Source organism: Aotus nancymaae, unplaced genomic scaffold (genome assembly GCF_030222135.1).
Source record: "Aotus nancymaae isolate 86718 unplaced genomic scaffold, 86718_ANA_hifiasm-v0.15.2.pri h1tg000006l, whole genome shotgun sequence".
Classification (NCBI taxonomy): Eukaryota; Metazoa; Chordata; class Mammalia; order Primates; family Aotidae; genus Aotus; species Aotus nancymaae.
In genome coordinates, this window is record NW_026988417.1 from 8,757,821 (window position 1) to 9,016,695 (window position 258,875).

Genomic DNA, 258,875 nt, shown 5'->3' on the forward strand with positions numbered 1-258,875 from the left:
GAATTGTAGCTTCCTTGTCAGACCCAGCCATGGGACTTGCTACGGCCAATGGAACATGAGTGGTCATTATGCAAGCAGAAGCTTTTGATGTGCTCACATGGTTTCATCTTTTTGCTCTCTTAATCCACCAGGAAGAGAGCATCCCCTAGGTACTTGGTGCTCCCTAGGTTAGGGTTCTGGAATGAGAGACACAAAAGCAAACCTGAACCTACATCCTGGGCCAGAGCCCCTTCAGCTGACCTGCAGACCTGCAAGTGGGAAAAAATGTTTATTAATGTCTGAGGGTTATTTGTTACACAGCATAATCAGCAATAGTGACTAGTGTAGAAATCCTCCTGGGGAAGGAGGAACAATAAGAAATGTCATCCAGATGGACAGGGAAAGGTTAAGAGAAAAGCTGGTTTAGTGCAGACAGCTGTGAGTACAATGAATAATATTTATAACTGGCTTGAGGCCACTCAATAATTCGCTACAAATGAGAAGTAGATGGATGGAAGGCAGAGTTGAGCTGGTAACAATCACTATAGTAATCACTGTTAGTATCTAAACCGCTTACTCCTTCCTGGCAATGGCTCATTACTGGTGTGCCAATCATGATTATCCTGTTCCTAACTTTCCCAGCCTCTTTGCGGCTAGGGAGTAGCTAGTGACCCAGATCTGGCCCTTGAGACCTAAACAAAAATTTTCTCATGGATTTCTGGGAAAGGCTTTTCTTTCCCGATGAAAGATGTCAGATGTGGTTAAGCCAGTCTTTCCCCTTTCTCCTGGCTTAAACAAGGATGCAATTTTTTGTGTTCTAACAGCCCTCTCACATCTATGAAGGCATGCCCAGAATTTCAGAGACATTGGCCCCATCATTTTTGAGCTCCTAAACTGAAACCTGCAACTACCTGCCTCTGGAAAAATAACTCCTTCTCTGTTTAAGCATAAGGAGGACTTTGCATTATCCATCATGTCTGCACCAGCTAGCTTTCCTAACTAATGTAACAGCTAACATTTAAAAATTTTGACCACAAGCCTGGCACCGTGTTAAGCGTGTTGTAGCCATCTTGCCATTTAACTTTAGTAATAATCCTATGGAAAAGTGGTATTATTGCCACGTTAGAACTTTCCCCAGAGGTCAGATCTGCTAAAGGCCTTGCTACTCCAATTCTGCCCAACTCCTGGGGTGCAAACCCTAGTCCAGCCACACCTACTCCAAAAGAATAAGTAAAAGCTTTACTCCACCTGGATATAGGCTGAGCCAGAAATCACCTTGGGAAACAGAGATTTGAGCCAAGGTCCTCAATCTTTTCCAATAATAAGGGAGAAAGCTGTGAGTTGGGGCTGAAGATCTTGGGGTTCTGGGGTCCCCACAACATTTCTGAGCTCCATGCAGTCCAGTGGGTCACTGGGATGAGTAGAAAGAATGTTGAGGATTCTCCAAATATTTCTGGATCCTGGGGTTAGCCAGCCATCCTCTCTAGAAGCTCTGACCGAGGAGAAGGTTGGGTGTGTACGGAAAGGCCTCTGTCAGAGTCGGCTGAACAATACTATTTAAACAAGCCTTGTCTCCACTTGCTTCTGCGATTACTGGTGGATTTCACCAATCATCAGTTTAAGAAGCAAACACCTTGGGATAGTTAAGAAGAAGGTGAAGCAGTCATTAAAAAAAAAAAAAAAAAGAACAAAATCATGTCCTTTGCAACAAAATCATGGAGCTGGAGGTCATTGTCTTAAGCAAACTAACCAGAAACAGAAAACCAAATACCTCATATTCTCACTTACAAGCGGGAGCTAAACAATGGGCACACATGGGCATAAAGATGCAGGCAATAAACACTAGGAACTAACTCCCAAAGCGGGGTCGTGGGAGAGGGGACAGAGGTGAAGAACACCTATTGGGTACGATGCTCACTATTTGGTTAATGGACACACTAGAAGCCCAATGCCACCAGCATACAAGTATACCCGTATAACATATATGCACAAGGACCCCTTCAATCCAGACTAAAATACATTTTTTTTTTTTAAAAGAAAACAATTAGCTGAGCATGGTGGCTCTTGCCTGAAATCCCAGCGTTTTAGGAGGCTGAGGTGGGCAGATTACGAGGTCAGGAGTGTGAGACCAGCCTGACCAACATGGTGAAACCCCATCTCTACTAGAAATACCAAAAAAAAATTAGCCTGGCATGGTGGCACACGTCTGTAATCCCAGCTACTCAGGAGGCTAAGGCAGGAGAATCACTTGGACCCAGGAGGCAGAGGTTGCAGTGAGCCAAGATCTCGCCGCTGCACTCCAGCCTGAGTGACAGACCGAGACTCCGTCTCAAGAAAAAAATGGAATCAATATGTATGCATCATGAACTTTTTAGTCCATTTTGATCAGGCACTAACAGAATGGATTTTTCTAAATGAGTTTGTCTTCCGAATTTTAAGCAGAACACACTTGAATTTTGCCGCTGATAATAAAATGTAGTATAGTAATATGTAATTCATCGCTGTTTTAATTTTCTGACAGGTGGAAATTAGGCCAAAATAAATAAAACCCTCTGCTTAAAAAAAACACAGGTGAGAACTATCAATAATTTACTCCTTAGTATGGATTTGTTTGCTTCTATCATCTTTGCAATGCCTGGGCAAAAAGTGCTCAAAGGCAAAAGTTTTGTTAGGAAATGTTGAATAAATGTTGCAGAATGAATAAACGTGCATGAATGAACCATATTCATGGAAGATTGTTCAGAAACCTATGAGTGGGCTCCTCAGAGCTGTACCTGGGGATGTGCATGCAAATCACACACACACACACACACACACACACACACACACACACACACATTTTAAGAGGAGATGTGGAGCTTTCTAGGTCTTCTTGGGTAACAGAGCAAGACTCAAAAGGTTTGAGAAGTAAAAACAAGGGGACTAGTGTAACAAGATTAAGTTTAACAAGGGCAGGTGTTAGACTCTGAACATTTGTCAAAAACTGCCCCACACAGGGAGGCGATGAGGGAGGTGAGGCTTAACAGACTCACTTGTGAAAAAGACGGAGGTCTCCTAAGTGGACAGCCAGCTCCTGCACGTCAGGAGTAGGACCTGGCTGCCAAGAACATTAATGAGCTCCCAAACTGCTTTAATACAAGCACAGTTTTCAGAGGGAGAGACCCGATAGGACGTGAGTCAGACCACACCTGAAGTCTGGGACTCACTTCTGGAAAGAAACACAGGCAAAGTGGTGACCAGACCAAAAGCCACGTGACAGGAGAAGGGGCAAGAGGGCAGAAGAGGCGGCCTCAAAGAAGCGAGAAAACTGGAGACAGCTGGAGGGCAGGGTTCGTCTTTGATTCATCACTATATTCCCAGCATCTGAACTGTGTTTGAAGCTTTGTAAAGATCTGTAGAATGAGGCCAGGCACATTGGTGGCTCATGCCTGAAATCCCAGTGTTTGGGGAGGCAGAGGTGGGAGAATGGCTTGAAGCCAGGAATTTGAGATGAGCTTGGTCAACACAGCGAGACACCATCTCTATAAAAAAGTTTTTAAAAATTAAAAAACTAGCTGGGAGTGGTGGCACACACCTGTAGCCCTTAGATCCTGGGAGACTGAGGCAGGAAGACTTGAGCCCAGGAGTTTGAGGTTACAGTGAGCTATGATCACTCCACTGCATTCCAGCCTGCATGACAGAGTGAGATCCTGTCTCAAAAAAACTTCAAAAGAAAATGTGCTGAATGAACAAATTGGGGTGTCCCAAAATTTAAAGAGCTTTCCCATAAAGGAGAGAGTTCCCAATCCGTGCGGGTATTTAAGTACACAATAGACTGCTGTTTGCTGGGGTTGCCCTAGGAGAGAGTCAAGTGTCCAACCAAGACTTGGGAATAGATGCTAAAGAGAGACAGGAGACGGCCAGTGTACCGGGTGAAACCACACCTCAAGGCTAACACAGCCTGAAGGTTGAGAAACCCAACTGCTGGACCCGGATGAAGCCTGCCCTTTTCCAGCTGATTTTCTCTAAATGAGGCCCACCTGCTTACTGGGGGGAAGGGGCAGAGCCAGGGAAGTTCACGAAGGGTGCACGGGAGAGGAACTCGGCCTGTGTGGTAACCTGGGATTCAATTTGTGAGGTGGGAGGTTGTTGGCAAGACCTCACTTTGTTGAGAGTTTTTCTTTCTTTGTCCTTTTCGCCCAATAAATTTTGTTTTCCTCACCCTTCTATGTGTCCGAGAGCCTAGGTCCTTGGTCGTGTGACAAGAGCCCGTTTTAGCTGAACTCGGGAGAAAGCTCTGCAACACTAAACTCTATTGGGTCCCGAGGATTTTGTTCCATAAGGCTAGATACTAAATCCCTCCCCATGTCTACGGCTCTGACATCTATTTCTCTTTTATTAGTAATCTCAAAAGAGAAGGGAAGAGGGAGGATGAAAAGAAAAAAGGAAGGATGAAGGAAAGAGGAGGAGGAAGGAAAAGAGAGAGAGGAAGGAAGAGTGGCCGGCACAGGGGCTCCGAGCTCCCTGAAGCTGTCTTCCCTTCTCACCCCCACAGGGAGGGATCCACACCGTTGTGAAGTTTTTTTGGCTTTTTGTTTTTCTTTTTTGGAATCCTTCATCAAAGCATTCATTGTAGTGTATGGTAATTGTCTCTGATGTAACAGCCTCTCTTTCCTTAGGCCTGGGTCTGTTTGTTTGGTACCATCTTGTACCTAACACACAGCGCTTGGTAAACAATACCTGTTAATAAACATTTGTTGAATGAATGAATGAATGAATGAATGAATACTGCGCTCTTTCGACTTGGTTAGAGACTTGTCTTCTAGGCTGGCATGTACTTTATACAGCACTCTTAGGTAGAGTTTGTATATGTTATTCCATTGCAGAGAAAAGGAAGCCAGACAATGGGGGGGGGGAAAAAGACATTCTGAAGAAGTCGAAACTACCCTTGTGGGTTTCAAAAATGTCTGGGTTATTATGCCTGAAGCTGAAACATCAGGTCATATTTACTTTTTCTTTTCTATAAACAGATTATAGGTTTTATAAAAGATAAAAAACAGACAACAAAACCTCTTGTTGCTTTCTGAGTGCCTCCCTTCCATGTTACTACTTTTTTTTTGTAATGAAATCGTATGAGCATCTGTCCCTGAAATTCTGGCTCTTGATAATCTCTCTTTAATTTACTTTGCTCTCCAAAGTTTAGACAAATTGTACATTGATGTGGTACCTTGTGGAGGGTTTTAATTAGCAAAAGGCCTGTATGTGCTTGAAGAAATTTCAATGAGGAGAGGGCTATCCTAGCCTGTATTACAGTTCCTGCAGGTTGGGTGGTACCTGGCACATAGTAGGTGCTGAATAAATACTTAGAGAATGAATAACATATGTGCTGTCTACCTTGATGAGGGATATTATATAATAAGCACATTACTAACATTACTAGTTAATCCACCAACACCCCCATGGTTAAGTGTGATTCTGTTAAGATAAACAAGAAATAAGATAAACGATCTAGCTAATGGTGGTGAGTAAACAAGTCAGAATTCAACCCATAGCTGCCTGACTCCAAAGCCAGGCTCTCCCTGCATCACAAGCTACTAAGGCAACAGCGGTATATGGCTTCAGGGAAGCCCATCCTGGGCATCTCCTGTAACCTGTTCAATCGCTTCCCTCCCCAACTGCTCTTGGGTCCAGATCTCTGGCAACCTGCTTCGAACGACTTTGAGAACAAGGTAGGATGTGTTAAGTGGATGGCTGGCTAAAGGGTTAGGTAAATGGTAAAGACATGATGGTAAAATCGATGGGTGGCTGCTTAGTTACATACACAGGCATGCTCCTTCCCCTGCCTGTAATCCTGGTGTTTTGGGAGGCAGAGGTAAGGGGATCACTTGAGCCCAGGAGCTCAAGGTTACAATGAGCTATGATCATACCACTGCACTCCAGCCTGGGTGACAGGGTGAGACCATGTCTCTAAAAAAAATCTTTTTTTAAAGATTTGCTGAATGAACAAACTGGGGTATCCCCAAATGTAAAGTGCTTCCCCTCTTTACAGAGAAAAGGCTGTACCTACAGTGTCAGTCTTCCATTTCAGTCTGGCAACACATCCTTAAAAATACAGATTGGCCTCTAACTCTTCCCTGCCAGCTCCACCCCTGCCGCCTGCCCCACCCAGGATGATAAAGGCCCTGAAGTCTTGAAAGTGAAGCACACTTTCGTGCTACAGTTTTTGCCCAGACCTCATTAATTCAGGAAGACGATACACTTCAGCCAGTGGAAAGATATCGAATGCGTGCAAAGCCTCTTTAATTGTGGGTTTCCTTTCACTGTCTGCTCCCTTAATAAATTTGGAAACTATTTTATGTAAATTATATTCTTGGAATGAGGCTGTTGCATTTTCCTGCTCCAGGAGCTGGAGCAGAGATGGGGCAGAGCAGGATGGAGGAAAAAACCACCTTGTGAAAATGCTCCTTCCCCAGGAGGCGGCATTGCCTCTGCTTTTCTAGTCTCAGCCAAAGTCCTCTGAGGGATGCTGCATGTCAATATGAGCCTTGAGGACAGGCAGGCAGGAAAAGCATGGTGAGGCAGAAAGCTTGGCACCAGGAGTAACTCTGAGGGCAGGAAGTATAAACTAAGCCTGGAGATGCCTGGGGTGGGATTGGGTGGCTTTAATAAGGAAGATGTGTGGGTGAGAGGGAGTGAAATTGAAATGGAGAAAAGGAGATGTTGATTCAGTCAGTAAGGCAGAGCTGGAGGAACAACCCAGCGGGGCAGGAGCCCGAAGGGTTAGAGGCTCCCTAAGCCCCTCTCCAGGTCGTAGCTGGTCTCAAAGCCAGAGTCCCTGCCCCGGCCGCTCTCCTTTTCCACCTGGCTGATCCACACACACTTGTGACCTGATGATGTCTCTTCCTGAGACTTTGGGGCTAAGTTGCCTGGGTTCCATTCTTTTTTGTTTTGTTGTTGTTGTTTTGAGACAAGAGTCTTGCTCTGTCACCCAGGCTAAAGTGCAGTGGTGCATGTCAGCTCACTGCACTCTCTGCGTCCTGGGTTCAAGCGGTTCTCCTGCCTCAGCCTCCCAAGTAGCCGGGATTACAGGCATCTGCCACCACACCTGGAAAATTTTTGCATTGTTAGTAGAGATGGGGTTTCACCATGTTGGTCAGGCTGGTCTTGAACTCCTGACCTCAAGCAATCCACCCGCTTCAGCCTCCCAAAGTACTGGGATTACAGGCATGAGCCACCACACCCAGCCTAATTTTTGTGTTTTTAGTAGAGATGGGGTATCGTCATGTTGGCCAGGCTGGTCTCGACCTCCTGGCCTCAAGTGATCTACCCACCTCAGCTTCCCAAAGTGCTTGGATTACAGGTGTGAGCCACCATGCCCAGCCTTTTGGGTTCCATTCTTGCTCTGTAACTTACTAGCTGTACGACCTTAAGTATGTGTCTTAACTGTTCTGTGCCTTGATTTTTTTATATCATAAAATGCATATGACAGAAATACGAGCCACATAGGATTGTATAATTTATTCTCCCTCAAGCACTTAATAGTGCTTGGTACTTAATGAGTGCTACATAGGATTGGCTATCACTATCACCACCATCATCAACATCTATCTCTATAAATGACAACCCGTCACCCAAGCCAGAAATTTCAGACTATTTTCTTGTGAGAATAGATTTTCCACTGTATTCCCATCCTCAATTTCCTGGAACCTACACTCTCCGAGGCTAAGACGAATAAAAAAACAACTAAAGAGGAAGGAGGCAGATGTAACATAGAGAAGGAGCTTGCAGAGCTTAGACTTGAAGGACAAATGAAAGGTCTGACTGTGTTGATCAGTTCACTCTGACAACAGTACCTAGTGGAGCAGAGCAGATTTTCTTCAGCCCTGGTGTGAGCAACTGAAGCAAAGAGAAATGACAACCCAAAGAGGACAGGACCTAGGAGACCTCCAGGGACTTCAGTGGACCAAGAAGTGGGGGAAGGAAGAAGGGAGGAAGAGAAAGAAGGTCTTCGATGAGGAGATTTCAGTGCTGACCAGAAGAGCAGCCATGGCCTTGAGTAAGGAAAGGAGGGCTAAGATTTCACGTGGGCTATGGGGCTGGGACAATGGCTGGCTTCTAGGGCAGCTGCTTCCGCCTCTCCTCCCTCTGTTGACCCTGTTTGGGTAGGAACTTGTAAAAGGACTGCTTGTATATTTTTCTGGACTGTGTCTGGAATTTACTAGAAAAGAGCAAGTTTGTTGGCTTATAGAAACCATCACCTGGTCGCTCTACAGGTGGGGATCGAGGGCCAGGTGGGGCTGATTCGGAGTCATCAATAGAGGCCTGTGGGTCCGACGGGAGGCAGCCAATATATGAAAGTCTTTGGGCTACAATCAGGGGTTTTATCAATGAAATTATAGTAAATGAGGTATTTTGGACAAAACAACTTGGGGTATATAGGGGCATATTTAATATCTGCCAATATACCGCTTCTTTGTTAAAGCCCCTTACAAGGGCTAGTTATTCAACTCTAAATCTATTTAAAAATAAAAACCTAACCCCTCACGGGCTACTTTTGGGGTGAGGGAAACCCAAAACTCTTAGCTATGATGTTCACAATGAGACCTTTGTGTCCTGACTTTGAACTTAGAGCTGCTGCAATTTGCCTGCCTTTTTGATGTACAATTACGAAAACTAGTGGTTGGCTTAAAACCTTCCAAAATTAACCGCTAGAGACTTAGCTTCCCTGGGAGGGTAGGGGAGAACTCTCACAGTGTGGCCAATGCCCGGTTATTGATAACTTACGCCTACAAAGCAAAGGAAGGTGAAGACAAGTAATAATGGAGACCTAAAAATATATCAACAAAAATAAATGTGTTGGGAGGAAATTCCAAGCTCTATTAAATGCACTTTTGGTGAAAGAAGCCCTACAGAGAATTTCTTAATAGATTTCAAAGAGGGGAGGTGTTTGGTCACTGGAGTAGCCTACATAAGCAATTGTGGTATTTGTGGAATGTCAAACTGCAGATCATCAGAGATAATCATCCAGCTAGTACCACAACCATTTCTTATGCTAGATCAAGGTCTCTGACAGTGGTTTGGGGTTGACTGAGACTCATATCCTCATGTTAGAAGATCCCATTAATGTCATAGACTCTCCCACTTGGAAAGAGTTTGTGAGTGTAGACATTCCTGCATGGGGCCAATGCTTCCACACTTCAAGATCTGCAGCCAGAGAGACACTGCCCTTACCTTAGACACCTCGGTAACTCATTCCAAAGTCCAACAACACCCACATCCAGGAAATTCTTCTTCATGTTTAGCCTAAATCCCTCATGCTTCAATATAAGCTCATTTCCTTTCATCCAGTCCAAAACAGAAATAGGGAACAGCTGCTCTCCACCAGCAGTTCATGTGCTGGAGGACTTTCATTTCATCTAACTCCTAAATCTTCTCTTCTCCAGAATAAATATTCCAAATCCCAGAAACACTCTCTGAGACTTACCCAAACCACATGGCCGACTACTTTCTAAGTGCTTCCTTTAATTCCAAACACTCGTCCAAGGTACTGTCTCTGCCTTCACTCTTGAACAACACACATTCGTTGGGTGATACAGAGGACTGAAAGTAACCAAGCTTCCTTCCAAAATCTAAAGAAGACTTCTCACCACTTCCAGCTGCCTCGGCATTGCCAATCTGAAGTTTCTTCTGTCTAGCTTCATCCTCAACATCCCCATTACCACGATGACTGGATGGTTTATGACTAACTATACCAGATGCTGTGTTACACACTTTATATGGATCATCTCATTTAACACGTTGACATGGTTTGGCCATGTTCCCACCCAAATCTCATCTTGAATTGTAGCTCCCATAATTCCCATGTGTTGTGGGAGGGACCTGGTGGGAGATAACTGAATCATGGGGGGTGGTTTCCCCCATACTGTTCTCTTGGTAGTGAATAAGTCTCATGAAATCGGATGGTTTTATAAGTGAAAACCCCTTTCGTTTGGCTCTCATTCTCTCCTTGTCTGCCACCATGTAAGATGTGCCTTTCACCTTCTGCCATGATTGTGAGCCCTTCCCAGCCACGTGGAACTGTAAGTCCATTAAAGCTCTTTTTACCCTTTATAAATTACCCAGTCTTGGGTATGTCTTTATCAGGAGCATGAGAACAGACTAATACATGTACAACAACACTGACAGATATGTTTTTATCTTTTATTCATAGATGAGGAAATAACTTCAAAAGAACTTATTACTAGAAAGTGACTGGGATTTGAACCCAAGCTTGTCTGACACGGAACTGAGGTTCTTGCCACAATGCCAGGCTAAGACATGGTTCCTGCTCCATAGAGTCCCATCAAGACAGAGATAATGAAATGCCTAGAAATGGACTACAAGGAAAGCATCTCTCCAACTCTATTTCTGGAGTGCCGATCATTTCCTATCCCTGCAGAATAGCTTTTTTAATTTCATGCTTTGAAGCTGCCATGAAAAAACAACAAACTCCATTATCACATTTATGTTTAATTATAATTATGTCTGTATACATTTGTCTGTCTGTTACTCCTTAACTTGCTCCAAGGCAGGGACTTTAGCTTTGTTTTTGTATTTTTAGCACCTTGCACAGGCCACCTACTGTGTAGACCCTGGAAGTAGGTTTAGAATATGACTCACTGACTGGCTGGCTTAATGGATGGATGAATGAATGAAATCCACACAAATCCACACATACTAGTTACTCCCATTCTCATATTCAGAAGTGCTTACAGATACATAGGGATCTGCTTGAATCAATGCTACTCTCCTTACTCCTACTCTCATCACAAAACTGTTTAGAGAACATTAAACAGTTGGAAGATAAAGATTCTAATCTCATTTCCCCCTGCAACTCAATGTGTGATCTTGGACAAGTCATTTGTTTTCTCATCTGAAAAATGAGAAAGTTTGGCCTGGATGATACTTAAGGCCCTTTCCAGTCCTAAATTTCCATAATTCTATGGCTGTCTACCTAACATAATCAGACTTATCTAAATAATCACAAAAAACACTACTTCATGCTGGAGAAACACAGTCATAATAAACTAAGCAAAACCAAATGCCCTTCAATATCCTGTTGTGAACCATAAAATGTCCCTTAAAATCACATTTTCCCCTTGAAACAGGATGTAGGAAAAATATTTTCCTATTAAATCCTTTTAAAGTGCAAGGGAAAGCATTTACTCTATGATTTGCTGTCCAACTCAATAAAAAGTGGAGGATTCAGCCATCTTAATCCTGGAAGATACTGTCTAAAAAGCAAAGGTGGTAGAAATTCAAGTTGGAAACCAAGATGCCATGCCAAAAAAACAACGCACATGTTTTCTGGAGGGGATTTCCAAGTGTGTATCGAGTGGTTTATTTCTGCCATTATGTTGGGGAAACCAGTAAATGGGTTTTTATGAGGTGATTTATGAAACTCCTGGGGTGGACGAAGTCAGCCCTGGGAAGAAGTCGCACCAAACTTCCCCACCTGGGGGCCAGGAGAAGGAGGGGAGAGAGAGGACTTGAACTTTGGTGACTGTTGATCACATTACAGTGAGTTGATGCCTCTAAAATGGGGTGAGCAGAGTGGGATAAGACCTTAAAAAAAGTAGAAAGGGCTAGAAGGTCTCAGAGGAACATTGCCTTGGTGTTTGGATATTGGTGTGTCTCCTACTAGATTAAATCCTCGAAGGGAAAAGGTTCTGTTTTCTTAATTTCTGTAGACCCTTGGAATATTACCAGGAGCAGGCCTGCAAACATTGTTTGAGAAATGGAAAAGAGCAGGTGGATCTCTCTGTCTTCCAGTAAGACACAAAATGGGTGTCTGCCCAGTTCACAACCACCCCATCTTTTTATTGGAGCTAACTCCTTGGGGTAGGCTGAATAATGCTCCCCCACCACCCCTGCAAAAATGTCCAAATCCTAATCCCTGAACGTGTGACTGTGTGTGTTACTTGGCAAGGGACACTGAGGTTGCAGCTGGAATTAGTGATGTTGATCAGCTAGCCTTCAGACAGGGAGCTTATCTGGGACTATCTGGGTGGGCCCAGTGTCATGACCAGGGTCCTTAAATGTGGAAGAAGGAGGCAGGACAGTCAGTGTCAGAGTGATGTAATGTGAAAAGATCTCCACCATCATACCTGGCTTTGGAGAAGAAGGGTGGGGCCATGAATCAAGGAACATGGGCAGCCTCTAGGAGCTGGAAAAGGAAAGAAATGGATTCTCCCCCAGTGTCTCCAGAATGAAACACGGCCCTGCTAGCTCCTTGATTTTAGCCCAGTGAAACCCACATTAGACTTTTGACCTCTATAACTACAGGATAACAGATTTCATGGGTTAAGCCACAATGTGATCATTTGTTATAGCAGCAGTAGAATATTAACATCCTCCTCACAAATCCCCAGCCACAGAGTATATCCTGACAGCCCCGTTGGACTCATATGACTCAGATGCTGAAGCCTAGTTGACTGGATCAGGGCAAGGTCTGTCTCAAGCTGGGCAAGTTGTGTTCTACATTCTTAGAATTTGGACTTGGGGTTGATACATCAAGTTAGATCCTTTCTGTGACTAGGGGTATATTAGTGCATTTTCATGCTGCTGATAAAGCAAGAGAAAATGAGGAAGAAGCAAAAGCGGAAACCCCTGATAAATCCATCAGATCTCGTGAGATGTATTCACTATCAGGAGAATAACATGGGAAAGATGGGCCCTCATGATTCAATTACCTTCTCCAAGGTCCCTCCCACAACATGTGGGAATTCTGGGAGATACAATTCAAGTTGATATTTGAATGGGAACATAGCTAAACCATGTCATTCTGCCCCTGTCCCTCACAAATCTCATGTTCTCACATTTCAAAACCAATCATGCCTTCCCAACAGTTCCCCCAAAGCCTTAAACTTGTTTCAGCATTAACCCAAGAGTCCATAGTCCAAAGTCTCATCTGAGACAAAGCAAATCCCTTCCACCTATGAGCCTATAAGATCAAAAACAAGCTAGTTACTTCCTAGATACAATGGGGATACAGGTATTGGGTAAGTACAGCCATTCCAAATGGGAGAAATTGGCAAAAACATAGGGGTTACAGGGCCCATGCAAGACTGAAATCCAGTAGGCAGTCAAATTTTAAAGCTCCAAAATGATGTCCTTTGACTCTGGGTCTCACATCTAAGTCACACTGATACAAGAGGTGGGTTCCCATGGTCTTGGGCAGCTCTGCTCCTGTGGCTTTTTAGGGTACAGCCTCCTTCCCGACTTTCACAGGCAGGCATAGTTGTCTGTGGCTTTTCCAGATGTATGGTTTAAACTGTTAGTGGATCTACCATTCTTGGGGCTGGAGGACAGGGGCCCTATTGTCACAGCTCCACTAGGCAGTGCCCCAGTAGGGACTCTGTGTGGGGGCTCCAACCCCACATTTCCCTTCCGCACTGCCCTAGCAGAGGTTTTCCATGAGGGCTGCAATCCGGCAGAAAACTTTGCCTGGGCATCCAGGCATTATCATACATCTTCTGAAATCTAGGTGGAGGTTCCCAAATCTCACTTCTTGACCTGCAGGCTCAACACCACGTGGAACTTGCCAAGGCTTGGAGCTTATGTTGGTCCCTTTCGGCCATGCCTGGACAGGCTGAGACACAGGGCACCAAGTACTTAGGCTGCACACAGCATGGGGATCCTGGGCCCAGCCGACAAAACCACTTTTTCCTCCTGGGACTCCAGACCTGCTATGGGAGGGGCTGCCTAGAAGGTCTCTGACACAGCCTGGAGACACTTTCCCCATGGTCTTGGGGATCAACATTGGGCTCCTTGCTACTTATGCAAATTTCTGCAGCTGGCTTGAATTTTTCCCCAGAAAATGGGTTTTTCTTTCTATTGCATAGTCAGGCTGCAAATTTTCTAAAATTTTATGCTCTGCTTCCCTTATAAAACTGAATGCCTTTAACAGCACTGAAGTCACATCTTGAATGCTTTGCTGCTTAGAAATTTCTTCCACCAGATACCTTAAATCATCTCTCTCAAGTTCAAAGTTCCACAAATCTCCAGGGCAGGAACAAAATGCTGTCAGTCTCTTTGTTAAAACATAGCAAGAATCAACCTTGCTCAAGTTTCCAGCAAGTTCCCCATCTCCATCTGAGACCACGTCAGCCTGGATTTTATTGTCTATATCATGATCAGCATTTTGGGCAAGGCCATTCAACAAATTTCTAGGAAGTTCCAAACTTTCCCACATTTTCCTGTCTTCTTCTGAGCCCTTCGAACTGTACCAATCTCTGCCTGTTACCCAGTTCCAAAGTCGCTTCCACATTTTCAGCATTCCCCACTCTACTGGTACCAATTTACTGTATTAGTCCATTTTCACACTGCTGATAAAGACATACCCAAGACCAGGAAGAAAAAGAGGTTTGATTGGACTTACAGTTCCACATGGCTGGAGAGGCCTCAGAATCATGGCAGGAAGCAAAAAATACCTCTTACATGGCAGTGGCAAAAGAAAATGAGGAAGAAGCAAAAGTGGAACCCCCTGATAAACCTATCAGATCTCATGAGACTTATTCACTATCACGATAATAGCCTGGGAAAGACCAGCCCCAGTGTTATTCTCCAATTGCCAATTACCTCTTCCCAGGTCCCTCCCACAACATGTGGAAATTCTGGGAAATACAACTCAAGTTGAGATCTGAATGAGGACACAGCCAAACCATATCAAGGGCATCACATATATTAATAAACGTAGGAGTCGAGTGGGGCTTATGTTCAGCTGTAGGAACAGAGAAGCAGAGAAACCTAACTGGAGGAGATGATAATGATGAGAAAGAGAGAGGCACAAAGAGTTGTGGCAGTTCTGGTTTTTAGCTCCCCTCTGAGGTAAGGTATGAGTCTGCCGAACACAGTCCTAAGCCTTGTCCCACTGGCTCAGGTTAAAGATGAAGGCAAAAGAGCAAATGTCTCCAACTGGTAGATGGCTTCAACCAACTGAAAAATGCAGGCTGACCAACACTGCCCAAAAACCAGATAACTAAGGCTGCTTCCATGGAAGGTGTAAAAAGGAAATCCCTGCTCACAGAGATGAGCAGTGGTTAATAAGGTTTGTCTGCATTTTCTAGACAGAGGCTCAGAGAGGTGAAGTAACTTGCCCAGAGTCACACAGCTAGTGAGTAGGGCAGATGAATTCAAACCCAAGTCTTTCCATTTCTGAATTTCAGGTTGTTGTGGTTTCTTGTTTTTGTTTCCTATTAGTCATTCTCTACTAACTGCTTCCTGGACTTCCATCTTTACTGGAAAGAACTCAGAGATCTGATAAATATCCCTTAGGTACCCCATAAAAATTCCATAGGTATTACAACACTCCAGGCTACCATTGTCCAGAGGGGAAAAAAGTCAATGTGTGACATAGTTGAGGCTGGTCTAGGCCTTACGGTGTGCAGAGGCCTGCAGGTCAAAGACAGGACGGGGCTTAACAAAGCAGTGATGTCTCCTTCTCTCTTCTGAAGGTTTTTGTTCACTAATGCCCACTTCTGAGTAGCTCTGGGAGTGGACACCAGTGACGATGGGTGTTCAGCCACCCTTAGGCCTTCATCTATGTGATTCCCACCCAAATTGTGACTCTTGGCTTCAAGAACATTTGTGGAGCCCAAAGACCATGTGACCAGACATGGTCAGAGTAAAGGGATGCTGACCATGTGGTCTTCATTCAGGGTGGTCTTAAGTCTGAGAGATTGCTGCCTCCACAGCTGGATTCTTGGGCTGTGCCACACTGTGTGCATGTCACACTTAGCCCCCCTGCACTTGCTGGGCTTTGTATTCCTGAAGACTCACTTGGAGCAAGAGACAATTGTAGTCTTCTGGGGGGCTAGAAGGGAGGAGTGGGGGTCATTCCCAAGGCCATGGCTAACAGCAGGAAATACCACAGAGGACCAGTTAATTTTAACCCTTGTGTCTCACCACAACCACACACACACACACACACACACACACACACCCTTGTCTTCCACATGAAAATCAACAAATTGGGCATGTCTTCCTTAACTTCCTAAGTCAAGCTCCTCATGGTGATTGCCTTAAATATGACAGGTAGAAGTTCAAACCACAGATAATGCCCCATCAACTTTGCTCTTTCTAATCTGACCTCTTGAAATTTAGTCACATGGACTCAGGATGACAAAAGAATCCTTGATATCTTGGCACCTGTTTTGTCCCTGTGCTGACTCTTGTTATCCAGTCCTAATCTTGAGGTTCTGGAGGCATTTTGTTGTTCACTGTCCACGGGACTCACTTGGCTGTGTGGGCAAGTGTCCCCTTCCTCTCTGCACTTACTTGAACTGCTTATAATAGGATGGGCTTTATTTAATTTATTTTTGAGACAGAGTCTTGCTCTGTCACCCAGGTTAGAGTGTAGTAGCATGATCTCAGCTCTACTGCAACCTCTGCATGTCAAGTGACATGCCTCAGCCTCTCGAGTAGCTGAGACGACAGGCGTGTGCCACCATGCCCGCTAATTTTTGTATTTTTAGTAGAGATGAGTTTTCGCCATGTTGGCCAGACTAGTCTTGAATGCCTGACCTCAGGTGATCCAACTGCCTTGGCCTCCCAAGTGCTGGGATTATAGATATGAGCCACCATGCCTGGCCGAATGGTCTTTCTACAATGAGAAGGACAACTCTTTGGGTGCAGATACTCCAGATGCCACAGCCACTGCCATAACCTCCACAGAAGCTCTCTCTTATCCATTGCACTTAAATAGCTCCTAAATAGAGAAGCTGGAAACAAGAGTTAAGTATGTGTCTATCTTCTCTGAGTCACACATAGAGGGTAAAGTATTTGTTGCTTGGACACCCTTTCTGCCACACATTTGATGAAAAGAGCCCATTTTGGTGTGCTTTTTGGCTAGATTCAGTTCATTCTGGCTTCCAGTGTTCCTTGTGGGACAGGGAGCCTGGTCAGTTGTGATTCTCCAAAGGGAGATCAAAGAAGAGATGGGGAAAGAAAGTAGAGCACCAGGTTAGGCAGCTGCAGGACTTATCCATCATAAGAAAGGTACAGACCCCAATGAAGCTGCAGGTGGCTTACCTGCAAGGCTGAGAACCCAAACAGGGGCTGAGGACCATGCCCAGGAAGCAGAGAAAAGGTAATGGAGGAAGGATGGGCAGGGAAAAGAGTTAGGGTACACGTTAGTTTCCTATGGTTGTAGTAACAAATAACACAAATTTTGTGATTTAACAGAGATTTGTTTCTCACAGTCCTGGAGAACAGACGCCCGAAAACAAGGTGTTGGCAGGGCCACGTGCGCTTCAGAGACTCTAGGGGAGAATTCTTCCTTGCTTCCTCCAGCTTCTGGTGGCCATCAGCATTCGTAGGCCTGTGGCTGTATCTCTCTAATATCCTCCTCTGTCTTCATACAGCCTTCTATTCTCTGTGTGTCTCTTTTAAGGATATTTGCTATTGGATTTAGGGCTCACCAGGATAATCCAAAATCATTTCCTCATTTCAAGGTCCTTAACTATATCTGGAAAGACTTCTTTTCCAAGTAAGGCCAGGTTCGTGGGTTCTAGGAATCAGGATGTGGACATATCTTTTGGTGAACAACATTTAGCTCATTACAGGGTGGGAGGAGACAGAAAGGAGATGAAACAAGTCAGTAGGCCAGGCCCAGGAGCTTAGAATCCAGAACAAGAATCTGGTAGGAATGAGGTGGTGGCAACCCCTCCTTTAGGTACTCTGTGTATTAGTCCATTTTCGCACTGCTATAAAAACACTACCTGAGACTGGGTAATTTATAAAGGAAAGAGGTTTAATTGACTCACAGTTCTGCATGACTGGGGAGGCCTCAGGAAACTTACAATTATGCAGGAAAGCAAAGGGGACTCAGGCACCACCTTCTTCACATGGCAGCAGGAGAGAGATAGAGAGAAGGGGGAAGAGCCCCTTATAAAACCATCAGATTTCATTAGAACTCTCTCACAATCATGAGAACAGCATGGGGGAAACTGCCCCTGTGATCCAGTCACCTCCCACCAGGTCCCTCTCCTGACACATGGGGATACAATTCTGATCACAATTTGAGATGAGATTTGGGTGGGCTCAAAGCCAAACCACATCACTTTGATGGGCGGTGGGGGGACAAAGGCCATACCTCAAAGGGCTGGACCATGACAACTTCCTATTTGCTTCCTGCTTTTCTCTCCCTTTTTTTTTTTTTTGCACATCTGTTTCAAAGCTACACTCCTGGAGCTGCTGGAAGAAAGCCACTCTGGGCTAGGCTCAGTGGCTTATGCCTGTAATCCCAGCACTTTTGGAGGCCGAGGTGGGTGGATCACCTGAGATCAGGAGTTCAAGACCCTAGCCTGGCTAACATTGTGAAACCCTGTTTCTACTAAAAATACAAAAATAAAAAAAATTATCTGGGCAGGGTGGCGGATGCCTGTAATCCCAGCTACTCAGGAGGCTGAGGTGGGAGAATTGCTTGAACCCAGGAGGCAGAGGTTGCAATGAGCCGAGATCATGCCATTGCACTCCAGCCTGGGCAGCAAGAGCAAAACTCTATCTCAAAAAAAAAAAAAAAAAAAAAAAGAAAAAGAAAAAGAAAGAAATCCACCCTGAATTCTTTATCTAGGTTCTCTCTTGGGAACAAACATTTCTTCTTTGAGCTTCTCAGCCCTAGAGTCAGGGACCTTTCTAGAGTCCCTGAGGGGGAAAAAAAGGTTTTCAATGAATTTAATTAAGTTTACTTCCTAATGTGAAGGTATATGTTTTTGAAGGTCTTTCCTCATAAAGGTCTTCATCCTCACCATCATCACATCAAGTAGGCTGAGGAACAGGAAGGGTTGGTCTTGCTTTCTTAGGGGTGGCAAAGGCAGAAGAAAGTCTGAGTATTAGTGGACGCAGGCAGTTCAAGCCTGTGTTGTTCAAGAGTCGACAGCATATTTTTCAGAATGGTGTCTGTCCCAATTAAATTCTACCATGGCATTGTCACAGTCTTCCAAGGTTTCTGTCACTCTGACCCTGCCAGCCTGGTCTTTTCCATTGGTTAGGTTTAGGTGCAATACAACTCTTCCTTCCTCTCCATGCTTCATTCTCTGAGAAATAATACTGTTATGAAGGTGAGTGGAGAATACATCTACTATTCTTGTTTTGGTAGATACCTAGATATGGATGTCATCAGTCAGGACAGGAGAGTTAACAAAACCCCACAAATCTGTGGACAACAGCAAAGATCTTCTCACTCTCAGTACATGTCTGTGATGGTTAATATTGAATTCAACTTGATTGAAGGATGTAAAGTATTGTTTATGAGTATGTCTGTCAGGGTGTTGCCAAAGGAGATTAACATTTGAGTCAGTGAAATGGGAAAGGCAGACCCATTCTCAATCTGGGTGGGCACCATCTAATCAGCTGTCAGTGTGGCCAGAAGAAAAGCAGGCAGAAGAATGTGGAAAGACTAGACTGGCTTAGTCTTCTGGCCTACATCTTTCTCCTGAGCTGGATGGTTCCTGCCCTTGAACATCAGACTCCAAGTTCTTCAGCTTTGGGACTTGGGACTGGCTTTTCTTGCTCCTTAGCTTGCAGATGGCCTGTTGTGGGACCTCACCTTGTGATCATGTGAGTCAATACTCCTTAATAAACTCTCCTTTATATATACATCTAGCCTTAGTTCTGTCCCTCTAGAGAACCCTGACTAATACAATGTCCTTGGTTGGCTATGTTCCATGTCATCTTTACTTAAGGACTCAGGCTGATGGAACATTGGAACATTAAGGGTTGTCACAGCAGAGGGAAAAGAGAGCATGGTGAATCACACATTAGCTCTTAAATTTGCTATCCAGAAATGACACATTGGTTTTCACTGGCAGCCTACATCTAGTCTGCTTGTATAGGGGTTGCTGCTATATGGAGCTATATTTAGGGATGCCAGTACAATTATCCTGGCTGACTCCTCTACCCTTCATAGTTGGAAATTTGTGCATAAATTCTGACTCCCTAACATCTTAACAAATGATAGCCTACTGTTGACCAGAATCCTTATATATAACATAAACAGCCAGTTAACATATATTTTGTATGTCATGTGTATTAGATACTGTATCATTCCAATAAAGTAAGCTAGAGAAAAGAAAATGGTATTAAAATCATAGGAAGAGAAAATATATTTACTATCCATTAAATGGAAGTGGATCATGATAAAGTAAAGGTCTTCATCCTCAACATCATCACATCAAGTAGGCTGAGGAACAGGAGGGGTTGGTCTTGCTTACTTAGGGGTGGCAAAGGCAGAAGAAAGTCTGAGTATTAGTGGACGCATGCAGTTCAAGCCTGTGTTGTTCAAGAGTCGAATACATATTTTTCAGAACAGTGTCTGGCCCAATCAATATCTGCTGAATGCATAAAGAAAACATGATCTGTGCACTACAGCCAACTGGGCAGTTGTGTACTGCATCCAACAGGCTGGGCATGGTGGCACACGCCTATAGTCCTCGCTACTCAGGAGGCTGAACCGAGAGGATCATTTGAGCCCTGCAGTTGCAGTAGTATACTCTCACAAGATTTCTGCTCCCCCTTTTAATCCACAGCCCCTTTCAGCTTTATGGAGTTTAATACAGTTATCAGTCCATGGTCAATGAAGTCACTTCGCTCTTTGAAATTAAAGAGTAAACACAAAATTTAAAAAGCACAACCCACATCTCATGGTCTGTGGAAAGTTCAGCAGCCTCCTCAAGATCTCTGTGACTCTTCCAGGAATTTTATGTACTGTGGTCACTTGTGGATTTACAGCCTGATGTTTTGAGCTCACTTGAATCTTATATCCACCACAATTTTCTCTGCTCTTGCAAATCCACACAGAAAACTTAGATCTTTGTCCCTACCCTTCTACCCAAAATATCCAACTGCACCAAACACACTGTTCACACAAGGCACCACTCACTGAAGGCTCGGTATAGTTCAGCCTCCCTCCCACTCAAAAATCCTTCCCAGTTACCTATTTTGTACTTTCCTGGCCCCTCCCTTGGTTCTGGCTTCTCTTTTTTCCCCCCTAATTCAAACCCCCTCACTTAATTATGCAGAGCAATCTCTCTTTCCCTCTACTGTGCCCCAGGCTTAACTTTGCATAGCCAAAAACTCATTAATGTCTGGATTAAACAAAGGGCCATTTATGCAAGATAGAATCATTGGAAGAGATTTTGTAATTTCTTTCTCTTTTCCTCAGTAGGTGGAAGAAAGCTGTATAGAAATGTATTTTCCTTAAACTGCAAGGAATGGCTACAGTTTGGGTTTAAATAATCTTTTCCTTCCTCCTTTCTGGTAAATACATACTTTCTTGACATCTATTTCTGATCAACTTTATTTCTTTAACATAGTGGTTCTCAAACTTTTGGTCTCAACTGTTTTGCACACTTAAAAATTGCTAAGGGCTGTAAACTATTTTTGTTTATATTGACATGATCAACATTTACTATATGAGAAATTAAAACGAAAACTTTGTATGTCTTTGAAAACCTTTTTAAAAGTCTGGCTTAATAGAAAACAGCTGTTCTGCATTCATTCCATTGCAATATCACACACAGTCCCTAACAAACTCAAGTGTATACAACTCATGAGGAAATGAGAGTGAAAAGGCAAATAACATCTTAGTATTATGAAAATAGTTTTATATTGATGACCATTAAAACCACTGTATTAACACATATTCTACTTGTGCGTCCTCTTTATGAACAAAAACTTGAGATTTTGATTTAAAACTGAACCATAGGCCAGGCAAGGTGGCACGTGCCTACAGTCCCGGCTATTCAGGAGGCGGAGCCGGGGAGGATCATTTGAGCCCTAGGGTTCCAGTGATTAGTGAGCTAGGATGGCATCTTTTAACAGCCACTGTAATCCAGCCTGGGCAACATAGTGAGACCCCCATCTTAAACACACACACACACACACCCAGAACCATGAACCAAAAATGCAGAAGAAACTCATTGACTGACTTGTCATTGTTTATAACTATGACTCAAAATGGTACATTTGAAAACTATGCATGAAGGATGAACAGAATCCAGCGGCATTAGGGCCACCCTTTCACCTCTGTCTCCATCTAAAATTCCTATTCATCCTTCAAATATCTGCACAGGTGACGCCTTCTCTCTAGAGCCTCTTCCTCACCACAAATTAGAGTGATTATAATAATAACATTATTAACGATAACTACCATTTATTGGTCACTTACTAGGAGCCAAGAAACACCAAAACACAGCACGCGTCAGCTCATTTAATTTTCACAGTAAACTCCGAGGAGGATGCTGGCTTCACTTTACAGAAGAGGTGGCGGAAGGCTGGAGAACAAAGGCCTCTGGATCTGTGCCTTGCACACCTGCTCTGTCCCAGCACTTATTGCACCCCGAGGGTCACCGTCCACGTGCCTCTGTCCTGCTGAAGGTGAGTCCTTGCAGTCAAAGGTCAAGGGGTCTCGCCTTCGCGTCCCCCGCAACCAAATCGTCCGGGCTCAGTGAGGGAGCCACCAGAAGGGAAGGAGCCTCCCAGCTTCCCGGTCCTTATGCTCCCGGAGCCCAAAAGCCCCAGACAGGCACAGGAGAGCTCTCTGAGCTCTCCGCGCTGCTAAACCCGCCAAGCTTTACGGGGAGAAGGGAGTGCCCGTGAGGAAGTTGCCGGGTCCCTCCTCCTCTAGGCGCGCCGGCTTAGGCCGGAACCTTTTTCCTCCCGCCGCGGTAGCCGGGCGCAGGCCGGAACCTTTCTTCTCGCGTCGCCGTTGCCGGGGGAAGGCGTGCGGGGCAGGACCAGTCCTCTAGCTGCCGGATTAGCGCCGCGGTCGCCGGCTGCTGACGTGGGCGGGTCCCGTTTGGGGCTGCGGGTGCGGGTCGCTATGGCGGTGGATATCACGCTGCTATTCCGGGCCAGCGTCAAGACCGTGAAGACGCGGAACAAGGCGCTGGGAGTGGCGGTGGGCGGCGGGGTCGATGGCAGCCGGGATGAGCTTTTCCGCCGGAGCCCCCGGCCCAAGGGCGACTTCTCCAGCCGGGCCCGCGAAGTGGTAAGCTGGTTGCTATGGAAACGGCGGCTTGAGGAGGGGACAGACCTGCGACAGGGACCCCGGGCCCCAAACCAGACCCCGTCCCGTAAGCATTGTGTGAAGAGGGTGGCCCCAAGGAGGACAGTAGAGTTAGCCTCAGCCGACAGCTTCTGGGGGAAGGAACAGCCTTATTTCGAGGAAGGGGGACGCATATTGGGGAACGGATTTCTCCTTCGGCTTCGGGGTTTAGGGGGCGAAGAAGGAGACGCTCAGAAATCTCTATCTGGAAAGTGGAGGGCGGCTTTGTGAGGTCATGAGATCGCCGTCACTACAGACTTGCACTCAGGGGAAGCTTCCTCACAGTCCTTCGCTTCCTGTCGAAGCACTGACCACACGGTATTTGCCTGTTCTGTTTGCTTGCCTGCCTCCCACCCCCAGTTGAGATTAAAACCGTATTCAACCGAACCCTTTCTTCACTTTGTCTCCGCAATAAGTAGGACTCACTTCCTCTTGAGACAGGTTTAGGATAATCTTTCACAAAGTGTTAAGTCATCTCAACTACTTTCTGTTTCCTGGACAGAGCAGGTGTTCCTTCATCTCCCTGGGAATAGGAAACTTTTCGTTAAGGGACGGGACAGTGTTGTTTTCATCTCAGAATACATGACTTACAGCATTGCTTAGTAAATGTTTGTTGAATGAATGAATGAATGAACAAATGGCTGTCTTTCCCACGAGACAGAAAACTGCACAACGGGAGAGATGTTTGTCTTGTTCCCTATTGTATATGTGACACCAAGGGGGGGATCTAGTTTTTGTGGGGCCTAAAGCTTATATAATTCCGTCTGCTCTTTTTAAGAAATGAAAACCGCCAAGAAAGGTTGAGAGCTTTGGAAGTTTGAAGTGAGGGACCCTGAAGCTTAAGCTTCATTAATTTCACACTAAATCTACCTCTGCTTGGCATACACTTGGCACTGTATAGACACTCAGATATTTTTGAATGAATGTATGCATGCGTGCATTAATGACAGTTAGCCAAGGATACTTAAACCTCAGAAAGAGAATTGGACCAGATGAATACACTCACCCCATTGATGAACATCTATGAAGCACTTGCTACCAGCCTCGTGTTAGAGTAACATGATGTAAAAGGAGTGGTGGAGCATACGGACATAGAAATAAAACAAGTACCGTAAAGCCCTGTAAGTGTTGTGTAGGGCACAAAGAAGAATGTGGTCAGTTCTACCTGAGGATCAGAAAAGGCTTTATAGAGGTATTGATGCCTAAAACAAATCTTGAAAGAGGATTAGTTGGTTTCAGTGCAGACGAGGTGGGAAAGGGCATCTCAGGCTAGGAGCATAGTGTGCGCTAAGGTATGGAGGTAGGTAATTGTCTGACATAAGTTGGTTCATAAACATTTGAGTGGGACTGGAATGTGGGACTTCTCATAAAAATTGGAACAGAGTGGCAGCAGGGGGAGATCTTGAAGGGCTTTGTATATCACTGCAGAGTTTGAATTTGGCCTTGTAGCTGGTCAGATGTCATATAATAGAGAAAGGACCAGTGATGGAGCAAGCCAAGAGACCAGGTCGTTGTCTGAACCATGCAACTATTAGCTACATGATTTCATTAGGCAAGTTTTAAGACCTCATTTTATTTACCTGTGAATGGTCCTTTTTTTTTCCTCCTCCTCTTAAAAAACTACCTTGATCCTCTCTATATAACACATCAAAGTGGGAGCTTTCTACGTTGAAGTGAGAGGAAGAGAAACAGGACATTCTCCCTCCTTATACTCCCAGTTTGTCCCAAGCACTTCCTGAGGTTCCTTTTGTAGAACTGTGGTATAATATAATAGTATTGTCTTTTGAAGGGCCGCTTCTAACTCTGAAACCACTGATTTATTAGCACTGTGCTAATTTTGAGTCCTGCTCAAGGAAAGGGGTGATTTGGGAATTGGAGAGGCAAGAGGCAACAGTTGGGTTGGCAAGCCCTTTGGAGAGCCCTGTCATCACTTCCACCTCTCCCTGAGTGGTGAAATGTGTTTTAGGCTTTTGAGTTTATGGGCCTCCGGGACAGTAACAGTAACAGTCCCTTAGGGTGCTGAGTTCCCTGTCACTGGAAGTAATTAAACAGAGTGATGACTGCTTTTTAGAGATGTTTGAGAAGAACTTTGTTGGACCACATGACAGTGAAACTTCCAATTCTGTGGCACATGCCTGTAATCCCAGCTACTCAGGAGGCTGAGGCAAGAGAATTGCCTGAACCCAGGAGGCGGAGGTTGCAGTGAGCCGAGATCGCGCCATTGCACTCCAGCCTGGGTAACAAGAGCGAAACTCCGTCTCAAATAAATAAATAAATAAATAGAAACTTCCAATTCTGCTATGTATTGATGTGGGTAGGTGTCACATCACCTTAAGTGAGTATATGGGCTGTGTTGTTCAGAGACACGGTCCCCCTGACCTAGAGGAAACATACATTCTTTTAAGCAGTTTTGATTTTCTGTTGTCATTGCTTTGTGTGTTATCTCCTATACTTGCAACTGTTTCCCACTCCCTATCTTTTCTTGTGGAAAGTTTAACTAGAAGAGCTAATGATGGATGTCCTGTGCTTTTACTACAGTTAGATGTGTCAAAAGTTTGGCTGTTATTTTGTTTGGCCTGGATTCCTTATACAGAAAAGTCTGGTCAATACCAGAAGCACATATTCTGATTTAGGTTTAGCCCTGATTGTCAGATCTAAGGAAATGTAGTAAGTTATAGTATGCCTGTTGGTAAGTGCCTTCCTTGAAGCATTTGCTGTCACTTCTAGGATGCATTTTGTCTGGCTCAATTTCTGTTCTTCCATTCCATCCTCAAATATATGCCTGGTGCCAGATTTCCATCTCACCGAATTGTTGTAAAGGCGATATTAAGTTTAATAAAATTGCATTGAAACTAAATTTTCCTCCCCACCTCCCACCAACAGGCTGCTTTCTTCTGCATCATTCTTTTAAACATTTAACTTTTATGCTCAGTTTTGCTAAATTTATATATACTCAAATGCATGTCTACCCATTAAATTACAAATGGAGAGTAACAACTTTTCAGATTATTTGGGAGAGGAACTTATATTATTTGAACAACTCCAAATAATAATGAATATGTCACTCTACAATGGGAATTTGATTAGTTAACTCATTTGAAGTGTGGGACTAATGAGGACTGTGGGATTGGAAAGAGACCTGGGCCTTGGGTTCAAATCTGGCTTCTTGTACTTAGAAATGGGTGAACTTGGGCAAGTCTGACTCTCACTTTCCATTTCTATAAAATGGACATGATAATACCCTACTTAACTCACAAGCTAAGTTGGGTAGCTTGTGAGTTACCCTACTCACATAGTCTATATGTATATATTTTAAGGAACCAGACTGATTATTATTGTTCCCCTAAACTACCTCCCCTCTCCTCATGTAGGCCATTTAGACATGTTTTCTTTAGTGGCACCAAGCTATATTTTCCAAACCACTTAGCTTTCTTGCACTTCCGTTCCTTGCTTGTAAAGGGAGCCAAGTTAAGTGCATGAGGAATGAGTGAAAATCCTGTGCAGGTGCTCACGAGTCAGTGGTGCTGCAGAAGTACTGTCTGCGTTTGTAAAAGACAGTGGCATTTCTTTGTCAATGTGAAACTCTTTCAGTGATGGCAGATGTGTGCCAGGTATGCAGCTGTTACTTTCTCTTCTTCCCTGTGATCATGGAAGCCAATGCTAATTTCTTAGTGGATCCCTATAGCTCAGAATCCTTTACAACATTGTACCCCAGGAGCCATTACCAATTCAAGTTGAAATCTTCTTGGCATATAGTAAAAGTAGAATCTGTATGCTTAGAGCAGACCCATTTTTTTTTTTTTTTTTTTTTTTTTAGGCACTCAAAAGGACCTTGAGTTCATTTTGTTAATAGGTAAGAAAACTAACACCCAAATAAGTGAAATGACTTGCCCAAAGTCATGGCAGTTGAGGTCATAGGACAGAGCCAGAAGTAGAAGCCAGGTCCTTTGACCTGGTTTAATGCTGCTCTCTCCCTCCCCCCTACATCCTCCTATAATTTTTAAACCAGAATTCCCTTGGTTTCTGAATGGCAGTGCGTTTCTTCTTCTTGAGTTACTTCTGCATATTGAATGGAACTTGGGGCAGAAAGACTTGGATTTGAATGCCTCTTACCTGCTATATGAAATTGGGGAAGTTACTTAATTTCAGTTACCTTATTAACTCACTCTATTTAGTCTGAAATAGAGTGAGTAATGGCAACCTTATAAAGCTGTTAGATGAAATAAGAAAAGGTATGCAGGTGCCTGCATGAGTCTTAGTTCTTTTGGTTCCAAGTGATGGTAACCTAATGTAAACTAACCTGAACAAAGTGGAAATGCCTTAGCTCATGTAACTGGGAAATCCAGGGATAGAACTTCTTTCTCTAGCTCTTATCCATAAAGCCCCAGGAAGGAACTCTAATTGGTCCTGCTTGATCCTAAGCTCTCTCTTACAGTAGTCATTATGGCCAGAGGGATGTTTCTATAATTTTTCAGGTCTATGTCCACCTCAGTCTGTGGTTAGTAGGTGGCTTGGATACTATGTAGCCCCACCAGAACCATGGAAAAGACAGTGCTGTGTCTGGGAGTGGGAATTGAAGGAATGTTGGGCAAACAAAAGCAACAGAAACATCCCTCACGGTGCCTCGGACAGTGCCTGATGTGCCTTCACCTTGCCTGCCTGGCTGTCTTCAACTCTGTGGGGAATGAGAAACTAGAAATGCAGGAGTTTATCATTTATTTATTTATTTATTTTTTGAGACGGAGTCTTGCTCTGTCACCCAGACTGGAGTGCAGTAGTATGATCTCAGCTCACTGCAACCTCCTCCTCCCCGGTTCAAGCGATTCTCCTGCCTCAGCCTCCCTAGTAGCTGGGACTATAGGTACATGCCACCACACCTGGCCAATTTTTGTATTTTTAGGAGAGATGAGGTTTCACCATGTTGACCAGGATGGTCTCCATCTCTTGACCTTCTGATCTACCCACCTTGGCCTCCCAAAGTGTTGGGATTACAGGTGTGAGCCACCACGCCCAGCCGAAATGCAGGAGTTTACAATGGCAGGTTCTGGGGTGAGAATAGACCTGGAGATGCCTCATAGTGGCATAGTGGCAGCTATTCTATTCTCTTACTGACTTATAGAGGTTATAGCGGCCAGGGGAAGCTACCACACAGGTGACCAAGAAACCTGTAATCACCGAACTGCTGTGCAGAGGCAGCAGGGGCTGCTGAAGAGCACTAGACAGGAAAGCAGAAACCTGTGTTCTAGGCCCAGGTCTGCCAGTAAGTGGGCTGCTCACATGATCTCTCTGGGTCTCAGTTTCCACATTAGTAAAACTGAGAGCTGGGACTAGATAACTGCAGAGATTTCTTGTAGAATAAAGACATTTTTATTCTAAATAAGGTAATAGTGATCCTGAATTGCTGGGAACTCTATTTTCAGATTAGGCATGCAGATGAGATTTTGTTCTTCTTAATAATACGTTCTTTTGTGGAAGCTAAACTAACTTCCTTCCTTCCTTCCTTCCTTCCTTTCTTCCTTTTCTTTCCTTTCCTTTTCTTTCCTTTCTTGATGGAGTCTTGCCCTGTCACCCATGCTGGAGTGCAATGGCACAATCTCAGCTCACTGCAACATCTACCTTGTGGGTTCAAACGATTCTCCTTCCTCAGACTCCTGAGTAGCTGAGATTACAAGTGTCTGCCACCACACCCAACTAATTTTTGTATTTTTGGTAGAGATGGAGTTTCACCATGTTAGCCAGGCTGGTCTCTAACTCCTGACCTTGTGATCCGCCTGCCTTGGCCTCCCAAAGTGCTGGAATTACAGGCGTGAGCCACAGTGCCTGGCTGTTTACTTATTTTTAAGAATTGATTATCTTGAGTTTTTAGCTGAAATTCAGAGTTCTTGGAATGGCCCAAAGCCAGATGATCTGGTCCTGCTACCTCTCTGGCCTCATCTCCCCTCCCCCTCCTTTTGCTCACTCTACTCCAGCAACTCTGGCCTCTGATTTTCTCACATGCACCAGGCACATTCTCCCCTTAGAACCTTTGCATCTGTTGTTCCCTCTACCTGGAACACTTTTCTCCTAGATTCCATATGGCTTGATCTTTCAGTTCCTCAGGTCTCTGGCTAAATGTTGCCTCCGTGAGGCCTTCCTTGACTGCCCTGCGTAAAGTGGCAACCTTTTTCTGTCCCTTCCCCTAGCATATCATATATCAATTTATTAATTGTCTAGTAGAATATATATTTCCTGAAAATGAAGAACTTTGTGTTGGTAGCACTGAATCTGTAGCTTCACTGAATCTGAACAGTGTAGGGATGCAGGTGCTTAATACATATTTCTTCAATTAATGAGTAATTGTTAATCTACTGTGTCTTTCTCAGTTTTTGAACTAGGTGATCTCTCTCCAAGGCTCATTGCAGTTCTAAAGCTGTGTGGTCTTCACATGATTCTTGAATATTACCTGATGCACATTTATACTTAGTCAAGTATTAGGAGTAAACATTCAGTAACAGTACCTTTTATTTTATTACTAAGATTCAGTTCCTCCCTCAAGAAGTTACACTGTAGTGGAAAAGCAGACACAAGAAGTGCAACAAGTCAGGTATGATTGACAGCTGTAGCTTTTTTAGCATTGATTCCCCAAGTCCTCCTCGATTTCCTTTTCTGAAGCAGTATTGACTTTGTATACCAGTGTTGGGACCCAAAGGTTGAGCTGGGACCACCGGGATTATAAATTTTATCCAAGGATTGAGCAGGGGATTTCAGTTGAGAGAGCATTTCAAAGAAGCAGAATCAGGGAACAGATACAATGAGTCTATGAGAGGCAAGAAGGATAGGAGATAGGGCCAAACCATACGAAAGTAGGATCAGCAAACAGTGGTGGTTTAGAATGCAAGCTGTGATCAGAGCATGAGTGTGCTGAGTCGTATAGATTTCTTTTTACATATGGCAGGAACCTTTTAGATAATGAAATAAGGAGCAGTTTTGGTAAAAGCTGGATGAGAGGTTTGGGGAGAGAGGTTTGGGGAGAGAGGTTCATTCACCAGCCTGCCCTTCTGCTCCCTTCCCCCTCTCCTCAAGGGACTCCTAGAAACCAACCAGAGGTCTCAGAGACACACAGTTTAAAAACCACTGCCTTAATGCTCTCCAAGGCCCCTTTTAGCTTCATGATGCTGTGCTTTTAGGGATTGCAGTAACTGAGTGTGTATTGTAAGCAGAACTCACCACTGCAGAATTTTCATGAGATTGTGAGTCCTTTGTTTGGATTACACTTCTGAATTTTGCCCAAGACTTAGAAGGACTGTAAGTTTTGAAATATATTTGTCCAATAATTGATTTATACCTTCATCCAATAAACAGTGAACATCTCGTGTGTCAGGCATTGTGGGGTCATAAAAAACTCAGGCATATGTCCCTGTTCTTTGAAAATACTGGTAGAGGATACCTAAATCTCTTTGGGGGAGAATCTGTGGAGACCTCAGAAAGTGATCATCAAACTGGGCCTTGAAGAAGAAAAACCATTCCACCAGACGTAGGTAGAAGGGGTGGATGTGAGCAAAGGCAGTGGCACACAACAGCAGGGGAATGTGGGAGCCAGAGGCAAGACTGGTGTGACTAGAGCCCTTTTCTGGAGGAGGCCTGGGTGAGGGTCAGAGTGTCAGGGGATGAGGATGTGCTGGAGTGGGTTAGAGCAGGGGTCCATAAACTGGCCCACAGGCCAAATCTGGCCCACTGCTTATTTTTGTAAATAAAGTTTTATTGGAACGAGTCATGTTCGTCTGTTTAAATATCGGCCAAGGATGCATTCATGATACCATGATACAGCAGCAGAAATACAGCCTGCAAAGGCCTGTAAAACCTACAATATTTACTGTCTGACCCTTTAGAGAAAAAGTTTGCCAACTGTTAGATGAGAGCATTGTTAGCGGTGCTGAAGAGTTTGTATTTTATGCTCTGGGCTATGCAGCAGAAGCATGAAAGGATCGTGTTTGTATTTTAAAATGATCCACAGTGTTGATGATGGGTTTGAAATGTAACAAGACTGACATCGAGAGCTAAGTAGGATGCTGTTGTTGTAATTCAGGTGAAACTGAAGAGCCAGTGACAGTAAAGTTGGATGGGAGAAAATAGATGAAGTGGGTATTTAGTATTTAGTAGGTAGACTCCACAAACTTAGTAAAACTTAGTAACTAACTAGTGGAAATAGAAAGAGGAGGAAGTGGAATAATTCCCAGCTTTCTGGTTGGAAAAATTAAATGGTAGACGATTACAGTAACAGTGTTTTCAGGGTTAGAGTTCATGCCAGTTATTCATGCCTTTTTCTCAATTCTAAATAGTAGAGAATAGATCCAAGGAGTCCAGTGGACATTGGAGTTTTATTAAGACAGCACGTGGTAGATAACTCCCCAGCGGCAGTGCTTCCTGATAAACCTGGAACATAGTTGGAACTCGGTGGGATCCTTCAGCTTTGTCATATTTAGACCTTGGAGACAGTTCAGTACAAAATAGATACCCAGTGCATACATACCTATGCCCAGCCAGTGACATGGAGATTGAGACTTGTCTTACCAATAGGACAAACACTAGGCTGGGCCTTATGGTAGCGAGAAGTACAAGGGGATAGAGACTCAGTAGGGCCCATGTAGATACCAGGTTCTCTTCTGTTATTCTCAGTTCTGCTTTCTTTATTTTTGAATGAAACTCATCTTGGGGGTACTGATTATATCACGTGTTGTAGAAGCATGATTCTCAGGGGTAGTTGGGTTCATTTCCTCCTGCATTCTAAGAAGAATCCGGAGTCTGTCAAAGAGTTCCCTCTTCCTCACTTTTTGAGTTGGCAAGTGATCAGCCATTATGTGTACTAGGGTAGGGCTACAGAAACATGTCCTCTCAGTGTGACATTTTAGTGAATTCTTCCCATCAGGGGCTGGCTTCATTTTGCAGGCTCAAGAACCAGATTTATGTACATATTAAGGCTAGAACCATCTGTCAGGGCAGATATCAGTCAAGCTCACATCAACTTGTGTATAAGTCAGAATACCAGTTAATTAACTAATGTGCAGAAGGATACAAATTTTGGAAACTCAATCATTTTTGAGTTTCTGCTATAGGTCAGGAATTCTGTTAAGGACTTTATGTACCCAATCTTATTTACTTTTTCTCTTTTTCAGGGGATAGAAATATATTATTAAGTGATTTTATAATATTGATTGTATTATGAATAATGTGATTGTTGAATTCATGTAAAGTTGGTTTGAGGTCTCTTACTATATGGCAATCCATGTTGGCTCCCTCTGGTGGGTAAAGTGTCAGTGATGTCTGCAAATGTTAATTACGGCTTATGGCATGAAAACTGTTTTATGTTTAAAGCATCTTAGATTTAAAATTGACTTAAAAATAGGCACCTTCAAAACTCCTCTAAAAGAAAGTGAGTAAACCAGAGGAATGAAAGTATGATATGTTGAATTAACCCAATAACTCAGATATGGAAAGCTTGCAGCACAGTTGAAATTTTAAACTCGGTAATACTTTTTTGTTTCTTACAGACTTTCAGATTCTCAAAGTCTATGAATAGTAAAGTTTGCCAGCTTCTGCTTATCACCATCTAACATATGTCTGTTTGTTAAAATGTTCTTATCATGGAATTTGTAAGGTGTATTTAACCGAGAGAGAGAATCTTTCCATTTCACCATATCGTAACATTTCTAATTTATAGTCAAATGATAAGAAAACTCTGGTGAAATGAACACTTGCCTTTTGTTGGATATTTTCTCCAGCAGTAAATTCTGTAGTCTTAGCAGAAGTAACAGGCCACAGCATATCTTAACTCACAGGAATTGAGAAAGGAATTAAAAAGTGTAAGTTTTGAATTATAAATATTTTTGGCCTTTGCTAGTGATTTACTATGTGATCTTGGAGAACTCACCTAACCTCTCTGGGTGTCACTCTTCTGATTTTTTTAATGAGTGGTTTTGACTAGATAATCCTAAGGACCTTTTCAATAAGATGGTTGCATGACTCAGTACTCTTTTTTCCTGAAAGTCCCTGCATATATTTTAAAATACTTTTGCAATGATAACTGCCTGTTACTTTGTGATATTTTCCTGGAGTCTCCGAAAGAGTTAGGTGATTGTTTTCCCCAAGAGTTAGCATTTGGTATGCTTCCACAAATGTATTTGATTTGAAAGTGGTCATATAATTTTATAATGGACTTTTATCAGCAGGGCACATTTTTGAAGTTGGCTATTTTAAAATCTGATTATAAAATTAGTAAGTGCTCATTAAACAGAATAAAGAAGAAAATAGTTCACATTTAGTACTACTGTCAGAAAATAGCCATTGTTAAAATCCTGGTTAACTTTCCAGACATTTTTTCCTATTAAATAAAATCAGGATTTTTTACAATACTGTTATGTAATCACTCTCTACATGTCCCCCTCTTTCTTGGGGATGTGGAGAGGGGTTACATAACAGTGTTGTAGAAAACGATATACTTTGGAAATTTTTTAATATCAGTATATATTGCTCTTACCATCAGTTTATTTGGCTGAACAGCTATTAAAAATAGTTACAAAAAATTAATTTACCCAAACCCCTATTGAAAGCTCTTTAGGCTGCTTCTAGTTTATTAGCATTTTAAGTAAACACAGTATTTTTTTTACCAAACTTTTTTCAAATTTATCATAGCCTCTTAAAAAGACACAAAAATTAGTTTCTGTTTAATATTTTCTCAGATATAAAAATTTGAATGTCCTAATATTGATAAAAGGAAAATTATTGCTAAATTATTTGAAAATATTTAATGTTTTAGAATTTATTATCAGTGCTGGATGAGTATTAAAAAAGGCATGAAATTAGAGGCAGACTAGTTAGGAAAGCTTTGACATGGGATCAGAGCCTTGAAGAGCAAGTAAAATGGATGAATGGTGAGCATGAGCCTTGTGTGCTCAGTGACAGTAAGGAAACCAGCCTAACAAGGCCAGTGGGGGCTTCTTATTCAGCAGTGTGAAATCGCAGAGGTGCTTTATGGCCTGATTGCAGAGGCCTTGAGAGCCTTCGTGTAACATTAGTGGGCAAATGTCAATGGTGATCCTGTATCTAATTAATGACCATTTAAAATATAATGAAACATTTATAGTAACAACAAAAAGAGTTTCTAGTAATAACCTTAAAAAGAAATGTAAATGACCTAGTTGAAGCAAACTGCAAAATTTTGTAGACAGATATAGAAGATTTGAATAAATAGAAACACATATTGTATACATGGAAGGGAAGAAAAAGTGTTGTCAACACATCATTTATTACTTTAGTGCTTGATTTGGCAGCACGTATACTAAAACATTTTAACACCAAAAAATAATATATGCATATATGAATTTTTCAGTGAAACCCATTAGTCCAGGTGTGTGTGTGTGTGTGTGTGTGTGTGTGTGTAAATTTTATCCATGCTAAAGGATGTGTTGTAAATCAGTAAGAAAAGGAAGATTTATTCAGTGATTGGGAATAATTGGTTAGCACTTTGGGAAAAAAAAAATTTTTAGTTTCTTGTCTCATACATGCATTAAAATAAATTTCTAGGTGGATTACATGTAATTGTAAAAACGAAACTGAAGAAAATGAAGATGAGTGTTGACATACTTTGTAGAAGTGGGAAGTCTTTCTGAGTTTAAAAGTTTAGCCGGATATGGTGCCTCATGTCTGTAATCCCAGGACTTTGGGAGGCCACGGTGGGTGGATCACTTGAGTTTAGGACTTTGAGACCAGCTTGGGCAACATGGCAGTATCTCATTGCTACAAAAAAAAAAAAAAAAAAAAAAAGAAACACACCTGTAATCTCAGCTAACTGGGAGGCTGAGGTGGGAGGATTGCTTGAACCCAGGAGGGAGAGTTGCTGTGAGCCAAGATTGTGCCGTTGCACTCCAGCTAAGAAAAAAACAAAGTTTGCAGCAGCAGCAGTCTCTTTTTTCTTTTCTTTTTTTTCACAAAGCCTTAGAAATGTTCACAGAACAGCAGCAGCCTTAATAATACAATAATGATAATAATGATTTTGATGATGATAGTGATGGCAGCTGTCACAAGTGCTTTACATAGAGACACTACAGCGTTATTGCCAAGTATGAAGAAATTATTAGGTAAATGTGGCATATTGAAGAGTATGTCATGACATGAGAATTATTGTATATAATTAATATATGCTTATATTATTATGTTAGCTTAAAAAAATAACTACCCAAACCAATTACAATTAAAACTATGTATGCAAACCCAAAAAACTCTAGGCATGGAAGTAATGACCGGAAGGGAATACACCAAAATGTTAACCATGGCTATTTCTGAATGATGGGACTTGGGTGATTTATTTTTCTGCTTCTATCATCCAGAATTTCTTTAATGAGCACATTTACTTTTGAAATGAAAAGCAAAACAGAACAAGTAAAACTCCTGGCAGATGAGTTTTTATTTGCAGTGGTAGGAAATGGAGAATTAATAGCTTTTGATTAGAAAGCTGTTATGAGTAAGCAATATCTAATTCTATATTAAATGTGCAGTGGAGGGATGGGGGTTATTTAAAGGAAGTCTGTGGTAAAATCTTTTGTAAAGGGAGTAATTTTCCTTTAACTCAGCTGGATTTCCCATACAGGTTCTTAACCTATATGACAAAATCATCCACAAATGTTGCATTGATGTCTTAGCTTTCTGGTTGTTATTCTAAAACATAATAAATGATGATAATGGCTGCCACTTGTTGAGCACCTACTCTACCTGGCCCTGTGTTAAAAGCTTTATAATTTATTTGACTATCCTTTCAAGTTAGTATCCTTTTTTCATGAAGCAACTGAGATTCAGAAGGTTAGGCCGTCTCCCAAGATGACGTCGCTGGTGCTGTGAGATGAGTAGTCGTGGCACATGTGTGCTGTGCCCCTTGGATTGCCTGCCACCTCCCCAGCTCTTGGGCAGGCACAGGTGTGCTGTGGCAAGTGTGTCCCAGCCTGGGAGCTGTGCTCCACTTGGCATTCCACAGACCAAGCCTCTGAGGACTTGCTCCTTAGTGTATTGTCATATCGTCTACTCTCTTTAGGAGCATATTTTGGTACATACATTATACATTTGAAAGTGTATGAGTAGCTTTTGGGGAAATACAGCTGCTTCTAAACCAAACTTTTTCTTTTAATCAGCAATTACCTTGTGACCATGCATTTCTTAAAGGTAAGTGTTGAGGTATGCTTTTGGGGAAAAGGGAAAAAGATTTGTGGTTTTAATTAGTAAAATCTTTGAGAAGGAAGGAGACCCAACTTACGGATTATAAACGTTTGAAAAGGTATAATTCCCTTTTCTGTTGTTGGGATACCAGTTTTTAATTTTATTTGTTCATTAAACAGTCAGTTCCATGGAGGTCTCTGGAACTGAAATGGCTTTTTGGAATTGCCCAGTTGAGGCAAAGGGCCAGGGCTTTTTAGCCACTGCATTGGCCAGCCATTGTCTGTGGGCTTCTCCCAGGGAACAGCCCTAGAGTTGGGTGAGGCACCTTCCTGCTGCTTGAGACACACTTGGCTGTGAGCCAGCAGCAGGCAGTTCTCCCAACATCCGGGTTAAAAGGGCCTTGAGCCTAAAGGCCCAGTTTAGCCACACAGCCTGTATTAGTTCATTTTCTGCATTGCCATAAAGAAATACCTGGAGATGGGTAATTTATAAAGAAAAGAGGTTAATTTTGGCTCATGATTCTGTAGACTGTACAAGAAGCATGGCATTGGCATCTGCTTCTGTGAAGTCTCAGGAAGCTCACAATCATGGCAGGAGGTGAAGAGGGAGCAGGAGTGTCACGTGGTGAGAGAGAGCAAGAGGAGAGAAGGGGGAGGTCCCAGACTCAATTAAACAACCAGATCTTGTGTGAACGGAGTGAGAATTCACTTAACATCAAGGGGACAGCACTGAGCCATTCATGAGGGATCAGCCCCCATGATCCATCACCTTCTAGCAGGCCCCACCCCCAGTATTGGGGATCACATCTTTATGGGCTGCATAGTGGGGTTTCCTGGCCCTTTGGCTTCTGAGAGGGGTCAACTAATGGGAGGCTCCAGCAGGAGATGGGAGGACTGGAAAAGAGGAGGTGACTTGGGAACTGGGTTGAAGCTTTGCATCCACAGCCCATGACTTAGGTTAGATGTCTGCCCACCAGCTCCAGAATTTTTCCCTTATGTATGTCAAGCATCCTGGGGCTTAGGATGGATTTAGCCAGTAGGCTAGTACCAGGCAGCTATGGACAGGGCAGCATTGCAGCCTCACTCAGGGTGACCCTGAAAGACAGTGGCAAAGGAAAGACTTCCCTGTGCCTACTTGGGCAAATCATCACTGCCTTTTAATTTAAGGTATATATATAAAATTTTGTTTTCTTTCCTTCTCTTTCTTAGGCTCAGCATTACAGTGCGAAAAGTCAGGTATTTTAGGCTCACACAGATTTTTCTCTCAGTGTGGCAATTCATACTTTCCCTCCAAATATGACCTGGTAAATGACTCTGTGGCATGTTGACTGTAAATCTGAACTGAAATGGAATCTGTAACCCATTATCAAATTCTGAATCAAGCTGCCTTCTCCTTCTGCAGTTGTTGTTTCAGTGGAAATGTGTGTTTTTATTCTGTCAATGGACAGTTTGTATACCTAATATTAAAAGGGAATCATATAATGAATATTTGACGTAAAAGAAGCTAGTTAAATACTTCAACTCCAAGGGTTTCTATGAAAGTAATAAGGAAATTACATTTAATTTTAACTGGTAGAAAGATTTTTAAAATGTTATTGCTGTTAAGCATTTATTACCCACACTCAACCCTTTTTTGCAAGTGAATTCCCAAAGCACAATTCATCTTTATATAGGTGGAAAGGAAGTATTCTTGCAAAATATGTAGTTTGATGTCTTCTTCCTCACTATGGAGAGAAGCGTATTTTCCAAAGAATAGAATGTGATGGTTGATTGGAAACTTTTGGAGTTACCGGCTAGCTCTACCTCTTGAAATAAGAAAATATATATAAATGGGTCCCCAGATGAAGGCGTCATGGGGTTCTTTACAGCCCTAATTGACTCCAGACACGGAGGCAGTGATTTGTAAGCAAGCAATGACAAGAGGAAGTTAAATCAAAATTAAATTAAGAGAAGGAAGAAAAAAGAAGAGCTATCAAGGAGAGGTGATGAATTTTTTGAAAGCTTCTAAATACTTATCTGTGGGTAAATGATTGAAAATCTGTGAATATATCTCACTTATGTTGAAAGATGAAATCTGGAAACATTTCAGTCCTAAAAAAAGACCTTACTTCTACTTCTCTTAGAAGTCTTTTTTTTTTTTTCGATTTTTTTTTTTTTTTTAAGAGATAGAGTCTCACTGTGTTGCCCAGGCTGGCCTCAAACTCTTGGGCTCAAGCATCCTTCTGCCTAAGCCTCCTGAGTAGCTGGGATTATGCATGCACACCACCATGCCTGGCTTCAGAAGTCTTTTAAAATATTCATTACTTGGTACAGTTCAACCAGTACAGGCGTATTTGCTTTTATACTTTTCCATTGACTCAACTGCAATAAAAATCAGTATCTCCCATGATGCACATGAAGTGGTATATTGGGAGGATTGGTTTTCCTGTTTACATTTTGACATTTTGTTGTTCCAGCTTGTATAAATAAAAATCTAAGAATTCGAGCTCACTAGACAGCTCCTCCACCCTGACTGCCATTTTTGCAGTTACATCAGTCATTTTCCCTTTTCGTGTCCTCCTCTATCCAGTTAATTATCAAGCCCAAGAAGATAGACACTGGGTTCCACTCCCCTCACAGCACAGAGCACAGTTCAGTACACAGTATTTGGAAATAAATTAAGTGAATAAGGACCTGCTCTTTTTCTCTGTCTCATCCATTCTGCTGCTACCAGTGGGGGTTCAGACTCCTATCATCTTGTGCCTGAGCTGATGCAGTAATGATGAGCCCTAGTCCCTCTCCAAACTAAGCCACTGTGTGGAAAATGTTGCTTTCATCAGTACTTTGGCTCAGAAGTGCTCAGTACTGCTCATTCTCCATGCAAGGAATTCTCAGATATTCGGTCTTTATAAAGCTAGCCTACCCACATTTCCAGTGTTAAACTCCATACTTCCTCCATCATCCCACCAGCTTTCACCATGTTGCTCTGTTAGCAGTCCCCTCCGCTTCTTGCCTCTTTCTTCGGCTCCTGCTATTTCTCTTGTCTGGACTGCTTGCTCTCCTTCACTTTCTCAAATTCCATTGATCTTGAAAGATACATTCTAGCCTAAGCTAGTCTCCTGAATTGAAAGCATTTGCTGCCTGTATTCCTTACTATAGAAATATCTATGGACTGTGACATCTCTTGCCTTATTATTTTGTGTTTTTATTTAATAATAACATTGTCACTTCACTATCCAGCTGCTATTGTGTTATCTCTCCAATGATATGGTTTATTTTGGGGCTTATTTCAGGCATGGGGGATGGAAAGGAGAGAGCAGGACTCTATTTTCATGCTGCTTTGTATTTAGCACAGTGTCTCTTGTCCCCAGTAATAGAGCCTTTAGACAGAATAGATACCATATCTTCCTCTTCTTTGTATTCCCAGCACTTGCAGAGCATCTGGCCCATAGTAGGGATTCTTACGTGGCATTTGAATAAATGAACAGAAGGCACACCTCAAATATGTGTTTAGTAGTTTTACCCCCAAACTAAAAGAATCAACATAGCTAATTTTCCATCTTTTAAGAGCCATAAATTCCAGTTTTCCATTTAGCTTTTTTCATCATTAACAGTTCTCCCTCAAGCACTTCTCCTTTGCCTACCTTCAACTTCATACTGAAATTTAAATCAATTTCCTTTCATTCTTTTCTCTGTGAAATTGGAGAACAGCTGTTTAGTCACCTCCTTATAAATAACCCTTCAATAAGTTAAATTGCCTCTAGGATTTGCTTTCTCCAGATTAAATTATCCCAAAGCCTTTTCTTTTTTATCATAAAGGCCTTTTCAAAAACAAACATTCGTTATTTTTTTATTTCTTTTTCTAGCTCTTTATAAAACTTTATTCTTGTCATAAATGTACCACAGGTTACTCTTATATAGGCCTGACTGATGCTGTCTGGAATGGAAAGGTTTCTTTTCACATCTGGAATCTCATTCTCCTATTTGTGTTGTAGAGTATCTTGTTAGCTTTTCTTTCTTTCTTTCTTTTTAACTTCATATCCTATCGGATTTAATTTGCGGTTCACTCTTACCCTCTCCCTGTTTGTCTCCTTTTTCTGTACATTTCTTCAAATGTGTAGCTTGATTTTCTTCCCATAAACACTAACTTGCTTTATCAGGAGTCTTATGGTTATAAGTTACGGAGAACCCAATGCAAATTAGCTTAAGTGATCAAAGGAATTTATTGATTTATATCACTGGAAAGTCTAGTGGTATGACTTAACCCCTGGCATGGCTGGTCTTGGTGAACTAAACAGTGTCACCACAGGCCTGGTTTTCCTTGCTCTCTCTATTCTGCCTTGCACACACAGTGTTGGCCACTCCTTTAAGGCGCCTCTGATGCCCTTGCTTTGTGGCAGCCACTGAGCTGCAGTACTTGCAGACCTCACTTTCTCATACTGCTTCATCCAGAGGAAGAGAGAGGCTCTTTCCTTGCTTGGGTTTCAGATTTCCTTACTGGCTCACATTGAGTGATATTCTTATCCTCAATCCACTCCTGTCCCACGAAAAGGATATACTGCTTATCTTGGTCTACTTAGGACCCAGCTCTGCACCTGACACAGTGTGTTACTTATACCCAATATACTTGGCTGAGAATCAGGGAAGAATGGTTTCCAAAGGAAGTTTGGGAGCTATTTTCAGAAGGAGGGGAGCAATGCATGTGGGTGGCCAACAAGAGATGTACATTGTATTCAAAATTGTGCCCATTCATTCTGCTTTAGACATTATAAATATCACTTTGAACTGAGGGTATCTCTGAGAATAAATTATTCATTCACTTACTCATAGTCACTTACTTTTAAGCACCAACTATATGCCAGGCATACAACTTGGTTAGGTATTGGGTGTACAAACATGAGTGAGACAATGTCTGACTTTGAGAAACATATAGTCTAGGGAAGCAATAGACCTAGAGGCACATAACTAAAGCATGTTCTAAGAAGTGCTGCTATCAAAGGGTCTATGGACACAGGTGGAAGTGAAGAACTCAGTGGGAGGGTTAAGCGGAGGGGACATAACAGGAGAGGTGAATTTCAAGCTAAGCCTTGAAGGGTAAAAAGAGATTTCCCTAGAATGGGAAAGGAATGGCATCTTGAAGCCCATAGTAAACCATAAAAAGTTTTCAGTAGGGGACTAACATGATTAGGTATGTATTTGAGAAAGATCATTCTGCTGGTAGTTGGTGGATTTGGCAGAGGTGAGAAGGACTGGCAGCAAGGAGGAGGACCAGTTGAGCTGTTGCAGTAATCAAGTCTAATCAAGATACAGCAAGAACCTGAACTCAGCTTGCTGCCAATAGAGACAGAGAGTAGACTCAAGATATGTTTGACAGGAGCTGGGACTTGTTAATGTAGGAGATGAAAATCAGTGGTTATTAGATGACTTCGAGGTATTTGTTGTGGATAACTAGGTAGGTGGTTAAGATGAGTTCAGTTTTGTAGTTATTTGAGGTGCCTGCTGAACACCCAAGGGGCACGTTCCCCAGGCAGTTGTAAAAATAGAAATGTACTAAAGGAAAGATTTCTAAGCCAGGAATTTCGACTGGAGAAGACATCAGAATGTAAATGGAGATTGAAGCTTTGAGGAAAGAGTAGGATCACCCAAGGGGAATTTCAAATCAGAAGAAAAGAGGGCTGCAGAGTAGTCCCTGAGAAAACACGTCTGAGAGGCCAGCAGAGGATAGGAAACCCAAGGAGGCCGCTATGGAGAACTTAGGCCTGTGGATCCCTTCACGTAACAGGCTTGATTAGAGGTAATGTCACCTGGAATGATTTGTGCCATGATGGTTAGGAACATGAACTCTGGGCTCTACCACCTCCTGTGGTTGATCTGTGGGTAAAATATTTAACTTCGTTTCCTCATCTGTGTAATGGGAATAAAAGTCATACCTAATTTTGGAAGATTAAAGTGAGTAAAGCACCTTGAAAGTGCTTAGCACATAAGAAGTGCTATAAAGTGTTTGATAAATAAACACATAAGCCAGTATACACATGTGTTTGTACATTTCTGTGTCTCTGCAGTCACATAGCTATTGGCCAGTTAATCCAAAATTCAAAATTAGTTTTTTTTGGACTTAAATCATTTGATTTTCTGGAAACTCTAATGTTTCCATTGCAACAATACAAGTATCTGACTTCTTGAAAGTTTTCCAGATTATTTACTGGATTATTTTTTTTTTTGATGATTAATTTTACCTCTGACTTTGATATACTTTTCTTTGTTTCTTCCACACTTCACATTTTTTTTTTATTGTTCCTAATACTTTACAGCGTACAGCTTTCATTTGTTTTTAAAATTTACTTTCTCAGAATCATTCCTAAAGTTCTGGAATGCTCTGTGAGTTACTCCTCCACATTTTGGTCAGTTTCTCGTGTGTTACTTTTAATCAGGCTACTTTTCTCATCCATCTGTAGGAATTGGCAATATCCTCAACTCCTCCCCTTTATGGTCAGGGATATGAACTTACTGTCTTCTTCTTTCATTTTCCCAAGTAAATGTCGAACCACTGATTAGATCTGTGTGCCCACAATAACATAAGCAGGCACGAAGCTTAAATCTGATTTAAAGGAGAGGACTGCACAGCCTCTTACTCCATTAAGATTTTTTTAAGAGTCTAGATTAAAATAGAACAGTATTCAGGGTGTGAGTATATTGCTGAGTCTCTAACACTCATTGAACCAGACATCGTGTGTGTTCATTTTAAATGATGGGGTGGGTCATTTTTATATTTATTATGAACACAAACACTGATGCTAACAACTGACATGTGAAAGGAAAGCAGGCAGTAGTGATGAAAACCATTTAATGATTAGTGAGGAAACAAATATTGTTTAATGAAAATAAAAACCATGTCCAAAGGGCCTAATGCTGACTTTTGGAAATATAACCATGTTGCGGTCTTTTGTGTACCCTCTGTCCTGTACAGTAGATATTGTTTAAAATTGCTTGGGAACTGGAGCTTGCAATTGTGAGCCTGGAATGTCCTGCAGATAATTAAGTTGTGGTCAGGCTTTGGAAAAATAAAAAGTTCTCGAACTATGATTTTATAAACATGCTACAATAACATTTCTTTATATTTAACAGTTTCTTATAGAAAGTTGATACTCTCATGAGGCATTGATTAAAGGTAAAACATCAAGAAAGAAAAAATATTAAATTAAAACTTCACTTAGGATGTTGACAGTTGGCTTGTAATATTAAACAGATGTGTATGTTCCTGGGGATATTCTTCTTTCTGAACTGAATTGCTAAGTTGTATTTTTTTTTAATGACAACTACAAATTTTTGATCAGTTAATAATTTTAAATACCCTTTACAATCTTCTGTATTCTAACTTCATCTGTAGTTTGAGCCCTCTCAATGATATAATGATTGGTGAAATCTTTGCTGCCTCTTCTAAAGTCTTTCATTTTCTTTCTTTCTTCTTTATCTGCCCCCCCCCACCCCCCAACCAAAAGCTTAACTGGGCTCTTCTGATTTGATGATGCATACTTGGAGATTGATTCCTTGAAATAATTTTAGGATCATTGGGTGGAATTCTACCCTCGCAGATTTATGTCTGTAGTTTACTTCCATATAAGCTTCACTTTGGCATTTGAGTGCACAAGTTGACCTACATTGTGGTATTGTGTTTGTGTGGTCAATTGTAAAGGCTTCATAATACGTCTATATAACCAGCCATGCAGATCGGCCTGTACCCCATGCTGTGGGGCCAAAGAAATGTCAGTGAGGGGACCTAAAGGAAACCAGGCCCTGGAGTAAAAAGAGATTCAGTAAATTTTTCTTTTTGCTTATGAGGATTTTGCCAGACTTTCGCATTCTGTTGGACGAGTAACAGAGTCTAATGAGGGCTGTAGAGTGGGGTGAAGGGATGGGTTAGGTGGGTGGGCAGTCTTTGGTAAATGAAGTCAGGTGGCATTTTGTAGGATGTGGTGAAAATGTTTTGCATCTTCAAAGATTGTTAAGTCTTTTTGCAAGACTAGATAAATTGTACAATGTTGTGTTTAGGATGATGAATTTTTTTTAGATACTAAAGATCATTTTGATTGTAAGTCTTCAACATGTGGACATCTTATGTTTTCTGAAAGATATATTTCACTAGGCAGGAGTCTTTGATTAACCTGGAGGAAGTTTTGTTGCTTTGAGCAGATTTATTTATCTTGGAACTATGTATTGTTTGCACAGTCTTCTTTTTGGAATCAGTGTTTTTTTTCTCTGCAGATTCCATTTGGGAAGCTTTGGTTGGGAGCCTTAAGTATATGGAAGGCATTTTCAATAAACACAAACAAAGGCCAGCTAGACTGTCTGAACAAATATGATTATGTATTTTATCATAGAAAACTTTAACTTCAGGAATTATGAATTCATTTTTAATAGCACATTACTTAAAAGTGGCTATTTGTTCTTTATATCTAACAGTATAGTTTTTTAGGTGTCCTATTTCTTAAAGTCTGATTTCAAAGCAAAAATATTTAAAGTGCATTTTTATATGAAAGGATTTGATGAGTACACATTTCATGTCTTCAACTTTTGTTCTCTAGCTCACTGTTTTAGAATTGCACTTATTATATTTTGTGTGTGTGGAAGGAAGGAGACCAAATTTCTATATATGATGTCTTAACAGATTTAATCGAATCAGTGCCATATTCTCCTGGAAATTTGAGATGCTCATTAACAGCGCCCTGTTGGGAAAGAGTTGGGAACATTGACTATATGCAAAAATACTATTTAAATTCAGCATAATTTGTTCTTCTAGAAAGAGCAACCATTTTAATGTAAGAATCTGAAAAGCAATAAAAGGTATCTGTTATCTGTGAAGGTTTGTACCAGTTAGCTTGTTTCTGAGCTTCATGTTTCTTTCATTCCAGTTCTCCCAATGTTTTACTATGAAGGAATACTGCAAATATTTTAAATACTTCGTTGTAACCGGAATTCTAATTATGAACAGGTTTAAGTAGGAAATGCTGTTTTGTTTTACCATTATTACTGCATCATAAGATAAATGATACTCTTTTATAGATATTTTGGGTTGGCTCACTGATCCTAATTTCAGTGTTATGCCTGACTTAGCAATAAGCTGCTGCGATCAGCTAAAGGGAATTGTATTAGGCAGGCTTTATTTTTCTGTTTCACTGTGGTATTGCAGTTTTGTCCACCTTTAAGTTAGAAAAGCATGGTTTTAGTATTTCAGTTTTCTTGTTCAATAATTCTACCATGGGGAAAGGGAAGTAGAAAGTTTTCCAGAGTAGATGATGATTCAACGATTACACCATTTGAACTACTCGTTCTGTTAAAATCTCATTTGATCATTCCCTTTTTTGCCTATATAGTGTTCAGTTCTTCTCAGCTATTTTACAGCTAATGAATTTGGTTCTATTATGGAGAAGGTAATACATGCTCATTTTTGCAGCATGTTAATTCTATTAACTATTCAGCAACTGACTTGGGAATGGAAGGCACCTGTTGGTCCCTAGTGGTCTGACATGGGAAATGCATCTCCTGTTTCATTAGGACTTTCCATAAAGCTTCACATTTGACTAGAAACAAAAATCTTAGTAGTTTTAGATAGATTGATTGGCTTATTTAAAGTGTTCCTTGAGCTACAGATGAAGTTAATAATCTTCTTAATCTCATTAAAAATAGATGAACTACATATAAAACTTGAGTACTAGATTAGCACCTGTATTTCAAGTCACTTAGGAAATGGGGGATAATTCTGTAAATGCTTGTGTGTTAAGTATATTGAGTAAATTGTCAGGATTTTTCTCTGTCATCTTTTTGTCAGCTTTATCATGCTTAATTTTCAAGAAAATAATGTGTTTGTTACTGTGGTCTCACCATGATTTCACATTGGCTTATGCATGATATTTTATTGTCTCTGTCCTAGAAAATTATAGCAGTTTTTATGAGGAGCGGTTTGTGGGTTCACACAACCCACTTGGAGTGCCATTTACTATAATTCTCTTCTAAAAGGACCATAAAACATCATGTAAATTGTTTAAAAAGGGAAAGACCTTTTTTGAGAAAGGCTAAGAAGAAATCTTTCCAGGTTTTCTTTTGTTTCTTATAGTCAGTTTTATGATTTTAAATTCCCAATTTATTTAGAGAGCTAATGTCATAAAATAAAGTACACTTGTATATAAGTAAACCGTTGTGAACTAGAGCTGGGCTAGAACTGGGTGTTGCTGATGCAGATAATATCAAATTCATTATTTTATAATCTTTTAACATATGTTTTTTGTGACTTTGGAAATGAAATTAAAGAAATGAAGGAAGAGGCTGGGTGTGGTGGCTCATGCCTATAATCCTAGCACTTTGGGAGGCCAAGGCAGGCAGATCACAAGGTCAGGAGTTCAAGACCAGTCTCGTCAAAATAGTGAAACCCTATCTCTACTAAAAATACAAAAAATTAGCTGGGTGTGGTGGTGTGTGCCTGTAATTCCAGCTATTTGGGAGATTGAGGCAGGAGAATAGCGTGAACCTGGGAGGCAGAGGTGGCAGTGAGCTGAGACTGCACCATCGCACTCCAGCCCAGGCGACAGTATGAGACCCTGTGTCAAAAAAAAAAAAAAAAAAAAAAGAAGGAAGAGAGGAGAGAAGAGAGGAAGGAAGGAATTAATTTATAGCCTGTATATATATATATTTTTTAAACCCTTATGTTTTCTTAAGTAGCGATGTGTTTATAATCTACATTAAGGCATAATTTTTGGTGACCAGTCCTATAAAACTCACATTTAAATTCACAAATAGATTTACTTAGAGAAACTTTTTTCCCTTGGCAGTTTTACCATTTAGATTGGCTTGTTGCACTCAGTTTATATACAACCTTTCGAAGAAAGAATTAAATAGCACAATAACAAGGCCAAAGTCCTATCACAGTTTTCTATACAAATGCCTTATTCTGATATTATCTTGGCTTTGTGCATGAGCTCTAAGAAGAGTAAGGACGGAAATTGTTAATAATTTTCTACAGCATTTACGTGGTTCTTTGTGCTTTTAGTCACTTAATACAAGTATATCTTATGTTTAACAAACCGTTATAAGAAAATCCATGTATGTCTGAAATATAAATTGGGGCAGATGTTCATTTTGCATAAAGATATAACACATTTATTATAGATTTTTCGTTTTTAAAGCCACTTCTGTAGCGCATGCGAGATCTTTATATTTGCAACATTTTATAAGAATGCTTACAAAGGGAATGATGATTGCTATATTCAAGTAGGTAGTGATATAAACATTTGTCTCTGTAAAATATTATCTTTTCAAATTAGTGGTTCTTAAAAACACAAGATTATCTGTGTGGTTTACAGACTCCTTGGTTTTGTGATAAGAAGAGATTGTAGATCACATTTATGCATTTTTTAGAGTGTTCGTAAAATTGCTAGGTTTTCTTGAACATGGTTATAAATCTTTTTGCTTTAATAGTAATGCTTTCTACATACATATGTCACTTCATGAAGAATATCAACTTAGGTTTTAATTATGTGACTATAAATTTGCCTTTTCCTTATATGTGAAAACACAACACCAACAAAAAACCAACTTCCTAAAATATCTGAACTTTTTGGGATTATTCTTTATTCTACACTGTCTTCCTATTTTTATTTTTCTGATGTTGGGGTGTTTCTATTTAGTATCACAGTAGCCAGCTGAAGTGAATTTTGGGAATAGAAAATGAAGCTATAATTGGAAAGGAGATTTTGAAAAAATAGAAGCACCTAATATCATTATACGGGTGGGACTAGGGAAGAATGTACTTACGAGCCTCAATACTGCTGGTACAGAACAGCCTTGGAAATTCTGTAGCTACTTTCCAAAGGATTGTTTGATAGAGTTGGGAGCTCCTTTGACCAAATCTAAAGCCTGAGAACCAACTTCTGTGATAAAGTATGCTAAGCAAAAAAGACTCTTTGTGGCATTTTAACCGATTCTACTGAGTATGCCACAAATGTTCGTCAAAATTTTGTGTATAGTGCTATTGCATAAATTGTTTTAATATGGGATGTTTGGAAATAAGATACGTACTACACTGAAGGGACCAAATACTGAATTCTCCCAAGTTAGACAGTATTTTTCACTATGAATTTATAATACATTGCTATATAACAACACCATTATTATTGTAAGTGATATCGAATGTTATGTTTAGAGTTTTTATTTTTTTTAGATTGGAAAATAGTTTTACTTTTTAATGTTAGCACAGACAAAATATTTCCTATTCATTTATAGTTATTAAATAAAAATGCATAGCACTTTAGTCAAGAATATATTGTTTTATAAAGTATTTGGTTGCAAGATATCTTAAGATTATTTTTCTTACAACTTAAATGCAGAATGTTGATGTTTCCTTGTTTCTGTTTTTCACTTGAGTGGGTCAAAATATTTTTCATGGACTTTGGATATAGCTAAAGATTTTTTTTTAAATCTTCATCAGTGTGGCCAATTCCTGTCGGAAAAGAGGCATAATTTTTCAATTTTTTCCTCCAAAACTGCAACTTCAGAAAATATGTAAGAGATGTAGCAATTAACCTACATGCACATTTATAATACTAGAAAATGGGCAGCTAGTTATATTCAAAGACAGGATCTGATAGGCCCAAATTGCTTAAAACATCACAGTTATTGAAGATATACCCCAGGGAATTTGAGAAACCATTTAACAGATGAAAGTACATTTTGAAAAGTCTGACCTTACAGGCAATCATAAAATGAATCAAAACAGTGCTTTTTTCCCCCCTGAAATGTACAGAGCCCATCTGTGTCTAATCCAGTAATTATAGACTGTGTTCAATTACCTTTTCAAACTTGGAGCAGACTGGAGACTAGGCAGTGAACAAACATAGGGTTTTGTCTAGACCTCAATTGACCACAGTCTAAAACCTGAATTTATATCTAATTTTATTTTTTGTTTGGTTTGATAGTTCTTAAAGGATTCATTTTTGCTACTTGGTGTTTTACCTTCTTAGATTTGAGATACTGCCTTTTCTCATCACAAAAGCTTTTGTATCAGTTATAGCTTATGCTGTAATCAGATGCCGTTTTTGGAATACTGACTCTTGTCTGCAAATCAATAATTTGCACTGGAGGAAAGACTGCATGGGGTGGGGGAGGCGATTTACCAGTGAGTAGTATTTTTTTAAAGTAGCCTTTAAAATGTTGCTGCTGACTATAACTCTTTTTTATGTGCTAGAAAAAAATTTAAATTTAGAAAACTATAGGTAATTTCCAGTTGCTTTGTACACTTAATTTCTCAAAAATATGTGTAGATTGTTAAAGCACATTTGTCTCTTTCTTATCAAATATGTTGTATAGTTTTTTCTATTTACACATTTTAATTGCATTTACTAATCAGACTGGTATCCAGTATAAGATACAGTATATATATTCAAAGTCTACTTCAAATTATTTCTCTTAATAAAGTCCGTTTATGATCTGATGAATCTTTGAGAATTACCATGAACCACCACAGCCAGTTCAAAATATTTAAATTTTTTCCAGGAACCTTGGCTATTCAAGTTTTTCTTAAAACACAAAGCAAACAAAAGATGGCACAATTTTTAGAACTGTTCTTTTTTTCCATTATTTAGCATTCACGGTTATTAACATTATAATTAGCATTGGAAACAAACGTTTTGAGGTATTAGAAGTAATCATTGCATATTAGACCATAAACTTTTCTAGAAATTTTACAAACATTCCTAGTATGTTAAATTATTATTTTATTATTTTTTAAAGTTGTATTCATTTAGGTCTCACTATCCTTTGGAACTTTTAAGGACTTTGTCATTGGGGGACGGAAGTAGTTTTATTTGGTTGCATGAATGTACTTTCTCAGAATTATATGGAGAAAATGAAACTTAAAGATTACAAGTACCTTATGTTGAATGTTTCCATGAGACGTTACTTGTGAACACTTGGATAATATGATTTTCTTCCCTCCTTCCTGTCCCCATAGTTTTTGTAGGTATTGTTATAATGAGGCTTCATTGTATGCTCCTTAGGATCTGAAGGCAAAGGATTGTCTTCGTAACTAGGAACTTGAGAGACTTTTTGGATCCTCTCTCATTTACCCCCTTACCTGATCCAAAGAAAGCATTCTCGATTCTTTCTCTCTCTCTCTCTCTCTTTTTTTTCCCCACAGATCAGAGCTCCCTCCTAGTTCCTGCTTTCATTATCTAATGTACGGGTACCTCCTTTGGTGGTTTGGATTTTATATTCATTGATTAACCTGTTTATGCCACTTCCACTAGACTGTAAGCTCCTTCAGATCAAAGACTAGATGGATGTTATCCCATTGTATTACTGCTTCAAACACAGTGCCTGGCTTGTGACAGCCTCTTGCTCCTTGTTGATTGAATGAGAACAGAGCGGGATCATCCATTCAGGGTTCTTAGTATTGAAAGGTAGGAGTGAAGGATCCTTAAAAGTTAGTAGAAATCACATCTAAATAACAAGTAACTCTTTTTTGCCATAACCAAATAACTGAAAAATAGAACTTTTTGAAAATTTCTCACTTTAATTTTTTTTAATGAGACCAATGATAGAATGAATTTTATTCATGAAGTCTCCATTTTCCATTGAAGCGGCACTATCTGTTGCTGTGCTTAACAACTTGATTGCTTTACTTATGGCATTTTTTTTTTTTTTGAAATGAAGTCTTGCTCTGTCGCCCAGGCTGGAGTGCCGTGACAAGATCTCGGCTCACTACAACCTCCGCCTCCCAAATTCAAGCGATTCTCCCGCCTCAGCCTCCCAAGTAGCTGGGACTACAGGTGCATGCCACCACACCTGGCTAATTTTTTGTATTTTTTGTGGAGATGGGGTTTCACCATGTTGGCCAGGAAGATCTCGATCTCCTGACCTTGTGATCTGCCTGCCTCGGCCTCCCAAAGTGCTGGGATTATAGGCGTGAGCCACTGCGCCCAGCCATACTTATGGCAATTTATATGCAACTTCTTTTTCCATCTGCAGTGAGAAGACTGAGAAACATTTCTCTGATTCATATATCTATGTATATATTTTTCTTCCTGATTCATAGAGAAGCCTTGCAGAAATAGTCATTATACAGTGTTGAACACTTACTACTTTCAAGGTGCTGCTTGATACAGGGAAGCCATAATACACAAGTCCTGGCCATGGGAATTTTGAAGTGTGTGGTTGATAATCATGTCTCCTTTAGGCTGGATTCTCTCCTGCAATGGAAGGTGCCCTCTCAACCTCTTAAGGTTCTTTCTCCAGTATTGACTCTTAGTAATTGCATGTCCTTACCCCCGCTAAGGTCCTCAATGTCTTCATCACACAACTACCCTCAGGTTAAAAAGGGAAGAAATCACGTCATTTATAAAAGCAGTGATGGAACATCAGTCTTTATAAGAAAAAATAGAAGTTTATGATTGTCTTATCACAGTCAACTGGCAAGTCATTACTGCATTAGCAAGGAGATATCCCAGGCCTCTGGGTTTGCTGTAAAGATTGAGTGCTGGGGTAGTTTTTACTCAGCATTAAAAATGTCATTGGCCATGCTGTTTTGTCGGGTATCTGTTTAAAATGTAGCAGTGTAATTTTTACTAGCTTTTGATTTTAGAGATTTTCAATGTGTCACATTTAAATAATCTACTTATGACCTTTGAAAGATTATTATACCTTTATGTTGCTTACCAGGGAATGTGGCTCCTAAAAGTAACCATAAGATCTAAGAACAGAGCAGTGTGGGCCATGACCATTAGACGACTTCCACCAAACAGTCTGTGACTGTTGGTTGAAATCTCCTACACTTTCCTTTCCTTTCTTCAGACCTTTTTCTCTGTCCTTTGATTATGATTGGCTCCTGGTGAGATAAAGTGGTATGCTTCTGGAATAAAGCTGTAGTCAGGCACTTCAGTCTAATTCTACTGGAAGATCCCAGATGAATGGGAAATCCCATGAGCTCTGGCTTGCCTAAGGCAAAGCTGAGATTTGAGATCCAGGCCAGACCAGAGCCCATTCTCTATCTGAATCTCCAGTCTCAAAGTACAGGTGCTTCTTTACTTAACATAGAACTGAATTTCTGAGATTTGCTAAAGAGACAAGCAGGGAAGGATTTCCTGTGTCTGTCTCCTCTCATTCTTTGGGAAGTCTTAAAATTTTTAAATTTAGACTGCTTCCTTCTTTAAATTCTAAATTGAATGCATTTATGTTCGTTTGATATGTATATATTATATTACTGGATTTTATTCTTGAACCTAGTTGGAGTTTCAGGGCAAATATTTGGTTTTCTGTCAGCCCACAAATTGAGCAATGGTTGGTCAATTATGGTCTTCTGTTGACTGAGGCAGAGTCACATGTTAAAAGTGTATTTTATTAATAGCCCACAAAACATACCAACTTCCAGCTTTTTGTCATGTCTAACTTTGAGCAATATTCAGTAACAGTATTCCCAGTTTTCATCTGAGAATTACTTAAATATATCATTCAGAAAGTCACTTTAAGATACGTTGGTGAAAAAACCTTCAAGCATAGATACTGTGTATTTTGCTTGCCTACTTACTAACTCATGCTTCCCAGAGTACCTAACTCACAAAAATGCCTGAAATGAAGAAAAACAAATCTAGTTCAATATTATAAAGGATTGTTAATGTCCTGGCTGTTTGCTGTATGGTGTGCTTGTTAATCAGCAGTAGATGATTGTGGTGGATACCTATTCTTGGTCCTGAAACCACCCTTCTATCAACAGTAGTACCTTCCTTCTTTGGGGAACTGATCCCACCTCTGGCTTCAAGTGATTTCTGTACAAGCTGCTGTGTTTCCGTAACATCTTCTACCCTCTAGGTCATAGACCACAGGTAGCTATGAGACTCGAATCAGGCCAGTCAGAATCCTTTCCTAAGATTTTTTTAAAAATTGGAATTAAGAAAAAGAATTATCCTTAGTCCAAAGGCCTGGATTTCAGCAAACAAAGCTCAAGAGCTATTGTTGGCCAGTTTTCATTGCTGAGCTGCAATGAGAAAATTAAGGCTAAATGCAGACAGAACAAGTAGGAGTTAAGAGTTCTAGAGGAGTTTTAAATATCTGGGTTAGTTGTTTCAAAGGCTAGCTGTATCCTTGCCTTTCCCATGTTTTGATCATTTAAACCGGTGGCTCTTGCTTCTAGGGGACATTTGCCAACATCTGAGACATTTCTGGTTATTACAGCTAGAGGGCTGCTACTGGCATCTAACAGATAGAGGCCAGGGATGCTTCTAAACATTCTACAATGTACAGCTCTCCCACAAACACCCTCACCTCCGCCCCTCAAACAAAGAATTATCCAGCCCAAAATGTCAATTGGGCTTAAGTTGGTAAAACCTGAATTTTAACCCATCCTTCATATATTACCTGAGTATTTTTCAAATCTCCTCTCCCCCTGTTTTGCAAAGCTAGCTAGAATTAGTTTATATTTAAGAGGACCTTATCTAACCTAGGGGCGTGCGTGCACACATGCACACACATAATAATCGTGAAGTGTTGTTTAGTGATTGTACACATTTCAGTCCCATATTTAAGGTTTTTCAGCTTATAGCTGCCCTAGTATACAAATATCTTATCACCCAGGTTTAGAAGAACTATTGATTCCCCTACCATATAGATTCAAATAGATATTTCTAGGCTGCCTTGGGTACCTAAACAATATACATTCCAAACTATTGAAGCAAAGGCTATTCAGAAATTGCTACTAGGATTGCATCAAAATTGTGCTGTCCTCCCTAAGATTTCTTTTACAATTAATATTCAGCTCATGTATTAGAGATGTAATCGCTATTTTTAGGAATGATTATGATAAAAATCAAGTGTTCAGTTTCATAAAACAAAACATAACTGTCATATTAAGTCTTTGATAAAGCATTGCTAGCACAAGGAACTGTGAGGGTCCACATTAGTATAGGGTGGACAAGCTACATTCCTCTTTGAAACTGTCATAATGCACTGTAGCTTTGATTCATCTTCCAACCCACATTCAAGCCATGGCATGGATTTCTTTTTTTTTTAATTTTTAAAATTTTACTTTAAGTTCTGGGATATATGTGCAGAATGTGCAGGTTTGTTATGTAGGTATACATGTGCCATGGTAGTTTGCTGAACCTTTCAGCCTGTCATATAGGTTTTAAGCCCTGCATGCCTTAGGTATTTGTCCTAATGCTCTCCCGTCCCTTTGCCTCCCCACCCCACGACAGGCCCCAGTGTGTGATGTTCCCCTCCCTGTGTCCATGTGTTCTTTTTGTTCAGCTCCCACTTATGAGTGAGAACATGTGGTGTTTGGTTTTCTGTTTCTGTGTTAGTTTGCTGAGAATGATGGCTTCCAGCTTCATCCATGTCTGTGGAAAGGACATGATCTCATTCTTTTTTATGGCTGCATAGTATTCCGTGGTGTATATGTACCACATTTTCTTTATCCAGTCTATCATTGATGGGCATTTGGGTTGGTTTCATGTCTTTGCTATTGTGAATAGTACTGTAATAAACATACATGTCCATGTGTCTTTATAGTAGAATGATTTATAATCCTGTGGGTATACACCCAGTAATGGGATTGCTAGGTCAAATGGTATTTCTGGTTCTAGATTCTTGAGGAATCTCCATACTGTCTTCCACAATGGTTGAACTAATTTACACTCCCACCAACAGTGCAAAAGTGTTTCTATTTCTCCACAGCCTTGCCAGCATTTGTTCTTTCTTGACTTTTTAATAATCACATGTCATGGATTTCTTGATGGACAGATTGATGAAAAGAATGTTAGTGAATGATTTGACAAGGAGGATCTCAGACATTTAGCAGGTGCCTGCAGTTAATCACCTAGATTAAGAACCAGATTTAAGATTACTTATATTTTACACACAATCTTTTTTCTTTACCTTTCTTTGACTAATTGTTTTAAAAAAAACCTGTGACCAGGGATAATCTGTGTTTCTCTTTCCCTGCCTTCCTCTATTGCTTTGGTTAAACTAAAGTTAAACTAGCAGAATATTTTGTGAAGCCGAGTTTCTCTTTCTGTCTCTCTCCTAGTTGACACATACTAGGCACCCATTATAAAATGCTCATAAAATGATGAATGGTGATTTCCTCCAGCCCCATAGCTCTAAATATTCTCTGTAGTCCAGTAACTCCCAGATTTCTATTTCCAGGTCAGAGTTCTCTTTGAAACCCTACATTTAGAAACGTCTATAGATGTCTACCTACCTGATGTTATTTCTGCTACCTGAGTATCTTATAGACACTTAATCTCCTTGCTGTTCATCACACATGCTTGATACACACCTGTCTTAGGGCCTTTGTACTTACTGTTTCCTCTACTTGGAATGGTTTTCCCGAAGTATTTGCCTGGAAATATCTGCCTGCTTAACTTTTACTTCTCCTTCAAACATTTTCTTATATGTCATCTTTTCAGTAAGTTCATCCTGACCATTCTATTGAAAATTAGAATTCACCTCTTGCCCTGCACTCTTCCTAGATTTCCCTTACCTTGCTTTACTTTTGCTTTTTGTCTAATGCTCTTATCACCACTTACCATACTTTGCTAACACACTTATTGATTTTAACATATTTATTATACTTATTATTTGTCTAAAATATGGCTGGATTGTAAGCAAAACCCCATTTAAATCAGGGTCTTTTGACTCCAAGTTAAATTTTTGTTACAAGACAACCTACAGAATGGGAGAAAACTTTTGTAATCTGTCCATCTGACAAGGGTCTAATATCCAGAATGTACAAGGAACTTAAACAAATTTACAAGAAAAAAAAAACCCTTTAAAAAGTAGGCAAAGGACATGAGCAGACAGTTCTCAAAAGAAGATATACATGTGGCCTACAAACAGATGATAAAAAGCTCAACATCATCGATGATTAGAAAAATACAAATCAAAACCACAATGATACCATCTCATGCCATTCAGAATGGTGATTATTAAAAAGTCAAAAAACAACAGATGCTGGTGAGGTTGCAGAGAAAAAGGAACGCTTTTACACTGTTGGTGAGAGTGTAAATTAGTTCAACCATTGTGGAAGACAATGTGGCGATTCCTCAAAGAACTAGAGGCAGAAATACCATTTGAGCCAGCAATCTCATTACTGGATATCTACGCAAAGAAATGTAAATAATTCTGTTATAAAGGTACATGCATGCGTATGTTCATTGCAGCATTATTCACAATAGCAAAGACATGGAATCAACCTAAACCCATCAGTGATAGACTGAATATAGAAAATGTGGTACATATACTCCATGGAATACTATGCAGCCATAAAAAGGATGATCACGTCCTTTGCAGGGACATGGATGGAGTTGGAAGCCATTATCCTCAGCAAACTGGTAAAAGAACAGAAAACCAAACACTGCCTGTTCTCACTTGTAAGTGGGAGCTGAATGATAAGAACACATGGAGACATGGTAGGGGAACAACACACACTGGGAACTGTCAAAGTGGGGGTTGTGGGGAGGGAGAGCATCAGAAGGAATAACTAATGGATGCTGGGCTTAGTACCTAGGTTATAGGATGATCTGTGCAGCAAACCATCATCGCACACATTCACCCATGTAACATATCCACACATTCTGCACATGTACCCCTGAACTTAAAAGTTGAAGAAAAAAAAGTTTTTGTTGTTACACACACGCTCCTTCTTGTTAACTTCAAAATAATCCTGACATTTTAGGATCTGGCACTCCTGGTTCTCCGAGTAACAAACGTCATATGTTTATTTTATATATAATTAAAGTGATGTTTCTTTGTTCAACACACACAAAAAAACAAGATTTTCACCAAATTTTTGGGATGATCTCAAGTGAAATATAGGATTATGTACCATAAATGGGAGGCAAGAAGGGATAGTTCAAAGAGATAGGTTGTATTCTAGAGAAGCAAAAATGGGGGATATGGTGAAGTCCATATGTATGACATACTTAAGATACCACGAACAGGCAAAAAACAAAAACGAAATAGCAGTGGTTTCAGATATGAGCCCTAAGTTGAAGTCCTAAAAGCAGATGCTTTTCACATGGGCACTTCAGTGTCCTGTGCACCGGTTGGGGGGCGGGGGCAGGTGTGTGTATCAGCCATTATCCCTTTTATTTAATGGTGATTAATAACTCTCCTGAGCAGGGATGGAAGGCCAGCTTGTATTGAAGTTTAAAACATCCTGTATTTGGACTCAGAATGCCTTATACTTTTGTGTTAGTATAGCCAAGGTCATTTGTTCTGAGGTTGCCTCTGTGGTACTGTGACCAGTCAGTGGTAAGCATGCAGTAAATACTGAATGCTTCCTTTCCAAGCTAGAACATAAGGGAGTAGGAGACTTGTATACTTTTCTTGATAGCTGCTGCTTTTTAACTTTTTTTTTAAACTGTGAATGTATTTTTATTTAGTCATTTTTGTTTACAATTGAAACTCTGGGAATTCAAAATTAACATCTTTGCCTGTGAGCTTCTTATAGACACCAGAAAGAGTTTCAACCTGTGTACCACATTGTTCTGCTGGGCTTTGATGAGCTGCTGCCATCCAGTTTCATGTGGATTCTCTTGCCCACAGTTTCACTTGGGAAGACCAGGTTCTTAAGGATTGCATTGTGCATGGCCGTTAGAGTACCCTCCTGGGACACTTTTGCTTATTTTTTGTATTTTTTTTTTTAATTGGCTTAGGCAGAATTCTCTGAGTGATAAAGACAGCATGCTTTCCACTGAACTTTTTCTCCAATTCACATGGTAGCCAGACTTGGATTTTCTGGAAAGATTTCAGTTGAGGAACGGGAACAAAGATGATTATAGCTTTCTGACCACCACCAACTTCAGTTTCCTTGGCTGCTGTAATATTCAGCTCCGTGAGCTGAGCCTTGAGGTCCGAGTTCATCTCCAGCTCCAGAAGAGCCTGGGAGGTGCTGGACTCGAACTCATCTGCCTTCTCGCCATTGGGCTTCATGATCTTGGCACTCGAACTGAACATGGCCTTCTCCCGGTGAGCACCGGCTTAGAGCTGCTTTTTAAAAATTTAAGTGTTATTTGTAGATTAACCTACAGTAAGATTGATGTTTTTGCTAATACATTTCTATGAATTTTAGCATTTTATATACAACAGTCCCATTCCCCACCTTTTCCACAGTTTAATTTTCCACAGTTTCAGTTGCCCATGGTCAGCTGTGGTTCAAATTTTATCATCTCACTTCATCACAAGAAGAAGAAAGGTGAGTACAAGAGAAAGAGACCACATTCACATAACTTGTGAGAATTTTTCTATTGTATTACTACTTTTATTCTCCAACTGTACCTAATTTATAAATTAAACTGTATCATAGGTATGTATGTATAGGAAGAAACATAGTATCTGTAGAGTTCAGTACTATCCTTGGTTTCAGGCATCCACTGGGGGGTCTTGTACTCTCTCCCTGTGTGTGTGTATGTGGTGTGTGTATGTGTGTTTTGAATACCCATTTCACAATTGGGATGCAGAACAGTTCCATCTCCCTTCAGAAACTCTCATGCTGTCCTTTTGTAGTCACGCCCACTCCCCTGAACCCACAAACTGTTCTCCATTGCTATAATTTTGTCTTTTCAGTAGTATCATATAAATGGGATCATATAATATGTTACCCTTTGAAACTGACTTCTTTTAGTCAGCATAATACCTTTAAGGTTCATTCTAAATGTGTATCAATAGTTCCTTCTTTGTTACTAAGTCGTATCTGTTACATGGAAGTACTACAATTATCTATCACCTGTTGAAGGACATTTGGGTTGTGTCTAGATTTTGAAAATTATAAATAGAACTACTACAAATATTTGTGTATAGATTTTTGCATGAGCATGCATTTTCATTTCTCTAGGGCAAATACCTAGGGGTAAGATCCCTAGGTCATCTGGTGAATGTGTGTTTAATTATATAAGAAACTGCCTGTCACAAATGTTCATAGCAGCATCATTCATAATACCAAAAAGTGAAAACAATCTGAGTGTTCATCAACTAATGAATGGATAAATAAAGTGTATATCCATGCAATGGAATATTATTTGGCAATAAAAAGGAATGAAGTACTGATACCTGCTGCAATATGGATAAACCTTGAAAATATGCTAAGTAAAAAAAAGGACCACCTATTACATAATTCCACTTGCCCATGGTCTCCGACTTACTAAGGTTCACGGTATGAATTTTCAACTTTCACAGTCCTGCAAAAGTAATACACATTCAGTAGAAACCATACTTCAATTTTTTGTTTTTGTGTTTTGAGACAGAGTCTCTGTCACTCAGGCTGTGGTGTGGTGGCTTGATGTCAGCTCACTGCACTACAGTGAGCCTCTCAGGTTCAAGCGATTGTCATGCTTCACCCCAGTAGCTGGAATTACAGACATGCACCACCACGCCTGGCTGATTTTTTTTATTTTTAGCAGACATGGGGTTTCTCCATGTTGGCTAGGCTGGTCTCGAACACCTGGCCTCAAGTGATCTGCCTGCCTTGACCTCCCAAAGTGCTAGGATTACAGGTATGAGCCACCGCACCCAGCTTGTACTTCAAAGTTTGAATTTTGGTCTTTTCCCAGGCTAGCAATGTGTAGTAGGATACTCCCTCTTGATGCAAGGCAGCAGCTCTCAGCCAGCCATGCACTCATGCGGGTAAACAACCCATACTTTACAGTGTACTGTATTCCCAGCAATCTTTGGATATGATTTTGCCCAACTGTAGGTAAATATTTCTATAAGTGTACTGAGCACATTTAAGGCAGGCGAGGCTGCGCTATGGTGTTTGGTAGGTTAGGTGTATTAAATGCATTTTTGACTTCCCATATTTTCATTTTATGATGGGTTTACTGGGACATAACCCCATCATAAGGCAAGGAACCTCTGTACGTGAAATGTCCAGAACAGGAACATGGAGTCAGAAAGTAAACTGGTTGCCCAATGTTGGGAGTGTTGGGGAAAATGGGGAGTGACCACTAATGGATATGATGAAAATGTTGGGGGTGATGAAAATGTTCTAAAATTGACTGGAGAGATGATTGCACAACTTTTGAATATACTAAAAACCATGGAATTGCACAATTTAAATGGGTGAATTGTTTGGTATGTAAATTAGAGCTCAATAAGGCTATTTTTTTTTATTAAAAAACTACCACTCGTTTTCTAAAGTGGCTGTACAATTTTGTGCACCCACCAACAATGTTTGAGAGTTCTAGTTGTTCCACATTCTCACCAGCACTTGGTATTGTTAGTAATTATTATTTCAGTTATTTTAATAGGTGTGTAGTGATACATCATTGTTAATTAGCATTTCTCTAATGGCTAATGAGGTCAAACATCTTTCATGTGCCCCTTTGTCTTCTTCAGTTAAGTGTCTGTTCAAGTCTTTTGCCCATTTTTAATTTAGTTTTTTGTTTTCTTAGTTTAGAGTTTGAGAATTCTTTATACATTCTGGACAACAAGTCCTTAGTCTTCCATTTAGCTTGTCTTTTCGTTCTCTTAAAAGTCTCTGTCTTTTAAGAGCTCTGGTACCACTCGAAACTTATCAAGAAGTATTATTATTAAAGTAAATACTTCTTGATAAGTTTCGAGTGGTACCAGGCTTTATTGTCTGTGGATTCCTGTATCCCGAGTGCCTAATAGAGTCTGGCACAGAATAGATACTGAGTTAATATTTGATGGATGAATGAATGAATGAATGACCTCATTTTACTGATTAGCAACAGATTTTTTTTTTTCTGAGAGATAATAGATATATAAGAAGTAAATCAGAATAGATCATTTCCCTGATTAAAACATTTCCTTCCAGGTATCTCCTTAGGAAAAAAAAATCTCTACTGTAGATTAGAAGGCATGGGATGATCCAGCTTGATTCCTTGAACATTTCATGTTCTCCTCCTCTTCACAGCCTGTACATATACTGTTCCTCTGTTCTTGGAACTTCCTCTGAATTACATGCCAAAACTGTCATTAACTTTTTTTTAGTGACCTGTCAGACAACAACATAATTAGATTCTCTGTTAATTTTGTTGGATGGAAAAAAATTGGGAGCCCTTGACTTGATCTGTTGTCCAGTCATTAGAGTCATTCACTTTCTCAGCTTCCCCAGGATTTCTGAGTGTCGCTTTATTAGAGGTTTTTATATCTGGGACAGTGCAGCTGTCATATGGGGTCATGTTTGGTGAGAGCTCTGTTTTTGTTTTCTGAAGTGGGCGAAGGAGATTGCATCGGGCATGTGGGAAAGTAGAACCAGTGAGGTGTAGGTTGTGGCAGATTCTCATGCAGATCTGCTAGGAAGGAAAGAGATGAAGGGTGGGGATCTAGACATCAGTTCCCTTAAAATTACATGTTCCACGCACACCTTAGCAATTCAGCCTCCACTCCCAGGGATACCCATCCCTCCGTTGTGTGGACTGCTGCTGAAAGCTACAACAGGGCAAAGAGCTATGTATTTTCCCTTTTTTCTTCAACACAATTTCCTCAACTCAAGGCGTCTAGTAAGAACTCAATAAAATTTTGTTTTACTGATATTGAATACAGGGAAAAACTTTTCATGTAAAATTTGACTCCAAACCTATGAACCTTTTCAGTTTCATTTGAAAAGATATAAAAGGGAAAGTTTTATCCTTGAGTAGTCTTTTATGCTATGAAGTTAATTTTCAAGAATAGAAACATTCTTTTACAAGTAAAGTTTTATTGACTCCTAGCTTCTTGCTAACTTAATAACACTGCCAATTTCCCTAAATTATTTTTCTCTGTTTTCCCAATTACATTGTTTTAGGTAATTTTTACTGTTTTTCAAGTAATAAGGTCCTACTCAAATTTACTACAACAATGTTAGGGTGTTTTTGGTACATTTTATGCTGATGTAGTTTTCAGAAGATAAAGAAAAATAGTGTTGTCATTTGTTTTCTTTTTGCCTGTAGTGCTTTTAAGGTACCTGACAGATACTTTTAGGCATATTACAGCAATAGAAGTCTTTGTGTGTACGTCAGATAAGTATGTTCTGTGCTGTTTAGAAATATTAACTGCAGAGTGGCAGCTTCATCTTTCCGTTAATGTGCAGATTCTTAATGCTTAGGAGTATCCTGGAGATTTCTGTTTTTCTGCAGAAAATCTAATACAGACTTTTGGTTGCCTTTTAAAATGCTATACTTCTCCAGGAAACCTTATCTTTAATATAGCATCTGGTTTTCTGTGAAGTTACAAGTTTGAATCAGAATTTCCAGCTGTGGCATCTAGTTTTATGGAGCCTGAATTGAGAATCAAAAACTGGTTATGTATTTAAATACCAGAAGTAAATGTTGTCTTTCTTTTTATAAAACAGTCTGGCAATTGTATTTAAGTGTTTCCAGTTTAAGGAAGATTAAATAATAGCTGAACAGCTTTAAGTGAATAGGGTACATTTTATTCTTCTGTTACTGTCCTATGAATCTAAACACTCATTGTCTCCACAGCAGAAGATAAGAATCATAAAATACTAGAACGCAAAACAGCCAGAGAGGTCATGTAGTGTGACTCTTCTCATTTTCCAGATGAGGAAACTGAGGTCTTATTTTCCCTTGTGTAGAGAAGATATTAATAGTTGCTAACGAGGGAAAGAATTGGGTTTAATTGCGTTAGAATAATCATGTTGTTTACTGTTTTAAAATGCAGTCATTCAGACAGACAGTGGGAGGGAGGTGGCAGCAATGGTCCTGTAGGGTGGCCTGCTTGCCTAGGAGGCTGGGAGGGGTGCTGTGAGGCAGACAGAACTAGAAACCATGTGGCAAAAATGTGGCTACATTTTAGAAATGCTCCTAAACTTTTAGCTTTGTAACTCCTTTTTTAAGCCATTGTTTTAAGGAATGACAAAATCGAAGATTCAGTATACAAAAATACTCTGGCATAGTTTAGCAAAAAGACGTTCGTTACAGCATAATTTGTCCTAGTGAAAAATTAGAAGAAACAAACTAGGTGTCCACCAATTCTCCTGCCTCAGCCTCCTGAGTAGCTGAGATTACAGGTGCCTGCCACCATGCCCAGCTAATTTTTTGCATTTTTTAGTAGAGAAGAGGTTTCACCATGTTGGCCAGGTTGGTCTCGAACTCCTGACCTCAAGTGACACCCCCCCCCCCGCCACCACCACCACCTTGGCCTCCCAAAGTGCTGGGATTACAGGTGTGAGTCACAGTGCCTGGCCAAATTATGGTAAATTTAAACAATGAAATGTTACATGCACATTAAAGGTAATTTTTAAGAAGAATTTTTAATTACAAGGGGATGTACTCATTATGGTATTGAGTAAAGTAATTAGAATATAGGAATTACATAGAATATAGTTTTGCTTATATGAGGGAGATACAGTCATCCCTTGGTATCCTCAGGGGATTGGTTTCAGGACTCCCTGTGGATACCAAACTCTGTGGATGCTCAGGTCACTGATGAAAGGTGTAGTATTGGTGTATAACCAATACACACCCTCCTGTTTACTTCTCTGGGTTACTTATAAAACCCAGTACAATGTATGTACTACATAAATAGTTGTCATACTGTATTGGTTAGGGAATAGTAATAAGAAAAAAGTCTGCATATGTTCAGTACAACCATCCTTTTTAAAAAACTGTTTTCCATCCGTTCCACCACGGATGTGGGTGTGGAACCCATGGACACCCAGGGCCAAGTTATATGCATAAAATGGAAAAGAATATATTACAGTGATAAAAGAGTTTCTTTTTTTTTATTGTCTTCATATGAAGAAAATAATTTCTTTCTAGATGATGCTATGGACTGATTTTATTTTCCTCCTTATATTTTGCCTATCTCATAAACTCTTCGCTACAAGTAGAAAATAAGGTTGGAGAAAAGAAATTTAAAACTTAATTGAAGAGCTAGTTTTTTTTGTGACACCAAGTAAGAGAAAACTCTAAAAATCTCATTGAAGATAGGATCATAGACACATAAGTCCCTGATGCCTGTTCTAGGATAGTCACATGCAGCTGCCTCACCTGTACCCCCATGGTGAGGATCCCAGTGGTCTGGGACAGTGACCCATCTGGAACATGGGCAGTTGGGTCAAATCCACAAGAAACTGTTTTAAACGACAGTCATTTTATTTGAAAAAAAAAAAAAAAATCAATTTGAAAAGCCATTTTCACGTCACTGAACAAACATTCCTTTATTCCTTAATTCGGCAAGCAGTTTAGAGTGCCTACCAGTTAGTTCCTCTGACTTGAAGATAACATTCTGCTGCTAGTGATTTTTTACCCAGTGATTGTTGAAATGTTCATAAATCTCCTGCCAGAACGTTCTATTGTATAGGTAACTTGACAGTTCCTGTTCTCACCTGGTTCCGGTTTAATGATTAAGTTGGATTAGCTATTAAATAATGGATATTTGTGTAGAAGCCAGTCAATGAATACCTTTGAATCTGAAAATGCAGCTTTAATCAGTTCTAGGCTTGGTGAGATCCATATTGCTGTTTCTTTGCAGTACAACATGGGCAAGCAGCTGTGCAAATTAAATGCTGTTTTTCTAAAAGGTAAGCTTTTCCAGAACACAGTATGGTTTTCTTTGCTTTCAGAATTCTTTGAAAAATCTTTGAATATGTTGAAGTCCTCCATTCCACTTTATAATTTCAAATTAATAACTTCTTACTACTGTAATTTCATATGTTTTATACTACCCCCAGGAAAAAAAGTATTTACTTACTTCAAATTTCTTATATTGATTTCAGTTGGTCTCATTCCACATTACAATTATGGCTTTCCATTCCACAAGGTATGGTTTAGAGTTGTGTTTCAAATTTGAAATGGGTTGTGCATTAATAAAGCTACTGTTTTTAATTTGAAAGAAAAGATCTTTTAAGGAAAGTTTGTTAGGCACTGGGATAAATTTTTGAAATGTTTGTCTTATGTAAATTCATGATAGCCTCAAATTGTTATTCCTCTCCTAAGAAGTGGCACTTTCAGCTTCTTCATTTGCCCGTTTGGCTTAGTTGTATATTTTGTTTCATAGGCCATAACCAAGGAATTCTAGAGCTAGAATATGCTAAGTGAACTTTGTCTTCTTGCAAAAATAACCCTAAATTCTGTGAAATCAGTGATGTCTTACTTATTCCTAAAAACCCTCAGAGAAAGATATTTTGTATTTTTCCTAGTGCTTGGTTTCTTTTGTCGTCCATATCTTTCTCTCTCTTTGTCAGATAAAAAACCTAGATCTTTTTCTTAAAACTTAAACTGCTTTGCTATTTGATTTATGCTTACGTGAATATAATTTATTTTTTTATTATGCTTCTTAAATGTCCTGACTACCTATTTTGTGTGAGCTAATGGTTTTGCTCTGACAATAGTGTTTGTACACCAGTGAATTAGTATCACAAAACTGTTCTCCTTGGAGAGATTATGAAGTCTGATTTTGGATTGAACAATGATACAGATAGTCCAAACACAGGTGCTTACTTTTATTTACTTATTCAGTAAACATTAATGGAGTACCTGTTATGTGCCAGTCATTGGGCTGAAGATTGAAGATACAAAACAAAACCACCGGTGTTAGTGTTCTAATTAGTGTTTTAAGGTGTAGCAGTCTAATAGGGATACCTTTCTGATGTATTGGCAGTAATATTATTTTGGGGGGGTTATTATCATTTGTTGATCTTATTATCTAGTACTATTTTGTGAAGAAAAGTCACTGAAAACCTACTTGCTTCTTTTTGCTGGGAGTGCCTCTTCAGAAAAAAAAAAAAAATTCTAAAAAGAAAAAAGCTTTCAACTTTAGGGAAGACATAGATACATGAGTTGTAAGTTTTTCTTTATGAAAAACGATATGGACTGAGTTTCTATGGAACAAGCATTCCCCTTATTTAGAAAAGGATAATTAAGTTTGAATTTCCTGATTAATGTCGTTGTTAAAGTCTTATGTGACAGTTTTTAGTATGTAGGAAAACACAACATCTGCCCACTTACATGAGTTGGTAATCATCCCTTTCTTAGATACCATATACCTTAGATGCAGATACCTGTGAATACATGCTCTCTGGACAGAGGCATATTATTTCCTTACATTCCTGTGTCTTGGAAGGTAAAGTTGATGTTAGTTTTCCTCTTCAGGAACAAGACAAATTTCATCTTAAGTATAGTTGATATATCTCAGGAAAATAGGACAAGGTAATTCTGAGGATTGGTGAACACGTTTTTTTTAATTGGCAGATCTTACCATTTGTGTTTAGGGCAGTGATAATATGGTAGGTGGTGTGGACAGTAGTTAGGCACAAAGATTCTAGAGACAGATTAACTGAGTTTTAATCCAGTTCTACTGTGTACTCGCTGAGGGACATTGAGCACAGTACTTAACCTTTTGAGCCTCAGTTTTCTCCTATGTAAAATTGGGATAATCAATTTTCTCATGTATGAAATAATGACAACCTTATTAAGTCATTAATGAGAATTAAATGAGTTAATGTTTGTAGGACAATATAAAACCGTCTGGTGCATAGTGTTACATACGTGCTATTGAATGAGTGAATAGACATTTAGTTCTTCATTGATGTTTTTGGTTTTAATCACATGTTGTAATATAGTAGCAGGTTCTAGTTCCAGGGCCTGGTCAGTCAATGCTGATTACATACATTTCTCCCCCTGGTTTTTCTGCCTTGATGGTGCATTTTAAGCATTTTAGGAAACAGAAGTCTGTGCTCCTCCTCGGCGTATTGTCTGGTAGTCCCAAGAATTCAGCCTGAGCCTCAGAGTAAGTTGGAGGTCAAGTTCTCCTGACCCCATACCAAGGAGGCCTTCTTGTACTGGGGAATATGGGAGTCATCTTGTCTTCCCCTCACCCCTGGCTCTGGAGCCTGAGGGAGAGCCTGGGCAGTGCCCTCCGTACACTTAAACAGCCAATCCAGGGCCTAGATTCGGATCCGCCATCCTCACAAACTGCTCGGGTTGAAACGCTGGTTTTGTGGAGTTAGTTTTGCGTAAAACATGAAGAAGCCCATTCTGACATTGTCTAGGTACTCTACTTACGTCTTCTTTAGATACAGGTAGTTTGTCCTGGCCTTAGCAAGGAGTTCTCCCCAGCTCCTTGAAAGGGCATGTAAGTCGCTGCTTCCCACACACTTCATCTAGTTGTTTGAGGCATCTGTTCTTTCTTGCATCCTAAGTGCTTAAGACTTACAAAATTTTAGTCTGCATGACACCATAGTATAACAAGACTAATGGTAGTTTTTTCCTAAAACTCATGGTGTTTAGCATGGAAAGGATTAGAGAGAAGATATGAGCCTTTCTACCCACAGTTGGATAGGACATCACCATCCAAGGCTTAAGAATGACATGCAGAAGTTCCTGATTTTAAAATAGCACAAGTATCTTAGGCCTCAGCCTTTTCCTCCTTAGCACAAAGGCTTGGGTAAGCTCAGTGGGTGGTATGGGAGAGTGGATGTTGCACTGGAAAGGGTAGAGACTGCAAAGGCAGGGACATACGTGAGGAATCCAAGAGTGAGGCTGAAGGAGTAAGCCGAAAGGGGGTGAATGTCGGAGCCCTTAAAGATGTAGAAGCTGTAGGACTTGATGGCGGGCTAGCTGCAGTAGTTCAGTAGGAGACAGTGATCAGCTGCGAGGATGTTCTCATAACCAAGACATAGGATCTCACTGGACTGTTTGTGGAGATAGGGGATTATCAGGTTGTGAGAGCCTCAACAATTTTCGGGTGCCGATTCATTCTGCTGCCTCTCACTCACCTCACCACTGAGGTTAGGCTTCTTGCTTACCTCCCTACTGGGGTTACTATTTAAGAAATCAGTGTTCATCCCGCTTATTGGGAGCCTTGGCAAATCCCTCAGACACTCAGTTTATTCATTTTTAAATGGAGGATCTTACATTATTTGCTTTACCTTTCTCTTGGAAATGTAAAGAATTTTTAAAAAGAGAGAAATCTCATTTTTGAATGTGTATATGGAAAGCGTACATGTGTCTTAATGAAGGTACATTATTTAAGGAAATATAATTCAACTATAGGATTAAAAAATTGCATTATCTGATAATCATAGATGTTCTTATTTACCTTCCTAATATTTCAAACATGAATGATTTTTAGAGCCTGTGTTGTGAATATGGACAGATAGTACCACTGCTCTGCTGTTCTATTTTGCATTTTAACTTGTCCCATTTCTTTGCAGTAGGATAAAAATACTTGTTCGAAATTACTCAACAAAATTCATTTGCCTAAAAATGAATTTTATTAGGTAATTTTCCTGTTTAAAAAGTTGGTCTGAGGAAGGTACTGGAGACGGACTAATATAAGATATTTTTTTCATTTAAATATACTTTTTTTTTTGAGACGGAGTTTCGCTCTGTTGCCCAGGCTGGAATGCAGTGGCACAGTCTCAGCTCACTGCAACCTCCACCTCCCAGGTTCAAGCGATTCTCCTGCCTCATCCTCCCAAGTAGCTGGGACTACAGGCGTGTGCCACCATGCCTGGCTAATTTTTTTGTGTTTTTAGTAGAGACGGGTTTTCACTGTGTTAGTCTGGATGGTCTCTATCTCCTGACCTTGTGATCTGCCCCCCGGGCCTCCCAAAGTGCTGGGATTAGAGGTGGAAGCCACCAGGCCTGGCCACAATTTAAATATAAAAGAAAGCAAGCAGAGGCAGGAGAATCTCTAGAGGCCAGGAGTTTGAGACCAGCCTGGGCAACATATCAAGAACTTGTCTCTCCAAAAAAAAAAAAAAAAATTAGCCAAGTACACGTGCCTGTAGTCCCAGCTCCTTGGGAGGCTGAGAGAGTTGGGTTGCTTGATCCTAGAAGCTCAAGGCTGCAGTGAGGTATCATGTCACAGTACAGCAGCAGGAGTGATGGAGCAAGACCTTGCCTCTTAAAAAAGAGAGAAAGAAGAAAAGCTGCCATCTTGTGTCTCCATCATTTCTAAGAGAACATTTTAACACTGTTGGCTTACAGAACTCCTTCATGGACATTTGAGGTCTTCCAGTATTAGCTTAGTACTTATATATGCCAGGCACTTTTGTATGCCCTTTGCATTTCATCCTCACACATACTCTGAGGTATGTACTATTAGCTTCCCATTTTACAAGTGAGGAAACTGAGGCAAAGAGAGGTTGAGTAAGTTTGGAATGCTGTATAGTTCATGAATGTCGACCTGTATTAGATCCAGTCAGTCTGATTCCAAAGTCCATGCTCAGTCACTTTCTTATGGCTTCTACATCAGTGGTTCTCAACCCTGATTGTACATTAGAATTATCTAGGGCCTTATGGAACGGGGTGGGGAAGGGATCAATAACTTTTACAGGGCACTACACGAGACCAATCAGATCTTCCCTCTTCTGCTTTCAGGTAAAAAGTCTCTCTGTCACTATTTTCTAGATCTTTGTAATCTCTCCTTTCCTTGATTTATTGGCATATGTGGGGCTCCTAATGACTTTTGCAATTAAGGACACACAGCTTTATGGTTTAGCTCTGTAAGACAGGCACCATGGAGACAGGGAGGTGCTTCCTACCTGTGTGAAACCTGCGCACAGCATTTTACACATAACATGGCACTTGATTGTCAGTTCCTCAGCATGTGATTCAATATATTGTTATTTTTGCATTAGGGGAAGAACATGGGTAGTTAATAAGACAGATCTAGGATTAAATACCAACTCTAACATATCTGAGCCACAGTGTTCTTACCTGTGAAATGGGAGAAGTGATAATATTAGAGGACTCTTGTGAAGATTAAATGAAATATGGAATATTCTCTGTAATGTAGTAAGTCAGAAATGAATGCTAAATCCATTCCCTTGTAAGTGAAGCACAGCACCCGGAAGACTTGGATATGGAAAATCACTTGAGAGTATACTGTCCAGTCTTCAGTCAAGTGCAAGAAGCCATGGAATTTGGGGAGCTGGGATAGACCTAAGGGATCAGGGCTTGCAGTCTCTTCGTTTTATCAGCAAAGATTGAAGCATGGAGAAGGGACTTGACCCAGGGTACACTGTGAGCCCAAGTTTAGTTTTTGTACAGAAACTCATTCTATACTATGTACAAATAGAGAGTTAGTAAGTACTTTCTTAGTGCTGTGATCATTATTAGTTTTTACTTCATTGCATTTGTCTTCTCTCACTTCAGCGTGCTCTTGTATATGTTATGTAATCCTCAAGACAATTTTGTAGGCCTAGCATACCTGACCCCAGCGTAAGACTTTGAGATAAAATCCTAAAGGAGACCACCATGGGATATGAGCTTATGGAGGTACTGAAAAATAACATATATTTACCTTGTTCATTTTTCTTGGATGAGAGGGAAGAGAGTTAAAGACATTCAAACCATGTGTGCTTGAAAGCCCACAAACCTCTTTCCAGTTCTGTTTTCCCATGAAAAGGGGCTGTTGTATCTTTCATAATTTCTTGCACGTATAAGGTTAAAAACAGAGGGGAATGAAGATATTCCAACTACACTTCTACTAGAGCACTGACATTTTGTTTTTCTAACCATATTGAAAAACTTCGAAACAGCATTATGCTTCGCGGTTATTTTTAAACCATTATTAACGTTATTTTTTATTGATGCTTTAGCATAGATTTTTTTATTTCTAGTATCATTGATTATTATGGTTTGAATGAAAAGTGAAAATTTATTAATACATAATATGTACTGTTCACTTTGAGGACCACTTGCTGTGGAAGTGTGTAGCCTGCAATGTAGATAAGAAGATGCGTCATTTGAATCAATGTTTCTCCCGTCTAAACAATTTATTTATTTTTTTTATCATAGAGGAATCGTTTTTAGAACTACCAAGGTGAACGTGCCATGGTGTCAATTAAATACAGTGGAAACTACCTATTATTACCATTTACAATTCCTAATCACTTTCTGTCTTTTTCTGTAATTCACTGCATGTACCACAATATCTTGATTCCTGTTAAGTGCTTAGTAAATTTTCTCGATGTAGGACTAGGAAATTAGCCATGGGCAGTGTGAGGGGAAAATGCCTGTGCCTTTTCCAAAAAGTGGGGTTGCTTGGAGAAAATGATAATAATGTTTAGCATTTTTAGTGGTGCCTAAACTTTTGTGGAGAAACACCTATTTCAGGCCTCTGCAAAGACGTTGATTGTCTGAAAGCAGAAATATTTGTAGTTTGACTTTACTTGGTATTTACAGTATAATTTCTGAGTACTTTATGGATATTTAATATTTTATGACATGATCAACTTTTTTTTCCCAAATAGGTGAGTTTTTAAAAATATAATAATGGGTATCAGAATGTGGCTAACTTTTAAAATTATTTATTATGTAGAAAAAATCTGAAGCCACAAATTTTAAAAGTTATGTAAGTTAAATTTGGAAGTGCACAGATTTCCCCAGAATCTGAATTTCATAAGCCTTGAAAACTTTGACATTTTAAAAATATTTGAGAAGTTTGTCATTAGCATTTCTTAAATGCACACATTTTTTTCAGACTACTTGGGAAGAGAGTGGCTAAGCAGAGCATGGTTTCTAAATCTGCAATAAACTTCTTAGTCATATGGTGATAAGCAGAATTCAGAACATGTCTTTTTTTTAATGCATGTGAAATAGAAAGTGATAGTCATCACAAAATGAAATTTGATTCGTGATGTGTTGATGGATCATTATACTAAGGTACGGTGGAAAATATTTTCAGTTTCCTAATAAAAACAAAGTGACTTCCCCTATGAGTGATTCTCCTAATTGTTACTATGAAATGCTTTTCTTTTTCTTGCTCACTCTTAGATAATCTATAAACACTGTTTGAATCCTGTGTGTTTCACTTTCTTTTCTTACGAAAAGTTTTCAGTGGAATAGGCCCTGAGCGAATCCTTTCCAACAAAGTGCTTAACTTTCTATGCACACAATTCAAAAGTCAATTAAATGTGTGTGATTAATTTATCACAAAGAGTACCACCTTGAGTTAAAACACTTATACTCTGTGGAAAATTCTTTCTGTTCAAAAGAAGGTTCTTATTTCTAAGAACGAGCTCTGATTTTAATTAAATAAAAAGCATTTTATGCAACTTTTTCTAAAGCTTAAGATTAATTTCTATGGTTACTAGGGATATAAATCTCTAGATTGCTTTAAAACAAAGATTTTTGTTCAGGAGAGAGTTGACAGCTCCCTTTAAGAGAAGCTATTACTTAATTTTGCTTTCCTGAGTTTAAACACATAAAAATATTTGTAATGATACCCCAAAGGCATCATAAAAATGTAAAATAATTGTACTCTAAAATATCTAAAATTACAGGAAATAGACCTCATTTTAAAAAATGAACTGGGATTCATGGCTGGGTTACCCGGGTGTGCCATACTTCAAAACCAGAATCTCTTGTCAGGATACTTTTACTATTTTAATGGCTAAAAAAAAAAGTCTTGTCAATCATAAAAACTTTAAAATATGCTCATTCTATTAGGAAATCTTACTTCTTAGTTTCATTACCTTTAACTTAAATTACACTGTGGATGTGTTAGATCCCTTTGAGAGGCACATTTTAGTCTTTAGAATTAGATGGCATCACTGGGCTTGTGATCAACTGTATCACAAGACACCCTTTAGACTGTTTTTTAAAGTACATAGCCATTTTCTTAGCAGCTTTGAAAAACGGCAGCATCAATAGTTTCGAGTGTTTTACTTAACCAAAGTATACTTCCTCTTTCGGTAGATAATGTTAACTGGTAAATTGTTCCCAGGTTAAAGGTTTGTCATATTTTAATAAATGTAGTGTAAAATCTGTAGTACAGACACTTCAAGGAAAAAACCCTCAGTGTTTTCAGTAAATGAAATTAATATATATCCTTTTTCCTACATTAGTATTATGGTATAGAACTCATTTCTTTTGTTGTTTTTATTTACTAAAACTTTAATTGAGCCTTATATAGTAAAACATCCTCATGTTATTAGAAAAGTGAAATTAGATTTATAAAATGTTCAGACTGAAGTTTTGAAAGAAATGGCATTTTGTATATAATATGGATGAATGCTGTTGAGGCTAGATGTACTTGTAGTTTAAAACATGCCTGATCTGGAAATGCTTTGCATTAAATGAGTTTATATTTTGAGAGCAAAATGGATAAAGAAAACACTTTCCCTCTTTTTTTTTTAAGAGACAAGAAAATTAAGTTGAATGCGCATATCGAAAGTACAATAAGCTGAATGTTTGAACAACAAAAGTAAACACTGATTATTACAAATGTGCATTTGGACCACTTTGCTTTTATCTTTCAAGCAAAACATTTCCTACAGTTTTTGTGGGTTTTTATTTAAGTTGGGAAAACTTTGGAAGTTTGTGTGAAAGTATAAATAAGTTTGGAAATGGCATGATTAGAGTTTGATAATAAACATGCAAAAGCAAATGAGAAACTATTAAAGTCAGATGTAACATTTAATAATGTTTTCTCTCAAAACGTATTTGCAGAGCAAAGAACCGTGATTTACATGGATTTGAAACAAAGACTTTGACTGTAATTTAAAATAAAGGTTAACTGTGAATTCGTCAACATGAACATGGATGAAGTGTTTTGTTTTTAAGAGCTTCCTTAGTGATTGTTGTAAGAGTCTCCAAAATGCCCTTTTCCAATTATGGGCACAGAAATTATGCATGTATTTATAGATTCCATGTAAAAAATGAAATTCTTAGTTTTCAATAAATTTTAAGTTGCATTTTACAAAATAAGCATCTGTAGAGAATCTTTTGGAGAAAAAAATAGAAGGGAAAATATTTTAGTTTGTTTAATTATTGAAATATACCACAGTATAGAGAAAGAATAAAAATGAAAATTTAAAACCTTAATCTGAAATTTGTTTTAAATCTCATTGTTATAAGATTGACCTCACAATTGCAAATCAGCATTTTGTGTTTAGTTGCTTATACTCCAATTCTTAGGGAGATTTGTCTGTTCTACTAGAGTAATAGTGTAAGTGTAGGAAGGTACCCGTTTGGCTGTTGTTACATATGTGCCTTTTTGAAATAGCGGTCATGCTAATATTTGTTCAGATATTGACTAATGCTACAGAGCTTTCAAAAGATTTCTTGAACATTGTGAAGTTTTACTTTCCTTTTTTCGGTACATGACTATGCGTATCTCTTAAAAGGTATTTGGAGGAGGGCAGTTAGTGTTACTTTTTATTATAAATTTATTACTTACAAATTGATATGTAATTTTGAGTGAAATTCATTGCAATGATAATACTGAAAATTTTTTTTAATGTCTGTTGTTTCAAATGCTTTGCCTAATTAATTGTCTGGAAAACTGTTAAAGGGGACTTAAATTGCATATATTAATTTTACATTTAAAGCTTTCACACTGTACTGATTCAGATATAGGACTTTAAATTTTTTGTCCAAGGAAAGAACTCATGTAGAATGAAAAAATATAATTTGAGTCTCAAAATCAAGATCTTTAATATACTGCTCAGGACCTAACTGTTATTATTCTATGTTTTCACACATTTTTTTTTCTAGCAAATGTTATAGAGTGATTATGTTATTTTGAACACTTAAGTAACAATCCATTTTTAGCGGATGAGCCGTCATTTTGTAAAACTAAGCAGTTGGCAATTTGCAGTTTCTTTAAATTCTAGAAACCACTAAGTTTTACCTTTTCATTTTTTTTCAAACAAAGCTGTTAGAACTTCTGTAACTTATTTCTTGAAACAATATTTTCTGGCCGGGCGTGGTGGCTCTTGCCTGTAATCCTAGCACTTTGGGAGGCTGAGGCAGGCGGATTGCTGGAGCCCAGGAGTCGGAGACCAGCCTGGGAAACATGGCAAGACCTCGTCTCTACAAAAAAAAAATTTCTTTTGCATGTGTATTGAAGTGCTTTGAGTTTCTTGTCTTGTTTACTCCAAAGACGATCATAATGAGTTCCCTCATTATGGGAAAAAGGAAAAAAAGGAATTTATATTTTTTGGAAGACAGGGAACGATGAAGCAAGATCCTGGATTTCGCTCAGAATTTGGGCATTTGTATTATTGGTCAAGGCCAGCATACTCTGCATTTTATTCCCATTCACTCTGTTGAAAGATGACTGGAGGCAAGGCCATATATCCCGTTACCAAACTCTCTTTCTCAGAGCTTCAAGATAAAATGAATATTCATTCCTTTGCTTTTGTTTTTGCTGAAAGAGAAAAAAATAAGTTTGAATAAAGCAAAAACATTTCTACTTTTGGGGTTTGACTGTCAACAAAGAAGTTGAGAGTAAATTATTGACATCTATCAAGCAGAGTGGATGTTGAACGTATGTTCTTGCTATGGACTACTCACAGTTGCTTTGGCAATTCTCTTTGCTGATGTGAAGCAGAAACTGAACAAGGTAACAGTTTTGATGACGAGATTAGAGGTAGCCAGGCTGACTGTCTCCTGGCTCTTAGAGACCCTTATAAGCCGAAGACTACCTCCTCCCCTTGTTTGGATATTACTTGCTCTTTTGAGTTTCAGATTACAGGAGCAATTGATCTGCATGACCTATCTTAAGAACTTTAACTTTGCAGTGGAAACTTAAACCAAATGTATATCCTCAAGAGACAAATCATCTTAAAACCAGGCTGTTGTCATTTTGATGTACTGTACTGCTCACTGAGGAACAGTGTGGTGGAGAGCACCACCTAGTGGATGGGACCCATACTTGCTGGGCTGGGTAGGAGATTTCATCTACTTTGATGGAACTCTTGCTCTTCTTGTCTTGCAAATAAGTGATTTTTAATCTTCTTCCCAAGCACATATTTTTAACTAGTGCTAGGAGCCCAGGAGAATGAGATTGGGAACAGTTGTGATATGTCAGTTTTCTTTGTAGTTTTCGCTCTTCTGTAGGTGTATATGTTGCTCCTTGCCATCTCCACATTTTCTCCTTGTAAGCAGATATTATAATTCAAACAAAATGTTTGTTTGTTTTTACATGTCAGTAGGGCAGTATTTAGTCTTTGTGGATTTTATGTTTCTGAGTGCATATGTTCAACCTCAGTAGTAAGAGATGGCTTTGGGTAGAACCTGTTTGTTACCACAAACTTGATAGTATGCTGCTAATCTGTTCACCTCACAAGAGGAGTTGCTGCTGATTATAAACCGTAGGTCATAAATTGTTGCCTGCTTGTTATAGAGACTATGTGCCTTTGAGTATACTAAAATATTTGCAAAAATTAGATGAAACAATTCCACATTAAAAAAAACTTTTAACATATCATGACCACCAATTTTACGTATAGCCATTCCTTTATATTTATTTTAGAATGCCAAATTCTTGATCAAATGTATCACTCATTCATTTGTTGAATGTTCCTAGACATTTGTTGAGTTAGGAACTATGCCAGGGTTTGGGAATCTAAAGTGAACAAGACATAGTTCTTTTTAAAGTTTTAAAATTCTTCAACACGAAAAGGAGTGAACATATTCCTGGGATGTGGAATGTACTATGATGGAGTATAAATGCATTTGTTTGCTTAACATTTTCTGACATTTAGCAAATGCATTTGAAGGAACTGCTAAATAAAATTGATGGGTTTGTTTTAATGGGTTTGGCATGTGGGAGGCGACAGAAGGCTGCAGATAACACCTCTTCGGTTTGGTTCTTCACTGAGTTTTATCCTCGGAGAGCCCGCATTTGGAGGCATAGAGTGAAGAATTTAAGAGCACAGGCTTGGAGTCTGTTCCAGAGTGGGGATCCTGGCTTTTCAACTTGCCAGGTGTATGCCCTTGGGCAAGTGTCCTCATCTATTTTCTCATTTTTGGTGAGGATTCAATTAGATCATCTGTACGATGGGTTTAGCACAGTGCCCAACACATAGGAAACACTGAATGTTCAGTATGATTTATTGTGATGCTGATTTGGAAGTTCTTTCCATCTCTCCCCTTTTCTACCTGTTGTAAGGCAGACGTGTAGGTGGTTCTCATGGTGCATTCAGTCTTTCCCCACCACCTGCAGGCCCAGACTCCTGTTTAGTAGGACTGGTTACTGTGACCATGCAGACAAACCCCCACTGATGGCCAGCAGATGTCTGCGGGCGTTGAGCTGGAAAGTTCTTCCTTATGCAGATGATGTTTACAGAAAGGGTGTACCCGTGTGTGTGTGTGTGTGTGTGTGTGTGTGTGTGTAACAGTGTTTACAATCAGAGGCACTTAACCTGAGCTCCATGAACCAACCAGCCCCTAAAGCGCAAATTGACAGGCAGAAAGTTTTTTGTTTTTGTGTATATGTTCATTTCTTTTAGAGAAGAGATCAGATTCATAGCTTTTGTCAGGGTCTCAAAGGCATCTGTGCCCCTAAAAAGGTCAAGGACTATATTTTAAGTGTTGGTGACTCTGTGTAAGGCCACTGGAGAAATTTAATTTACAGTCCCCTCTTAGAAAGTGAAACTCAAATATGAATTTTACATTATTTGTTTTTGAAGATATATAAATAGTTTTAAGGATAGAGTTGATATTTTGGGGAACTCAAATGTGAGTAGAATGTGTTTTCCTCTTGTCGAGGTTCTGAAGAATTTTAAGAGCAAGGAAAAGTTAAGAATACAGGCTATGAAGTAGATCTCTCTAATTTCAAATATGGCTCTGATATTTCTAGTGAGTCCTCAAGCCAGTTAACTTGGCCCCTCTCTCCTCTGTAAAAGAAGAATGATAAAGGTACCTGCCTCCTAAGTTTATAATGAGGATTAAATGCAATAATCTGTAAAAATCCCTTAAAATTCTTCTTGGCATATAGTAAATACTATAGAAGTGTTTGCTGTGATCATTTTTGTTTATATTCCCTGAAAAACGTTTATAATTTATCCCACATTAGATGCCTGTTATGAATTGTCAAGGTAATTCTTTTATTGCCTGTTTTAACTCTATCTTATTGACATGTGAATGATATTTCTAATTTCTTATTACCAGACTTCCAAAGTTCTGCAGCTGAATTGCCCTAAGTCAGATAACCCCAGTAACTGAGAATCCCAAATGTACCTGGAGCCATAGAATGATTTTTGGGAGCTTTGGAAAGCATAAAAGTAGAAGGAAAGTGACAGGGTTGGTGGTAGGAGCTTTCAGATTGATTGGACACCCAAAATCTTATAATTTCTGAGCTGGAAAGGATTTGGGGGATCTTTCCGTCTGATCTTTGAAACACACAGGTGAAGAATCGCGCATCACCCAGTGACTCCAAGGTCAGAGAACAAGGTGGGAATTACCATGTGCCTAGAGGCGCCGTCCCTGCTTTCTGCCTGTGTGCTGACCATCTACCACTCGTGCTTCTAAGAGAGCAAAGGGGATATAGGCTGCTCAAGGAATTGCAGTATAAGCAGTGATCCCAGAAAAAGTGTATGGTGAGTCAGAAGGTTGTTCTGTGCGGGAAAATACCAGCGTCGAGAAAAAGGAAAGCTTTGGGAGCAGGAGAAAAGATATGGAGGAGAGCGCATGGCGGGCAGGGCAGGGACAGGCTGCACACTGTAGGTGCATCTCATAGAAGCCTAATGGTAGGAGTGAACTATGTGTGCTTGGCAGAAAAGAAACGCCTGTTTCAACAGTGCCTGCCGTCCACCCAGCGTGTGTGAGCTCTGGGGTGAAGATGAGATGGGGCTTGCCAATCTGCTGTTCCCTTCATTGGTTTTGTTCCCTAGGGCCTCTTCTAGTAAGAGTATCTTGCTTACTGTCTGCGAGTCTAGCATTTTCACTGCTGTCATGTCTCCCAAACTCAAACCAGCCACTTCCTCTGATATGCAACTGAAGAAATAGCAGTCTTCTCCAACACTGGGGTGGGGAGACTGGCTGCTTTGAAATTATTGCAAGAGTGTGTTGAAGTCCAGTGTGGCCTTGTGGCCTTTTAAAATTGTCATTTGAATAGTGTATGCTTTTCACCTTATGCACTAAAGTTCACCTTGCCCTATGAGTGAGACTGAAATAGTGATGAAATGAAGAAGAAACTTAGAGTGATTGAGCGCCTACTGTGTGCCAGACACAGTGTCAGACTCTTTACAGACATTTTCATCAGTGACTTGTAGTCACCTTCAGTGTTATTATTGTCTCGAGTTTATACCTCAGAGATGAAGGCTGAGGTTAAGTAATTGACACAAGGTCATGTTACTAGTAAGTGGCAGAGCTGGGATCTGAATCCAGGTCTGTTTGACCTGGTTTCATCCTTTGCAGTATGGAGACTTGGAAGAACGCAGCATGCATGCACCCTCTCCACACACAGCCTCCAGACCAGATGGGGTTTGGACTGAAATGCAAAGCAGTGCGAAGTTGTGTTGGATCCTTGGGTTGGAACTTCTTATTCTGTTCTCCCTCCTCCCTTCCTCTCTCATTTATTACCTCCTTCTTTAATGTGCCTGGCCCACGCTGGGTCTTACATATTTGTCAAGTGAACAAATGAAAGAAACTTTTCCAAGCACACAGAAAAGAAAGTAGTGATTATTAATCGGCAAAGATTCAGAAGCCTGAACCATGTCCTCCCAGCCTATTGTGTAGTTTTGGATTGGGTTGTTAGGCAGGTAGGGGAGGAGAATATTTGTTTCTAGATGGCAGTAGTTAGCAAAGCCTCTCCATGATGTTTTTGTGGAGGAAATCTTTTTAAAATAGACCCTATGGCATTTGTGACTAGTTGAGCTGGCTGTCTACAGGGACGGGTCTGCGGTTCTGTGCTACTTTTTTAATCCCATTTTCATCCTGTTTTTTGAATGATGATTTAAAATTATAGATGTCTTTAATGGCATAATGATCAGAATTGCAAATGACAGGAGGCCAGGAAAAATGTGCATGTAATGAAGACCTAGTTTATCAGCAGCACTCATGGAAAAAGTCATTTCAGTCGATGTAAAGTCAGCTCGACTCAGTGACATGAAAGTGAGCATGCCCTTAAGTGGCATCACTAGAAGCCTAGAGTCTGGAATAAGGGAGGCAGTGGTTCTGTTTTCCTCTGCACTTCCTGCTGACACCGAGAGTATTGATTCCATTCTGGAAACCGCATTTTATTTGAGAGGCCCTTGAACTGTATTCAGAGGTAGTAAGTATGGCCAGAAGCCACAGATGTATTTCACATTAAAAATTCCTGAGAAGACTGGGAATGATTAGCTTGGAGAAGAGAGAAGACTCAGGTGGGGTGGATCATAGTAGCTGACCTCGATTCAGAGTAAGAAAGAGCTTTGTATTGTCTGAGGTGAAATGAACGGCCAGGGAGAGGCAGGGGGTGCCCTATAATGCTGCTCTTCCAGCAAAGCAGGTGTCTTCTGGACCCTTGATAGTCTTGAGAATCCAAGCAGGGAGGTGGTCGCTGCTTTGTGCATCATCTAGCACGTGCTAGGCAAAGAGTAAGGTCAAATAAACTGGGAGTGGACAGAGCTTTGAGAATGTGTTCAGTAATGCCAAATAATTATAGTTTGGGGAACTAGAAGAATGGGAATAAAGATGTTGAATTAGATTGAAGTTAGTAAGATGGGGCTGGAAGGAGTGAAGTGGAAGAGTTGAGTACATAATAAGCATTTGTTTTTTTCTTTGGGTATAAGAGTCCTAGAACTCTTTTACGATGGAAGTTGCGTTGAGTTTAATGGGTAACTTAAGCACTGTATGGTGCCACTCAACTTTTCAAATTAAATCATGAGTTCTTAGTGTTATCAACATTAAGATTCTAGGTTTTTATTTTTTTAATTTCTGGATTTCCTTAAAGATGATGGGGCTTAATATTAGAAAGGAAGCAGTACATTCCAGGTTGTTAGAAAGTTAGTTGCTAAGATGAGAAATTAGACTGCTAAATCCCCCTAGCTAGTGTTAACCACCCTTGTCCCCCCGTTAACCAGCCACATTGTCTGTTACTTGACACTCTATGAAGTTAGAAGACTGGAATTAGAAAAGTCAGTCTCCTTTTTGGTGCACATGTTTTCTCTCCTCCTTTCTCTTAAAAAAACATACGCTGAATTCTGGAAGCTGCAGTCCCATAAGGTTAGTATTGGTTCTCAGCTAAAATCCAGACTAATTTATTTAGCTACTGATTATACTTTTTCTAGGTTAAAATGGCCTTATGTATTTCTTCTGATAAGATTTCCAGACTGATGGATTAAAGAACTTGATATATTCAGCTAACATTTATCACTTAACAGCTTGCCTCAAGGAAGGTGGAAAGTGAACCCAGAATACCCTATTTTAAAGCTTCCTTGGGTCCACGATTTTGAGTAGAGGTTGCCTGATAAGAATGAAGATATTCTGGACAGAGAGAAGCAGGTGCCAGAGTGCAGGGCAGAAAAGAGGAGCCTTGTTTAAGGAAAGGCTCTGTGGTCTGGCCAGCAGGTGGTTGCAGAAAGTGCAGGAACAGAAGCTGGTCTGGGTGGGGCCGGCTCCTTTAGCCAATGTTTCACACGGTGAGTGGATGGAACTGGCTGACCAATTTCATTTGTGAGGTGAAAAAGAGAGAAGAGTCTAAAATGGCCAAGATGTTCTAACTGTAATCCAGAGAGGATGAAGACTTTCTCTTGGGATCATCAGAACAGGAGGGACTTGGAGTAAGCCAGAGGGTGTGATTGGCTGCATGAGGATACCGTTCGGACACCGTTCGGACATGTTGCTTTTGAGGCATCAGACACACAGTGGCAGTGTCTAAAAGATAGTTGAATGCACTCAATTTAAACACAGGAGGGAGGCAGGGGCTGGGTGGACAATTTATGTAGATAGTAAATCTAAGGATTGGAATGAGTGAGCTTAGCAAGCACATGTGAAAAAAGAGCCAAGGGCTGAACTTACAAGAAGTTTCAGAGATTAACAAAGGCAGAGAGGGAATGAATGAAGGTGAAGAAAAGGAGTCATGGTTTTAGGAGAGAACCTGGAGACAGTGATGTTCTGGACCCCGAGGGAGGCTAGTGCTTCAGGAGGGGACAAGGAACAGAGAGGGAAGGAGCAGGGAGGAGAGCCATCCTAGTTTGGCAAGGCCTGGTGAAGAGTGTCCCCCTCAATTGGAATTAGGGGAAAGTGATAGGAGATAGGCCTAGCTCATAGGAGGTGCTTACGCAACAACTGCTGAAGGGAGGAGACCGGCCAGGCGTGGTGGCTCACGCCTACAGTCCCAGCACTTTGGGAGGCCGAGGCGGGCAGATCACGAGGTTGGGAGTTCGAGACCAGCCCGACCAACATGGTGAAACCCCATCTCTATTAAAAATACAAAAATTAGCCAGGTGTGGTGCGTAGGCCTGTAATCCCAGCTATTTGGGAGACTGAGGCAGGAGAATCGCTTGAACCCAGGAGGCAGAGATTGCAGGGAGCTGAGATCTTACCACTGCACTCCAGCCTGGGTGACAGAGTGAGACTCCATCTCAAAAAAAAATAAAGAAAGAAAAGGAAAAGAAGAAACCAAGAAATGAACAATTCCTTTATGTAGGCCCTCAGCAAACTCGCTGCTGTGGCCCAGAGCACAGTGGAATGTCTGTGGCTGTGCTAGCCTCTTTTGTGGGTGACTGGTCACTGGGGAGCTTCTCTTGCACAGGGACAGGACTCAGACAGTCCCCACTGTGACTTCAGCCGGTCAACATGTTCCAGAGATGTGTTAGTTCTGAACTTTTAGCTCAGACTTAGTAATTGGTATTGATGCATTTTTCAATTAAGACTGAAAGGAGTTAGACTTGGAATTTAGTCAGTGGGCTCCAAATTAAACTTGGGAACATGATCCTTGTGAAAAATCACTTTAACTTATCAGTAGTTGGCAAACATTATACAGCAGTGGTTTTTCTGGCTGTGCCTTTGGCTGCATACTAACTGAACAGCAAGCTGTGTCCACTGATTGAATGAAAAAAAAATAGTGATTTTGTGTTATAGGGAACTTTTTACAATATGCCAGAGGGACCTACTGGAGTCTCTTTAATCTTGAACAATGCTTGTTTCTTGCAGAGGCAAATTATGCAAATCAGTATTTAGTGTTCCATAATCAATCAGGTCTTTGTTGGAAGTGTTACAAGCGCCAGCAGAACAGAATTTCTATCATCCTGGAAGGGTAAGGGGGTTGCAAGTCAAACCACTGCTGTGATCAGCAAAGGACACTTGTCGACTGCTTTGAACCCTCCCCACAGTCAGAAGGCAGTCGTTCTTTGAGAAGAATCCCACCATTTTGTACCAGGGTTTTTGTTTTACAGTGTGTCGTGCTTTGGGCAATTCACAAAACACCCACGAAGGAACAGCTAGCAAGGCTGTTCTGTGGTGACACATAAAAACAAAGCTGGGCCTGCCGCCTGGGATGGCAGCTGGCAGCCACGCTCCCGGAGCTCCCTTTGTGTGGAATCTGCCTAGAATGCAGTATTTCAGAATATTCCTGGACTCAAGTCATCCACGGTGCACATGTGTGTTTAAAAACAATGTCATTGCAGCTTCATCCTGCACAGAATGGTGAACCTTTATTAATCCTTTGATTCCAGATCAAAAGAAAGAATCAGAGAAATGTTTAAAGTCCTTGGGAAAAATTGTGTTATTTTTGAGAGAGGTCCCATTATTACTGCTGCTCTAATACTTGTGTTGCCATCTAGTGGATAATGCGAAGTGTGTATCTGCTTTAGGATGTTTGGAGTTGATTGTACCCTATTACTGATTCTTGAAGGGGATAGAAAATCAATTCAAAAAGTTTTTTTAAAAAGGAAATTCAATATGGAGCATTAAATAATTATTGAGGAGCCACTTTGGGCTAGGCAGATGCCTGATCAGCTTATGTCAGAGAGACACGAAAACAAAAACTCAAAACAAGATGGTGACATCTCTGCGAGGGATATATTTGCCAGATGGATCCTTATCCTGGTCTGGAGATAGCAGGTAAGCCTTTAGGAGAGGTAACGCCTCATGTGTAGGAGTGAGTCAGAAGGCCGGATTGGGAGGCGAGGAGTGCTTTGCATCTGGAGACGGCAGCGGAGAGGAGGACACTGGCGGGGCTTGGGCATCAAGATGTGGACTTGATCCTGGGATGAGGGGGAAGGTAATGTACAGTTTTAGTCAGGAAGTTTGTGGGAAGATTCACCCTTCTTCATTGTTTAATCACGTTTTATCTGATTATAAAGGTTATACATACTAATTGCAGAAAAATTTTAAAGTCCAAAAGTATTAAGAAGAAAGCAGTCTCCAAATCTTACCACCTACAATCATTGATACTTTGATGAGCAGTCTTTTCGATTCCCCTCTGTGTATGTGTACAGCTTTAGGTATGCATTTCATATGTTTTATGTAAATGGATCACACCATACATGCTTTGGGCAACCTCTGTTTTGTCTCGTTTTTCCCCACTAGATAATATGTTTATGGGAATTTCATCCATGTTAGTAGTTCCTGGTGTGGAGTCCATATCAACTGTGTAGATCCACTTGTTGGACCAGCTCTCACAGGTTCGCCTATTGGGATGCTGTGTTGCTTTGTTTGGTCTTTCCTAGTAAAATCTTTATGTATGTAAGAACAGGCAAGGTAAGAGAGCCTTTTTTTTCACCTGTCAAATGATCTCATGTAGGGACCACACTACTGCTATTTTATAATGAATTTGCTTTTATAGTAGATGGGTTTTGTGGAGAATTTCAATGTCTTGATGATTTGGGGAATTAGCCTCATTAAAATATAGCTAGTTAAAAGTAAATGAGATTTATCTTTGCAGAAAGAAGGGGATGAGTCAGATGAATGCCTATAGTTTTAGAATGGAGTTTAAATAACTTGTTTGGTTAAGTATTAGCCTAGTGAAGAGCCAGAGCCTAGCTGATACTGGATTGTGGCTGTTAGTTCTGTGCCCATGGCTACGTAGACAGTGCCTTTCACCTGAACAAGTTAGAGCTCACTACTTCCCTTCTACAGGTCTGGTAAACGCAACCTTCAGCGACTAAATTGTACTCAGATGGGACAGCAGGGTCATCTTTGTGGGTAGACTTGCAGAAGCTGAAGGCACACAGGCACTCGGTTTGAGACACACTGAACAGTCTTCCATTTATTTCAAATCATTTATACAGAATGTTTTAGTTTATTGTCTTCTTTTCTGCCAAATTGTTTAATAATGGTGTCTACCCTAAAGGATTGTTAGGAGAAGCAAATAGGATGGATAGCATTTAGATTGGTACCTGCCGTATAGTATGTAGTACTCAATAAAAATTGACTATTAACTTGTGCTACTCCTATTTTTAAAAATAGTTTTTACCCACTTTCCTTTGTAGTGAAGCCCAGGGAGATTAAGCAACTTGCTCAAAATTTCAGCTGGCAAAGGTTAAAAGTTTAGTGGAGCTTATAAAATATATGCCTTTCTTCCCAGTCCAGTGGAACTACCTGAAAGAAAAATATAGGAGTTGGCAAGAAAAAGCCAAGTGGAGAACCTGGCTTTAGATTTATGGCCCAATCCGAGTGCTGCATGGGCCAGAATATACCCTCAGTGCTGGCTGGCTGATCTGAAAAGAGGAGAGGACAGGGCAGCATACTCCCCCTTCTCCAAATCATGACACAGGTGAGTCATTCCTCTTCTGTCTAAGAAGAGTGAGTAAAGGTGGGGACATAGGCCAGGAAGATTGGTCCAGCTGCAGTCCGTCCACACGATGCATGGCAGTGGGGAGTAAGGATCCCTTCACAGTTAAGCGGCAAAGCAGGGAGTAGAACCCCAGCACCTCGACCCACTCTCTGGATTTCTTACCCATCTTTCTTCTATCTGCCCTGATTCATCCAACCCCCCACCCCAGAGTCTCTTGCCCAGAATTTCTCCTCTGCCCTTTACCCTCTTATAAGCTAAAAAGTGGATATAGATTAACTCAAATCGGGAAGCGAACAATCCTGGATGTTGCTTTCATTACTTGTTTTAACCATGTTTTCAGGTGGCTTGATGATCGATACTCAAAATGAGCTGGTCACCATTGTACTGCCAGTCTTTTTGACCGTTCTTTTTCTTGCTGTATTTGTGGATCTTCTTCTCAGTATCCCTATTCTCAATATCCCTTGCCGATTCAAAGCCCCCCATGTCACAAAACACAAGGAACAGTAGCAGCCAACTTCAGAGGAGACAAATGTCAATTCGTGAAAACATTTTTTTTTTTTTTTTGCAGATCTTTCTGTATCCAGTATAGTTCATGTTTTGAAAAATCAACATATACAAATACTGTCACAAATACTCTCATGAAGATCAGCTTATTTCTATGAAAAAAAAAAATCAGACCTAGCTAAGCTAAACATAATATGAACACTGTGAATCATACAGATCTGTGATCAGTGCCAGTTCTTCCATTTATTAGCCTTGTGACCTTGCATAGGTTTGTTTCCATGTTTACTAGGTGGGGCAGGAGGAGGTAATGTCTAATTCATACGATTGTTATGGAGGGGTGGGAACCACAGAGCACGCGTCAAGCAGTTTGTGCACTACCTGGCACACACGTGGCAGGTGCTTTCTAAGCAGCGATCTCGATTGGTAAAATCAAGCGTGTACTGCATGTTGAATAGAGATGTAGTACAAAAAGAATAGGTTGATGTTGATATTGCCCACATAGAGGCTTTTTCTCAGTTCCCAGGTGTCTTCCTTGCAAATATAGTACTGGAAAACTGTAATTGTGACTTGCCAGGACTCTGTAAATTTGGCAGTTAAGAACTCAAGACTGGTACTTAGACTGGCTGGGCTGGATCCAGACTTCAACCCACATGTCCCTGAGGAAATTCCTTATCCTCCCTCTGACTCAGTTTTCTCATCCGTAGGGCCGACATGATGGTATCACTGCTTCCTCGGCATTGCTGGGAGAAGTGGATGAGTAGCACAGGCAGTTCTTTTGGACTTGCACCTGAGTGGGAGTGAGCTCTCAGTGAAAGTTTTGTTGTTGTTTTTAAGTGATACTGATCCTGTTAAATGGAATTTAAGCATAGATTGCAAGTACTTAGAAATAAAGTAGCCAGAGATTGTTGGGATTTAGATGTTAAGTAAGGGTTGTTACTAGTTTGGTAGCAGAAAATCTGTACTTCAAAATGACTAAAAATGGTAAAAGAAGAAAATACTACGTGAGAGTTTTTGTTTGTTCTTTTTTTTTTTGAGAGAGCATCCTTGCTCTGTTGCCCAGGCTGGAATGCAGTGGCACGATCTCAGCTCACCGTAACCTCCACCTTCCAAGTTCAAGCGATTCTCCTTCCTCAACCTCCCGAGTAGCTGGGATTACAGGCACGAGCCACCATGCCTGGCTAATTTTTTATTTGTATTTTTAGTAGAGATGGGTTTCACCATGTTGACCAGTCTGGTCTCGAACTCTTGACCTCAGGTGATTCACCTGCCTTGGCCTCCCAGAGTGCTGGGATTACAGGCATGAGCCACCACCCCAGCCCTGAGATTTTTTAAAGTAACGTGTTATTATGGAAATTTTCAAATATATACTAAATTAGACAGACTAGCACAAAGAACCCCGCATGTAAGCATGTACTCATCTTCAGTCATCAACATCTCAGGACTGATCCTGTTTCATCTGTTACCTCCCCCTGTCTTATTTTGAAGCAAATACTGGGCATTGTATACTTTTACTTGTAAGTTGTTCGGTGTTTATCTCTAAAAGATAAGGATTCTAAAAACAAAAACATAGGCCGGGCGCAGTGGCTCATGCACTTTGGGAGGCTGAGGTGGGTAGATCACGAGGTCAGGAGTTCGAGACCAGTCTGGCCAATATGGTGAAAGTCTGTCTCTACTGAAAACATAAAAATTAGCCATCCATGCTGGCACACACCTGTTGTCCCAGCTACTCGAGAGGCTGAGGCAGAAGAATCACTCGAACCTGGGAGGCGGAGGTTGCAGTGAGCCAGGATCGTGCCACTGCACTCCAGCCTGGGCAACAGAGCAAGAGTCTGTCTTAAATAAATAAATTAAATTAATGAAAACATAATCCTAATATATGATATCATTATTACACCTAAATGAAATTTATTATAATTCCTTAATATCACTAAATATTAAATGGGAGATTCTTTAGTGAAAAAACAACAATAAGCAATGAACATTAAAATGACTTTAACATCAAACAAAACTAAAAAACAGCAACATATTTATTAATTTAACAGTACTGAGGGAGCCTATGCTAGTTCAGCATAACGGTCAAGTGTTCTAGTTCCAGCTTGGTTGGTCTTAAGCATTGGTTTCTTTCCACTAAGAGTATCTGTTTCCACATGTTATCAGAGTTAAGTGAAATAACTCATTTACGGTAACTGGTATAGAGGAGACATTAAATAAATATTACATTCCTTTCCTTTTTCTTTTGTCTATAGTTCAATTCTTGTTTTAAACTACATTTCATGTCTGGTAGAGACATATTTAATACAGCGGTATAACCAAACCATAGCTCACTGATGAAAACTCTTTTCCATGGTAGACCATCAGTCTGATGGAAGACTGTTCACTTGTGAGGACAGATGATCTTGTGAAGCTGTTAGGTTGCCCAGTCTTAGTAGATTTTACTTGGTGACGCTGTACCTTCTGAACTCACCTCACTAACTTTTCTAAGAGAACCGTTCATTTGCACAAACCACTGGCTTGTCTCTCTTCATTTTTAAAAATTCACTCAGACATCTGGGTGCAGTCTGTCTGGTACATTTGATACCTTTTTGATACAACTAGTATATCAGGGTATATCAGATCTTGAAGCCTTTTCTGTTGCATCTCCTTTTTTTCTCCTCCTCCCTTTTCCCCCCGTTACTCTTTTTCCAACATTTAGGCACTAGTGGAGATACGAAAATGAACAAGACAGAGATGTTAACCTCAAGGAACTGACTTGAAGTCTAGTGGGTATCACAGATAAATACTTCTAATGCCGAAAGTGCAAACAGTTATCTATAAAATACAGAGGGAGGTGTTAGGGAAGGCTGCATAGAGGAGGTGTCATTTAAGTGGAGCCTGAAAGGTGGAATGGGGTTGGGATAAGGGAAGAGAAAGAGCAGTCACAAAGACACAGGGCAGTGAAAATGGTGTGTTCCTCCTGCTGTCCAAGCATGCAAGGTGCCTCACAACAGGGGTTCAGCCTCCAAAGCACTCCCTGGTTTTAGCCCTTGCATCTTGTCACCTACTTGGTCCCACGGAGACTTTACCAGTGATCCCTTTTTTCCCTATGCCCTTTTCCCAGGTCATTCCATGAGATAAAACTGTTAGAAATTGACACTAGTTTTAGATCCTTAAAATGTACTTTTATTTTATCTCTGATTTCCCTATCAAACTTTACACCAGAATGAGTAAATACTCATTCCTACTTTATCATATTAAGTGACTCTTCCAAAATTAGCACTATATGTGGAAACATTAAAAATCCAAAACATAGACCAGGTATGGTGACTCATACCTGTAATCCTAGTACTTTGGAAGGCCAAGGTGGGAGGATTACTTGAGCCCAGGAGTTTGAGACCAGCCTGGGCAACATAGCAAGACCCCATATCTACAAAAAAGAAAAATTCAAAGCATACAACTACTTAACCTCTCTAAAAATGTGAAAATGTAACATGCACATCAGAATTGTATGTACCATAATATGGTATCTCTGCCAGTTTATTCTTAAAAATAGGACTAAGCCTAATAGTAAATAGATGAGAGCTTGCCCAAGAGTCTTTATAAAGTTAACAGTAGTCATGTGATTAAACAGTCAAATCATTCTCTACAAAGATAATCATATTCTATAATGCTATTTGGAGACTTGGGTATGCCGATGTAGATAAATCAAAGATCTGTTGAACTTTTTTCTTTGTTGTTGATTTGTCATGTTTTTTTTTTTTAAGAAATTAGTAGAAAATTCAGAGCTCTCACATTTCTAAAGAAATCTTAAATGTTCTTTTATTTTTTCCATTTTTAGCATTTGAAATATCGTACATTGCATTCCTGTTAAGTATTGTACTGAGTTATTATACTGATGTTAGTCAGTAATTTCTTAACACACCTCTTATCAAGAATTCCATTTAATCCTGAACCAGCTGCACTCTTTTTTAATAACTTCATTTCTTAGAAATTTGCCATTACAGAGCATATGAAATTGCAATCACATTTGTTAGACTAACTGCAACCTCTTGTGTAATAATTATGTGCTTGTGGGCCCCTGTGGGGCTTGCTTGCTCCTGGCACTCATCCCCAGGCACTGTCCCTCACTTGTAGACTAGACTAGCTAAAAGTAGGGGTGGGCAGCTGGGTCTAGCCTGTATAGTGGATTCCTTTGGACTTTTCAAAATTTTTTATGGAAAAGTTTATGACTCCTGAAAAAAACCTGTTATGGGTAGTGAGGCTCTTAGTGGGTGTATTAGTTTCTTATTGCTGCTGTAACAATGTGGCTTAAAACAACACAGATTTATTATCTTATAGTTCTGTAAATCAGGTGTCTAAAGTGGGACTCCCTGAGCTAAAATTGAGGTGTTGGCAGGACTGTGTTCTTTTCTGGAGGCTCTAGGGAAGGCCCATTGCCATGCCCTTTCCAGCTTCTAGAGGCTCCCCATATTCCTTGGCTCCCTTTCCCCCTCTTCAAAACCAGCAATGCTGGAATGAGTCTTTCTCACATTGCGTTACTCTCACCCTCTCTTCTGCCTACCAACTCCACATTTACAGACCCTTGTGATGACATTGGGCCTACCCAGATAATCCAGGATAATCTCTCTACTTTAAGGACAACTGATGAGCAGCCCTTTTTTTTTGGAGAGAGTCTCACTCCATCACCAGGCGCCAGGCTGGAGTGCAGTGGTGCGACCTCGGCTCACTGCAACCTCCGCCTCCTGGGTTCAAGCAATTCTCTTGCCTCAGCCTCCCAAGTAGCTGGGACTACAGGCGCACACCACCACGCCCAATTAATTATTTTGTATTTTTAGTAGAGACGGGGTTTCACCATGTTGGCCAGGATGGTCTCCATCTCTTGACCTCGTGATCCGCCCGCCTCGGCCTCCCAAAGTGCTGGGATCTGATGAGCAACCTTAACTAATCTGCTGCATTAATTCCCTGTTGTCACGTAACTTCATACAGTTGCAGGTTCCAGGGGTTAGAAGTTGGACATCTTGCAGGGGGATGGGACTAGGGAAGCTGGGAAACCATTATTCTGCCTACTATAGCAGGTATAATCCCTCTGTACCCACTATTTATTTCATATTTAGTAAAAGTTTTTGAGGGTCGGCTTTTTGCCAGGAACTACACCTGACAAGCTCTGGGGAAAGTGAGGACCCTCTATCCTCTCAGAACTTGCAGTCTCTGGACTAGTCATTGTGATGATGAAGGAACAGGTGCTGAAATTGATGCACATGTAGTGCTTTATGAGGGAAGGGATCTGACTGCGGCTGGAAGTGTAGGGTGAGTACGAGGAGGAAAAGAGGATCTTGAATGAGGAGGAAGAATTTGCCCGGGAGAGAATGATGGGCAGGGCATTCCAGGGAAAGGGAGAAGCATACGCGAATGCAAGTGTGGGGAAGACCTGGGACTTGGAGGCTGGAGTGGTGCAGGGTGTACGGCAGGGACTTTCAGGGCTGAGTTGTGAAGGGCCTTGAGTGCTGCATTTGGGAGTTGGACTTTTTCACATTGTTTAGGCCCTGAGACAACGCATTGGCTGCCCTTTGGCAAATCAGCCTGCAGAGCTGCTTCATTTGCTGCGGCGTATTTCAAAACCAGAATTCACCACTGTCGATTGTGTTCTTCCCACCCGTTTGCCTTGCTTTGCTCGTTTACACTGTTCACGTGGCCCCTAGAGGCAGTTGACTTTTTGACCCCTGGTAGGCAGGGGTGGGGGTAAGGAGATGGAAACCTTTGAAGGTTTTAAAACAGAAGAGTAGCTTGGTCAAATCTTGTGTGTGTTGTAATGATCTCCTTGCTTGCATATCTCTTAATTTTTTTCCCAACAGACTTTTAAGTCAGATTTCCTGCCGCAGCCCAAGTGGAAAACCGGAACAGGATTGTAAGGAAGGCAGCGGCAGTGCACTGGGAAACACACTGAATTTGGATTCAGTCCTGAGCTTGAAACCAAGCTCACGTAGTATATGTGTTACCTTGGACAAGTCACTTAGCTTTTCCGAAACTGGTTAATGAGAACAATAGTAATCATAGCACAGCAGGGTTGTTGGGAAGAGAAAGAGCCCATGAACGTGAAAGTACTGATCAGCGTCAGGGATGGTGGACAGTCTCTTAGTCCTGATGTGCTGTCTGTGAACTACATAAATATTGTGAGCATACTTAATTCTTTTTCTTTGATTTGTTTGCTTGCAATGCCTTAGGGTGTTTTTCTGAACCACATTTATAATAAGAGTCTAGACTATGTGGGAGATGTAACTGAACCCATACTGACCTATCTCCAGGCAAACCATGGATGTTTCTTTTGTGATAAATGCTGTCTTGTATTTAGGCATCTACTCATGCCACAGTGTTTATTGATCACCTCTGTGCTTCTTGTTGTGCTTAGAACTGTAGAGAAAGCTGGGTAAGCCCTCCTTGCATAGTTCTGCCACTGACAAAGAAGTGTGTATATAAAAGTTAGGTCAGAGTACATGGCCATGAATAATGGAATGCCAAGAGGGTGGTGTGCAGAAGTCCTTTTCAGTTCAGAGCAAAGTGAAAATTAGCCTGGGTTGACCTTAACAGAAAAACTTCCATGGAAGAGATGAAAGTTCAGTAGACCTTGCAAGGCTGGGGCCACATGTGTTTGGAATGAGTGCAAAGTATGTAAGAAGCTGGAATAAGAGGTGGTCAGAAGACCAGCAGGCCACTGGCTAATCACTCTCCCTCTGGAAACACCTTTGTCCCCATTGACTGTGATCCAAGCTTTCTTCCCACCACTTTTTATTTATTTGTGCAGTGCTAGTTCCATGCACAGTATCTGACATGTGGTAGGTGATTTAAAATAGGTTTTTATTATACTAGAAACAGCCATCACAAACACAATGCTTTGTATCTGTACCTTTGAGTTCTTTTTGTTCATCCGTGGAAATAGCCCATAGGAAAGATGGAAATTTGCTGTATAGGGATAAATCATTACCCCTGAATCTTACCTTTAACTCTGCTGCTCTGCATGGGCCCTGTTTATAAACCCAGCAGCTTCAGCGTTAAGAGACCCTTAGAACACTTGGAAGAAGGAATACTTGTCTGTACAATTTTAGCTGTAAGAAAAGAAAAGGAATTCACCTTTATTGAACACATGCTATGTAATTCCTAGACGTGCATTATCTCATTTCATCTTTAAGTCACTTAGAAATCACCTACTCGTAGTGTCGTAGGTCCTGACAATTAGAGGTAGAATGAGCCTCAGTGAGAGACTGTGGCCCAGGAATGTTAATGAACGTGTGATTGTATGAGAGTCTAAAACCGACGGTGCTCAGTTTGTAGCTTCAGCATCTTTCTGTGGTTTGCATTTTATTCTCTTATTAATTTAAAATTCATTACATGAGTGTAACAAATCTATATAAACTGTTTGCTTTCTTTTTTAATTTTAGATTTCTCACATTGGCAAACTGAGAGATTTTCTTCTGGAACACAGGAAAGATTATATTAATGCTTATAGGTAAGTGGATTTTTTTTTACCAGAATTTTGGTGACTGTGCTCTTTTCTATGCCTGTATTTCTTTTGCACTTTTTGCCCTCACCTTTTTCTTATAACTCAGAGTTGTAATGAGGAAGACCAGTTTAAAGTCATGAAATCACAACAGCAGTATCTTCCAGTCTGTTTATATCTCTATATGTACCACTATCTCCTGTCAAATGAAATGCACTCCATGAATACTTAGCTGTATTTAAAGTTGGGGACACATGCATTTGTATGCCCTGAACCTGTGAAGGAACAAAGTTTTCGAGCCTCTGCGAAGCTATTTTTGCCCATCTCTTGCTGTCCCAGTCTGTGGCACCGGTTTTGCTGTTTTGGTGACGTTCTTATGAGCACATTTCAGTCCTTACACTCATGTCGCTGGGTCTTGCCTCCCTCACCAGTTCCCAGTCCTCAATCCTGATGGCCATTTTCTTCTTTTGTCCTTCTCCAGGGCTTTTGACACCTGCTAGAGGCAGCTACACACCCACTTGGCATAGCCTTCATTTCTTAGGGCACTTTTGATAATCCTTCTATTCATCCCCTAATGTAACTCATTCCTCCTGGTGGCTGACATTCCTCCTGGTGGCTAGGTCCAGTTTCTACTCAGTAGCCTGAGTCTTTTTTAAACATTAATTGGATTACATCACCACCTGAGTAAACCTGCCATGAATACTGCGTTGTTTAGCATTAACACCAGCCTCTACACCGCGGTCTCACCCCTCCTGATCTGGCCCGTGGCCTCATCTGAAACGCCGCCTTCCCACCACTGTGCTCCAGCCATGCCAGCCTTCCTTGAAGGTGCCACACTCTTTCCTGGCGCAGGGCCCAGGTGTGTGTTGTTCTTCCTCTTCCCATGGTGGTTTCCTTTTCAAATTTAAAGTCTCAATACTCCCTCTTCTGAGGGGCCTTCTCTCACTCCCCTTTGTAAAATAGATCTCTTCTGTTAGTTAGTTTCTCCGCCCTGTGTATTTTCTTCAGTACACTAAACACAATTTGTAATTATGTAATAATTACAGTTTATTATCTGTCTTTGTCACCAGGCTGTACGTGTCCTGAGGTCAAGGACCTTGTTCAGGTTTTCATCTTGTTTCCGTAGTTCCTCACCCATGTTTGGCACTCAGTAAATACTTGTCAAATGAATGATTTCCTCCCAGTCCTGAGGTCCACGACTAGCCCAGCAGTTCTCAACTGGGGTGATTTTGCACCCCAGGGGACATTTGGCAATGTCTGAAGATATTTTTGTTTGTCCCAACTAGGTAGAGGAGTGCTGCTAGCATTTAGTGAGTAGAGGCCGGGGATGTGCAAAACTCAGGACGACTCTCCACAGCAGGGACTTACCCAGCCCAGAACTTAGGAGGTGCTGACATTGAGATCCCCTGCTCCACCCTGACCCCTCACTCCAGATTAAACTTCCTGATTCATCAAAGGTTTATTGAATTCTAGATGCATAGGGCACATCAGGGAATAAAAAACAAATATTCTTGCCCTTATGGCATTTGCATTGTAGTGGGCTGGCAAAGACAAGCACTACGTGTATAGTCCAGTAGGTCATAGGAAAGAAAAGGAAGAATAGAACAAGGTAACAGGGATTGGGAGTGCTGGGAAAGCTCATGATTCTTACACAGAGTAGTCAGGACAGGCCCCACTGAGGTGGTATCAGAGCCTACTCTGTGAAGTTGTGACCTTTGATAGGATCTCTCAGTTCCCTCCTCACCTCATCTCCTTCTTTCCACCTGTTAGAGAGAAACCTGCCTCTGTTATACACCCATCCTACTAGTGTATAAGTGTATAAGCTAAAGGGAAGAAAAGAGCCAGGTGACTAAAAATACCTGGGAATCATGAATACAGCAGGACCTGAGAAGCAGTGTGAGTGTATCCTTTATCTCATCGCTCACACTGCTTCTCAGGTACTGCTGTATTGATGATTCCCAGCTATTTTTGGTCATCTGGCTCTTTTCTTCCTTTAGATTATACATTTGACCTTGCTTGATCCTTAAGCCACAGGCACTGTCACTTCATTTCACATCAGTGCCAAACATGGGGAGAAAGTCTAATCAGGGATCAGCCAACTTTCTATAAGAGCCAGATAGTAAATAGTTTAGGCTCTGTGGGCCACATATGGTTTCTGTCGCATATTTTTTGTTTTTGTTTTTTACAACTTTTAGAAACCCGTAACCATTCTTAGTTCTCAGACCATAGGGAGCCATGCCTGCAGGCTAGACTTGGCCTATAGACTGCAGTTGACGCAACCTCTGTTTGCTCACCTTTTACTCCGCGCCAACCGTATGGCTCGGTTTTTATCGCCTTTCTGAAATTTTTCTCCTAATGCTCATCTGTAACTTCCTAATCACCAGATCCAGTGGCTTTTCCTCAAAGGGAATATAAATAGACTCACATGGCACCTACTCTGGTGTGTCTACCTCTTTTGCTCCACGTTTTTGAGATTCTTGCATGTTGCGTCTACTAGTAGTTTGTTCCTTTTTGTCACTTTATTATTTGCAATATTCTGTTGTATGAAGTTACCCCAGTTTGGTTATCCATTTATCTACTAGAGCATCCTGGGCTGTTTCCACTTTGGGACTATTAGGAATAAAGCCTTTGCGAGTAGCGTCTTCTGCAAGTCTCATTGTGGACATACTCATTTATTTCCTTTGAATAAATAGCTAGGGGTGAAATTAGTGGGTCATACCAATGGTAGTTGCATGCTTAGCATTAAAATAAACTACCAAGCAATTTTCCAAAGTGGTTTTTCACTCCCGGTAGCAATGCATGAGAGTTAATATTGCTCCCTATCCTTGCCAACATTTGGTGTAAATAGGCTTTTCAATTTTAACCGTGATAACGTAGCCAAGCACAGGCTCAGCTGCTCACCACTTGCAAAGCCAATAACAAGGACGAAAGGAAGGTGACTTTATTTCCAAAGCTAACAGTGGGAAAGCAGGAGTGGTGCTGAGTACTAGGTCTGTGTTTCTCGTTCTGGTAGCTATCAGTGCAGACTGGCGTCATGTCAGCAATGGCCAGGTTGTAGACTAACCACCCTGAGGTAATCCCTGAAGTTTTGCAGTTAGATCTCCATGCTCAGTGTATCTCAAGTTAACCCCTGGAACTTCCAGGTAAGCACATAATTAGACACATACAGTTAGGTAAATGTGCATGGTGTAAGGGAATGTATGGTGAGAAAGGGAGGAGACATGGTGTTTCAAAGAAAGTACGTTTCAAGGCTGTATTCTAAGACTAAGGAGGAAAAAGGGTTTCTACAGTAAGCCTTCAGTTACATCTTGAGACTACGGAGAAAAGGGAAAAAAAGTTTTACAGTGCACTTTCAGGCTAGCCTGTCCAATTCCATGATAAATGTGAAATGGCAAGTCACTATATTTGAAGCCTGTCCTTCTCTAATGAGAATGGTGTTGAGCACCTTGATGGTTTTTTCCTCAGCTCTACCACTCTGCCACAGTCTTTGATCCTGTTGACTGTCATCAGTTTCTTGAAATTTCCTATTCCCTTGACTTCCATTACAGTATTTTTGGCTCTTCTCACCACTCTTTTTTGTCTCTGTCCTTCATCTACCCCGTAGGAACTCCAGGGCTCTGTTTCAGGCCCTTTTCTTGTATTTGTCTCTACTTAGGAAAAAAAAAGTTCTATTTTCCTACCTGGCTACCCTCCCACCCACTCCCCATGCCCACCTTATCCTTCCATCCTGAATGTTTATTTTATATTAGGTACTCTGATAAGCACCAGTTAGTAATATTTTATCTCCCTTGGTCCTTACCTCACTATGAGGGTGGCACTGCTGTTAAGCCATGTGGCAAGCAGGCAATGAAAGTGTAGCAATGACATCATCTGACGATCACAGCTGGTGAGCCTCTGAGCCCGGGCTGGCCATGGAATCCTTGCCCTTCCCACCACACATTCTTACCACCTACTGTGACTTCCTCTCTCACCAGTATGCCGATAGTGAAACCACCTTTGCAAAGGTTGTAACAGTGAGAAAATTATGATGGTGAACGAGATCCAACCTAATCAGCTCCATCTTCCCTCTAACCTCCCAGATGCCCTGATCATTACTGGTCTTAGGCCAAACTAACTTTGAGAGGAAGTTAATTTATAGTGTAACTTTGAAACAAGCGTGATAACAGCCCCTCCTGGAAACAGACCCCCTTTTTGCTTGGGGACAAGGCACCTTTGTAACACCAACAAGTTAGCCACGAGATTAGAAGTTATGGCTCAGGAGTCATGTACCCAGAGGCCAGAAGACCACTAATCTCCCCTGTTGCTCATATAGATAACATTACTGCTATAAAACCTAAGATTGATGTTTGAAGTATTTTCAGATCCCACATTCTGATGGATCAGCTGGCACCATGCAGACCAGGACACTGGCTCATCTGGTCTTATGGCCCCCACCCAGAAACTGACTGTGCAGGAGGACAGCTTTGACTCCCTAGGATTTCGTCCCCAGCCCATCCAATCAGCATTCCCCATTCCCTAGCCCCTGCCCACCAAACTGTCTCTAAAAAACCCAGCCTCCAAATGTTCAGAGAGGCTGATTTGAGTCATAATAAAACTCCAGTCTCCGTTTTAGACAGCTCTATGCATATTTAACTCTTTCCCTATTGCAGTTCCCCGTCTTAATAAATCTGCTCTATCTGGGTAGTGGGCAAGATGAACCCATCGGGCAATTACAGTTGTTCTTAAATGCATGTCATGAGCACAGGCTTCTCCCAGTCCCCATTGCCACTGTCCCGCTCACCCAGCACATGTGAGTAGCACTGTCTCCCTGCATGCTGCCTGCTCCTCCCATCCCCTCTAGAGTTCTTCAGTGCAGTGTTTGTCACTTGCCTGATTGTTATTCTCAACTCCCTGCTTTGTCCCTTCTTCTGATCTGTCTGGAAGGCACAGGTGTAGTCCTCATCATCATAGATGGAATCACCTGCTTCTGTCTTCAGATCCCTTCCCTGCCTGCAGGATATAGCCCATCCATACTTCTTAGATAAGCAAGACTTTTCATTACCCTCACCCACTTTTCCGTCCTCCCCCTTTCCTTCTTGTGCCCTACAGCTGCATTCAGAATTAACACTTGTTCGGCTTCCAGGCCTCGACTCACACTGTCAGCTTTGCCTGTTGCCCTTTGCTCCAGTTCACATGTCACATGGTCACATGCTTCCATCCTGAGAGACCCATTTTTCACCACCACCTTCTCTGTAGATCCTGTCCTGGCCCTGCCTTCCTATCCAAAAGCCATCTCTCCTGCCTCTGAATGCTGACAGCTCTTTTTCTGTGCTTTTCTTATGGTACTTCTCACATGTACCTGGTAGAAGAGTTATTTGTTCATAATTGCTTCTACCACATTTCTTGAGGTGAAAAACTGTGTCCTACTCATCTCTGCATGTTTATAGTGCCATGATATGATCCATTTGATTCATTCATCAGTGTATTCATTCTGCAGTTATTTATTGAGTGCCTTCCATGAGTCACAGACTATGCCAGGCATGGAGTATAAAGTAGTGAACAGATACAAACATGGTTACCCCTACCTTCATGGAGCTACTAAAGTATTCATGCAAACAGGTAGCATTGCAGATATGACAGGTACTGCAAAAATAGAGAACAGGTAGCTTCTTATTTTTCCAACTTTTATTTTAAATTCGGGGGTACATGTTTAGGATGTGCAGGTTTGTTACATGGGTAAATGTGTGCCATGGTGGTTTGCTGCACAGATCATCCTATCACCTAGGTATTAAGCCCAGCTATTCTTCCTGATGCATTCCCTTCTCCCACCACCCCCACCCTCTAACAGGCCCCAGTTTGTGTTGCTTCCGCCCTGCCCCCTGCCCCATGTCCATGCATTCTCATTATTCAGCTCCCATTTATAAGTGAGAACATGTGGTATTTGGTTTTCTGTTCTTACATCAGTTTGCTGAGGATAATGGATTTCATCTCCATCCATGTCCCTGCAAAGGACATGATCTTGTTCCTTTTTATGGCTGCATAGTATTCCATGGTATATATATACCACATTTCCTTCATACAGTCTATCATTCATTCATGGGCACTTAGGTTGATTCTATGTCTTTTCTATTGTGAATATTGCAGTAATGAACATACACATACGTGTATCTTTATAATGGAATGATTTACATTCCTTTGGGTATATACCCAGTAATGGGATTGCTGGGTCAAATGGTATTTCTGCCTCTAGGTTTTTGAGGAATTGCCGCACTGTCTTCCGCAATGGTTGAACTAATTTGTGCTTCCACCAACAGAACAAAGATACAACATACCAAAATCTCTGGGATGCAGTTAAAGCGTGTTAAGAGGGAAATTTATAGTACTAAATGCCCACATCGAAAGCTAAAAAGATCTCAAGTTAACAACCTAACATTACAACTAAAAGAACTAGAGAGCTGAGAGCAAACAAACCTCAAAGCTAGCAGAAGACAAGAAATAACCAAGATCAGAGCTGAACTGAAGGAAATAGAGACACACAAAAAAAACCTTCAAAAAAATCAGCAAATCCAGGAGCCACTTTTTTTGGAAAAATCCAGGTTTTTGGAAAAAAAATAATGAAATAGATAGACTGTTAGCTAGACTAATAGAAAAGAGAGAAGATTCAAACAAACACAATTGGAAATGATAAGAGGGATGTCACACTGACCTCACAGAAATACAACTACATGGAAATCGAACAACCTTTCCTGAATGACTCTTGGGTACGTAATGAAATTAAAGCAGAAATCAAGAAGTTCTTTGAAACTAATGAGAACAGGTAGCTTTTGAGGAATTTTAGGTTGTCAGAGAAAGTGTCCTTGAAGAAGTGACATTTGAGCTGAGCTCTGAAGGAGAATCAGTTACCTTGGTAAAGAAGGACGGGAATTCAGATAAAAAGGGCTTGGCATGTGCTTTCAGCCTGCCAGCAGTGTCTGCCCTATTGTAAAACATGCAGAGATGAAAAGGATAGTTTCTCACGCACTAAACATTTATCGAGCAAATGGCGGAATGATGCAAATCATTGAAAATGCCATTTGTAAAGAAAAAAAGAAAAAGTCATTCTAACTAACACTTACAAAACGATTTCTGGAATAGACTCCAGCTCTCCATGGGCAGTGGCAGTACAGGTATCTTGTCTCTGTCTCTTCCCCTAGCTCCATTTGCACCTGGCTTTAGGATGGCATTTGCCCGTGAGACTCATCTTCAAATGTATTATGTGAATTAATGAAAAAGTTGGATTTGACAGATAAGATAACATCATTAGGAGCATCTTTTTAGGATTTCATCTTTATAAAACAAGGGATGTTTGCATGTCAGAAGCCTTCCTGTCACAAAGATAGAGAATATAAAATAAATCTCTGCTTTTTTTTTTAACTTCGTCAATATATACAAAAATGGAAATACTTCATATAAATTCTCCAACAGAGAAAAACAATTATACCCCAGTTGAATTTTAAATAATCCTTGATGCTTTGTCTACCTACACTTAACATACATAGGCAAATTGATGCTTTTAAATGCATTTCATTTGCATTATTTTGGAATATACTAAAATAATTATTCTGATGCATAGTAGTACCAAGAAAACCTTATTTTTAAGTTCTCAGTTAAAATAGTTAACACTGGATTGCAGTATCAATTTTATTTCTAGAGGTGTGTGTGTGTATCAAATACTAATTCGATAGGCTGTAAAACTGGAAGCTATAGGGATTTTGTAAAACATTACAAAGCTTATATAAAGCTATCAATTTGTAGCTTCTTTCTTTAGTATCTGACAACTTAGGTTGATGAGGTGGTTGTAAATATCTTCCATAGAAATCCTTTATTAACTTCCCTTTTCCTTGAAAAGACATCCAGCAAAGTAAATGCTTTGAGTGTTGGTTTGATTCACACCACTCCTTACAAACCTTATGAATCTATGAAACCCAATGTCTTCCTCTAAACCAGAGGTCAGCAAATACAGCCGCAGGCCGAATCTGAATTTTAAATGTACATTTTAGTTACATATTTTAATGTTGGGGAAAATATAAGGATATTTTATTACATGTGAATATTATATGAAATTCAAATTTCAGTGTCCGTAATAAAGTTTTATTGGCACATGGCCACATTCATTTGTTTGCATATTGCCTAGGGCTGCTTTTATGCTGCAACAGCAGAGTCCAGTAGCTGTGATGGGCTGCAAGGCCCACAAAGTCTAACATGTTTGTTCTCTGGCCCTTTTCAGAAAAAGTTTGCAAAGCCAGCAGTGGGAGGAATAATCACTCAGGAGGCAGTCGAGAGGTTCAAACCAGACAATATCATTGAAATGCAATGCAAAAACAACAACACAGTAGCATCCAGATGCAGTCTTTTTTTTTTTTTTTTTTTTCTAATGAAGACAGTCTCGCTCTGTCGCCCAGGCTGGAGTGCAGTGGTGTGATCTTGGCTCACTGCAACCTCTGCCTCCCAGGTTCAAGCAATTCTCCTACCTCAGCCTCCCGAGTAGCTGGGACTACAAGCGCACACTGCCATGCCCGGTTAATTTTTTTGTATTTTAGTAGAGACAGGGTTTCACCATGTTGTCCAGACTGGTCACAAACTACTGAACTCAGGCAGTCCGCCTGCCTCAGCCTCCCAAAGTGCTAGGATTACAGGTGTGAGCCACCGCACCTGGCCAACTTTGCAGTCATTTTAAGCTTTTGATGATGTTAAGGCAGTTGTACTCAAACAGCAAAAGGAGGCTCCTGCACATTGTTTTTCGGTGTTCCCAGACTACTACAGTATGGACTCTTGTCTCAGTACAGTAAAGAGGGCCTAAGCCTTCCCCTCTCCCAGCTACAATGGCAGCAGATGCTGGGACTGAGGATCAGGTTCCCTGGGGCCAGTGCCAGCTCTGCCACTTACAGGCAGATAGTTTCAGGAGATGGAACTGTTGTCCCCAAGGCATGCTTAGTCTTGTCAGGTCCATCGCCTCATTCTAGAAGCTCTGTCTTTTTTTTTTTAAAGGTGGTTTTGCTGCATTGCCCAGGTTAGCTTCAAAATCCTGGGCTCAAGTGATCCTCCTGCCTCAGCCTCCTGAGTAGTTGGGATTGTAGGCATATGCCACGGTGCCTAGCTAGAAACTCAGTCTTTTACTCATTTTCCTGAGGCCAGTTGTTTATTGCCAACTCGTGCACACTGAATTCTACTCCACCTGCTATTTTGGTCCCTGTGAAAGAGCATGGGCTTTGGGGTCAGTCACACCTAAGTTCCTGTCCCAGTTCTTCCATGTATTTATCATGTGAATGTATGTAACTCATCTTTGTGCTTGATTTCTTTTTTATAAGATGTGGATAATGTTCTTGTGAGAATTAAATCAGATGGATGTGAGAGGTCCAAACACATAGAAGTCTCTTGGTAAATGATAATTGAATTGTAACCCTATTTGACCTATGATGCAGTTGCAGGGGGTTGGAGGATATTGATTATTGAACAAGACAAAACCTACCTCTGTTTTCTGCCAGAGAGAGTTGGGAGGAGGGAGAAAGAAAAGAAAAGAAAAGAAAGAAAGAGAGAAAGAAAGGAAAGAAAAGGAAGGAAGGAAAGAAGGAAGGAAGGAAGAAAAGAGAGAGAGAGAAAGAGAGAAAGAAAGAAAAAGGAAGGAAGGAAAGAAAGAAAGAAATGGAGGCAGGAGTCAGATCAACACAGTGGAGACCCACATTGTCGTATCAGCTTTATCATTGGTAAAATCTAGGTCGGCAGACAAAGCTTAGGTTTGCAGGCAGGTAGTCTTGCTGATACTCTGCTCTTGAATTAGGCACACACACTCAGCCATTAGTGCCACTGAACAGCCACAGGCCCTGGAGCACAGACAGCAGGGACAGGCCCCTTTGCAACATAGGAGAGAGAGGAACAGAGCAGAACCTCTGCTATCTCTAAGTTGGCAAAAGAGAGGAGAGAGAAAGGTATGGTGACTAAATGCACACCCCATGCTTTCTGCCAGGGGGCCAGAGAGAGGAGGCTCTGGGAGGAGGCAAGGTGTCATTTGGTTCCCATAGAAACATGAGGACTAGGGAATAAGCATCCCCCTGGTAGCCCATGTTCTCTCCAGATGGAGAAAGGCCACCCTTACTGCCTCTCATCAAGTTCTCCCTCCCAAAGGTGGTAGACTGCTTAAAGCCTTTCTTTTTCACTCTTCCGCCCTCCTAATGCAACGTGCTGGCCTTGGCCTGCTCCTAGGAACATTTTATATGGAGTATGATCATGGAATTGAAAGAATATGTGTAGAAATATTGCCTTCAGACCTATGAGGCTTTGTTAGTTTGACATAATTAGGAAGCTGTAATTTTTTCCGGAATGTAGAGCTCAGACTTTATTGACCCATTTAGTTTTTTTTAATAATGACATTTTACTAGAGCAGAACAGCATGCAACCTAGATAGCCTCTGGCTAGATCTCTGAATGATTTTAATTAAAAATAATGTCTCCACTTCTGGTAGATGGACCTTTTCCACAATATCCTGGCAACAAAACAATAACACTTGGGAGAAAAAAACTTTCTTGGTTTCTGTTGTTCTTACTAACAGAATAACCATACTGTCAATTTTCAATTTAAAAGGTTAATATATATATATAATGTTTCCTAAAGGAACATTACCTTTTAATTGAGTAATCAGTTTTATCAAATTAACCTTTAGACCTTTTCAATTTCACTGATCTGAGTTTCCATTAAATCAAAATATAGAGTAGGAGGATGTTAATCTAATGTTTTTGGAACTAGTCATTTCTAGGTCTGCTCTGTCCGCAGGGTACATATTCTAAGTTGGTAGCTTTCTGATTCATTTGTCCCTGACCCTGTTATCCTCTATTTCCGATGAGAAGGTTCCTGGTGGGGATGAACGTAAGGCTTTGGCCCCTCTGCTTGCTACTCTGACTCCTCCCCAGAAGGAAGCTGTTCATCTGGGGCTGGGGGTAGGCTGTGGTTGGAGAGAGGGGATTGAGCTTGCTGGCTTGGCCCCTTTGTCTCACTGTTGGGTCTTCCCTCAGACAGAGTCCCTTCTCTCGTGGTTGCCATGCCAAGCCTAAGCAACTAATAGAACAAGATCCTAAGGAATATTGGAATAAGGAACTAATTCTGTGTCACTCTTCAAGTTCCATTGAGAGAGGATCATCTATTCCCTAGGAGACTGTGGGATTTCTTTTTCTGACTCTCAACTCTCCCCCAGAATTGTGGAAGTTGGGTGGGGGGCATGGGGAAGGGGTGACTCCAAGGGAGAAGAGGATGCTTGTCTGGTGATTGGGACTGAGAAGGACCCCATGCTCACCTCACCCCTTTCTTTTTTAGAGAGGCCTGTCCTCAGGAGGGATGTATTCCCTGTTTATTTGTGCCTTAAGTTTCCTAGAGAAGGCTTTGAGAAGGGGATGGCTTGGGTTGGGGGAAAAATCAGTTCAGGAGGAACTTAATAGGGAGCATAGACGTAGCTGTGTGTCAAGCACATTCTCCAACTCAGGCTCATTCATTGGTTCAGTTCGTTCAAAAGTATTTGATTACTGATTTATTAATTGATCAGCCTATTAAATGCTAGGCATTGCTCTTGACAATGGGGATACAGCAGTGAACAAACAGAAGTCCTTGCCTTTGTAGAACTTATATTTTTAGAAGGGAGAGACAGGCAAGAAAAAATTAAGTAAAATATATAGAATGTTAGAGTGGGGTGAGTATCTTTGTGGGGAAGGAGAGGGGAAGTGGGATAGAAAATGTCAGGGAGGGGACAGTTTTATAAAGTTGGGCTACAGAAGGCCTCATTAAGAGGGCATCATGGAGTAAACACCTAAAAGAAGTAAGGGATCCATTTATACAGCTTTCTGGGGAAAGAACATTCCAAAAGGAGGAGACAACCAACACGTGTAAAGGTCCTGAGATGGGAGTGTGCCTGGAATATTTAGGGAACACCCTCTACGCTCTAATTCAGTCATTGTGTGGTGCGAGACCCTTCAGTAGCTGTTCCATTGTTCTCAAAAGCAGAGCCTACCTTCTTTATAAGCCTGGCTTATGTTGTAGCCTGACTCCATGCCTCTTCTCCCTCTCCCACTCCCTATCTGCCTTGAATCAGTGGGTCTATTCCAAAGGGGTTTCTACCATGCACCCTTCATATGTGTTGGTTCAACTATCTGTCTGGGTGGTTCTCTTACTTTTTCACCTGGCCTGTTCCTCCTCACCCTTCAAATCTCCACTTAAATGTCACTTGATGAGGGAGGCCTTTTCTTCCCTTCCCATCCCACTCAGACTATATTATGTTATCATTTGCTACTGCCCTTTCCTTTGCTCTTTGTTTTTAGCCATACCATGTCTGAATATGGGAGGATGACAGACTCAGAAAGAGACCAGATAGACCAGGATGCCCAAATATTCATGAGGACCTGTTCAGAAGCAATTCAGCAACTACGAACAGAAGGTAAACTGCTCTGAGAGATGCAAACGGGCAACCGTGAATACAGCAAACAGTTAAGCAAGATTCATACGGTGCAGCCAGTTAAAACTCCCTCTTCTTGTTTCCACTTAGGTTTTAAAACATTAAAATCTTTGCTTTCTTGATCAATGTTTTAACCAAAGCTGTTAAAAGTAATGAAAAGGCCGTATCATTCAAGTTAAACCAGTGGGAGGAGGAAGATGGAAAGGACCTCTCCAAACAGAACCAAAAATTTACCAAGGGGCTAGAGACAGCGAAAACAAATTGTGTGTGTGTGTGTGTGTGTGACAGAGACAAATTTGTGTGTGTGTGTGTGTGTGTGTGTGTGTGTATGCTCATGTGCATGTGTGCCTCTGTTCTGTGTGGCGTTTAGTGGGATGGGGGTTGACAGTCGGGGGTACTTAAGCTCTCTACTTGTAGTATTCAGATAAACTTTCCTGTCAAACCCTCAAGGTTAGAAGGAAGGCTCTGGAGCCAGGGCTGCTTAGGTTGCACCCCAGCTCCGCACATCCGAGCCATATAGCCCTCAGCAAGTTACTGAATCTCCCTGGCCCTTGGTTTTTTGTCTATGAAATGCAGACAATTAGGGGATGTATCTCTTGGGTTGTTATGAGAATTAAGTTAATTCCTACAGCATGCTTAGGACCATGTCTGACACCAGGGTGGTTATTTTCTCACTTCCATTGATGTTTAATTCTCCCTGAGACAATAAGTTGGCCTCCCAAGTCACACCTCTTTCTTGATTCTTTTTTAATTTGCTTGGGCAGATATAGAGTACATTAAATAGTAAGTAGAGTTCAAAGCTGCCAGATGCTGTTGTGCTCACTACACAGACTTTCGTTTGGGAGGTTTTCATTAGAATGCTGACGGGCCACTTGGAGACTGATGGAAACAATAGGCATTCTTGCCAGAAAAATGTACATACACACAAAATTCATACGCAATTTATCAGAGCTTCTGAATTCCCCACATGAATCTTGGGTTAAGCAGCCCTATAGTAAAGACATAAATCATGCCCATTACCCTTAAGGGCATATATAGTCATTGAGATATCCCAAAAATACACAGGAATATTAACAAAACCTGCATTTACACATGAAACCATCTAACCTTGGGCTGTTTATTGCCTCTGACCTTCATATGTAAAATGAGGAAACTCAGAATTGCTATTGTAATTAGCAGTACATATGTAAAGTACTAGCAGAGTGCCTGCACACAGTAGGCATTCGGTCTCCGTCTGTGGTCACTGTCTCATCAAAACTAGTGGTATAGACTGTAGGTCTGGCTTTTTACCACACTTCCATATGGTAGTTCCCAGAAGAAAGGCATCTTTGTGGCTCGGAGTCATAGAAGGTTTCCTGGAGACGGAAAGTTTGACTCATTGTCTAAGGGACTCTCAGAATGTGAGTGGCCAAGGGAGAGGATGGGGCACTACAGGCTGAAAAGCAGCACCAGTTCAGGCAGGAGGAATGTGTGATTTCAGTTTGATTTAAACATGTTCCCTGAAGGTCAGCTTGAGCACTGGATGCTGCTAACACAGATGGGGTCAGCACTCAGGAAGTGGCTGCATCAAATACTATCCTTAAGTGCTCTAATAAACCATAAATTATTTGACTGTAGTTTTTCTACAGGTTTAATCTTTCACTCTTGCAAAGCCTAATAAATCTTACTCTTTTAAAAATATAGTGTCACTTGACACAAGACTCGTTTTATAGCTGTGTTTTAAAAACTACTTTCAATAAAGAAAGTGTTCTGAGGGAGCTGATGAATTGCTCTTTAGGATAATTGAATACGAAGACCTGAATGTTGTCCTTTTCTGTTACAGCTCACAAGGAGATACATTCCCAGCAAGTGAAGGAGCACAGGACTGCTGTTTTGGATTTCATTGAAGATTACTTAAAAAGTATTTCGTTTTCTCTTAAGGTCAAATGTGGCATTTCACAATAGATGTGATGCAGATTTTTGCTTTGCTAGCTGAAGACTGTAGTATCTCATGATATTTAATGATGCTTTTGCCTGAGAAGCTGTTTTAAGCGGTCTCTGTTCTGGTGTTTTCCCCTGCTACAGGAGTATGTAAACTTTACTCAGAACAAAGAGCCATCCGAGTTAAAAGAGTGGTGGATAAGAAAAGATTGTAAGTATTGCTTTTCTTGATGTTTCTTATTAAATAATTGCACTACTAATAATAGCAATTAAAGTTTGCAGAGCACTTAACCTATGCAACGTACTGTGTTTGAACATCTTCACAAAATGCCATAGCTGGTGCTTATGGAGCACTCACTGTGTGCCAGGCTCCATGCCAGCCACTTTATTGGCCCACAACAAACTCCCGTGAGGCAGGTCCTGTTTCCTCCCTCATTTCACAAATGAGGAAGTTGAGGCTCAGGAGGCTTGGCCACTCACCCAAGGTCTCACAGTCCCACAGGTGGCATAGCTGGGGTTTGAGCCAGGCTGTTGGTCCAAAATCTGTGCTCTTGCCCATTTTGTCTCTTAATAACCCTGGCACACTTTGAGCCATTTTACCTCAATCTCTTTGACCCCCTTACCCTTTTTTGTTGTCCCTGAAAGTATATGCCTGAGAGAAGAGCTAGGGCACAGCAAGCAGGCCACCGGAGGCTGTCCTCGGGTCACCCGTGACGGACTTGCTCGATGTCACGTGCTCTGAGTGCGCACCTCTCTCCAACCCCACTACCTGTTCCGTGCAGGCACTATTAGGAGCCCCATCAGCAGGTAAGGACACTGACGCTCCAACATGGTAAATGACTCGTCCAAAGCCACAGAACCAGGAAGGAGCAGGGCCAGACTCCTGTATTTCCCATGGCGCCTGCCTGTCTTCCCCTCTGGGTTCACATGAGCATCTAGAATGCAAGAGCTGTGTCCTCACAGTCGTTCTCACTGCAGCTCCACCAGCCTTGGAGATTGAGTTCATCAGTGAACAAGTGTCTACATCTGGACCATTTCTAGACCAGCTTTGGAAATGTTTTAGGATGTTCTTTCAGGAGATAACATCACATAACGGTTTGGGGATGCATTTTCTTTTTTATTCTCTTTCTTTTACTGAGACAGGGTCTCACTCTGTCTCCCAGGCTGGAGTGCAGTGGCGTGACCTCCTGGGCCTTAGCCTTCCGAGTAGCTAGAATTATTCTGGAATTACATGTGCCACCACGTCTGGCTATTTTTTAATTTTATTTTATAGAGGTGGGATGTCACTATGTAGCCCAGGCTGGTGTCAAACTCCTGGGCTAAAGCAGTCCTCCTTCCTCGGCTTCCCAAAGTACTGGGATTACAGGCATGAGCCACCATGCCCAGCCCATGTTTTTAAAATTCTTATTGTGTCAGGAGTCCCCAGCACTGCTCTCTGGTTCCAGGATTCACCAGGAGGTCTCATAGGACTAAACATACAGTCCTGCTCATGGCTATGATTTGTCACACTGAAAGGATACGAAGGAAAACAGCAAAGGAAAAGGCATGTGGGACAAAAGTCCAGAGGAAACCAGCCATGAGCTTCTAAGAGTCCTCTCCCAATGGAGTCACCCAGCAGGTGACCTATGACAACATGTGTGAAGTGTTGTCTACCAGGGAAGCTCATTAGCGACTCACTGCCCAAGGATTCTATTAGGGGCTGATCACATAGGCACCTCACACCTGGCGTGTATCAAAACTCTAGACTCCCAGGAGGAAAGCAGGTGTTCAGCACTGAACTGCATTCAAACTGCATTTTTTCCAAAACAGTTCAGGCACAGTGAGCTGTTTTTATCAATTAGGATGTCATGAACTCTGCCAAAGTCCAAGTTCTCAGATGCCAGGCAAGGGTTAACCTTGCAAGCAGGCCTTCCCAAGGATAGATGTCTCAGGCCTGCTGTGTGAACCCTTTTCTGCACATTTGTGAAACAGATTTGAAATTGTTAATGCCAACAAATAAAAGCACTTGTGAAAGATAGTAGGCAGATCAATCAAGTTATCTGTCAGCAAATAGCTAATATTACATAATGCATTGAGAGGGTAGCTTGAAAGAAGTCATAGATTGAGTCTTTGCCCTTAGGGAGCTTAGAAGCAGTCTGGGTTGCTATGTAAACATGAAAAATTAGTCACTTAATCATGATGTGTCATAATTAGCAAAGTTGGTAGTAAGCCCAGAGGGGAAAACAGTATGAACAAGTGGCGTAGTATAGTGCCTAAGAGCCAGACTCTGCAGCCAGACAGCCTGTGTTGGAATCCGGGCTCTGCCAACTTCAAAATGTGTGACTTTGAGCAGATTTGCTAACTTCTTGTGCTTTTGTTTCCTTACCTATAAAATGGAAAAATTAATAGTACCTAACTTGTAATGTTGTTGTGAGAACAAAATGAAGATAAAGGTAAAACACTTACAGTGAGTTAATAAATGTTAATTTGTGCTATTAATATTATCTACCATTAAGCATTTACCATGTGCCAGGCAGTATATTATTTTATTTCATTAATCCTCAAAACCAGTATATCAATAAATATTAGTATTTCATTTTCTAAATTAGGATATTGGGACTCAGCAAATTTGGGTTAGCTATCCAGCATCAAAGCTGAATCAGGATTTGAATCTCAGGGTAATTGAGCAGATGTCTCAAGCAGTGGGATTTGTGTTGGCTGTCAAAAGAAAAATATCTGAGTATGTGAATTAGAGAGCTAGAAAGCAGTCCAGACTTGGGGAAGAGTATGAGGTGAAGGCCTGGGGCACGGTGAGACCAGTTAGCGCCAAGAAGTTATGGAGGAGGAGGTAGGCCCTCCGACGATGTGTTATTTATCATCAAGATGTGTGTGGTGGTCACTGGGTCTCACACTCACCAGAAAGAGGAATGCAGATTTCTACTTCATTATCCCAAGAGGACTTAACTGGTACCCAAGTAAAGTAAGAAGAGACTTTGCTGTTACCTTAGTTCCTGTTTCTCAGCAGGGGCCTTGACTAAAATACAAATTAAAATCAGTCAGATGGGAATTGTTCTCATTTAGACAGCAAAGTATAGCTTTGTCTCCTGCCACATAGCTAGCTGCCCTGTGCCAATTACTTTGCACAAAAGACCTTGAGGGAAATAATTATGTGATCCTTCACAGTGTAGTCCAGTGCTCTCCTTCTTGTTCTTTCCTCACCTTTAGGCAGAAGGCATCTGCCTAAAATGTACGTGTGATTTCATCACTCCCTTGCTTCCATGTCTTACGAGGGCTAAACAGCATGGCATTCAAGGCCCATGATGCCTGGACCACAGCCGCAGTAACTCACCACAGTAGTCTGACAACTCCTGAGCTTGTCTCTGCTCTGTCCAGTGAAATGAAACCACTGATTAAATGTAATGTCAGATTGCTATAAATGTTTCTAGATGCTGACTGTTCATTTTTGTACTTATCTTGTAGCAGACTAGTAACCAACAGTCCATGGACGGGTACATGGACCATACTTGGAGTAGCACTGGGTTGGAAAGTCACCTAGTATGTAGTAGATGCCCAGAAAATATTTGTTGAATGAGTGACTGAGTAGTGGTGAGGATGGCTTAATCGAGGTAGTGTGAAACATCTCCTGCTGTCGGGGTCCGTGGCGCCTGTGCCTGATTGGATACCTTAGTCTGACAGCTAGTTTTGAAATTATAGTACTATGATATTATATATCAAATATATCTTCTTTCTACCCAGAGCCTTTGTTGGAGGCATAAAGGAAGTACATGCATACCTCAGAGATATGACAGGCGTGGTTCCAGACAGCAACAAAGTGACTATTGCAGTAAAGCAAGTCACAGAAACGTTTTGTTTCCCCAGTGCATATAAAAGCTATGTTTATACTGAGAAGTGTGCAACAGCATTATGTCTAAAAAAGTACATACCTTAATTAGAACAGACTTTATTGCTGAAAGTGCTAATGTTTGAGCCTTCGGCGAGGTGTAATCTTTTTGCTGGTGGATGGTCTTGCCTCAATGTTGATGACTGCTGACTGATTTAGGGTGGGGGTTGCTGAAGGTTGGGGCGGCTGTGGCAGTTTTTAAAATAAGACAACAATGAAATTTGCTGCATCAATGGATTCTTCCTTTCATGAAAGATTTCTCTATTGTGTGGAGTGCTGTTTGATAGCCTTTCACCCATAGCAGAACTTCTTACAGAATTGGAGTCAGTCCTCTCAAACCCTGTTGCTGCTTTGTCAACTAAGTTCATGCAATATTCTAAGCCCTTCCTTGTTATTTCAGCAGTGCTCACAGTCTCTTCACCAAGAGCAAATTCCATCTGAAGAGACCACTTTCTTGGCTCATCCATAACAAGCAGCTCCTCATCCATTCAAGTGTGATCGTGAGATTGCAGCTATTTAGCCCCATCTTCAGGCTCCACTCCTAATCTTAGTTCTCTGGCTATTTCCACCATATCTGCAGTGACTTCCTCCACTGAAGTTATTCTTGAGGGTTGGAGTCCACTTCTTCCAAACTCCTGTTAAAGTTGATATTTTGACCTCCTCCTATGAATCACGAATGTTCTTAATGGCGTCTAAGATGGTAAATCCTTTTCAGAAGGTTTTCAATTTGCTTTACTCAGGTCTGCCAGAGGAATCACTATGGCAGCTGTAGCCTTATGAAATGTGAGGCTTTTTGTTTGTTTATTTTGAGTTGGGGTCTCACTCTGCCACCCAGGCTGTAGTGCAGAGGCACAGTCATGGCCTACTGCAGCCTTGAATTCCTGGGCTCAAGCAGTCCTCCCACCTTGGCCTCTCGAGTAGCTGGGACTACAGGCACGTGCCACCATGCCCAGGGTTTTTGGAATGGTAAATGAGCATTGGCTTCAACTTAAAGTCATCTGCTGCATTAGCCCTTAACAAGAAAGTCAGCCTATCCTTTGAAGCATTGAAGCCAAGCATTGACTTCTCCTGTGTAGCTATGAACGTCCTAAGTGGCATCTACTTCCAACAGAGGGCTGTTTTATGTAAGTTGAAAATCTGTTGTTTAGTATGGCCACTTTGATCAGCGATCTTAGTTAGATCTTCTGGATAACTTACTGCGGCTGCTGCACCAGCACTTGTTGCTTCACCTTGCACTTTTACATTATGGAATTGGCTTCTTTCTTTGAATGTCATGAACCAAACTCTGCTAGCTTCCAGCTTTTCTTCTGCAGCTTCCTCATGTTTCTCAGCCTTCACAGAATCAAAGAGAGTTGGGGCCTTGCACTGGATTAGGCTTTGGCTTAAGGGGATGTTGTGACTGATTTGATCTCTCCAGACCACTCACACTTTCTCCCATCAGCAGTAAGGCTGTTTTGCTTTCTTATCATTTGTATATTCACTGGAGTAGCACTTTAATTTCCTTCAGTAACTTTTCCTTAGCATTCATAACTTGGTTAACTCTTTGGCCCAAGAGGTCTAACTTTTGACCTGCCTTCTTACTAAGATTCATACTTTCTAGCTTTTGACTTAAAGTGAGAGACGTGCAACTTTTCTTTCACCTGAACACTTGAAGGCCATTGCTGGGTTATTCACTGGCCTATGTCATGTCTCCAGGAATAGGAAGGCCCAAGGAGAGGGAGAGAGACGGAAACAACTGGGTCAGGGAGCAGTCAGAGCACACACATTTATCAAGTATGCCATCTTATGTGAGTGTGCTTTGTGGCACTCCAAAACAGTTACAGAAGTCACATCAAAGATTACTGATCACAGATCATAGAAATATAGTAATAATGGAAAGGGTTGAAGTATTTTGAGAACTACCAAAATGTGACACAGAGACACAAAGTGAGCACATGCTGTTGGAAACATGGCGCCAGTAGATTTGCTCCATGCAGTGTTGCCACAGACCTTCCATTTGTAAAAACAGACAAAAAAATGCAGTATCTGCAGAGCGCGGTAAAGCAAGGCACAGTGAAACAAGGTATGGCCGTATAAGAGCCACATTGAAATCTGAAATAATCACTTTTGTCCAGTAATTGTAGCGGGCTGTATTTAAGATTTGCAAAAACCTCCCACATATTTTCTTGTTTCAAACAGAAAAATCTCTCTTCCTCTTTTATCTCTTTATATTCTCTTTAAATTTAAACTAGAATCCTGAGGTTTTTCAAATAAGGGACCTGGAAGCATGTGCTGGCCAGGTAGAAATTGTGTTGATTGCACTTCCGAAATGTTCAGCCTTCAGTTAGACAAATCAATTTAAATAAATCACGGGGCATAAACTGATTTTTCTGATGGCTTTTTAAAAATTGCTTTCTTTGCCCCAAATTGCCTTCAACTAGTTAATTTGTAATTTCCCTGAGGACTTCAGTAGACATTCTGTGTATAATTGGAATCTGTTTTTATCACTTAAAGAAAGAAAAGCACTCAACTTTGTCTAAGTCTGCTGCACTATAGTCTTTTATTAATTTGAAATTGAAAACTGGTACATTAGCATACTCTGGACACAAAGGATGACAGACATTAAAGGAGTTCTTTATTTAAAAGTCAATTCAGCCCTTGGACTTCAAGTCAGTCCTGAAGCCGTGCAGTGAGGCAGGGGTAAGATGGGCATCTGCAATGGTGGGAGCTGCAGCTTTCCAGGCCAGGGTGCCTGACCCGAGCAAGAAGAGGGGGGTCTTAGCATGGTCATTCATAGTCTAAGCAAGGAGAGGGACTGATCTGTGCTGGAGAGGAATGGAGAGGGATGGGAGACGGGGTTGGTTACATTTAGGAGAATAGATCGAATAATAAATACAGGAGAAGGCCAGGCGCAGTGGCTCATGCCTGTAATCCCAGGACTTTGGGAGGCCAAGGCAGGTGGATCGCTTGAGGCCAGGAGTTCGAGACCAGCATGGGCAACATGGCAAAACCCTGTCTCCACTGAAACAAAAATTAGCTGGGTGTAGTGACGCATGACCTTTAGTACCAGCTGCTTGGGAGGCTGAGGCACCAGAATCACTTGAACTTGGGAGGCGCACGTTGCAGTGAGCTGATATTGAGCTACTGCACTCCAGCCTGAACAACAGAGCCAGTCTCTAAATAAATAGAGGAGGTCTCTAAATAAAGGAGGATACTGAAAGCTAGGTTTCTTACTATAGGAGAAGTGAAAGGGGAAAAGCCCTGTCTGTGATCTTGGGTAGAAATGAAAGATACTGGCACGAATTCAGGGCTTTCAATTTCCAGATATCAATACAGAAATAACTATGCTTGTAAATGTGTAGATATGTACATGTATGAAAATGCATGCATATATTTTCTTGCTCTGGCCGCTGAGAAGGCCTAGAAACAGTGACACTCTAATAGCCATAAGCATAGTTAGCACTCAGATCTTGTCTTCTGAATACCGATTTCACCCTCAGAGAGCCAGGCCTCTTAGAGAAATGGCTGATCCTTAAGCCGAAGCAGGGAACATATAAAATAAGCCTGGAACATTTTGTTGTGTCAGAAAGCAAGGAAGGACTCAGAACATTAGGACGTGTCTAAAGGACACAGCCATCAATTTGAAACGGCTTCTACTGGCCAAATTGGAGATAACTTGAGCATAAAAATAAATGACAGTAGCCCATTATAACCGGTTCAATGGCATAGGACATTATGAGTCCATCAAAATAGGAATAAATAAATGAATGCATTGAAAGGTTGAAATTGATATTTACATGGTGTCAAAGCACTCCTCCCCCTGGTACTTACTAATTACAAAGGGGAAGAGAATCAGTTGACAGTGGGGGAGCCTGACAGTCACCACCTTCATCAAATGGGCAAAAGTGAAATCACACACAGCCTAATAGGCTGCAGCGAGAAGAAAGCATCACTTCTGTCATTTCTGCCGAAGGAAGATGCATAACTTGAATCCAACCGTGAGGAAACATCAGGCTCAAATTGAGAGATCTCTTTCAGAATCACTAGGACGTTGTTGTGTGTTGAGGCCATGAAACTCAAGGAGAGACTAAAGAACTGTTCCAAACAAAGGAGACTGAAGAGAAGTGCCAGTGAGGTGCAGTGTGTGATGCTATTGTTATAAAGGACATTATGGAGATAACTGGTCAAAATAGAATGGTGGTCAGGCACAGTGGCTCACACCTGTAATCCCAGCACTTTGGGAGGCTGGGGTGGGAGGATTGCTTGAGGCCAGAAGTGTAAGACCAAACTGGGCAACATAGTGAGACCCCATCTCTACAAAAAATTTAAAAATTAGCTGGGTGTGGTGACCTGCACCTGTAGTCCCAGCTTATCAGGAGGCAGAGGTTGAAGGATTGCTTGAGTCCAAGAGTTCAAGGCTGCAGTGAGCTATGATCACAACACTACACTTTAGCTTGGGAGACAAAGTGAGACCTTATCTTAAAAAAAAAAAAAAAAAATTTTCGTAAATTACTTTTTTTTGGTTTACTACGTTTTTAGTGTTTGCAACAACTTTTGTAGTAGATATTGTTGGAAGGATATTGGAAGCCAGGTTTCCCACTCAGAAAAATGAAAGAGATAAAGCCAAATTGAACCTTGTGGTGTTGGGTGGAATGAAAGATACTGAAAGCCATTTTACAGTTAAGAAAGCTAAGGCCTGGAGGTTAGGTGGTGAACCAGGGGAGCACCTACTGCGTGCCAGGCTTCATGCTAGGCAACTTCTCATGGGTAATCTCATCTAATCTTTGAAAGAACTCTTGGAGAAAGGTGGTATTTTCCTCCATTTTGCAGATGAAGAAAACTCAGACAAAGAGGATAAAAGCCAGGCACAGTGACTCATGCCTACAATCCCACCACTTAGGGAGGCTGAGGCAGGTGGATCACTTGAGATCAGGAGTTTGAGACCAGCCTGGTCAACATGACAAAACCCTGTCTCTACTAAAAATACAAAAATTAGCTGGGGATGTTGGTACACACCTGTAATTCCACCTACTCGGGAGGCTGAGGCACAAGAATTGTTTGAACCCAGAAGATAGAGGTTGCAGTGAGTCGAGATTGTGCCACTGCACTCCAACCTGGGTGATGGAGTCAGACTCTGTCCAAAAAAAAGAGGATAAAATAAAACACATCCAAGGTCACACTGAAAATAAGTAGCATTCTAGAATTTAAGCCCTTTGTTGTCTCCAAATTCCATTTCTAAATGTGCCTTTTTCAAGGTAGTCAGTCAACCAGTGATTTAAGGACTGTCATTCCAGACTGTCATGGGATTTGTGGAATTGCTGGAGTAACCTGACAGTCAAGACAGTCTGGGAGGGCATCAGGTTAGTCTTCTGTGCAATGTGGCCAAGAGAAAGCCCCCCACCACTCGGGTAGCCTTTGGCTGCCACCCCAGGCCACTCCCTGCTACTCTGCTAGGGCTCCTTCAGTCCTTCCCCTCCATGGTGCCAGCCAGAAGATCAGCAGCTAGCTGGGCCAGCACTGAAGACCCTAAGTCTCTTGTGCTGGTTGTACCAGTGTACTCTTTTCTCTGAATTATTTGAATTATTTATGGGTTGTTTCAGCAGTTTTCTTCTGTTCCTACATTGGTCTGCATCTTGTCAGAGGAAAAAAAATGTATATTGCTTTAAGACTTCACAAAAAAAATTGTCTTATTAAACCATTCTGCCTTTTGTTATTTCACAGTGATAATAGCAGCAGCAGCAGCAGTAGTGTAATCGTAGTAATAGCTAAGTTTTTGAGCTCTTACTATGTGCTATAGACTGTGCTGGGTAAGCACTTACATATAAACCAGTAACTCTAACAAGAAAGATAGTCAGAGCCCCATTTCATAGATGGGAAAGCAGGCTAAAAAATTTTGTTATTTGTCATTTAGTAACTGGAAAAAAACTGAAAATTTTGGCAGTTGAATGTCTTGTCAAGCTAGTTTGACAATTTGCTATGTCAGGTTGCTCAATTCCTACATCCCAAAACTAATAATTGAGGTAAAATATCAAGTAATAGATGCTAAATTTAATAATGATATGTATGTACCTAGTCTCAAACATGGAGTAAATTCTCAGGTTATCTTTAAGTAGGTTTCTTTTTTAAGTTATGTTTTTAACTGGCTTTTCTTCCTTTGCTTAACACATTTTTTTTGAGACGTCCTCTTGGTGCGTTCTTCTTCATTGCTGAATGGTATTGCATTGCATGAAAGTGCCTCCACTGGCTTATCTACCCTGCTGGTAGACATTTAGGTGTTCCCATTTTTTCGCTATAATGGATAAGGCTGCTGTAAACATTCTTTTATAGGCCTTTGTGTGGACCTATCTTTTCATTTATTTTGGGTAAATAACTTAAATGTGGGTTGTCGGCTGGGCGTGGTGGCTCATGCCTGTGATCCCAGCACTTTGGGAGGCCAAGGCAGGTGGATCACGAGGTCATGAGTTCAAGACCAGACTGGCCAACATGGTGAAACCCTGTCTCTACTAAAAACTACAAAAATTAGCTGGGCATGGTAGCTCGTGCCTGTAATCCCAGCTACTTGGGAGGCTGAGATAGGAGAATTGCTTGAACTGGGACCCTGGAGGTGGAGGTTGCAGTGAGCCAAGATTGTGCCACTGCACTCCAGCCTGGGCTAGGGAGCAAGACTCCACCTCAAAATAAATAAATAAATAAATAAAGTGGGTTGTCATAGTAGAGATGTTTCTTAGACTTAGTAAGAAACTGTCCTAAGTTTTCCAAAGTGATAGTACCACTTGACACACTGTCCAGCAATGTATGAAAGTTGCAGTTCTTCCACATGGCAGAATTTGGTGTTGGCCATTTTTTCTGGCCATTCTACTGGATGTGGAGTGGTATTTCATTGTGGATTTAGTTTACATTTCATTGTGGATTTAGTTTACATTTCCTCACTGACTAATAATGTTAATCACCTTTTCATGTGTTGATTGACGATTCATTTTCTTCTGTGAAGTATCTGTTGAAGTCTTTTGCTCATTTCTGTATTGTTGGATTGTTTTGTTGTTGATTTGTATAGGAGTTCTTTATATATTCTGCATACACATCTTTAGATACATGCTGCAAATATTTTTTCCTATTCTATGGTTTATTTATTTTCTTAATGGTGTCTCTTGGTAAGCAGAAATGTTTAATTTTGAGGAAGTTGAATTTTATTAATTTTTACTTTGTCTACCCCAATGTCACTAAGATATTCTTTTATGTTTTCCTTATGATTCTGGGTGGTATGTCGTCTCTCTCAGACCAATGTTTTGAAAGAATGAGATGGGGTTGAGGTTTATTTTATTCTGTATAAATATCTATGTATTCTACCAATGTTTGTTTAAAACACTTTCTTTTTCTCATTGAATTGACCTGGCAGCATCATCAAAAGTCAGTTCACCAAACATGTATATGTCTGTTTCTGGACTCTATTCAGTATCATTGGTCTGATTATCTTTATTCTACTGCCACACTGTCTTGATTACTGTGGTTTTATCATCAGTCTTGGAATCAGCTGGTTGTAAATCCTTCAAATTTCTGATTTTTCAGTATTGTTTTTGCTATTTTAGATTTTTTGTATATTTCCATATAAATTTTAGAATCAGCTTTTCAGTTTCTTTAGAAAATCTGATGAGATGTTTATAGGGATTATGTTAAATCTGTAGATCAATTTGGGAGGATGGACATCTTAACATCTATCTACTGTTAAGAAAACTGAGGCCTGGAGGTTCTTGGTGAAGCAGGGGAGCACCTACTGTGTGCCAGGCTTCATGCTAGGCACCTTCTCATGGGTAATCTCATCTAATCTTTGAAAGAACTCTTTGAGAAAGGTGGTATTTCCTCCATTTTGCAGATGAAGAAAATTCAAAGAGGATAAAATCAACCGGGCATGGTGGCTGAATTTTTAATAAATGCAAAGAATAAATCTTTGCATTTATTTCTGTCTTTTACTTTATTTTTAAATTTCTTTCTCTCAGGAATATTTTGTTATTTTCAGTGTAGACATCTTGCTTGTCTTTTGTTAGATTTATTCCTGAATTTTTTTAATGCTATTGTAAATGATACCATTTTGTCAATTTTATTTTCCAATTTCTCATTGCTGGTATATAGAAATACAATTGATTTTTGTATATTGACCTTCTGTCTACAACTTTGATTAATTTACACACAGTCCTAGTAGCTTTTTTTTTGTTAATTCTATGTAATTTTCTACATACATAATCATACCATATGTGAATAACAATAGTTTTGCTTTTTAATCTTTATGCCTTTTGTTTCTTGTTCCTTTCTTGTTTTATTGAACTGACTATGGCCTGGACCTCTGGTACCATGTTGAATAGAAGTGGTTAGGAAGGACGTCTTTTCCTTGCTCTTGATTAAGGGACAAGGATTTAATATTTTCACCATTAAGTATGATGTTAGCTGTAGGTATTTTGTAGCTGTTCTTTATCAGGTTAAGGAAATTTCCTTTCTTATTGAGGGATTTGCTAGAAGAACTCACAGAACTCAGGAAAGCTATTATACTTACAGTTACAGTATATCATGTGAAAGAATACAGATAAAAATCACCAAAGGTAAAAGGCATAGAGGGCAAAGGCCAGGAGAGACCAGGTGCAAGCTTCTAGCTGTCCTCTCCCAGTGGAATAGTATAGACAGCACTTAATTCTCCCAATATGTGTGTCACCATGTATTGTCAATCAGAGGAGCTCACCTGAGTCTTGGTGTTCAGGGTTTTCACTGGGGGTCAGTCATGTAGAGGTGATGTCCTAGCACAGCAGGTCACAGTTAACTCAGTCTCCAGCCCCTCCAGAGGCCAAACGGATGGTCATGTCAGACCCCTGTTAACTTCAGTTAGGGATGGCACTTGGTCCAAAGAGGCTGAAGAAGAGACCCCGAGCAACGAACAAAACAGAATTTATTTGGGGGAACTTATGTATAGAGCAGTCCAGTGGCAGTGGGCTGGACAGGAGAACCACTACCGCTTATAAAAAGAATGTAGTTTACAAAGTGCCTTTACTCAGCCACCCTCCCTCCAGGCAACCTCCACATGGCAGCCCTCAGTTCTTAAATTGCCATCAAGTGTGTCTGCCGTGCACTGATAGAGTGGCCCAAGGCCCCCAATCATAAATCACACTGTTAGCATAAACTATCTAGAATGCCCCCAGGTATACAAAGACACCCTCATCAGACAAGATATTCTAGGAGCTTAGAGGTTATCTCCCAGGAGCCAAGAAGGGCCAGTTTATTCCTTGGAATGTGCAGAATTTGAACACCACAAACCTGCTGAGTCATCCCTTTACCACATACCTTATTTTCCTAGTTTGCTGAAAGTTTTTATCATCAAGGGATCTTGACTTTTTCAAATGCTTTTTCTGCATCTAATACAATGGTCATGTAAGCTTTTTTCTTTTTTTGTTAAGGGAAGGTATTATTACATCGATTGATTTTCAAATGTTAAACTAACTTTGTATTCCTGGGGTAAACCTCATTTAGTCATGATACATTATTGTCTTTATATATGGCTAAATTCAGCTTGCTTATATTATATATGTGTGTGGGTGGGTATATATGAGTATGTGTATATATATGGTGTGTGTGTATATGTGGGGGGACATATATGCATGTATGTATATATATGGGGTGTGTTTATATGTAGGGGATATTTGTGTGGTTGTATATGTGGCATATATATGTGTGTGTATACATGTGTGGGTATATGTGGGGGGTATATATATATGGGGGTATATATACAAATGCATATATATATATAATATGTGTAATATAATTAATAACATATTCAGCAATCTTTCTGCATTTGTGTCAACTACTGGGTGAGCATCAGTCCAGCTTCCTGGGCTTGTTGAGTGCGGTGTCATGCAGCCTCCCCCTCACGCTGGTCAGTGTGCTGTGGCTGCGAATGCAGAGTGAGTGCACAGTCTCTACCCTACAGGCAACAGTGCCAGTGATAAGTGCCCCAGTGGAGGTGTGTCTGGATTGTCACTGGGCCCAGAGGCAGTGACTGCTCCCCAGTACAGGGACACAGAGCAAAAGTGCAGGGTCACATGTGACTCCTTCTGTTGTCAAAAAGGAATCCTGTTCTGGAAATAAAATACCTGACTGCTAATTATTTATTTTTAGATCTAAGCTGGAACCAGAACCAAATACAAAGACAAGGGAATCTACATCTTCTGAGAAAGTTTCACAGAGTCCTTCAAAAGACTCTGAAGAAAACCCTGCCACTGAAGAACATCCAGGTACGAATAAAGATGAAAATCTTGCCTTGGATTTCTTCATTGTGACATGTTGGCAAGAGTACAGCACAGGAACAAAATAGCATGGTCTCAGACATGTTTTAGTGTTTGTATTTGCATAAAGCAAAGGAAGGAGGGGGTGGCAACCTTTGTGTCTGTCACAGTTGATCTTCATAACCCACTGAGGTAGAGGGTGTGGGGTGCCTTTACCCAGTCACCTGGGAGCTGGCAGGGTCTGGGAGAAAGGGTCTGCTGGAGGGGTGAGGCCAGGAGCTGTTTGCCTCTGGAGAGGCAGCATTGCCTCCCTGGCACGTCAGCTCTGAGCTGACAGGCCTGCCTCCAGGTAGAGTATGCAACCTCAGCAGCCTTCCACAGCCAGTCAAACCAATGGGATAAAATGCAAGTCTGGGACTGATGTGCTGCCTGTCACCAGGGATACCAGAGGCCCGTGGCTTAGAACAGTTCTTGATGCATAGGAGATACAGAAGAAATACAAGGTCTCCGTGAGTCTGAAAATGTGGGGGGACATACACAAGGTGGTCATAGGATGCCTGGGATCTGTGTATCTGGCTGATAACCCCACGTAGGGATGCCTGCATAATTTGCTGTATCTCAGAGGCAGAGTGGAGCATGGTTCTTTGCGTGAATTATAGGGTGATGGTGTGCTGGAGCCAGGAGAGACCTGGGAGTCCAGTATCCTTCTCCATGGTCTCATGATGGTTCTCTTTTTTTTTTTTTTGAGATGGAGTTTTGCTCTTGTCGTCCAGGCTGGAGTGCAACCTCCACTTCCCAGGTTCTAGCGATTCTCCTGCCTCAGCCTCCCAAGTAGCTGGGATTATAGGCACGTGCCACGGCACCCGACTAATTTTTGTATTTTTAGTAGAGACGGGGTTTCATCATGTTGGCCAGGCTGGTCTCGAACTCCTGACCTCAGGTGATCCACCCGCCTTGGCCTCCCAAAGTGTTGGGATTACAGGCGTGAGCCACCATGCCCAGCAATTCTCATTAACTCTTGTCTTCTAGATGGTAGGGATAGTCCTGGTCATGTCACAGAAATTACAGGTTGAGTATCTCTTTTTTTTTTTTGAGATAGAGTCTCGCTCTGTCACCCAGGCTGGAGTGCAGTGGCACAATCTTGGCTCACTGTAATCTCCTCACCTCCCAGATTCAAGTGATTCTCCTGCCTCAGCCTCCCGAGTAGCTGGGACTATAGGCACACACCACCACATCCGGCTAATTTTTGTATTTTTAGTAAAGACAGAGTTTCACCATATTGGTCAGGCTGGTCTTGAACTCCTTACCTCAGGTGATCCACCCGCCTCTGCCTCCCAAAGTGCTGGGATTACAGGCGTGAGCCACTGTGCCCGCTGGTTGAGTATCTCTTATCTGAAATGCTTGGGACCAGAAGTGTTTTGGATTTGGATTTGTTTCAAATTTTTGAATATTTGCACTATACTTACTGGTTGAGCATCTCTAATCTGAAAATCCAAAATCTGGAAAGCTCCACTGAGTATTTTCCTTTGCATGTCACACTGGAGCTCAAAAAGTTTCAGGGATGTGATCCTGCCCTCAGGGAGCTCACAGTTGATGGGGAAGATGACTCTAGCCCCTGGGGGAAAGTAAGTAGTACCTTAAGAGAGGGCGGAGGTAGTGGAGAGAGTTCAGGCAGAGGGCCAGGGAGACTTCGAGAGGAGGTGGCACTGAGAAATGAGTCTGTACCTGAAAAAAAAAGAAAGCTTAGAAAGTTCTAGACGAAGGCAGCAGCATGAGCAAATGCTCAGAGGCCAGAAATCCCAGATATTGGTGGAATGTAGTTAGCAAAGAAGACCTCTGGGGATCAGTGAAGCCCACCAGTGGGAGGAGAGGTGAGAGTAAGCTTGGAAAGGTGGGTGGGGCCTTGAATGCCAGACTAGGGAGTCTGGACTTGCCTCCGGCACCAGGGTGCACTGGTGGTCTGGGCAGAGGGCCAGCGTGGTGGGTGCTCTGCTTCAGGCTGATCCTTAGGGCCCCCTGTCAAGAAGGCTTCTGATGGCCACAAATGAGCATGTTGTAGAGTGTGAGTTCTGCTAAGAGATCTTTCCCATTCTAGCTCAGAGTTAATTTATATGTGGTTCAGATATGAGCAAGGTTTCTATGTTTCTAATTTTGGTGTTTTTATCCTTAAAAAAGGAATCAACAACAATCAAAGCTTGAAATGGGTACCATAAGGAGGAAAAATAGGAGATAGCTCACAAGGTGGGGGTGGGGGTAGATGAAGGTACAAATGTTCCTACCCAAAGAATGTCATCTCAGGAAAATAACAGATCCATTTCTAAAGATACTTTTAGCCAATCTTGTACAAACATGTTTTTCTATAATGACACTTCTGGTAAAAACAGCCATTTTTCTAAAAGCCTGCATGCATTAGGTTGTGGATGACATGGAGATCTTTTTTGTAAAGAAATATTTCTAATAAATAACCATATCTTTCAGCCATGGCCTGCCGAGTCAGCTTTCTCTACATTGTTGCTGTCATTATGTTCCCTTCCCCTATTCAAAGATCTGGACTTGTCCCCATCTCATGGGGCTGAGATCAACTACAGGAAATTTACTGAGATTGAGGAAAAAAGGAAAAAGAAGCAGTATTTGCCTTTGAGTACTTGGCAGCTCACTGATAAGCCCAGTGACACCACTGAGACACACAGACACAAAGTGACTTTATTACAGTCTCCCCCAAGGATCGATCCCTGCCATCCCTCTCTCCTCTGCTCCCAGCCCCACCCGTTTATGAACCTCACAGACCTCTTGCCATCATCCTGGGTGGCAGCATCCTTTCTGTGGGCCTGTGGTATTGACATGCTTCATGGAGGATGCATCACGTTTCCTTGATTATAATAAAAAAATTCTCCAGGTTAAAATGTTCCTACACTCCATTCAGCAGTTCCATGCCCAGGTATCTGTCCTAGAGAGTCACTCCAGCATGTGCACAAAGCACAGACTGGGACACAGTACCATCACACCAGTGAACAGTCTGAAACCACTGAGGTCTGCCAGTGGAGTTACGGTTAGATAAAGACTAGTGTATCCTCCCGATACACTAGTGTAGGAACAGTTTAAAAGAACAAGGAAGAGCTACATGGACTGACTTAGAATGATCTCCAAGATGTATTGATAAACCATACAAAGCAAGTTTTAGAACAATATGTTACCATTGATAACTTTGTGAAAAGCAAGCAACGATACACACAAAACTGTGTATTACTTGAGTTATATGGGTAGGCAGGGACTCACGTATCTTTGTATGTGAATATGCTTAGATAAAGTCTATGAAACTACATCAAAGTAGTAACTTCTGGGAGAGGAATAGGATTGGGGAATGGTATATTACTTCCTCTATGTGTGTGTAAACATGTATGTGTGTATATGTACATATGCATATATTTTTTTACAATAAAAATATGTCTTACAGTCTTTAAAAGTAGAGACAGAGGTGTATGTGTCTTGAAGTAAAACACTTTAAGACTTATTTTAAAGAATGTCCATTTAGTTTGCAGCCATTGCTGACATCGGTGCAATATTGAAACCGTGTATAGGTCCCCCTCCCCATCACACACACATGCACGTGCCTACCCAAAGACAATAGAAAGCCTGAATGTGAAAGAATCATTTCTGCAGTGCCTGAATATTAGCCCAAAGATCATGAAATGTATGGACAAAGCTGTAAGATTCTGTTCCATCTCATGTTTGTGTTACAACTACATCCTAAGCCACCCTCTTCTAAAACGAATACTTGGTCTTCTATCTATTTTCAATTTTTTTTTAACAGAAAAGATGTTGGCTGAAACACAACCTGAACTGGGAACCTGGGGAGATGGCAAAGGTGAAGATGAGTTATCCCCAGAAGAAATACAAATGGTAATGCTATTCTCCGCCTAATCATTTCTTTTTAACTGGTTTTCATAAGACGGTTTCATTGAAGAGAAGCTCATCCTCATTGCCCTTGCCCTGATTTTTATACTGAGTTTTAAAAATTATAGATGTATATTTTATGTGCATTTTCCCATTTGATTTCCTAATTCTTAGTGTACTTTTCATGTGCTTTAAATTTACTAAAATTTAAAATTTACTAAAATTTAAAAGAAGAAATTTTGCCTTGGAAGAATTTTACTAATAATAGATGTCTTTTCAACAACAGTAAAATCGTCTTCCAGACTAAATGGGTCTTTTATAAATGCCACTATGATGTTTTTTAATTGTTTAAATTGCTAGTGCTGTGATAATGTGAAAAAAGTATAGGTAATGACGGAAAAGTGAAAAGAGTAACACCTTAGCTACTGATATCCCCTCCTTTTAGTTACCTGTCCTCTAGTTTCCAACTGCTACAGTCTGTCATCTCTGGTTGGGTTTCAAAAGGAAACCGATAGGTTTGGCAAGCCCCTGCCAGCTCATGTGCAGCAGTGTCTGTGTGCAGCTCATCTGGACACTGGCGTGACAGAAGCCAAATGGAATATGCTACCTGCGCATGGGAGCAGATGTCGTCCAGAGCTGCTAGGATGTGATGCTGTCCTCTGCCTACGGCGTGGGGAATGTGGCTGCTACACAGCGTGCTTCCAGTGGCTCTGCCTGGCAAGCGACAGCGTCTTCAGTGTGCAGCAGTTTGCAGTGGACAGAACTTTCTGATACTCATTTTGTCCGTGATACTCTTAGTAATTGCACCAAGAAGTGGTAGAACATTAGCATCTCTTTTTTTTCTTTTTTTCTTTTTTTTCTGAGACGGAGTCTTGCTCTGTTGCCAGGCTGGAGTACAGTGGCACAATCTTGGCTCACTGCAACCTCCACTTCCTGAGTTCAAACGATTCTCCTGCCTCAGCCTCCTGAGTAGCTGGGATTATAGGCATGCACCACCATGCCTGGCTAATTTTTGTATTTTTAGTAGAGACGGAATTTCACCATGTTGACCAGGATGGTCTCGATCTCCTGACCTTGTGATCCACCCACCTCAGCCTCCCAAAGTGCTGGGATTACAGGTGTGAGCCACTGGGCCCAGCCTAGCATCTCATTTTAACATTGGCAAAAGGCAGCAAAGGGTCTTGCTCAGAGTCCCCTAGTTAATCCTAGAAGAGCTAGATATCCAGCCCTCAAGAAGATAAGAAGTGGAATGTGAAGACATAGCTCTATCAAGGAAGAATGGGGTCCAGTCTTTTCCCCGGCCTTGAGCCTCTCAGACTCAGGCATTTGTGTTGCTGGTTATGCTACCTGAAATTTCAAGTGTTCTCTGTCCACTCCTGGCATGTCTTATAGGTCTCAGGTGTTTTTTCCCCAGAGAGGCCCGGCCCCCCGACCTGCAGCAGCTCCCAGATACTGTATGCCATGACCCCACTTGATTCCCCACACATCACCACTAGAGCACAGGCTCTGTGAGAGCAGAATCTTATTTTGCTTTCCTCACTATATTCCTAGAGCCCAGAACAGTGTTTTCAATAGTAAAACAGGATCATCAGTAATAACTACTAGAATGTTCTAGTGTTCGGTTATTACCAGTATTATGAATACTTATGAATGCCTTCTATATGCCAGGCCTTTTATATATATTGTCCTCTTGAATCCTCATGACAATCCAGTCAAGTAGGAATTATCACTATTATGCAGTTGAAGAAAATGAGGCACAAAAACTCTAAAGCCCCACCCAACATCACAGAACCAGTAGAGCAGCAGAGCCAAGCTCTGGCTCCAACTCTGCACTTTTTTTTTCGAGTTGATGCTGGTGGTCTAGGCGAGTGTTGCTGCACAGGAACAGTCTGGCACACTGGCACAGGCCAGCCAGGCAGAGGAGTCAGAACAGCCACGCCAGCCCCCTGAAGTATCATTGTAAGCATGGTTGTGCAGGCTGGGGACCTCTAGGGACGGCCAGGTCCACATGCCATTGCTCTGTGAGCATTGGCTGCTGAGGGCAGAGGCATCCTCTTGCTCTCTGGACTTCCTGTTTCTTCTCCATGCCTGAAATAAGACTGAAACCAAATCTCTTTCCTAAAAATGGCGTGAACAAAAAAGCCGAAGGCAGCACAGTCTAGTAGGAACAAGTGCATCGTCTGACTGGCGTCCACACCCAGCCTCATCATTGTGGCCCTGGGCCTTCTCACTGCTCTGGGCCTCTGTTCCCTTATCTGTGAAATGGGCAAATAATGGTCACCTCACAGGTGGGTCTAATGTCTGAGTGAGTTGACCCATGAGGTGTGTGCAGCACAGAGCCAGACACACAGGTGCTTGAAAAATTCTGTTCCCCCTTCCTTTCCCCTTCAGAGTGACAGGTTGTACAAAGAGGCGGAACAGCCTCTCCCTGCATAGGGTAGAAGAGCTTGGGCAGTTCCTGGATCACAGCTGCCCGAGTGCCATTGGCAGGGACAGACTGTGGTGTGCATGCAGCAGGGTCAGGGCATGCAGGATGGCAGCTGGAGCTCAGACTATTTTAATATGCCTTTCAGATACAATACTGTTTCACACAGATTTATCCACCCAGATGAGTGGTTTCCCAAAATCATCACCTTGGAGGCTCTCCAGAGACCAGACGGACAGGGAGAAAGGAGAAGGGCTCATGGACACACCGTGGGGTACACTCCGCTGGAGGGAGGCTGAGGTGGAGAAGCCAACAAATGGACATAGAGAGGGATTCAGTCATACTCCCATCTTACAGCCAAATAGTAGCAGAAGTTTCTTAAAAATCTCTTAGGTTTACATCTGTTTATAGGAAATCCTTTTATTAGTGGAAATGAGTCATTTCCCCAAATATTATACCATTGCCCTATTTCTTTGCTAGAGAAAAAAATGTGTACAGCTCTGTCTCTTCATTAAGAAAGAATACATTTGTATTTAAGAAGAGTTTACCTTCTGTGTTGGGCTTTTTTTTTTTTTCTTTTTAATGCACTCCACGACTCTTCATAAAGGAAATAGCTAGAATAATAGCGTGGGTTGTTTGTCCGAGGATGTTTGCCTTTCTCTGCGAGGCAGTGGTGAGGTAGATGTGTTAACCTTTGCAGATGTGTGATTTAGCAGCCTGTAGGTGTGTGAAAGGTGGACCAGAGGAAGGCTGGCAGTGAGGATATCCGTAACACCTCATGCTCCCATCCCACGGAGGGATGATGAAAGAACGTGGGCTTTGGGACTAGACAGAGTTGGCCATGAATTTATACCACTTACTAGCTTTGCAAGCTGAGGCAAGAAATCACTGCATCTCTGATCTCTTCAGAATCAATGCCACACAGAATTGTCTCAAGCGCTGGGTGCAGTAGCATCTGTAAGAGCACCCAGTGGAGGGTGGGGCAGAGCAAATGGTGGCTTCCTCCCACCAGAAAGACACTGCCATGTCGGCACTGTCGCATGTCCTGCACAGGTGCAGCACGTGATTTAGCAACTGCTATGTCAGAGTACGGCTCTTCTTTTCACAATGAGGTCAGTGCAATATGCTTCTGTTTCATTCCACTGTCCCAAATCGTCTAAAGACATACCAGCGACCACTCCCAGTAACACTGGTGATTCCAGCGTGGTAGTATCAGCGACTAAAGCATCAGAATCAGCAGGACTTCCTAACTTTTACTGTATTACTCCAGGAGGATCAGGCAGAAGCCTGTAACGTTCAGTACTTTTATGACAGGCTATTTAATGTCCAGTTAACTTCTTTCTTAATTGGGAATAATAGCTAAGTACCGTATCTTATAGTCTGACTAACCCAAATCTTATTTAAAAGGCTTAACTCTGAAAATGAAGAGAAAGAAATACCACACTGTTGGTTTTAAATTGGAAAATGTAGCAACTTGTGGTCATAATTCATAATCACTGTTTCGGAATTTTTCCTCAGGGTAAAATAATGAGTTAAGCCCAATAATAGCAATGTAATTCATTGTTCCACCCAAAGGAACAGTTATTACATATTCCAAAATGGTTACAGGGTATTATATGATTTGCACAATAAATTTCCCGGTATAACTCATGATACAGTTATATTAATGCCTTTGAGTTGGCAGGTGTTTGTGGTCAAGCTGAGTGGAACCAAATTGTTTTCCAATGCTACATCAAGAAAACTCCTCCCTTTCTAAGCACACATTCACTTTGCCTGCCTCAGGTAAAACCACCTGCATTTGTTGATGTACTCCTTGGGATAATTTTTAAAAACATGAATGTGACTTCTGTTTCTTAAATCCGCATAACAGACATCTTCCAAGGCCCTGTACCCTGAGGTGGCCCATAGAACCCCCAGTGGCTGGCTGGCAGGGCTTGGCAGTTTCAGCTCATGCATCTAGAACACGGAGTTGGTGGAATCTGAACACCACATAGTGAGAGCAGGACAGACCCTGGGGAGGTTCCAGGTTTACAGGGGCGTAGCAAATGCTGGCTCTCTCCCACCAGAAGGATTCTGCTGGGTCTGTGTACTGTCGTCTTATGGGGATCACAGGGGAACGAGGTGAGGGTCACAGAGCCAGGAGTGTGAAGGGGTTTGGTACAGAGAAAGCAAGTCTGGAAGAGTCCAGAGAGGGTCTGGGCAGGTGACTTCTGAGCTATGAAGGCCAGAGGGCTTTCCGGGACAGTCTCCCTGTGCTCCCCTGAGTTAGCTGTTCTTGGTTCTTTGTGACACAAATACTTCTCTTGGCCTCATTTTATACTCAAAGGCCTTTGTAGGAGTGATTTTCTATTGAAAATTATAGTAAAGAGGATTAGATTAGAAAAGGATTTCTATAATATATTCACAATGTGAATTTCTGTCCTTTAAACCAGATTAGAAACCTTTTAGCAGGGCTTGATTGGAAAGTCTGACTGACTTCTAAATGGGATAAAGCAGTTGAATAATGATACTGCCCAACATGCATGTGACACATACCATGTGCCAAGTACTGCTCTGAGCACTTCAGCCTCTGTTCATTTATGCAACCCCAAATGGGAGAGAGCATTGCTGGTCCCTTTTTACAGAGAGCTTAAGTCACCAGCGCTAGGTCACATAGCTCCCAAGTCCTAGGCTCTTCAACATGATGCTGTCCTGCCATGGTTGGAGGGTGAGGGGAGTGCTGGTCTAGCTGAAGGGAAGCATTGTGTTTTGGAAAGACACCTTAACAGCATAGAACAGATGGGCCAATGCGGGGAGCCCAGAGCAGCAGTTGGCGAACACCATGCATGGAGGGCCCAACCTGCCCACCATACCCACCATCAAGGCCTCTCACCGTCCTTTGCAATTCCATAGGAAAATGAGGTATTTCCTCAACTGTGTTCAGGTTTGTCTTCACAGAGCATATAAATACCCCTGTCTGTCATCTGACCTTGGAGACTAGGCCTTTCATTCAGCACTGCACCTTGCAAAGCATGGCCATGCAGAGACAGGTATGAGCTGCTGAGGCTCAGCGAGCTGGAAGAAGATGCTACAGGTGCATTTCCCAGTGCCTGGGAGAGTGAAATGGCTGAGAGCCACAGCAGGCCTCTAGGGTTTGAGACTAGAGTGGTAGGAGAGGTCTTGACAGCATCTGGCCACTCATTTTGCATATCCAGAAGCTGACGCCCAACAGATTATAATCATGGTAGATAGCATTCACTAAGAGCTTACTGTGTGCCAAGCACTTTGGTAGACAGCTCACAGGCATTCACTCATATATTCCTTCTAACAACCTGCTCCTTAAGTACTGTAACTATCCCCATTATAGTGACAACGACAGAGACACCCAGAGATTGTTACCTCCAAAACAGCTTCCTGCTTAGAAGGTGAGGGGCTGGAAGTCCAGCCATGGCTTTGCATCCTCAGGGTCAGGCAGAAAAGGATAAGAAAAAATCACATCTGTCCCCAAAGAAACTGACAGGCCTTCCAGAAGCTAGTAACTGGCCCAGCATTGTCCCAGAGTTCCAACAAGGACCCAAGAACTGGCTCCTATATCCACCGGGTACATCCACCACTACAGGCCTGCCACCTGGCAATAGACAAGGGAAGGTGTGCAGGTTTGCCATTTAGACAGCGTTGGATGCCATCCCGAAACCTCGTACAAGTCAGTGTTGTCAGCAGCCTTGCTATGACCTAATTGTCCTAGGCCCTGCCAGCCTCCTCAAGTAATAGTGACCTTGCAGTTGTCTAGGAAATAGGCCTTTTGTTTTTTAAACGGAGGCTGCTCTCCATTAAAGCTCCTGGCCATTGGCGAACCTCTCTCCTCAGCCTTTAGCACCTTTGAATCTTGAGGCACCTGGTTCTCTTTTTTTAGGGACTAGGTATTTTTCAGGTGGCATCAAGAACCCAAGGGGTGGAAGGAAAGCCAGCATCCGATCCCACTCCTCACTGCGGCGGAGGGTGGACATGGAGCTATCAGAAGTACCAGTTACTAAGAGGCGGCACGGCACAGAAGTGCCTTATACCGCAGGCCCTCAAGTTGGGGAGGAAACAAGAAAAGCTTTGTTCCCAAGAAACGGTCCAGGACTAAATCACGTCAAACCACGAATTAATTTTGTTTAGGGACAGTTTCAAAGCATAAAAGAGACTGTGGATTTAAAAGGGCAGGGCCGTATTTTGTCATTAGAAAAATTCAAGAAAATGCCCCCCTACCAAAGAAAAGCTGGGTAGTACCTGAAAGAGCCAAAGTGAATTGGTGCCTACATGTTTTAGTAATTATGTGTTTTCCTTAAATACTGTCCTCTTAACTGTTGAGAGTTAACAGAGCTGATACTTTCAAACTCAAAAGTGAAAGTTTTATTCTTTTAAATAGCCTTTCTCTTGCCTAATTAAAAAGGCCATAAGCAATTCTGTGTCAGCAGCCAGCCAGGCAGCCTGCTGTGGATGAGGTGGACCTGCAGGGAGCTTCCCTAGCACTTCCACCCTTCCCAAAGCTTTGCCCCTGCCCCCCGTTTTCTGGCCTGGTGGGTCTGGAGGGCAGCAGATGCCTCCTTGTGTTTTGATGACTAGCCGGGGCCAAGGACCGGTGTCCTGTCATGTATGAGGCCCTGGGCTGGGCTCAGGGTACAAAGGAGAACAGCTTCCCTCCACAGAGAGAAGACAGGCCCCTGAAAAAGTGTGAAGAATGTCCCTCGAGCCAAGTACATGGGAACTCTGTAACAAAAGTGAGGAGGTAAGAGAAGGTGATAGGAAGATGCCTAGGGTTTTGAGGGACCACGTGGAGTTCCCCAGCCGGGCAGGAAGCTAGCCTGTGCAGAGTAGAGCTGAGGTGGAAGATGTCACGTGGCCAGGTCATGGATAACAGTGTACCTTGGACTTGATCTGTAGGTCCAATGGGCAAGACCAGCATAAGGCATTCTGGCATGACCAGCACTTGAGATCCCTTTGACCAAGGATTGGAGAACAGGTTGGGGGCAAGTGAGAAATGATGAGGGCAGAGTGCGGACAGTAGGGGAAGGGCTGAAGACAGCAAGTGCCTGTGCAAGGGTGAAATTGGCGGACTTAGGAAGGGCGCATGTGTGAAGAGCGCTGCATATAGAACAGCCAGGATACTTGGAGGGGAGGGGCCTGGGTGGGAAGGAGGCTGCTGGGGAGGCCCTGCAACTCACTTCCGCCCTAGGACAATGGGAACAGGTTCGGGCTGTCGCATGAGCCTGTATACCCCTGCACAGGAAGTGTACATAGCCTGTGGTGGTCAGCTGCCTCCCATAACCATTGTTTCCCTTTTGTCTTTGGTTTACTAAGCAAGTGGTAAGCCAGATCTTCAGCTGATTCGGAGCCTCTGGAGGCTTGCTTGTATTCATACTCCCCACCCCTGCTTACAGAATGCCTCCGAAAATATTTATGGATTTGATGGCAGCTATAATCGATATGAAAGAAAAACTGGAATGCCTTTTCAAAGTCAGACTCTGCACAGTTCCCACCCTCAAGAAGCTCAGCGTCACACAGGAAGTTTGGGATGTGCACAGTTTGTTAACAAGGCAGAAAGGGATTACTATCCTAAGATATTTTCAGAAAATGGTAGGCCAAGGATAGAAATATGAGAAGTAAGTTTGGGCTTAGGGGCCAGGGCAGGTCTCCTGGAGAAGTGGGGCCTGTGGGACGCATCCGGGAGGAAACGTATGATGCCCTGACTCTCTGCACATTCCGGGAGTTGAGTGGACACGCAAGGACAGGGCTGTGGGAACCTGCGGGGAGGGCAAGGAGGTGTTCCTGCCCATTCTCTGTGCTGAGTTTCCAATGTTTCCATCCTTTTTCTTGGCCCATATCAAGCTGGCAAGAATGGCTAGCAGAGCAACTGTCTGTGCCAAGCTCACTCAGCCCCAAGAAGCTCCCCTGTATGCCCAGTGCCAGGGCACCTGTCCTCACCCAGCCTGAGCACTGGAAACACACTCCTCTGGCTCTAGGCCTCTGTCCCTGTTGAGCAGTGGAGTGGCCAGGGGCATGGCTCTGAAGTCAGAGGGGTCCAGGGGCAGCTCAGCCAAGCTGCCGACCTCCCTTTCTTCTCCAGACCCTCCCCACACCAGATCCTTCTCCATATTAAAAATATATATAGTCCTTCAGTAGACTTCATGAGAGAAAACAACAACAAAAGAATTTATAAAATAATGGTACCAGAGGCAGGAAGCAGGCCGTGGGAGCCCAGGGGAGGGCAGGTAGGGAGATACAGCTACGGCCATCGCAGTCAGCTTGCATGCCTGGAGTACAGTGGGTGAGATGGAGAAGTCGATTACCAGGTTTTTAACATTTTCTCCCGAAAGCAGGGACGTTGTTCACACTAATGCTCATGGTCATCCAGCGCTGGCCACCACGTTGCTGCATGCTGGAAACAGGGGGCTCAGCAGTGATTCCTGGAGCGTAGCTCCCTTTTCTTGCTAGACTCTTGCCTAAGTTCAGTATGATGTCACCCTGAATATGTTTGTTTCCTTACAGTTTGAACAGGAAAATCAGCGACTAATTGGTGAAATGAACAGCTTGTTTGATGAAGTGAGGTATGTTTGTAGTTCCTCTGTGAGCTCATGGCCTGCTTTACAACTCTTCCAGGAACTGGCAACTGTATTTGCCTTGGTGCCCCGGCATCCACATGTGGCCCTTGGGCTGGTACAGCCCTCCTCGGCCATTTGACAGGGCTGGGGTGGGCAAGTGGCCTGAATCCACAACTCCCTCAGCTCATGGGTCTGTAGGTTACCTCCCGCCTGCTGCTGCTGCTGCAGGGGACACAGGGGCTTCCCACCCCAAGAGATGTAGGAGTAAGATGCTCTTCTTCCCACATCTCCCCTGCCCTTCTGCCACTGCAGGTTACCTGCATGGAATTACCACCACTATCTGGGCTGTTTCCATGCAGCGACTCTGAAATGAAATGGGGCCTTGTGACAGCCGGCCAAGGGAAGCCCTCTTCTGCAAATGGTTCCACAGGAGTCTGCCTGCTCCCATACCCAAAAGGGAGTCAGGAATGCAGAAGGCAAGACCATGGACACCCACACGTGCAACCATTGGCCTGTAGTTTCTGTGGGAATGCTTGGAGCATGCTGAAAGTAAGGCCAGGTCTTTGCAGAGCCTGTTGTATTGTGGACATGTCCCGCAAATAGAATCAATCCTGATGCTGCTGCACTCACACAGCCTGAGGACTTTCTCAGTGTCCGTGTCAGCCTCCATGGGACTCTTGGCCTTCTGCCCTCAGAGATGGACCTCCTAGTCCTCCTCCGACAGCCTCGTTTGCACTGTCCCCACCTTGCTACTCCCCCATGTGCAGATACTCCCTGGCTTTTCTTCCGACATCTCCTCCCCTGCCCCCCTGCCACTGTGGCACTGTTGGGATTCATCTCTGCGGCCTCCTGGCCAGGAGCTCAGCTCCCACCACTTTTCGCTCCTGCCACTTCCTGTTGCTGCTTTGTGCTGGAACAGCAGTTAACTGTAGCCTGGGCCAGCTTCCATTTCTAAATACATGGTCCCCTGCCTGCCCCCCAGGGTAGCCCATGCTGCCTCAACACTGGGGAGATGGCTACCCCAAGTGTTCCCAGTCCAACAGAACACTCCGTTGCCAAACCAAGATACGGCATTTTCTACATGAATCAGGAGCTTTTTTCTTGGAACAGGGAGTTGGTTTGAGGGTAAATACACTTCTTTAACCTGCTGAGCAATAACAGTTGGATCATCAGCATATGATCCAACCTTGTCTTTTGCATCCTCACCATGTGTTACCATGGTGACGAGGCTAGGTAGAGAACTTACTGGAGACTGCTCTCTGTAACTGGGGCGAAACCAGGCCCACCCTGGCCCCCAAGCAATGATGCAGAATGCAAAGGGCACTGCACACCCCCACCTCTTGGGACTGAGGATCAGTGGCATGGTAGAGTGGACTTCCAAAAAGCCCAGCGTGCTAGGCTATGCTGGGAGACAGGGAAGGTGACCCAGTAAGGAGAGTTCACCTTCCTCTACCATCTCCTCTTCCCCATCCGACATGGTGTTCCCCCTCTGTCTCTCCCACCTTCACGTAGAAGACAGGGGTTCTTTAGAACATGTAACAGTCCTGTTAGATTGCCAAGTACTATTAGTTCATATGTAATCTCTTTTTCTTTTTTTGAAGGCAAATTGAAGGGAGAGTGGTTGAGATTTCCAGACTCCAAGAGATATTCACGGAAAAGGTTTTGCAACAGGTAAAAAAACAAAAAAGTAGTTGTAAGTTTTCAATTAAAGGGGACTGTGCTTGAGAGCGCAGGACATTTCTCCCGAAGGCTGCCGCTCTACACAGCCAGGAGCAGAGCCACGTGTTGCTAGCAGGTGTGCGGGCACAGAGCTCCCCAGGGGAAAGCTCTCACTACCCAGAGCTGCCTCTGCATATGCGCGATGGAGGGGGAGCTCTCCACAGGGGACCTACTGACTGCCCCATGTGGTGGCGCATGCGGTGGCCTGAGGGAGGAGAGTGCAGGCCTGGCAGTCAGGGTTCTGGATGTGCTGGGTAAGCTAGGTAACCCCGCCGGGCTAGTTTCCCGTCTGCAGAATGGAGTGACCCCTGCAGGGTTGTTCTAAGTTTGAGAGAGAACTACAGAAGCACCCAGCACGAGGCTGACGGGCAGCCACTTTTCAGTCACTAGGGTTACAAGAGCTCAGACCGGCCCTCTCACAGTGCGAGGTCCAAGCCGCCCCAGGGATGCTGTCCGCGTGGGAAATAGGACTGTTGTTTTCAAGCAAATTTTCTGAAATTCTTCCAGCCAGTAACTGGCAAAACTTTTAGAGACCTGATAAATGTACCCTTTTTGTTTTTAGCACCCCAAGACTATGGGAACGTTTGAAAGACAAATTTTTCTCTAGTATGTTAAACTGGGCTGCTTGGCTTAAGATACTTAAGTCACAAAACGACTTTCCATAAACCACACAGCCGGAGTGAAATCATTGTAAATTAAGTCTAACAGCAGTTTAGAAGTTCAGGTTCATAGGAGTTGCCCTTTTTAATAACACTACCCTGCTTCAAACCTCTCAGCTGCTCCAGGGATCCTGGGGAGGGGTGTGCAGAGCACAGGCGGAGCCTTGCCTTGCTCACCAGGAGTTTCTTATTTTTTTGGAGATGGAGTCTTGCTGTGTCGCACAGGCTGGAGTGCAGTGTTGGAATCTCGGCTCACTGCAACCTCCTCCTCCTGGGTTCAAGTGATTCTCCTTCCTCAGCCTCCGAGTAGCTGGAATTACAGGCACCCACCACCACACCTGCCTAATTTTGGTATTTTTAGTAGAGACTGGGTTTCACCATGTTGGCCAGGCTGGTCTTGGAACTCCTGACTTCAGGTGATCCACCTGCCTTGGCCTCCAAAGTGCTGGGATTATGGGTGTGAACCACTGCACCTGGCTCACCAGGAGTTTCTAAGGCCTGAAGAACAGTGTGTCTTTCTTGATTTTTTCATCAGTGTTGCATCGTAGTTCATATTGATTCTCCCATCAGAACCTTGTCAGTGGTCACTTACCTCACACCTCGAGATTCTCTGAAAAGGGGTGATGATAAAGCAGAGCCATCCCAGTAATATTCATTGCTGGGAATCCCAGGCCACAGGCTGCTTCCTCCCTACAGTGTGTCAGTCAGGTTTCTCTAACAACCCACACTAGCGTGCATTCGGCCCCGACCCTGTTAGAAGCAGCTTGGCCACCACCAAAAGGAGGAGAGCAGCAGGCACTCATGCCTGTTAGGACATCTAGAACCGTCTCTGCCCCTGCGGGGCCAGACGCCCCTGTGCTAGACCAGGATCCCATGCTTCTCAAGCTTTTCAAGGCTTTGTTTGGAGTAAATGTTTTCTGTAAGCATCCTGCATCCTATTTTGATGTTTAAATTTTAGCCTATTTTTTTAGAGATATAATAGTAAAACACAAAGCACTTTTTGTAGCTAGCGTATGTATTTTGAAGCACATATATTTTAAAGCTTACTTCTGTGCACTTCAGAAAGAAATAAGAGACTAGAAGGGAAGCCCCTGGCATATGGTGGCTGCTCCACAAACAGTAGCTCTTAGGTTTTTGTCCTTGTGGTTGGCGAGTGGCACAGGAGGGATGGCAGGCACGATGGAAGGAGCACTGCAATGAGCTGGGGCCTCAGCCCTGCGCGTTGGCTCATGCCTGTAATCCCAGTGCTTTGGGAGGCTGAGGCGGGAGCATGGCTTGAGCTCAAGAGTTCGAGACCAGCCTGGGCAACATAGGGAGACCCTCATTGCTACAAAAACTTACAAAATTTAGCCAGGCATGGTGGCACATGCCTATACTCCCGGCTACTTGGGAGGCTGAAGCGGGAGGATTGTTTAAGCCCTGTCTCAAAAATAAAAAGAAGTCTCAGTCCTGCCACTTGGTTGCTGTGTGACTTTGGGCAACTTAGTAATACTCTGAGCCATGGGTTTCCCTTTCATAAAATAGGGGTAATATCTGCTTCTTGGGTGCTGTGGGATTCATGGCTATGCAAGTAAAGCCCCTTGCCCTTGGTGACAGCTCCTGTTCTTGTCATGATTTATGCTTCGGGGAGGAGGAGGTGGCTATATAGGTCAAGCATCCCTAAACTGAAAATCCAAAATGTGAAATCCTAACTGCTCCAAAATCTGAAACTTTTTGAGTGCCGACATGACAGTCAAAGGAAATGCTGGTTGGAGCATTTTGGATTTCAGGTTTTTGGATAAAGGATACTCAACTTGTATTTACCTTTTCTTCCACAGGAAGCTGAGATTGATAGCATTCACCAGTTAGTTGTGGGGGCAACTGAAAATATCAAGGAAGGCAATGAAGACATAAGAGAGGTAGGCACTGTTTGAGTCCCCAGGTCCGAGGTCTTGCAGCACTGAGTCCCAGCAGTGGTGTTCGTCTCGCTGGCACAGCTGCCCAGGAGCCTTGCTAGGCAGAGCTCACAGGGCTGATCACAGAATTGTGTGGCCGTGAGGTCATGATCAGTTCCAGCCGAGCTGCGTGTGTTCATGAGACCCACCAGCCCACCACCCATCGCCCATCTCTGGCTGCTGTCCAGAGGCAATGGCTCACCAGCCTCCAAAGGAGTAATCCAGGGTGGGTGGGGGTACTCCTGGCAAGGTCAGGCCAGCTGCCCAAGCACAGGGATGCACACTGGTGGACAGGCTTGTTGGCCCCCACTGAGAGGGACACTACTGTTTCCTGAGCTCAGTCTTCAGGGTTGGGTCACCACGGACATCGCATTACTGGGAAACACAAAGCTGGCAGTCACTCTCTGCTCAGGACCTTTAACCCCGGGACAGAAGGGAGTGATTCCAGGAGTTGTGCTGAGGGAGAATTGTGCAGGACCCAAATGATGGCCACAGAGAAGGAAATGTAACCCATTTGTCTTCTGGGAGAAGACAGGCCCACTTTTTGGTTTTGCTTAGTAATTAAGCCGTCTCTTCAAGGTAAGCACAGATCGAGCAACACCCATAGTTACAGCCAGGATCAGAAGAACATGTGGGAAGAGTGGGGCATTTTAGGGCTGCTAAAACCAAAATCCGGTGTGATAAAACACCTGTGCTCCTGTCCCTGCCCAGGCCATTAAAAACAACGCTGGCTTCCGCGTGTGGATCCTCTTCTTCCTCGTGATGTGCTCCTTCTCCTTGCTCTTCCTCGACTGGTACGACAGCTAGCCCGGGCCGCGGGGGCCCACAGACCGTGTGCTCTCATGTACCTCCGGTGCCAGAGCGTGGTATGACCAGACTTTATCCCAGAGCCATGTGAAGGGAAAGGGGTTCAGACAGACAGACATCTTCCCCAAAAAGGGATACCCAGGCTGATGGTGTTCAGCCCATTTAGCAGCTGAGAAAGAAAACCATGCACAACAGTGGGAAGGGGTCTTGTAGCCATTTTAAGGCAAGACAGACTGAATGTGGGAGCTGGTGATTCTCCTGAACTTGAGGCTGCCTTGGCAGGGGGTGCTGCTCCAGTAGCAGGGGCACAGCAGCCCTCCAGAGCCCCCAGTTGTCTCAAGGTTCAAAGGAAGTCATGACCTTTCCCATCCTGGTAGCTTCAGGGAAGAAGATAATTAATAACGTCTCTCAACAAATGATTACTTCTTTGTTTCCTGTGGCTTCTTGTCTGTCTGAGTCATCCAATACACAGACTCACTGGATTATAGAAAATTCATATCTGCCTTGTTAATCTAATAAATACAATTACAGCCCCTCAATGTGTTGTCAGTGAGTGTAAGTTGAGAAATTCAGTGGCGGCCCGCCCACCTCCTATCAGGGAAGAAATGCAGGGGAGGCTTTGGGGCCCTCCGTGAGGGGCTGCCTGGCGTGACTCCTCCAAAGACTGCTGCCCCCAAAGCAGCCAGGGGTGTGGGAGCGCCACTTTCTCCTCACTGGGTCCAAGGAGACTTTGTGCAAAGGAGGAAGTGGGCCATGGAAGAACGGGCCTGCTTCTCTTGTGCCTGTGCATCTGACCTTCCAGGAAGTATAAACAGGAGCACCTGTTTGTAATGGAAGGCATGCGACATCTGGACCACATCTGGAAAGAAGGCATCCTGGTGCCCACATGGGCATGAGAGCGTGCCCTGTGCCTGGTGAAATGCGTGTATACAGACAGTCCACTGCAGCACAGTATCCTCGGGTTCTTTATTTGCACAGAGTGAAATGTCAGAAGTTACATGGAAATGAATTTACAGTCAATAAAATCCACGTCTACTGGAAAATACACCCAGGCTCGGCCTCTGCACCGTGCACACATGGGCTTCACTTGTGTGTCTGCAGATGTGTAGGGAGGTTTGGCACGGATTTATTGCTCTCAGTCGTTTTCCACAGCTTAACAATGCCCTTCTCAACTCATGCCTCTGTGATGCACCCCGCTGTGCCAGAAAAGGTAAGGTCACGGTCTCTGTTTCCAGACACCTTGATGATAAAATATATCTTATGTCTTAGGAGCACATTTCAGGAAACAATAGTGGAGCTGGCCATGGTCACCATGCCTGTTCGCAACGATCTCACACTGTCGTACCGATCTACTAAACACTGAAACTTGTGACATGTACACCAGAAACAACACATTCAAATAACATAGAAGAAACGTCTGTGAATGTCTTTTTTCTATTTAATTCCTTTACACACTTAGTTTATCTAACTGGCAATTTTGTAAACATATACTTTAATATCAAGATTCAAACTGGAACAATTTTCTTACAAAGATCGTGAGTTGAAATTTGTAGTTTTTGTTTGCACGGTGCCACACCAGCCCCCTACCCCCACAGCCTTTCCTGCCTGCTTTCCACATCAAGGGAGTTCTATCGGTTTCACACAATAAAAATTAAAAGTAGCCCTAGCTTACCAGAAATTACACTTTCACTTTTCCCACCCAGATATTTCTTTAAAAACTAACAGGGCATTGGTGCAAATGTATTCATAATAGAAGTGATTGTTTCCTATCAGCACATCACAGAGCAGACAGACTCCCCGCAGGGAGAGAGTTCTGCACCTCACGGGCCCAGGGCCATCTCTTCCCAGCCCCTCCATCTCACATGCTCTGCCAGTCTACACACACTGGAGTGAACCCCAGCTGTCTCCACCCAGACTGGTGGTGCCCGTCCCTCCTTACCAAGATGCCAGAGTCAGAGGGGAGGGAGTAGTAAATCCACACCGAGCCTGCCACAATGCAAGGCCTCCCACCCCAACTCAGGAATCAGCACAGGGAGGGAGGGGGGTCTTTTTCCTCATTCTCTACGCCACTCACTACAGTGCATCTTGGCAGCAGTCAGCACTGTTACCCGCTGATGGCAGATGGGAAGAAACGGGAAGTAGGCTTGCTCTTAGCACAGCGAGAGATCACTCTAGATATGGCCATGGAGTAAGGTTTGCAGACAGTAGGGTGGTTTCAAAAAATCAGTTCCACAAATGCATTTATCTGAGGTCCAAACCCTTAGGATATCCAGTGTAAATTTATTTTTTGACAGCATCCAATAAATCCCAGTTAAGGAGCTAAATGAAGATCATAACATGAAAAGTGGTGTCAGCGCTCTTTAGGCAATGCTGAAATGCACTTGATTTTATGCCCGTGGGTGGTCGGCAGCAAGTTTTATTTGCAAAGCAGCATTAGCAAACAGAAGCAATTGCACCGTAAATGAGTAACCTCTAAAGTATCAGTAATTATATTTAATGAAATGTCCCTCAAAGTCCCTTTGTTACTTGCAAGTGACACATTGTAAGGAACTTGCCCATCCCGCTAAGCTGACTTCTCAGCCGCCTCAGTCTCCTGCTCAGACAGCTTCTCTTCCGACAGAACTGACATCCAGGGCGATACGGAGCGCGTGATGCTCTGCTTCGCCAGGTTGTAGTGGTTTATGACTGTGTAAAATTTCTCCCGGGCACTGGAGTCTTGCTCCGCGTAGTAGCTCTCCAAGCCTTCTGGGATGCACTGGGTGTTCTGAAAGACAAGAGGCCATTGAGAGCATGCATCGGTGCAAGACAAGGTGCCAGCATGTCTCCAGTTGGCAGCCAACAGTTCCTGGGCACCTTCCCTGAGCTTGGAGGAAAAGATACAGTGATGAGCAAAAACCAGCATGGATCCCGCTCTCAGAGCACACAGCGCAGGGGAAGCCTGGCCTTGGTTATTAACCGACTGGCTGGTAAGTGCCATGGCAAACGGGCACTTGGTCTCCAGGAGCACAAGTGTAATGGGACAACAGGACTTACTTCACTGAAGATCTTGCATTAATTGTCTTTTCTTTTTTTTTTAGACGGAGTCTCACTCTGTCGCCAGGCTGGAGTGCAGTGGCGTGATCTCGGCTCACTGCAACCTCTGACTCCTAGGTTCAAGCAATTCTCCTGCCTCAGCCTCCCAAGTAGCTGGGATTACAAGTGCCCGCCACCATGCCCAGCTAATTTTTGTATTTTTAGTAGAGGCCGGTTTCACCATGTTAGCCAGGATGGTCTCGATCTCCTGACCTTGTGCTCCGCCTGCCTCAGCCTCCCAAAGTGCTGGGATTACAGACGTGAGCCACCGTGGCCCGCCCATCATTTTTTAATCAATTAGAAAACAGTGACACTTCTGAAATGTCCAGAAACAACCAATTCGAATGAGGAGGGAAGGGAAGTGAGAAGGGCTTCCCTTAAGCTAGGTTCTCAGTAGACCTTAGCCAGGTGAGGGGAGCTCGGGGAAGCACTCAAGGCAAAGGAAACCAGAGCGGAGAGGCCTTGGGGCGGGAGTCAGAACAGCGGTACTGGAAGGAGCTGGGAGGTGACGTGGTGACCCAAGGAGCCGCTGGAGGCTGCCGAGGAGCTCAGGAGGGGTGGGGGTGCCAGAAGCTGTCCCCTACGGGCTACCCTTCGGAGGCCAAGGACTCCTAGGGTTGCATGTGGAATTCTGTTGGCATTTTGGAGGGAAACCAGTTCACCACTGTCATCAGCTTGTTGGGAGTCCAGGGCCCAAAAAAGGCTAAGGTCCTGCAGCCAAGGCTGGTGGCCGGCAGTACAGGAGCTGACCTAACCCACTGCCCCACAGTTAGAGCTGGTGTTGGTGGGGCACTCAGTGGGCACAGTGGTCAGTGTGCTCACAGAGCTCAGGGACCCCACACCATCCCCATAAGGAAGGCGTGCAGAGGTTGCTAATTGTCTTCCACTACCCATTCTCCCCAGGGAGTTGACCAGGGCATGTGGCACCCGCCTAAAGACTACATTTCCCAACCTGCCTTGTAGCCAGATGAAGCCATTGACTGATTTCTGACCAATAGGATTCCAGCAGATGTAACCAACCCGGTTCTGCCCTGGGCCCTTAAAGGGAAGCTACCTGCCTTCCACTGTTCTGGGCCAGCTCTGACCTCCCAGAGGACAAAGCCCTAGGGGCTGGCAGGGCAGCAAGAGACAGGGAATCAGAGCTCTCGGATGAATTCATGGGTCTTGCACAGCCTTCAAGCTTAGACTTCAGTGCGAGAGAGTAATAAACCTCCTACCTCGTCGAAGCCACTACTATTTTGTGTCTCTAAGCGACCAAAGCATTACACTAACAGCCAAGGGGTCACTTTATCAGATAGGAAAGGTGAGACCTCAGTTGAGTCAGGGGTCTCCAGCCTTAGCCACCATCGCTGTCACCTGGGAAGAGTTTAAAAACTCCAGATTCTCAGGCCCTCCCCACTAAAAGTATGACTTGGCAAACAACATCTCCCCAGTAAGCCTAAGGTTCAGCCCTCCTGAGTCCAGCGTCTGGGCCAAGCCCACTTTGCCGGCACGTTGTGAAGTCCACAGCACTCACCAACTCCTCGTACTTAAGAAAACCTTGCCATTTCCACCTCCGCCACTGGATTCCTTTCCCTACCCCAGGCAAGTACAGGGTAGAGAACATACCGAATCTCTTTGATGATGACTCAGCATCTCCAGGTACCTCAGGTCAACACTAGGATTGCCAGCGGAGGCTGTGGCACCAGTGAGTGAGGATGTGCAGGAGACACTGCACCTGGCCCACGACACACCAGGGAATAGCCTTGGGGAACCTCCTCACCCAAGCCCAGGTCTTTCTCTACCTCTGCAGCTAAAGGCAGATTAACCAGGCTCCCAGCTGCAGGGCCAGCTCCTGAGGCTAGCCTGCTGCGTCTAGACCCATCTCCCCCGGCCCTGGCAGGCAGGAAAAGGGAACTGCCCAGGTTCAAATTTCCCTCCTGACATCCTCATGCTGACCAACCATGTGAGGGAGGCTTTCCGGGCACATTCTCTCTGTGGGGTGAGCTCCACTAGGCCCACTCTATAGATGGGGGAAGTGACACCCAGACAGGTGACTACAGCCTCAACTCCACGACCCCATCCCGTGTCACTCAAGGTACTGATCCGAGACTTCCCACCCAACCCAAAGACAAAAGAGTGAGGAAAGGGAGGCCTTACAATAAGCTCTACCCGGAGGCCGCTGGTCAGAACCGTCTTTTCCATTGGCAGTCTTGTAAATTTAACCAGCATTCATCAGGTCCCTGCCATGGGGCACACCGGCCTGAGAGATGGACCCCAGCTTGCCTTGATGAGTGACTCACCTCCACTGGCTTAGGGCAGGTATACAGGGACCAGCTCCTGATGCCACCCTGCCCTGTGGAGAGTCCACTCTCTTTGAACCCGGAAGTCTAAAGATGAGTATACTTGATATCTGCAAGGCCCTTGTGAGCAAAGAGCTATTTTTGGAAGAGAAATGACAAATGGAATGTGCTTCTCACCAACACTGCCCCTTGTCCAGTGTTTCAGGGGCTGCCACCGGCAGGAGGGTGGCACTGCAGAAGTGAAGCTTTGAGCCAGGCCCACTGTACCAGCTGAGTTCACGTGGGGAGCCCTTTCTCTGTGAATCTCGGGTCACTCACCTATAAAATGGGGCTAATGAGTCATGCCACCGTGTTGCTGAGGACTAAAGTCAATGCATGGTGGCTTAAGAAACCAGGGCATGCCCCAGGCCACAGGGTGGACAGAAAAGATAAAGCCAAAGACACCACCCACGACCTGCAGCCCTTTTATCACAGCATCTGGATCTCAGCCCCACCAGGACGTTGGGAAGCCCCTGACGCGCTACAGAACAAACACCCATTCAGCCTAGCAGCGCATACTTCAGGAAGGCTCCGCAGCCAGACAGACTCCCCTCCAGCCTCACCACCACACCCCTTCATGCTCTCCTCTCCACCTACCGCCCGTCATCCCTCAGGGAAACAGGGACCATGGGTTCCCCTCTTCCCTCCCACCTCGGCACCCAGCAGAGCCCTTTGAGACCCGATGCTGCCAACGCATGTGGAGTGGCAGCCCCGCTCAGGACTGGCATCCGAGATGGCTCAGAAACGGCTCTGCCCTCCAGGTGCCCCGCCCAGGGAGAAGGACAGGTGGAGTCCCCAGGTGCCTCCCGCACAAGGTAGCTGCCCAAAGACAAGGCTGGGGAGGCACCTCGGTGCCCATGGTGGCAAGCACCCCAGGGGGTGAAGTGCTCCCCAGAGGAAGCAGAACGCAGAGGCCTTGCCGTGAGTACACATGGGCCAGGAAAAGCTCCCTGAGAAGTTCCCGCTGCCCCTGACACCCCATCTCATACAGAGCTTCCCTCACCTGTGGGGCATGCCTTGAGGGGAGAGTGACCCAGCTGGGCCTGCACAGGGAGGAGCTTGGGGGGGTTCCCAAACTTCTCTGGGCCTCATTCCCTCACCTGTGAAGTGAAGCTGATGATGGGCCTGTCTTATGGGGCATAGGAGGACTGGGGTAGCTAAGTAAGTGTGTTCCCAGCACCCGGCACTCAGCACTGGAAAAGAATGACCACTAAGGGCCAGGTGTGGTGGCTCATGCCTATAATCCCAGCACTTTGGGAGGCTGAGGCTGGAGGATTGCTTGAGTGACTCCAGGAGTTCGAGACCAGCCTGGGCAACACAGCGAGGATCTGTAACCCATCTCTACATGAAAAAAAAAAAAAAAAAAAAGGTCAATATAAAGGAAAAGCCAATATAAAAATGTGGGATTTGGGGCAATTTCCCCATTATGTTTAAAACTTATTTATAATACTCGTGTAGTAATTTCATGGTTTAAAAAAAAAGGCAGAGATACACCCTAGTGTTCTCTCAGTCCACGTCTGCCTTTGTGACCCTCCTCATGACATCCCTGAGCTTGGGGCCACTGGGAGTGGCTGCCCAGAAAGAGCCTGTCCCCTCCCCACGGCCAGGGGCTCTGAGGTACCTGCCCTCAGTCCAGCGTGCACACAGGAGGAGGCACTTAGTAAATACTGCACATGCTGACGGTACCGGCTGATCTGAAGGGCGTGACCCTGGGCTCCACGAAGAGCCTCTGTGCACCCTCTTCCCACGGGTAAAATGGGGATATAACAGCATTCTGGGCACATTCCATGAGCAATCGGTGTAAAACCCCTCACAAGCCGCCCAGAGCCGGCGTGTTACAAGCGCATGCACAGATACGTAGGAAAGAGGGCGTGGGGACCTCCTGAGCTCATGCCTCTCCTTTCTCCAGCTCTGGCCAAGGGCAGTTGGATACAGACCAGCAGCTCCCTGGCCCTCCTAGCTGCCTTATCCGGAAAGGACACCTCATTAGATGCCAGTGGAAAATGCCAGAGTCGCACAGGATATCACTCCAGAACCACCTCTCCGGGGACTGTCAATTCCCAAGGCTGGCTGTGTGCGGGAATCACCTGTAGGGCCTTTTCAACGGCAGATGCCAATGAGGCCGCCAGTCTCACCTGCAGCTGGCAGGGACCAGGGCTTCATCTCCGGGGTCATCACCCACCCAGACCAGGCATCCAGCGGGACCTGGGCTTGCAGATGGGGAAGGCAGTTTTAGCTGCCCCTCTTCCACGTGGGAACCTGCTCCAGGCCCAGCGAGGATGAGCCAGGAAGGAAGCTCTAGCGCAGCAGGTGAGGCCACTGGCCGGTTATTTGTGAGTAGCCGGTTTCAGAGGGGACTTCTGGCCCCCAGGAAGCTGTCCTCTGCGGTCCTTTCTCCCGTTCAGGGCCCACTCCCGGGCCTGCCCATGCTCCCTTTCTATGACGTCAGCCTCTCTAAGTAACGAGCTCTGCACCAGGCCCTCTCCTTTGACCCCTCTGCCTCCCAGATTCAATCAGTCCTCCAGTCTGTGGTCTCCCCTCCATCCCCAGCGGAGGGGCCCCTGCAGCAGCCTCATTGGTCATCTCCCCGCCCTGTCTCTCCCTTCCAAACTCCAGCCTCCTGGGCGAGAACCCTTCCAACTCCAGCCTCCCCGGGCGACCCGAGAGATCATCCTATCACTTCCCCTCCTCTGGGAGCCTGTGCCTGGCACTCAGGGTGCGCCTGGTCTGGCCGTAAAACTGGCTAATCCTCCGCTGCCTGGCCCCCCACCAGCATGACCCCACAGCCCATTGTTCCCTCTGTGCTCCCTCCCACTGGGTTGGGGCCAGCCCTGCCCTCCCTCCCTGAAGCCTGTGCCCTCTGCTTTGGTTTGTTTTAAAGCCCTGGTGTCCTCTCAGCCTCCAAAACAGACTCAAACTCTCCCAGCCCCAGCCCAGCACGTGGACAGGGGCTTGCTGAATAAAACATGAGTGAGGCCGGGCGCAGTGGCTCAAGCCTGTAATCCCAGCACTTTGGGAGGCTGAGGTGGACGGATCATCTGAGGTCAGGAGTTTGAGACCACCCTGGAGAAACCTCATCTCTACTAAAAATGCAAAATTAGCCGGGCATGGTTGGCACACACCTGTAATCCCAGCTACTCAGGAAGCTGAGACAGGAGAATGGCTTGAACCTGGGAGGCAGAGGTTGCAGTGAGCGCAGATTGCGGGAAAAAAAAAAAGCCATGAGCGAAAGGGTGGGAGCTTCTCTTGGCTGGGAACCCGTAAGCTCCCTGGCTCACCTCCTGGAGACCTGCTCCTCCAATGTGGACCGCCCTTCTAGAAACTACCACCCACATGCCACAGGCCCAACCCCGGGCCCCTCTTTCCTGTCTGTCTATAGCCTTCACATTCAGTGTGCGACTGACTTCCTCGCTATTCTTTTGAGAATGTAAGAGCCTCGTGAAGGCAGGGCCTGTACCCAACTGGCTGTCAGCTGTGTTCCAGCATGTAGAACCATAGCAAGAGACGCTGGCATGGGCTGGGCGCCACGCAAATGCCTGCTCAAGGAAGGAAGAGCTGAATGTCAGGAGCCTGAGGACAGCATGACATGGAAGGAGGAGAAAAGGGACTTGAGCTGGACAGTGTGGATTCCAGCCTTTCCTGCTTACTGCGTAAGGACACTGCGTCCTCCCATCGGCAAAAACAAAACCAAAGTGAAACCCAAACCCAAGCTGCGCGGTGACGGTTGCGAGCCAGGCTTCCCATGCATGTGCTCAGTGCCAGGAACAGTTGGCTTCTCCTGCTGTATTTTAGTCTCAGCAGTGCTAAGCCCTGGAAATGAGCATTTCACACTCACTCTGGGATGTTCAGAGCCAGCTGAAATGGGAAATGGAGCCCACAGCAAGCGCGTTTTCGAGCCAGGCGCAGCATAATGGCATTCGGGTCAACGATGGACCACACACCACCATGGCCCCATAAGACTGTCACAGAGCTGAAAACTCCTCTCACCTGGTGACCTCGCAGCCACCGTATGGACGGATACAACACGTTCCTCACATTGGCAGTGGTGCTGGTGTAGACTCACCCCCTACACTGTCAGCTGCATAAAAGTCTTGCACGTACAATTATGTACGGTATATAATACTTGACAGTGATGATAAATGACTGTGTTACTGGCGCATGTTACCATACTGACTTTTTATCAGTATTTTAGCATGTATGCCTACTTATTAAAATGTTAACCGTAAAAGAGCCTTGGGCAACTCCTTCAGGAGGGATTCTGGAAGAAGTCATTGTTTTGTTTTGTGTTTTAGGCAGTCTCGCTGTGTCGCCCGGGCTGGAATGCAGTAGCGCAATCTCGGCTCACTGCAACCACTGCCTCCCGGGTTCAAGTGATTCCTGCCTCAGCCCCCCCAAATAGTGGGGATTATGGGTGCCCACCACCATGCCTGGCTAATTTTTGTATTTTTAGTAGAGATAATGTTTCACCATGTTGGCCAGGCTGGTCTTGAACTCTTGATCTCAGGTAATCTGCTGGGATTCCAGGCGTCAGCCCCTGTGCCCGACCTGGCATTGTTATCCTAGGAGATGACAGCCCTGTGCCCATCACTGCCCCTGAAGACCTTCCAGTGGGTCAAGGCGTGGGTGGAAGGCAGTGATACTATTGATCCTGACCCTGCGCGGGCCTCGCTAATGTGTGTGTCTGTGTCCTTAGCGTTTAACAAAAATGTGTTAAATAGGAAACGTCTTATAGAATAAAGATGTGAAGAAAAATAATATACAGTTGTGTTATGTGTTTGAGTTTTAAGCTAAGTGTTATTACAAAAGAGTCAAATACTTAAAGTTTAAAAGTTTATGGGCTGGGCACGATGGCTCATGCCTGTAATCCCAGCACTTTGGGAGGCTGAGGCAGGTGGATCACCTGAGGTCAGGAGTTCGAGACCAGCCTGGCCAACATGGTGAAACCCGTCTCTACTAAAAATACAAAAATTAGCCGGGTGTGGTGGTGGGTACCTATAATCCCAGTTACTCAGGAGGCTAAGGCAGGAGAATCACCTGAACCTGGGAGGCAGAGGTTGCAGTGAGCCAAGATAGTGCCATTAGGCTGGGCGTGGACGCTCACGCCTGTAATCCCAGGACTTTGGGAGGCCCAGGCAGGTGGATCATGAGGTCAGGAGTTCGAAACAAGCCTGACCAACATGAGGAAACCCTGTCTCTACTAAATATACAAAAATTAGCCAGGCGTGGTGGCGCACGCCTGTAATCCCAGCTGCTCGGGAGGTTGAGGCAGGAGAATCGCTGGAACCTGGGAGGCGGAGGTTGCAGTGAGCCAAGATAGCACCATCGCACTCCAGCCTAGGTGACATAGCGAGACTCCGTCTCGAGAAAAAAAAGAAAAGTTTATCAAGTAAAAAGGTTACAATGAGCTCAGGTTAATTTACTACTGAAGACAGAAAAGTATGTTATGAATCGAGTGTAGCCTGTGTCCAGCGTTCACTCAGTCACCGCAGTACACGGCCATGCCGAGGCCTTCACATTCACCCGCCACTCCTCCCTCCCTCGCTCACCCAGAGCAGCTTCCCGCCCTGCAAGCTGCCTTCATGATGGAGCTGCCCTGTTCAGGCGGGCCATGTATTATCTTTTATACCGTGTTTTCACTGTACCTCTTCTATGTTCAGATACACAAATCGTGTGACAACTGCCTACAGCGTTCAGTACAGTAACGTGCTGTCCAGGTTTGTAGCCCAGGAGCGGCGGGCCGTACCCTACAGCCTGGGCGTGTAGCAGGCTGGGCCACGCGGTGTGTACAGTACACTCTGTGAGGTCGGCACAGTAACGGAATCGCATAACAATGCGAGTGATGAGTGATGCCTGGCCAGGCGCCAGGCTGGGATTACAGGCGCACACCACCACGCCCGGCTAATTTTTTGTAGAGACGGGGTTTCACTATGTTGGCCAGAGTAGTCTCAAACTCCTGACCTCGTGATCTACCCGCCTTGGCCTCCCAAAGTGCTGGGATTACAGGCGTGAGCCACCGTGCCCGGCCCTCCCTTTCTTTCCTTTAATCATGTTGCTTTGAGTGCCACTTGCGGGCTTTTGAGAATGAGCATTATGTATGCAAAGCGAGCATTTCCAAGCCTGTAGAGAGCCCAGCACCAGTGTGGCTCCCACGGTGGGACCGGCAGAAGAGGGACACAGCTCAGGAGGGGGTGTGCCCCCAGCCCTGCTCCCCAGTCCCTGAGTGGCCTTGGGCAAGGCCTTCCTCTCTCTGGGCCTTGGCTTCCCCCAGTACGTCCTCTCCTCTTTCACGAGGCAGACAAGGTCCCCTCTCCCTCCCCCAGAGCCATCCGCTGGGACCCGGTAGATCTCACCCTGGGCATTTCCCTCAGCAGCCCCTGGCTGTGCCCGCTTTCAAGGAAGGCCCTTCCCCAGACTGCTGAGATCAGATCCCAGGGGCCAAGTCCAGGAGTTTCCTTCCTGTGGTCCCGTGTGCCCTCTGCCTACCTGCCCTGCTCTCCAGGTGAGCTTCAGCAGGGACACTCCTGGCACTGGCCCCTGCTGCTCTAAGGCCTGTCTCTGGGCCAGCTGGGGGAGGACAAGGGGTGCAAAGCCGTCCCGGGGCCTCTGGGGGGAAACGGAGCTTTACCTTGAGGACGAAGCCATCGGGGCAGGCGCGGTCATACTTGTACACCTTGTAGACGACCAGGAAGACGACACAGGTGAGGAAGGCCAGGGCGAAGAGGACCAGCACAGAGACCTGTAGGCAGAGGCAGGAGCATCAGGGGTGGCTGGAAGGGAGGCAGCGGCGCAGGCACACACCCGCACACGCAGGCCGCACACACAACACGTGCAGAGACTGTCTCTGGAACAACTTGGGGAGGGCGGCTGGGAACGAGAGGCTAGGAGCATTACTTTTCACTGGGCAGTTTTTTGTAACATTTTAATTTTTCACCATATTCATAAGTCACCTTCATTTTAAATTAGTTATTTTTAGTACCCAGGTCCTACGTAGAGAGCTGAAGGTACAGATGTGAGAAAGCCTCACTGTTGCCCGAGCAGCTCTCGGGCCACTAAGACACGTGTCTGCCTGAGGAGCGGGTTTGGGCTGCAGCTCCCACTGCTCATCAGGACCCTCGTGCCTCAGCTACCAGCCAAGCAGCCGCTCAGCAAACGCGTCCTGAGCCCTGGGCTCAGTGCTGGGACGCGTGTCGCGCAGACACCAGCCTGCTTTTGCGTGGGACCAGGAAATGACAGAACTTCTGCAGCCCCATCAGCCTTCACCCTCGGCGGTTTCCCGTGTGGTTGGTGTCCTAAGGGACAGGAATTCGGTTTTCTTCACCGCGGTGTGCTGAGCACTAGACACCCCCAGCACACAGTAGGTGTTCAGCTGGTGTTTACAGATGAGCTCACGACAGCGTGCAAGACAGCTGGCTTGGAGGAGGACACCCTGCCCCAACTGGAGAGTGCGAGGCATGGGTCACTAGGTGACACTGGACCTGGACCTTGAAGGCACTCACCTGGCTCCCAGGGAGCCTGGCAGGGATAAGAGTATATCTCAAAGCCAAAACGGGCCGGGCACGGTGGCTCACGCCTGTAATCCAGCACTTTGGGAGGCCAAGGCGGGTGGATCACTTGAGGTCAGGAGCTCGACACCAGTCAGGCTAACATGGTGAAACCTCGTCTCTACTAAAAATACAAAAATTAGCTGGGTGTGGTGGCGTGCACCTGTAGTCCCAGTTACTTGGGCGGCTGAGGCAGGAGAATTGCTTGAACCTGGGAGGTAGAGGTTGCAGTGATCCGAGATCGCGTCACTGTACTCTAGCCCGGGCAACAGAGTGAGACTCTGTCTAAAAAAAAAAAGAAAAGAAGGAAGGCGCAGCCATCCGAGGCATGTGGCAGCCAGAGGCAGTGGCAGGAGCATAGCCGGGGACGGCCTGTGAATGACAGCCACAAGCCCTGATGGTGCCTGGGGTCAGCACAGGCCCTGCGGCTGGCCAGGAGTACAGCACCCAGCTCCAGCCTGTGAATGGCAGTGAAAGAGCGTCTCCCAGGGACAGTCCCAGGGCGCTGAGGACAGCGCCTGGGCGGGAGGAGCACGAAAGAGCCGTGTGCTGTGGCTGCTGTTACCATCACTCTCCTTTCCTCGCTGGCCCAGGGTCACACCTGGCAGACAGCAGGGTGGGCTCTCAACCTTCCAAGCCAGCTGCCCTGTCTCATGCTCAGCCGGGGCCACCGTGCCCAGGGCCCAGCTACCTGCCTGCCTTTCTCCACAGTCCACACTGCAGGGCTGCCTCACTCAGGGCGGTCCAGGAGGGCTGGGCTCCATCTAACCGGCCTCCTGCACAACCCTTTACATTGTATTCTTTGCATCTGAAAACAGAGGAGCGGCCCAAGCCACCACAGGGGAAGACGTCCTGCCAGAAGAGGGTTTCAGGTCCCTGAAGAGACGGGGCGTCGTTAAACCTGTTTCTCCAATTGGGAAGCCGCATCAGTTTGGCTCCGGCCCCTCATCTGTCTATGTTTAAAAATAACCCCCGCTGGCTGGGCGCAGTGACTCACGCCTGTAATCCCAGCACTATGGGAGGCCGAGGTGTGCGGATCACCTGAGGTCAGGAGTTCAAGACCAGCCTGACTAACATGGAGAAACCCTGTCTCTACTAAATATACAAAATTAGCCAAGCATGGTGGCCATGCCTGTAATCCTAGCTACTCGGGAGGCTGAGGCAGGAGAATCACTTGAATCCTGGAGGTGGCGGTTGCAGTGAGCTGAGATCGCACCATTGCACTCCAGGCTCGGTACCAAGAGCGAAACTCCATCTCAAAAAAAAAAGAATGCCCGCTCTCTCTCCTGCAGGACTGTGGGGGAACCACCTCCTCAGGGGTGTCCTCTGAAACCTGGCCAAGCCTTTCCTGCAGGGTCCTGGGCCTGATGGCTGAGGAGCCGGCAGAACCGTGAAATAAAAGCCACAGTCCCCGAACAGTCGAGGGGAGAGGCTAAAGAAATACATCCAGGGAGAGTCAGCGGCGGGGAGGCCCAGGGTGTGGCAAAGCGCTCCCCTGCGGGCTGAGCTCTCTCTTCCCACTGCCCTGTGCAGACCCTAGGGCTGGGCTCTCCTCGGCCACTGCAGGGCACGGTGTGGGGACCATGGCCTGAAGAGAGAGAGGGCCCCGGGCCTCTCCAGAAGCTGGCTCAGAGTTGAATCCTGTGAGCTGCTGACTGTGTGATCTTGAACAGGTCGCCTGGCCTCTCTGGGCCCCCCATCTCATCACGCAAGTGGGGGAACCATGCCTCACCCGCTGACGCATCCCAAGAGAAGGACCAGAGAGCAAGCGTCGAGAGCCTGCTGGGCCCCTCCCAAAGAGATGCTGAGGTCCCAGTCCCAGGACCTGTGAATGGGACCTGATTATGAAATAGGATCTTTGCAAATGAGGCCGTCAGGGCGGGTCCTAATCCAACCAGACTGGCGTGTCCTTATCAAAAGGGGAAATTTGGATGCAGACAGACATGCACATGGGGAGAGGGCCACGTGAGGACGAAGAATTAGAGCATGTGTCTACACAGCAAAGCCAATGATGGTGGCAACCTCCAGGAACTGGGAATGGCAAGGACGGAGTCTCCACTGCAGGTTTCCCAGGGAGTACAGCTCTGCAGACACCTTGATCTCTGACTTCAGGCCTCTAGTACTGGGGGAGTAAATTTCTGTTGCTCTGAGTCCCCCCGCTTTGTTATGGGGGCCCCTAAGAGCAGAGTGACTTCAGAGGGGTCAGGACTGGCTCCCCTCACCTGCCCACGTTCTCTCTGCCATGACCCCATTCCTTCCGCAGCACGCCAGGCTGCACCGGCCTCTCTCCTCCTTGCCCTTCAAAGCCCTGGCCAGGCCCCCGCCCTAGGAAAGCTCTGGAACATCCCAACCTCTCTCAGGACACCGATCGTGCATGCAGCCACCAAGGAACCCAGCATCTATTTTTTCCTAATTAAAGTGAAACAAAAGTGTGTCACAGTTTGGAGACGTTCTTAAGTCCCTGTCCCCTCCCCATGAGATACTTAGAAGGATTCTGGAACAAAGGATGAAGTTACTGAGCCAGATATCAGCATTTCCTCCAGGACCTTGAAGTATCTTTTAAGCTTTCTCTGCAACAACATGCCATGACCATAAGCATCTTGGAGAACCATGACCATCAGCAACTCCATCTTTCAACCAATTTATAAATACTTGGGCAGTCGCGGTAGTTCACACCTGTAATCCCAGCACTTTTGGGAGGCCAAGGCAGGCAGAACACCTGAGGTCAGTCAATTGAGATCACCTTGGCTAACATGGTGAAACCCCGTCTCTACTAAAAATACAAAAATTAGCTAGGCATGGTGGCGGGCACCTGTAATCCCAGCTACTCAGGAGGCTGAGGCAGGAGAATCGCTTGAACCTGGGAGGCGGAGGATGCAATGAACTGAGATCACCCCATTGCACTCCAGCCTGGGTGACAGAGCGAGACTCTGTGTCAAAAAAAAAAACAAAAACAAAACGAGTCAAAAGATGAATGAACTAGCCATTCATGGCCGGGGACTAAGAGCGAGACAGCCCTGAGATCCTGGCCTGCTCAGCCACACACGGTGACCCTGCAGAGGGCATCTGCCCCAACCCCTGGTTTCCTGTGAAAGGGGGATGCCGGCCCCACACCTGCGTCTGTGGTGGGGTGTGCAGGAGACCCCAGGGCTGGCAAACAGTGGGCGAGGTGAGCCGGGCGAGCCCTCGTTACCCAACGGGAGCACGGCTCCCACACCATGTCACAGTCTCCACGCTGGGCAGAAAAGCAGACCGTCAGATCCAAGGCCTTTCTTTACACATAACAAAGGCCTCACTGAAAAGGCAGCACCTTCAAGTCAGCCGTCAGGCCCCAGGTGGTCCTAAGAGGCCCGTGTTGCTACGCAAGAAGAGAGGTGGCAGCCACTCACAGCGACCCCAGCCTGGGTGCAAATCGGACTCGACTGTGGCTGCCTATGAGAATCATGGGAGGCTCTAATGTCCCCACCGTCCAGACTCCACCCCAAGTAGTGACAGTGGCATGGCAAGTTTTTTTTGTTTGTTTGTTTGTTTTTGAGACGAAGTCTCACTCTGTCACCTAAGCTGGAGTGCAATGGTACAATCTCGGCTCACTATAACCTCCGCCTCCCGGGTTTTAAGTGATTCTCTCGCCTCAGCCTCCCGAGTAGCTGGAATTACAGTTGCCCGCCATCATGCCCAGCTAATTTTTGTATTTTTGTAAAGATGGCCAGGCTGGTCTTGAACTCCTGACCTCAGGTGATCCACCCACCTCGGCCTCCCAAAGTGCTGGGATTACAGGCATGAGCCACCGCGCCTGGCTGGCATGACAAGTTTTAAACTCTCCAGATATCACCTGCATGCAGCCTAAACTGGAATTGAGGGACTAAACAAAGGATTCCACATCTGGGCAGAATTCCTGGGGGCTCCCGAGCTACACCCCCCGGACTTTATACGCTCACAACAAAACACTACCATTAGGAGGCGCTCTGGAGACATCCGTCCACCGCCTTACACACACAGGTCAGCAGTTTAAAGTCTGCGTACTCCTTATATAATGTCTGCAAGGCAGCACTACTGCGTTTTACAAATGGGGAAACTGAGGCTCCAATGTACATGACTGGGCCCAGGCAAACTGGCTGTTGTTGGCTGAATAATGGCCCCAAAGACACCCAGGTCCTAATCCTGGAAGAGTATATGGTAAGGGACGTGGCTGATGCAATCAAGTCAAAGGCCTTGAGAAGTGGAGATTATCCTGGAAGGTTAAGTGAGCCCTAAAGGTGTCCTCCTAGCAGGGGAGCAGGGGGAGGTGAGGAGGCGGCCACGTAAGGACAGAAGAGCAGAGAGAAGTTTGACAACACTGAGCTGCAGGATGTGAAGGCGGGGGAAGGGACCACGAGCCCCATGCAGTTCCAGAAGACAGAAGAGGCAGCGAAACAGTGTCCCCCCGAGAACCTATGGGCAGAGCAGGGCCCTGAAAACCCCTCGACTTTGGCCCAGTGAAACTGACTTAGGACTTCTGACTTTCAGGCCTGGGAAGAATTCCCGCGTGCTGTCTTCAGCCCTGCCACGGTGGTAATTTGTTATACTCACCCCTCCTTTCAAGTTCATCTCTTCCTACAGACGGAGCCCCTGAGGGCAGGGCTGTGATTCACACATCTGGCACAGAGAAGATGCCTCCTGCATGTTCAGTGTGTGAGTGAGTGAGTGAGTGGATGAGTAAATGAATGAGTGAATGAATAAATGAATGAATACAACCGGCAGATACTCCATCTCCTAATGAGCACATACTGAGCAACTCTTGGGCACCTGGAGCCGACCCAGAATAACGTCTACACATCAAACAGAACATGGATTAAGTTTGCAGGAGGTTCAGGCTGTCTTGGTTTTATTAAGCAAATGATCTGTCCTGGGGAAGGAAGTGAATCCAGGGCGGGTCTCCCGTCCCCACCCCATGGGTTGATAGACAAAGTCTGACTCTCACGCCTGGCTTCTCCAGGTGGGCCAGGCAGTCTCTAGGTTGGGAGAAGTGCATTTTCTTAGAAGCTGAGTCTTTCTTACAGGGCGCATGTCTCTGTCAGGCACAGGAAGCTCGGGGCCGGGCCCCAGGCCCACAGTGCCTGCAGGAACCCTAGAACATGTTTAAGTTTAATTTTGTTTCAAAATCAAAAGAGAAAGCAAGGCACCTTGGCTCATGCCTAATTCCAGCACTTTGGGAGACTGAGGCAGGCAGATCACCTGAGGTCAGGAGTTCGAGACCAGCCTGGCCAACATGGTAAAACCCCGTCTCTACTAAAAATATAAAAAATAGCCGAGCATGGTGGCTCACGCCTGTAATACCAGAACTTTGGGAGGCCGAGGCCGGCAGATCACAAGATCAGGAATTCGAGACCAGCCTGGCCAATATGGTAAAACCTTGTCTCTACTAAAAATGCAAAAAAATTAGCTGGGTGTGGTGGCGGGCACCTGTAGTCCCAGCTACTCAAGAGGCTGAGGCAGGAGAATTGCTTGAACCTGGGAGGCGGCAGTTGCAGTGAGCCAAGATTGAGCCACTGCACTCCAGCCTGGGCGACAGAGCAAGACTCCATTTCAAAAATAAATAAATAAATAAATAAAAATACAAAAATTAACCAGGCATAGTGGTGGGTGTCTGCAATCCCAGCTACTTGAGGGGCTGAGGCAGGAGAATCGTTGGAACCCGGCAGGTGGGGGTTACAGTGAGCAGAGATCGCGGACTGTACTCCAGCCTGGGCTACAGAGCAAAACCCCATCTAGAAAAAAAAAAAATTAAAGGAAAAAAGTAAGAATAGCTGGCTGGGTGCTGTGGCTCATGCCTGTAATCCCAGCACTTTGGGAGGCCGGGGCAAGAGGATCACTTGAGCCCAGGAGTTTGAGATCAGCCTGGGCAACATAGGGCTAACTCATCTCCACAAAAAAAAAAAAATTAGCTGGGCATGGGGGTGCGTACCTGTGGTCCCAGCTGCTCAGGAGGCTGATTTGGGAGGATCGCTTCAGCCTGGGAGTTTGAGGCTGAAGTGAGCTGAGATGGTGCCACTACACACCAGCCTGGGTGGCAGAGTGAGGCCCTGTCTCAAAAAATCATCATCATCATAATGATACTAGGAAAGATATACTAAGCAACCCAGCCTAGACTGTATTCGTCTTTAGACCAAAGCAGTCCAAATTTTCTCTTTTTTTTTAAATGAAGGAAGGGGCCCATGAAGGCCAGAGCACCTCATTCCCAAAAGTCCCTGCCTCTTTCCTTCTTACAGAATCCCCAGGCAGCCAGGGGACATTCTCAGGTGCTTTGACATGGCTGAGCAGCCCAGCAGGGCTGTAGGGTCCCACAGTGTCACCCTGGTGTTAACTCTTCCCAACACAGGCCGAGAACTGCTAAAGAGCCAGCCCCACTAATTCTGCCAGGGAAGGCTTCTGGGAGGAGGCATCCATGTCCCAAAGGAGGAGAAGCTTACCAGGGAGGAGGGCAATGGGAGTCCAGCAGGGAGAAACGGTTTGTGCCACACGCCTGAAGCATCAGAAAACCCCAGTGTGTGTAGCCAGTGTAGCTGCAGCATCGCACATCCTGCTGGAGAGGGGACACGAGCCAGTGACAAAGGTGCCTGTCTGCCACACCAAGACGCTGGAACCAGACAGGTCCTAGGTGTTGTCGGACCCCAGGAGGCAACTGCCACTTTGTGACAAACTAGCATTTGTCACAGCACAAGCAGTCGTCTGAAGGACAGATGTCTACCACTGATGTGCACGCATGTGTGTATTACAGCAGTCTACATTATCCCGATATTTACATCACTTCTCTGCAGCTGTCAATAGAAGCTCTGAAGCAGGAGACAATGGGATTATAGCTGTTGCGCAGGGATTTGTACTCATTGCTGTGCGTCCCACAGATGCCCTGAGGTGGCCAGAGGTGGCCCAGCCCCCACTGCTGTGGGCGTTATAGGGACAGTGCACTGGAGCAGCGGGTGCAGGGCTCCACCAGGTTTGTGTCGTTGACCTCTTTGGCAGCTGGGTGAAACCACAAATCCTTAGAATGGTGTTTGAAATGCGTAAAACACAATACACAGACTTGCAAAGAAAACTGATTATACTGAAATACTGGTATCAAAATAGTACAAAAATATAAATTTGTGATATAATATATATGTGTTGCACCTGGTGCAGTGGTTCACGCCTGTAATCCCAGCACTTTGGGAGGCTGAGGCGGGTGGATCACGAGGTCAACAGTTCAAGACTAGCCTGGCCAACATGGTGAAATCCCGTCTCTACTAAGAATACAAAAATTTGCTGGGCATGGTGGCGTGTGCCCAGCTACTACTCAGGAGGCTGAGGCAAGTGAACTGCTTGAACCCGGGAGGTAGAGGTCACAGTGAGTTGAGATCACACCACTCCACTCCAGCCTGGGTGACAGAGCAAGACTCTTTCTCAAAAAATGTGTGCGTGTGTGTGTTTATGATCACCGAACAAGATCTGATACTGTGGCTTCAAAGGAACCATGAGCAATAAACACTGTCCCAAGATCTTGGCAACAGCTGCAATGTGATATAAAAACACCTGTGATTTGCATTAGTGACAAAGTCACAAGTACCACTAATATCTCTGTAGTTTACTGCCTACAGAAACTATAATAAATTTTTGAATGAAATTAAAGAGGACATAAATAAAAGGAAATACACCCTGTGTTCATAGATTGGAAAACTTAACACTGTTAGGATGGGAACTCTTTCCAAACTGATCTACAGATTCAAAACCGTCTCCGTCAACAACCTAAAAGCCTTTTCTTACTGTTGTTCGCAGAAAATGGAAATTGCAAGAGACCTTGAAGAGCCAAAACTGTTTTCAAAACCAGTCTGAAAAACAAAGAACAAATTGGAGGAGTTCTCAATTTTAAAACTTACTACAAAGCTACAGTAATCAAAACAGAGTGGTACTGGCATAAGACTAGATATATAAATCCATGGAATACAATCAAGAGTCCAGAAACAAAACTATGAATCCATGGTCAACTGATTTTCAATAAGGGGGTCAAGACCATTCAATTAGGAAAGGACAGTCTCTTCAACAATGGTGTTGGGACCACATGTAAAAGAATGGTATTGACTCTTACCTCATACCATATATAAAAATTAACTCAAATTGGTCAAATATCTAAATATAAAAGCTAAGCCATAAAACTCTTAGAAGAAAACACAGGAGAAAGAATCTTCAGGGGATTTGGCAATGGTGTCTTAGATCAGGGCTCCCCAACCCCTGGGCTACAGACCAGTACCAGTCCATGGCCTGTTAGGAAGTGGGCTACACAACAGGAGGTGAGTCGTGGGTGAGTATACGTTGCTGCCTGAGCTCTGCCTCCTGTCAGATCAGTGGCAGCATTAGATTCTCACAGAAGCACGAACCTTACTGTGAACTGTGCATGCAAGAGACCCAGGCTGTATTCTCCTTATGAGAATCTAATGGCTGATGATCCTCATGAGAATCTAATGCCTGATGATCCTCATGAGAATCTAATGCCTGATGATCAGAGGTGAAACAGTTACATCCCAAAACTCTCCCCCACTACCTGGTTGGTGGAAAAACAGTCTTCCACAAAACCAGTCCCTGGTGTCAAAAAGGTTGGGGACCACTATCTTAGATAGATATAGCTCCAAAAATACAAGCAACGGAAGAAAAAACAAACGGTGCTTCACCAAAAATTTAAAATTTTCTTCATCAAGGAAACTAGCAAGAAAGTGAAAAAGAACCTACAGAATGGTTGAAAATATTTACAAATCACGTAAGAGCTTAGTATCCAAAATATATAAGGAACTCTTACAACTCAACAAAAACACAGCCAGGTGTGGTGGCTCACACTTGTAATCCCAGCACTTTGGGATGCCAACGAGGGAGGATTGCTTGAGTCCAGGAGTTCGAGACCAGCCTGGGCAACATGATGGAACCCCACCTCTACAAAAAATACAAAAATTAGCTGGGTGTGGTGGTGACTGCCTGTAGTCCCAGCTACTCAGGAGGCTGAGGCAGAAGAATTGCTTGAACCCAGGAGGCGGAGGTTGCAGTGAGCAAAGATCATGCCACTGCACTCCAGCCTCGGTGACAGAGCAAGACTCTGCCTCAAAAAAAAAAAAAGGTGCTGGAATTGGTTCGTGATGGTGGTTGGACAAGCCAGTGAATGTATTAAATGGCACTGAACTTAACGTGGCACTTACTTTAAAGTGGTAAGTTTTATATTTTACCACAATTATTTAAAGAATGGGCCAGAGAAGAGAGGTGAAACGCTGAAGGTGTCACAAACCTACTGCAGGGATCCTGACAAGACACCGTGAGCCCAAGCAGGAGGAGCCCTGAGGAATGTTTTCCAGAAATAACAGCCAGAAGAGCCGGGAACTGAGAAACACAAACAGGAGCTGGGCCTCAGGGTGCGTTTAGCATGAGTCGATAAGGAGGGAACATGTGTCCTCAAGGCCCAGGGGTCCTGGGTGGTGGCCGCCACCCAGCATCCTGACCACTCACTGTGTCCGCTGTCACTCACAGAAGGGCCCCGCCTGGGCCGAGGCCTGTGACCTCATTCTCAGAACGCTCACCGTCTGGACAGACCAGAAGCCCGAGTGGCATCAGCCCTCGCTGTGCTCCCGTCTGCCCTCTCTGGTCAGGGGCCACTGCCCAGCTCAGGGACCACACGGGAGTCACCCTACAGGCCCCACTGGGTTGGAGGATGAAGCACAGTGGGCTTTGATGTGTCACCCTCATTAGCTGGGTGACCTTGGGCCTGTTCCTTAACCTTTCTGGCCTTAATTCCCCACCTACAAAATCAGGACAGCAGAGTCAACCATCAGAGACCGTCACTCACAGTGAAAGAGACAGTGCTCGTGGTGCCGCGAGCCCGGCCATGCACCAGGTCGATGGCACCGGGTCGATGGCACTGGGCAGCTGCTGTCACTCTCCCCATCCTCCTCCCCTCGGAGGAGGGAGAAGGAAATGAGCATTTCTGCTGAGTAATACGGTTAAAAAAAAAAAAAGGGAAAAAACTTGGAAAAAGAAGATGAATTCCGAATCTTCAAACGTTTACAGCACTAAATATTTTAGGTAACCCACACAAAAGTGAACACACAGACACACACACACACACACACACACACACACACACACATGCCCAGATGACTCAACCCACATGGTATCCAGTCCAGCCAAAGCCCCCACACTGCAGCTGGCCTGGGGAAGGTGGGCTCCCAACCACAGCCGCAGGATCCCACAAGATGCTCGCACAGCTGAAGGTGAGGGGGCATCCACACACACTTTCAGGGTCTCCAATGCCACCCCCACGGGAAGAACCCCCACCCCCACTGCTGAATGCCAAGGAAATGGCATCACTGTTCATAAATATTTAAGAAATGCATCTTGAAACACACCAGGGGATCACTGGAGAGTGTGGAAACAGATGGGCACGCAGAAAGCTCAAGGTCATGAGGGAGGTGAGGAGAAGACACAAGCCACCCAGAGTCCTCTGTGACAGGACGCAGAGGGACACCCCCACCAGTCTGGACTGCCAACCACGAGCACCACGCAGACTAACACAGTCTCTCCTGCCAACACGCTCCGCAGCTCTGCTGGCGGTGAAGGCGTTCCGGTGCAAAGCCGACCTTGGAACCTCTCAAGGCCCCAGGGTGACGTGGTACCCGGCGAGGGGCAAGGCTGGACCACCCAAACCTGAACTGACATCGCAGGCAAACAGGCTGCAGAGACCTCTCCAGTGTCAGCAGCCAGTCATCCCCGGAGCCACGAAGCACAAAGGGCTGGAGCAGGCTCTGAGGGGACCTTCCTGTCACCTGCAGAATGACGGCCCCTCATCACAGTCTCCAGATTGGAAGGAGAGCTGCTGCGTCCCCAGCAGCCCCGACCCGCCGCTCTGCAGGCGTCAGTGGGGAAGTGCAATTTCAGAAATGTTTAGGTTTGGTTAATTTGGGAAACATCTCAGCCAGTGTTTATTCTCAGCATAAATACACCTCCAATTAATTAAGCGACTGCCTTCCTTGTTGACAAGAACCTCTTTGGAAGCCCAAGTCGCTGGCTGCCGCTGGGGGAGTCCTCCTGCCGTCCCCGTGTGGTGGAGAACCTTCTCCCAGTCAGCAGTTACCTAGCAACCAGCCTAGCAACCTCACAGCCAACAGATGAATCCCCGAGTGACAGTCAGAAAGCTGCATCCAGAAAGACACTCCTCCATTTCACAGATGCCATCCAAAGGCCTTAATGATGGGTGCTCCTGAGCTACACAAATTAGAGACAGAGGGGACATAGGATTTACCCGTCACTTCAACATCTGAGAGGTGAGATTCCATTCTTGCGATTCACGCACGGAGATGAAAGAAACAAGATGACGGCTGGCCTGGGAGCTGCACAGAAGCTGCCCAGTCACCAGTAGACGGGGAAGACGCTCCGTCCCAACGACAGCTTCGACTGGGCGCTGGCAGGGGGCACACAAGCCGGGAAGGGCAGATCTCCATCCTGGACGCCCCCATCATGCCTGCGTCTCCAGCATAGCCTGCGCCCCACATGCTCCCCAGTTTCAGAAAGAGAGACCCCCAGCCCTCAACCAGCTACAGCTTCACGCAACAGCGGCATGCCTCGCTGTGTGCACATGTTCAGGGATGCCAGAACTCTAACTGGCAATAAAAAGCCGGAGAACATTCCAGAAAGGCGGGCACCCTTAGCATTCCCCAAAGGCACCAGCTCTCATCCTTCCCTGCTAATATGCTAGAACTCACCCCCATCCAGAAAGGTTCCAAAACTCAGGCTACATTAGGATCACCCGGAAGGCGTTTGTTAAAACACATGTCCCCGGGGTTCAGGGTCCCTGTGTTAAAATGAAACTTCAAGTGATGCTGACTCAGGTGCTCCAGAGACGCCTGGGGAAATGACACTTTGGAGATTGCCTGTCATACACCCCCCAAGGCAAGCGGGCAGGGAGCTAGGTAAATCTTCCCAGCTGAGAAGGGCCTCGGAGCAGGCACAGAGAAGAGACTTCTTAGAATGCAAGGTATTCAGCTGCAAAAGCCCAGCCTACGGGCTTCCTGGGTGAGCCAGTGGCATGAAGTATGCCCCAGCAACAGGCTTCTAGAGCCAGCTGCCCAGCTCCTAGTCTGCCCCTGCCGCTCACTGACTGTGTGGCCTTGAGCAGGTCACCTGTCTGACTTGGTGAGAACTGGCAGGCATCACCTGTTACATGCAGGCACGGCCCCGAGACAGGGCTCCATCCGATGAGCTGCCACAGAACTTACTCAACAAGCAGGGTCCCATGGGCAGACCTAGGAAACCTCGCCAAGTCCCCCATTCACGGGAGGCCAGCAGCACGATTAGTCATCCATTTACTTATCAAGCTGTTACTGTGCATGCAGGAAGCGCCAGAGAGGCGATGATATCAAGGAGCTCTTACCGTGGCTGGCACGGAGAGGCTGATGAGTAAGTTCTGTCTGCACAAAGAGTGCCTTAGCCTCTATTTTTGGCTGACATTCTTGGCCCAGGGGGTCTCTATGGCCTGGTTTCCTTCCTCAGGTCACCAGTTCAAGTGGAGGGGCCTATGCTTGGAAGGGCCACACCAATGGACCTTGCCGGGACACACAGTCACAGTTCTTGCACCCAAAGGGAAGACAGCCCAACCCAGACCCTCGAAAGAGGGCACCTCAGGGAAGGGGGCCTGGAAGCCAGGACTTAGAAAGAACCTGTCCATGGGGAGGCTTCCGGGGTACCTGAGCCTGCCGTGTCTCTGACCGCCTCGGGGATGGGGAAGGAGGGCGCCGCATGTTCTGTGTGGCTCAAGGCAACAGACCAAGAGTTTTAAATCAATAAAGGAAAAGGATTTGTAGAAGCCGAATGGCCCAACAGCGATGGCACCTGGGGTGAGCACTCCCTCGCAAACCCACTTCTCCAAGAAACCAAGGACCTTTTGTGCTACAGCCGAGCGCAGGCTGCCACAACTCTCTGCCTCAGTTTCCCCTCGATGTAAAATGGAGCTATGACGGTGCCTACCTCCTGAGGTGTTTGTGAAGATTAAATGAGATAATGTGAGCACAGGAGCGTGAAGCAGGGTCTGACTCACGGAGCACTCGGTCACTGTTAGGTGCTGTTGCTGCCTCGCTCCTGAGGGCACTGGAAACAGGAGTGTGAGGTTCATTGCACCTGAGCGGGACCCAGGAGGCTTCCTGGCAGAGGTGTGATCTGCCCTTGCCCTGGGAGGAGATGGACGAAGGGGGTCTGGGAAGCAGCGGGCAACCCATGGGAGCAAGGAAGGATGTGGCGGGAGGTGTGGTCGGAAAGCGTTGGCTTTGGCGCTGAGAGTCACACAGGGAGCACCCCAGCCACCCTGGGGCCACCTGGGACTCAGCCTCGTGTGTAAAGGGGCCAGTGCCACCGCTTTCATGGCAGTCATGAATCATAAAGAAGGCCAAGAAAACTAAGCAGAGGAACACACCCAGCGGACTTAGTCTAGGACAGTCACCTCCTGGGCACCTACCGCATACATCACAGCTCAGACAGCCACAGGAGGTGCAGGCAGAGAGACGAGGCAGGACCTCTGCTGCCCGCAGCCAGTCTACCGGGACGAGCACAGCCGCCTGCAGTCTTCTGAGCCTTCAGGTTCTGGGCAACAGGGGCGCAGTAACCAGAGTCCCGGCCACCGCTGCTGAGGGCCCTGGTGGCAAATATGTGTCACCCATTCCTTAGGCAAGAGACCTGGGGACCTGCCTCAGGTGGTCATGCGGGAAAAGTACGAATGAAGGACACCACAGGTTGGGGACAGAGCCTGGCACACCACAGACACTCAACAGATGAAGGAATCACTGTTCAAGCGCTGCACTGCGCCCGCTCTGTGGGAACCTAAAACGCCAGGCCTGGGAAAGCAAAGGGCAAGCCGGGCCTGAGAAACCCAGACACACTCAGACATCAGACAGCATTTAGCCATCAGGACAGAGGACACCGTGACCTTGAAATCGAGGCCACTCCTGCCTCCACCAGGGGCAGCAGCCAATCCCAGGGTGCGGACCGGGCAGGACAGGTGAGTGGCAGCAGACGAGGCACACGCTAATCCCGCTGGCCAGCGCAGAAGACAGGTGTTGACCTCAGGTCAGTACGTCTTGGTCCTGGCCATGAACCTCAAACGCATATGAACTGCCAAGCCAGGAGCCACCGTAAGAGCCTCTCAGCATACGTGACATCCTTACATACAAGCGGGGGCAGACACAGACTGCCCTGTGCCTCGACTTCCCCATCTGTAACACCAGTAATACGAATAGTACCTACTATTAGTAGGGGGTAGGCAGAGGGCTGCCGGGAGGATTCCCTGAGCTGACACAAGTAATCGCCCACAGTGGGACCCACTGTGTGGCGATGGGAAGGAGGAGGGACTAGAAGTCAGATCGCACCCTGGCCTCCCCAGTCACTCCGTGGCTTCAGCTTCACCTATTAACCAAGGATGGCCCACAGTCCTGCCTTCTGTGATCCACAAGGTTGTCATAGAGATCAAACATGACGCCATACACACAGGTACTCCGGAAACTGCAGAGGGTGGGGGTGGGAGTCCCTGTGCCCCCGCACAGGCAAACCACTCACACTGCCAAGTGGAGGGTGACCAGAGGGCCAGACAGGGCCACTCTTCAAGGCCTGGGACCCACTGATGTCTCTCAGTTCACCCCCTGGAATCTGGATGAGGCCACTGTTTTACCCTCATCCTCATATTTCCCAAAGAATGAGTTTCCTGATCAACATCCCAACTTGTTCTTCAACCAATGCCGCCTCTGAAGAGAGCCAGGCTGGCAAGAAGGCTCCTCCCACCCCCTCCTGCTCTCAGCAGCACCCCTTCATCCCGTCAGGAGAGGGGAAGGACAGAGGATACACACAGCCCGGAGCCAGGCCCCCTGCAGATCGGATCCTGGCTCTGCTGTGTAGAGCTGTGACCATTCTGTGCCTCAACCTCTCTGTCTGTAAAATGGCTTATACCTGGGTGCGGTATACCCTCCTGGGTATACCGCACCTAGAAGCTCACTAGGTAAAGGGCCAGGAGCCCTGTCCAGCATGTCATCAGTGCTGTGAGTTATCTTTTTGTGACTGTCTGCTTCCTTCCTGGAACTGTTAAGTAAATATTTTAATGTTTGGCAAGTGATTTTTCATGTGTATAACCTTTGTCTAAAAGAAAGTTCATGGGTGGGTTTTCCCTGTTATGAAAATAAGTAATATGTGATCATTTGGAAGAGGAAAAGAAAAAAGAAATTGTCAAAAACCACAAGGACATCTTGGCAGGCAGGCAGAAGCTACTGGGTGTGCACAGCTGGGATCAGCCCAGACAGACGGCGTCAGAGCCTGGCCCTCTCTGTAGGTCTTCTCTGCGGCTCAGCAGACCCCTTCTGGGGGCAAAAGCAGCATGTCACCCGCCACAGGGCCACTCACCTTAAACCTCTCGGTGACACCCTCCGTGATGCTGACGGTGAACTCAGCAATTTGGGGAGGACGTGCTTTCCCTTTCTTGCGGTCAGGTTCATACTCGGTCTTAGTTTTCACGACCACCTTATCCAGGAAACAGAAACAAAAGTCAGATGCATTCAGACATATCTGCCCAGAGAGGGTGGATCTGGGAACTCCCATGTTCCCAAAAGTCACCACTTTGCCAGGAAGAAATTCACAAGAAGAATGAGAACAGCCACTATTTTTTGGAAATCTCCTCTGCGCCAGGACTTTCAGAGAACTGACCCATTAATCATCCTGATAGCCATCCCAGGAGGGAAATATTATAACCAAGGGGCACAGAAGTTAAGCTCATTGGCCAAGGTCACGCGGCTCATAGGCGGCAGGGCGGGGATGCAGCCTGGCATCTGACTCCTAGCCCAGTGCTCCTTCCACCCACCAGAGCCAAAGCCTGGCTTGGCCCAGGGAGTTGGGAGGCTGCATCTGCTTTTTCACTAGCCTTGCTGTGCCACCATGGGCACAGAAGAGGTCTGAGGGCACTGTCCACATCCCTCCAGGACTGGCTGGAGAGGCTGGCCACCAGCCTGTCCGGAAACAGATCCGGGGTCAACCTCTCTGTCTCTACCCCTACATCCTCCTCTCCCACTGCTCCTGCCACAGCCCCCAAAGGGTTTCCCTGCTCATTCCCCTCCACCCCTTACTGTGAAGCAGAAGGATGTTTTTCCAACCTGGAAACCAGCCCTTGCATCTGCCCTACACCCCAGGAGCTTCAAATGGACCCAGGAAGCCTCCCGCCCTGGGACACTCACAGCCCTGGCCTCACCGGCGCTCCCTTCATCACTCCCCACAACCGTTGCCAGGGACTGTTTACTTCTCTGTCCCACTGGACTGGGAGGTGTTCAAGAGCAGCATCAAGGGGTTACAGGTCTCTAATCCCCAAACCCCACTCCCCAAGCCAGGTTCCAGGAGAGGCTGTTGGACTGAAGACAGCCAGCCACTCCCATGCTCTTATTCCCCCGAGGGACGAGCCCCTGCATTGGGCTGTCCATCGTCTGCTCTACAGGATGGTGGCACCCAGACCAGAACAAGGAGAGCCCAGCAACTGGGGATGGTCAGCCCTGGGCAGGCAGCCAGAGGACCTCTCAGCCTGCGCTGTGACCCCCAGAGCAGAGGAAGAACAGCAGAGACCATTCCAGGTGTCACTGAAAAATGATCCCAAGAGCCATAAACCTTGTAATACTTGACCCCACCCGCCAACTCCTTTCCCCCCAGTGCTCCTGCGGTGGAGAGGGAGGGGGTGCCTGGCATGGCATGGGTTGGCCTGGGCACTCACCCCTGTGAGGCACCCATTTCTTCAGGCAGTGGTCGGGTGTCACCCTGCCATCCTCAAACCCCAACTGGACCCAACTAGCCATGTGACCTTGAGCACGCAGGCCTAGACTGGCCCATGAATGGGAACAGGCTACTGTTGAGGATGAGGGAACCCACGGACACCTCCACCCCACGCGGGGACCCCATCAATATTCTGTCGACCTGGACTTTATCCGCACCTGCCACTAACAGGCTAGGTGACCTTGGGCAGTTCTCAAACCCTCCGTGCCTGCACTTCCACATCTGCAAAATGGGGGTAACGTTGGTAGTGCCCTCATGGCAGTGTCAACTCATTAAAGGAATTTAAACCTGCAAAACTGGCAGAACAGTTCCTCGTGCAGAATAAATGCCCAGCAAATGTCAGGGGAGGCCAGCCCTGACTCTGCTGCCAGCACTGTGACTGCTGTCACCGCCGCACCTCCAGCACCTCAGCACTCCATAAACATTCTCAGCAGATTCCCATTTACAACCCCTCAGAAGCCATGTCACCTGAAGCAGGTGACATCACCTCCCTGAACTCTGACTGTTAGCAACACGTTGCTATTGTTTAGATTAAGAGAGGTCTTGCATGAGAGACGTCTGGCTCCAAGGAGCGTGGAGAAAGAGGCACTTCCAGAAACTGCTGCATCCTGGAGGACTGTACCCTTCAGCCCAGTGACCTTGGGCATGTCCCACAAATGCTCTGAGACTCAGTTTCCTCCTTGTGACCTTAGAAACCTCCTGGAAAATGATCCCAAGAGCCGTAACCATTGTACCCACACTCGGTCCTGGCTAGAAGTCCTGGCTCAGTCCTGGCTCAGTCCCGGCTGGAAGGGGGCAACCGGCAGGGATGCTCCCGAGAAGAGAATGGTCCCGGGAGGAGCACCCCTGCTGACTGCCCCCCCTGGACACTTGCAGGGAGGAGACTCATCACCATTCTGAGCAGCCTAGGCTACTCCTGGTCAACCTGATTAGCTGGTGAGGATTTCATACCTGCCTAAACCCCTCCTCCCCGTAAAAACCAACCGTGCCAAACGGTTCTGGAAAGGAACAGACAGGACGAGAGAGGAGGCTGAGGCCCAGCGAGGGAAATCACCTGATGGAGGTGCTGCCTCAGCACGCGGAGTTCCCGGCACAGGTGCTACTGCTCCTCAGCAGAGCAGCTGGGGGACGAGGCAGAAGGGGGCGTGGGAGCCTGGGGGCCAGGCCCTGCTAATTGGACAAGTCTGTTGCCTAGACAGGGAGGGTGGAGCGGAAACTGAGGCCGCAAGCCTGGGGGGCACAGGTGTAGCCAGCTGACCCCCTTTCTTGAACTGAAACCCCTGCTGCCAGCCCCTTCCCTGCTCCAGCATCCCTCTCCCCATAACATACACAATAGAGCTAGGAGGACACCTTCACCGGGTTAGGGCCCCCACCGGGACACCGCCACCCCACAACACCCACCCTGTCAGCAATCACCAACTTGCTGGAAGGAAGGCAGAGCTCTGACTCAGAGCCCCTTCACCAGCGACTGAGAAAATAAATAGAAAATCTCTTCCGGGAATTATTAGTAGCTGGGGTGTTTTGTACACAGCAGCAAGACGCTGTGTTTATGGTCTCAGATGTGAGTTTACAGCACAATCGCCTAGATGTGTAAAGATCTATTTACATTTTCAAGTATTAACTCTTGGAAATATTATTCTTAGCAAGTAGAAACTGCTTAATTGGATGTTATATTCAAAAAGAGGGGATTCTTTAAATTCAGCAGAAAACACGTTGGAGAAACGTAGATGAATGGTTGTTCCTAGTGACACGGATACTGAGCGAGCCCAGGCACTTATTTGGAGATTTCACAAAAGGAACAAAGAGGAAGGAGGCCCTGTGTGAGCGCGCACACCCTCCTGCACCTAGCGCCAGGCTGGCAGGGGCAGGCAGAAAGGGCCAGAAGAATTCAGCATTGGGGAGGGGCCATCTGACCAAGAACAGCGCTCCCTCGCCTCGGTGGGGCAAGTCAGGCTGAAACTGCCCCACCCGGGAAGGTACCGGAGCAGCCTCGCCCGCCCCTAGGTTCCCCACCACCACCCCACCGCCCCCTTCCAGATCCCCTGGGACCACAGAGCAAGGGAGGAGCGGCCAGCTGCGGGGCCAAGATCCTCTCGGATGAGGTTCCCAGGAAAAACGCGAAGGCATCTGGCCGCACCGCATTGCACTGTCAGGACGAGGCTATCATCTAAGCCAGGGCCCCCAGCATCCCCCGATCCAGAATCCCGCGCGGGTACATTGTCCTCGCCGCGCTCCCTCCTGCCTTCCGAGCCCGCCCCCACTTCGCGTACCCAGCGCACGCGGCGCGTTTCTTTTGTTGCGGCCGCCGTGAGAGATTTGGGGGTGCGCACAGGGCAACGTGGAGGGGCGGGGGGGTGGCTTACCTTATCCGGGGGCGGGAACTGCAGCTGATTGACATCGAGGGGCGTCATCAGGGGAATGGTGTCGAAGCCATCCTCCAGCAGCGGCTGCTTGGTGCCCTTCTCCGCGAAATTGTTCCCCAACTTCACCATCTTTCCGGGAGCTCCGAGGCTGCAGCCTGCGGAGGGAGGGCCGTGAGGAGTCACCGCGAGCAAGACCAGGGGGCGGGCGGGGGGAGGCGGGCACCCACACCCACTGTCGTCCCGGATCCGCGAGCTCGCCGGCCCAGCTTCCTCTCCGGGAGGGGTTGTGGGGACGCGGCGGTCACGGCCAGATGCGGGGGACGGGGGTAGCTGTGTATTTCCAGACCCTCATCTCGCAGGACGCAAGCACTCGGCGCAAGGGTGCACCGCGGCCAGGGGAGGGGGCGCCGCCCCAGCCCAGTTCCTCCAGACCCGGTCCCCGGTCCTGGGGCCACAGCGACCCGCCGTCCACAGCCCCGTCCCGCGCACTCGGGGAGATGAGCATCCCCCGTGCCCCGCTCCCCGGCCCTCAAGGTCTGTCCTCGGCGAGCCCGGGTGCGGCCGGCCGCACTCACCCACGCCCGGCTCCGGCAGGTCCGCTCCGCGCTCCGAGCTCCGCGTCGCCTGCTCCTGCTCGCAGCAATGGCGGAGGCGGCGCCGCGCGCGGGCCCGGGCAGAGGAGCGAGCGATTGGGCTCCGCGGCCGCTCCCTCCTCCTCGCGCCGCCGCCTCCCTTCCTGCCGCTCCCGGGGGCTGAGTGCGCGCGGGTGGGTGCGCGCGTGTGGCCGCGCCTCCGCCTTGACGCAGCACCCGCCCCGCCGCACAAAGGAGTGCGGGGCTGGGCGGGAGCGTCCCCAGAGACCTCGCGCTCGCCCCGAGCCGGGGGAGGGGACGGGAAAAGGGGAGAGGACGCGCCCCGACGGGGGTCTCGGAGCGGCGGAGGGCGCCCGGGGCGGGAGGGCTGCGGGCTGCGCCACTCCAGGCGGCGGCCTGGGCGCGAGACGCTTAGAAAGGAAAAAGGAGAGGCGGAGAGCCCTAGGGATGGAGCGATCCCCAGAGGTGCGGGGAGGTGCAGAGAGTGTCCCTGCCCGCAGCGCGCCGCGCCTACCTGGGGTCATGAGGACCTTCTAGCGTTTGAGGGATGGGTCCAGGAGGCGCTGGGCGGTGGCGGAGACCTGAGCAGAGCGCGCCTTAGCGCTGGGTTGGGGAGGGGGCTACCAAAAGAGGGCGCGTCCGCGTATAAAGGGGGTGCGGACCGACAAGGAGGAGAGGTATTCAGTGGTGCGCGAGGCGGGAGTAGCGCTCTTCCAGGGTTGGGGTGCGGGTGCCCCCGGCGGGACTGCCCCAGGCAGCGGGAGGGAAGGCGTTCTGGGCCAAGAGCGCTCAGTGCGCCGCCCCGAGGGAGGCGAAAGGTTTCTCCGGTCTGGTCGGAAGAGAAGGCGGAGGTCCCCACTGCAGCCGCCACCCTAGCATTCTGGGCACAGAGGAGGGGCCGCTGGGACGATATCCAGAAGCAGAGAGAAGCGGGGTGGTTTTAGCCTGACCTGCGCCCCCAAACCCCGAGCACAGCCGCTGTCGCAGGTAACCAGAGAGGGTCCTGTTTGCAGACCTCCAAACTGTTCTGCCTGCAGCACTCACAGATGAGAGACTATGGGGTGTAGGGGCGAGGCCGAAATGGGAGAGGGGCCCGCGCGGGAGGAGGCCGGTTGCAGGGATCGGTGCCCCTGGGCATCTGGGCCAGGAGCTGGGCCCTGCCAGGCGCTGGACTCGGAGGAGGCATCCCCCAGAGTCGGTACTTTCACACCCTTTCCGCACGGCACGACGGAGGGTCCCGGGCGGGCGTTTTCCATTCGCCGACTGAGAATCCTGGGAATAGGCAAGAAGAACAGGAGCAGCCACCGCCTTGAGCCCCAGGCACAACCCGGGAACTTGCCGCGGGTGCCTTGATTTCATTTTCCCCAGGAGGGCCAGCCCTCTTTGACGGATGACCTAGTGGGTCCCTAATAACTCGCCCCAACTCTCCAGCCAGGGCCTAAGTGTGCCTTTGACCACAGGCCACCCCGGCCTGAACCCAGGCTCTTGACAGAGGCACCCCACCCTCAACCCAGGGAAAGCAGGCGTCAGACTCTGGCCCCTGCCACGGGCCTCAGGGACCCACGGAAGCCACCTTTCTGGCACTTCGATGCCTCCCTGCAGCAGCTGAAGAAGAGATTTCTCTCTCTCCACTTTAGAAATCTGCCCGGCCATCTGCCATAAGGGTGACTCGCTGGTCAGGAGAAACCCTTTGGGCTTAAGCAAGGCCATGACTTTTTCCCCATCTCACTCAAGCGTTTAACAGCACCCAACACACACACACACACACACACACACACACACACACACACACACACTCCATCGGAATCCCACGCCCGGAGGAAGAAAGTAGAGGCCCTCCCTCTCCCTGAAAGGCTCTGTCAACTGCGGAGGACAGAGAGGCAAGAAGGACCCAGGTTGTCCCAGAGGTGGACGGTGGACAATCATGTTTCTGCTAGCTGGCTTTTTGTGCTATCTTGGGCCTTGGCTGGTGCTGGTCGTTGGGACTGTCGGATCCCGTGTGGTTTTCTTCGTCTGCTGATTGTGCCTGGGCCCTGTGAAGGGCATAGACAATGCAAAATGCATGAGACACACAGCCACCCACAAGGAACTGTAGACAAGGGCAAATCTGCCGGGTGCACTGGCCCTGTGGGAGGGAGTGGCATCTGCCTCTTGCCAGGAAAGAGGGCATCCAGAGACTGTGGGCAAAGCACCCCGCGGCTGGGCCTGAGAGAGGTGTGTGCAGAGGGAAGCACTGCAGGCAGGGGAATAGAATGTGTTAGGGCAGTGTGTCTGAGCTTCCTGCCACTGTCGGAACAAATTTGGCTTAAAACAACAGAAACGTGTTCTCTCCCGGCTTTGGAGGCCAGAAGTCTCAAGTCTAGGTGCCAGCGGGGCCTCACTCCCGGTACAAGCCGCAAGGGAGAGCCTGCCCTTTCCCCTTCCAGCTTCCAGTGGCTCCAGGCATTCTTTGACCTGTGGCCGCATCAGGGCAATCTGCCTTCATCTTCCTCCAGTCACATCGCCTCCTCTTCTCTGTGTCTCTTGTAAGGACACTCATCACAGGAGTTAGGGCCTGCTCGGGTAATCCAGGATGAGATCTCCCTCTCAAAATCCTTAAGTTTATCTTTGCAGTATAAGATAATATTCACTCTTTCTTTTTTTTTTTTTTTTTTTAATTTGAGATGGAGTTTCGCTCTTGTTACCCAGGCTGGAGTGCAGTGGCGTAATCTTGGCTCACTGCAACCTCCACCTCCCAGATTCAAGCGATTCTCCTGCCTCAGCCTCCCGAGTTCCTGGGATTACAAGCACCTGCCACAACTCCCTGCTAATTTTTTGTGTTTTAAATAGAGACGGGATTTCTCCATGTTGGCCAGGCTGGTCTCAAACTCCCAACCTCAGGTGATCCGCTTGCCTGAGCCTCCCAAACTGCTGGGATTACAGGCATGAGCCACCACGCCTGGCCATGTGGACATACCTTTTAAGGGTCCCCACTCAGCTCACTACAGGCATTAAGCTTGCAAGGGTGTGGTGACTTGGAGAACCCAAGTCATTCACAGAGGGTGGCAGAAATTAGGTTGAAGACACCACCGCCACCAAAATGGGGATGGCTGAGGCTGCAGGGTGGTTGCCGGTCAAACAGATGTCAGATATTTTCACAATGTACAAAAAGGGAAATCAAGAGGATGTGGGCTCTCCCTGACCTGTTTCATCCCAGCACCAACCATTTAAATTCCAAGTGCCACAGAAGATTTTTGACACATACTCAGTTTTTCTAAATGACGCTTTTGGGAACGCTTCCAGGGTTACTGATCTCAGGTACAGACCCATCACTGCCTATGCGATTGTAACTTCTACCCCACTCCCTCTCCTCAGGCGCTGCTCTCTAATGACCCTGCCACTTGAAGTCCAAGCCTTTTAGCAATGTCCCTTGTCCCACTGGTTGAAGTCAGACTGTCACAGCAAGAGGCAGTGTGACCCAGTGGCTAAGCCGTGGTCCAATTGTGAATCCTGTCTCTCTTCCCAGCACTGTGACTTCAGGCAAGCTGCTTAAACTTTCTATGCCTCAGTTTCCCTATGTATAAATGGAGATAATAATTCCTCCCTCATAGCAGTGTTGTGAGTATCAAGGAACTACTCCTTTTTTTTTTTAGGTGCCTGTTTTAGGTATTACTATTGCTTTGACCTCTTTTTTTTTTTGAGACGGAGTTTTGATCTTGTCGCCCAGGCTGGAGGGCAATGGCACAATCTTGGCTCACCACAACCTCTGCCTCCTGGGTTCAAGCGATTCTCCTGCCTCAACCTCCCAAGTAGCTGGGATTACAGGCATGTGCCACCACACCCAGCTAATTTTGTATTTTTAATAGAGACAGGGTTTATCCATGTTAGTCAGGCTGATCTTGAACTCCCGAGCTCAAGGAGATCCTCCCGCCTCGGTCTCCCAAAGTGCTGGGATTACAGGCGTGAGCCACGGCACCCGGCCTGCTTTGACCTCTAATTCTGTAATCCTGTAGTCTCTATTCTTAGCAGCCGGCGCTTGAGCCAGGGCGAGGTGATAGACACTATTCCTGGTGATGTGACTAGGGTTCAGAGTGACTAAAGTGACTCTTCCCCTAGAGACCTGATGAGCCTCTTTGCAGCTCAGAGAAGTCAAATGATGAGCCCCAGGTCACAGGCTTCCCTGCAGAGCTGGGATGGGCTGCAGGCTCTAGGCATGCCTCCCACAACCAGCCAGATTGCCAGGGTGGATGAGTGTCCTGCTGGAGGGGAGGGGGACCACCCAGTGCCATCAGCCTATGGAAATTTGGTGACAGGCGATCAGCGGAGCTTCAGCTCTGTTTTTCTGCAGCCTGGCCATGTCAACCCAGAAATGCTTCATCCAAATGTCTTGTTTTTGGATTGAGGTATAATTCGCACGCCACAGGCATCACCAGTTTAAAGTATACACTAAACTGGTTTTAGTATGTTCACAAGGTTGCACAATCATCACCACTGATTTCAGAACATTTTCGTCACCCCATAAAGAAACCTGTATCCCACAACAGTCACTCTCCCTGCACATCCTCATTCCTGATGGTTTTAAGTTTCTCGCGTCCACTGCTCAATGCACGGAATCAGCCGGCACACTGACACTGACTGGGGATAGACATTAGGCTCTGGACCTTTCTGCAAATGGGACAATCCATTTGCAATGTGAAGAATCAGCCCACCTGGGTGAAGTCATCCCTGTTCCTCCTTAAACCCTGGACTCTAGCCAAACTCTGCATTCCCCCAAGCGCCTGCCTCCAGGCCTTTGCACATGCTGTTTTTCTTGCCTAGATTGCCTTCCCGCTTCTTGTCCACTTTGCAAACTTGATCTAAAAATATTTAGGTCAAGAGATGTTCTCCCTACCTAGCTGGAAGGAACCTGAAAGGAAGTTTAGCGACCCTGAGGGTCCTGCAAAGCCCAGACCCAGTGTTGCCTCTGCTTTGAAGCCTGACCTTTCTGTATCCCTGGGTCTGGGTATTTACGTCTCTCTATAGATCACGGGCAAATTGGGCAGAACAACTTAATCTTTCATTTCTATATTCCCCCCCGTCTAGAACTTGACCTAGTAATCAGGAAAGTTTTGCTTAATTGAATAGGCATCCACTTATTTTACATTCACAATAAGCAAACATGTGAACATCAGGTGTGTAAAGTCAAGTTCAAGTGCATAGTAAGAAAATCAGGTCAGGTCCAGTGGCTCATCCCTTTAATCATAGAACTTTGGGAGGCTGAAGTGGAAAGATCACTTGAGCCCAGGAGTTTGAGAACCACCTGGACAACAAAGTGAGACCCCCCCAAAAAAAAGGAAGGAAGGAAGGAAGGAGGGAAGGAGGGAGGGAGGGAGGGAAGGAAGGAGGAAGGAAGGAAAGAAGGAGGGAAGGAAGGAGGAAGGAAGGAAAGAAGGAGGGAAGGAGGGAGGGAGGGAGGGAAGAGAGGGAGGGAGGGAGGGTGGGGAAGGGGAGAGAGAGAGAGACGGGGGAGGGGGCAGGGAGACAGGCAGGGAGGGAGGGAAGGAAAGAGAAAATTAGCCAGGTGTGGTAGCACACACAGGTGATCCCAGCTTCTCAGGAGGCTGAGGTGGGAGGATCGCTTAAGCCCAAGAGTTCAAGGCTACAGTGAGCTGTGGTCGCACCCTGCACTCCAGCCTCAGCAAGAGGGCAAGACCCTGTCTGATGTACCAAAAAAAAAAAAAAAAAAATTAATGGTCTAATTAAAACTGAAGACAGGTTGGCCTATGACATCAATGCGATACTCTCTTCTTAGAGTTGCTCTTACTGCAAAATGCTCATTTCTGGAAAACCCCAAATGTTATTATTTAAAATATATAATATAGAAATGAAATCATAAATGCAGTTTCTACCGGTCTGCAGTGTTTTATTTACCTTTGTGTTTCCCAGGGCGTGGCCGCGTGAGACACTCAGTAAATGACTAAGGAATGAATGGACTCACGCCTTCGTTTTTACTGGGCAAATGCTATTATGGGGCTGTGAATCATTCGATGGCGGATGATGTATCTAAACGGAATTGTGTCTGCGTGTTTTGTCTGGGGCTTGGAGATTGTGTTTGTTGTTACTGTTTTGTATTATAGTCTTAATGAACCCCTCAGCAATTCCTGATTTTCCCAAATTAATTCTAAGATTCGTTTTGCTTTGGCTGTGAGGCACGTGACCCTGGGGGAATGTGAGCAAGAAAAGGCTTTGGTGGAACGCCCTCTGTGGCCTGGGTTTCCTCATCAGTAAATTGACAGGGATGGTCACACATGTTTTCTTCTTTCAGCTCCAGGATTTGGTATCTAAGAAAAGATGGTTTACAAATGCTCCCCACTGGACTGCTAGTTTTGGATTTGAGATGAGAGCCTTGCAGCGCGGGGTGATCGACGGGCAAGAAGGCAGCAGACGCTGAGTTTTCTTTGGTGGGATTCTTACCTCCAGGATGCCGGCAACTCCAGGTTCCTCTGGCCTGCTCATTTTCTCCTCACAACCTAGGCTATTTTCAAAGAATCCAACCTGTCCAATTCTTAATTAAGGACATTAGATAAAGATTTAGGTCAAGAAATGTTCTCCCTGTCTAGCTGGAAGGAACCTGGAAGGAAATCCAGCATCGTGGAGAGGGAGGAGGGGAGGGAGGAGAAACAACCCAGACCCCAAACCCAGGAGTGTCAGGGGAGGGAGGCATGTGATGACTTTTTTTTTCTTTTTTCTTTTTTGAGACAGAGTCTCAGTCTGTTGCCCAGACTGGAGTGCAGTGGCGCAATCTCAGCTCACTGCAACCTCCAGCTCCTGGGTTCAAATGATTCTCCTGCCTCAGCCTCCTGAGTAGCTGGGATTATAGGTGCCCACCACCACACCCGGCTGCTTTTTTTTGTATTTTTAGTAGAGACAGGGTTTTGCCATGTTGGCCAGGCTGGTCTCGAACTCCTGACCTCAAGTGATCTACCCACCTCAGCCTCCCACAGTGCTGGGATTACAGGTGTGAGCCATTGCACCCGGCCAGCATATGTGGACTTCTAAATTCAATATGCCTGTTTTTGGGGAAAGGGTCAAGTTCAGAAGACAGAGCTCTACAAAGTCTTGCAGAGGGGAGGGGGGTGAAATGCCGGCTGAGTGAAAGATTATGCTAGAGTCAGGGTTTTTCCAAGGTTGAATAACCCTCTAGTTCACACCTTCTGCTTATACTTGGGCCAGCAGGGAGTAGGGAGCACTGCTGCCTGCCACTCAGAGGAGAAATGGAGCCTGTCCCTGGCCTTCCGCCTGTTCAGTCACCCCCAGTGAGCAACGGCAGGGGACCCCATAGGCCAAGCCAGACTCCTGTCGCCACAGCAAAGCCCCCAAGCCCCCGGGCCCCTCGCTGCCCTGCTGCACTGATGGTGCTGTGCGGGCCTCTGCCCTTGGCCCTTCACATCCTGGCTCTAGGACATGGGCTGGGCTGGATAGACTGTAGCCCCTTCAGTGGACCCCTTTGCCCTATGGCCAGCAGGCGTTTGCTTCTGGCTCCCTCAGGCTGACCCTGTTCCTCAAAAAAAGTCACTCCTTGGCTGGGGGCGGTGGCTGGCACCTGTAATCTCAGCACTTTGGGAGGCTGAGGTGGGCGGATCACCTGAGGTCAGGAGTTTGAGACCAGCCTGACCAACATGGAGAAATCCCATCTCTACTGAAAATACAAAAAAATTAGCGGGGTGTGGTGGCACATGCCTTTAATCCCAGCTGCTCAGGAAGCCGAGATAGGAGAGTGGCTTGAGCCCCGAGGTTGAAGGTGGAGGTTGTGGTGAGCCAAGATTGCCCCATTGCCCTCCAGCCTGGGCAACAAGAGTGAAACTCCGTCTCAAAAAAAAAAAAGTCACTCCTCCTCCAAGGCAGCCTCAGCCCTTCCAGAAGCTGCCACACTTGCTCCTTCCTCCTGCTGGTCCAGGGATGGCAATACTCCCCTGCAAGCCCAGGCTACTGAACGCTTCTTCTGAGCCCTACACCCAGGCCACCTTTGCAGACAATTCTTTGAAATGCATCTCCTCAGATGGCCCCATTTGGTGTGGCCCCTGCAACCTCTTGGCATCTTGACTGATACAAATGCTGAGGAGGACACTTGTTGCTCCCTGAAACTCCCCAGAGCCTCAAGGAAGAAACCCCTCTTTCACCATCCTCCAGTCAAAGAATTAGATGATGATGATGGTGGTGATGAAATACTCTCCCTTTCATCATCTTAGTTTTTCTTAGCTTCACAAAAATTTGTAGAAGGGACAGGTACTGTTAAACACATTTTTCAGATGAAGTAACAATGATCATTGGTATAAATGCCCATATTCATAGTATCTGTTGGGCCAGGCGAGGTGGCTCATGCCTGTAAACCCAGCACTTTGGGAGGCCGAGGCGGGTGGATCACCTGAGGTCAGGAGTTTTAGACCAGCTTGGCCAACATGGAGAAACCCCGTCTCTACTAAAAATACAAAAAAAAAAAAAAAAAAAATTAGCCGGGCATGGTGGCACATGCCTGTAATCCCAGCTACTCCGGAGGCTGAGAAAGGAGAATCTCTTGAATCTGGGAGGCTGAGGTTGCAATGAGCTGAGATCGTGCCATTGCACTCCAGCCTGGGCAACAAGAGAGAAACTCAAAAAAAAAAAAACCAACAACAAACAAATAGTAGCTGTCGTCAGTGAATACGGAGGGAACACCAAAGGGCTTTCTGGGTATTTCTCCCAGTCCCCTCAATCCGCATCCTAGGGCTGTTTCTATTCTACATATTCCATCTCTCAGATGAGGCCTTGGAGGCTTGGGTGACGGGGGATTGTTAAGAAGATCCTGGGTGTTCTCACTTATAAGTGGGAGCTGAACAATGAGAACACGCGCGCACAGGGAGGGGAACAACAGACAGTGGGGCCTGCTAGTCGGTAGGGGAAGGGAGGGCATCAGGATAAATAGCTAATTCATTTGGGGCTTAACACCTACGTGATGGGTCGATGGGTGCAGCACACCACCATGGCACACGTTTACCTATGTAACAAACCTGCACGTCCTGCACATATATCCCGGAACCTGAAATTTAATTAAATTTAAAATAATAATAAAGATAAAAACATTAAAAGAAGAAGAAGAAGAAGACGCTGGGAAGGTATGTTGGCAGAAGGGAAAAACCAGACACTTCAAGAACTTGGTCAGAGGCCGGGCATGGTGGCTCGTGTCTGTAATTCCAGCACTTTGGGAGACCCAGGCAGCAGATCACCCGAGGTCAGGAGTTCGAGTCCAGCCTGGCCAACATGGCAAAACCTCATCTCTACTAAAAATACAAAAATTAGCCAGGTGTGGTGAGTGCCTGTGATCCCAGCTATTCAGGAGGCTGAGGCAGGAGAATCACCTGAACCCAGGAGGTGGAGGTTGCAGTGAACTGAGATCGTGCCACTGCACTCTAACCTGGGCGACAGAGCAAGACTCCATCTCAAGGGAAACAAAAGAACTCAGTTGGAGAGGTGGACTCCCCAGCAGCAATGCAGGCCCTTGTCTCCCCAGGCCCAGCCTTGCTCTGGACCCACGTTGGCTGAGAGGAGACCGAGCTGTGCCTCTCTTTCCCTTCTTGACTCTCATAAAGGTGAGGAGGGAGGATCCCCTAACGCCGAATACTCTCCTCCAGTCCTGAGATGATGCCAGTCCTCATACCAGCCATGTGGCCTTGGGCAAAGCGTACCCCCACCTCCGTTTCCCCTTCCATAAAATGAGGGGCTTGGACTAGAATGATAACAATTCCCTTCCCCCTGAGGGGTCACCCTCCCATGGTGTTCACTGTCACGATGGCAAGAATGGCCCAGGATGAATCAGAACCAAAGTTACCGAGGACACACTGAAGTCGAGCAAGTGACCACGCGTGACCTGGGGGATAAATAACGAAGGCCACATAATTCCATTCTGCCCTTCCCGTGCTTTTTTCACAAGCAGCCCAGTGTCCCCCAGCACCAGCTAAGTACCAGGTTTCTAGCTTGTAGCAATAACTGGTATTAAATTATTTAGCTGGTAAACGATTATAAAAGCACTTTGCCAAAGTAAAGAACCACAGAAAGGCCAAATTCTAATAACGGTAGTACCACCATATGCCTGAATTAATTATTGAATTTTTTAAAAGCCCACAGATGGATGAATGCAATTCATTTCATGCTTTGTGGAGCCAGGGTCCCTGGGAGAGTGTCTAAAATTCACAGGCTCCCCGGAGCGTGCTGGAGATTACACAGCGAACGACTGAACTGCATTGCAGACGCGCAGCGATGACCTAATGGGGCTTTTCCTTTTGGAATGCCTCCATCCGTGCAGCTGGGGCTGGGGCTTGGTGGTCACAGCAGAGTGAAATTAGCACATAACCCCCCAGGCCAGCCCTGATCCCCAGTCCCTGAGCACTCCTGCAACTTCTAGCCATGATATATATATTTTTTTAATGTCCACAATTTGTCACCTTTTCTCCCCTTGTTTCTCGGGCCCAGCTCAGGAATGAGGGTGGGGTCCTCATGAGCGGATTTTCCAGAGATCGAATTTTTATCCCTTTAGGTTGAATTTTCCTCATTTTGGACCAGAGTCATTCTAAAATGCAGGGCACGTCATCCTGTCTTCCAGAACAGAGGATGTTGGAAAGAATTTAACCTCTCGTTGAAGAATCAGTTCAGTTTCATGAACACCATAGACCGAGCGGGGTCGGGTGCTATGGGCTGGGACCCACACCCTACACGGGCTGTCCCCAGGCTGCGGGCTTGGCTAGGATTGCTCCTGCCCCGTCGCTGCCTCTGTGGCCTCCGTCCCCGCAAGGGCTGCAGAGGTGATCCTCGCTATGTGCTCCTCATTCAGTGCCCTGTTTCTAATCTGCTATGAGCAGAGATTCCAGCCACTACACGCTAGCCTCGGTGATAGAATGAGACTCTGTCTCAAGAAAGAAAGAAAAAAATGAAGGGACACAGGGAGACACACAGGAAAGAGGCCATGGGACAAGAGAGGCAGAGCCTGGGGGGATGTGGCCACAGCTACGCTGAGGATCGCCAGGAGTCACCAGAAACTAGGAAAGAGGCAAGGAACGGAGCCTCCCCTGTAGCCTTCAGACGGTACGGAGCCCGCTGACACCTTCATTCTGAACTTCCAAATATATTACACATTTGGACATCATCTGCATTGTTTAGAGTTTTCGAAGCATTTCACGAGTGTGAATTCCCTGGATGGATTAGCGCTCAGTGGAGGGAAGGGACATGGTCCCTGCTGAACGCCTCTGTGCCTCCCTGGTGGCCTTTGCAGGAAAGGGCAGGGCTGGGGCTTGCTGCCGCTTGCCTGGAGCCTAGCCAGCATGGGGTGCTGCTGCTCCCTGAGCAGGGTGCCTCCATGCTGGGCTTTGGATCATGAACCTGTGTTGGAGAGCTGGAGTGGACCCCAGAAAGCGTTAGTCCAGGGCTCTTGCTTCTGAAAGCGCAGTCCCTGAACAGGCAGATCAGCCTTTCCTGGGAGCGAGTTATAGAGGCAGATGTTCAGGCCCCACCCCAGACTTGCTGAGTCAGGAGCACTGCTTTCTAACAAGCCCTCCGGGGGATTCTGAGGCACACTTAAGTTTAGGAATCATCGGTTCTGGATTTGTACACTGGAATCCTGCAGAGTAAGCTATACTCATTTGTATACTTGGAAAATTGCCAGCTGGGTGTGATGACTCATGCCTATAATCCCAATACTGGGAGGCCCAGATGGGAGGATTGCTTGAGCCCATGAGTTTGAGACCAGCCTGGGCAATATAATGAGACACTGTCTCTACAAAAAAAAAAAAAAAAAATTAAAACAAATAAATAAATAACTGGGTAAATTTAGTGGTGGAGCACATTTGTAGTCCTAGCTACACAGAGCTGAGGGGAGAGTATGACTTGAGCCCAAGAGGTCGAGGTGACCGTGAGCTATGACCATACCACTGTGCTCCAGCCTGAGCAACAACATGAGCCCCCGTCTCGATTTCAAAAAATTAAAGGGAGGGAGGGAGGGAGGGAGGAAGGAAGGAAGGAAGGAAGGAAAGAAGGAAAGAAAAGAAAGAAGGAGGGAGGGAAGGAAGGAGAGGGAAGGAAGGAAAGAGGGAAGGAGAGAGGGAAGGAAGGAAAGAAAGGAGGGAAGGAGGGAGAGAGGGAGGAAAGGAGGGAGGGAGGGAGGGAAATTGCCTTTATTGAAAATGCTTAAAAACCAGATTTCACAAAATGTGCAAATTTACTGCTTTCTTCTGAAAAATTAAGAGACCTCAAACAAAGACATTCCCATGTGGCAAACATCAGCTCCGGGGAGAGAATGACTGCCCACCTCCTGTGCCCACCATTCCCTCACCTGCCTTAGCTGTGAGGCTGTGCCTCACTCACCTTGGCTGTCCAACCTGCCTGGGCCTGTGGGCACTTAAGTGTGAGCCATTTCATCCAGTTTAATAACTCGGTTTACAGATGGAGAAACTGAGGCACACAAAAGGGAATCAGCATATTCCAGGGACTATGCAATGCTATGGTTTGCTGAATGACTGGGCAGCTCAGAAGCCTTTGCAGTTACTTGAGGCAGGCACAAGAACCCTCTGGGAGGACCTGGGAACCCTGAGATCCTCAGGAGCTCAGCTCTGGAATGAGAAACTCTTGGTGGCACCCACAGTCTGGAGAAGGTAAGCGTGGAATGAGGGTACGGCCATGGAGATGGACAGGAGGGAGAGACACAAGAGATGGTCAGAGGACAGCCACAAAAAACGTCAGCCAATAATAAGTGTTGACAAGGACACGAGGAAAACTGGAGCTCTCATACGTTGTTGATGGGAATGTAAAATGGTGCAGCCACCGTGGAAAACAGAATCAAAGTTCTTCAGAAAGTTAGACATAGAGTCACCCTATGACCCAGCAACACCACTGGTAGGTGTACACTGAAGAGGATTGAAACATAGGTTCACACGAAAATGTGCACACGAGTGCTGACGACAGCATTAATCATAGTAGCCAACAGGTGGAAAAAACCCAGATGTCCCTCCGCTGATCAAGGGATAAAGTGTGGTCTAGCTGTGCACGGGAATATTACTCAGCCATAAAAAAGGAATGGAGCACTGACACGTGCTATAACATGATGAAACCTTGAAACCATTCAACTACATGAAAGAAGCCAGACAAAAAAGACCTCATGCTGTGTGATTCTATTTCTGTGAAGCATTCAGAAGACACAAATCCACAGAGACAAAAAACAGGTGAGTGGATGGAGTGAGACGTGACTGCTGTCGGGTAGCCGGTTTTCTGGGGTTGATGAAACTACACTGGAGTTAGATAGTGGTGATGGGTGCATGACCCTAAAATAGACTTTTAAAAAATCCAGCTTTTTTTCTATGCTTTGAAACAGTGAGTTTTTATGGTACGTGAATTGTTATATCTCAATATTTTTCTTTTTTAAATTTTTTAATAATTTTAGGCCATTTTAAGGATTTTATTTTTTGTTGTTGTTTTGTTTTTGTTTTTGTTTTTGTTTTTTGAGACAGAGTCTCGCTCTGTGCTCCAGGCTGGAGTGCAGTGGTGCAATCTTGGCTCACTGCAACCTCTGCCTCCTGGGTTCAAGGGATTCTCCTGCCTCAGCCTCCCAAGTAGCTGGGACTACAGGCACGTGCCACCACACCCAGCTAATTTTTGTATTTTTAGTAGAGATGGGATTTTGCCATGTTGGCCAGGGTGGTCTCGAACTCCTGACCGCAAGTGTATCTCAATTTTTAAAAAGAGGTGGTCGGAGTAAAATGCAGGGGAGACAGATGGCAGGGATAAGGATGAGTCTGAACTTGCAGTGACTGAGCCTGCTGTGGGCCTGTCCTGTGCCGGTGGGCCGTCTGCAGACTTGTCTCCTTTAATCCTCTCCAAGCTGTGGGAGTGAAGGAGGCACCCTCATTTGCCACGTGTTACCTGTGAGTAAACTGAGGCCCAGGGAGGTGATGCACTTGCTCAAGGTCACACAGCTGGGAGTGAGGAGCTCGGCTCAGGTCTGTCTGTCTCCGGCTTTCTGTGCCTGCTCCTTTCTCCCCTCTGGTCTGTGAGTCCTGGGAGGGCAGAGAGGGAGCTCATTCATTCTCCCAGCCCCTGGCTTCGCATGGGGCCTGTTCCCTACCACATCCTCGTTAGATGGTCCTTCAGTTGCATTGAAGGGACTGGAAACCAGCAAGAAATGGGGGGATATGGGCGGTACCATTCACTTAGTTCTCCGGCTCATCTCGGTTTCTGAAGATTGTTTTTAAACCTCCAACAGTGTCTCCTGAATGTGAAAGGAAAATGTCCCAGGAAAAGGGGCACCTGTGCCGAGAGCACTCTGGCCACGTCGCTCCTGTGTCACCCCTGTGGAAGGAGATGAGATTTATAAATGTTACAGCTAATTGTGTTTTTCTACAAGATTAATTTTATTGTCCCATTATCTGCTCCTCCCGAGTCCATTCAGGGGTGGATTATGTCTTAGCTTTCATCTCTGGAGCTTTCATTAATAATTAGGTCACCTTTCAGCCAGGAGCCCTGGATGCCTCAGGCCAAGGAAACTTTCAGCTGGAACAGAAACCCCTCGGGTGACAGCGCTCCCCCTGCTATCGTGGGTGCCTCTGTGCGCTGGGGGCGATGGGCGCTTCCTCCAATATCCACTGTCAGGAGTGAAAACGGCCAGTGGTTGTTTGGGGCTTACTAGGTTCCAGCCCCTGTCTGGGGGCACCTTTCTTTGTGTGAAACCTCACGACTGCCTGTGTGGTCAGCACTGCCACCCCATTATACAGATGAGATGGCTGAGTGGCCCCTCCACAGGACTGCAGAACGTGACGTCACCTAGCCACCGATGTGAGCCCAGACGGCCTGCCTCAAAGCCAGTGTTGTCCCTACGCTGTCACACAGATAACTCTCACTCCAGAGTCTAGAGAGCCGGAGGGCGAAGTTCTACCCTCCTGAGATCTTAGATATAAAAGATTCACCTAGCTAATACAGTCCATTGAACATGTTGACATTGGTTACATTTTTTTTTTTTTTTTTTTTTTTGAGACAGAGTCTCGCTCTGTCACCCAGGCTGAAATGCAGTGGGACAATCTCGGCTCACTGCAACCTTTACCTCCTGGGTTCAAGTGATTCTCCTGCCTCAGCCTCCCAAGTAGCTGGGACTACAGGTGTGCCACACCCAGCTAACTTTTGTATTTTTAGTAGAGACAGGGTTTCACCATATTGGCCAGGCTGGTCTCGAACTCTTGACCTCAAGTGATCCACCTGCCTTGGCCTCCCAAAGTGCTGGGATTACAGGCATGAGCCACCGCGCCCGGCTGACACCCGTTACCTGTTGACATAGGCCCCATATTTTTGGATGGTGAAGATGCGTCAGGTGCCGGAGGAAGGGTTGGAGATGGTTGACTGAGCAGCAGCCACGCACCACACAAGCTCTATTTCTTACCTCTGGTCATAACAAGTAAACCACATGGTCTTCTATCTTCCAGATAAAGTTACCAAGGTGCTGGAGCCAGACACTGAATGACTGGGACCCTATTTGGGACCCAACGCCACATGTTGAGCATTTAGAAAGTTTATGACTCTTCACAGTAAGTAACTCTGTAATGAACATCTTTGGACATAGACAGGTCTCTGTGTACATCTTTGATAGAAACTGTTGGTACAGGAATTCCTAGAAATGAAATTAGTAAGGATTTTGACCTATTATCTAATAGAGAGCCTAGACAGCTAAATACTTGGCTTTCCAGACTCCCTTACAGGGAGGGGTTCCGGGAGAGCCACTCCTGGCCAATGGGACTATATGCCGTCTTTGGGGTGTGGGAAGCTTTTGTCCTCCTATGGAAGAAGGACATACAAGTCTGGCAGTATTCTTCATTCTTCTTCCTGCCTTACATGTAAAAATGACACCCGGGCCAGGTGCGGTGGCTCACCCCTGGAATCCCAACACTTTGAGAGGCTGAGGCGGGCGGATCAGTTGAGGTCTGGAGTTTGAGACCAGCCTGGCCAACATGGTGAAACCCCGTCTCTACTAAAAACACAAAAATTAGCTGGGCATCGTGGCACATGCCTGTAATCCCAGCTACTCTGGAGGCTGAGGCACGAGAATCACTTGAACCTGGGAAGCGGAGGTTGCAGTGAGCCAGTATAGTGCCCCTGCACTCCAGCCTGGGTGACAGAGCAATACTCTGTTAAGAAAGAAAGGAAGGCCGGGCACGGTGGCTCATGCCTGTAATCCCAGCACTTTGGGAGGCCGAGGCAGGTGGATCACGAGGTCAAGATATCGAGACCATCCTGGTCAACATGGTGAAACCCTGTCTCTACTAAAAATACAAAAAATTAGTTGGGCATGGTGATGCATGCCTGTAATCTCAGCTACTCAGGAGGCTGAGGCAGGAGAATTGCCTGAACCCAGGAGGCGGAGGTTGCGGTGAGCCGAGATCGCGCCATTGCACTCCAGCCTGGGTAACAAGAGCGAAACTCCGTCTCAAAAAAGAAAAAAGAAAAGAAAGGAAGGAAGGAAGGAAGGAAGAAGGAAGGAAGAAGGAAGGACACCTGGAGCCACAGCAGCCTTCTTCTGTCCATGAGGCTACAGATCTGAGGATGGAAAGAAACCCTCAAAATGTGGTCATGTTTGGACTGACTGCACTGTACCATCCACCAGACACTTCTTGCTCTGTGAGAAAAATGAAGTCTTACTTGCTCAGGCAGGGGCAGGATTCCTCCTCCTTGATGCTCAGCACATTCCTAACTGGCATCAGCTCAGACAGGCGAAATATAGCAGAGAGCCGGGCTATCCCCAATGTCCATTCTCCTCTTCTTCCATTTCAATAAAAACTTCGAGACCAGCTTGGCCAACATGGCGAAATCCATCTCTATTAAAAATACAAAACTTAGCCAGGCTTGGCGGTGTGCACCCTTAGTCCCAGCTACTCAAGAGGCTGAGGCACATGAATCGCTTGAACCTGGGAGGCGGAGGCATGTGTCTGCAAAATATAAGAACCCCCTTGCCCCGCCTACCTTGTGGCAAGATGTGGCCCTATAGTGACATTCTGGCAAGAGGAAAGAAGTGCACGGTAGCTCTAGTGACCTTCCAGAAGGGACATTGATGCACACCCCTCTCCCCATCTTGCTGTTCCTTCCTCCCTCCTGCCACCTGTTGCATGGATGCCATCTTGGGCCATGAGGTGGGGTTCCCACCCAGGATGGAGAAGCAGGAGCCTGAGGACCCCAGGGGGCAGCACCCCTCCCTCCACGGCCACGGACCACCAACAGACTTAGTAGTCAATTCTCTTGTTGAAGCCTCTGATACTTGGGATTTCCTGTCCCTCACTGTCAAACCTAAACCAGGCTATATTCGTTTCCTGTTGCCACTGTAACAACCTACCACAAACAGAGAGGCTGAACCCAGTGTAGAGATGAGGTCTCCACTGTTTAGAGCTCAAAGCCTAAACTCAGCCTCACTGGGCTGAAGACAAAGTGTCAGTGCCTTCTGGAGACGCTGGGATAGAGTCGTTTCCCTGCCTTTCTGTCTACTGGGTGCACTGGTATTCCTTAGTTGATGGCCCTTCCCCCATCCTTGAAATGCATCTCTCCAAGTTCTTTTTTCTTTTCTTTTCTTTTCTTTTCTTTCTTTCTTTCTTTCTTTTTTTGAGATGGAGTCTCACTCTGTTTGCCAAACTGGAGTGCAGTGATGCGATCTCAGCTCACTGCAATCTCTGCCTCCTAAGTTCAAGTGACTTTCCTGCCTCAGCCTCCTGAGTAGCTGAAACTACAGGTGTGCACCACCACACCCAGCTAATTTTTGTATTTTTAGTAGAGATGGGGTTTCACCATGTTGGCCAGGCTGGTCTCAACTCCTGACCTCAAGTGATCTGCCCACCTCAGCCTCCCAAAGTGCAGGCCACCACTCCTGGCCAATGTCACTCCAATTTCTGTTTCCCTTTTCACATTGCCCTTCCCTCTGCCCTGGTTCCTGCTGACTTTCTCTTATAAGGACTCGGGATGACGTCAGACCCCCCTGCGGAGCGCAGGATCATCTCTCTGTTGGAAGATCCTCCACATAATCACAGCTGCAAAGGTCCTCTTCCCATTTACGGGCCCTTTCCTAGGATCTGGGGATTAAGACATGGACAGATTTTGGGGGATATTGTTCAGCCTACCTCAAAATCTGGACTAATATTTGTGTCTCCTCCAAATTCCTACGATGAAGCCCTAAACCCCAATGTGACATATTTTGAGATAGAGCCTGTGAGGAAGTGATAAAAGTGAAATGAGGTGGTCAGAGTTGAACCCTGACTCAATACAGCTGTACCATTATAAGAAGAGGAAGAACCAGGCGCGGTGGCTCACGCCTGTAATCCCAGCAGGTCGAGGCAGGCGGATCACAAGGTCAAGAGATCGAGACCATCCTGGCCAACATGATGAAATCCCGTCTCTACTAAAAATTACCTGGGTGTTGTGGCATGCACCTGCAGTCCCAGCTACTTGGGAGCCTGAGGCAGGAGAATTGTTTGAACCCGGAAGGCAGAGGTTGCAGTGATCTGTGATCGTGCCACTGCACTCCAGCCTTGGTGACAGAGTGGGACTCTGTCTTAAATAAATACATAAATAAATGAGGAAGAGACAGCAGAGCTCACCCTCTCTCTTCACCATGGAAGAACAAAGTGAGACAGTGGCCATCGCAAGCCAAGAAGCGAACCCTCACCAGAAATGGACCCTGCTGAGCCTTGATCTGGGGCTTCAGGCTTATATTCCCATGAGTTGGATCACTGCAGTTATACAGAAAACAGGGCTGTGATTTGAACGTTGATGAACTGCCATCACATACACCTCTGGGATATTTGGGAAGTGTGATGGGAATCAGACAGGCCTGAACTCAACCTCAGATACAGGACTCACTGACTCCTGCTGGTGAGCGGGTCTCAGTTTCCTCATCCGTAAAATGGGACTGATGATCCCAGTGATGATGTCATGAAAGCTGGCTCAGTGTGCCTCAATGCCCAGCACTCAGTGGGCTTAGGGTATTGCTAAGCACACACCCTCTGTTGTCACCATCACCCACCCCTGACTTGGCCACCCTGCCTTGCCCTTATTCACTCACTCATTCATTCACCCAATATATTTTACTGAGGGTCTACCCTTACGACCTAAGCACAGTATGGGGCATCAGGAGCGCACTGAGTAGATGCAGTCTCTGCTCTCCAAGCCCCATCACAGAAGCCCCAGTTTCCCTCCTTAAAGGGCTGGCCAGTCCTTCCCCTAAAGAAATATGGGAAGCTGTCAGGCTTTCAAGCTGCAGCTCTGCCCAGCTAGGTCCCACTCCACCGTGGGGCTGGAGCTCTGCTTCCTCATCTGTGATCAGAGGCCTTCCTGCTCCTTGACCCACCCTTGCAGGCTTGTCTCCCAGCTGGAATAGAATGAAAACAAATCAGCACTTTGCAGACTCACAAGCACTATGGACACAGGAGGAAGCATTATTGTTTTTCCGGAACAATCATAATAATAAACCTTAGTCTTTGTTGAGCCCTGATCATGGGTCAGGCCCTGTCCTTGGTGCTTGTCTGTATGATCTCTCGCGACTCTCAGCTCCTCCTAGAAGGTGAGGAATGTTAGTGTCTCCAATTTACAGGTGAGAACACTCGTGTCCAGAGAGGGCCCCTGCAGCTCCATGCCAGCCTTCAGTGACTGTAAGGGTGGATGGACCCTTTCAAACCAGGGTCAGTGGTGAAAAACTGGCTTGATTCTGTGTCAGAAAGGCTGGAGGGAAAAGGCCAGTAGCAGGACCTGTGAACCAAAGCCACAGCCCTGGGGATGGGGAGGCCGGTTTGGATCCTACATTAAGGAAGTGTTTTTCAGGCTATGGGATTTTAGAAAGAGGCATCACCCAGGTGCACTCTGAGCCAGTGTATTAGTTCGTTTCCAAGCTGCTGATAAAGACATACCCAAGACTGGGAAGAAAAAGAGGTTTAACTGGACTTACAGTTCTCCACATGACTGGTGGGGGGCCTCAGAATCACGGTGAGAGGTGAAAGGCACTTCTTACGTGGTGGCGGCAAGAGAAAAATGAGGAAGAAGCAGAAGCGGAAATCCCTGATAAACCCATCAGATCTCATAAGATTTATTTACTGTCATGAGAATAGCACAGGGGAAACCGGCCCCCATGATTCAATTACCCCCACCCGGGTCCCTCCCAAACCCGTGGGAATTCTGGGAGATACAATTCAAGCTGAGATTTGAGTGGGGACACAGCCAAACCATATCAGCCAGTGAGGAGAAAAGAAAAGCAATTCTATTAATTCCTAAACTATTGAGAAGAGAGGCAGGTGAAATAATTTATCAGGGGGCTTTGGGACCTAAGAGCGCAGTGGGCTCAGGGAAATGAGGGGTAGGAAGTAGGGCTGACACAAATCGATTCACAGGGAGACATATGCCAGCCCCTTCAAGATGCTGAACACCCCCTTAGATAGATATTTACTGCTCATGACAAACTCTGAACACAGGCCATATCTTTTGGAGTGGAATTCAGTATTTGCTAATAAAATAGCACTGATCAGAGACTGCCCAATGACACATTTGACAACCGTGCCACCCCTGGAGTGTGTTGAACCTGGCTCCGGCCCAGGTCTCCCCGAGTGACCTGGAGGGATTCTCCAAAGCTCCACAGGGCTCTTGTGTCAACAGCAAAAGCCACTTCAGTAGCTGTAGCTTCTGTCTTCCAAAAAGGTCACAAGCACAACATGTGACAAGTGCCAGAGTGGTGTGAGGAAGATGACTGGCCCAGACTAAAGGCAACATGAGGTTTACTGGGCACTTATGCCAATTCCACGTTAAGTATTCTAAGTGCATTATTATCTCATGATGATGTCACAAAGATGTCATCATCCTTCTTATTTTTGCTTTTTGAGACGGAGTGTCACTGTTGCCCAGGCTAGTCTCAAATTCCTGGGCTCAAGCAATCCTTTTGCCTCAGTCTACCAGGTAGCTTGGACTGTGGGCCCATGCTACCGCATCTGGCTTCAGTCCTCATCTAAGCCAAAGAAAACTTGTTTCAGGGAGGTTAGGTGCCTTGTCCAGGGCACACTGGAATTGGTTGACTATATTTTGTTGATTTTCACACCTATGTTGGTGAAGAATCTTGGTTTGTAGGGGTTTGTTTCCTGGTTATGTCTCTGTCTAGCTTTGGTACTGGAGTCATGCTGATCTCGTGAGATGCGTTGGGAAGTGTCCTTCTATTTTCTCAAAGAGATTCTGCAGAGTAGTTATCATCCCCAAATATTTGATAAAATTAGCCAACAAAACCATCTGGGCCTGGAAATGTCTTTATTAGTTATCTTTAATTTTGAACTTAATTTCTTGAATAAATATAAGACTATTCATATGTTCTAGTTCTTCATGCATGAGTTTTGGTAGTCTGTAGATTTCAAGGAATTGGTTCATTTCATGTGTTGTCAAATTTATGATATATTAGTTCCTTTTCCTGCTGCTCAAAGGGCATACCCAAGACTGGGTAATTTATTAAGGAAAGAGGTTTAATTGACTCACAGTTCCTCAGGGGTGGGGAGGCCTCAGGAAACTTACAATTATGGTGGAAGGAGAAGCAAACACATCCTTCTTCACATGGTGGCAGGAAGGAGAAGAATGAGTGTACAGTGAAGGGGAAGCCCCTTATAAAACCATCAGATCTTGTAAGAACTAACTCACTATCAGAACAGGATGGGGGAAACCATCCCTATGATTCAATTATCTCCACCTGGTCCCTCCCACGACACATGAGAATTATGGGAACTACAATTCAAGATTTGGTGGGGACACAGCCAAACCATATTATATGAGAGATGCTCATTTTATCCTGCTAATATCTGTATGATCTGCAGTGGTTACCCATCCTTCATTCTGGGACTTGGTAACAGGTCTTCTCTTTTTTCCTTGGACAGTCTGGCTAGAATCGTCTCTCTCTCCCTCTTAGCAATGGTGCTCCAGCCCTCAACCTCCTTTCTCTTCCTCCAGCACAGTGACTCTCCTCTGAGCCTCAGCACTTGATGGCTTCACTCCTGTCCTACAGAATTTGCATATCCTTGAGTTGGAAGGGCCCTTCAGTGACCCCTTGTAGAGGCTCCTTCCTGGGTGCTTCTAGGAAGACTGGCTGGTGGTCAGTCTGCCTCCATGCACCTCTCATTGGAAGCTGAGTTTTCATATCATGTCATTTTTTTCTACTTCTGGAAACTTTCCCATCAAGGGCAATAACTGCTACTACTTACCAAGTGTGGCAACATGGCTACTTGGCGAAGAGCCTCATGTGTGACTCTGGTGGCCACTCCCTATCACTCCCCTCTGCTGAGTGCTGGCTCCTTGGGCTCCAGGCTTACCTCCATGCCTTCTTTTCTATCACATTATGCTGGATGGTGTCAGTCCTGGAACCAGACTGCCTGATCAGAGCCCAGCTCTGCCCTAGGCCGCCAGCTGTATGGTTTTGTGGAAGTTACTGAAACTCTGTGCCCTAGTTTCCTCACCTATAAAATGGACCTAATACTAGCTTCACTTGGAATCATCCATGTGCTGGCACATAGTAAGAGCCCAGTGTCAGCTGTGAGTTTTAATCCCATGCTAGCCCATCAGGGAGTGTGCCCCTGGCATTTCTTTTCCCCAGGCATTCTCAGCACCTCCAACTGTTTTTACCTAGCTATATCTTCTTTTCTAGCCTCTTACCTTCAGGGTCACCCCAGGCAAGATATATGCTTGCTCATCAATGCACCCTTTCCAATATGGTTCCCGAACTGGCCAGGAATCAGATTCTACATGAGAGGTGAGCTGTGTAGACACAGTGCTCTGGGGGTGCCTGAGAATCACAACAAGGAGGTTACTCATGAGGTCTCCGGACGGAAGAGCCCTGAGGAAGGGCAGGGAGAACATTCTAGAAGGAGCAGCTCCTTGGCACATCTAAGCAGAGCCAGATGGGGCACATGGGAAGGTGAGGAGCTGATGTTGCCAAGGGAAGCAGAGGCCTTTAATGCCTGCTGTGGTCGGCTGCACCATGGCCCACAAGGGTATCCCAGTCCAAATCTGCAGAACCTATGGCTGTTACCTTATGTTCCAAAAGGGACTTTGCAGCTGAGACCAAGCTAAATGTTTTTGGGTGTAAAACTTATTCTAGATGATCAGATGACCCCTGAATGTAATCACAGGTGTCCCTATAAGAGGGAGGTTTGGTGCAGAAGAAAAACTGGAGCAAATGTGACTCTGCTGCCTTTGAAGACGGAGAAAGGAATCACCACCTGAGGAATGCGAGGAATGTGAAGAATGCAGCTCCCCGAGCTGGAAACGGATTCTGACGGGGCCTCAGGAGGAGTGCAGTCCTGCCAACACTTTGCCTTAAGCCCCATGAAACTGATTTCAGGTCTCTGCTCTCCAGAACAGCAAGAGAATACATGGCTCTTATTTTAAGCCACTGAATTCATGCTAATGAATTTGTTACAGCAGCCACAGGACACTGATACACCAGGCTAGGTGATATGGTTTGGCTGTGTCCCCACCCAATCTCATAGTGAATTCCCACGTGTTCCAGGAGGTACCTGGTGGGAGGTAATTGAATCGTGGGGGCGGGATTTTCCCATGCTGTTCTCATGATGGTGAGTGAGTCTCACAGGATCTCATAGTTCTATAAAGAGACATTCCCCTGCAGAAGCTCCCTGTCTCTGCCGGCTGCCATCCACATAAGATGTGACTTGCTCCTCCTTGCCTTCCATGATTGTGAGGCCTCTCCAGCCACATGGAACTGTGAGTCCAATAATCCTCTTCCTTTTGTAAATTGCTCAGTCTTGGGTATGTCTTTATCAGCACCATGAAAATGGACTAATAAACTAGGGAATTTTAAACTTTCTCCCAGGCACATATAACCTAGTGAAAAGTTCTGAGCAGGGATGTTTTAAAATACAGTGTTTTCATAGGACATCTGAGGTCCCTGAAGGCCCACAGATCAGGAGACGCCTGCCATTAAAAAGATAATTTGATGGCCAGGCACGGTGGCTCACGCCTGTAATCCCAGAACCTTGGGAGGCCAAGGTGGGTAGATCACAAGGTCAGGAGTTCAAGACCAGACTGGCCAACATGGTGAAACCCTGTCTGTACTCAAAATACAAAAAATAAGCTGGGCGTGGTGGCACGTGCCTGTAATCCCAGCTACTCGGGAGGCTGAGGCAGGAGAATGGCTTGAACCTGGGAGGTGGAGGTTGTGGTGAGCCAAGATTGCACCACTGCACTCAAGCCTGGGCTATAGAGTGAAACTCTGTCTCACTCACAGTTTCCAAGAGGAGGCAGCAGGCCATGCCCGGGGCCACACAGGAAGCATGAGCGCAGATGGGAGGAGGATGCAGAGGGGAGAGCCGTGAGTGGGGACTCTGACTGTGATTGCTGTGGGACAGAACCAGCAGACAGGGCAGGCAGGCTTGGGATTGGCCAGTTTGAATAACTGCAGCTGCTCCAGGCCACAAAGCTGTCCCTTTTTGTCTGGTACCCGCCCTGGGCTGATGAGGACAGGTAGATGTGGCTGGAGCAGTAAAGCCCAAAAAAGCAGGTGGCTGCAGTGCGGACTCTGGGTTGGCTGGTTTGTATCTGAAAAGTGGCTCTACTCAGAAGAGGACTCCTCTGAGGAGTGGGGGAGGTGAAGAGGGAGGCAGGAGGTGGCAGGGTGACCTAAGCACATTATCAGGTTGTTCAGAACAAGGCCTTTCGGGCCCGTGCATGGAGGATGGATGTCAGCGAAGTGTCAAGAGGCTGGAAACACACGTGACACCAGATGTAATGCACTCAAGTGTATCTCAGCAAAATCACTGTGGTAGCAGGATGCACAGACCCCTCTGGTGGCTCAGGAGGCACAGAGGGCTGTGTATTCAGTAGGTGCATATATCAGCCCTCCTGCACTCCTGTCCCCTACCAACTCCTCCCGGAGCTGCCTTTCCCCTCCCTGCCCCAGCCTGTGCTCTGCCCACTCTGCCATCTCATGGGTGCCCCCCAGCACCCAGAGGCCCTTTCCTCCCGCATGAACTCCTGCTCATCCCTCAGGGGCAGTGCAGATGCCACTCTCCCCTGGAGAAATCGGCCTGACAGCACCTGCTGTGCATACAACGGATCTCCCCATGCATTCACCACGTGTCCCTGCCATGCTGGGCACTTCTCACAGATCACTGGGTTGGCTCTGATGCAACTGCCAACATCCAGTCATATTTTGATCTACAAAAAAATGGCAATTCAATACAATTCGACTTAAATCCTTCAGTTAATTCTCAAAATAATTGTGTAAGTTACGTGCTCTGTACCAGTGAGGAAACTGAGCCAAGATGATTTGGGAATTCAGTCACAATGCTCACATTTGTTTTCTGTGGCTACCATGACACACACCGCGGCCTGAGTATGTTAAAACAACGCAGATTTATTATCTGACAGTTCTGAAGGCCAGAAGTCTGAAATCAGGGTGGCAGCAGGGCCGCCGCCCCCAACAGCTCTAGGAGAGCATGCCTCCTTGCCTCTTCCAGCATCTGGCCACCATCAGCAGCCCTGGGCTTCCCCGGTTTGTGACCGCACCCCTCCGATCTCTGCACCCCTCCAGTCTCCGCACCCCTCCAATCTCTGCCTCCATCTCCACACAGCCTTCTCTTTGGTCTCAAGTCTCCCTCTGCCAGTCTCTTGCAGGAACCCTGTCATTGTATTTGGGACCCACCTGGATGATGCGGGCAGATCTCCACTGGAGATCCTTCATTGATTTGTATCTGCAAAACCCTACTGCCAAATAAGGTAGCTGACATGGTTAAGCTGTGTCCCCACCCAAATCTCCCCTTAAATTGTAATAATCCTCATATATCAAGGGTGGGACCTGGGGGAGATAACCGAATCATGGAGGTGGTCTCCCCCATGCTGTTTTCATGATAGTGAGTGAGTTCTCATGAGATCTGATGGTTGTTTTTTGTTTGTGTGTGTGTTTGTTTGAGACAGTCTCACTCTGTTGCCCAGGCTGGAGTGCAGTGGTGTGATCTCGGCTCACTGCAACCTCCATCTCCCAGTTCAAGTGATTCTCCTGTCTCAGCCTCCCGAGTAGCTGGGATTACAGGTGTGTGCCAACACACCCAGCTAATTTTTGTATTTTTAGTACAGACTGGGTTTTGCTACATTGACCAGGCTGGCCTCAAACTCCTGAGCTCAGCTGATTCCCCTGCCTTGGCCACCCAAAGTGCTGGGATTACAGGTATGAGCCACTGCACTCGGCCAGAGATCAGATGGTTTTATAAAGGGCTTCCCCTTTAGCTAGGCTCTTATTCTTCTTCATGCTGCCACGTGAAGAAGGGTGTGTTTGCTCCCCCTTCTGTCATACTGTAAGCTTCCTGAGGCCTCCCCAGCCATGTGGAACTGTGAGTCCATTAAGCCTCTTTCCAGTCTCAGGCAATCCTTCATAGCAGCGTGAGAACAGACTAATCAAGTGGCACTCGCAGGTTCTGGGGATTTGCACACAGACACATCTCTTTAGGGGCCACCATTCAACCCACTACAGCTCATAAGTGGCGTCATTGGCTGAGCCTAGGTGTCTACAACCACAGTGCTGGTGTGGTTAGGACTTGCTTCCACACCACTTCCCTACTCGACATGCATGTGTCTGTGTAACACCTGCCATGCCCCCACATGTGGACTTGGCTTTGGTCATGTCCAAGCTCCAGATCCCAAATCATCTGGAAGCCTCTTTCTTACTCTCCCAAGTGTTTCTCCGTATGTTCAACACACACTCGGGAGGGTTTTCTTATGTCTTTAATTTCTCAGCACAAAACAAGTCTACAGTAAGCAAGCACTGCTTCTTGTCAAAAAATTCTGAAAACCATGTGTAGGAAGGGCCTGTGTTGACAAGGGTGTGAATATCCTGGTGTCAAATGGGGCAGTTCCACGTGCCGGGTTCTGTGCAGGACGCAAAGTTGACCCTGGCCGATTCATGCCGTGGGCAGCTTCCCTGTGAGCGGCTGTGCACAACCCACCCAGAATTAGCTGTGAACCCCGAATATCTGAGACAGGTCTCAGTTAATTTAGAAAGTTTATTTTGCCAGGGTTGAGGACACACACCCATGACACAGCCTCAGGAGGTCCTGATGACATGTGCCCAAGTTTGCTTTTATACATTTTAGGGAGACATGAGACATCAATCATCACATGTGAAATGAACATTGGTTTGATCCAGAAAGGTGGGACAACTCGAAGCAAAAGCAGGACGACCTGAAGTGGGGAGGGGGCTTCCAGGTCCTAGGTAGATGAGAGACAAATGGTTGCGTTCTTCTGAGCTTCTGATTAGCTTCTCTAAGGGAGACAATCAGATATGCATTACTCAGTGAACAGAGGCGGGACTTGGAATAGAATGGGAGGCAGGTTCGTCCTAAGCAGTTCCGTTTGACTTTTCCCTTTAGCTTAGTGATTTTGGGGCCCCAAGATTTATTTTCCTTTCAGATAGCGGCTGTCTAGAGCGAGAGAGCTGAGTGGGGAAATCATTTCGAGGATGAGAACCAAGACGTTGTTTCCTGCCGGCCTCATCGAATCCCCTCAGTGTTCTTTCGCAAAAAGTCTTCTTATTCCCCCTTGAAGCAAGAAAGTGGTTCAGAGAGACTGGAACGTCCTAGGCTCGCTGCCCCATGCATGTGGCAAGCCAACATGCCAGGACGTGGGGTTGCAGCGAGGGTGAGGCTCAATGGTAGGGCCACCAACGAGGAGATGGAAGGAGACCTCAAATTCAGCTCCCCAAGGAGGGCGGGGCTGGGGTTTTTCAGGGTTTTGGGGTGCACCAACATGTGGAGATGGTTGATTGCTGGAAGAGCGCAGGGTGAAGCTATGGAATATGGACCAGGGAGAGGAGGCAGCTGCGTTCTCCTGCCCTCCCATTCCGCCCATTCCTCTGCAGGGGGCTTCAAACAGCTTGCTGGAATTCAAGGTGTGAAAAGCATCTTAAGTGATTTTTAAACAAAAGCCTAATGAGTCAAATGTCAGAGACAGTGTAGTGTACTAGTCTGTTCTCATGTGCTAATACATACCCAAGACTGGATAATCTATAAAGAAAAAGGTTCAGGCTGGGCACAGTGGCTCACACCCATGATCCCAGCACTTTGGGAGGATGAAGGGGGTGGATCACCTGAGGTTAGGAGTTCGAGACCAGGCTGCCCAACAGAATGAACCCTGCCTCTACTAAAAATACAAAAATTTAGCAGGGTATGGTGGCGGGCGCCTGTAATCCCAACTACTCAGGAGGCTGAGGCAGGAGAATTGCTTGAACCCAGCAGACAGAGATTACAATGAGCCAAGATTGCACCATTGCACTCCAGCCTGGACAACAAGAGCAAAGCTCCCTCAGAAAAAATAAAAATAAAAATAGCCAGGTGCAGTGGCTCATGCCTGTAATCCCAGCACTTTGGGAGGCTGCAGTGGGCAGATCACCTGAGGTCAGGAGTTCGAGACCAGCCTGGCCAACATGGTGAAACCCCATCTCTACCAAAAATAAGAAAATTAGCTGGGTGTGGTGGCAGGTGTCTGTAATCCCAGCTACTCAGGAGGCTGAGTCAGGAGAATTCCTTGAAGCCAGGAGGCTCAACAAGAGCAAAACTTTTTTTTTTTTTTTTTTTTTTTTTCCTGAGACAGAGTCTCACTTTGTCACCCAGGCTGGAATGCAGTGGGATGATCTTGGCTCACTGCGACCTCTGCCTCCTAGGTTCAAGTGATTCTCTGCCTCAGCATCTTGAGTAGCTGGGACCACAGGTGCCTGCCACCACACCCGGCTAATTTTTGTATTTTTAGTAGAGATGGGGTTTCACTATGTTGACCAGGCTGGTCTTGAACTCCTGATCTTGTGATTCACCCACCTTGGCCTCCCAAAGTGCTGGGATTACAGGCGTGAGCCACTGCACCTTACCAACAAAAGCAAAACTCTGTCTCCAAATAAATAAATAAAATAAAAAAGAGGTTTAGTGGACTCACAGTTCCACGTGACTGGAGAGGCCTCACAAACAGAGCAAAAGGTGAAAGTCACGTCTTACGTGGCAGCAGGCAAGAGAGGATGACAGCCAAGTGAAAGGGGTGTCCCCTTATAAAATCGTCAGATCTCACGAGACTTATTCACCACCACGAGAACAGGCTGGAGGAACCACCCCCATGATTCAATTATCTCCCACAGGGTCTGTCCCACAACATGTGGGAATTATGGGAGCTACAATTCAACATGAGATTTGGGTGACAACACAGCTAAATTATATCCTGTAGGATCTCTGTAGGAACAGTGGGGATGCAAATCAGTTCTTAAACAGCCTTATGACCCTAATGTCAGAAATCCTACCTCCAGGAACAATGGATAGTGTCTAGTGCTACATGCAAATGGTCAGTGTCTAGTGCTACGGGACTTCTAACAACGGGGAATGGGGCCAGAGTGCAGCCTGATGAATGTTTAATTATAACTAGATTTCTGTGCAGAATTCTTATTAACCTCATGAGGACAGTTTCAAGGCTAAGTAACTCGGTCAAGGTCATACAGCCACAAGCGGTCAAAGTGAGTTTTGAACCCTTGTGCCCTTAACTCTACACTGGGTTGGGATTGACAGGGGAGTGAACTGAGATCCAGAAAGACAGTTGTGAAACTGACAACCATACAGAGCTCGAAGGCTCAGGCTGCGGGGGTGTGGGCTGGGGTGCAGCCCACCTTAGAGGTTAAATGTGGAAGCTGCAGATCAGCTACAGCCTGGGAGGATGATAAACCGTGGATTCTGCACCGTGGGGCAGCTGGGCTGAGGCTGGGGGCTTTTCCCTGCTGCTAGTCCTGCGTTTCACAGGCAGGTCCTCTGCAGTAGCCTGCAGCATCATTGCCTCACAGACAATAAATTAGGGTCTTTAAACCATAAAATTGGCATTTGGACTCTAGTCATGTGCGAAGGGCTCAGCCTGCTTCTGCGAGCTGCGAAACAAAGCGTCCTTGGTTATGAATAAATGAGGTCCTTCCCCCTTGCAGGGGGGACAGGCAGCTGGGGAGATGTGCATGATTCCAAAGCAGGAAAGGAAGAGCAGGGGGTGCAGGGCGATTTCAGGAGGCAGCAACCTGACAGTTTATTTAACAACACTTAGGTAGTACTACCTTCAAGCCAGGCACGTTCTGTGCTTTACGAAGATTAGTTCATTTAATCCTCTGACGCCCTTGGAGAGGGAACTGTTATCATCCCCATTTTACTAAGAAGAAACTCAGGCACATAGAAGTCATTTGCCCAAGATCACGTAGCCAGCGTGTGGCAGCAGCGTGACCCAGGGGGCCTGGCTCCAGAGTCCTTGCTCTTCTTCTCCATTGCTGAACGGCCTCTTCATTTTGTGACTTTCTCTAAAGAAGGTCAAATTCATGTGGGGGCCTTGAACCCTGGGTTAGGAGTTGGGCTTCGCCTTGGGTGACGAGAGCCTCTAGATGCTAAAATGATTGAAGGTGAAGTGTTGCAGCTGTTGTAGGCAGCATTCTAGCAGTTCTGCAAAAAAAATGAAGCTTAGAGTTACCACATGATCCGGCCACTCCACTGCTAGATATGTACCCCAAAGAGCTCAAAGCAGAGACTCGAACACACATTAGTACACCCACATTCTTTTTTTTTTTTGAGATGGAGTTTCACTCGTTACCCAGGCTGGAGTGCAATGGTGCGATCTCGGCTCACCGCAACCTCCGCCTCCCGGGTTCAGGCAATTCTCCTGCCTCAGCCTCCTGAGTAGCTGGGATTACAGGCACGCGCCACCATGCCCAGCTAATTTTTTGTATTAGTAGAGACGGGGTTTCACCATGTTGACCAGGATGGTCTCGATCTCTTGACCTAGTGATCCACCCGCCTCGGCCTCCCAAAGTGCTGGGATTACAGGCTTGAGCCACCGCGCCCGGCCTAGTACACCCACATTCTTATTCACAGTACCCAAAAGGTGGAAGCAAGCCGAGTGTCTATCCATGGATGAATGGATAAATAAAATGTGATCTGTTCATACAACCAAATATTGTCCAGCCTTAAACAGGAAGGAAATTCTGACACATGTGCCAACATGGATGAATTTGGAAGCCCTTAGGCTAAATAAAGCAGTCACAAACGGAGGTACCTGGCAGTCAAATTCAAAGAGACAAAAAGTAGATTAGAGGCTACAGGGTCTAGGGGAGACCATCAGGGGTTTCTTGCTTCATGGGTATAGAGTGTGTATTCAGGGTGATGAAAAACGTTTTGGTAATAGATTGTGATGATGGTTATACAACACTGCGAATGAAATTGATACCAGCGAATGGTGTTACAAAATGATAACATGAAATGACAGATTTTATGTTACATATTTTTTTACCTCGATTTAAGAAACCCATGGAGTAAAACCAATTATTGTGGGCAGTATGAAAGTTCCTTTTTAAAGTTTCCTTTCTTGTTAAAGAATAAATCATAAGTGTGCTAATAACTCTTTGTTAAGCCCTATCCTACGTAGCTGTGAGACATGCCATGCTTACAGGCACGTAGTACATTCTATGTCCTTGTACTTTAACCAAGATATCTGTGCTGGACGTGCTCACAGGTATGTCCCAGCTCTCCATTGCTTTTCCCTATTTAGAAAAGTTTTAAATTATTAGCCAATCGGGTTTTAGTTTAGATTGTGAGGTCTGGCTCCAGCCAATGGAGATCAGACAGAGCAGTAAGGACGACCCCAAATGAGTAAGGGATAAATTTGTGTGTTTTCCTTTGTTCATTGTACTCTTGTGGCAAGATGGCTAGTGAAGGTACCCTTCCTGCAGTCCAGGAAGTGAAATTTCATTGCTGAAAGATCCTTTGTCTCAGTGCTAATTTTTCTTTGTGGCACCAAGCATCTATTTCCAACAATTGTCTCCATTTTATAGATGTGCACACAGGGAGTCAGGACGGGGTAGGACACCCAAGGCCAAATAGCGCCCTGAAGAGCACATTTGTCTCCATTAGAAAGGTCCCTGCAGCTCCAACTGGACAAGAGCCTCTGCCAGGGGAGAGCCTGGAGCAGCCAGGGCTGAGGTCGTGCAGGGCAACAGCAGGCAGAGCAAAAAGGTGCAGGGAGTGTGGGAGAGTGCTCCTGCCTTCTAGCAGCTCACAGGGGTGCCCCTGTGCATCCGCAAGAGCTCTGTGTGGGGGTGAGGGTGGAGGCTGCGGGGATGCACTCTCCAGAGAAGGACCCAATTTACACTCAGGGAATGTGTTCCAAGCAGGAGGAGATCTTGCTGCAAAGGTGGGGAGGGATATTTGCCTGTTTGCCCTTATCTCCTTAGATTGACTTTTCCTGAATCACAAAGGCTCAGGGAGGAGGGAGGAAGGAGGAGTGGAGAACAGCTCTTGGGATAAAGAAGGCCATTGGTGAGTAGGCATTTAATGACAACCACTCCATTTAATCTGGTGAATATGATGCTACAGATGAGGCGACCATTTTTCCTGACTGTAAAGAGAAAGCCCAGCCTTATAGTCCCAAGGAGGCCCCAGAACCAGCATCTAACAGCCATGGCCCTGTGTGGGCAAGGGGTGCTGGGAGTGGAGAGGGCTTGGCCAGGGATGTTCTGAGCCCCTGGGAATGCTTGGTCCACCAGCAGGCCTGGGGGTCCTGTTCCCCGAGCTGTGACGTGGGCCATGTCTCCCCTTCTCTCCCAGCATCCTCCACTGCAGGCTCACTGCCCCTGCAGGACTGGCTGGCCACAGTGCTGTGCTGTTGGCAGGCTGGTCCCCTGACTTCCTAAAGAACAGCCTCCACCTCATCCAGCCACTGTGCTCCTCTGTCACCTTTTCCGGAAAGGCCACCCAGGCCTACGGGGGGAGTTAGCTGCCCCTCTTCTCTGTCTCTGTCTCTCCTATTGCCTCACTAGAGGGGGAACCATTTCCAAGGGTGAACCCACGTCAGTTATCTCTGGAACATCTCAGGCCTGTTACATGGCTGGTGTAAAATCAATATTGATTGAAGTGAATTGGATTAAAATGAAAGACTGAATAGAAATGAAATGAATCTAAATGAATTATAAATACACTGACTACAGATTTATGTAATGAGTTGAAAGATGACCTCCAAAAAGCAATGGCCATGTCCTAACCCATGGAACCTGTGAATGTAAACTTATTTGGAATGAAGATCTTTGCAGACATAATCAAATTAAGGATCAAGATGAGATCATCCCAGATGATCCCGAACCCCAAATCTAAGGATGAAGCAGGAGCAGCCGTGGACAGACTTCTCAAACACCGGACTGGGAAGGAAGTGGCTTTTTATTTGGTCAGGAGTCTCGGCAGACTCGTGTCTCAAGAGTCAAGCTCCCCGACAAAATCCTAGCCCTTTTAAAGACTTACAGTTCTAGAAAGTACATGTGAGAGGGTCGTGATCCATGCAGTAGGCGTGGGATACGTGACTAGGTGGGGGTTTGAGCAAGACTGAGCAAGAAGTGCTTTCCTGAGGGCGTTTCTCCATATTATGCCTGCGATCTATAGTTAGGAGTGTGATTGCGGGGGGTGGGGGGTAGTGGTGGTGTTGGTGGGGTTGTTAATCTTTAACCTCCAGACCTGGTCAGTGGCGCCAGCCGACCTTGCCATTGACCTCATGCCTGCTATGTCTCAACTTTCACCTCTCCTTTTGAAATGCAAGGCTAAGGGGAAGTGGTCTTAAGAGGAAGGGGTCTCCTTCCTCACCAACAGTGACCTTTTAAAAGACACACAGAAGCCGGGCACGGTGGCTCACGCCTATAATCCCAGCACTTTGGGAGGCCGAGGTGGGTGGATCACAAGATCAAGAGATCGAGACCATCATGGCCAACACAGTGAAACTCCATCTCTACTAAAATAAAAAAATTAGCTGGGCATGATGGCACATGCCTGTAGTCCCAGCTACTCAGGGAGGCTGAGGCAGGAGAATTGCTTGAAGCCGGGAGTCAGAGGTTGCAGTGAGCCGAGATCGTGCCCCTGCACTCCAGCCTGGCATCTGGCAAAAGAGCAAGATTCTGTCTCAAAATAAATAAATAAATAAATAATAAAAAAAAGAGACACACAGATGAAAGAGAGGAGAAGCCCACAGGAAATGGAGGCAGACATTGGAGTGAGGCAGCTGCAAGCCAAGAAACTCCCAGAGCCACCAGAGGTTGAAAGAGGCAAAGCATTGTCACCTACAGCCTTTGAAAGGAAATGTTAACCTTAAAAAATGAGATCCAGAAAATATGATTGAGTAGAGTTTATTCAAGTGCAAAGCTTAAGGATGGCTACCAGGGAAAGCACCAACTCCAAATGAATGGGGTCAGAGTTTCCAACATGGAGGAGTTAAGGTTTCAATGATATGGGTAGACAAGTTCCAGCAAGATTACATCAGCTACGCTACAAGGCCAGGTGCATACACCACAGCAGTTTGATTGGTTACAGATTGCTTCATACCAAGGAAGATTATTTGTTTGTATTTTTTGAAACAGAGTTTTGCTCTATCGCCCAGGCTAGAGTGCAATGGCGCGATTTCGGCTCACTGCAACCTCTGCTTCCTGGGTCCAAGTGATTCTCCTGCCTCAGCCCCCCGAGTAGCTGGGATCACAAGCATGTGCCACCACACCTGGCTAATTTTTGTATTTTTAGTAGGGACAGGGTTTCTCCATGTTGACCAGGCTGGTCTTGAACTCCTGACCTCAGATGATCCACCCACCTCAGCCTCCCAAAATGTTGAAATTACAGGCGTGAGCCACTAATTCATTACTCCATAAGGATGGTCAGTGACCTGAGGGGGTCTTATCTCTGGTGGTGCTTGGGTCTTCTTAATTATTAACAAGAAGAAATAAAGGCAGAAGTTGCAGCTGCAGCCCACGTGACTGAGGTTGGATAGCCACATTTCTCTCAAAGCTCAGGTTAATTCAAGTTTCCAACAGCTTTAAGCTTGAATTATTTAACTCCACATTTCCCCCTTTTCATAAAGATCTTTTGAAGAAAGTTTCATAGATGAACTCAAATGATTTTGGCTCCTTTCATGTTCAGGACCTTAGCCCCTCATTGCTAGAAGGCTCATTCCTGCAGCATCATGTCCATGGCAGGGGGATTGTCAGGCAATCAACCTGATGAGGTAGGGGCCTAATTTAAAGCAATATGGGCAGGCACAGTGGCTCACGCCTGTAATCCCAGAACTTTGGGAGGCCAAGGCAGATGGATCACGAGGTTAGGAGTTCGAGACCAGCCTGGCCAACATAGTGAAACTCCGTCTCTACTAAAAATACAAAAATTAGCTGGGTGTGGTAGCAGGCACCTGTAATTGCAGCTACTCAGGAGGCTGAGGCAGGAGAATCGCCTGAACCTGGGAGGCGAAGGTTGCAATGAGCTGAGATTGCGCCATTGCACTCCAGCCTCGGTGACAGAGCAAGACTCTGTCTTGGGGAGGAAAAAAAAAGCAATATGAGGGAAGTGACTTTGTGACCTGAGTCAGGCTACACAGCTGCATCTTCAGTTAATGCAGTTCTTCAAGTGACCTTTAATTTCATTTATTCCGTTGTGAGTTGACTCCATTGCAAACAGATGCTGCAGCAGTGAAGACAAGAAGAAGACAAATCCCAGCAATGCCGATAATGATCAATGATGATAATTCCCAGAACGAGTCACAGCTTTTGCCACCAAGTTTCCCAAAATCCCAACCAACTGCTTAGCCAGTTGTTTAGGGAGGGCTTTGGATCTGAATGGATAGTTACTTGGGTTTTCTTTTCTTTTCTTTTTTGAGATGGAGTTTTGCTCTTATTGCCCAGGCTGGAGTGCAGTGGCACAATCTCAGCTCACTGCAACCTTCACCTCCCAGGTTCAAGCGATTCTTCTGTCTCAGCCTCCCGTGTAGCTGGAATTACAGGCATGCGCCACCACGCCCAGCTAATTTTTGTATTTTTAGTAGAGATGGTGTTTCACCATCTTGACCAGGCTGGTCTCGAACTCCTGACCTCATGATCCACCTGCCTCAGCCTCCCAAAGTGCTAGGATTACATGCATGAGCCACCGCGCCCAGCTGTTATTTGGGTTTTTATATCAGCCATTAATTTAGTGATGTTATTTGATGTATCTGGGATATAGACACAGCAGTCAGTGTTTATGCTGGCATAGGGTCCCCCTTGAGCTTCAGTATGTCTAAAGCCATATGGTGTCAGGTAAATGCACCTGACAGCAAAAATTTAAGCACATCCTTCAACTGATCCTGTGTGGCAGATGCACCTGAACGTGTGTTCCGAGTTAGGAAACTTGGGAGTGGACGACCTGGAGATTGTTCCTTGTCTATGATACACATCTGAGCCCCCATCCCAACCCATGGAACATGGGCCATACAGGGCGCTGAGGTTCTGAGTTTTTGTTAATTGAAGGTTGCCAGGTGGAGGTTGTTAAGGTGAGCAAGTGTTAAGTGAAAATGCTTTATGAACTGCATGCTGTTTGCAAGCATTTGCAGTTTCCCTGCTCCGCCTGCCACCGCTAGACGGTGTCTATACATAAGGTGGTTCTCTTGTCCAGCCCACAGCCACCGTGTTCTCTCCCCTGTGTGTAAGCCCCTAATAAAACCCCATGCCTTGCTTGCTGGCTTTGGGTCTCTTAGCCTCATGAATCTGGTGCCTTCCCCACTGAGGTTAATAGGGGTTCGGCACAACACACAGTTCTGTGATACCACCTTTCCCTTGAGAGTAACTTTCTTGTTTAATAAAGAGATGCCCGGGGCGTTTTGTGTATCAATGGCTAGGCCTCTGCATGCCAAATGACATCTTAATACCCAGTTGTGGTAGAAAGATGGAAGCTAAATATCACACCAGTGAAATACAGAGTAAACCCAATGAACTCAATGATTATAAGTGAGCAAGATTTGTGGGCTTTGAAAGTATAAACTATTCAACCTTGTGAGCAGACATAACCCAATAAACACCATGTTAACCATCCTATGGGTAGCGTGGTCATAGTTAGTGCTGCACAGCAAAGATGTTCCCTTTGGAGCTAACCAGTAAGCACCTGGTCACGGTGCCCTTTCAGCGGCATGCCAATCAGCACCTTGTAATATAATGATATGGACATATGCTTATCTGGCTATCCATCCCTTCCCATATCTCCAGTGCTACTGGGCCCACTGGGCCAGGAATCTTTGGTGTGATTCTTTGCTCCCAACATAACTGGGCAAGCTAAGCTGACCAAAAAAGGGGGTACACTAGATAAAATCAACCCAAATTTCTGTTACACTATCCCAAAATTGAGTAGTCTCATTTCTCAGTTGGGGCAGCACCAGTGTTAGAACTAACAAATGAGTTTCTTTACCCAAAATGCTCTTCCCATGCCCTTTGCTCTATAAAGTATTAATATGAACATCATCCTAGTTGCATTGGTGTTAAGCATCAATGACTGTTTTTGAAAAACATGGATGTCAGCCAGGCACGGTGGCTCACACCTGTAATCCCAGCACTTTGGTAGGCTGAGGTGGGAGGATCATGAGGTCAGGAGTTTGAGACCAGCCTGGCCAACATAGTGAAACCCCGTCTCTACTAAAATACAAAAATTAGCCAGGCATGGCGGCGCTGCCTGCAATCCCAGCTACTCAGGAGGCTGAGGCAGGAGAATCGCATGAACCTGGGAGACAGAGGTTGCAATGAGCCAAGATCATGTCATTGCACTCCAGCCTGGGTGAAAAAAGAAAAGAAAAACATGGATATATTTCAGATATTGTATCAAATCTTATCCTTGGAGCGGAGATAACCACCATGGTAGGTCAGAACCACCAGAAAGAGGGATGAGGCCGCATACCCAAGGAGTGCATTTTTGTAATCTATCAGCATTGCAATGCCGTGTCCTAAGCACATTGAAAGAAGGAATTTGTATCACAGGCAACAGCTGGTGAAAGCAGTGACAACACATAAGAAATTTAATGAGAACTTGCAAAGGAAGACCATCCCCATCTATTAGTAAGTGATGTCATTTGGATATTTGTCCCCATCCAAATCTCATGTTGAAATGTAGTCCCCAGTATTGGAGGTGGGGCCAGGTGGGAGATGTTTGGATCTCATGTGGGTGGATTCTTCATGGTTCGGGCCACCCCCTGGTGATAAGTGAGCTCTCACTCTTAATTCACAAGAGATCTGGTCGTTTAAAGGGTACGGAACCTCTGCCACTATCTCTCACTCCTGCTTTCACCATGTGACTTGCCTTTCACCTTCTGCCACGAGTGAAATCTCCCTGAGGCCTCTCCAGGTGCCAAGCGGATGCTGGTGCCATGCTTGTACAGCCTGCAGAACCATGGGCAAATTAAACCTTCTTTCTTTATAAATTACCCAGTCTCAGGTATTTCTTTATAGCAATGCAAGAACGGCATAATATAATGAGTATCAATCTTATGTGTTCCTTTAGATGCAGGCCTGGTGTGGTGTCGTGGGAAAGTTGACTGCTTCAGATATCATCTTCTCATTCTTATTGGTTCTGGAGAATTGCAATCTTAGAGCACCAGTTTGAGGTGAAGTCCAAATTGGTGAAGCAGCTTTTTTTTAATGGACAACATATCCAGAAATGGATTCCTTTGAGCTTAGTGGCACAAGGTCTGGTTAGGAGCGCCTAATAAGTTCCCTTCCACCTTGGCTGGAAAGAGTCCTTTAAAAAACCCCATTTCCAATAGACAAAATCTCCCGGTTGAAGTCTATGGTTGTGAGGTTTGTTCTTGGGTTCTTGCCAAGTTTAAAAGGAAGAAACTGAGGCCAACACAAGAAGATCCAATATGAAGGGTTTATTCAGGTTCCCGGGTGAGGTTCTGCAGTCTGAGAGGAGGGGCCAGGGAAGTCGCACAGACTCCTCTCAGACGTGGGGTTTTATAGGGAGTGAAGGAGCTCTATTGGTTGTGGGAGAGCAAGACTACTATTGGATAAGGTTACAAGGCTTTGTTTACATACAGGACTTGGCTGCTATTGGTTAGAATTACTCGGCTGCTATTGGCTAGAAAGACTCAGCTGCTATTGGCTAGAAAGACCTGGCTACTATTGGCTAGAATCACAAGACCCTGCTTGCATACTGGGTTCTTTAAGGGAAAGCAAAGCTGTGCGAGAAGGGGAGAAGGGAACATGCCCAAGCATGTCCGAGCTTTCGGACAAAGGCGGGGGGTGGGGTGTGCATCCGAGCAACCGGCTTTACATTCTGACCTTTTGATGATAGATAGAGGGCACCACTCTTTCTGACTACTTCCCGCTGAATAGGGGCGAAGTAAGGGGGACAGGTCAGTTGGCTGGTGCCTCGACCGTGAATCGGACAAAGGTATGAAGCAGCATTTGATTGACAGCCACTCATCCAATTTCTTGCATATGAGCTTGTAGGAACCTCCTTCTTCCACCGTTAATAGGTCAAGGGCCCATTGGTTTTGGAGAATTACTTTGGCTAGTAACGTGATTTGTCGCTGGAGGAAAGCCAGAGAGGCAGCTGATGCTTCAATGGCCACATGGAGCTTATCTTCCAGTTGAATGATTGAAGTGACACTGTACCCTAGGGCACAGCTCCCGAGTCCGGCTGCTGCCAGAGAGGATGCTAGAGAGAGACCAACAACTATTGGGAGGAAAACAGACTGCTCGTTTGTTTTGGGGAGCAGAGGGAAGCATAAGGAGAGATAGAAGCTCAGTTTGCCTGTATACCTCCAACTGCGAGACTAGAGTAACGGGCACACAGGGGGAGGGGAGAGAGGCACTTATAACCTTGGTTAGGGTCCCATCACACCAAAAGTATCCTTCTGGAGGTGAAAAGGTAAGGTCTGGGCTAGAGAGAGGAAAGTTAGACAGGCCCTCCCAAGGTGTAACAAATGCATCCATTAGTTTAGGACAGAAATGGGCTGGGGAGGGGGAATGGGATGGAAGAGGAAACAAAGTAGCCGAGTTGAGTAGAGAAGTGGGATGAAGGCTGACTAAAGGATTTTCAAAGAGAAAGTAAGACTCAGAGTGTAAATGAATAGTAAAGAAGGACTGAGACCTGGGAAGGTATGCTAGGCCCTGAGTAGGAAAGAATAGTTAACTCCCATATCCACTAAGAAGGAAAGGGACTTACCCACTACCTACAGCTTTACCCTGGGCTTGGCAAGGGTGATGGGGGTCCTCGAGTCTGGGCTGCATCAGTCGTCCAGAAGGCCAAGAAATTCAGGCAAAGGGATTGCTTCCTGTGGACCGGCCTGCTCCTCACATAGAGGTGTGGGGAGTAGGCCTGTGGTCCGGGACGGGCAATTAACCTTCCAGTGTCCAGTCTGTTTGCAGTTTGGGCAGGATCCGGGAGGTGGACGAGGACAGGGGCACTGCCAGGCCCAATGTCCCTCTTGACCACATCTGAAACAGGCCCTGGGCCGGGCCCTTGGAGCCTTTTGGAAGAGTTTCGATAGACCTCCCCCTCTGGATGTTTGGGGAGCTGCCAGCCTCAGGGCTGCTACAAGAGCTCGAGTTTGGAGACCTACCTTCTGCCATAAGTAGGCCTGTCAGGTGGCCTCAGCCTTATCCTCTCGGCTGTTAAAAACCTTAAATGCTATGTTTACCAGGTCCTGTATGGGAGTTTGGGGGCCCTCATCAGCTTTTTAAAGTTTCCTCCTTATATCAACTGCCGACTGGGAGATGAAGTGGGTGGCTAGAACTGTAGTCCCTGCTAAAGAGGCCAGATCCAGCCAGGTATGGAGGATCATAGCATTAGTTAGTCGGTCGAGAAAGGCGGCAGGGTTTTCAGTAGGGCCCTGAGTTATTTCCCTCAGCTTATCATAATTAAACTACCTTCTGGGCTGCATTTTGCATGCCTGCTAGGAGGCATCGTTAGGAACACAGCACGAGCAGGTGTGAGCACTAACAGGCGAGGCCAGGTTGTAATTAGGAGGTGGAGGAGCTGAGGGGAGTTGAGGTTTATTAGAGGGCGGAGGATTATTAGGTCAGGCCAGTGGAAATGAGAGTTCCTCAGATGTGTCGGGGTCAGAAAAGGAAGAGGGGGAGGGTGGAGGGGCTAAGGGCGTAGAGGAAGTTTCTTTGGCTAGAAGCACCTGGGCAGTGGTGCAAGAGGAACAGAGGGTGGGACGGGAAAGAAGATACCTGAAAGCCTGCATGTTTACAATGATTATAATCAGGAAGAAAACAAAAAAGACAGGGCTAGGGCTATCTGCCACATGGCAAAATTAGAGGACCACATATAAGAGAGGGAGAGAGAGAGAAAGGAGAAAAAAAAGAGAGAGAAACAGAAAAAGAAAGAAACTGAAAATACAGTTTCTTACTTAACAGGAGCCTTTTATGCCAATGGGCTAGTTCAAAATAAAGATTTTGGTATAAGCCAGGGGGTTTGGCTCTGCCATAAGGCAGGGCTGCTTGAACAGGGCTTCTGAGTACCCACACCTCAGTCGCTGCTGCGGAGATGGTTGGAAGAGTGGCTCAGCGTCCCAAGCCGTGCTACCGAGCACTGGAGATGAGAGGATTCAGGAATGTGGGGATGTCTCCTTCAAAATCCTGACCCTGAGAAACCCCTCACAGGGAGAAGACAAGAGTGTAGGGATGTCTCCTCTATGCTCAGGTTGAGACAGGGCCAGGGTCCCAGACCCACGGCGAGAATCCCTGATGCTGCAGCGGTTTCGAGCAGGGACCTTACGAGGCAGACGAGTGGGGTAGTGGGCAACAGAAGTCTTACCTTGTGGTGGAACAGTAGCTCCCTGGTCCAGGTTTGTGTGGAGGAGTCAGTTTCCCCCAGGAGGGTTCTTACAACTCCTCCCGGGTTTCGGCACCATTTGTGAGGTTTGTTCTTGGATTCTTGCCAAGTTTAAAAGGAAGAAACTGAAGCCAACACAAGAAAAGCCAATATGAAGGGTTTATTCAGGCTCCCGGGCGAGGTTCTGTGGTCCAACAGGAGGGGCCGGAGAAGTCACACGGACTCCTCTCAGACGTGGGGTTTTATAGGGAGTGAAGGAGCTCGATTGGTTGTGGGAGAGCAGGACTACTACTATTGGATAAGGTTACAAGGCTTTGTTTGCATACAGGACTTGGCTGCTATTGGTTAGAATTACTCAGCTGCTATTGGCTAGAAAGACTCGGCTGCTATTGGCTAGAAAGACTTGGCTACTATTGGCTAGAATCACAAGACCACGCTTGCATACTGGGTTCTTTAAGGGAAAGCCAAGCTGTGCAAGAAGGGGAGAAGGGAACATGCCCGAGCATGTCCGAGCTTTCGGACAAAGGGGGTGGGGTGTGCATCTGAGCTCCCGGCGAGGCAACCAGCCTTACAATCGTCCTTGAGTTTTTATCTTCTCGAAGCTCACTTTGGAAAGAGTCTTTTGCTAAATTAGTTTTTAGTTAGCTGCCTTGTAAGGCTGCTACAATAACTCAACAGATCCCCTTTTAATATCTTAGATTCACAGTTTCTCAGAGACAATTTCCTAGGTCTGCCTGTTATAATCTCAAATGAAGATTGTCAGTGTTTACCCCGAGAGGTTGATCTTAAGTTAAGCAAAACCAGTGGAAGAGATTTTGGCCCCCAAAATATTTCTTATTTTTTACTTTTATGTATGTAAGTATTTATTTCTTTTTATTTGAGATAGGATCTTGCTCTGTCACCTAGGCTGGGGTACACTGGTACAATCATGGCTTACTGCAGCCCATGACCTCCCAGATTCAAGCAATCCTCTCACCTCAGCTTCCTGAGTAGCTGGGACTATAGTCGTGTCCCACCACACCTAGTTAATTTTTTAATTTTTTTGTAGAGACAAGTTCTCTCTATCTTGCCCAGGCTGGTCTCCACCTCCTGGCTCATTATCCTCCCTCCTCAGCCTCCCAAAGTGCTGGGATTACAGGTGGGAGCCAACACACCTGCCCCCACCCACATTTTAAAACCTCAGTTAATTTTGCCAATTCAGTTTTGCTTATTCCATTTGTACATTCCACTCACCCAAACAACTAGGGGAGACAGGCCCAATGGGAATGTTGAGGAATGGGCCAGACTTTGCATACAGCCTGGAGAAGTTCTAGAGGAACTCCCCAAGCCAGATTTTTTTTTTTTTTTTTTTTTTTTTTGCCTCAGAATAATTTTCCCTAAGAGGATTTTACTTACTGCTAAGCCTGTTGTTCTTCTGTGTGGAAATGCTTCTACCCCATGAGGAAACACACACCATCACTAAGACGGGCTTCTGTCCTTGGGATGGAGGCAGCTGAATAAAAACCAGCTCAAACGGGGTTTCTGTAAGGGTTTCCCTGGATTAGGTTTTGTGCAGATGTGGTAGTGATTTTTCACCTTATGAGTAACAGTTGGAGAAGGTTCCCAGTAACAGTTTTCCACAAGCAATTATCTCATCGGGGCTCCAGTGAGTTAAGTCATGCATGTTAGTTAAGAAAAATGACTGTAATTTGTTTGGAAGTAGGGGTAGACCATTTGGTCCATGCCAGAGCCCAGTCTCAGGAGAGGACATTCTCCCTTTTGTTTCCCAATTTGCTTGTTCTGTTTTTGGAGCTTTGGATTGAGCTTATTTTATATCAAAATCAAATGCTTCTTTAAAAGCTAAAATGGTTTGATTTTACGTTCAGATAAATTTAGGGTCTCCCTTTTTGGTATACTATTTGCTAATAGAGTTCTCTTGCTTTCTGGAGTGTCTGACTTCAAATGGCCTAAAATCTGGATAATAATTATTTTGGTAATATTATGGCTTCCAATAATTCTGAAACAAACCATCTATTTTTTATGGACTGGCCAGAAGAGGTTAAAAATCCTCTTTGTTTCCATAGCATTCCAAAGTCATGAGCTACTCCAAAAGCATATCTGTTATCTGTGTAAAATTAGCAGTTGTTCCTTTTGCGAATTGACAAGCTCTAATTAATTCTCTTAACTCTGCTTGCTGAGCTGAGGTTGCTCCTGGAAGATAAACACTTTCTGATTCTTTACTCAAAGATGCTGGAGCATAACCTACATGACACATTCCAGATTCATCCTTTAAGTAAGATCCATCTGTAAACCAGCTAACCTCAGCATTAATAAGGGAAGTTTCTTGCAAGTGCATTATAGGTGAGTGAAGCTGATCAGTTATGATTGTGCAATCAGGCGGCATTTCTTCTCAAGGTAGAAGCAAGAGTGGCAGGGTTTAGATTATTACATCAGGAGATTGTAATATGAAGAGTGCAAAGAACTTCATAAGAAGCCAGTTTACTGATGGATGGTGTTGAGAGTGGTGTGAATTTAGAAACACTTTCACTGAGTGTAAAGAGAGGAGAGATCTCATCACTATTTCTTTAGTTTCCCTTATTAACAAGTCAGTAGCAGTTATTGATCTCATGCAAAGTGGCTTTTTTTTTTTTTTTAATTTTGTGGGTATAGAGTAGGTAGATATATTTATGATGTCCATGTGATATTTTGATACAGGCATGCAAAGCATAATAATTATATCAGGGTAATGGAGTATCCATCACCTCAAGCATTTATCCTTTGTGTTATAAACAATCTAATTATACTATTTTAGTTATTTTAAAAGACACAATTAAATTACATTTTACTCATCCAGTATTTGCTAGCAAATATTAATACAAGATCTTATTCTTTCTAACTTTTTTGTACTCATTAACCATCCCCACTTCCCCAACCCTACCCCCAGTAACCATCCCAGTCCCTGGTAACCATCTGTCTACTCTCTGTCTCCATGAGTTCAGTTGTTTTTATTTTTAGCTCCCACAAATGAGAACATACAAAGTTTGCCTTTCTGTGCCTGGCTTATTTCACTAAACATAAGGACCTCCTGTTCCATCTGCGTTGTTGCAAGTGGCAGAATCTTATTCTTTTTATGACTGAATAGTACTCCATCGTGTATATATACCACATTTTCTTTATCCCTTCACTGTTCACAATAGCCAAGATTAGGAAACAAGCTAAGTGTATATTAAATGGACATTTTAATAATACTGATTCTTCCAATCCATGAACATGGAATATCTTTATATTTTTTGTATTGTCTTCAATTTCTCATACCAATGTTTTATAATTTTCTCTGTAGAGATCTTTCAATTATTTGGTTAATTCCTAGGTACTTTTTTTGTGGTGATTGTAAATGAGATTGCTTTCTTGATTTCTTTTTTTTTTTTTTTTTTGGAGACAGAGTTTCACTCACTCTGTCATCCAGGCTGGAGTGCAGTGGTTCGATCTCTGCTCACTGCAGTCTCCACCTCCTAGGTTCAAGCAATTCTCTGCCTCAGCCTCCTGAGTAGCTGGGATTACAGACTCCTGTCACCATGCCCAGCTAATTTTTGTATTTTTAGTAGAGATGTGGTTTCACCATGTTGGCCAGGCTGGTCTTGAACTCCTGACCTCATGATCCACCCACCTCAGCCTCCCAAAGTGCTGGGATTACAGACATGAGCCACCGCACCCGGCCAACTTTCTTAATTTCTTTCAAAGATTTTTTGTTATTTGTATATAGAAATGCTACTGTTTTGTGTATGTTGATTTTATATCCTGCAACTGTACTGAATTTGTTTATCTGTTCTAATAGTTTTTTTGGTGGCATCTCTAGATTTTTCCAAATATAAGATCATATCATCTACCAACAAGAATAATTTGATTTCCTTCTTTCCAATGTAAATATCATTATTTCTTTCTCTTGTAGGATTGCTCTAGATAGGACAGCACTATGTTGAGTAACAGCAGTGAAAGTGGGCATCCTTTTTATGTTCCAGATCTTAGAGGAAAGGCATTCAGTATACTAACCGTGGGTCTGTCATATATGGCTTTTATTTTTATTTTTTTATTTTTGTGATATAGTTTCACTCTTGTTTCCCAGGCTAGAGTGCAATGGTGGGGTCTCAGCTCACTGCAGTCCCCACCTCCTAGGTTCAAGCAATTCTCCTGCCTCAGCCTCCCAAGTAGCTGGGATTGCAGGCATGCACCACGATACCTTGCTAATTTTGTATTATTAGTAGAGATGGTGTTTCTGTGTCAGTCAGCCTGGTCTCAAACTCCTGACCTGAAGGTGATCCACCTGCCTTGGCCTCCCAAAGTGCTGGGATTACAGGTGTGAGCCACTGCACCTGGCCATGGCTTTTATCATGTTGAGATATGTTCCTTCCATATCTAGCTTTTTGAGTGTTTTTATCATGAAGCAATGCTGAATTTTATCAAATTATTTCAGCATCCATTTTAATGATCATATGGTTTTTTTTCCTTCAGTCTGTTGATATGAGGTATCTCATTGATTGAGTTGTGTGTGTTGAACCATCCTTCCTCTATCCCTGGGATAAATTCTGCTTGGTTATGGTAAATGATTTTTTTAATGTATTGTTGAATTTTATTTGGTAGGTTTTTTTTTTTGTTTTTTTTGAGATGGAGTTTCAATCTTGCTGCCCAGCCTGGTACAATGGCGTGATCTCAGCTCACTGCAACCTCTGCCTCCTGGGTTCAAGTGATTGTCTTGCCTCAGCCTCCCAAGTAGCTGGGGTTACAGGCACCCACCACCATACCTGGCTATTTTTTTGTGTGTGTTTTTAGTAGAGAAAGGGTTTCATCACATTGGCTCAGCTGGTCTCAAACTCCTGACTTCAGGTGATCCACTCGCCTCAGGCTCCCAAAGTGCTGAGATTACAGGCATGAGACCCCGCACCCAGCCTGTTTGCTAGTATTTTGTTGATGATTTTTACATCGATATTCATCATGGATCTTGGTCTTTAGTTTTCTCCTGCTGCTTTTTTTTTTTTAATGTATCTAGTTTTGGTATCAGGGTAATACTGACCTCATAGAATGAGTTTGGAAGTGTTCCCTACTCCTCTATTTTTCAGAAGGGTTTGAGTAGAATTGGCATTAATTCTTCTTTAAAGGTTTGGTAGAAGTCAGCAGTGAAGCCATTGGGTCCTGGGCTTTTCTTTGCTGAGAGACTTTCTTATGGCTTTGATCTCATTACTTGATATTGGTCTGTTGAGGTTCTGGATTCCTTCCTGGTTCAATCTTGATAGGTTGTATGTGTCTATGAATCTATCCATTCCTTCTATATTTTCCAACTTATTGGCACATAGTTGCTCATAGTAGCCACTAATAATTCCTTGAATTTCTGCACTGTCAGTTATAATGTCTTCTTTTTCATCTCTGATTTTATCTATTTGGGTCTGCTCTCTTTTTTTCTTAGTCTGGCTAAAGGCTTGTCAATTTTGTTTAACTTTTCAAAAAACAAACTTTTTATTTCATTGATTTTTCTGTATAGGTTTTTCATTTCAATTTCATTTATTTCTGCTCTGATCTTTATTATTTCTTTTCTTCTACTAATTTTGAGTTTGATCTGCTCTTGCTTTGCTAGTTCTTAAAGATACATTGTCAGGGCATTTATTTGAAGTTTCTCTTCCTTTTTGATGTAGGCGTTTATTGCTATAAACTTAGTATTACTTTTGCTGTGTCTCATAGATTGGTATATTGTGTTTCCATTATCTTTTGTTCAAGAAAATTTTCAATTTCCTTCTTAATCTCTTCATTGACCCACTGGTTATTCAGGAGCATATGGTTTAATTTTCAAGTGTTTGTATAGTTTCCAAAATTTACTTTGTTACTGATTTCTAGTTTTATTCTATTGTGGTCAGAAAAGATGCTTGATATTGTTTCAATTTTAAAAATGCTTTAAGAGTTCTTTTGTAACCTAACATATGGTCTGTTTTTGAGAATGATTTGTGTGCTGAGGAAAAGAATGTGTATTCTGCAGCCATTAGATGAAATGTTCTATAAATATCTATTAGATCCATTTGGTCTAAACTGCAGGTTACATCTAATGTTTCCTTCTTGATTTTCTATCTGGAAAATCTGTCCAGTGCTGAAAGTGAGGTGTTGAAATCTCCAGCTATTATTGTACTGTGGTCTGTTTCTCTCTTTAGCTCTAATAATATTTGTTTTATACAACTAGGTGCTCCAGTGTTGGGTGAATATATCTACAATTGTCATGTCCTCTTGCTGAATTGATAGCTTTATCATCAAATAGTGACCTTGTTTTCTTCTTACAATTTTTGTCTTGAAAAGTGTTTTGTCAGATAGAAGTACAGTTACTCCTGCTCATTTTGGGTTTCCAATGGCATGAAATATCATTCTCTTTTCCTTCCCTTTATTTTCAGTCTACGTGTGTCTTGATAAGTGGCATGTGTTTCTTGTTGGCAACACATCACTGGGTCTTGTTTTTTCACCCATTCAGCCACTGTGGCTTTTTACTGGAGAATTCATTCCATTTTCACTCAATGTTCTAATAAGTAAGGACTTCCTCCTGTCATTTTGTTTTCCCGTTGTTTTGTGGTCTTATCTTCCCTCTTTCTTTCCTTCCTGTCTTCTTTTTAGTGAAGTTAATTTTCTCTGGTATGATTTCTTGCTTTTTATTTTTTTATATGTTTGTTGTATTTTCGTTTTTTAATTTTAGGTTACTGGAAGACTTGCAAGTACTATCTTATAACCCATTATTTTAAGCTGCTAACAACTTAACACTGCTTGCATCAACAAATTAACAGGCAAAAAAAAAAAAAAAAAAACACTAATAAAAACTCTATACCTGAACTTCATCCCCACAATCTTCAACTTTTCATTGTTTCTATTTGTATCTTATTGTACTGTCCATGTCTTGAAAAGTTGTTGTAGTTATTATTTTTGATTGGGTCTCTTTTAGTCTTTCCAGATAAGATAGAGTCATTTATGTACCACAGCCTTGTAATGCTCTGTGTTTTCCTGTGTATTTACAATTACCTGTGAGTTTTGTACCTTCAGATGATTTTTTATTGCTCATTAACATCCTTTTATTTCTGATTAAATACTCCCTTTAACATTTCTTGTAGGACAGATCTGGTGTTGATAAAATGCCTCAGCTTTTGGTTATCTGGCCAAGTCTTTCTTTCTTTTTTACATTTGAAGGATATTTTTGCCAGATATATTATTCTAGTCTAAAAGTTTTTCCTTCAGCACTTTAAATATGTCATGCTATTCTCTCTGGGTCCGCAAGGTTTCCACTGAAAAGTCTGCCGCCAGATGTATTAGAGCTTCATTGTGTGCTACGTGTTTATTTCCTCCTGCTGCTTTTAGGATCCTTTCTTCATCCTCAGCCTCAGGGAGTCTGATTATTAAATGCCTTGAGGTAGTCTTCTTTGGGTTAAATCTGTTTGATGTTCTATAACTTTCCTGTATTCGGATATTGATATCTTATTCTAGGTTTGGGAAGTTCTTTGTTCCTTTGAATACACTTTCTAGCCCTATCTCTTTCTCTACCTCCTCTTTAAGGCCAGTAACTCTTAGATTTGTCCTTTTGAGGCTGTTTTATAGATCCTGTAGATATGTTTCATTGAATAAGAATATAGTTTATTCTTTTTTTTTTTTTTTTTTTGAGACGGAGTCTTGCTCTGTCACCAGGCTGGAGAGCAGTGGTGCAATCTCGGCTCACTGCAACCTCCACCTCCTGGGTTCAAGCGATTCTTCCCCCTCAGCCTCCCGAGTAGCTGGGACTACAGGCGTGTGCCACTACACCTGGCAAATTTTTGTATTTTTAGTAGAGACGGGGGTTTCATCATGGCAAGGATGGCCTCAATCTCTTAAACTCGTGATCCGCCCTCCTCAGCCTCCCAAAGTGCTGGGATTACAGGCGTGAGCCACCGCGCCCAGCCCAGTTTATTCTTTAAGTGTAGGGATGTGTGATTTAACCCTTGCCTGGCAGGGCATTAGGGTCATGTTTATAATTGGGTATCTTATTGCCACAATGTCTGTTCTGTCGGTTTTATGATCCATAATTTACCATTGATGCTGGTCACTTCCGTCTAAACTGCAAAAGGGAAAGGATATAATGAGGCATTTCCAACCTTCCTTCCCATCATGCCTGAAAACTATGTTTTCAATTTTCGGGGGATTCTCTTGGTCAAGAGGGGGGATCCATTCATTTGGGGGATCTTAAAATTTTATTTTTAGTTTACACTAAGAATGTTCAGAACTTAGGGACCCATTTACTTAGGTTTACTGGTTTATTAGAAAGGATACAGATGAACAGGCAGATGAAAGATGGATGCCTGGGAGGTTTGGAGGGACAAGGAACTTCAAGCCCCCTCAGGTCCTGCCACCCTCCCGGCACCTCCACAAGTTCAGCATCGTGGAAGCTCATCACATTTTTGGTTGAGGAGTTTTCTAGAGCAAATCTCCATCTCTCCCTTCCCAGAGCTCAGTGAGCAGGGCTGAAAGTTGTCACTCTAATCACTTGGTCTTTTTAGTGACCATCCCCATCCTGAGGCTATCTAGCGCTCTTTAGCATAAACTCGAGTGGGGTTGAAAGGGGCTCTTTTGTTATTATGAATAACAAAAGACATTCCTATCACTCTGAGATGGAAGGCCTGTGTGAAAGGCTTGTTGAGGAAAATTTCCTGAATACTTAATTTCCTGAGTGCCTAAATGAACTGCCTCAACTGCCTTATTTGTTCTTTGTGCTTCTGCTCACCTGTTTACTAGCCAAAAAGCCCCCTGCAAAACCGCCACATTGCCTAAAACCTTGAGTTACTTCCCCTGCCCCTAACCTATAAAAGCTGTGTATTAACTCAGGCTGGGGTCCATACCTTTGGGTGCTAACCCGTCTGGGCCCGCCGGCGTAATAAACTGCGTTCCTCTGACCCTCTGGGTGCCGTTTGGGTTTCTTCTTAGGTGAAATTCCTCTGGAACAACTCAGGAAATGTGGCTCAAGCCTGTAACCCCAGCACTTTGTGAGGCTGAGGCATGCAGATTACCTGAGATCAGGAGTTCGAGACCAGCCTGGCCAACATGGTGAAACCCTGTCTCTACTAAAAGTACAAAAAATTAGCCAGGTATGGTGGCGTGTACCTGTAATTACAACTACTCAGAAGGCTGATGTAGGAGAATTGCTTGAACTTAGGAGGTAGAGGCTGCAGTGAGCTGAGATCACACCATTGTACTCCAGCCTGGGCAACAGGAGTGAAACTCTCTCTCACACACATACACACACACACACACACACACACACGAAAATTTCAAGGGTTTAGGTGCTCTGTGATAGAAACCAGGAACAAAACCCAAACACACATATTTCATATTTCATATTGTAGGGACCAAGTGAAAGATGCCCCTTGGCCCACTGAAGGTTCCTGAAAATGAACTGACAAAAGGCAGGTCAATAGGAGAAAAAGATCTACACATTTATTTAACCTGCACAAGCATGAGGGATCTGCAGGAGAATGGTTACCCAATAACTCAATGACGTCCAGAGGCTTCTATGTACCATTCTTCACAGATATAGAGAAAGGGGAGATGAGGAAAATGTGCAATTTGGAGGGATAGTGAATGATTTTTAGGGGGAATCAATGCACCCAGGATGCAGACGTTATTTTGTGAATGATTCCCTTTGGAAATTGAATGGTACAAGAACAGACAATGGTTTAGGACAAAATTCATCCAAGCTCCAGGTGCAGTCTTTAATTTTGTCTCTTCCTCTGTGATATGAGTTTTAATCTTCTCTGGTTAATGAAATTTTAGAGAAGGGGTCAAAGGTGAGAAAATAAAAATAGCTCAGAGGAGTCTGAGCTCTGTGAGGTCTGCAGGCCAAGAAAGACACATGAGTATGGGACTTCAGTCAGATCCTTTCCCTTGCCACTCTCCTCCCCACCCCTCTACCCACACCTGGAAGAAACTGTTTAAAGTCATTTTATTCCAGACAAGCTGCCTCTTCCCTTATCTTCATGTTCTTAAAATTTGTGATGCAAAGAACAATGTATCGCCAACCAATAGCTTGTGTGTTTTTTTTAAATTATTATTTTTATTTATTTATTTTTTTAAAGACAGGGTTTCACCATATTGGTCAGGCTAGTCTTGAACTCCTGACCTCAGGTGATCCGCCTGCCTCAGCCTGCCAAAGTACTGGGATTACAGGTGTGAGCCACCGCGCTCCGCAGCTTGTGTTATTTTCATGTAAATTCTTGCTAGACAACTCAGGAACTCCCTCTTCCTTTCCTTTAAAAATCCACTTGCACCTGCTGGTAACTGGAGTGCATATTGAGGGCGACTTGCATCTATGCTCCCAGTTGCAATCCTTAAGCTTGGGCCAAATAAACTCTCTACTTACATGAACTTTGCCTCAGCGCTTGGTACTAGCATGAACTCTGTTTTCAGAGGTCTCATTGGGTATTTCAAGTGAGTTCTCCTGAATTTGGACCTCCCACTCTTCGGTGGAAGGTCTGGACTTTCTTTGGGCTTTTCTTCAACCCTGTGTTTCCGTTAACAGTGAGGCCTTTGGTCTCTCTGTCTGTGGGTGGGAGATTTAGGTAGAGAGCTCTTCAGAGAACCATCTTTCTTCCAACTCTGTCTTAGGACCAGAAGTTCATCTAAAGGTTTCTAGGTCTCTGTCTCACAACTGAGGTTTCGGTCAAAGGATTGGCGGTTAGGCACCAGTGGCTTCATTTTATGTAGCATGCCTTTAAGATTGCAGCTGTTTTCTTTTTTTCTTTTGTAGAGACGGGATCTCACTTTGTTGCCCAGGCTGGTCTCAAACTCCTGGGCTCAAGCAATCCTCCCCCTTCAGCCTCCCAAACTGCTGGGATTACAGTCAGGGTCAGGCATACCCAACCCTGCAGCTGTTTTTTATCAATTGAAAATTGAACTCGGCCTTTCATTTGTAACCAATTCCAGTTTGTTCCTACTGAAAAGTGCACCCATTTTTGGCTTTTCTAGGTGGGTGTGTCTGGTCCCCCATTCCTTGAGCACTCTGCTGCCACCTGGTGGGCAGAAACAGTCCAAGCTACATCACACTTTGACCCTAAACACACTCCTAGCCTTGGTCACTTTTGACAAGTTCCTAACTTAAGAGAAATCAAGTTTCAAAATATGAATGCTCTTTTTGGAAACACCAACTGGTTTTATGTATAACATTTATGAGGCACCTTTTTTTTTTCAAGATAGAGTCTCTGTCTCCCAGGTTGGAGTGCAGTGGTGCCATCTTGGCTCACTGCAACCTCTGCCTCCCAGGTTCAGGTAAGTCTCCTGCTTTGGACTCTTGTGTAGCTGGGATTGTAGGCATATGCTACCATGCCTGGCTAATTTTTATATTTTTAGTAGAGATGGTGTTTCACCATGTTGGCTAAGCTGATTTTGAACTCCTGACCTCAAATGATCTGCCTGCCTTGGCCTCCCAAGGTGCTAGGATTATAGGCAAGAGCCACTATGCTCAGCCAGCATCTTCTTATAACTATCTAGGAAAGTGGACCCACCTAACCCAGGACAGTCATAAGCAGCAATAGTCAAAATAGCAATCCTTTGAAATGTCTAAAATAATTTATCTTCCTGCACAATTGGAGAAGAAAAAAGCTGGCTTTTAAGGCCGGGCGCAGTGGCTCATGCCTGTAATCCCAGCACTTTGGGAGGCCAAGGTGGGTGGATCACCTGAAGTCAGGAGTTTGAGACCAGCCTGGCCAGCATAGTGAAATCCCACGTCTACCAAAAATACAAAAATTAGCTGGATATGGTGGTGGGTGCCTGTAATCCCAGCCACTCGGGAGGCTGAGGCAGGAGAATTGCTTGAACTTGGGAGGCAGAGTCTGCAATGAGCTGAGATTGTGCCACTGCACTCCAGCCTGGATGACAGAGCAAGACCTTGTCTTAAAAAAAAAAAGTTGGCTTTAGAACCAGACAAACAGAAGAATGGGAAACCTACTTTATATTTGTCCTGGCTGAAATCTGATAACAAGAAATTTGAAGGGTTTTTGTTATTGTTGTTTGTTTATTTTTTAGTTCCATGGACAGAAGTCAGCTTAATTAAAAGCTGATATTTAGGCTATATTTTTTTTGGAAAAGAAAGGCCTGTCTGCTTTTTCCTTTTGGATTCCGCTTCTGGAAATTTTCTTAGTTGACTGTAACCTCTTTTTAAATGTGTTTGCTTCATCTGTTGGCTTTCCATTTCATTGGCGTGATTTTTGCTGAGAAAAATATAAAACTTAATTGGCCTTTTAGAAAGCTTAAAATCTCCCCAAATCAGCTCCTGTAAGACTTGTTCTATTTCCTATCACTTCTGCTTCTCCTTCCTTCTGCCATTTTTGATACCACATGAAGACATTGAGAGGAGCCTTCTTTTGTTTCTTTGAGAAAGGGTTTTGCTCTCTTGCCCAGGCAGGGGTGCAGTGGCATGATCACGGCTGTTGATGAAATTATTCCCTATGTTGAGTGCCAAATTAATGTCCACAAAAAGAGTCAAACTCTGTAAAATATTTGACAAGATTTGTTTTGAGCCAAATATGAATGGCCATGGCCCGTGACACAGCCCTCAGGACACCCTGTGAACATGTGCCTGTTAAAATGCACACTCGGAATGAAGAGACACCCCTAAACAGGCTTTGTGTGAGCAACATGGCTGTTTATTCACTAGGGTGTGAGTGGCCTGAGTCCGAAAAGGGAGTCAGCAGAGGGCAGTGGGATAGGAGTTAGTTTTATAGATTTGGGGTGGGCAGTGGAAAGTTACAGAAGTTACAGTTCAGGGCGGCTTTTGCAAGCTGGTAGGGGGTCGCAGGGTCTGGAGTTATAAGGTTGACCAAGGTCAGTTACAAAGTCCAGTTGCCTTATCATCTGAGGCAGGAATAAGGAACAATAGAAGAATGTCTCAAAGTTAATTAGGTGCCGCAGGGGTTGATCACTCTTCCCCTTTTGTGGTCATCCAGTTACTTCAGACTTTCTGGTTCCAGGAACTCATCTGGAGTGTATGTGCAGGTCACAAAGGTCACCATGCCGTCCATGGAGCAGTCAGCCAGCCTAAAGACTTTACAGTGCCCAAGACAGTTGAGGCACAGCTTGGTTTTATAAATTTTAGGGAAATATGAGATATCAATAAAATACATTTATGATAAACATTGGTTTGGTTCAGAAAGGTGGGACAACTCAAAGTGGGGTGGGGTGGAGAGACTTCCAGGTTATAGGTAGATTTAAATTTTTTCTTTTCTTTTTTTTTTTGAGATGGAGTTCACTCTGTCACCTAGGCTGGAGTACAGCATGATCTTAGCTACCTGCAGCCTCTGTCTCCCAGTTTCAAGCAATCTCCCACCTCAGCCTCCTGAGTAGCTGGGATTACAGGCATGAGCCACCACGCCTAGCTAATTTTTGCAATTTTAATAGAGATGGGGTTTCACCATGTTTGCTGGGCTGGTCTCAAACTCCTGACCTCAGGTGATCCACCTGCCTTAGCCTCCCAAAGTGCTGAGATTATAGGCATGAGACCCCAAGCCAGCCAAAAGAGTTCTAATTAGTTGGCTTAAGAAAAAGTAAGCACTTATTTTATTAGAAAAATAGAAACTTGAATGCATTTTAGTTCACATGACTTGGGTAAATCTTGTAAATAAGACTAGTTTCTTGGTTTAATGAAAGCAGCTGCAGTTTCTAATCAGGAAAATACCCATGTATTTAACTTTAGAGTTTCCCGGGCTGCAGGAAGGCTTAACAAAGAAATACCTTGAGATGATGATAGCTCTGTTTAATGAACTATTCAAGCATCATTGTTAAGAATAAATAAATTAGGCCGGGCGTGGTGGCTCAAGCCTATAATCCCAGCACTTTGGGAGGCCAAGGAGGGTGGATCACAAGGTCAAGAGATCGAGACCATCCTGGGCAACAAGGTGAAACCCCATCTCTACTAAAAATACAAAAATTAGCTGGGCATGGTGGTGTGCAACTGTCCAGCTACTCAGGAGGCTGAGACAGGAGAATCGCTTGAATCTGGGAGGTGGAGGCTGCGGTGAGCCGAGATCATGCCATTGCACTCCAGCCTGGGTAACAAGAGCGAAACTCCGGCTCAAAAAAAAAAAAGAATAAATAAATTACATGAACATAAATGGAATGAAAGTTTATAATCCAGCTTTTCATAGTTCCAAACATAATTCTCAGTAATTTAGTCATGTTGATACTAAATTAAATAATAGATAATCATAAAATGTTTAAGTCCCTTATACAATATACAAGAGTTAAATATATTTAGCTTTGTTAATAAATGAAAATTGGAAAACTATCTTTCTAGAAATTATGAAATGGCTTCATTTACAAGTACTGGTATTAGAGCTGGGCATGGTGGCTCATGCCTATAATCCAAGAACTTTGGGAAGCCAAGGCAGGTGGATCACGAGGTCAGGAGTTCAAGACTAGCCTGGCCATGATGTTGAAACCCCCTCTCTACTAAAAATACAAAAATTAGTCAGGCATGGTGGCAGGCGCCTGTAATCCCAGCTACTCAGGAGGCTGAGGCAAAGAATTTCTTGAACCCAGGAGGTGGAGGTTGCAGTGAGCCGAGATTGTGCCACTGCACTCCAGCCTGAATGACAGATGGAGACTCCATCTCAAAAAGAAAAAAAAAAAAAACCTGGTATTGAACAATTCAAAATTACTTACTTTCTGAGTTTTTCACTGGAAATTGGGGTTGCTAAGATTTAAATTTCATCCCACTGGAAATGAAAAAAAAAAGAAAATTGAAAAAAGAAAAAAGTTAAAATCTTTGTTAATATATGTAATTCAAACTACTAGTTACAAAAGAATGTTATTCTTTCTTCTTTTTTCTTATGTTCAAGATGGAGTTTGGCTCTTGCTGCGCAGGCTGGAGTGCAGTGGCCTGATCTCGGCTCACTGACTGCAACCTCCGCCTTCCAGGTTCAAGCAATTCTCTGCCTCAGTCTCCCGAGTAGCTGGGACTACAGGTGACCACCACCACGCCGAGCTAATTTTTGTATTTTTAGTAGACATTAGGTTTCACCATGTTGGCCAGACTGATTTGGAACTCCTGACCTCAGGTGATCTGCCCACCTTGGCCTCCAAAAGTGCTGGGAGTACAGGGGTGAGCCACTACGCATGGACCATGAAAGGAATTTTGTGTGTGATCAATTTGCCTAAAATTAAAAGGAGATTATTTAATTTTTCTAAAAACTGAGCAAACTGAGCACTAGTATGAAAAACTCATTGATGCAGGGTCAGAGTCTGGGCCCTAGTGTTGGATTAACAGGGTTTTCTTGAGGCATCCATCTATTCCTTAATATAAAGTTATAGGAGGTTATAAAATGTTTATGGAAATCTTATGTGGTCAAAGCTGATTGAGATTGGATGGATTTGTTGATAATTAGGTTTTATTAAATTACCTTTAGCATTAAAAATATACTGATGCAAAGGTAGAATTTGGTTTTATCTTTTGAACAAGAGTTTCATGTAATATTAACAAGAGATAATAAAAGACTTTGTTTACCTTTTGGGTAAACTGCCAAAAAAAGAAAGAGAAAAAAAGATTCCATTGGTTTCATTCTTCATGCTGTCTTTATTAGGTCTTTTGATTGGAAAACTGACTCTCCTCTTTATCAAAGAGTAAAGGGTGTTGCTTTTTGAAATCTTTAAATAATCTCTTTGGCAAAATAAATGACTATTATTTTACAGTGACCTATTTTAATCAAGTGTGCTAAATCTTCCTTTTTCAAAAAGAAACTCCTGGAATTCCAAGAGAAACATATTAAGCCTACTTGGTATATTAAAGTCATACAGGAAGCTTTGTCAAATAAGAAATGGTGTCTAGCCAAGCACAGTGGCTCACACCTATAATCTTAGCACTTTGGAAGCCGAGGAGGGCAAATCACTTGAGGTCAGGAGTTCGAGACCAGCTTGGCAAATAGGGTGAAACCCGCCTCTACTAAAAATACAAAAATTAGCTGGGGATGGTGGCAGGCACCTGTAATCCCAGCTACTCGGGAGGCTGAGGTAGGAGAATCACTTGAACCCAGGAGGTAGAGGTTGCAGTGAGCCGAGATCGCACCACTGCACTCCTGCCTGGGTGACAGAGCGAGACTCCATCTCAGAAAATAAATAAATAAATAAATAAATGGTGTTTAAATTTGTTTGAGTTATATTTGTATAGATGTTATTAATGTGTGTTCTAAAGTTATGAGATTCCTAATGTTCTGATAGGTCTTTCTACATTGTCAGACATAATTATAGTTATTATGCTAAATTGTTGTATGCCACAGAAATAATCAAATTTTCTTGTTAATTACATCTTTATGCTACCCTAAGTCTTTTGCCATCCATAGACAATTATTGCTTTACTTTGATTCTTTTCAAAAAGTGATTACAACTGGCTACAGTCCAAATTTGCTTTTTCTTCAAGGAAATTCGTGGAAAAGGACCCTGGCCCTGTACTCTTGAGTACACGTTTTTCATAACTTTGGAACTCTAATAAACTGATGCATTCATGAAGATTGCTAACCCAACATCAAGCAAGACAAGAATTAATTACATGGGACTGAATTGACAGAGGACTGAAATGACTTTCATGATTTTTTGTTTGAAACATTGCTGATTCTTTTTATATTTTGATTTCCAGAGTCAAGAAAACTTTTCTCTTTTGAGCTATTCATAGCTTATAGCTGCCGGACAAAATATACCTTTGTAAACAAAATTGAAACATTTGCCTTTATCTCTACCTGCTCTCCCCAAAACTTGGAAACTCTTCATGAGTATTCTTATTTTATGGCAATCGAGTTTTTTGCATTAGTTCAATAAGAATCTGTTTTCTGTCACAGGACACAATTTGATACACTTTTTTTTTTAAATCAAGGTTCTGACTGGAATGGCATATTTTCAGATATGATAACACTGCTTTGAGAATGGAAATTGACTTTATAGAGCTGATAAAAAGCCTCTTGGAAAAACTGGCCTGGTATCTTGTCTACATGCTTCCCTTTCAAGGTTTCTAATCTTGCAGTAAATAATGTCTCTTTCTGATATGCCCAGGAATCAAAAGACATTTTGAGAACATTGAGAAGAGAGAACTTCACCCAATTTGTACAAGTATTACAAGTGCAGTCTAATGGTGAATCCTTGGTTTGATCTCCTAGCCTTGAGGCTTTTAAAAGGCTAACTGAAATTCCTTCAGAATGTTCCAGCAAAGTCAACTTAAAAGGGTCTATTTGGCCAATCACTATTCTTGCTGTGCTTTATGCAAATAATCAGGCCAAGTATGATACTAAACTTTGGTAAAAATGGGGACTGGAGAAAAAAGTTATGCTCCTAAAGAAAACTATAGTGTACCAGTTATTAGATTCCAGCCCCAACCATTGTTTTTGAGTTCTTTTATTATTATTATTATTATTATTTTATTTTACTTTTTTAAGATGGAGCTTCGCTGTTGTTGCCCAGTCTGGAGAGCAGTGGCGCCATCTCAGCTCACTGCAACCTCCACCTCCCAGGTTCAAGCGATTCTCCTGCCTCAGCCTCCTGAGTAGCTGGGATTATAGGCATGCACCAGCACACCCGGCTAATTTTGTATTTTAGTAGAGATGGGGTTTCACTATGTTGGCCAGGCTGGTCTCGAACTCCTGACTTCATGATCTACCTGCCTTGGCCTCCCAAAGTGCTGGAATTACAGGTGTGAGCCACCACACCTGGCCAGAGTTCTTTTATTATTTTCCTACATTTTGTACTGAATCCCCAGTGGAATAGGCTTTGTTATTATGCATCTCTCATTGTTTTGTTTCTTCCAAGAAAACCAAAAAATAATATTCTGAAGACTGGAGGTGATTCAACAAGCCACAGCAGTTATATAAATCAGTGGCCTGACTGAGGCCTATCCAGGAATGAGCCTTCCCAGTACTGAGGGATGAAGGATATCCATCACTGTAACCTAAGCAGAGGCTGATCATCAGTGCTGCCATGGGAATGTTTTTGATCAACAGGGTGGATATGAGAAAAGAAAAATAACTCAGAGCAGTCTGAACACTGTGAGAGCTGCAGACCCAGAGAGACACAGGTGTGGAACTTCCGTCATTCCCTGACCCTGCAACTGGTGCCTACACCTGGGAGCAATTGTTTAAAATTATTTTGTTCCTGGCCAGGCGTGATGGCGCATGCCTGTAATCCTAGCACTTTGGGAGGCCGAGGTGGGTGGATCACGAGGTCAGGAGTTCGAGACCAGCCTGATCAATATGATGAAACCCCATCTCTACTAAAGATATAAAAAATTAGCCGGGCATGGTGGTGTGTGCCTGTAATCCCAGCTACTTGGGAGGCTGAGGCATGAGAATTGCTTGAACCAGGGAGGCGGAGGTTGTAGTGAGCTGAGATTGCACCACTACACTCCAGACTGGGCCACAGGATGAGACTCCATCACAAAAAAAAAACAAAAACAAACAAACAAACAAAAAACTTATTTTGTTCCGGACTAGCTGCCTCACTCATTATCTTCACGTTCCTGAAATTTGTGGTAAAAAGAACAATGTATATCCAATCAAAACTTACATTATTTTCACATAAATTCTTGATAAACAACACAGGAACTGCCTCTTCTTTCCTTTAAAAATATACTTGTAACTGCTGCTAATTGGAGTGTATATTCAGAGCAATTTGAATCTATGCTCCTGGGTTGCAATCCTCAAGCTTGGCCCGAATAAACTTTCTACTTAAATGAACGTTGCCTCAACTTCTTCCTTTTGCGTCAACAAAGGCAACTGTGTTCCTCGCTGGGGGTCTGTTTTCTAGGTAGACAGGGGAGCTTCGAGAACAGTCTCCGCCTGTGCTTTGAGAGAGACAGAAGCTTGGCAGACAGGAGGAGAAGGATCAGAGGAAGCCTGAGCTGCCTCTTCAGGTCTGCATGGAAAGTGTCATATTTCGTGGTATGGTTTGCTGTGCTCCGAGAATGGTATAGACATGCCCCACATCTGTCCCAGAGAGAGTCCCTTGTCATACTTGGAATTTTTTCTCTTTTTGACGCTTGTCATGAGTAGCTCAAGTCCTTTTATTCTGCACAATTTTGTGCACATTTGTGGTCCTACTGGATACACACTTTTGCATCTCTTTTCACTTAGCATAAGCATTCTTCTAACTTCGTGCAAACCCTTTCTGAATATTTTTCTAACAAGCTGATAGGCTGTTTATTTGATCAGTGCCTATGGTTAGACATTTAAGCTATTTCTAATTTGTTCCTCCCACTATTTTTTTTTTTTTTTAGATGTTGTAACGGCATCTTTGTACAGAAATTGTGATCACATCTCTGATTATTTCCTTGGGAGAGAGTTTTAGAAGTGGAATCACGGAAGCAAACGGAATGGATCTTTTGGCCACCCCTGGGAAACACTATCTAATTGCTTCCCAAAAACAGGCCACAGCAATGTGGGAAAGTGACTTTCAGCACAGTTTCCAGCATTCACAATTACCATTTACAAAAGCTTTCACTGATTTGAAGGGCAAGAAATGACATCTTACATCAGTTCGTATTTATTTGATCCCCAGGGGGTGAAAACATTTGCAGGCTTGTTAACTAGTAACATTTCCTCCTGTGGGTTGCCTGTTCATTCTCTTTGCTTCTGACCTTTTATTTTTTATTTATCTTGTTATTTCAATAGATTAGGGGAGTACAGGTGGTTTTTGGTTATATCAATGAGTTCTTTTTTTTTTTTTTTTTATTGAGACGGAGTCTCTCTCTCTTGCCCAGGCTGGATTCTGGAGTGCAGTAGCGCAATTTTGGCTCACTGCAACCTCTGCCTCCTGGGTTCAAGCGATTCTCCTGCCTCAACCCCTCGAGTAGCTGTGACTACAGGCACACGCCACCACACCAGCTAATTTTTGTAGTTTTAGTAGAGACGGGGTTTCACCATGTTAGCCAGGCTGATCTCGAACTCCTGACCTCAAGTGATCTGCCTGCCTCGGCCTCTCAAAGTGCTGGGATTACAGGCATGAGCCACCACCTCCGGCATCCGTGAATTTTTTCGTAGTGAATTCTGAGATTTTAGTGCACCCATCACCCAAGCAGAACTCCCAATCTCCCCCCATCCCTGCCCCAGCTTTTGACCTCTTAAAAGTACAATAGGGCCGGGTACGGTGGCTCATGCCTGTAATCCCAGCACTTTGGGAGGCTGAGGCAGGCGAATCCCCTGAGGTCGGGAGTTCAAGACCAGCCTGACCAACTTGGAGAAACGCTGTCTCTACTAAAAATACAAAATTAGCCGGGAGTGGTGGCAGGTGCCTGTAATCCCAGCTACTCGGGAGGCTGAGGCAGGCGAATCGCTTGAACCTGAGAGGCAGAGGTTGCAGTAAACTGAGATCGCTCCATTGTACTCTGGCCTGGGCAACAAGAGCAAAAATCTGTCTCAAAAAAAAAATAAAAATTTTAAAAAGTACAACAAAAGGCCTGGTTTGGTGGCTCACACCTGTAATCCCAGCACTTTGGAGGGCTGAGACGAGTGGATTGCATTGCTTGAGCCCAGGAGTTTTAGACCAGCCTGGGCAACATAGTGAGACCTAGTCTTTACAAAAAGTTTTTAAAAATTAGCCAGGCATGGTGGCACACAGCTGTAATCCCAGCTACTCGGGGGGCTGGGGAGGGAGGATTGCTTGAACCTGGGAAATTGAGGCTGCAGTGAGCTATGATTGCACCACTGCACTCCAGCATGGGCAACAGAGTGAGACACACACACACACTACAGGAACAGCTAGGGAGCTTGGGGCCACTAATGAGGGCAAAAGTCCTGGAGGGGAAATTCAAGAAAGGACAATGAACCAATCAAGAGCAAAAGCCCCTGTTTTGTCAGAACTGCACAGCAGCTGGCCTCACAGCAGAGCAGGCACTGTGGCGACCACCACTGATTCCCTGGTCTTTCCTACCTTCTTGTTTTGTGCTAAGAGCAGATGGAGGGCTTGTGCTGAATTAAATAGTGTCCCCCTCAAATTCATGTCTACTTGGAACCTCAGAATGTGACCTTATTTGGAATAGGGTCATTTCAGATGTCATTAGTTAAAATGAAATCATGCTGGATTAGAGTGTCTAAGGTCTGTTCTCTCTGAGGGCAAAACAAAGGAACCGAGGCCAGCACAAGAAGAGCTGATGCGAAGGAATTTATTCAGGCTCCCGGACGAGGTTCTACGGTCCGACAGGAGGGGCCGGAGAAGTCGCATGGACTCCTCTCAGACAGGGGGTTTTACAGGGAGTGAAACAGCTCAATTGGTTGTGGGAGAGCAGGACTGCTATTGGGTAAGTTACAAGCCTTTACCTAAGACTTGGCTTGTTGTTGGTTGGAATTACTCGGCTGCTATTGGTTGTTAAGACTTGGCTGCTATTGGTTGTTAAGACTTGACTGTTATTGGTTGTTAAGACTCGGCTGCTATTGGTTATTAAGACTTGGCTGCTATTGGTTGTTAAGACGCTGGGGTTACCACACCTTGTTTGCATACTGGGCTCTTTTAAGGGAAGGTCAGGCTGTGTGAGCATGGGAAAAAGCCTGAGCATGTCTGAGCTTGCTTGAGCTCGTCCAGGCTTGTCCGAGCTTTTGAAAAGAAGTGGGGTGGGGGGGTCTGCGTCCGTACTCCCAGCGAGGCAACCAGCCTTACAGAGTGAACCCTAAATTCAATATGGCTGGTGTCCTTATAAGAAAAGAGATGTGGCGGGGCCTGGTGGCTCACGCCTGTAATCCCAGCACTTTGGGAGGCTGAGGCAGGCAGATCACCCAAGGTTGGGAGTTAGAGACCAGGCTGGCCAACATGAAGAAACCCTGTCTCTACTAAAAATACAAAAAATTAGCTGGGCATGGTGGTGCATGCCTGTAATCCCAGCTACTCAGGAGACTGAGGCAGGAGAATTGCTTGAACCCAGGAGGTGGAGGTTGTGGTGAGTCGAGATTGTACCACTGCACTCCAGCCTGGGCAACAAGAACGAAACTCTGTCTCAAAAAAAAAAAAAAAAAAAAAAAGAGAAAAAGAAAATAGCCGTGGCTCATGCCTGTAATCCCAGCACTTTGAGAGGCAGAGGCAGGCGATCACCTGAGGTCAGGAGTTTGAAACCAGCCTGGCCAACGTGGTGAAACCCCATCTCTACTAAAAATACAAAAATTAGCCAGGTGTGATGGTGCGTGCCTATAATCCCAGCTACTCAGGAGTCTGAGGCATGAGAATTGCCTGAACCCAGGAGGCAGAGATTACAGTGAGCCAGATTGCACCACTGCGCTCCAGCCTGGGTGACAAAGCGAGATGCTGTCTCAAAAAAAAAAAGAAAAGAAAACAAGAAAAGAGATTCAGAGGCCGGTGCAGTGATGCATGCCTGTAATCCAGCACTTTGGGAGACTGAGGCAGATGGATAGCTGGAGCCCAGGAATTCGAGACCAGTTTGGGCAAAATGGCAAAACCCATCTCTACCAAAAATACAAAAGTTAACCAGTCTCATAATCCAGTCTCAAAATAAATAAATTAATTAAAATTTTAAAAAGAAAAAAAGGAGATGCAGAGACAGACGCAGAGGGAGGAAGACCACGTGACAATGGAGGCAGAGACTGGAGAGAGGCAGCCACAAGCCAAGGGGGCCGGGACCACCAGAAGCAGGAAGAGAAGAGGAAGGGTCTCCCTTCAAGTATTCAGAGGGAGGATGGCCCTGCTCACACCTTGACTTTGAACTTCTGACCTCCAGCACTGGGAGAGAATAAATTTCTGTTGCTGAAGCTCCCCCAGCTTGGGGTCATTGGTTCTGGAAGCCCCAGGACACTGATGCAGGGCTTATGGCTGTGCAGGGCAAGCAGGATGGTGTTGGCTAGGTCACTGAGTGTAAGGTCTTTAAGGCCAACTGACTGCACCGTGGACAGCATGGTGACCTTTGTGACCTGCATGTACACTCCAGATGAGTTCCTGGAACTAGAAAGTCTGAAGTAACTGGAAGACCATGAAAAGGGGAAGAATGATCAACCCCTGCGGCACCTAATTAACTTTGAGACATTCTTCTATTGTTCCTTATTCTTGCCTCAGCTGATAAGGCAACTGGACTTTGTAACTGACCTTGGTCAACCTTATGACTCCAGACCCTATGCCCCCCTCCCAGCTTGCAAAAACCACCCTGAACTGTAACTTCTGTAACTTTCCACTGCCCACCCCAAACCTACAAAACCAACTCCTATCCCACTGCCCTGCGCTGACTCTCTTTCTGGACTCAGGCCACTCTCACCCGGGTGAATAAACAGCCATGTTGCTCACACAAAGCCTGTTTGGGGGTCTCTTCATTCAGAGCACATGTTTTAACATGGAGATGCAGCAGGGCTGGGTACATGTGCGCATCAGGGAGCTTGGACTCAACCCCAGCTCTGCCACCCAGAGCTGACTGGCTTTGGATCAGCTATGTAGCCTCTCTGTGCCTCAGTTTCCCTTTCTGTAAGTTGAGGATACTAATAAGTGCCCCATGAGGCTGCTATAAGAATTGAGGGAGACAATGCAGCCAACTAACACAGGAACAGAAAACCCAGCACCGCATGTTCTCACTCGTAAGTAGGAGCTGAACAATGAGAACACATGGACACAGGGAGGGGAATATCACACACCGGGGCCTGTCAGAGGGTGGGGCACTAGGGGAGGGAGAGCATTAGGAGAAATACTTAATGTAGATGATGGGTTCATGGGTGCAGGAAACCATCATGGCACATGTGTACCTATGTAACAAGCCTGCACGTTCTGCACAAGTACCCCAGAACTTAAAGTATAATTTAAAAAAAGAAAAAAAAATTGAAGGAGATGATGAATATCTGCAATCCCCAGGCTCACACATAGTAGTTGCCCAGATATCATTATTCTTTTTCTTCTCCATTGCCGTTTTAAGCCTGGACCCCAGCCTCAGACAGCTGGGTTCAAGGCCAACTCTGCACACCTCAGCTATATGATGTGGCAAGTCACAAACCTCTCAAAGCCTCTATTTCCTCATTTGCAAAAGGGGGCTATTAAGAAATCAAATGAGACATTGCATGCAAAGTCCTTCACCTGTTTCCTATCTCATAGGACGATCTCATTTTGAAAGTGATTAAGCAGTCTACGGCCATACCACCCTGAATGCACCCAACCTTGTTTGAAAGTGGTTAAGCAAGCAGCCCAGCACAGTGGCTCACACCTGTAACTATTGATCCCAACACTTTGGGATCACGAAGTCAGGAGTTCAAGACCAGCCTAACCAACATGGTGAAACCCCATCTCTACTACAAAAACAAAAATTAGCCAGGCGTGGTGGCGCACACTTGTAGTGCCAGCTACTCGGGAGGCGGAGGCAGGAGAATCGCTTGAACCTGGGAGGCAGAGGTTGCAATGAGCTGAGATTGTGCCACTGCACTACAGCCTGGTGACAGAGTGAGACTTCATCAAAAGGAAGGAAGGAAGGGAGGAAGGAAGGAAGGAAGGAGGTTAAGCACATTGAAACTACTATATGTTGAAGGACTATAGACCTGTAACACTTTGCCCCTCAAAGTGGGGTCCATGAACCATAGCATGGGTACTGCCTGGATCCTGGACAGAAATGCAGAATCTTGGCCCACCTTAGAGCTGCTGAATCAGAGTGTGCCGGTAATGAGACCCCAGGTGAGCTGTGTGCACAGGAAGGTTGTGGGAACCTCAGCATGAGTCAGTGCTTCCAACCTCTCACCACTCTCAGATTCACCCAGGAAATGTGCTTTGATAGCAAAGTCTCAGAGCTCCACCTAGGACGAGGTAATGTGGGTTCACTAGGGACAGAGCCTGGGAAGCTGCACGCTCAACAAGCCCCAGAAGTGATTCTTCTCACCTGGACACCTGGGAAACACCTAGCAACAGACCAGCAGGGGGAGGCTGGATGCCTGACCAGGAGTTTTGTTGATCATGATAGTCTGGCCAATTGGGTGGGCCTGTGGTCTAGGGGAGGCTTAAAGAGACCATATACCATATGAGGATGCTTGAGCTGGGAGATCAAGGCTGCAGTGAGCTGCATTTGCACCACTGCACTCCAGCCTGGGCAACAGAGTGAGACCCTGTCTCAAAAAAAAAAAATAAAAATAGTACAGAACAGCTAGGAAGCTAGGGGCCACTGATGAGGGCAAAAGTCCTGGAGGGGAAATTCAAGAAAGGACGGTGAACCAATCAAGAGCATAAGTAGGCCTGGCACGGTGGCACGGTGGCTCATATCTGTAATCCCAGTACCTTGGGAGGCTGAGGCAGGCAGATCACTTGAGTCCAGGAGTTCAAGACCAGCCTAGCCAACATGGTGAAACCCCATCTCTACAAAAAGTTTGACAAATTAGCTGGGCATGGTGGTATACACCTGTAATTCCAGCTACTTGGGAAGCTGAGGCTCGAGAATCACTGGAACCCGGGAGGCAAAGGTTGCAGTGAGCCCAGATCACGCCATTGCACTCCAGCCTGGGTGACAGAGTGAGACTCTGTCTCAAACAACAACAGCAACAAAAAAGAGCAAAAACTCCCGCTTTGTCAGGATTGCACAGTACAGCTGGCCTCACACACAGCAGGCATTTTGTTGATCGCGGTAGTCTGGCCAATTGGGTGGACATGTGGCTTGGGAGAGGGTTAAAGAGAGCAGGTGGCAAAATGTCCAGCACACAGAGGGAGGAGGAGTTCCCAAGAGAGGTGCCGAATGAATGAATTAGCGAGTGGGTAGAGAATGAATGAATCAATGAATGAGCAAATGGCAACAGAACCCTGGAAAAGGAGGAAGCCTCTCAGGATTCCTGTAAGCATGTTCTAGCCCCTTGGGGCTAGAGATCTGCACAGCCAAAGCCTGCGCTTTGCCTCTCGGCCTGCATTTCCTGCTCAATTTAGCTAATAGGCGTGTGAGTGCTGAACACACACCAGGCTCTGAACGACGCACCATGACATCTGTCATTCATTCAAACTCCTACGCCCCACGCCAGCCCTCTCCGAGGTAAATCTTCCTCATCACAAGAGGGGCCCTCCTGCCACCCTGTTTTGTGACCTTTGTAGTATGGACTGTTCTCTGAAATAATCTTATTAATTGTTTGCATACTTGTCTCCTCTGCTAGAACATAAACTCCGTGAGATCAGTGTCCTGGTGACACGGCTGGGCCTGTAGCTCCGGCATCTTCCTCTCTCTCTCTGCTTCCGTCATCACACTGCCCTCTTCTTTGTGTCAAATCTTTCTCTGCCTCCCATTTATAAGGACCCTTGTGATTGTATTTAGGACCCATCCAGATAATCCAGGATAAAATCCCCATTTCAAGACTCTTCTTCACATCTACAAAGTCCCTCTTGCCATCCAAGGTTCCCTTCACAGGTTCCAGGGATCAGGTCCTGAGAGCTCCAGGGACATGTCCGGCTGACCACACAGGACCTCGCAGAAGGCATCTTTCATGGCAGCTGCTGAAAGCCAGGCCCTGAAGGGTGTTGTCTGCAGCTAATTGCCTGCCGAAGGAGCTGCAAGAGGGAGCCTCCGGTGACTCAGGCAGTGGGGATGCAGCAGGCTGCAAGGAACCCTCTGAAGGATGGAGGGCCGGGTGTCTGCCTGACCAGGGCCATGGCACAGCTAGAGGTGAACTTCAGTGCCGCCAGCTATGGAGACTGTTCTGTCTTCTTTGCCTTCTTTATAGCACCCCCTGTCTTCATCCATTTCCTGACCCTTGTAACAGAATACCAGAAACTGGGAAATTTATAAAGAAAAGCATGAATTTCTTACAGTTCTGGAGACTGAGAATTCCACAGTCGAGGGACTGCATCTGATGAGGACCTTCTTGCTGATGGGATCTCTCTGCAGAGCCTGAAGGTGGCACAGGGCATCCCACAGCGAGGGGGCTGAGTGCGCTAGCTCAGGTCTCTCCTCCTCTTAGAAAGCCACCAGTCTCACTCCCAGGACAACCCATTCATCCATTAACTCGTGAATGCAGTCATTCATTCATGAGGATGGAAGCCTCATGACTCCACTTCTTAAAGGTCCCACCTCTCAATACTGCCACATTAGGGATTGTTTCCTTTTTTAATGTTTATTTTTTAGAGACGGGGTCTTGCTATACTGCCCAGGCTGGCCTCAAACTCCTGGCCTCAAACAATCCTCCTGCCTCGGCCTCCCAAAGTGTTGGGATTACAGGTACGAACCACCACACCTGGCCAGGATTAAGTTTCAACGTGAGTTTGGAGGGGATAAATATTCAAACCATAGTACCCTTCTAAATCACAAACATACCAGGGGAGCCAGACAGAGCCTAGTGCAGGAGAGAGGCCTGCAAGGGGTGAGTAGGAGAAAGCAAAAGTCCAGCCCACTCCTCCATGCCAAGACCTGGGGCAGGGGAGAAGTTTTCAATCAGATGAGAGCTCTGAGGCTTGAGAGCGACCTGGGCCCGACTTTGAATCCCCAGATAATGGCACTTTTCATACGATCTCTCTGGAGCATGGCTGGATCTGTGGGATTCCATCCTGGGATGGGTTGAAAGGGGCAGAGATGAGAAAGAAGAACTTGCTTTCGTGACCTTTGACTGTGGCCATTTGTTCAATAAACTGAGTTTCCTCTTATCCTCCTTCTTGGGGGACTTGAGCAGGCCGCACTTTATGAAAAAGCTGAGGCCAGGGTCAGTGGTCCAGCACTTTGGGAGGCCGAGGCAGGCAGATCATCTGAGGTCAGGAGTTTGAGACCAGCCTGACCAACATGGTGAAACCCTATCTCTACTAAAAATACAAAAATTAGCCAGGCGTGGTGGCATGTGCCTGTAGTCCCAGCTACCCAGGAGGCTTAGGCAGGAGGATTGCTTGAACCCAGGAGGCGGAGGTTGAGGGAGCCTCCCTACTGCTCTACAGCCTGGGCGACAGAGTGAGACTCTGTCTCAAAAAAAACAAAGAAAGAAGAAGAAGAAAAATCTGATAATGACAGCAACGCCGCCCACCCCCCATAGGAGAGCGGCGATTGCTTCATTTATGAAAGGATTCTCCCTGGGCACGCATGATGTGCCAGCTGTACCTGGGAAATCTGGTCTAGTTAGCAGCAGCCGCATGGCCATGGATTCTCACCAGCCTCACCAAAACCAGGCATTTTTTTTTTTTTTTTCGAGACTTAGTCTCATTCTGTCACCCAGGCCAGAATGCAGTGGCATGATCTCAGCTCATTGCAACTTCCGTCTCCCAAGTTCAAGTGATTCTCCTGCCTCAGCCTCCCGAGTAGCTGGGATTACAGGTGCTCACCACCACACCCGGCTAACTTTTGTATTTTTAGTAGAGACGGGGTTTCACCATGTTGGTCAGGCTGGTCTCAAACTCCTGACCTCAGGTGATCCACCCACCCTGGCCTCCCAAAGTGCTGGGATTACAGGTATGAGCCACTGCACCTGGTCTAACCAGCCTTTTATACAAAGAAGGAGTGAACGTGTTTGTCAACAACTGGACCTCATGGGCACTGTGTCAGTTTCTGGAATCCCTCAGGTATTTTGAAACCAGAACCTTGGCCAGGGCCAGGGGCCTCTGCTGGGCATCTTTTCAGCTGCTGCACCATCCTGTTCACACTTATCACAAATGCAGGCCGTTTGTGAAGCTGAGGCTGTGTCCCTTGGAGTGGCTGTCCTGCCTTTTGTTCTGGTACATTTGTCTCTGTAAGCATCAGTGGGGACCCAACACCAGGCTTGGAGCTAAGGGGCCACGGATGACAGTGGCCAATATGCAGCCCCTACAGTGAGGGGTCTCACAGCTAGTGGGTGAGACAAGCAAGGAAAACTAGGAGTGCAGGTCCCTGCTGGAGGGAGGGGCACAGGGAGGCGTGGCAAGTCCCGCGCATCTGCTTGAGCCAGGCCCCGAGGGGAATGTGGGCATGATAATCCCACGCCCACCCCAGACCAACCCTACGAGGCAGGAGTGTGACTTCCCCAATGCACGGAGGGGAAAACTGAGGCTCGGAGGAACATGCCTCCCATCACCAGGCAACAGCGAGGATGGCTCTGTGAACCTGGGCAGCTGTCAGTCACACCCATAAACGCTGTGAAAGTTGCAGGATAAAATCGCTTTTGTCAGACTTAGAGAAAATGGGGCCGGGAGGGCGTGAAGGAGAGGAGGCTCGCACTTCCGTGTCTGAGATAAGAACTGTTTCCAAGGACTTTCTAAAACCCCATAAGAAACTCTTCCGCGTCCTTCACATGTCTCCTGCTTTGATGAGGCTTACCACTCGACACTCTTCAGGACTGCGGCAATGCAGATAAGGCGCTCCCAGATAACGCTTGCCCGGCACTGGCATCTCCACTGAGGAACTGACAAGTCTGGCTTTGAGCCTCTGGAACCAATGAACTCTGTTTCTAAGCAGCTTATAGAAATCTCTTTTTCCTAATAAAAGCTCCCCTTACCCTTCCCCCACCAAATGCACTGATGGCTTGACTGCATCTTGGATTATAATCCTTATTTCTTACTCCCGAGTAAGCTCAACATATTTAGAGATCATTTTCTCTACTGTCTTTTTTTAGGTTGACCACGATGCTGTTCTGCCTAGTAGGGAGCTGGTCCCCTGGGTGGGGGCGAGGAGGGCTTATCGTACAGTAATTGCCGAGAAAGGAGGAGGGGCTGGGAAGAAGGCAGCCGGGCAGGAGGGACGTGAGCAGAGGCATGGTGGTAGGAGTATGGGGGGCGTCCATGGATGGTGGGATCTGCAGAGATTCAGTCGGCCTGGAGGGCGGGGTGTCGGGAACTGGGGCCAGGGCTCAGCACAGGTGTAGCGGAGTCTGAGTGACCCAGCTTCTACTTCCTGTTCAGCCACATTGCTGCTGCTTGACCCTGGGCCTTGGTGATACCATGGGAACACCCCATGGGCATCCTGAACTGCTTCTGTTGTCCCAGCCATCACCTCGACCTGCTCAGAGGCCAGGGCTTGTTCTGAAATCTGAGCCATCGTCCTGCTCCCTCGTCACTGCTCCAGGAAGGGCCTAGTGTCTCTGGCTGGCTCTAGGTCACCTCCTCCCCCTCCTGAGCCCTGTAAATTGCCAGGCTGATGAGAGGAGCAGGGCCCTGAAGATGAGCTAGATTGGAGCCCTGCTCCCCTTGATTTTGCTTGCACAGCTGGGAGGTCTGTTTGAAAAGCTCGGTTGCATAATTGCATCCCTAGGGTATTGGCGGGGAATGCATCAAGATAGTGACTGGAGAGCTTCAATCCATGTCAAATACAGGAGGCCCCTGCTGGGCACCTTGGCCCTGGGCTGGCAGAGGCTGCGGCTCTGGCTTTGCTTTTCAGGAGGTTGAGTCTCAGAGGCTCACTTGCTCATGACCAAGGGTGGCAAAAACAGAGAGGAGGGAGAAGGAGAGAAACGGTTCCCAGAAGAACTGACATAAAAGCAGGGCCCGACATTCGCTCCTCCCCACCCTCCAACAGCTCTGTCAGCAATGAATTCCTCCTTGTCTTAACCCCTTTCTGCCTGAAAAAACTACAGTGGTTTCTGTTTTTCCGAAGGACCCACACGAGGTCTCTCATGTAATATTCACCCAACACATAAGCGTTCTCCTGCCTTCCCACCCTCGGAACTGTTTCATTGGGTCATTAATGTGTTGTCCATTGAACGTATCCTTCCTTCAAGGCCCACCTCAAACACCACCTCCTGCATGAAGCCTTCTCAGATTGCTCCAGCTCCTAGTGGTTGCTCTCTTCTGCCAACTTATTCATTCATTCATTCGTTCATTCATCCATCCATTCATTCATTCATTCATTCAATGGATGTTTATTGATGGTTCCCTCTGTGCCAGAAAAAAAAAAACAGACACTCTATAACATCTCTCAGTTCCATCCTATTTGAATGGACAGTGCTGAATTTGACTTGAAGCTGTGCTCCCAGAAAACAGTAAGGATTAGGAAATCCCCTCACCCTCTTCGTGTTCCAGGAATCAGCCTGCTGCCAAGAACCAGCCTTTCCTAGTAGACTTAGGCAAGACTCACAGATGCCCACCCACTACTTGTTTGTTTGAGACAAGGCCAGGCGCAGAGCTTCCAAATTCTCGTTCTTTGGTTCATCAAAGATTGGCTAAACTGTGTGTCCTCACTGACCGTTCCGGACTTGCTCATTCATCTGATTGACCCAAGTTTAGTTCAGCCTCTCTCCTCTCCCCAGGTCCCCAAATTTGGATCTCCCCTCAGCCTGGGCCACTGGATACCCCCTCCTAGTGACACTTCCCAAAACACTTGTCTGGCCACAGAAAAGACATTCTCTCATCTGCTGTCTAGTTAGCACACACCTGGGTGTGTCTCAGCCTTGTCCGCTCCTCCCTGGAGAAGAAAGCCCTCCATACCTGGGCTTCAAGATGCCTGCGGGTGGCATTGCAGAGCCTTCTCCCTGTTCAATCATCCCTTCCTTCCTCTTGCAAAATGCTTTCCAGTAATGTCTCTGCTTACCCAAGTCCAGATTTTTTTTTTTAAGACAGAGTCTAGCTCTGTCGCCCAGGCTGGAGTGCAGTGACATGATCTCTGCTCACTGCAACCTCCGTCTCCCAGGTTTAAGTGATTCTCCTGCCTCAGCCTCCCAAGTAGCTGGGACTATAGGCACATGCCACCACACCCAGCTAAGTTTTTGTACTTTTAGTAGAGACAGGGTTTCACTGTGTTAGCCCGGATGGTCTCGATCTCTTGACCTTGTGATCCGTCTGCCTTGGCCTCCCAAAGTGCATGAGCCACCATGCCTGGCCTGTTTTTTTGTTTTTAAAAAACATATGTGATTGTTTCTCTTTTTCTTAAAATTGTGGTAAAAAAACATAACACCAAATAGCCATGTGAACCATTTTCAAGGATAGTTGAGTGAAGCACATTTGCTTTGTTGTGCAGCCATCACCACCATCCATCTCCAGGGCTTTCTCCTCTGTCCCAGTCAACACTCACTCCCTGCCCCCTGCCCCCAGCCCCTGGCACCCACCATTCTACTTTCCTTCTGGTGGAATGACAGTATTTGACCCTTCCTACTGACTTAATTCACTTCGCCTAATGTCTTGAAGTTTCTTCCACGTTGTAGCATGTGTCAAAATTTTCCTCTTTTTGCCGATTGGATAAAATTCCCCTTGCATATATGCATCTGAGCTCATTGATTCATTCATCTGAAAATGGATGCTTTCGTGGCTTCCACCTCCTGGCTATTGTGAATGACGCTGCTGTGAATTTCATTCACAATTGAAATTAAGGCTGCACCTGACCTTGATTTCAAGAGAAGCAGGACTGCAGTTTCTCTTCAAGACCTTGCTGTCTGGCCAGGTGCGGTGGCTCACCTATAATCCCAGCAGTTTGGGAGGCCGAGGCAGGTAGATCCCGAGGTCAGAAGTTCGAGACCAGCCTGGCCAACATGGTAAAACCCTGTCTCTACTAAAAATACAAAAATTAGCTGGGCGTGGTGGTGTGCTCCTATAATCTCAGCTACTTAGGAGGCTGAGGCAAGAGAATTGCTTGGACCTGGGAAGTGAGGTTGCAGTGAGCTGAGATTGCGCCATTGCACTCCAGCCTGGGCAACAGAGTGAGACTCCATCTCAAAAAAAAAAAAAGAAAAAAAAAAGACCCTGCTGTCACTTCTTTTGGATTGCTGGTTCTGTTTCTAATTTTTAATTTCAATATTTATTTATTTATTTATTTATTTATTTATTTTTGAGACGAAGTGATCTCCTGCCTCAGCCTTCCAAGTAGCTGAGATTACAGGGACCAGCCACCTGGCTGATTTTCGTATTTTTGGTAGAGATGGTGTTTCATCATGTTGGCCAGGCTGGTCTCGAACTCCTGACCTCAAGTAATCATCCCACCTCGGCCTCCCAAAGTGCTGGGATTACAAGTGTGAGCCACCAAACCCGACCTTACTTTCAATTTTTAATATAGTTTTTCTTTTTTTTTTTAAGACCTAGTCTCACTCTGTTGCCCAGGCTGAAGTGCAGTGGCATGATCTCGGCTTACTGCAACCTCCACCTCCTGGGTTCAAGCGATTCTTCTGCCTCAGCCTCCGGAGTAGCTGGGAACACAGGCATGAGCCACCAAGCCCGGCTAATTTTTGAATTTTTAGTAGAGATGGGGTTTCACCACGTAAGCCAGGCTGGTCTCAAACTCCCTCCCTCAAGTGATCCACAAGCCTCGGCCTCCCGTAGTGCTGGGATTACAGGGGTAGCCACTGCGTCCGGCCTCATATGGTTTTTAATTCTAATGTTTGAAATAGTTGAGGAGCCTCCAGGCCATTCTGCAGTGGCTGCCCGTTCCGTTCCCGCCGACGGTGCACAGGGGTCTCAGCTGCTCCACGTTCTCACCAACACGTTATTTTCTGGTTTTAGTTGTTTTTTTTTAAAATAGTAGCCATTGTAATAGGAGCAAAGTCACATTTGCTTTTTATCTGACAAAATAAATAAATATTTCTGAGCGCTAAGTGCAAGGCCACAGTGGCTGCCGAGGCAGGCGGGATGAGCAGATGAAGGCTGCAGTGCTTTGCCCTGAGGGCGGGAAGCTGCCGCCTTCTCGGGGCCTCTGCCCTGAAGCCCTGCGGCCCAGTGGCCGTAAGCCCGCCACGGGTATGTGAGTGAGTGCTGGGTGTCAGGGGCTCGGACGCCCACCACGCACACACAACCTAGTGAGAGGCACAGAGGCACAGCAACCAACTCAAAGACCCAGCACAAAGGCATTCCGGAGCACTCCCTCCCGAAGGGGCTTTTGAGATGGTTTAGTCCAGGGATGCTAGACCCAGCACAAAGGCATTCCGGAGCACTCCCTCCTGAAGGGGCTTTTGAGATGGTTCAGTCCAGGGATGCTAGACCCAGCCCAAAGGCATTCCGGAGCACTCCCTCCTGAAGGGGCTTTTGAGATGGTTCAGTCCAGGGATGCTGGAGATGTTCCTCTTTGGTGCAGTTGGTCCGACTGAAAACATCTGTTGTAGCAGCACAGTGTTGACAAGGACCCTAGAGTCAACCTGAGCTCAGTGAGAAAATGCTGCAATCAGCAAGCGAGGCAGGCCAGGGACGTGAGTTGTCGGTGAGCAGGAAATGTCTGTATTATTATTTATTATTTTTTTTAGAAGGGGGTCTGCTCTGTCACCCATTGGGTAGGCTGGAGTGCAGTGGCGCGATCTTGGCTCACTGCAGCCTTGACTTCCTGGGCTCAAGCAATCCTTCCCCCTCAGCCTCCCATATAGCTGGGACTACAAGTGCACAACACCACGCCTGGCTAATTTTTGTATTTTTGTAGAGATGAGTTTTACCATGTTGTCCAGGCTAGTCTTGAACTCCTGAGCTCAAGTGATCCTCCCTCCTCAGCCTTCCAAAGTGCTAGGATGACAGGTGTGAGTCATTGCACTAAGCCAGAAATGTCTTTACAAAGGAAAAAAAAGCAAGGCCCAGAGAGATCACGTGCTTTCCCCAAGCTTGCACAGCAGGAAGGGTGGAACACAAATCGGCTGATGGCTCTTCTGTCAGATAAATGGGAAGATAAGAGTCTTCTTTCTGCCAACGCAAGGGACAGTCCCTGTAGCACTCGCCTGGGAAACAGGGCTGGCACCAGTCCTGTGGTTTGGCCGGAGTCCATAGCCTCTGCATTCCCATATCCACTACTTCTCTGGAATGAAAACCAACACTAGCTGCTGAAAGAGAATTGTAAAATCTTAAAACCACAGGGCTGAAAGGAAACTTCAGACAGTTTCCAGTCTACTATCTTTATTTATTTATTTATTTATTTATTTATTTATTTTGAGAGGGAGTCCGCCCAGGCTGGAGTGCAGTGGCACTATCTTGGACCAATGCAACCTCTGCCTCCCGGATTCAAGCGACCCTCCCACCTCAGCCTCCACCTAGCTAAGACTGAAGGCGTCCACCACCACGCCTGGCTAATTTTTGTATTTTTAGAAGAGACGGGGTTTTACCATGTTGGCCAGGCTGGTCTTGAACTCTTGACTTCAGGGCACCCATTCGCCTTGGCCTTCCAAAGTGCTGGAATTATAAGCACGAGCCATCACATCCAGCCTCTAGTCTGCTGTTTTCTAACGTGATGATTTCATGGGCAGGGGGGAAATTCAGTGGTTAAAAAATAATAAAAATTTTAAAATGAGAAAAATGCCAGGTAACATTTATTTTTAAGTACCACCTGAGTGCCCGGCACTGCATTCATGACCCCGGATCTGTCCATTTTGATGAGGTTGCCAGCTCAGCCTGCACGAAATGCTGAGACTCCAATAACAGATTTCCTTCTTTGCCTCGCCCACCAGGAATGTCATAACTGAAGGTGGAACTCACATGTATTGTTAGGACTGTATGTATGTTAGTTTCTGGGGTTGCCATGACAACGTGCCACAAACTGGGAGACTTAAACAATACAAATCAATATCCTTACAGTTCTAGAGGCCAGAAGTATGACAGTAAGATATTGAAGGGTTCCCTCTGAAGGTGCTGGGAAGGACCTCTCTTCTAGCTCCTGGTAATTTCTCAGCTTGTGGCAGCATCATTCTAATTCTCACAGGGTGTTCTCTCTATGTGTGTCTGTGCCCAAATTTCCCCTTTTACTAAGGACACCAGGGCCGGGCATGGTGGCTCACGCCTGTAATCCTAGCACTATGGGAGACTGAGGCGCATGGATCATGAGGTCAGAGGTTTGAGACCAGCCTGACAAACATGGTGAAAAACCCCATCTCTACTAAAAATACAAAAATTAGCTGGGTGTGGTGATGTGCACCTATAATCCCAGCTACTTAGGAGGCTGAGGCAGGAGAATTGCTTGAACCCAGGTGGCAGAGGTTGCAGTGAGCCGATATGGTGCCACTGCACTCCAGCCTGGGCGACAGAATGAGACTCCTTCTCAAAAACAAAAAAATAAAAATGAAAAATAAGGACACCAGGCTGGGAGCAGTGGCTTACACTTGAAATCCCAGAGCTTAGGGAGGCCAAGGCAGGAGGATCACTTGAGCCTAGGAGTTTGAGACCAGCCTGGGAAACAAAGTGAGATCCTATCTCTACTAAAATTAAAAAATTAGTGGGGTGTGGTGGCATGTGCCTATAGTCATAGCTACTTAAGAGGCCAAGTTGGGAGGATCACTTGAGCCTGGGACTTAAGGTTGCAGTGGGCTTTGATCACATCACAGCACTCCAACCTGGACGACAGAGCGAGACCCTGTCTCAATAAATAAATAAAATAATAAGGATGCCAGCCATATTGGATTAGGTGTCCATCTATTCCAGTGTGACCTCATCTTAACTGGACTCATGATATATAAATGACTCTATTTCCAAACAGGGTCACATTCTGAGGTCCTAGGGTTTGTGACTTCAATATATGAACTTTTGTGGGACATGGCCACCTTCTCGCCGTGTTCTCACGTGGCCTTTCCGTGGTATGTGCTCATGGAAGGCAAGTGACTGAGCTCTCTGGGGTCTCTTCCTATAAAGGCACAAATCCTATTGGATCAGGGTCCCACCCTTACGCCCTCATTTAACCTTAATTCCTTCCTTAGAGGGCCTGTTTCCAAATACGGCCATACTGGCAGCTGGAGCCTCACCAGATGAATTCTGGGGGCACAGGCATTCAGCTCATAATAACATGTTATGCATTTCTATGTAGGAACCAAACCCTCTGGCTTCATCTCATTCTGTACCTCTATTTTCCCTTGGTATTTCTATAGTCTTCTTGGAGCAAGGCACATCTTTATAAATACAAAATAGTGGAACTGTCCTGAGTTGATACAGAGAAGCCGGAAGGACAGCTTGGTCATTTCCTTGACTGATTGGTCATTTCCTTCATTCTCTTCTGTCCCTGAGGTTGGAGGTTTCACTGTTGTTCTTCCAAGTGTCTGGGGGTCTCCTGGGGCTCCCCCTGGAGCTCAGGGCTGGAGGGGGATGAGGGGATGAGGGGATGAGGGGCCAGGCACACAAGGCTCTGGGTTCCCATCCTCCTGTCAACTGGAGCACGATCACTTCTGTCCTGTGGGCTGGGCTTCCACATGACGTGCTATGAATACGTGTTTGAAAACCCTGCCACCCAACAGGAACCACCAGCTCAGTCAGGAGAAAAGAGCGTCTCGTCTCAAGGCCGCGAGTTCACTCTCTCTTTCTTCTTTCTCACAGTCAGTGGTCAGGCAGTCTATAGCAAAGGGCCCTGGTGAAATCACCTGGTAATTTGAGACTCTGGGAGATGAAAAATAAAACAACCAACTTCCGTTAGCAATAGGACTCTAGGATTTGAGAATTACAGGCCGCTTCATTGACTGGGCCACTCAGCACTCATTACTGGTGCCAGGCACGGGGGCTCTAGGGCCACTGCCCCACAGATGCTGAGATGAGAGCCCCCTGGGCAGGTGGGTCGGCTGCTCAGCAGAGGTTGGGTATGCGTGTAGGGGCACAACAGACCGGGAGTGGTGGTGGTGGGCTTGGCCAGCTCCAAGACCTGCCGGTGGTGGTGGGGAACAAGATGCAGCCACACCTGAGGCTGGCTCTGAGCATGCCGAGCCCCCCGAGGATGAGTCCCCTGGCTGCAGACAGGAGCAGGGGCTGGCTGGGGCCTAGGGCATCTGGCCTCATGTCCTCCAGGCGTCATGGAGACTCCAAGTCAGGGAGACCACCAAAGGGGCAGGGGAGGCTGAGAGAGCAAACACTTTCCTCCGGGACAGTTTAGACTCTCCAGAGCTTTCAACTGGATCCCTTTGCTTATTTTTCTGCACTTCCTGGCCTCAGAATTCAGAAATTACCATTATCTGCAGACCCAGGAATAGGGTGAATTACATTGTAGGATCTTGATATATTGCATGTGAGGCCTTCAAAGTGGAGTAACTTCGTTAGTTTGCTCGGGCTGCGGTAGCAAAGTATCAGGAGCTCAGTGGCTTAAAAATAGGCATTTCTGCTTTCACAGTTCTGGAGCCTGGAAGGCCAGGATCAGGGTGTTTGCAGGGTTGCTTCCTTCTGAGGCTGTGAGAGAGAATCTGCCCCAGGCCCTCTCCTGGCTTCTGGTGCTTTGGTGCAATTTTTGGTCCTCCCTGGCTTGTGAAGGCCTCACCCTGACCTCTGGCTTCATGTTCAGAGGGCGGTCCCCCTGAGTGCATGTCTAAGTCCCAATTTCCCCATGTCACAAGGACACCTGTCACATCAGGGGCCTTCCCCACACCAGCATGACCTCATACAAACTAAGTTCGTCTGTACTGACTCTATTTCTAAATAAGGTCACATTCTGAAGTTCTGGAGGTTAGGACTCCAACATGTGAATTTGGGAGGGTGTGAAATTCAACCCGTAACAGTAACTAACTGGCTTGGATTTTAGGTAAAATCATTAGTGGTCGTTTTGACACAAGAATAACGAAATTGTTTTGTCTAATGCAAACTCCACCTCCGCCGTCCATTCAGCAAATACCTCCTGAGTGCCTGTGATGTGCCTGGCACGGTTCTGGGCTTGGAGGAGATGCAGTGAACGAGAAGGACAGGAATCCTGTTCCCCTGGCACCCGCAAGAGAGAACCGCGATGAAGGCCCACATGAATTGTGGATTTACCCTGCCCCAGGCTGTGATCCGGCCCTTAGCAGATCATTTCCTCTGTTCGTCACACCAGCCCTAGACGGTGGGCATGCTTATTACTAACCCACTTCACAGAGGGGAAAGCTGAGTCGCAGGCCCAAGGTCACAGCCGGGTTTCTCTGAGCTGCCTCTCTCCTCCCTCCTCGATTTAAGCTGATGATTTACAGTGACGGAATTTTCCAAACAAACATCAGGCTCCCCAGCATGAGTATCTTTAAGAAGCAGCTGAACTCATTAGTGGGGTGTGGTGGTGGGTGTCCCAGCTACTCGGGATGCTGAGGCGAGAGAATCACTTAAACTCAGGAGGTGGAGGTTGCAGTGAGCCGAGATTACACCACTGCACTCCAGCCTGGGTGACGGAGCAAGACTCCGTCTCAAAAAAAAAAAAAAAAGCAGTAGCTGAACTGAAGCAGCAGCCCCGAACTCCGGGCCCTGTAGCTGCTGTTCCCACTTTTGGGAAGAAGCAGTAAGAAGGGGACAGAGTTCCACTTTGAACCCCATTCCGCAGGAGAGCTGGATTCAGCTCCAGCCCGTGGGTGTGGACTCTGGAAGCAGCCACCTGGGCATCAGCTAATCTCATGTTATCCTCACAGCGGTCCAGTGGGATGGGGCTACTTGGTTATTGTTATTATTGATAGTGATAAAATACACGTAACATGAAATTTACTGTTTTCCCCATTTTAAAGTGTACGATTCAGTGGCATTTAGTGGGTGTACAAGGTGGTGCAACCCCCCACCCTGTATGAGTCTGCTCTGGCTGACATAACAAGACACCACACACTGGGGGGATTACATTTTTTTCTCACAGCTCTGGAGCTGGAAGTCTAAGGTTTAAGGTGCCAGCAGGCTGGGTGCAGAGGCTCACACCGGTAATCCCAGTACTTTAGGAGGCCCAAAAGGGATGATCACTTGAGGCCAAGAGTTTGAGATAAGCCTGGGCGAAAAAGTAAGACCCCATCTCTACGAAAAATAAAAAATAAAAGTTAGCCAGACATGATGGCATGTGCCTGTAGTTTACTGGGGAGGCTCAGGCAGGAGGATTGCTTGAGCCTTGGGGGAGGCTATGGTGAGCCAGGATTGCATCACTGTACTCCAGCCCAGATGACAGAGCAAGACCCTGTCTCTTTATTTAAAAAGAAAACAATAAAAGGAAAAAAAGGTGCCAGCAGGGTTGATTTCTGGTGAGGCCTCTCTTCCTGGCTTGCAGACAGCGCAGCCTTCTCCCTGTATCCTCACGTGGTCTTTCTGCACGTGCAGAGAGGCAGAGAATCTGGTGTCCCTTCTTTTTCTTATAAGGACAGCAATCCTATGGAATCAGGGCCCCACCCTTATGATCTCATTTAACCCTTATTACCTCCTTATAGGCCCCAGCTCCAAATACAGTCACCTTGGGGATTAGGGGGTTCAACATGTGAATTTTAGGGGGAGGGGGACACACCCCATTCCCTAACACCTGCTGTCTAGTTCCAGAAGTTTTTCATCAGCCCACACAGACACCCCGTGAGCAGTGCACTCCCCATTTCCCCTCCCCCAGTCCCTGGTCACTACTAACCTACTTTGTGTTTCTATGGATTTACCTGCTCTGGACAGTCATAAAAATGGGATAATAGGCCGGAAGTGGTGACTCACGCCTATAATCCCAGCATTTTGGGAGGCCAAAGTGGGTGGATTGCTTGAGGCCAGGAGTTCAAGACCAGCCTGGCCAACATGGCAAAACCCCATCTCTACTAAAATACAAAAATTCGTTGGGCTTGGTGTCATGTGCCTGTAATCCCTCAGGAGGCTGAGGCTGGAGAATTGCTTGAACCTGGGAGGTGGAGGATGCAGTGAGCCAAGATTGTGCCACTGCACTCCAGCCTGGGCGACAGAGCAAGACTCTGCCTCAAAGTAAAAAAAGGAGATAACATAGTATGTGACTTTCTGGGTCTGGCATCTTTTACTTAGGATAACGTTTACTATGCTAAGAGCTATTTATTATCTTGATACATACTATTTGTGCATATTGATGGGGTCCATGTGATAGTCTGGTACATGCCTACCATGTGTAATGATCACAGCCAGGTGTTTAGAATATTCAGCACCTAGAATGTGTATCATTTCTTTGTGTTGGGAACATTTCAAATCATTTCTTCTAGTTCTTTGAAATGTACAACACATTGTTAGCTATAGTCTCTACTGTACTGTCAAGTACTAGAACTTATTCCTTCTGTCTAACTGTACGTGTGTACCCACTAACCAACCTCTTAGAGCTGTTTTTGTTGTTGTTGAGACAGAGTTTCACTCTGTCGCCCAGGCTGGAGTGCAGTGGTGCGATCTCAGCTCACTCCAACCTCTGCCTCTTGGGTTTAAGCAATTCTCCCACCTCAGCCTCCTAAGTAGCTGGGATTACAGGCGAGCGCCACCACACGGGGCTACTTTTTGTATTTTTAGTAAAGACGGGGTTTCACCATGTTGGCCAGGCTGGGAATTCCTGGCCTCAAGTGAGCCACCCCCTTCAGCCTCCCAAAGTGCTGGGATCTCAGGCGCCAGCAACTGCACCCGGCCCCTAGTTTTTTTTTTTTTTTTTTTTTTTTTTTAGATGGAGTCTCACTCTGTTGCCCAGGCTGAAGTGCAATGGCTTGATCTCAGCTCACTGCAACCTCTGCCTCCCAGGTTGAAGTGATTCTCCTGCCTCAGCCTCCCAAGAAGCTGGGATTACAGGAGCCCGCCACCATGCCAGGCTAATTTTTGTATTTTTATTAGAGATGGGGTTTCACCATGTTGGTCAGGTTGGTCTCAAACTCCTGACCTCGTGATCCACTGCCTTGGCCTCCCAAAGTGCTGGGATTACAGGTGTGAGCCACAACACCCGGCCCCTAGAGCTATTTTTTTTTTTTTAAGGAGAGAGGGAGGGAAAGAGGGAGTGAGGGAGGAAGAGAAAAAGAGAAGAAAGAAAGAGAAAGGGGGAGAGAGAACAGGAATCTTGCTCTATTGCCCAGGCTGGAATGCAATCTAAAAATAGGTATTAAAAACCTCTTTTATACCGATAATTGTGCATAACAGCAAAGATAGGAAGGAATAAGAGAAGAAAATAATGAACAAACAGCCAACCAATATTTCATTTAAGTTTGTGAAATACTATGCAAATGCTGAAGAGTGATTTACTTCCAATTATGTAGTCACTTTCAAAATAGGTGTAACGTGATACTGAGAAAAATCTATGTTCTATGGACCTGGGGTGAAGAATTCTATAAATATTCACTGAGTTTACTTGTTCCAGGTCTGAGTTCAAATCATAGATGTCCCTGTTAATTTTCTATCTCGTTGATCCGTCGAATATTAACAATGTGGTGTCAAAGTCTCCTGCTATTATTGTGCGGGAGTCCAAGTCTCTTTATAAGTCATTAAGAACTTGTCTTATGCATCTGGGTGTTCCTATATTGGGTGCATATATATTTATGATCATTGACTCTTGTTGTTGCATTGATCCTTTTACCATTGTGTAATGTCCTTCCTTGTTTCTTTTAGTCTTTGTTACTATTAAAGTCTATTTTGTCAGAGACGAAAGTTATAACTCCTGGTTTTTGTTTGTTTTTTTTTTTCTCTCCATTTGATTGGTAAGTCTTCCACCAACCCTTTGTTTTGAGGCTTAGTGTGTCCTTGCTTATGAGATGGATCTGGATACAGCGTACCGATGGGTTTTGACTTTTTATTCAATTTGCCTGTCTGTGTCTTTGATTGGGGCATTTAATCTATTTAAATTTAGGATTAATATTGATATTTGTGAGTTTAATATTGTCGTTTAATGCTAGCTGGCTATTTTTCCCATTAGTTGATATAGATTCTTCATTATGGAGATACTCTTTACCTTTTGGTAAGTTTTTGGGATGACTGATACTGGTTGTTCCTTTCTGTGTATAGTGCTTCTTTGAGAAGCTCTTGTAAAGCAGGCCTGGTGGTGATGAAATCTCTGAGTGCTTGCTTGTTCACGAAAAATTTTATTTTTCCTTCATTTATGAAGCTTAGTTTGGCTGGATATGAGATTCTGGGTTGAAAATTCTTCTCTTTAAGGGTATTGAATATTGACCCCCACTCTCTTCTAGTTTGTAAGGTTTCTGCTGAGAGATCTGCTGTGAGTCTGATAGGCTTCCCTTTATGGGTAACGTGACCTTTCTCTCTAGCTGCCCTTAGAATTTTCTCCTTTATTTCAACTCTGGTAAATCTAATGATTATGTGTCTTGGGGTTGCTCTACTTGAGGAATATCTCTGTGGTGTTCTCTGTATTACCTGGAGTTGAGTATTGTCCTGCCTTACTAGGTTAGGAAAGTTTTCCTGAATAATATCCTGAAGAATATTTTCCAACTTGGATTCATTCTCTTCATGACATTCAGGTACACCTATCAAACATAAATTAGGTCTTTTCACATAGTCCCATATTTCTTGGAGACTTTGCTCATTCCTTTTTACTCTTTCCTCTCTAATCTTGTCTTCTCGTTTCATTTCATTAAGTTGGTCTTCGACCTCTGATATCCTTTCTTCTGCTTGATCAATTCGACTGTTAAAACTTGTGCATACTTCGCAAAGTTCTCATATTGTATTCTTCAGTTCCATTAATTCACTTATATTCCCCTCTAAATTGTCTATTCTCATTAGGATTTCGTCAAACCTCTTTTCAAGGTTCTTAGTTTCTTTACACTGGGCTAGAACATGTTCTTTTAGCTCACTGAAGTTTCTTATTATCCACCTTCTGAAGCCTAATTTTGTTAATGGAATTCACTCATTCTCCATCAGGCCTTACCTTGTTGATGAGGAACTGTGATCCCCTGTAGAGGGAAAGGCATTCTGATTTTGGGTATTCTCAGCCTTTTTACCCTGGTTTCTTCCCGTCATTGTAAATTTATCCACCTATCGTCTTTGTAATTACCGACTTTCAAATTAGGTCTCTGAGTGGACATCCAACTTGTTGATTCCCAGTGCCGAAATCTGAGCAACCCACTGCACTGGCTCAAACAGCAAAGTTAAGATTCATGGTGCTTTTCTGCCCGGGAATCTCTGGTCTGGCTTCCTTCTTGAGTCCCTTTTTCAATCAGCTAAATAGGCAACTCTGCCTTCTCGGAGCTCCAAATGTCGACCAAAAGGGGACCCAGTCCCGTTTAATCTGCACCAAGAACTGCCATGCCAGGGAGCCAGCAAAACCGCTGCGCCAGCCAAAAGAGTCACGCTGGTGACCCACGGGGCTCCTCCACTGGGAATCTCCTGGTCTGTGAGCAACAAAAATTCATCTGAAAGTGTGGCGTCCTCTCGTTCTCTGTGCTTTCACTGGGAGCTACAATCCTGAGCTGTTAGTGATCGGCCATCTTGGATCTCTCTCTCCCTAGAGCTATTTTTTAAGTGCATTTTTGCAGAGAGAGTCAAGACTGGCCGAGTTCATGCCACTGTCAAACGCAGCACCTGTTGGGAGCTGGGAGGTGAGGCCTGGGCTGGATTGCTCCTAGGGCAGCTCCAGCGTGAACTCTAAAGTCCAGCCACAGTCAGCTCAACAGAATGAAAAGTACTTGAGCAACTGACTTCCCTTCTCAGGACAGGTGCCTCCAAACCAGGGCAAAAGAGAGTGCCATTCCCCAACAGGCCCCTGGGTGTGGAAGGGGAAGTTCCCTAATGTGCTTGGTCACCTGCCTGGGGCTGAGGAAATGCTGTCTCTGCTGGTGGCTTTAACACAGGGACAGCAGGGCCACGTCTCTGCCTGTTGCCAGTGGCTATGTTGCCATCTGGCGACTGGAAGGAAACACTGTGGTCCTGTGAATTCAGGGAGGAGTGGGCTCCAGCTGAGCTACTCCTGCCCGCTCAGAGCTATGCGGGGCCTTCACAAGCATCCTGAGATGAAGGCAAATGACGAGAGTTTCACAGGGATTCAGAGTCAGTGTCAAAACACACGTTTTTTGACAAGGGAAGATGTTTATGGCAATTTGCTACATGAAAGGCAGATTACAAA

The 258,875-nt window shown here is 45.1% G+C and overlaps 2 protein-coding genes across 6 annotated transcripts; one reads left to right on the plus strand and one right to left on the minus strand.

Annotated features, from left to right (window-relative positions):
• Positions 1-22,735: 22,735 nt before the first annotated feature.
• On the plus strand, positions 22,736-140,615 carry STX18 (syntaxin 18). Of its 5 annotated transcripts, none has more exons than XM_012466998.3 (11): positions 22,736-22,987; positions 93,525-93,592; positions 105,901-106,016; positions 107,857-107,934; positions 108,099-108,165; positions 121,969-122,084; positions 125,887-125,975; positions 134,905-134,963; positions 136,559-136,628; positions 139,153-139,233; positions 139,981-140,615. In XM_012466998.3, the coding sequence occupies exons 1-11, from the start codon at positions 22,820-22,822 to the stop codon at positions 140,074-140,076; spliced, it is 1,008 nt and encodes a 335-aa protein (XP_012322421.1). In that variant the 5' UTR covers positions 22,736-22,819; the 3' UTR covers positions 140,077-140,615. The 5 variants fall into 5 exon arrangements, 4 of the variants coding, with proteins under 4 accessions (XP_012322421.1, XP_064221706.1, XP_021525106.1 ...); XM_064365636.1 differs by lacking the exon at positions 134,905-134,963 and adding an exon at positions 111,690-111,742 and having other exon boundaries at positions 22,801-22,987; XM_021669431.2 differs by lacking the exon at positions 22,736-22,987 and adding an exon at positions 64,627-64,729.
• Positions 140,616-141,027: 412 nt separating this feature from the next.
• NSG1 (neuronal vesicle trafficking associated 1) lies at positions 141,028-172,847 on the minus strand. Its single transcript, XM_012467002.3, has 5 exons — positions 172,776-172,847; positions 172,201-172,355; positions 168,431-168,547; positions 152,095-152,205; positions 141,028-142,840 (listed from the first exon to the last, which is right to left on the minus strand). The coding sequence occupies exons 2-5, from the start codon at positions 172,327-172,329 to the stop codon at positions 142,640-142,642; spliced, it is 558 nt and encodes a 185-aa protein (XP_012322425.1). The 5' UTR covers positions 172,330-172,355; positions 172,776-172,847; the 3' UTR covers positions 141,028-142,639.
• Positions 172,848-258,875: the final 86,028 nt, after the last annotated feature.

Excerpts from the sequence above, each read along its gene's own strand:
- NSG1 (XM_012467002.3), bottom strand. The coding sequence starts at position 172,329 with ATGGTGAAGTTGGGGAACAATTTCGCGGAGAAGGGCACCAAGCAGCCG. Across the intron at positions 168,548-172,200 it reads AGTTCCCGCCCCCGGATAAG|GTGGTCGTGAAAACTAAGAC; the intron begins GTAAGCCACCCC and ends TTCCTGGATAAG. Across the intron at positions 142,841-152,094 it reads CCGATGGCTTCGTCCTCAAG|AACACCCAGTGCATCCCAGA; the intron begins GTAAAGCTCCGT and ends CTTGTCTTTCAG.
- STX18 (XM_012466998.3), top strand. The coding sequence starts at position 22,820 with ATGGCGGTGGATATCACGCTGCTATTCCGGGCCAGCGTCAAGACCGTG. Across the intron at positions 108,166-121,968 it reads GTGGTGGATAAGAAAAGATT|ATCTAAGCTGGAACCAGAAC; the intron begins GTAAGTATTGCT and ends ATTTATTTTTAG. Across the intron at positions 139,234-139,980 it reads GCAATGAAGACATAAGAGAG|GCCATTAAAAACAACGCTGG; the intron begins GTAGGCACTGTT and ends GTCCCTGCCCAG.